The following is a 288358-nucleotide window of genomic DNA, read 5'->3' as shown; positions in this document are numbered from 1 at the left end:
GATTATGTAATTTATTCTCCAGCTCTTCAAAAGTCAGCAGCAACTTCAAGCTCCTATCCCTGCACAAGCACAATTCAACATCATCAGCAATCAGAGGCAAAAAGCTATTTGGAGAAGTCTCACTGGAGATCCCGAACACCTGTTTTGGAAATTGTCATAAATGAAATATCTTACAACAAGGAGTTGATTGGTCCATTTCTTCAGGCATTGACAGAACCCAAGTGGAAAATGGACATTATTTTGACCTATCTTTTGAAATATTTCTCACGGTATATCACTAAGAGTGTGGGAACTGATATTATAGCAACAAGCCTGTGAAAAATACCAGCGCAGGTTTTTAGCTGTAGTAGCTTCGATGAAATCAATGAGCATGCTAAAGCTTTGTATAATCAAGGAAAATTTAAGGAGTTTATCGATATTCTGTGTAATGGGAGGCAATTCTAGGACGGAGTAGAAACTCTGGTTATTCTCGAACAACGAGGTGTCTGCTTGGACTCTCACATATATGCGCATCTGTTATGGGATTGCATCCACGAAAGAGCATTGGCAGAGGATATATCAAGTTGGGGAATTTTGAAGAGGCAGAGACATCAAAGGGTAGCTATCAATTAGCCAAGAGGAACGGGACAAGAGTTGCTATAAAGATTCTTAACAAGGACTATTATTCTGACCCAGAAAGCATAAAACGTTTCAAGAATGAATTGACACTGCTACAAAAGGTTCGGCATCCTCATGTAGTTCAGTTTGTGGGCGCTGTCACACAAAATGTTCCTATGATGATCATTGCAGAGTATCTTCCAAACGGAGATTTGAGCAGTTACCTCCAAAAGAAAGGACGTTTACAACCTGCAAAGGCAGTGAGAATTGCTCTTGAGATTGCAAGAGGAATGAATTATCTTCACGAATCCAAACCGTAGGCAATCATCCATTGTAATTTGAAGCCAAGGTGCCAGAAATATTTTGCATGATAGTGGGGGGGCCTCCTGGATTCCCCGCTCAATCCCTGCAGCAGAAGATGAGGACTTCAATTACAGATTCAATTCCATAAGTTTTAAGGGAAAGGAGGGTTGGATAGTTGGAAAGCCGGCTATTTTACTGCGCATTTCTGATGCTGGAGAAAACTGGGAGCGTATACCTCTAAGTTCTCAACTTTCTGGGGATCTGGTTTATATCCAAGCAACTGGTGAAAAGAGTGTAGAGATGGTCATAGATGAAGGCGCTATTTATGTGACTTCAAATAAAGGATACAATTGGAAGGCTGCTGTGCAAGAAACTGTTTCTGCTACCTTAAACCGCACAGTTTCTAGTGGTATTAGCGGTGCAAGTTACTACACGGGGACTTTTAATACAATTAACCGTTCTTCCAGTGGTGATTATGTGGTTGTTTCAAGCCGTGGGAATTTCTATCTAACATGGGAGCCTGGCCAGCCATATTGGCAGCCTCACAACAGAACAAGTGCTCGCAGGATTCAGAACATGGGTTGGCGTGCAGATGGTGGACTGTGGTTTCTTGTACGTGGCGGTGGTCTCTACCTTAGCAGAGGCTCTGAGGAGTTTGATGAGGTACCAATTTCAAGTAGGGGTTTTGGGCATTCTTGATGTTGGGTATCGTTCGAAGGATGAAGCTTGGGCAGCTGGAGGCAGTGGCATTTTGCTGAGGACAGTAAATGGTGGAAAAACATGGATCCGTGGCAAGGCTGCAGATAATATTGCAGCTAATCTTTATGCTGTGAAGTTTATTGATAAAAAGAAGGGCTTCGTGTTGGGAAATGATGGCAAGCGCATAGATAAAGCCGATGGTTCCTACAGCATTTCTCTTCCCATTTATGTGCTTTGGCATTGGATTTGTACTGAACATCATTGCCATCTTCTATGGTTCTCTGGCTGCCATTCTTTTGATACTATGATGGTAGTCGCGCTCAATTTGTTTTAATTTACACAGGTTTGCAGGGTTCTCATTAGATGCATCGAGCTTCACTGTTAAAACTAGAATTATTCCTTTGTGGGTATTCTACAAATCAAATTTATTCATGTGTATTTCTGTCTCTATACTATTACTCTTCTGGATGGTAGTGCGAAGGTGTGTGCGTATGGTTCTGGACAGAGTGCGGCAAAATTGTCGCAAGTATTGCCAGATGAGTCCTATGCTTGGCCCGAAAATGGAGTAGCACCCCTCCTCTGCACAGCTCTATACCAAGAAAGTCGCTTTCAATGTAAACAGATGATGAGTTTCAGATCACGGGGAGCCTGAGACAGATGGGATTCCGTTCCATGATTTCCGCCAGCGATTGATCCTTTGGAGATTTTGTGGGCGATGTGGCTCTTAGAAGATGGACTTTGAGCTATTGCCAATGCTACCATATAGCCTGTGGTTGGATGTGTTGGAAATCGATGAGTGGCACAGTATAAATCTGAATTAAACGCTGAGTGCAACCACGCAAACCTCTTTCAGTACAGTTGTCATCATAAGGATAGAATGTTAGCTTAAAGGTTGTTTTATTAAAATGGCTAACGCATTTCCAGATTTGGGGCGCAGTTTGCAAAGTGGCATTCATAGGTTCGTTTGCGTGTCAACAACTTGAATTCGAATCAGGGTAACATGCTTATTCTCCAGGAGAGCTGCACTGATGTATGTGGCTCTTACGTTATTTACGCTCCCGTTGATATAGTGGCCATGAATGTCGTTCTCAACGGTAGTGATCCCAACTACGTGGCTCTTTTACCATCGGGTTTTGCTATTTTGCCTGATGGCAAACAGTCGAGTTTGGGTAGCAATGTCATTAATGACAAAATCTCCAGTGGCTCGTTGTGGACTGTGGCTTTCCAGATTTTAATCGACTCTGTGCCAACAGCAAAGCTATCTTTAGGGTCGGTTGCAACTGTCAATAGCCTCATAACCTGTACAGTTGACCAAATTAAGACGGCTCTGAACTGTGAAAACGCTTGATTGAACAAGGCGCCTCTTGTTTCTTGTTTCCATCTGCTCTATTTTTATGGCTTTAGTTGAAACAACGCCCCTGTTTTGGGGATCAATCTGTTGTTTTTTGTTTTAGCTGATTTAATGTATAAAAAAAATAATTTGTAAGGAGTTAGTAAGTAAGAGAGTTAGGGGGGAGAGTTTTGAGTGCTGAGAGTGCTGGAGAACAGAGCTTTCAATGTACAGTTTTTGGCAGAGAGTTTAATGAAATTACATAGCTCTGACTTCTGAGATTCCTGTGGTATGAAAGTTAGCATTAGTTTTCCTCTTGTTTCATATGTAATCTGTTATGTTTCATTTCACTACATGATCATTTCTAACTAAACAAATGAAGTGTTTAGGTAAGAATTCATGCCTGCCATGCTCTGCCTATAAGTTTGTTCATGTTTAAATGTTTTCTACTGTTTAAGGAGGATTCAAAGTTATTGTTTTCCCTCCTTAGCTCCACACCAGTCTTGCCATCCCGTTTAAATCTAGATTTGATGCTAAATTTCTTGCCTACCTTGCCTCAGTCGATAACCTGTGTTGTTCATTATATTTCTCTGTTCAAGCTGTGATTTTGCCCATGCAGCCCAGAAAAACCCCGTCATTTAATTAAAAACCCCAAATCAACCCTTTTCATCAGTTTACTAGCCTAATATCAGTGTTACCTTGTTGGTCATCTCATCCCATTGAAGATCTACCGAGATTGACCGGAGAGAGCCTTCTCCTGCCCCGTAGGGCTAGCTACGAGGCTGAATGGTTTGATGTGGCCTTGAGGTTTACCTTTCTCAGCCTGAGGTGAAATCTCAAGCGCTAACACGACCAAAAGAATGTCCATATATATGATGGCCTTCAGGTCATTGTTGAATTTTTGCATTGTTAGCTTGCTGGTTTGCAACTGTGAGTTTGAGTGGCTCGGGTGCATTGGAGGTTAGTTTGCAACTGTGAGTAGTTCCTTGGTTTGCAAGTGTGAGTTCAAGTGGCTCGAGTGCCATGGGGAGTGGTTTGCATTTGCGAGTAATTTGCTGGTTTGCAACTATGAGTTTGGGTGGCTCAGATGTGTTGGAGGTTGGTTTGAAGTTGTGAGTTAGGGTGGCCCGGGTGCGTAGGAGGAATTTTCTACACTTTGTTTACTAACTGTAACCATGCACATCCCTGTCTTATTCGTTGTTATTTTTTGCGAATTTATTTTTTGGTTTTTCGAAACATATTATAACTTTAGAAGAGTAGGAATGACCTGTTATAGACTTTTTTGTACCCAACGTTTCAGAATACCAAGTGAGTCCATCATCAGGCGATGTTCCAATAGATATTCTCCAAATCTTAATGATGTATCAAGAGCTATTCTAATTTTCTATTTTTTTTTGTAGGATTGGTTGGCGCTAGATGAGTTCCAACAGGGATTTTTCATGATTGGTTGCACCTAGTCAGTGTTGGAGGAATTATGTCAACCTTCTCTCCCGGACCACACAACAACTAAAAAATAGGTATGTTTGGGAAATATTTTAGTGTTGTACGATAAATATAGTTTCTAGTTTCCCTCGAGATTTAGTGTTTTCAATGCAGACTACAAATCTGCAAAGTAGTCCAAACAAATTCGAAAATATTTTAAATTATATAACTCACAATTTTTGCACTATAGTTAATAATCAAACTCTTCACTGTGATATACTATACGTCCATACTACTCATTATAAAAGTCGGAGTCACTTATTTCATCCTTTAAATTTGAAATTCCTTAATGCATGTGTGTTGTCTTTGTGTCGAAATCCCATAAATGAAAAGTGAGGGTTGAAGTAAAGGAATTTTGGCTATCTTTTTAGGTTGAAAATAAATCTTTGGTTGGTTTATGGATATTTAAGATAGAATCTAGTTCTTGTAATCAATATTTAAATTCTATGATGCAAACTTTTTTAGTTTGCTTTTACCTTTCATCAGTTAAATTAGCCACAAAACATGGAAAATTGATTGCATGGAGAAGTATGTAACAAATTGTTTAGCATCTAAGTTTCTAAAGAAGAAGAAACTTTAATTGTTATAGGATTTAACTATTTCCTTTTCATTATTTTTTTCTATGTGACAACTTATGTGTTGTTGTAATAGGGAGGTGAATAAAGAAAATGTTTACTAGAAAATGTACAAAATAAAGGGAAGCAATATTCACTGTAATCTCAAAAAATTGCTTATTATTTAAGTTTCCAAAGAAAAAAGACTTTAATTGTTGGATGCTTTGACTATTTACCCTTTAATAATTTTTTTGCTACGTGACAACTTATGTCTTGTTGCAATAGGGAGGTGAATAAAGCAGCTTGTTGTTCATTGTAACAAATAAGAAGGTCATAGCAACAAACCAATATCACAATATTCTTTAATTTTTAAAATAGTTATGATATTGAGTGCACAAATAGTTTAAACAAAAAAAGTTGATTTCAGTACAAATCAGTTTACACACCTTCTAAAAAATGCAGTAAAAGATGTGACACCTTTGGTTTGGAGGGTTAATTTGTGAAGGGTTAGTTTGTTATCAAAACCTCACTCTTGAAGGGAAAAATTTTAAACATAATGTTGCTTGACGGGAAGTGTAAGGACCCAAAACGTCCAAAAAAAAATTATGATGGATATAAAGAAATCCAAATTCCAACCTTGGTGTGAAGAATCACATTTCTGTACAAACAATAATTTTATGCAAGTTTCACATCATCATAGGTATAGTAATACATGAAAATATTTCATTGTTTATATACGTTTGTCTACACCATCTTAATACATCACCTATCCAATTCCCTTGATACTCATGATTCCTGGTTATTGTGAAAATATATGAAATGCTTTATGATATGTATTGATTATCCTTTAGGCTTTATCATATTTAAATCTATGATCATTCTAAGGATATGAAGTCGAAAAGTGAGCATATAAAGCTTTAAATATTCTAAATTCCATTCAAACTTTTAAAAAACGTGTTTAAAATGTCTATTGGTAGTAACTAGGTTTGTGAGGATCCCACTGTTATATATATCTATATCTATATCTATATCTATATCTATATATATATATATATTTCTTTCATTTTAGGTCATTGTTTCCGACCTATACTCTAACATCATGTCGAATTGTTGGTCCCATGACATCCCTGTCACATGTAAATCTCTATTACAATGATCAATGATCCCCACAATAGATGGTTTGAGACACACTATAATGGTTATGCCATCATCATAAGTAACACACCCAAAATCCTATCGAGGGGGAACAACCCTACTAGTTGAGGGATTCTAAGGGATTCTACATGTGTGGCCCTCAAACTAGTTGTGTCATTTGTAACGCCTCTCTAGTCTCTATGTTAATGTTGCATATTTATGTTGTTATACATACATTATATTTACATTTGACTGAATGGCTAGGGAAGCCATATAATATTTATGAATCATGTAATGAATGAAACTCTTGGTGATGTAATTAGTAGTTTTTTGTCAATAAATAAAATGTTCGAAATTAATTGGAATCAGAGCACCGAGGTTAGAAGATTATTCCCATGTTGGAAACTGGATTGGTCAAAATTCAAGACAAATCTTCCTTAAATATCTCCTAAAAATCCCTAGGAGAAAATAGATAAGATTTAATATTATGGGAAAGAAAGGCCATATTAAATTGCTTAGTTGGAGAAAGATACTAATATTCGGTTGAAATAAAGCATTGTGGGAAAAAAATGTAGGCTTTAAAGAAAAAGGAAAGTACTTTCTAGAAAAAAAAAGAAAAGGAAAAAGGCTTAGGTAGTTGGGTTGGTAGACCAAAAGGTAGGACATTGCCAAAAATATGTTGGGAAGGGAGCTTATAAAAGAAAACCACCAAAGAATTAAAGGGTATTTTTCGATTCAAGTGTCAAGTCATCTTAGCTCAGGGGGAACTAGAGGATTTAGTTCGTCGATGTGAGGAACAACCTCATTCCTTGAGTAATTGTTCCAAAAATAATTCTGGTTAGGATTTCAATACTTTGCTTAGATTTAACTTGTAATTTCTGGTTAAATTTTGGAATGATAAATGAAGTTAGGCTTCTTTGTATATGAATGAAACTAATGGGCTGAATAATTCTTTCATGTGAAATTTATTTAATGTTGCATGTGTCATATATTTCGATAATGGAACCTCAGTTGTGGAGGTATATAATTAGGCATTATTTTATGATTTGTGAGAAATTCCTTGATTAATAGTGTGCATGATATATGACACGATATAAATGTATCTACTGATATGTAGAAAAGGATTGGAGAAATGTTGTTTATTTTCCCACTTACCATTTTAGGTTGCAGTTCTTCCCTTATGCTCTGCTTATGATAACTGCATTTAGAGTTATTCTTTCTCTAAAAAAAAAAAAAAAATTAGTTATCCCTTTACGAGGAGGAGATGAATCAGAATATACATACTCGGAAATATGGAAGGTAGAAAAGTACCTTAGAGGAAGGAGGATCTAGGAAAGCAATTGCAATATGGGTAGAGGAGATATTTTCATAATATTTTAAGAGCCAATTTCCCATATATATATCCTTAGTCATAAAAAAATGGAGAAGAAATCTAGAGTTCAATAAATATATGAATCCATTAATATGTGTGTGTGTTAGAAGATGATACTACTGCATGCACAGAACTATGATCCCATGAGAAACATTTGATTGGTTATAATATAGACGAAACCTCTTTGAGAAGACTACATAAGTAATAAGTGTTCGATCTCCATTGAAACCCAAAATTTATAACTATCTCCAAGACAAATAAATATTCTATGTGTAATTGAGGTCCATTAACAAACATTAAGAAATTGGGTGTTTTAATAAATAGAGTTAGGCTCAAGAGGGTATTCTTGATGCCAAATCATGCTAGATTAGCGGTGTGAGGCTCCTTTATGCAGTATATAGAAGATAGGCCAATGAAATAACATGTCACATCAGAAAAAATTCCGGAAACTCATCTCACGACATTTCCTTGGATAAACGATGGGATAAATGTGCATCCTTGATGAGACCCTTTAGATATTGGGAATATTATTTCACTTCTGGGGGAATGGTACATAAAAAAGACCCAACTATATGGATATTGATACAGAAAGTGATAGGAAAGTTAAGAAAATGTACATAGAAACTATGAGGGTTAAGTAGGTGTGCACTATATAGAAGGATGTACAGACAGAATGTATAATACATCTAGATAGGGAATATACACTGATCAAAATGGCAACCAAATTAAAATGAAGAACCATAGAAAAACGTATGAAATTAAAGCCATTGTAATAAGCCAATATATTTTATAAATTATCACAATTCAAGAGTATAACTTTGGAAATATTTCAATCCTCTTATAGTGAAAATGAAACATTATTGTAAAATTATTTCTTGCACTATTTCACCAAAAATTATATATATAATAACAAATCTCGTCGAGAATACATACAACACAGGCTAGAGGCCATTACTAAAAATATCATGCTAGCTGAGTTGGGGTTTCTCCCCTAAATAAATTATGAAAGAGAAAATTAGTATTAACTATGCTATAACAAAATATGGAAATAAAACTCGAACCCAAACATAGTATGACACAAAACTTATGAGTAGTAAGAGGTCACTAGCAACATAATAGGGACCAACCTGTGAAATAGTGGGTGGGATTTAGTGGCACAAAGTATGCCCTTGGTCATGTAAAGCAAAATCTAGACACATATTCACCTGCCTGCATCCATGAATTTAAAGAAGGTAAGAGTGAAAGCAAGAGCTTCTTCTATTCCTAGGTAATTCGTTAGATCACAATTTAAATGTCACCACAAAATGGTGAAATCTTACCTGTAGCCATGAAATAATTTGATTCCTCTCTCCTCTCTATTAACCTATGGCTTCATAGAGCCGAGAGAATGGACACAAATTTATAAATACCCCAGAATAACCATGATGAACTATAGGAAGAAAAATGAAGCATGGTAAGAGAAATTACCAGTTGATCCTAATACAATGGGAAAAAGACTAAACCCTACAACACAGTTACCAGGGTGTCTACCAGAATAGAAGTCACTCCAAGATGAGATGACCCATTTATGCATAGCAAATTATGGATACCATGAGTCACGAAAGAGAGAAATAATTAAATGGGGAAGGGGTACCATAATAGCCAATTTAACACAAGAGATAAAATAAAATCCCTCGAAAAAAATATAATAATAAATACACAATAAAATTGAAAATTTCTTACCTGTGGAAATAAGACTATGTAGAATTTCCAAGAGGTGTTCATGACACCAAGGGGGCATTGAATTCATGCTGATACAATATGACTGAGTGAACGCTGGAATACCATAAGAAGGAGATCAATTAAATACATGGAAACAAAGGATTTTATACTATTACCAAGGGAAAAAACACAATAGGTAATTTAACCCTTACCAAATATTTTTCTTCGAATGGCACAGTATTTAAAAAGAAATATCTCTTCCATAGAACATTGTGGAAATCACAAATGCTTATATAATAAACACCCCTCATGGCGATGCTTGGTGGGCATGACACCACTCCAAAATCAGTGAAGAAGAAAATGAGAAAGGGGATAACATAGAGTTATAAGGTTAGGGTTGGGAGGATGTATTTCCCCCCTTGGATTGGAGAAATAAATATCCATTGTTCACATTAACCAAAAACTAATAATCATGTGAATAGCATATGAAATGTGAGGATGTGGTCTCCACTGTTCCGAAAATGAAAATTGATAATTACCTAGCCATGGATTTAGTGTATGCCACCATTAAAAATACCTTGTAATGAGAACACAAGCAACCTCTTCTACCATAGGTCGAGAAAGAAATATTTTATAACTTTCATTTCTCATCCTTTAAGGTATTGAACTTCGAAAATAAATATAAAAACCATCTAAATTATTTAGTTGTATTAGAGGTAAGGTTTACCCTTAGTAATTTTGAATCAAAATGCATAAGTAGTTTTATAGAGGTTTAAATCTAGGTGTCACTTCTAATGATAAGTGCACGAAAATTTTAGGTCAATGAATCACTAGTTTGTAAGGTAGAAGCATAATTACACAAATTAACTATAGCTTTAGTGCTATAGCTACGAATTAAAATATTGTGATACATTAAGGAATAAAGTAATTAAATTGGTTGAATGATAATTGCCACACCGGTCTCTAAGAGACAAATTGATCTATAAACAAGAACAAAGAGTCTTGTTTAATTGGAAAGGGCATAGACTGAGTTTTCTCTTACAGATTATATAGGAAAACTTATTGGCTTCAATAATAAATACACAACATCATGTCCTCGTAGAAAGAACCAAATTTAATATATATAGAGGCAATAAAGAAATCATAGAGATAGCAAAAATAGATCGAAGAGAACCTATGGAATCCTTGAGGTTATCAAAGGAAATACAGTGAAAGAAATGTGTTAAAGATTGCGGAAAATATAGGTTATGTCATTGAGATATGTTTATAATAAGAGAAAAAAATGGTATGTTAATTAGGTATGTTACATTGTCTCACATATGGGGGTACCACAGGTGCACCCAGGTCTGCAACTAGTGTGAGTATGTGTACCCCTACTGTGGTTATGTGTTATGCATGGTCTGGCCACATTACACTATTGTTACATAGATATATAGGGTCATATTCCTCACACACCAGTCTCTGATAAACAACTCTTGTGTTATAATTGCATCTATTTTGTCTTCTTATAAGCTACAAATAATATTGTTTAGTGTAGGCTTCTTAATGTCATGATTGGTTTTGGAGAGGGAATATTTCAAGCTAGGAAAAATAGATGAGTTCCTGCAAATTCGCGAGGAAGGATCTAATCAAGGTACCTTATTCTCCTTGAACTTCATGTTTACAAAGGTGCTTTGTATCAAAAGTAATATAGGATTACCTAAAAAGCATTGCTACATTGACATATGAAATAGGAAGCTAGTTGATATGCCTATTAAAGAACCTTTTGTGCTTTTGTTCAAAAGAGGATCTGAATTAAAGGAAATGCTCAATATTTGGTTTGCAAGGTGACAATTAAGTTTTGGGTGACTCGTTTTTTTAGGAAGTTGTCCATTTGTGAGAATTCTGTTATATTTGACACAAATTGATTACTGCTACAGATTGAAAATAATTCAAATTATTCATTTCAAAGTATTATGTTTCAATTTAAATAGAATTAATTTATGCGTTGTTTCATGTATTTTCTAGCAACCAAATTTGGAAACCCTCATTTTAGTTTAGGAAAATATCTGGTTTGTAGATAGTGTGCATTTTCATACTATTCTCCACTAAAATATGTATATAGGTGTTCCTTCCTAGTGGTTTCCATTAAAATTCCCTTGTATGCTATATAACCCGTAATATGTTTTCTTGTTGTTTTGGAACATCTTCCATCTTTGAAAGACCTTTGATTGTTAGATGTTTCTCCTAGGATAAACATGTGAAGGTGGGTTACACTTTTATGGGAAATGCCCCCGAAAAATTCATAATCCCATTTTTCGACCAAACAATTTTTTTAAGCCGAAATATTATACTAAAGTTCGTTCAACGAATTGGCTTCTCGTTTAACAGATTTTTTGACAGAGGTGAAAAAACCGACAATAAATTTTTTTGGCCAAAAAAATGATTTGTCGAAACCATTTCTTTCGCTGAAAAAATAATTTGTCTGAGTTAGTTTTTTAACCGAAAAAATGTCTATATATGTGATGGCCTTCAGGTCATCGCAGAATTTTTGCGTTGTTATTTTGTTGGTTTGCAAGTGTGAGTTTGAGTGGCTCGGGTGCATTGTAGGTTAGTTTTCAACTGTGAGTAGTTCGTTGGTTTGCAAGTGTAAGTTTGAGTGGCACGAGTGTGTTGGAGGTTGGTTTCCAACTATGAGTAATTTGTTGGTTTGCAACTATGAGTTTGGGTGGCTCGGATGTGTTGGAGGTTGGTTTGAAACTGTGAGTTAGGGTGGCCCAGGTGTGTAGGAGGAATTTTCTACACTTTTTTGACTAACTAATACCACACACGTCCCTGTCTTATTCGTTGTTATTTTTGCGAATTTATTTTTTGGGTTTTTCAAAACATATTCTAATTTTCTGTTTTTTTGTAGGATTGGTTGGCGCCAGAGGAGTTCCAGCAAGGATTTTTCATGATTGGTTGCACCTAGTTGGTGCTGGAGGAATTACGTCAGCCTGCTCTCCCGAACCACACAACAACTAAAAACTAGGTATGTTTGGGCAATATTTTAATGTTGTACGATTAATATAGTTTCTAGTTTCCATCGAGATTTAGTGATTTCAATGCAGACTACAAATCTCCAAAGTAGTCCAAGTAAATCTGAAAATATTTTAAATTATATAACTCACAATTTCCGCACTATAGCTAAATAAAAATCTTCGCCATGATATACTATACGTGCATAATGCTCGTTATAAAGGTTGGAGTCACTTATTTCAGCCTTTAAATTTGAAGTTCCTTAATGCATGCGTGTTGTCTTTGTGTCGAAATCCCATAAATGAAAAGTGAGGGTTCAAGTAAAGGAATATTGGCTATCTTTTTAGGTTGAAAATAAATCTTTGGATGGTTTTTCGATATTTAAGATAGAATCTAGTTCTTGTAATCAATATTTAAATTTTCAGATGCATACTTTTTTAGTTTTTTTTTTATCTTTCATCAGTTCATTTAGCCACACAACGTGGAAAATTGGCTGCATGGAGAAGTACGTAACAAATTGTTTAGCATCTAAGTTTCTAAAGAAAAAGAAAATCTTTAATTGTTACATGCTTTAACTATTTCCCTTTCATTATTTTTTTCTAAGTGACAACTTATGTGTTGTTGTAATAGGGAGGTGAATAAAGAAAATGTTTGCTATAATTTTTACAAAACAAAGGGAAGCAATATTCAATGTAATCTCAACAAATTGCTTAGCATCTAAGTTTCCAAAGAAAAAAAACTTTAATTGTTGGAGGCTTTAACTATTTACCCTTTCATTTTTTTTTGCTACGTGACAACTTATGTCTTGTTACAATTGGGAGGTGAATAAAGCATCTTGTTTTTCACTGTAACAAACAAGGTCACTATAACAAACCAATATCACAATATTCTTTAATTTTTAAAATAGTTATGATATTGATTGCACAAATTGTAAACAAAAAAAGTTGATTTCACTACGAATTAGTTTACACACGTTTTGAAAAATGCAGTAAAAGATGTGACACCTTTGGGTTGGAGGGTTAATTGGTGAAGGGTTAGTTTATTATCAAAACCTCACTCTTGAAGGCAAAAATTTTAAACATAATGTTCCTTAATGGGAAGTGTAAGGACCCAAAACGTCCAAAAAAAATTATGATGGATAAAAAGAAATCCAAATTCCAACCCTGGTGTTGAGAATCACATTTTCATACAAACAATAATTTTATGCAAGCTTCAAATCATCATAGGTATAGTAATACATGAAAATATTTCATTGTTTATATACCTTTGTATACACCATCTTAATTAATGACCTATCAAATTCCCTTGATATTCATGATTCCTGGTTATTGTGAAAATATATGAAATGCTTTATTATATGTATTGATTATCCTTTAGGCTTTATCATATTTAAATCTATGATCATTCTAAGGATATGAAGTCGAAGAGTGAGCGTATAAAGTTTTAAATATTTTAGATTCCATACAAACTTTTAAAAAACTTGTTTAAAAAGGTTATTGGTAGTAACTAGGTTTGTGAAGATCCCACTGTTATATATATATATATATATATATATATATATATATATATATATATATATATATATATCTTTTATTTCAGGTCATTGTTTCTGGCTTGTACACTCTTTCTTAAGCAACTATTTTTTATTCATATGAGCCCAAATCTACTTGCAAAAAACCCGTCCACTTTTGAAAACTGTGATTATTACAATTGGATATCTTCATAAGCTATCTATGAAGAATTATTTAATGTTGTATATTCTCATGATGACCCTCACGTATGGTCGCTATTGTAGTTCTTGCTCAGATATGTAAGAAGAAAAAGAAACAACGCTACCTCTCATTTAGAAGCGAAATATACAAATATCACTTTCATAAGCAACCCGAAATGAATAATATTACCATATTCATTGGGATGATACATGATGTCAAACAACTTCTCATATATGTCAATAAATCGATTATAAGACCATGAAGTTTGGAAATCATCCTTTATAATAAGAATTCAATGTTCTAATATAACATAATTATTAGAAGGATTTACACTATCAACATATTCCAAGGGATGCTTCAACATTGTAGGTTTTAACCCCGTACAAAATTACCTGCATACGAATTCTAAGAACAGAAAATAAACTATGTGAGAGCATAACACATAAAACACATATACATAGAGATTTTTCCCTGGATCCAAAAATCCAGACTACTAGCTTGATTTTCCATTATGTTCCTTTCAATGTTACAATACATGTATACGTGTCGAAGCATCCAATACCATGGACTGAAAACCATCACCCCCAAAACCATGTTTGAAAACCATGAACAAAACCATAGGTAGGTTCGCCCCACCTAATATATGGTCCAAAAAAAATTTCACTGGGGCGTTGCCCAGGACCCTGTAGAGGGGGGCTACCCACCCCCCTCAAACCCCCTAGATAGGGTGCCCTAACCCCCCCCCAACCCCCGGTTAACTAGGATGGCTAGTAATGGAAAGAATATAACACAACCTAACAAACATTGGTTTGTTAAATAATATATATTTATTATAAAATATATTGTCCTAGCATGAAGCTAAGGGTAAAACCGATATCCATTTTATATTTTGTACTAAGTATTAGATTTAAATTTTCACACATAAAATCTTCTAAAATAACATTATTATTATAAGGACTTATACTACCAACATATTCCAATGGATGTTTCAACATTGGTTTGTTAAATAACATATATATATTATAAAATCTATCGTCATAGGATGAAGCTAAGGGTTAAACCCATATCCCTTTTATATGTTGTACTAAGTATTAGATTTAAACATGTCACCCATATTTCTCTTAAATATCAGAGTTCTTTGCATAATTGACTTATGAATTCAGTTGGTTTATATGTTTTCAAATAGTTAATTCAAGCGAGAATGATTGACGAAAATACTTATGCTTTCCCATGGTATATAACTTATTAACTTACCTTTCATATAACTTTTGGTAGACTGTATTTTAAAATATTATGTTAATGTTTGTAATCTCATACGTACATAGCCTATCTTATGAATTTAGGGCAGAAATGTATGGCACTAATGGTGTTGTCCTCTCAGTATTCATGGCCCGAGTTAATTTTAAAGGATAAAAAGGCATCATTATATTTGTAATTGCAAGTATTTCCCATCAACTTATGTAGAGTAACCAAAGGGAGGAATTTCAATGATAACAAGTCTGCATACACCCTCGGTGTAAATGGTCTATCCCATATGCATTTAAATAGTGATTCTATATAGACCCAGTTCCTAAAATCAATAAATTGTTAACATGATAATTTATAATTTCTTTATGAAACTATCAATCACATGTATAAATTCCAAAGGAGAACATAGAAGACGATCTTGAAACTACGTTACAATGTATTTTTTACTTAGAACATGATCCATATAATAATAAAGAGTAAAGTCATTAGTTTCCATGCTAATCCCAAATAAACCGATATATATATATATATATATATATATATATATATATATGCAAGTTACAGTTTCCATCCTGTAGTCTCTTTCTTGAATTAATTCAGTTTGGATATAGAGTTTGCAAATGCATAGAAATCAATTTTCCAAGGAAATTGTTAATAACACTTGCTTATTTCTAAAAATCAATATGAAACAATTCCAATACCTCTCATTTGGAAGGGCATTCTACAAATATCTCTTTCTTTATTTACCTTCTTTTGAATATTTAATAAGTATCTATCAACTAGAAATAATGTTAATATTTCACATATATATCTAGAAATCATGTCTATATATATATATATAGGTCAACTAGAATCATAAATCTCTAGTTATATTGAGATTGTTAAGTCAAGGATAGTCTCAATAATTATTTATTGAACTATGAGATGAGTATGAATATCCTTGGGAAGTTTTTAGATATGCATTTTGTTTATATTTAAAGTTGAAGGAGATAATGAAGAAACTTTGCAAAATAAGTTTACAATTAAAATTACTGAAGAGAAAGGGAAAGGAATGCAAACTGAAATGAAAAATATTACCATATGCACTAGGATGCTATATGTTATCAAACAACTTCTTATATGTGTCAATAAATTCATTATAAGTCAAGGAAGTGTGGGGATCATCCTTTATAATAAGAATACAATCTTCTCATTGAAAGAGATAAAAACATCATTATATTTGTCAGTGCAAGTGTTCCTCATCAACTTACGTAGAGTAACCAAAGGGAGGAATGCCAATGATAACAAGTCTGCATGCACCCTCGATGTAAATAATTTGTCACATATGATTTAAAGAATGATTTTATATAGACCCAGTTCCTAGAATCAATAAATTGCTAACATCATAATCTATAATTGCTTGATGAAACTATCAGTTACATGTATAAACTATGAAGGAGAAAATAGAACATGATCCTCAAACTAGGCTAAATCCTTGTACAATATGTATTTATTTATTATCATTCTCCCATAAACAAAGGCATTTGCAATAAATAAATATATTATTCATTTTATTGAATTTGTTTTTCTACAGGGATCATAAAATGCATTAAGCATGGTTGAAAAATGGACATTATGCATATAAATGTCTTTTTATCTCAATCCAGGGAAAGTAGTGATTACTTATGTGTTATGCAATAATGTGACAAACAAAGTCCTCCAAAGGAAAATGAATGTACCTGCAAGAACGACAAACAATGAAGCATATTATATTGCATTGATAGAAGGCTCAGGAATAGCTAGGGAGTATGGATCCAACAGAATTATAGTCTTCACGAATTCTGAACTTGTGCGCAATTAGATGAAAGGCATGTACCAAGTTAAAAATGAGAGGTTAAAACAACTGCATGGAGAAGAAAAAGGGTTGTTAGTTAATTTCAATCATTTAAAATAAGACATTGTGCAAATGTTAATAGGAAGTCTAGTGATCTATTGTATGGAGCAATGCCAATTCAAGCTTTGATTGTGAAATATGAATTGGTGTTAAGAATCTCTTCCTCAAAATTTATTAATGGACATTCTAAGATATCTTTGATATGTTTGTGTTTTTTAGTTACAAATGTGTTGCTTTTAATAATCATGTGTTTTTTTCAATTCTATACCAAGTGTGACCCCACTATGTAAGCACAACATGGCGAAATTGACATGTTTTAGAAAATTTTGTATTTAATTTTCAAAATGTGAACTTCAACATTTGTGTTTTAAGTCTTAAGTATGTTTTAAATGAATAATTTACACCAAATAATTTTGAAGAAACCCTTGGATAGTTAGATCAAATTTTTGAATTCCTTATCTTTTTAAATAACAATTTTAAGATTTTTAAATCCATGGTGTAACTTGAAGTGTTACATCAACTAGGGGTTACGTCAATTTTATGAATTCTTGATCTTTTTAAATAGCAATGTTAAAGATTTATAAATGCATGATGTAACTTTATATATATATATATATATATATATATATATATATATATATATATATATATATATATATATATATATATATATATATATATATATCGTGGATGAGCATTACTTGATTCTTCTCAGAAAGCATCAATTGAGTCTCATGCATCTACTAGAGGGGGAGGTCATGGATTAAGGAGAGTATCAAATGAATCAGGGGAGGTCCATCATTCGTTACGTCATGATCGTGGTATATATCTTTATGTGCAAGCTTTTAAATTATATTTGAATATAAGCATATGTACATATGAAATTTATTTTTTTCAATTTAGCTTTATTAATTTATAAGAAATTTCATTTTTTAGGAGCATCTCTAGCTAGGTCGAAGATAATATCTACTCAATCAAAGGAGGGTCATCGTTCACATCATCATGGTATGGTATATATATGTTTATGTTCATTTACTTAAATGATAAATAGGTAGAATCATATGTACATACATATATATTGAATTGATTTTCTATTTTTTTAGAAGCTTCTCTCACTATGTCGTCACATGGGGGTGGTCAACAAGCTCAATCAAGTCACGTACCTGGGAGTGATGGTGCTAAACCATATTCGGGTGGTCATGATGATGCTCAACCATCTCTGGGTGGTCATCGATCTCAATCGAATCATCATGATCCTCATCATTTTGGTAAATTATATGAATTTTTTTTAAACAAATTTGTATATGTAAATGAATTTTACGTAGATATAAATGTACATGTCTCTCTTTCATGTGTATGAATACATTTGTTCAAATTTTATTATATTTATGTAATTATATTGATGCAAGGGGTGAAAATGTTGCTCAAAATAAATGTAAGTGAATCATGAAAATTCAGGATGAAGACCATACACCAACTACCACCTATCCATATTATATTCTTGATGAGCTTAGTTGGGAAACAAACCTCCAACAATGTATGTTATAGAGGTGCATATGTCGTTATTCAAAATTGAGGAAATATCTTGGGAGTTTGCAGCTCCCTCGAGAAAGTCAACAAAGCTTAGAAATAGGTGTGCACTCTCTGAGCTCATTTATTGATATTTACAAGAGGATTGGGCCAATCACTGATTTCTTTATAGATATGATGATCTGTAGAAAGGAAGCAATAATGGGTCTCGATAAATGGACCAAGGTAAGTAAAAGGGTTACAAAAGGACATGCCAAATCTATGTTTAATTTCAAAGAAGGGCTGAAAATAAAGATGATCAAGGTGAAATATTTCAAGTGCCTTGATATAGTGAGCCATTTCTATGATAGGTTCCATGCAGTGTATGGAAAGCTGCCATGGAATGATGAGGTTCCAATTTTTTTTTCAAAATTATTTTATCCAAAATTATTTTTAAGTATGTGACTTGATTAGAATGACCTTTAATCTGAATTTTATGGTACTGGGAGATGTCAACTATATGAACAGAATGGTGCATTACGGGATACTGAATTACCTTGCCCTTGGCCACCTTTGGTACATCAACCTCCTCGTCTTGTAACTTTGCAGTCATAGATGGATGCCACTTCTCAAATTGGTAGAAAAGGAAGGGATGCCATTATAGACAACATCCATACTACATTGATTGGAATTAATGTTGGTCTAATTCGACAAAGAGCATGAGTTGATGCATGTGCTAATTTTGTATATAAAATAGATGAGGAGATAGACAATATGAATATTAAGGAGCTTAAAGCATATGGGAATGGTTTTCATGATGGTTGGCAAGACCTAATTGGTCATGAGGAAGAGGGCATGGGATCGGTATGTGTTAATCATTATGGTGGATATTTTAATGTAACGTAATGTATGTGTTAATGTTGATTCACATAAATTTTGTTAATTTTTTTCTGACACAAATGTATCAGAAAAACACAAATGTATCATATGTTCACCATTTGCAGTTAACTCATTTGTTGAATGAAAATTTTGACAGTATCACAGTCTCGGGTTCAAGTTCCAACCAAGATATGCTGAGATATGTTAAGTTTTGTTTTAAGAGTTAATGTTGATATTATTATTCTACTTTTATTATATCAGTATCGTGAGGATGTATTTTTAAAAGAAATAATGACTTATATAATTAAATATTAACAAATTTTGATTCCGTTTGACATTTTTGACATAGCACCACCATCTTCCTCCCTATTAGGAGATGTGTCAAATATTCGCTTGTCACAAGTATTGAATATTTCACTTTTGTTTTGTTATAAATTGAAGCAAGTTTCATTAAAAAATGAGATATCTATCTTACAGTTTTAACATTTTTGAATTTTAGGTTTGTGGACACTGTTTCCATTCTCCAGGGACTTTAGTGATGGACTCAGCAATGGGGATAGGATAATCTAAACAATTTAAAAAATGTGTTTAACAATTTTTTTAATATTGCAAGTTTATGAATTTTCATGTGCACTTTTAAATTTTTAATATATACATGTATATATATTGTACAAGGCATCCATGAGGGAGAAATGCAGGGGGAACACCACGAGGTACTACATGGAATTTAAAACTTGAGTTAGTTATAGGGATTGAATTGTCTAACAATTTGAAGAAGTTGATACTTGATTTTTTTTATATTGCAAGTTTATCCACTTTCATGCGCAATTTTGAAATTTTAACATATATACATGTACATGTATTGTACAAGTTATCCATGAGGTTCAAATGCATGGAAAACACCCCGAGGGCACAATGGAGGGAGAATGCCATGAAGTATTTCATGGAATTGGAAACTTTTTATAATTTTGTTTTGATGATCTTACATTCTAATTTAATTTTAAAACATTAAAATTTAATTTTGAAGTACATAATTTTATGTATATATGAAATTACACATGTTGTGCAGGGCACCCATGATTATGATGAGAGCACGCAGATGTTGATAGATCGTATATTTCAATGAGATTCTCTTTGATGCAATTTTTCTTTGTTGCAAGCCTGGTAGGACTACATCTTCATCATGTCCAACTTCTCACCCTGATGAGGGGGGATAGCACAATATTTGAACCCAAGACTCCTTGTTTGGTGAGACTTCATTTCCATGACCACTGCCAATTGAGCTACCCCAACCGGACTTCTTTGATGCAACTTTTTATTTAACAATATTTTTATATTATATTTACTTTTATCATGGTATATATTTTGGGTATACATAAGGTAAAAATATTTATTATGAATTGATCTCTTTGACACATATTTTTATTTGAAAACTTTTTATTATATATATTTAATTTTATAATGATACAATTTTGGGGCATATTTTAAATAATACTCTTTATTATGATTTAATACATGCGAATTTTGGAGTTTATGTACATTTTTCATAATGATTCTTATAATTGTGCATTATAAAACATGGTACAATTTATGTGATGCATGGTTTGACGCTTAAAGGTTTTACAATTTAAGTCCATGAATATGTAATAATGAAATTAAATTTGAATTTAGTTGGTATAGTTTTGCATGATCATTCTTATAATGTTAGTAGATGATTCTTAGGTTTTGTTTAAATTTTTTTTGTCAAGTTATTTAAAATGAATCTAGAAAAAGTGCAAATTACAAAACATGGTACATTTTGCATTTAAATGAATCTTATATTTTGGCGTAGATGTCTAAAACAATCATAACTTAAAATTTCATTATTAAATATGATATAAATTTTTAATTCATGTGTATAAAGGCTACTATGTATTTTGGTTGATAGTTAACTTTTAATATAAAGTTGTTCATGCAAACATTTTATAAAACTGGTTTATAAAATATGGTACAATTTGCATGATGCCTAGTTTAATCCTTAAAGGTTTTACATATTTAAGTTCATGAATATGTAGCAATGAAAGTAAATTTTCATTGAGTTGGTACATTTTGTATGATTATTATTATTATAATGTTAGTATATTATGCTTAGGTTCATTTAATTTTTTTTTTTGTCGAATTATTTAAAAGGAATCTAGTAACATTGCAAATTACAAAACATGGTACATTTTGTATTTGCATGAATCTTATAATTTGGTGTAGATGTCTAAAACAATCATAACTTAAAATTGCAATATAAAATATGGTATACATTTTGCATTCATGTATAGAATGGCTACTATGGATGTCCGTTGATTGTTAACTTTTAATATAAAGTTGCTCATGAAAACATTTTTTGAAATTGCATTATAAAACATGGTACGATTTGCATGATGCATGGTTTGACGCTTAAAGGTTTTAAATATTTAATTTAATGAATATGTAGCAAAGAAAGTAAATTTTCATTTAGTAGGTCCATTTTGCATGGTCATTCTTATAATTATTCTTAGGTTTTTTTTAAGTTGCTTTGTCAAGTTATTTAAAATGAATAGTAAAATTGCAAATTACAAAACATGGTACATTTTTCATTTGAATGAGTATTATAATTTGGTGTAGATGTCTAAAAAAATCATAACCTAAAATTGAGTCATAGAATATGGTATAAATTTTGCATTCATGTATAGAAAGGCTACTATATATGTTAGCTAATAGTTAACTTTTAATATAAATTTGTTCATGCAAACATACTATAAAATTGCATTGTAGAACATGGTACAATTTTCATGATGCACGGTTTGAAGCTTAAAAAGGTTTTACATGTATTTAAGTTCATGAAGATGTAGCAATGAAAGTAACTTTGCATTTAGTAGGTACATTTTGCATGATCATTCTTATAATGTTAGTAGATGATTCTGAGGTTTTGTTTGAATATGTGTTGTCAAGTTATTTATTGAATTTAACAAAATTGAAAATTACAAAGCATGGTACATTTTTCATTTGAATGAATCTTAGAATTTGGTGTAGATGTCTAAAACAATCATAACTTAAAATTGCGTTATAAAATATGCTATAAATTTTGCATTCATGTATAGAAAGGCTACTATTGATGTCGGTTGATAGTTAACTTTTAAGATAAAGTTCTTCATGCAAACATAATATAAATTTGATTTATAAAACATGGTACTAAGATCACAATAAAAATATTTGAAAAGATAAAATTATGGTCCATAAAAAATAAAAATGCAATGCAAGCATGATAGTTGTACAATCAACAAAAAAGAAGAAGAAAATTATGATATGATACATCCTTACATTATAGTAGTATTTTGGAGATCTTTGATTTTTTTTTTTTAAATTAAGAACAAAGTCATGCCATATTAATTAAAACAATTTTGTAATACTTAGTACTAGCTAGAATGGACAACTCAAGAGTGCGCAAAAAGAAAGACTAACGATATACTTGAACTCTAAGTTCTTAAAGATGAATACAAAGAGAAGCAATTGTTGGGAAGTTCAATTAAAAAAAATCTAATTGAATTCCATCCTCAATAATCCATTCATGGTAAGCTTTTGATATTCTTCATTTTTTAACTTCCAATTTTTTTTATTGAACTTGTTATGAAACCAACTCAAGAAAAGATAGAAAAGATAGATCAACGCCTTAGAATTCAACCTCTTCGAGGGGGAAACCTCCTTTACATTGCATAAATGAACAATTCTTGGATGATTCAAATGACAAAACCTCCTTTCTATATATAGGAGTCTAAGGAGTCACAATATGACCCAGCCGACCTAACAATAATAATGTAAAGCCACAAAAATAACAATAGAGGGATTCTATGGGGCATAGTAATAACAATATGGGGATAATAGGGGCACAACAATATTAATAAGGGATGCAACTACAATAGTAATGGGGTAATCACTAGTATTATAGGGACCCAACATGCCCCTCTCCTTCAAAAAAGTGTTGTCCTCAACGCTTAAGTAGTTTTGGATGCTTCTATATAAAATTCTCATCCTCCCATGTGGAATCTTCAGTAGATAAGTTCTTCCGCTTGATAAGATACTCCGAAATTGATCGATTTTGAAGTTGTCGAGTTCTTGTTTCTGTGACTGCTTCCAGTTCCAATATAACTTTTCCTTCCTCGTCAAGTTCTGGCAATATTTTTTGAACTGGGAGCTTGTTTCCTATAACCTTATTTAAACATGAAACATGGAAAGCTTGGTGCAATCGAGAAGCTGCAGGAAGCTCCAATTTGTATGCCATAGTACCAATCTTTTGCAACACCTTGTATGGACCATAATACTTTGGTGATAATTTATTATCCTTCTTAGCTTGCATGAGGGACATTTGCTTACATGGTTGTAGCCATAGGAATACCCAATCACCTACATCAAAACTTCTTTCGCTGCGATGTTGATCTACATGTTGTTTCATTCTATTCTGTGCCAACACGAGGTTATCCCTTAAGAGTTGGAGTACTTGTTGTTGATGTTTGATGTGATGTTCCACTGCTTGAACCTTATAATTTTCTCTTAAATATGATGTGATGGATGGTGGCTGATATCCATAAAGTGCCATAAATGGGGTCATTTTTGTTGCTGTATGGAAGGAAGTGTTATACCACCATTCAGCCAGAGGAAACCATTTGACCCATTGTGTTTGCTTATCAGATACAAAGAAACGAAGATGTCCTTCCAAAAATTTGTTTACTATCTCAATTTTCCCATCAGATTGAGGATGATAAGATGAGCTATGAGCTAACTGAGTACCAAGACAAGAAAATAACTCTGTCCAAAAATTTCCAGTGAAAATGGGATCTCTGTCACTTACAATAATCTTTGCGTTTCCATGTAGCTTTTGAATTGTTTCCATAAATGGAGTAGAAACTGTAATGGATTTAAATGGATGTGATAATGCACAAAAGTGTGCATACTTGGTAATTATGTCAACTACCACCATGATGACACTCTTTCCCTCAGACTTGGGTAAACTTGTGATAAAATCCATTGAAACCTCCTCCCAACGTTGGCTTGGAATGGATAAAGGTTGTAATAGACCCGATGTCTTAATTGTTTCAACTTTATTTTTCAAGCAAACCAAACATTCCGCCACAAATTTTTGAATATTTGATTTAAGGCCATCCCAAAAAAATTCCTTCTTAACCCTGTGGTAAGTTTTTAAAATCCTGAGTGCCCTCCTAAGGGAAAAGTGTGCAATTCCATAAGAATCTTTTGTTTTAGTTGGGAATTCTTACAGAGGTATAAGCGATATTTGTACCATAAAGAATCATTTTTCCAGCTAAATGTATCAAACGTACTGGAATCTTGTTGTAACTTTCGAATAAGTTCCCACACTTCTTCGTCATTCTTCCATTCCTCCCTTGCTTCGTTTATCCAATCTGGTTGGATAATAGAAATGGTGCACAACAATGATTCCACATCCTCATCCTTTCTTGAGAGTGCATCTACTACCACATTTTTCTTCCCTTTTTTGTAGATGATTTCAATGTCATAACCCAACATCTTTGTGACCCAATTTTGTTGCTCTTCAGAGGATAATCTTTGTTCTAAAAAGTATTTAAGGCTATCATGATCCATTTTTACCTTGAAGTGTCTTCCCACTAGGTAGGGTCGCCATTTCTTAAGCGCATGGAGTATTGCCAACATTTCTTTCTCATAAATAGCTTTTTGTAAAAACTTTCCCTTGATTGGATGACTTTCAAAAGCAATGGGTCTTTCATCTTGCATTAAAACAGCACCAATTCCATTTCCTGAAGCATCACATTCGAAAATAAAGGTTTTTGTGAAGTCTGGTGTAGCTAAGACCGGTGCTTGGAACATTGCCTCTTTAAGATGTTTGAAGGCCTTTTTTGCTTCTTGAGCCCATGAAAATGAATCTTTCTTCAATAATGTTGTTAGAGGTGCTGCTATGCTCCCATAATTCTTAACAAACTTGTGATAATACCCTGTCAACCCGTGAAATCCTCACAGATGCTTTATGGGTGTGGGAATTTTTCATTCCTTAATGGCTTTAATTTTGCTAGGGTCTACCTTAACTCCTTCATAAGATACAATATGACCTAGATATTCCACCTGTTGTACTCCAAAGAAACATTTAGATCTTTTTGCATATAATTGTTTCTCCTCCAATAGTTGTAGCACCCATTCAACATGTTCAACATGATCCTTCCAAGACTTGCTGTAGATTAGTATATCATCAAAAAATACTAACACAAATTTTCTAAGGAATGGTTTGAAAATGGAATTCATCAAACCTTGAAATGTAGAAGGTGCATTGGTAAGGCCAAAAGGCATGACCAAAAATTCATAATGACCCTCATGAGTTCTAAATGTTGTTTTCATAATGTCTTCAGTCTTCATTCTAATTTGATGATATCCTGATTGAAAATCCAACTTGGTGAAATAAATTGATCCATGCAATTCATCCAATAATTCATCAATGACGAGAATGGGAAACTTATCTTTAATAGTGAGCTTGTTGAGCTCCCTATAATCCAGACACATGTACCATGATCCATCCTTCTTGTGCACTAATACTACTGGAGCAGAGAAAGAACTTTGACTCGGTTAAATGATACCAACCTCTAGCATTTCTACAACTATATGTTCAATTTCACTCTTTTGGGCATAGGGATATCTGTACAGCCTGATGTTTGGAGGAACACTTCCTGGAATCAGATGAATAGCATGATCATGATCACGAATAGGTTGGAGAGATTTGGGAGTCTCAAATACCTTGGAATGATTGTCCAAGACTTTTTGGAGATCTGGATAAATATATGATTGCAATGTGGAAACATCTAGCGAACATAATTGTGCAATTACACCCCTTTGTTCCTTTTTTAGAAGCTTTGTCATACCGTTAGAGCTGATTATATTTCTCGGTTTCCCCGCAATACCCCTTAATTCAACTTCCTTTCCTTCCACAGAAAATTTCATGAAAAGTTCTTGAAAATTGAAAGCTATTGTACCCAAGAATTGTAGCCATTGGACTCCTAGTACAACATCAGCACCTCCCATTGGAATGGAAAGCATTGGGCTAGTTAATACATATTTTCCCATCGATAGCTTGATATTATGGCACTTTACAGAGAATTTTATTGTTCCTCCATTTGTAACCATCACTTGACACTCTCGTGCTGGATATAAGAAGCAATTTAATTCTTTTGCTACCTTACAATGAATAAAATTGTGGGTACTTCTTGAATCAATCAACACTAATAACTTTTTCTTCTCGATTTGTCCTTCTATCTTGATGGTTTGAGGAGTGGTGATTCCCACCAATGCATTACAAGATATGGTCGGATTCATTTCTTCTTTATCTAGGCTTTGTTCCTCGAGTATATCCTCTTCTTTTGACCTTTCTTGCTCCTTTTCTTCTTCCTCTTCACAATCTATGTAGAATAATTTCTTCTCAGCACACTTATGACCTTTAGTTTATTTTCTATCACAACTGTAACAAAGCCCTTTTGCTCTTTTTTCTTCCAATTTTTGTGGTGTCAACCTTATAGGTTGTGGAAGATTAGGGGAAACAACACTTCCGTTTTTATAGTTGTGAGTGGTATGCTTCTTGGTTGCCATAATTTTGCTTTCCATTTTCCTTGCTAACTTGAATGCCTTCTCTAATGAATTAGGTTCCCAAAGGCGAACATCATGTTGGATATTATCCTTTAAATTCCATAGGATCACATCAATCCTATGCTCCTCTAGAATATTTTTTACCCTTATGTTCAAGTTTTGGAACTCCTCAATGTGCTCCATTATTGAACCCTTTTGTTTGAGACTTATCAATTGGCTAAAAAAAGTGATGCTTTTTGTATCCTCATAATGTGCTGTCAGTTCTTCCATAAAAATTTCCCAAGTGATAATTTGTTTACGAGAGCAAAGCCATTGATACCATACAAACTGATTTGGTTCCAAATATAAAGTTGCAATACGTACCTTTTATGTGTTTTACACATTATTGAGATTGGAAAATTTCTCCATCTGTAATATCCATGTTGTGGGATCCTTGCCATCAAACTTCCTCATATAGATTTTTGGAATATGGTGGGTCTTCGATCCCACATTAGAGTCTGAGAAATCATGATTAACATTTCTTTTGTTCACATCATGAATTTCCTTTACTACCTTTTCACCATTAGTAAGTACTTCTTGTCGAAAATTTGTCAAATCTGTCTTCAAATATGCCATGTCTCTCTTCAAATCTATCTTCAAAACTATATTCAAATTTTCCATCTTAGCTTCCATGCCCTTTATCTTAGATTCCACGCCATTTATCTTAGCTTCTGTTAGCTTTTGTGAGAGTGACATTTGTTTTGATATATCATGTAGCATTTCTTCCTCTTCTTCATGAGTCATGCTAGAGCTTTCAGGTTGCTTACTAGGTGTTTGAATTTTCTCTCCTCGGGGCATGAGTTACTGATAATAATGCTCTACTATGCCCTTTGAATTCCTTCAAAATAAATTTTGAAACCAAGCTTAAGCAAAAATTTAAAAAAATCTACACACCTTTTTTCACTTTGTAGGAGCTTGATATTGCCTCTGATGTATCTCTGTCCTTTTTGATCATCCAATTCTGAAATTGCGACCTACAGTAGCCCTTTGTGTCCTCTTTCCAATGCCACTAGTCTAACCCAAATTGGATTCTCCAAGGAAGAGTTATATGAAATCTCCCACACTGACTCGATTATAGACTGGTTCAGTAGAGAAAACTTGTACGACGTGCCACAAGTCACTGTTTCGACCTTTGGCACTGAAAATTATCTACAAGAAACTATAGTCCGTGCTATTTCTGGAAATTCTTGTGAAATTTCAATCCGATGCTCAGGGAGAAAGTTATGACGATTCTTCCCAAGTCACCTATTTGGAATGTAATTCAGGAGTCTGCAAAAAGACCAACTTCCTTAGATCATATCTCCACCAATATAGCACAAAAAGCTCTTAAATTTGGAACCGAGGTTTAGCGTGACATCTTCTCAAATGAGTTTTTTTTTTAGCTTCTGAAACATCGCAGAAAAAAAGTTATAGCGAAAATTCTACAGTGACCTATTTGGAGCAGCGAAACCCTAGAATCCAAAGCTCCAATACCAAATGTTATGAAACCAACTCAAGAAAAGATAGAAAAGATAGATCAATGCCTTAGAATTCAGCCTCTTCGAGGGGGAAACCTCCTTTACATTACATAAATGAACAATTCTTGGATGATTCAAATGACAAAACCTCTTTCTATATATAGGAGTCTAAGGAGTCACAATATAACCCAGCCGACCTAACAATAATAATATAAAGCCACAAAAATAAGAATAGAGGGATTCTATGGGGCACAATAATAACAATATGGGGATAATAGGGGCACAACAATATTAATAAGGGATGCAACTACAATAGTAATGGCGTAATCACTAGTATTATAGGGACCCAACAGAACTTCTATCAACTTTATGCATGCTGCACACACCAAGTGACAATATTGACAACTTATGGCATTGGGTTTATAGTATTGAAAATAAACATTACTCTTTGTTTGATGAGTTTCTTGAAAAAAAATAGCCTTTCAGTATAATAGACCTTCTTTCATATATAAAATCGTTATCATCATAGTCTTCCAATAATTTCACCATTGGTTCGGTGCACCGCATCAAATAATGATTGACATTTTATATGTTAGATCTAAGACTTTTGTGATCCATAATGTAGAAATCAATCTTTCGGATTAATCACATCATTAGGATTGGGTCAATGTTTTAAACGAACTAATGTGGTTGATCACTAGGACAAGGTGAGAAAGCAATCGATCTGAGAGAATAAATATAAGGGATGCATCATTGTTAAGGTTTAGCCCCTAAACAATGATGCATCCATGCTATTTATTCTCGTAGATCAATTGATTTCTGGCCTTGTCATGAGGATGGACCACATTAGTTGGTTTGAAACGTCGACCTAATCCTAACAATGTGATTAATCCGTGTGGTGCAGGTAAATTCTTAGTGCGGACACAAACAATTCCTCTAGCCCGAGAGAGTAGGTCTAGCCACAAACAAACAATCTATGGAAAATCTCCTTATTACAGAATCAATTAATAGGGCCTACCTCTTAGAATGTTATTCTGCTTGGTGATGATCCTGCTTCCTCACTCCAGCTATCTTTTGTTTCCTTCCTTCAAATACATGAAATAAGCAAACAACAACAACAACAACAACAACAAATGTGATATCATACAATATTGTATTAAGCCTACCTCATAAGTCAAGGAACATTAATCCATTAAGATGTAAAATGACACTTCATGTAGGAAATAAATCAATAGTTGCATTTCTATAAATCAGAAAGATATTACAACTAGTGCCTTCACATTGCTCATCTCCTTTGACGTATCCAGGTTCCCACACTTCTGCTAGCACTTCCTGGATAGCCTCAACAATGAAAATTTTAAGGCCTCTTTCCCTCTAGTCTCAAACAAAACCAAAAACACACTATTCTCCCTCAAACATACTCTAGAAAGCTACAAGCCATAGATGACTTGCTGATTATTCAAACTTACTCCAAAACTCCAACTAGATTTTGCTTGGGAAAAAGAGAGGTTTATATAGCTTTGATGGATGGGAGATGGTTCCTCTCATCATGAGAGAAGGTCTTGTCTCCTGAGTTTGTTCCATCTTAATAGGGGAAAAGAGCCCAAACTTACTTCCATAGCTCCATCCAGCCCAACCATCTACTAGAGTTCTGTAATGAAGCTTCTAGACATGGAAGCTTTGGCTCCTTATTTAAAAAACCTTCCAAAAGAGGATCGACACAACTAGAAAAGGGATCAATTGCTCCATACGTGTGAGGGCTAGTTTTAATCTTTGCAAATGGATGCAAGGAGGAAACTCGTCAGTACCTTTATATGAACAGTCATTACAAGTTCAACAATTTTCAATTTTTCCAACAGTCATCAAACAGCTCAACACCAAAATAGTGCCATATTGGCTAGCAGTTTATATTCCTAATTGTCTATTTTTGTAAAATAGTTTAAGACATTTTCTCAGTTTCAGATTGTATAAATAACTCTCTTTCATGAGTTATTAAGGGTTTCACCCTTGAAGAAGCATTTCTAAGCATTGAATGTACTTGACTTTTCTGAATCATTAATACAAAAGCAAATGGATTCTGAATTTTGATTCATACAGTTTCATTTTTTGGTAAGTTTTTCCAATTTTATTTCACAGTGTTTTCTTCATGTTCTTATGTTTTACAAAAGATAACTAGGTAGGAGTGATTGTGTTTCAATTATTCTTATAAGATCCTAAAGTGATCATTTATAAAGAGAATGAATTATATAAACTATTTGTTTTATTAATTCCCTCTAAATCATAATATCATCAGCATCTGTTGTAAGATTAAGCATATTCTGTTAAACCTTCTGAACATAGTTTAAAGGTTTTCTTACTTATGATTATCTAATCTTCAATTTTAAGACTATAATAGTTATACCACCTCTCTATTTCTACTCACCACCATGCAAGCTATATCACTGTGTGAATTTTAATAGTAGCCCTCTGTTTTAATATTAATACTATTCAAAAGATTAGGCATCACTGTTTTTAAATCTGGTTCATACATTGGTCCTCCAAAAACCCAAAACAATTATTTTAGATGCCCTGGCATGATAGTTGACCATTATCATCTAAGAGATACAATAGTTTATTTCAACTTCAACAAAGCAGCGTCAAGCAGAACCCAAAATTCCTTATGGGGGGATGGAATAGTATGGATGCCTTCCTTAGGGATGGCCTGTCTTCTGAATGAAACACTAAATTGGATCATTTCATTTTGATTTTTATGATATGGAAACTCATGTGGTTGCAGTTATGTATGGGTAAAAACCATTGTTGCCAAAAGGCATAATGAGTTTCTTTTTAGAATGGTTCTCTAGTAGTTTTTTGAAAATTGACACTATTTGAAGCTTAATTGTTCGCTCGGTTAATTATTCTAGAATACAAAATTTGTAAATTACTCTTTTATTGTTAAGTGATGTAGTTTGACTCATAATAGTATTTATGTAATACTTTCAGTCATATATTAACTTGATTTTCTCAATCTATATTGTTTATAGTATTAGTAGGTGCTTATTTATCACATGTTTTGGCATTTGTTTATTATTTGTCTTCTTGTGGACTACATAATATAATTTATCATCATGATTAAGCTCTCTCAACAATATTTTGCGAATAGATAATTATTCTTAACCTTGCTATTAAGAATAAATATTCTTAGCATACATAACTGCTTCCAGGGTGTCCCATTGGGACTGGTCGAGGAACAAATCTGGAATAGGGTAGTAATTCTTTTACTCAATCTCTTACAATATTAAACCCTTAGTCTAGTTCTATTGTAATTTCGGAACGAAATGGATTTCCCTTTTTCCCACTTGAAAAAGTCATTTTGACCATTTTAGCCTTTCATTTCTCTTTTCTTACTAGTCTTGGAATGCATTTATCACTCCTACCCGATTTTGGGTTGTATTTTAATTACAGAACTGGAAATGACTCCTATACCATAATCATGAGGAGACTAATGAGCTAGCAGTTTTAAAAATCCAGTCCTTTTTCTTACCCACATGTTCCTTCCTGTGGGACAATCTTGCTTACATTTCAAGAAATATTTATTTACACTAGATAATTTCTCTTGTAATGTAACTTTTTTATACAACCTTTTCTTGCTGCAATGCGCATTTTCCAAGTAATCTTTTATTTACACATAAATATTTTCTTTTACCAAGTAAAGATTGCATATTGTTCTTTTATTTTCATTATGCGATCATTCCCAACAAATCTACATTTATACAGTAGTAGTTTTTTTTAACATGCAACGAGTTTAACCATTATTTCACTTTCTGCGATATGAAAATCTCTCCACAAAGAATTTCTAGAATTTGTAGTTTCACATGCTCAATAAGGCCTTGTTTTCTTGTCAAAAAGTAGTTCCAATAACAACAGATTCTTTTTAAAATTTTCTGAGTATGGTTTTCAAGATAATCTTTCTTTCTGTCAAAAGAGAATTGAAATAGTACAACAGTTCTCTCTAATTTCATTTTCTCATTGAAAAATCACCTATTTCTACTGTTTTCCTTGACTACATTTACTTCATTGTCCCTAAAAGGTAATTATCTAATTTAAATGAAAACACTTAACAAGAATTTAATACTTAACAAGAATAACAATAGAAAGAATTTCTAATAACATATTCCATACCACAGTCACACAATTATAGACTATGCTTTTATTACTTATCTGTTGTTGAAAGATACATTCCTTACAGATGAAACCTCTCCACACTTCCAATGAGAAATTGGAAATTACGTCCACTATCCTCCCCACAGATCCTTAGTTCCTTCCGAAAAGTTTCTCAAGAAAGCATTGTAGTTGTTTCGGCCTCAAGAGCCCAAGTCCATCCTACAAACACTTCCTTCCACTAGGGAAGCTAATCTCAAGAGGTTTTCCCACTAAACTCCTGTTCAGCTCTAGGAATCCCTTCCTCTTTTTCCCAACCCCCTTCTCCTTTCCCTCTCCTCCCTTTTCTTGGAGGAAGAGGAGATGAGGGAATAACTGCCTTAACTGATAATTGTCTGGTGAAAATGAGAGTTACTAAGGTTCATCTGTAATTCCTCAAATCTTTCATAAAGATAGTGTAAATTTTCATAAACAACTTAATTACTAATTATCATCAACAAAACAATAACTAATTGTCACTAGTTTACTTATTCATAATAGTAAAAATGTCCAAAAAGTAAATCACAAGCCTGGGGATGTCACAACTTCCCCCCTTAGCGGAACACCATCCCGGGTGTTCATTCTTCCATCTGTTCCTGAAATAATATAGGATATGCCTCCTGCATAAAATCTTTATCTTCCCAAGTGGCTTCTTCCAGGCTAAAGTGCTTCTATTGCACTTTAACCTTGATGATAGCTCGCCTCTGTAATGTTATTTCTCTCTGATTAAGTATGCGCAGGGGATCGACCATAAATTATCCTTCTGACTTGACCTACCACAAGTACCATTGTCACATAACTGATACACTTATAAACAATTGTAACATGTACATATATGACAAGAGGCTTTTATTTATATATTTGTTATACCTGAAGCTCTTGCCAATTTATGATGTGCCTGGGATCATATACATACTTCTTTAAAAGAGAAATATGAAATACATTGTGAACCTAAATGTGACTGGGATGGGCGAGTTGATATGCAACTGGTCCTACTCTGTGTAGAATCTGGAAAGGGCCATAGAACTGTGGAGCCAACTTGGCACATTTTACCCATATGAGAGTACTTATCTTTAGTTTAATTTGCATGTACACATGATCCCCTACTTGAAATTCTGGTAGGTTCTTCTCCTATCGACATAAGCTTTTTGTATATCCTGTGCAACTTTCATATTTTTCCAAACCTTCTTCATTGTTCTCTCCATTTCCTCTAGCATGTTCGGTCCTAATATCATTTTATTTTTGGGATTGTTCGAGTTTGCAGGGATGGTACACTTTCTCCCATAAAGTACTTCAAAAGGACTCATTTTCAATGACTCGTGATAACCATTGTTGTAAGAAAACTCTACCAAGTGTAGGTACTCTTCCCATTTTTTGGGTTGTTGCATCACATACATACGCATCATGTCTTCTACCACTTGATTAACTCTTTCAGTTTGTCCATCAGTTTGAGGGTGATAGGTAGTGCTGAAATGAATTTGTGTGCCCAACCTCGTAAATAATGCTTTCCAAAAAGAAAAGGTAAATTTAACATCCTAATCAGAGATTATGACTCGAGGCATCTCATGTAGCCTAAAAATCTCTTTCATAAATATATCTGCTATTTGAGTTGTTTGGTATGTGGACTTAACTGATATGAAATGAGTGGTCATGCTTAGTTTATCTACCACAACCATAATTGAGTCATTTTGTCTTTCTAATCAAGGTAAAACTGTTATGAAATTTGGTTATGGTATACCATTTCCATTTGGGAATGGGTAAGGGATGCAGTGACCCAACAAGATGTTGATGCTCATCTTTAACTTGCTGGCATTCTATGCACCTACCCAAATATTCTGCAATACCTTTCCTCATACCAGGCCAATAATAGTTTTTCTTGATGGTAGAGAAAATTTTCTGATAGCCTCGGTGAGCAGCACAAGGACTTTTGTGAAACTCATCTAATATAATTTTCTTTATTGACAATTGATTAGGAACATATATACGATTTCTAAACATCACCAAATTCTCAGGGTTAATATTGTACCCTTTTTGCCCAGCAGAGCTCTGTGTATATTTAACTTGTTGCCAAAAATAATCATATTCTAGGTCTTGTTAAGTTGCTTCCTTTATTTTCTTAGTAAAATTCAATTCGGCTTGACTAAATGAAATTTCATAGAAATAATGCAATTTTCTACTTAACGCATCCACCACTTGATTCTCTTTTCCCTTTAAATGTTTGATTTCAAAATCAAATTCACTTAAGAATGTAGTCCATCAAGCTTGGTGTGCATTCAAGGTAGGTTGATTGAAGAAACTCATTAGGCTGTTGTGGTTTGTTCTGAGTAAAAATCTCTTTCCCAGCAGATAGTGCCACCACACTTTTAAGGCATGAACTACAACAGTCAACTCTAAATTGTAAGCATAATATTTCTTCTCATGCTCCTTTAACTTACGAGATTCATAAGAAATTACTTTATTGTTTTGCATTAAAACTCCGCCCACACCTTCTTTACATGCATCTGTACATACTACAAAATCTTCCTCATGGTCTGCAATCTTCAACACTGGCGCAGTGGTGAGAAAATGCTTCAATTTTTCAAAACTTTCTTGACAGTCCCTAGTCCACTTAAAACTTGTTCCCTTTTTCTGCAAGGAAGTAATTGGATAAGAAACCTTAGAAAACCCCCTTATAAATCGCCTATAGTAACCAGCAAGGCCCATAAAGGAGCGTATATCCACCACATTTGTTGGAACAGGCCAGTTCATGATGGTCTTGATTTTCTCTGTATCCACCGCTATGCCTCATAGGAAATAATATGTCCTAGATAATAGATTTCATCCTTAAATAAATCACATTTGCTAACTTTGGCATATAGCTTATTTTATCTTAAGTTGTAACACCACTTGAAGGTGTTCCTTATGCTCCTCCATACTCCTGGAATACACCAGAATGTCATCAATAAAAATAAGAACGGTTTTGTCAAGGAAGGGGTGGAATATTCCATTCATCATACTCATGAATGTTGCTGGAGCATTAGTGAGTCCGAATGGTAAAACTACGAACTCATAATGACCATAGCATGTTTTGAACACAGTTTTATATATGTCTTCATCTTTAATTTAGATTTGATGATATCCTGATCGTAAATCAATTTTTGAAAATACCACCGCACCCTTAACTTGATCAAAGAGGTCATCAATTTGGGGTAGAGGGTACTTATTCTTAATTCTCAACTTTTTTAATTGTATGAAATCTATGCATAACCACAAAGTACCATCCTTTTTTCTTACGAATAAAACCGGGGCTCCCCAAGGGGATACATTGGGTCGAATATAACCCTTATCCAACAGCTCTTGAAGCTGCATTTTTAATTTTGTTAACTCAAGGACACTCATTCTGTAAGGGGCTTGGAGAATGGGGTAGCTCCAGGGACCAATTCTATGGTAAAATCAAGTTTTCTCTTAGGTGGTAACCCAGGAATGTCTTCTGGGAAGACATATTTAAATTCTTGTACTACTGGTATTTTCTGCAAAACATGTAGTTTATCTTTAGACTTTGTGTACCCAACTTGAACCCCATAGATTTGACAACCCTTATTCGTGAATCATGCTAGCTAGTGCATTGTAATGGGTCGTAGCATAACTTCTCTTCTTACACCCTAAATTTCTATTATGGTGTCGTCAATGGACATGAATTAATTATTTTATCTTTACAATTTACTAAGATTCACTGCCGTTCCATCCGGTCCATGCCTATCAAAATGTCATAGGACCTGATTTTTCCTAATTTGTTGTCTTGCGAAATCAATTCCACAATCTTCTACTTTTGTACTAACTCTTCTTTTAGCTCCTGTGGCTAGTTGGACTAGCCACGTATTTTTAAACTTTATACTTTTTAAATGGCACAAATTAGCTATTGTTGGGCTGACAGTGCTCAAGCTTGCACTCAGATCTATTAAAATGGAAACAGGGTGATTGGATATTTTACCTTTGAGTTCCACCATCAAGGGTTGGTATTCTGCCTAGCGGTCTTCCAATGTTGCATTAATCCAGGGTATATTCCACACCATATCACCAACAGTAGAAGCTTCTTTAACATTTGCAACTGGTTCTTCTCTCTTTCTATGGGGGAAATTTTTGTAGTAATGGTGTTCCCCACAACCCCATCAATGCAAACAAGGTTTAGGAATCTAAACAGATTCCAACTTGCTTGATGCTTCACCTTTTTTCACTTCATTATGAGGCCTACACCTCTGTTGATTCCGGTTTGTAAATCCAATTCATCCCTTTCATCCTGGATACTTGGTACCAGCATCCTTCACATTTTTACTGGCTATAAAAAAATTGTCCCTTCTTACTTAGCCAATTTTATTACCTTCGCTCTTCTGCTTCATTTTTTGATAATAGATCTGAGCATTTCGAACTACTTCATCCATCATTTTAGGTTTATCAAACTCCAATTTCTCTTTAATATAGATGGGTAAGCTACTAATAAAGCATTGGACCTTGGCATTCCCTTCACGGATATAGGGAACATATCTCAATAGTGAAGTGAACTTGGCTATGAACTCATCCATACTTTGTTGTCCTAATTTTAAGTCATGAAATTCTTTGGCCTTATCTTCATATAACCCCTCAGTAAAATACCTATCCTCAAAATGATTCTTGAATTGCTCCCACATGATCTCCTGCTCACTAATTTCTTTGACTGTTTTGCTTTCCTCCCACCACAGGATGGCCTTGCCCTGCAACTGGTAACTTGCTAACCTTGATTTCAAATTGCCATCACATTCATATATCTAGAAGTATTTATTCATATTAATTATCGAGGCCTTTTTCACTTCTTCTGTGTCTCCATTATATACTGGAGGTTTGATCTTTTTGAACTCCCCTTGGAGCTCAGTTTTCTATCTTTTTGTACCCTTCTTACTGGAGACATTATCAGATTCTCCTTCGTTACTAGTCTATCCTCCATCAGACTCCATGCATTCCTCCTGTTGTTTATGCGACTCAGTTCTATTTTCTTCATCCTGGCTGGGATTTGGATTTCTTTGATTTTGCCTATCTGAAAGGCTTTTCATGATCTTTTCTTGCTCCAAACGTAATATTTCATTATCAGCTCGCAAACTCTGCATCACTGCTCGAATATGGACTATTTCTAATAACACAACATTTATATTTTGATTTGTTTCACTAAACTATACCCACACCTCTGGGTTTTAGCCGGCAATACCTCCAGAGAGGGTGGATCATACTCCTTGTCTCATATTATGCCCACTTCCTCTCTGTGTACCATAATTATTTTGTTATTCAATGCTTAACCACTTAGGCCTCAGTGTAGTAGCCTGAGGGCTCTGATACCAATTGCAACACATACAATAATTTACAAAAACAAATTAATCTACATGGATCATAGGTTAAAACTATATTACAATGTTTCATCTACGCGATATTCAGAGCATATTTCATAGCATGCTAGCATTAAAGTCTAAGCATTGTGGTGATTTATTTTAATGTCTTAAACCTCATATCCATAACAATTTATGTTAATTCATTGTACCAATTCATTAATAAACATCGACATTTACAATGCATTTCCATTTAATACTTATGTACAATTTAATGCGTTTTTTGAGGAGGTGACCTCCCTCCGCTTTAAGGACTATACAATCGTGCATTGAAATTCACATTTATGTTAAGCACTCAGTTGGACTGCAACCTAATGCTGCAAACTACCAATCCTTCCCTTTTCTAGATGCCAAGTGGTATTGCTCCATGTTGTTGAAGAAAGGATCAGGTTCTGACAGTCGTCTTTGTTCCGAGAGTGAAGGTTATCCACTAGGAAGGTTACTCCACATGCTTTGTTAGTTTTTTATAGACTGCTCTTGAAACTTCACTTTGCAAACCCTAACCTGCTGAGGGTGCGTTTTGGCGAATGGGTCTCATCCCTACAACTTTACTCCACTCTGAGTTCAATCAGAACTTCCAACCCAACCACTAGAGCAATCATACTCTACCAGTTAACAATCGAATCTCGTCCTCCTTCCGCAGGTATAGCTCGCTCTTTTGCACCATTTTGATTTATCTCTGCTGGGTTATAATTTCTTCTTTTAAATTTGTTCGCTTAACTATTATTTGTTTTCATGCTTCTATCTACAGGTAAATTCACTATTGCACCTTCATAATGCCTCTGGTTCCAACGGAAATGGAACTCAGCCCCTCGAGACAGGTGATGGATTTAGCCTTTTACATTTGTAATTACTTAGAGTTGCTTTAAGTCTAGGTTCCAGCACTGAGTTATCCCAACCTTTGCATGCATGTTGTCAGGATATAACGGGCTTGGGCAGTTTCTTTCAACATCAACAACTGAACTTCAAGCAGAACCCAAAATTCCTGATGGGTGGATGGAATGGTATGGACACCTTCCTCAGGGATGGCTTGTCTTCTAAATGAAACACTAAATTGGATAATTTCGTTTTGATCTTTGTTATATGGAAACCCATGCAGTTGCGGTTATGTATGCGTAAAAACCCTTGTTGTCAAAAGGCATAATGAGTTTATTTCTAGAATGGTTCTCTGGTAGTTTTTTGGAAATTGACACTATGTGAAGCTTAATTATTTTCTCAGTTGATTATTCTGAAATAAAAAATTTGTAAATTACTCTTTGGTTGTTAAGTGATGTAGTTTGATTCATAATAGTATTTATGTAGTACTTTCAGTCAAATAATAACTTGATTTGCTCTGCCTATATTGTTTATAGTATTAGCAAGTGCTTATTTATTACATGTTTTGGTATTTGTTTATTATTTGTCTTCTTGTGGAATACATAACATAATTTATCGTCATACTTAAGCTCTCTAGGCAGTATGGTGCAAATGTGTAAATGTTCTTATCCTTGCTATTAAGTATAAATATTCTTAGCATACAAAACTGCTTCCTAGGTTCCCGTTAGGACTGGCCGAGGAACAAATTTGAAATAGGGTAGTCATTCCTTTTCTCTATCTCTTACAATATTAAACCCTTAGTCTGGTTCTGTTGTAATTTCAGAACAGAATGGATTTCCCTTTTTCCCACTTGACAAAGTCATTTTTACCATTTCAGTCTTTCCTTTTTCTTTTCTTACTAGTCCTCAAATGTATTTATCACTCCTACCCAATTCTGGGTTGTATTTGAATTACAAATTTAACTTTTAATAGAAGTGGAAATGACTCCTCTACCATAATCATGAGGAGATTAATGAGCTAGCAGTTTTAAACATCTAGTCATTTTTGTTACCCACATGTTCCTTCCCGTGGTATAATCTTTCTTACATTTCAATAAATATTTATTTACAGGATAATTTCTCTTGTAATGTGATGTTTTTATACAACCTTTGCTTGGTGCAACGTGCATTTTCCCAGCAATATTTTATTTACAGAGAAATACGTTTCTGTTACCAGGTAATGACTGCATATTATTCTTTTATTTTCATTATGCGATCATTCCCAAGAAATTTATATTTATACATTAGTAATTTCTTTTACCATGTAATTAATTTATACATTATTTCACTTTCTGTGATATAAAATTCCAGAAAGAATTTGTAGAATTTGTAGTTTCACATGCTCAAGATGGCCTCATTTTCCTCTCAGAGAGTAGTTTCAATAACAACAGTTTCTTTTCAAAAGGTTTCGAGTATGGTTTTCAAGATAATCTTTCTTTCTGTCATAAGACAGTTGCAATAGTACAACAATTCTATATAATTTCATTTTCTCATAGAAAACTCACTTGTTTCTATTGTGTTCCTTAACTACATCTACTTCATTCTACCCCTAAAAGGTAATTATCTAATTTAAATGCCAACACTTAACAAGCATTTTATACTTAGCAAACATAACTATAGAAATAATTTCTAATAACACATTCCATACCATAGCCACATAATTATAGACTGTTCTTTTATTACTTATTTGTTGTTGGAAGATCGATTCCTTACATATGATACCTCTCCACCCTTCCAATGAGAAATTGGAAATTACATCCAATATTCTCCCCCCAATCTCCTTAGTTCCTTTCAAACAGTTTCTCAAGATAGCAGTGTAGTTTTGTCGGCCTCAAGACCCCAAGTCCATCCTGCAAAAATTTCCTTCCATTAGGGAAGGTAATCTCAAGAGGTTTTCCCACTAAAATCTTGTTCAGCTCCAGGAATCCCTTCCTTTTTTTCCCAACCCCCTTCTCCTTTCCCTCTCCTCCCTTTTCTTGGAGGGTTTATAAATTGAAATAGATAAACATTAAAATCCTACAAGATTGTTGTTCCCTTCGGTATTGTATATCTTGTGATCAAACTCGGCCATTTCATTCATAAATCCTTTGAGCCAATCGAAGGATCCTTGCTCTCGTGTAACCTAATAGAAGTATGTGTTAGTTGTGTGGAATCACTTGGAGTTGCAGGCTTCTATGAACAATCATGTGTGCTTGTACATGTCAGATCGTTATAGTCTCGATCAGTCGATCCACTAAAATCGGGGTTCGAATCTTGGCCAATAATGAGACAATGATATCATTCAAATATTGAAATTCACACATTTGAAACAAAATAATTATGATTTAATAAAGTTTGAAAATATGGTGAATTCTTACAGGCAATTTCTCTACTTGTTTGATGTTATTGATCATATCTTTCAATATGATGATGAATAAAGTTGCTCCAATACCCAACCCAACCAGAAGAAAAATGGCATATTTTCTATAAACCTTAAAAATAAAAACCATTTTTTTTGGGATGCAAATCATGTAACCATTTTTCAAAATCCAACAGCAAATCAAGAGATCGGTTGTGGCACATGCTTGGCTTTCTAGGAGCTCTACGACATTATTTGAATGATTCAACTTAAGTTTGACCATTTCAGTCATATGTGTCCCAAAGGTTATTGGAGGTTAGCACATGGATTTGGGTGTTTTGTTGTGCATCGTGACTCAACTTTTGATTTATTTGCTCTAGTTTGGTAACTTGTACCGACAATGGCAATGACAATGAAGGCCTCCACATTTGTAGTGGGAGTTGCATACACTGTGATGTTGATGTTTGCTCTCTTTGTCATCACAAACGTTGTTGAAGCACCAACTCTGGGGCATCTTTGGAACAGGGGATTCACTGGAGGAGAAATATCATATCACGTGGGTTCATATTGGGGGATATATATTAAGGAAAAATGACATAATATATTGCGGGATACATAGGTGGTAAAGGATTTTTATATTAACAGGTATAAAAGATGGAGCTCAAAGCTAATGAAAAAATGTAAAAGAGTATAAAAAATGTTAACGAAAAATGGATACCTACAATATCTAGTGAAAGTAGGGGATTTTTAAATTGGGAAGGTGTATTGGGTTCATATTGTTAGGGGGTTAATTAATTTGATTTTTAGAGGTATTTTACAATATGCAGTCAAATTAGGGGTATTGTTTAGCATGCCACGAATACAAGCGATATTTCATAGGTTCATTGGTATTGTTTAGCATGCCACGAATACAAGCGATAATTTCATAGGTTCATTGAGTGAAGCCCCTGTGATATCTAGTGGCCTTCGTATACCACAAAAGAAATAGGAAAGATACTAACCTGCCATCTAAAGCAGAATCTGCAGCTTGATCATTGAAAGATTGTGCAACAGGTGGGATAAAATCATATTCCCGAACTAGATTTCATTTCAAAATGTTGGCGCCCAAGTCCAGTTTGAATTTGAAACCCTAACGCATTCAATCGGGGTTTGTCTTGTTGGCTAGTTGGGTTCACATGGGGGAGTCAGAGCTGCGGAGCTACCGAGAAATAGGGGAGAGTCGTGAAGGTGTTCAAAGTTGAAAAATGTATGACCATCATATGATAAGGGTATGGGTGAAGATGTTATGGTGTGCATTAAATGCCCTATATCAGGGTGCGTATTTGTTGCTTTCAATTGGGGCTTGTCTTGTTCGCTAATTGGGTTCACATGCGGGAGTAGAGCTGTGGAGCTGTCGAGAAATAGTGGAGAGCAGTGAAGGTGTTGGAAGCCCGAAAATGTATGACCATCATATGATAAGGGTATAGGTGAAATTGTTATAGGGTGCATTAAATGCCCTATAGCAAGCTAGATATTTATTGCTTTGAAAATTTGTCTTGTAAGCATGTGTTGCCGCTGCAGGGTAGGAATTGGCGACCGGGAAGGTCGCCATCAAAAGCCAATGACAGAAAAACGTCGCCGGCAAAGGGCCAATTCGCCATTAACCCTGTGCCCTTGCCATTGTCATTTAACCCGCGCAGGTTCTACGTTAAAGACAGCCTAAAAAGGGACCAGCGCAGAGAACACGACAATTTGTTTCTGTAAACAATCGCAAGTTAATGACATTACAATTAAATTGGAATTCATAGCATGCTTGTTTCTGGTCCCGGTGAAAACAGCTAATATCTTCTCTGCAACGATAATCTATATATGTATACCGAATGCCATGACGCGGTCATATACTCTAAAACTTTGAAATAGAAAAGCAGGCTTGGAATTACAAATTTATTTTGAACTATTTCGGTCTTACGTGTCAAAATTTTTGTGTTTATATATCTAAGTTTTTTTAAATAATTGAAGCTTTGCTCATTAGCCTAACTCTATAAAGCCAACAAGTTGTTTATGAAATGCATGCTAAACTGTATAACCCCAACAAATTGTTTATGAAATGTATGCTAAAGTGTATAACGCCAACAAATTGTTTATAAAATGTTCGTTAAACTGTATCTAACCAGAAAATGTCATTATTCCAATTTTTCTCTATATAATTTTTTTAGTATTTGTAACAATTCCTAACCCATAGTTTAATGAAAGGTGACCAGAAATGATTACGGAAATTAAACAAATTGTCTAACATGATCTCTGTTTAAATCAAAGGTTAAAATTGATGACTAACATCTCAAATTTAAGATTTCAATTAATTTTTACGTGTAATTTCAAAATTCCCGGTAACTGTCAAATACATTTAAAAAAGGAAAAATGCTAGATTCAACAACAAATATTTAACCTGCCATAAACCCATTAATACTGTAAGGCTATATATAACCGCGGCTAAATTATATACTTGTTTAAATCTAACCGTAAACATATAAACGGGAAGATAAGTATCACCTTCAAATTCCAAACCGTCAAATTCCAGGCTCGTGCAGCACAGGGCTTCTCGTCCGACGTATTTATAACGGCTCTTTATTGAGGCAGTGAAGGGTTCCGCTAAGAGAGCAGGATGCTGCCAGCTGATTTGTCTGACAAAATGTATCGATGGAAATGAGAGTTACAGAAGCTCAGTGCTTCAAGTAATAATGACAAGTTGCAACAGAACTTAATCCTTCCAACGATCTACGCTTAAACGGTATTCATTAGATCCTCGTACACCTAGACTTCATACCCGCCACTGACCTAGGTTTAAAGGGTCATTAACCCCTTGTACGTGTATTAACTTTGAAACGCACAGCGGTTCTTATCAGGCGTATTTATAATGGAAACTCTTTATGGAGGGACTGAATAACTTGACTAAATGAAAAGGGCTCTGCCAACCTGCTACTAGGCAAGACAAAATTTAACCTCGCCAAGAAGCTAGGGTTAGAGGGTATTCATTAGACTCGGCGTACGCCTACATTGGCATAGATTATTTTTTAATGTTTTCCTTTTGTTAAATTCGTACTTCATACATAAGCTTCGCGTTGACAGATCGATTATTTTGAAAACAGGGTAGGATTGCGTTGTGTTGGCACCCAGGCTTAATCCCACAAAACTACGATTATGCATTGTTGGAAAGTTACAAAAATGCTTGTATATTTCATTTGGTTGGAGAGTTGCAAAATATTTGTTATTTTCATTTGCCTGCAGAGTTACAAATTGTTGTATATATTAAAACATGTGTAGTTTGGAATATGAAGTATTTTAAAACTTAATCTAGTCATAAACACGTCAACTGTATGCAACTTTTATTAATCTACTTCTGATACATATTTATCAAAGCTAAGTTATCAAGTTTGAATTTTAATTTAATAGGATGAGATAAAGATTTAGATGAGAAATATTCAATTCTAAAAAAATTAGAAAATATCCATCTTAAACATTGAAGTATATATAATTCTCTTCTTGTAACAACAATATTTTCTTCTTATTCATTTTGAAATTTAAATAATTTTTAATATCTTTAATAAATATAAAATTTCAAATTTACAATAATGTTGTCCATAATATTAAAGCTATATCAATTACATACAAAACTACATTATGATCAATATAAATCCATAAACTCATATCAACTTATATCAACTACATTATATTAATATTGATATTAATATTAATTAATATATAACTATAATAATATCAACTACATTATATTAATATTGATATTAATATTAATTAATATATAACTATATAATTAGATTTTAGTATTATTATATTGTACGAATAATAATTAGTACTATTATATTATATTATAATTATAATATATTAAAATTATAATACATTAATATATTATATTAATATTATAACATTTGTATTTGTATTTGTATTTAATATATTACTATAATATTATATTTGATAAAATATTAATATATAACTATAATAATTAGGTTTTAGTATTATTATATTGTACTAATAATTACTAGTATCATATTATAATTATACGATATTAATATTATTATATTGATATTATAACATTTATATTCAATAATATCTATTTATCTATATCTATATCTATATATATATATATATATATATATATATAGTTTTAGTATTCTTTATTACTATTGGTTTATTAATATTAATTTTTCTTTTATTGAATTTTAATATTAGAGTTTTTATATAAATATGAATAAATTGAGTATTAACTAATTGAGTAAGTTCAAATTAATATTATAAATGTTAATATTAAGCTTAACATTAAAATTAGTATTATAAACCAAATATTAAACTTAATATTATAAACTGGATATTAGAAACCATAATATCAAATCCAATATTAAAACCTAGTATTAAACCTATTATTATAAATCCAATATTATACACTTAATATTAAATCCTAATATTATAAATCTCAATTTTGTAATGTCGCATTGTGATGTTGAAACAATTGCAATATAATGTAACATTGTGACAATAATTATCAAATTGATTGTCGCATTGAGACAATGTTTTCCACAATGTGACATTGGATAGATATATCGACCATTCCAATGTCACAATATTAAACCCTAATATTAAACCAAATATTATGAACCCTAACATTATAAAACCAAATATTTTAAACCCTAAGATTAATAATATAAACCCTAAAACTAATATATTAATCGCTAAGTTTAAGATATAAAACTCAAGAATTATAAACCCTAAAATTAATATTATAACCTCTAGGATTAATATTATGATCTCTAAGATTAAAAACCATAATATTAAACCCAATATTATAAATATTAGTATTATCAACCCAATATTAAATCTTAATATTATAAACCAAATACCTAAATTGTAATATTATGATCCCCAATATTGAACCCCAAATTTGTAATGTCACAATGTGATGTTGAATAAATTGCAATGTAATGTAACATTATGACAATGATTTTCAGATTGGTTATCACATTAAGATGATGTTTTTCACAATGCAAAATTGAATATATTTCTATATCATCCCAATGTCACAATATTAAACCCTAATAAAAACCAAATATTGTATTTCCTAACATTTTAAAATGCAATATTATAAAGCTTAAGTCTAATATATTAAATCTTAGGATCATAAAAACTAAGATTAATATTATATGTATACCCTAAGTTTAATATATTAAACCTTAAATTTAATATATTAAACCCTATGTTACTCCAACGGGGGTGAGCAAACCAAGAAGTACGGGGGTAGTAGTTGAAAACACCCACCCATATGGACTTGTTGGAATTTAATCAGCTGGTGTTGTGGTCACATGCAGAAGTGTGTGAAGGCATATGTGTGGAGTGTGAACATGTCAGTCTATTTAATGGTCATTTTATTTTTTGATGGAGAGCTTAGTGTCATTGCACTATAGTGATTATGTTAGCCAGTGGAAGGTTTTGAAATCTGATATGGGATGGCTTAGAGAAAGAACTCATTTTATTGATGGAGTATTCATGGTGGCGAGTTTGGGAAGAAATAGTGTGTATGTGTGTGGGGGGGAAATTAGTGACGTGCTCTAGAATGGCAAATGGGGAGTGTTGCCAACCTAGACAATCCACATTTGGGATCCTAGGATAGCAACCCACTAGTGAGTTTCTTCAGCATGATTCACTGATCAATGATCATGTAACGAACTTCAAAGCTTGGTAGTGTGTGTACACTCTACGTGTTGGGACTCTCCCACTAGCATCGAGGTAACTCTACAGGAAGATTCCCTATTATTATTTTTCTTTAATTCGAGTATGGGTAGTTGTGGTGGTATTTTATTGGCAAGTTTGTCCTCGGTTGAGGTTTTGGGAGGTTGCATTTGGGTTGGTGGTCATGGTGTGAGGACTCCTGTATGGAGGTTAGAGGAGGTTGCAGGGGGTAATTCCAGCACATGAATCTCTTGGCCCACCCTCAATCACTCATCGATATAGTTGTCAAGCCCCTTTGGCATCTTGGGAGTGTTGGGTGTTGATTTGGTTAGTTTCATTTACCTATTGTGGTGTTTGGAGGTGTTGTGTGTTATGGTTCTATGGTATGGATCTTTGGCTGGGTGACTCTCTTGGGAAGCAAGTCGTGCTCCAATATAGGGGTCATGTTAGGAGAGGAGTAGGTTGATAGGGAATGACTACATTAGTGGGGATTATGGACTTTTGGAAGTCGTGGATCCTAACCATCAGGCATTTCAATTTTATGCTGGGTTGTCGCCTCCCCTAAACCATTTTCAAGGATAGTTAATGAAAGTAATTACCCCGCTAGAGAAACTCAATGATGATAGGCATAAGGATAGGAACATTATCATTGAATTCATGAATGTGTTGTAGAAACATCAGTGGAAGATGATGGATATTTTGGATACTCTTGTTTGAAGGAAAAAAGGGTTATTGAAAAATGGATCAAGTGGAAGCTCGTCTGACACATATGGAAACTCGTGTCCATTTCTCATTCAAATCATTCTCCTTTCCTGGTAATTTACCTAAAAATATTACTCCTATTCACTCCTCATATCCTGGACGATCATCATTTTTTTTCTTGGCGTTATCATTTAGTAGTCATACTCGCCTCTTTCTCTTTTCGTGTTTTAGTTGTATAGGGACTTTGACATATGCTTTGGTTTCTTTCTCATGTCCAACAAATTCGGTAGGAGTGAGGTAAGAATAATTTTGTGAAGATGTACCCAACGATGTGATCTTTTCATGAATAATTAGAAGCATTTATACTTAAAAAAATAAACCCTATGTTTAATACTAAACCCTAAGTTTAATATATTAAATCCTAAGTTTAATATATTAAACCCTAGGATTATAAACCCTAATATTAACATTATAAAGCCTAAGATTAATATATTAACTTTATAAAACCCAATATTATAAACTTTAAGATTAATATTATAAACCCTAGTAACCATATTATAAACTGCAAGGTTAATATTATCAACCTCAAGATTAAAAACCATAATATAAAACCAAATATTATAAACCCTAATATTATAAAACCTAATATTAAACCCTAATATTAAACCCTAATTTTGTAAACCCAATATTAAACCCTAATATTAAGCATCAATTTTTTAACGTCACAATGTGACGTTGAATAAAGAGCAATGTAATTTAAGATTATGACAATGATTGTCAGATTGATTATCACATTGAGACAATGTTTGTCACAATGCGACATTGGATCGATTTTCGTACCATTGCAACATCGGAATATTAATCCCTAATACTATAAACCCTAAAATATATATTATAAACCCTAATATTAATATTATAAAGCCTAACATTAATAGTAAACCCTATGATTAATATTATAAACCCTAGTATTTTTTATATTTATCTTAATTATGGACCACAATGGTCGAGTTCTAAATTTTTAGTTAAAAAATGGAGGCAACGATTCCAAAAGAACTTCCAAAAAATGTTTTTACTATTTCGTCATAAGTGTTTCTTTTTCCAAGTTAAGTTATTTGTTGTTATTTTCCATAAATTTCTTGCATAATGTGATGTTGTGTTCCATCAATTGGATGCAGGGATTTGATATGTATAGGGCTCTTGTGACACTTTCCATATTTTGGATCAATGAATGTCATATAAATGATTCATTTTCACTCTCTCATTGGATTGGATCAAATGATAACACATTTTGACATGACATACAAATAATTTGATTAAATTCTTCCTTTCATGTCAAAACTATTGAATAGCCAATTCTCTAACTATTATTAAATTTCTTTTCTTTCTCTCCACAATTAAAGAATCTCTCATTTTAGTTCATATCAATTTTGTTTCCTAACTAAAACATAGACATCTTCATTTATCTTATAAATTTTTGGGTCATACTCATAATTACATATTTAAAACGTGGATAGTAAAGAGATAGTATTTTGGATTTGAACACAAGATTCATGAATCAATGCCTTTATAACATACTCATTGTTGTATCTTTAAGATAAGAATAGTAAAGAGACAAATTCCTTTAAGTGAAAGACTATAATTTCAATTTTTATTCTTTGTAAATATGTAACAACGAATTTATTCTAAGAAATCTTATTTTTTGCATTGTTTGTGACTCTTTGGTCTATATACTTCAAATTTAAATGCAAAATTATGGATTTAGTTTTCAATTCATTATGTCAAATGTGCCTTTTAAGGGATTGTCGACCCTTTTTTTGTTACTCCACAAAAAATCAACATTTAACATAGGTGTTTGGAAATTCCTTACCCCTTTTACTTATTGACTTGTCTTCATATCTCCACCCATGAGTTACTCTTTGTGTGAAGACGAGTCTTTGTTCGCTAACTTATTGCAAGGCGGATGGAAATCCATTTACTCTCCATGTGAAGACTGGTCTTTGTCACCTATCTTATTGCAAGGTGGATGGAAATCTATACTTTAATTCTTGACCATTAATCAAATAACTCATACATGTATTTCCACCGACAATATTACCATTTAATATATATATATATATAAAATAAGATGATTAAGTGATATATATACATACAATTTTTCTATTCTTATAAAAAATATTTACATTCTAAATTAAATATAATATTCCACATTTTGTAATCTCTTCTTATTTGGGTTAGAGTTTTTATATTTACTTGTACGGAGCCAAACGTAAATTAAAGTTATTCTCCCCTTCTTATTATTATCTTTAAGCTGAAATTATATTTAAACAATAATTGTCATGAACTGTGTTTAATTATTAATATTAAACAACAATAATATTAAACAATTAACAATTATTAATATTATTAATAAAATTATTTAACTTTAATTTATAAAATATCAATATTAACCATAACATTAACATTGAAATTAAAATTATTAAATTTTAATATTAAATTACCATTACTAATTTTAATAATAATAATAATAACTTTATTATGAAACTTATTAAAAATAATCTTAACTTTAATATTAAAATTATTACTATTTATTAATAGTAACTTTGATCTTAATATTAAAATCATTAAAATTTAATATTAAAAAAAATGGTTATTAAATTTATTAATAAGTTTGATATATTATTATATAATATAAAAAATGTGGTGGTGCTTTGTTAGCAAGAGAGAAAATCAGAACAGCATAATATATTAATAATATATTGAGCGTTAATAATAACCTAACATTTTGGAATTTTTTTGGAATGGATTTAGTGTAAAAATTAAATAATTTAATTTTTTACTAATTTAAAAGAAAACAAAATCCACCGAATAATAATGCGTGACTACTGAAGGTTTCATTAACGAGAGTAAATGACTAGTTGAACTTAGATTTCGGGAAAAAAAAAAATTCAAACTTGTAATAACATTACCAACTAATATGTGTGGGTCTCTCGGCCAAGTGGAGGAGAGAAATAATTGGGTTGTATCCACTTCTATCGCCACAGTTATCAACGCATAACACTCATGGCCGATGTCTGCCTCCCATCCCATTTATCTTTTTGTTTTCCTTGAAATTCCCTTTTTCTTTGTTTGTGTTTTTTTTTAATCTTCCTAAAATCTCAAAATAATGTATTTTTTTAATAATTTTCAGTGCTCTTTGATGTTGTAGAAAACTACGTGCTTTGGATCGGTAGACATAAGTTTTAGTCTCAAGTGGCACCATAAACATGTTTTAATGTGTTTTTTGGGGTGTAAGTGCTATAAGCGTATTAACAAGCGAAAGGCTTACATATTACATGGGCAATTCTTAGAATTCAATGTTTTATAGAATTTTTTCTGTTTTAAATCCCTATTTGATGTGTCCGTACTAAATTTACAGATCAATGCGGATGCTGATGTTCATCAAAATTTGAACACTACTTTCAAGCTATCCATCATAATTTCAAGTATAAGTTGACAATATATTATTCAAAATCTAAATTTATCTCGATAGCATTTAGGTTATCATGCATTGTTGCGGTAGACTTTGCTTAGGGACTATATGAATATGAATTGGTAGATCTAATTAATTGTCGTTCCCGAGGCCCATGGGTTAGAGTTTATCATAAGTTTATCTTCGGTGACTTATTATGAAATTTATCTATCAATTATTATTAATGTCGTCAGAACAAATAAAAATAATGTGATGGTTTAGTATTAATATAATAACTTAGTTGTTAATAGTAACTTTGTTGTTACCTCAATGAAGGTGTTGTTTTTGGATATTAGGGCTTATTTGGAAGGGGTACTATCTTATTAAATGTCTCATTCTTGTAATGCCATCGCAGAGGTTAACTTTCGAGTGATTGAGGTTAACAGGTGGGCTTGTCCATTTAAATTGGAATTTATGATGATCATAAGGCCGTGGTATGAGGTATGTGTGTAGGAAGTGAGGAGAGTTCCTAGATCTCTTTTCCTTGTTTTAAGCTGGCGAAATTCTTTTTAAGTCTTGGCTTTCACGAGTGGCTCAGTGATTTGTTTTATCTCGTTGTGTGTGACTAGTTACGCTCTAGTAAGATTGTTAAAAATTTTCAAGGAATGCATTCCTCATTTGTTGGTTTGGTGTTTTTGTTTGGAAAGTTTGTTCTTTCATTTTACTTTCCTTGTTTCTCGGAGGTGAATTATCAATTACTCTATTTATTTGGATCCTAATCACTGCGGGAGTCTGTAGTTATTTGGGTTATTTTGAATTTCCCTCCTTCAACATTATTTCAAAAGGGTTTAGTGTTTGGGTCTTAGCTTTTGTGTTCTAGTTTTACTATTTCATTTCAATTGGATTGAATTATTCATAGTCTTGTGTCAATTTCTAGTGTTAAGGGTTTTGGAAATTGTCATAGTGCTTTTCATTTAAGTCTATGTATTAAAGATTTTCATTCTTTGTGGTTGGGCTTGTCATGTTCATGAGTTGCGGAGAGCTTGAAAATTTGTTCTATTTCGCTCTTGTGGAGTGGCATTTGGATGATGATTTAGTAGTTCTCAGGTCGGCTATTTAGGGTGTTCTATCTTGTCCCTTTTATGGCTTTATAGGTAGAGGTTCTTTTAGTCCTTGTTCTCAGTGTTCCTTGGTAGTTGCGCTTATGCCTCCTAGGCAGAGAATATGCAGTAGGACAGGTCACATAGGCAATGTAGGAAATAAAAGGAGTTGACCTTATGCCTATGAATATGTAACCGCGTTCTTTGATGATTTACCTCTTGAACTTCGAAAGGAAGTTTTATTGTTGAAAAGTGAACAGACGGGGGATTGGCCTTATCACTCAAATTCTAAGCTGGTGGGGGGAGTATATGAAATGGATTCTAGACCCTGGCAAATTTAGGAGAAGAAAGCTTCATTTTATGAATTAACTGGCCTTACATCAAAAAATGGCTACCCTAGTATGCTTGATTTTTAAGGATAAAAAAGTGGATACACAATATATTCTCGTCATTGGAGGATATCATAGGTATGCTTCGCAATCAAAGGTCTAATTTGGGTAATGTAGACTCCCGCTTCGCTCATGTAGAAGGCTTCTTGGTGAGTGATTTTGTCTCTTGTGACCTCACAGATCCTCCTATTGATAGTAGGCAAACTTCTACTATAATTTCTTCCGATCAAGATTAGTGATGGTGGGTTTCATGAAGTTTCTCTATGATTTTTTTGCATGCATCCTTCAATCCCATGCTACTCTTCTTATGGATATTTATATTGTGACATTGGAATTTTTTTATTTATGTGAACTCTGGAGGGGGCTTTTGTTATGGGAACTTTGTTTATGCTTAAGACTTCAGTGGTTATGGCTCTAATTGGTATGTTGGTGATACTGTTTCAGTGCTTCTCTGTGGAGTGTTATGCCTACTCATGTTTTTGTGGACAATCTATGTTTTGATGCATATGGTTCTTTTTTGGGTTGTTATGATCTCACATGCACTTTGAAAAGTGGTTCATCTTGGATCTTGTGCTATGAATTATGGATTAGTTTTACTTCATCTCGTGAGGGGCATATTAGTCATAAGGCATGCAGTTGGTCATTTTGTGTTGGAGGCTTTGTACAATGCTCAAGTGTTTGAAATGGTTTCTAATTATTGCCTCCTCTCGATATCACAAGTCTATTAATTTATAGTTCTGGGCAGCTTATGTACACACTTTGGTGCTTGTATGGAGATAAGGTTTTATTGGGTTTCTTATAAAGAGGTTGTTGTGAAAGGTTGAAGCTAGGCGTGGTGTGAGCAACATATCATTTATTGGTTGGTTCTCCCTTACTTTCATTCTTAAGATTTACTTATTCTGGCTTCTGTTTTTGGTCATCCTTGAACTATATTATTTATTGATGTTGAATATGTCATGCGTATAGCCTTCACAGGATCTGTAGTCTTGGAAAATGTTACAATGATGAGCATGTTCTACTCTAGATCTGTAATGTGGGTGATCAAGGTTTTTAGCTTCTTTTACATTGTCAAAAGAATTTGGATATGATGGCATTGTACTCTATGTAGACTCTATTTCGATTATAAACACTAACTGATGCAATTCGGAAAAAAAAGAAGAAGAATAATAACTTCATTATTAATAATCACTATTATTAATATAAAGAAAACATGATGTGTGTGATTTCCATATGAAATTGAGTAAATTTAAGTTGACAAATGCAAACCCTAGATAAAAAAAACCTAGCTAGAGCATGAACAAGCATGCTACAATTAATAATAAATGCAAACCCTAGATGGAAAAAACCTAGCTAGAGCATGAACAAACATGCTACATTTAATAATGTGAACATAAGAGTTACATAATCATTCATTCATGTCTTTCTTTAATCCTCGATAGAGACACCAACCTTGTATATTTTTCAATAATCAACCGAGGAATCATTTTTTCTTGAAAACGCCGCTCTCTATTACATAATGTGAACATAAGAGTTACATAATCATTCATTCATGCATTTCTTTGATCCTCAATAGAAACAGCAACCTTGTATATTTTTCAATAATCAACTAAGGAATCATTTTTTCTTGAAAGCGCTTAACCTAATTGGAGCAATAAACTCTATATTACATAATAACCTTGGATTGGAAGTGTTCTTCACAATTTCTTCCTAGACTTATGCCACTTGTAACCATCATCAAGAATATCAGTTTCCAATCTGCCGAGCACTATTACAAATGTTAACATACTTATATCAATAATAAATATTAATATTATTTTATATAAGCTTATGAAAAGGTTAATAAATTAGGAATTATAATAAATTCCTAAGTAACAAGAACATAACTTATAATAATTATTTATAACACTTTTTTATAACAATCCTCAAGCAGCTGAGAAAGCTAGACTATATGAGAAGTGATAAAAATGGTACGGCTAGAATCCACTTTGTCCCCTTCTTTCTTCTGGGTTAACCCTGAAAACAAAAACGTCGTTAACCCTAAAAACCTGTTAACCCTGAAAACAAAAACGTCGTTAACCCTAGAAACCTGTTAACCCTGAAAACAAATCCGTCGTTAACCCAAAAAACCCGTTACCCTGAAAACAAATATGCCTGTAAAAGATAATTATTTATATTTCCTCTTTTTCAACCCTGAAAACAAATATGTCTGTAAGAAAAAATGATTTATATTTCTTCTTGGTTAACCCTAAAAACAAATATACATGTTAAAATCGCTAAGAAATCGCTAAAATCACCTACACTATGGGGTCGCTTCTCGGTGCTCTGAACTGTGTGAGGTCAGGACGAGTCGTCGCTCACCATAGGTGAAATTGCACATATGAAGTTTGTTCTAATTGTCTAACTTGCTTACAATATCTTCATTAGTTTTACAAAACCAGAATAATATCTAATTCGTAATTTCCCACAGTAGCATTATTATCATTCGCAAGAACCAAATATTGAGACGGAGTCTGCGAAGTGTACCCTTACTGAGCCGAACAATAGAGACCGAGCCAAACAATTGCATACCACTTCCAGCAATTGCAACAAACCTGGAAATGCGAGCCGCTTCTAGCAATTCTAACCAACGCAACAATGCACACCATTTCCAACAATGCAAACCGCTTCAACAATTCTAACCAACCTAGCAATGTAGACCGCTTCTAGTGAGATAAAATGCAGATCGCTTCTAGTGAGATAAAATTCTTTGACAAATTATAACAAACCAAGCAGTGTGTTCATAAATGCCTTCATAAAACCATGATACCGAATGTGACAATTGATTTGTGCCAACGCTCAAGATGGCGTTTCTGATTCATTACTTTGGCCACGTTTGCGCCATCAACAGACTGGGAAATGTGTTTCATCAACCCAGTGGGGAAATGCTTTTCAATTTGCCATATTAAAAATATTTATTAAACATGGTAACATGCAAGAATACATTTCTGGGTTAAATCATAATGCTCGGGTTATACGACTAAAAATATTCCACTCAAATTTAATCATGTCCATTCACATTAAAAAAAAAAAATGGCAACCCCACATCTACAAGTTAAAATAGGTACACCTATTGATATAATTAATGTTTTCCTTTTGTTAAATGCATACTTCAGACACAGTCTTAGTCTTGGGAGATCTATTATTTAGAATACAGGGTAGGACTACGTTGTACTGGAACCGAGGCATAATCCCACAAAACTACTATCATACTTTTGGTTGTAGAATTACAAAAATGTTCGTGTATTTTCATTTGGTTGCAACGCTAGAAAATGCTGGTATATTTTCATTTGACAGCAAAGGTATAAAATATTGTATATATTAAAATATATGGATATTTTTTAATATCAAGTATTTTTAAATTTAATCTAATCATGTACATCAACTATGTACAACTTCTATTAATGTATTTCTGATACCTATTCGTCCTAAATCCATGTTGTGACTCCACAAAGCTAATTTGGATTGGATTCTGATACAATAAGGTAAAAAATTGGATGAGAATTTTTAAATTCTAAGAAAATTGCACGGTCTACATTTTAAATATTTAGATATATATACTTCTTTTCCTGTAACAACAATATTTTCTTGTGATTTCTTTTCTTTTCATTTTGAAATTTATTTATTTTTAAATAATTTTGATAAATATAAACAATTTTCCATTTACTATTTATCACGGAAAATCATATTTTTGTTTTCGTTCCAAAAACTCTCTTTTTTCAAAAATCAAAATTTCAATCTAAAATCTCTCCTTAATTTCACATTTTATCTAAAAAATTTTAGTAATTAATATATATATTTAAAAGTAAAAACTCAATTACAACTTATAAAATTTGTTCACGTTCACGGTCTGGTTTAAATTTTTTCATTTTCTTGATTTCTCATCTCTCAAAACCCTTCTGGGAGTCGATGAAATTGAAAAATAGAAATTTTACGCCAGTTACAATTGGTTTTCATTTCATACACGCGATCCAGCCACTATCTATTTTTGTATTTGTGGACACTACATTTAGCATTCCGTTCACAGAAATTAACAAATCCCTGTGGAAAGACTATGAACTGTGGTAAAGAATTTTACTTCAGAAAAATATGTATATTTATATGTTTTTTTTATTCCCTGTGAATAGAAAAAGAGAATATTTTTACTTAAAAAAACCTATGAACGGGATTTCCTGTCATCAATATGATTAGTTCCTTATCCTATGATCTGATTGAACTTTTGTCAAATTATTTGATATACCAATCAAATTGGCGACCTTTCATAAATTTTTCCTCCGATTCCGAAGAATTTGGTAACTATACCTTAGACAATCAGATTAATATCAAAATGTTGTATATATCAAAACATATAAATATTTTACCAAGATATTCTTTCATCATATTCATATTTTTATTAATATACTCTTTGATACTGATTCATACAAAATTCATGTCCTTCTTTCAATAGAATGTCAACCAAAAGTATGTATGCTCGACTTCAATGCTCAAATTCATTCAGTAAAAAGACTTAAACAAAAGTATACGAGAAAAACAATCTTTGCACTTCTAGGAAGTAATAAGTGCCTCTTACCCACAGAAATTCTGAGCATGGGGATGATAGCTCATATAATTTAAGAAGGGTGTTTCATGTCCTTTAGATAAAACGTTGTGTGTATTTGGTATGGGGATGAGAGCTCATATAATTTAAGAAGGGTGTTGCATGTCCTTTAGATAAAACGTTTTGTGTATTTGGTATCACATTTGGGTGGTGAAACGTAAGGTTTTGTCTTGGCAACCAAGTTTCATGCTGAATACAGGTGATTCTGTTTCCGTACACATACATTGGTAGGTGATTCTGTTGCTATGGAAGTAGGTATACATTGGGAACAACAACTTATATTTATTTCGGAAAAAATTTAAAAGGCTTGTGTTCAAATATAATTTAAGAAGGGTGTTGCATGTACTTTAGATAAAACGTTGTGTGTGTTTGGTATCACATTTGGGTGGTGAAACGTAAGGTTTAGTCTTGCCAACCAAGTTTCATGATGAATAGAGGTGATTCTGTTTCCGTACGCATACCTTGGGAGTTTTATTTTTTAATGTAGAGAATAATAATAATAATAATAAATGAAAGATTATGTTAAAATAATCAATTTTCTCATAGATATATTAGAAGTTAATATGAGAGATTAAATTTTAATGGTGAGGGAAAGCAATTGAACTAGATTAGGAAAAAAAAAATCTTCTTTTGTTTTGTTTTGTTTTGATTTTTTAAGAAAAAAAATGATTAAGGAGAGATTGCATACCACCTTGATAATTACAGGATTGGAGAGAAATACCATGTGGTGAAATTTAAATAATACACTATGGGAGATAAATACAGTATTTGGACAACCATTACAAGTGCGAGATAAAGACATTCTTTAGGTTGCATATGGTGTGGAGAAAAACAATTCCATGAATCTTCCTGGTTTTACTTCATAGTTAGAGGGAGAGCTCAAGAGGGAATTACCTATACATGTTAGTTCAAGGGTGGGAGGAAAGTATGGCATATTTTGAAAGGATTTTAAATAGGTATTTCTAGTTAGGTATTGGAGTACAAAGGATAAATGAATGTTTAATAAAGCACACTAGGAAATGCATTTGAAGGAAAGAAACATTTGTACATGGAATGAAACCTACTGGCTGAAATGAGTATTTCATTTCAATTGTTATTTTTACCATTTAAGATCACTTATAATTAGAACACAAAATGAACAATGATATGATAATAATTTTATTAATCAATGACGAGGACTCCAATTCTCTTTACAATAAATCGAGTACAATAATAATTAGGGCTCCAACCCTAGATGAAGACACCAATCTTCAATCCACCATGCTCCAACCTCCAACCTATATTTTTCCAAGCAATGGTTTGGACTTCACGAGGCTCCAACCTCTAGGGCTCCAACCCTATCTTCCCAAGGCTCCAACCTTCTCACTTTAAGGCACCAACCTCTAGGCCTCCAACCTTATCTCTAGTACAAAATCCAACCTGGTCTTCTTGGGTACTCCAATCCTCTAGGGCTCCAACCCACAACTTCAATTCGTCAAGATAAGTTTAATGATTATTCACGTTTCCCAATATCTTCTGCAATGAGCCTTGACAATCTTCACCTGTTTCACTACCCTCAACTGATCTCCAAGGAACTAGCTCATCAATGAAAACTTTGTCTTCACATGAAGGTGTCTCCACAACTTTTCATGTTACCCAAACAAAATTCTCTAAGGTGACCTCATGATGGCTTCAACGCATCATTGTCTTCAATAATGTCTCCAAGATCAACTAAAGCTTCTCCACAAGATGTCTTCAAATGGATGCACTAAGCCTCCTCCAAAGAGCTTCTTTAATAGATCCGAACACTAACATTCAAGGGGTTTTCAAATGGCTCCAAGACAAATCTACAAAGGCTTCTCCAATATGATTGCACGCCACTCTTAGAGTGTTCTTTAACAGGTTATCAAAACTTGAAGTGTCCTTCAATTATGCTTCAATATAGGATCAACCTTCAATCAAGCCTCAAGTTTATTTCACACAAGATCCAAGATCTGATCTAGAAAACCTTCAAAAAATTTTCAATCTATCATCAAAGTCTTCTTAAAAGATCCTTCAATAGTTGCTCCAAGGAGGTTTCTCTAGGTCTTCAAATGCTTCAATTAACTATCTAAACTAAGTCTTCAAGCCTGCTATAAATCCACCTTCATATGGTCTTCAATGTGCTACAAAAGGGTATCTTAGGGCTTTTTGAAAAGACTTTAAATTGTTGCTACATTGTTGTTTTTAAAGCTGGTCCAAAACTGGCTTATAACAGCCTTAAAATATGATGCACAAATACCTTCAATAAATTGCTATAAAGATCTGTCCCAAACTACCTTTCATGTTTGAGAAACACTACTTCAATATGGTGTTAAGGTATGCTCTTTAGTTATGCAAAAAATTGTTCCAAGGTGAGACTAATCACAGGTGCCTCCCATAGCTTTTTGTACTTGTAACACTCTTTTTCAATTGAAGGTTGAGCTCCTTTAAGATATTGTTCTCATAGTTTGAGAACTTCAATCAAACTTGCAGATCCTAATCTTCACAAAATGTTGTCTAACCACTTCTCCATAGTGTAATTGTTTTGAGATCTGCACTAGTCTATTGACCATAGGTCTGAAATATCATAGATAGGACTGTAATGCAAGTTTAGGTGAGGTTTATGTCTTGTCACAAGTGGTTGTCTACGAGTTTTTAATATGAATTCTCTTAAATGATTTCTCTCTTTCCCGAGCTCCTACAGGAGAATTTCCAAGCTTTTACTATCTAATAAAAACCCAATTTGAAATACCCTTAACACAAGAATTGTGCCCACATTTTATCTTCCTCGACCTTCCTTATATTATTATCCTCTTTTCTGAACTCTTGTATATTCTTCACTGAATTATAATGAGAAATGAAGTGTTAAGACTTGTATTTATAGTGATTTTCGACTAGAAATGAAGTGACACGTCTCATGGTGGTCAAGCTCACTTAGACATGTAGACTTAGTTCGGCTAGGGGAAATAATTTGATATATCATCTCAAAAGTTCAATTTCTCCCAATCTAGAAGGAGTTAGAAGATGAGTTAGGGCTCATTTGAAAGAAGAAGAAATCCTCTACACATCTATGCCATTTTATCTTTTAATGAAGTCATTTTTTATTCATAATTTTTTTTTTGTGAACTATCATAATTATTTTTTTCATGGCAGCCTTTAGGATTTTATCATTACGTTTTTGGCATTCAAATTAAAGGCTCCTTCAAGGCTTGACATCAATGGACCTCTTGTGATTATGGATTCTGTCATGATGAGTCAAGGTATAAAGGTTTAGGTTTTCTTCATTAAGAACATGGACATCACATTACTAGGGTTTGATTAGGGCAAGTGCTTCCTCATTAGGACTCCAAGTCTGACCTCCAACAATCATCCATGTCATCAATATCTAGATTTAAGGATTCATGATATACATGAGGCATCTAGGGTATGCACATAGGATTAGGATTTCTTTATGACAAGAGCATGTAGAATTTCATTGATGTAATCATGCACCTAGGGTCTAGTCAAGTAGATGGTGTTTAGATCTCCTAGGGTTTACAACATCTCAAACGTTAGAACATGTATCACAAGAATATTTGCGATCACAAATAATGCCATATTGACAAAAATGATAACTTTGACCAAGTGTCTCCCCCTTTGTCATTGTTAGCAATATTCTTTGCCTTTCAACAATTTCTCCCCATTTGACATCAATGGAAAAAGGTGTGTCCAAGTACTCCACCTATCAAGTTGCTTCTCGATATGTTGCTTCATTGTATTTTCTTCGTCAATGATAGTTCACTATGATAGATATGTTGCTCCCCCTGCCATGGTGCTTTTCTTTAATGTACTTGATCCCGTTAAGCCTCTGCACGCCTTGATGGAAATGGATGAGGTATATGATCAACCAACTCCCCCTGCCTACATACACTCCTTTAGCTCTTCGTTTTGCTCAAGATACAAAAAGTTGTTGCTTCTTGATCAAGTGGAAGATATCTACAATAATGGATGTGCAGTGAAGACACAATATCATGATTGTCCATGTGTGACTCATCAAGGGTTTCATAGGGTTTTTCACAGATAACTTCTGCAAGAATAGTCAAGAATCATGAGCTCCACCTAATACTATGCATGGTCTCACTTTTGGCATAATTTTATCATTAAAAACTTGGAATATCACATCTGCCATAGATGCACAGGTTAGATCAACAACATGAGTGGATGTCTTGAGTGTACAAGAGACTTTCAGATCTAATTTTATTTCTTCTCCAAACTTGAGTGACCTTCTTCTCTTGCTTGGTAGTCATGTTTTTAGCTTGGTTAGGGACCTAATTCAAGTTACAATTATGAGCCATATGACCAATATTATGACATTTGTGGCATTCAATTTTGTACATAAATGAGGAAGCATAATTTCCTTCTACAAAGTTACTTTTGGGAAACTACTGGGGACCATTATATTTTTCCTTGTGGTATGCCCTACAATCCTCTACCATGTGCCCAAAATTTGTACAAGAATAGAAATAACCAAAAAATATACTTTAGTACCTCAACAATGGAGATTTCGTTGATGTACTTCCAAATTCATTCTGACATGGAATCTTCTGATCAAATTTATTTCTTCTTGCATTATTGAAACCATATGCATATCTTCTTGAAGTAGGGTTTCTTCCAATGTCATCTTGACTCTTCTCCTACCTTTGCTAGAACTGAGGGCATATATATTTCTTCCAAGATTCTCCACATCCTTTGAAGCATTAGGGTTTGAATCATTTCTATTTGAGGTTTCACCTGCATAACCAAGACCTAATTTATCAAGAGGGGATCTTTGATGACTTAGGATGTCATCTAGGTTTTGAGATCTCCTAAGACTCTTGTTTAGATGATCAACTTCATTCTTTAGGAGATCAATTTACTCTTTCATTTTCTTGCCTTCTTAATCCTTCTTTGCTATATGGTTCTCCATTTCTTCCTTCATCCCTGTTGCTTCACATGATTGGGCCTTATGTGAGATGATATCTGATTTTAACTTGGAGATATCCTCATTCTTTTCTTCAAGTTGGCATATCATGGAATTTCTTTCTTTTTCTGCTTCATCGACTTGTCCTTCAAGGAATGCCAAAGCTTCCATCACCGTTTCAGCTCCTTGCACTTGTTTCTTTGCTTCTTATGGTTGAGATTTAAGGGAGGATGCTTCTTCGTTGTATTGGCCAATTTTCGCTTCAACTTTTTTCAAATCCTTGTGTCCTTTCTCAAGATGTCTTGAAAAAGTATCTTTCCCTTTCTTTTCTTTATCCAATTGATTTGTCATGGATATGGCTTCTTCATGATGTATTCTCTTATTTTGATTAAATTCCTCCTTTAGCTTTGTGAGATCCTCATGCTTTTCCTATACTTTAAGCTTGAAAAGATCAACACCCTTCCTAGTCTTGTCTAAGTCATAGTCACCATCTTGTGATTTCATCTTGAGATCCTCATTTTCGTTATTTAATATGATTATCTCTTCGAGGTAAGCTACAAGTTTCTCCTTGAGATCTTCTTTGGGATCATCTTAATTTTTTTTCATCTTCTAGGTCCTCCTTGATCTTGATGTCTTCATTCTTGTTTTCAGCTTCCTTTATGGGTTATAGTTTTCCTTCTTTCTTTCCATCATCTTCATGAATAGAATTCATGATCAATGCTCCTTTTGAGTGAAGGTCTTGAATTTTGTCCCACATATGTTTTGCCAATGAACATTTCTATACTTTCGCCTTTATAGGATCTAGTAGCCTACTTAATATTTCTTTTATTTTTCTTGCATTATACTCGTTGGATTCTCCTTGCAATGTGATTTCAATAATCACTAATTCCCAGACTTCAAAATATTGAGCCATAAGAAATTCTTCATTCTTTCCTTCCATATATCAAAGTTTGCATTGAAATGGAGCTTTCCCAATTTGATTATCTTCTACTTTCATGGTTGAAGAAGAGGCATCTTTAGAAGGATTGTAGGCTTTCTTACTTGGCTTTGCCATTTATGTTCTAAGGATCTACCTTCTAGTTGTTAGCCTTTGAGTGAAGTTACTAGCTCCGATACCAATTGTTGGAAATACTAAGAGGGGGGTGAACCAATATTTCTTTACAAATTTTTACTAGTTAAGATAACTTGTAATTAGAACACAAAATTAACAATGATAGAATAATAATTTTATTAATCAATGACGAGGACTCCAATCCTATTTACAATAAATCGAGTAAAATAATAATTAGGGCTCCAAGCGTAGATGAAGACAGCAATCTTCGATCCACCAGGCTCCAACCTATATTTTTCCAAGCACCGACTTGGAATTCACTAGGCTCTAGCCCTATCTTGCCAAGGCTCCAACCTTGTCACTTTGAGGCACCAACCTCTAGGGCTCCAACCATATCTCTAGTACAGGATCCAACCTAGTCTTCTTGAGGACTCCAATCTTCTAGGGCTCCAACCCACAACTTCAATTCATCAGTATAAGTTTAATGATTCTTCATGGACCCCAATATCTTATTCAATGAACCTTGACAGCCTTCACCTTCAACACTACCCTCAAATGATCTCCAAGGAACTATCTCATCAATGACAACTTTGTCTTCACATAAAGGTGTCTCCATAACTCTTCATGTTACCCAAACAAAATTATCCAAGGTCACCTCATGATGGCTTCAGCACATCATGCTCTCTAATAATGTCTCCAAGATCAACTAAGTCTCCTCAACAGGATGTCTTAAAATGGTTTCACTAAGCCTACTCCAAAAATCTTCTTTAATAGATCTGCACACCAACCCTCAAGGGGTATTCAAATGGGTCTAAGAAAAATCTACGAAGAGTTCTCCAATATGATTTCACACCATCTTAGAGTGTTCTTTAACAAGCTATCAAAACTTTAAGTGTCCTTCAATTATGATTCAATATCAAATCAAACTTCAATCAAGCCTCAAGTCTGTTTCACACAAGCTCCAATATATGATCTAGAAAACTTTCAAAATTTGTTCAGACATCAAAAAGTATTCTTCAAAGTTCCTTCATTAGTTTCTCTAAAAAGGTTTCTCTAGGTATTCAAATGCTTCAAATAACTCTCCAAAATAAGTCTTCAAAACTTCTATAAATACACCTTCAAAAGGTATTAAATGTGCTACAAAAGTGTATCTAAGGACTGTTTGAGGAAGCCTTTCAATTGTTGCTACAGGGCTATTTTTAAAGCTAGTCAAAAATTGGCTTCTAACAACCTTAAAATATGCTCCACAAATACCTTCAATAAAATACTATAAATAACTCTCTTGAAGTGGCTTTTAAGTTTGAGAAACATTGCTTCAATATCGTGTTAAGGTCTGCTCTTTAGTTATGCAAAAAATTTTCCAAGGTGAGACTAATCGCAGGTGGCTCCCACAACTTGCCACACTAACAATCTTCTCAATTGAAGACCGGTCTCCTTTGAGAGATTGTTCTCACAGTTCGAGCACTTAAAACAAACTTGCAGATCCTAGTCTTCACAAAATGTTATCCAACCACTTCCCCACAGGATAGTTGTTTTGAGATTTGCACTAGTCTATTGACCACACGTCTGAAATATCATAGACATGACTGTAATCTGAGTGTAGGTGAGGTTTGTGTCTTGTCATAGGTGTTTGTCTAAGAGTTTGTAATTTGACTTCTCTTAAATGATTTCCCTCTTTCCTGAGCTCCTACAAGAGAATTTCCAATCTTTTACTATCCAATAAACACCAAGTTTGAAAGACCCTTAACACAAGGATTGTGCCCACATTTTGTCTTCCTTGACATTCTTTCTATTATTATCCTCTTTTCTGAACTCCCATCTATATTGTTCACTAAATTATAATGAGAGATGAAGACTTAAGACTTGTATTTATAGTGATTTTTGACTAGAAATGAAGTGACATGTCTCATAGTGGTCAAGGTGACTTAGACATGTAGGCTTAGTTCAGCTAGGGGAAATAATATGATATATCATCTTAAAATTTTAATTTCTCCCAATATGGAAGGAGTTACAAGATGAGTGAGGGCTCATTTGAAAGAGGAATAAATCCTCTACATGCCTATGCCATTTTATCTTTAAATGAAGTCATTTTTTATTCATAACTTTTTTTTTGTGAACTCTCATAATTATTTTTTTTCATGGCAGCCTTTAGGATTTTATCATTACATTTTTGGCATTCAAGGTAAAAGCTCCTTCAAGGCTTGACATCAATTTACCTCTTAAGATTAGGGATTCCATCCTGATGAGTCAAGGTATAAAGGCTTGGGGTTTCTTCATTAATAACAAAGACATCATATGACTAGGGTTTGATTAGGGCAAGGGCTTCTTCATTAGTACTCCAAGTGTGAGCTCCAACAATCATCCATGTCATCATTATCTAGAGTTATGTATTCATGATATACATGAGACATCTAGGGTATCCACATAAGACTAGGGTTTTTTTATGATAAGAGCATCTAAAATTTCATTGATGTACTTATGCACCTAGGGACTAGTCAAGTAGATGGGGTTTAGATCTCCTATGGTTTGTAACCTCTCAAAGGTTAGGACATGTATGACAAGAATATTTTCGATCACAAATAATGACATATTGAGATAAATGATAACTTTGACCAAGTTTCTCCCCTTTGTCATTGATGGAAATATTCTTTCCCTTTCAATAATTTCCCCCCTTTTGACATCAATGGAAAAAGGTGTGTCCAAGTAATCCCCCTATCAAGTTGCTTCTTGATATTCTACTTCATTGTATTTTCTTCATCAATGATAGTTCACCATGATAGATATGTTGCTCCCCCTATCATGGTGCTTTTATTTAATGTACTTGCTCCCCCTAAGATGTTGTACATCTTCATGGAAATGGATGAGGTATATGATCAACCAACTCCCCTTGCCTACATAAACTCCTTTATCTCTTTGTTTTTCTCATGATACGAAAAGTTGTTGCTTCATGATCAAGTGGAAGATATCTTCAATAATGGATGTGTAGTGAAGACACAATATCATGATTGTCTTTGTGTGACTAATGAGGGGTTTCATAGGGCTTTTCACAGATAACCTTTGCAAGAATAGTCAAGAATCATGAGCTCCGCCTAATAGTATGCATGGTCTTACTTTTGACATAATTTTATCATTAAAAACTTGGAATATCACATCTGTCATAGATGCACTCATTAGATCAACAACATGAGTGGATGTCTTAAGTGTTCAAGAAACTTTTGGATCTAATTTTATTTCTTCTCCAAACTTGTGTGACCTTCTTCTCTTGCTTGGTAGTCATGTTTTTAGCTTGGTTAGGGACCCAATTCAAATTACAATTATGAGCCATATGACCAATATTATGACATATGTAGCATTCAGTTTTGTACATAAATGAGGAAGCATAAATTCCTTCTACAAAGTTACTTCAGGGAAAATACTGGGGACCATTATATTTGTCCTTGTGGTATTCCCTACAATCCTTTTTCATGTACCCAAAATTTGTACAAGAATATAAATAACCAAAAAATATAATTTGGTACCTCGAGGATGGAGATTTCCTTCATGTACTTCCAAATTCATTATGTCTTGGGATCCTCTGATCAAATTTAATGCTTCTTTCATTATTGACACCATTTTCATATATTCTTGAAGTAGGGTTTCTTCCAATGTCATCTTGACCCTTCTCCTTACCTTCGCTAGAACTGAGGGCATCAATATTTCTTCCAAGATTCTCCACATCCTTTGAAGCATTAGGCTTTGCATCATTTCTATTTGAGGGTTCACCTGCATAACCAAGACCTGGTTTATCAAGAGGGGGTCTGTGATGACTTAGGATGTCATGTAGGGTTTGAGAGCTCTTAAGACTCTTGTTTAGATGATCAATTTCATTCTTTAGGAGATCAATTTACTCTTTCATTTTCTTGCCTTCTTCATCCTTGTTTGCTATACGGTTCTCCATTTCTTCCTTCATCCTTGTTGCTTCACATGATTCGGCCTTAAGTGAGATGATATATGTTTTTAACTTGGAGATATCCTCATTATTTTCTTCAAGTTGGCATATCATGGCATTTCTTTATTTTTTTGCTTCATCAACTTGTCCTTCAAGGAATGCCAAAGTTTCCATCACCTTTTCAGCTCCTTGCGCTTGTTTCTTTGCTTCTTCTAGTTGAGATTTAAGGGAGGATACTTCTTCCTTGTATTGACCAATTTTTGCTTCAACTTTGTTCAAATCCTCATGTCTTTCTTCAAGATGGCTTAACAAAGTATATTTCCTTTTCTTTACTTTATCCAATTGATTTGTCATGGATATGAATTCTTCATGCTGCCTTCTCTTATTTTGATGAAATTCCTCCTTTAGCTTTGTGATATCCTCATCCTTTTCTTGTACTTGAATCTTGAAAATATCAACGTCCTTCCTAGTCTTGTCTAAGTCATACTCACCATGTTGTGCTTTCTTCTTGAGATCCTCATTTTCCCTATTCAATTTGATTATCTCTTCTAGGGAAGCTGCAAGTTTTTCCCTAAGATCTTCTTTTGGATCATCTTCAATTTTTTTCATCTTCTAGGTCTTCCTTGATCTTCATGTCTTCATTATTGTTTTCAACTTCCTTTATGGGTTCTAGTTTTCCTTCCTTCTTTCCATCATCTTCATGAATAGAATTCATGGTGAATGCTCCTTTTGAGTGAAGGTCTTGAAGTTTGTCCCACATATGTTTTTCCAATGAACATTTCTCTACATTGGCCTTTGCAGGATCTAGTAACCCACTTAATATTTCTTTTATTTCTCTTGCATTATACTCCTTGGATTCTCCTTCCATCGTGATTTCAGTAATCACTGATTCCCAGACTTCAAAATCTTGAGCCATTAAGAAATTCTTCATTCTTGCCTTCCATATATCAAAGTTTGCATTGAAATGGAGCTTTCCCAATTTGATTATCTTCTACTTTCATGGTTGAAGAAGAGACATCTTTAGAAGGATTAGAGGCTTTGTTACTTGGCTTTGTCATTTATGTTCTAAGGATCTACCTTCAAGTTGTTAGCCTTTGAGTGAAGCTACTAGCTCCGATACCAATTGTTGGAAATATTGAGAGGGGGGTGAAACAATATTTATTTTCAATTGTTATTTTTACTAGTTAAGATCACTTATAATTAGAACACAAAATGAACAATCATAGAATAATAATTTTATTAATCAATGACGTGAAATCCAATCCTCTTTACAATAATTTGAGTAAAATAATCATTATGGATCCAACCCTAGATGACACCAATCTTCAATCCACTAGGCTCCAACCTATATTTTTCCAAGCACTGACTTGGACTTCAGAAGGCTCCAACCCTATCTTCGCAAGGCTCCAACCTTGTCACTTTGAGGCACCAACCTCTAGGGTTCCAACCCTATCTCTAGTACAGGCTGTAACCTAGTCTTCTGAGAACTCCAATCTTCTAGGGCTCCAACCCCAACTTCAATTCATCAAGATAAGTTTAATGATTCTTCATGGATCCCAATATCTTATGCAATGAGCCTTGACAACCTTCACCTTCAACACTGCCCTCAAATCATCTCGAAGGCACTATCTCATCAATGACAACTTTGACTTCACGTGAAGGTGTCTCCACAACTCTTCATGTTACACAAAAAAATTTAGCCACTGTCACCTCATGATGGCTTCAATGCATTATGATCTCTAATAATTTCTCCAAGATTAGCTAAATCTCCTCAAAAAGATGTCTTCAAATGGCTACATTAAGCCTACTCCAAAAATATTCTTTAATAGATCTAGACACCAAACTTCAATGGGTATTCAAATGGCTCTAAGAAAATCTACAAAGACTTCTCTAATATGCTCGCACACCACTCTTACAGTGTTCTTTAACAGGCTATCAAAACTTTAAGTGTCCTTCAATTATGCTTCAATATCGAATCAACCTTCAATCAAGCCTCAAGTTTGTTTCACATAAGCTCCAATATCTTATCTGGAAAACTTTCAAAATTTGTTCAAACTATCATCAAAGTCTTCTTCAAAGATCCTTCAATAGTTTCTCCAAGGAGGTTTCTCTAGGTCTTCAAATGCTTCAAATAACTATCCAAAATAAGTCTTCAAAACTGCTATAAATACACCTTCAAAAGGTTTTAAATGTTCTACAAAAGGGTATCTGAGGACTATTTGAAGAAGCCTTTCAATTTCTGCTACAGAGCTATTTTTAAAGCTGGTGAAAATTTGTCTTCTAACAGCCTTAAAATATGCTCCACAAATACCTTCAATAAACTACTATAAAGATCTCTCCCAAGCTGGCTTTTAAGTTTCAGAAACATTGCTTCAATATTGTGTTAAGGTATGCTCTTTAGTCATGCAAAAAATTCTTCCAAGGTGAGACTAATCGCAGGTGGATCCCACAAATTGCCTCACTAGTAACAATCTTCTATAATTGAAGACTCGTCTCCTTTGAGAGATTTTTCTCACAGTTCGAGCACTTAAAACAAACTTGCAGATCCTAGTCTTCGCAAAATGTTGTCCAAACACATCTCCACGGTGTAATTCTTTTGAGATCTGAACTATTCTATTGACCAAAGGTCCGAAATATCATAGACGGGACTGTAATCCAAGTTTAGGTGAGGTCTGTGTCTTGTCACTGGTGGTTGTCTAAGAGTTTGTAATCTGACTTATCTTAAATTATTTCTCTCTTTCCCCAGCTCCTATAGGAGAATTTCCAAGCTTTTACTGTCCAATAAACATTGAGTTTGAAAGACCGTTAATAGAAGAATTGTGCCCACATTTTATCTTCCTCAACCTTCTTTCTATTATTATCTTTTTTTTGAACTCCTGTATATATTCTTCACTGAATTCTAATGAGAAATGAAGTATTAGAACTTGTATTCATAGTGATTTTCGACTAGAAACGAAGAGACTCGTGTCATGGTGGTCAAGCTGACTTAGACATGTAGGCTTAGTTCGGCTAGGGGAAATAATATGATATATCATCTTAAAAATTCAATTTCTCCCATTCTAGAAGGAGTTAGAACATGAGTGAGGGCTCATTTGAAAGAGGAAGAAATCCTCTAAACGCCTAAGCCATTTTATCTTTGAATGAAGTCATTTTTTATTCATAATTTTTTTTTTGTTAACTATCATAATTATTCTTTTCATGACAGCCTTTAGGATTTTAACATTATGTTTTTGGCATTCAAGGTAAAGGCTCCTTCAAGGCTCGACATCAATGGACCTCTTAGGATTAGGAATTTCGTCATGATGAGTCAAGGTATAAAGGTTTAGGGTTTCTTCATTAAGAACAAGGACATCACATGACTAGGGTTTGATTAGGGCAAGGGCTTCTTCATTAGGACTCCAAGTGTGACCTCCAACAATCATCTGTGTCTTCATTATCTAGAGTTAAGGATTCATGATATAAATGAGGCATCTAGGGTATGCACATAGGATTAGGGTTTTGTTATGATAAGAGCATCTAGAATTTCATTGATGTACTCATGCACCTAAGGTCTAGTCAAGTAGATGGTGTTTAGATCTCCTCAGGTTTGTAACATCTCAAAGGTTAGGACATGTATCACAAGAATATTTTCCATCACAAATAATACCATATTGACGTCAATGACTACTTTGACCAAAAAAAATAAAGAAAAATAGATCATAGGAGTTATACCCTTTATGAAAGATTATAGAATAATTATTTTTTCTTTCTATAAGAGAATAGGCCTTTTGTTGGTTCTTTGTCTAAAAGAATAAGCCTTCTATTGTTGTTAACATGAAAGAATTTAATTATATTTGCTACTATGGAAGGAACAAGTTTCGGGTTTCAACCTAGCTTAGGCACCTAGAATCCACAGAGTGTTGTGTCACCTTGTGGACTCCATAAGATTAGTCCTTAGTAAGAGAAGACTAGGACACAAAGGACTCGCAACGATTTCCCACTACAGATATTCATTGATCCTATGGATACTTGTTAGTATATGTGGATGATCCTATGGATACTTGTTAGTATATGTGGATTTGTGGATACATATATATATATTTTTATTATCATGCATCTTCGGTACAAAATAAGAAATATTGTAACGCATGTGATTATTTAAACAACCGAAACATATTGGTATAATTGGTATAATGAACCTATGTAGCATAATGAAAATATTACAAACTAGCGACAATAGAGAACTGAAGAGTATAATAATCCATAACCACAAGCACAAATATTACGCTATAAAGAGTACAAAACTATTAAAATATCTTAGTATTCAATCATGCACAAAGGGTTGCGTTATTCATTTTGTAGCTGAAAAAAAAGTATGTGCAGATGTAGGCCTAAGACGACTTTTTTCCATAACTGATGCATAACGAGCCAAACTCTCAATATAGCCAAGACTTAAACAGATATATTGTGTTGCAGAAAATTGGAAGAGTAATAATACACATTGAAAATGTTGAAGTTAAATAATCCCTAAGACAGATACGAACATTCGGGGCCTACATGCGCTTATATTAAATAATTTTTACAACAGTGTAGTCTTCAAGCCTACGGCTAGGAGGAATCATTCAGAACAAAAATAACCTGTATAAAGTAAGTAAACCATATATGAAAACCCTGACCCTTGTATTTCTTCAGGCTTGGACCTTTAAATAAACTACTGTAAACACTCTTGGCCAGACTAGGGTATCATCTAAGAGTCCTTAGTAACAAACTACTATATGCAAATTTAAGCATAGAAATATGTGATTCGTGACCTGGCAAGAGGATAAATTTGATAATATCAGAACTTGGAACCTCATGCACTGCATCCAATGAAAATGAACTTGGAGAGAAAGAAGTCGTTAATTGGGTCGTCGCTCTAGATATGTACCTACGAAAAGAGAGGTTGGATTTAGGCATTCTCGGAATCCATAGAAGGAATTCAAAAAATGAGAAGCCTATACGAAAGTTGCTATACCTAAGACGAGATAAGGGATATGCACTTTATCTCCAAGCGGCCCTGCAAGGAATATAGGAGGATTAAAACAAGCTGACCAAATAACCAGTAGAGAAGTAAGCAAGAGAGAATAAACAAAAAATGAGTGACCAAGTGCCCTAGCCAATGTGATAACCTGTAATGGGAGTCGAATCTCTCACTTGGCAGGTTGGAGTTGGGGTCATTTTGAAGCGGCCAAAACCTTAACCTGAGGGAAAGGCTACCTATCACAAGGAAAGAAAAATCTCATTACGACCATACAAAGTAACCCCGCCATGTTAAATATTAAAGCAAAATGGAGTGCATAGGAATCAAAGAATTTATATTCAAACCAACTAGTTGGATGTGAGTGTTTCCATTCGTACCCTAATTGTTTTACCTATAACACCATCCTAAAACATATATCTTCCACTTGGCTGACCGAAGACCTTTGCTACAGACTGAGGAGGAATTTACAGAACTAGCCTTCGAGTGGAAGGAAAGATAACATTGGGGTTTGGAACCAAGGAGCAGAGCTCCTCTCCTCGCATGAACAACTGACACAATGAAACTTTAGCATAGAGTATGGGTTTGGTAGTTAACCAATCCCAATTCAAATATTAGAGTACGACTGTCGATGACAACTAAATATCACTTTAAGCAAACAATTTAACAGGTACAGCATCCAAGTAGCAAGTATTCATTCTACATATTTTCTAGATCATGTTTGACCCTGAATGTTACATAAGGAAACATATCTTAGCTATAAAACATTGCCAAGAGTCACATCAATAAGATATACTTGTGTTAAACTGTGTAAAGCTTGCTATATGTCGGATTTACAAATGTTGTCTTAGTAACAAAGGCCAATAACTATATATATGGTTAATAAAGTGGAAGGTTGAATGTTAAATAAAGTGCATATATATATATATATAACCATAGGATTACCATCTTCAGTTACTAGGATGGAACGAAGTCCAACCTTCAGTTACTAGGATGGAACGAAGTCCAATTGTAGTATATAAAAGGTCTATTATAAGATAATGTTTTAAATACAAAGGATAATGTTTTAAGGGCACTGGGATTAAAACATATATCCTACAAAAAAGGCTACATGGATTGGTTAATAGTAAAAAAAAAAAAAAAAATACAATTACTCAATTCTTATGGATTTTAGCTTCAAGCTAACCAATATTTTTATCACAAAATATATTTCATAGAAGTTAAAAGTGATGACGCTCACCACTTGTGATATTTTATTAGAAGATAAATGAAAAAGATATATATATGTTTTCTTTTCTGAAGGTAACTTGATCAATTTTTTTTTTTTAAGTTGGATATGTTACATTCAATTCTGCTATAAGTATTATAGCACAATTGGAATCCACTAGAGAGTGGACAATTATATGGTAAGAGACACTAGAAAACACGGAGGAAGAGAGAATATAGTTTAAATCAGGCTCATGATTGGTGGAAACTATAAGACTAGAGGTTATGTGTCAACAATACAACTCATTGTGGCCTCCTTTTGTGTTCTCAATGCTTTTCATGGAACTATTTTTGGAGGCTATGAGATATGTGGTTTGGGTGGAAAGTGCTTTCTAGACAACTAGCCCAAAGATTTTATGCTAGCAATGATGTCCTTGGTAACAAGAGTATTTCGAGTATGTGGAATTTTAGCATTGTGATGTCATTTCAACACCATCGAGGCAAGGAATAGATAGGAAGAAATTCACAACTCTAGTCTCAAGGTAGCATTGATATCCGTGAATTTTTTATTTTCAATTGTAAATTCAAATTTTGTATCCTTGGAATCTAACTATTATTCTAGACCCTAAGTTTATCACCAATTTCAGGTTTTATTTCTTTCCTCTTTTACTTCCCCTACCCCACTTCTAGCTCTTTGTTGCACTCCCTATTTTTCTATCATCCCCCTTGGGGTCATCACTCTATGGCCCCATCTCCCATTTTTTCTTACCCCTTCCCTAACCACCCATTCTAGTACACCCTATCTCTATGGCACTCGATGGCCTCTCTTCTATCTTTTCACTTTATATTATCTTCGAAACTCTATCTTCCTAATTCTACCCCATTAACCCCTTCCTAGACTTTGATAGCTAGGTGAATATTGTCCTCGATTTGTAGAGGTGATAGAAGGGGCTAATCAAGGTCTATTTGGGCCCAAAGTGCTAAAAGACTAGCTATGGGTCACTATGGCGATGTCATGAACCATCAAAAAGTTGAAAGAAGAAGTTAAAAAAGAATGTAGGTTCATCTCTAATCAGCTCATTGTATGGAAGGCCATGCACTAGATTCCTAAAATATGTACCTCTCCCAAGTCTCTGTGAACATAATAAAGTAAAGTGGTTAATCTTTATTATTACATCAAATCATTCACTTGTAGACTCTTGATTGAACGATCTAGGAGATATTGGTTTGCATGGAAAAAATGTTGGAGTAAATTGAAATGCTACATAAGAAATATATTGTCTTCGCCAAAAGTTAGCAGACATCATCTTCTCCCCTTCTAATGATGAGATCAACCCTCTCGCACCAATCCAGGTGGACTCTCTCCTAGCATATCATGGTCTAGTGAGCAAGCTCTCCAAATTATATTTTGATTTATAATTTCAATACTTCATATAGTCTATGATACTTAATTACAGGTAATATAAAAGGTTGGATATTTCAATAATAAACTATATTAAAATTTTAAATCCTTACTTTTAATTACCTAAATAACAAACAAAATTGAAAAGACATATAAAAAAACTAATAGTTGTACTAAGCACCTCTTTAATCCCCTCTTCAATCTCTATGTTTTTTTAGTTTATAATTAATAAGCAGTAAGATCCTCCCTCATCTCCACATTTTCCGTATGTAATAATTGCCTCCCCAAGGAAGAAGAAAGGCAATCATATAGGTATTAAATTATATTTATTTTTCTACGTAAATTTATAAATCATATTATAATATAGAAAGATGAGCTGGAAAATGCAAGAAACTTGTGTTGTGAGAGTTTTGTTAATATATTTACCATAATTTATTTTTATTTTTTAATTAATGATATTATTTTTATGGTGAGTATTTTTTTACCGATAATTGCACATTAAAATATATTTTTTCTCACATAATTTCAATCATAAATATGATAGATATTTATAGCTAGAACTAGATCCAACTAATTCTAAACTGAGAGATTATTGTTGAGAAAATATCTCAAAAAAATCTAAAAATACCTCAAACCAATCTCTAAAACAAACATTATTCCTAACACCATCCCAGAATGTTTGTTTTATAAATAACAATACAAAAAAGTTTGGTATGACCTTCATTAACACTTATACCCACTCTAAAATCTCCCAAGCTACAATCTTTCTTCACCAAAACTTTGCACTTACCACTTGAACCATTTAATATACCACTTCCTCTAACCATTATAGATGTACTTGTAATGATTAACAATATTGACATGCTTCATTCTACCAAATTACTTAGCTCCCTATAGTTGTCAAAAAAAGTAATTAAGTAACTAAACCATACTATGGACATTGTCCAAAATGTCAGATGCCATAGCTCGTTGTATCCACTAGTTATTTAGGATAGCTATATGTGTATTGAATCTATTTAGAAGTCAATCACACAATTTGACCCTCTTTTACCCAAAAACTTAAGTATACACTAAAATAACCTACAAATAATCCCCTTGAAACACCAAAGAACAACAACTACCATAAACATGTAATAGAATAAACATAACCAAGTCAATGATATTTTCTTGACATTAAAAAATGTCAAAACCCATTAACTTGAATTAGAACTTGAACTATTCTAATTGATTGAATAATTGATTATCCATACCATACACTTTAACGCACAAAATAAATATTACATAACTACGAAAAATTCATACAAAATCATTTAACCACTTCACTATCCATTTGGCTTCCCTTTAACTAAATTTCCCTACCGAGCTTGTCATACGCCTTTGATGACTGACTCTACTCAAATAACCATGACCACCATGAGCTACCCCAATGAACTAACACAAAGACACTCCAATACGGTGAACAAATTTCTTGTCTGATTGGTTGTTGAAAGCAAACAATCGGGTCACTGAATTGGGACAACTGGCTAAATACTTTCATTGTGAGGGGAAAGACTATCCAAATGTTTACATGTTTCCCTTAACAATGTCTCAAAATTACTGTTAGAATCTATTATTGCAGATAAAAGAAAAAATATTGAGGTTATATATGAAAATTTTAATCCCGTGGAAGTGTATATAAATTCATCAAATTTACATGTTGTGATACCAATAAACATATCAAATGCCTCTGGGAGTTTCCATTCAAATTTATTGTGTACAAATTCTAAAATCCTAGTAGCAACAAGGACTGATCTCAACACTTATCTGAGACGGGGAATTTGACTCCATAGGGATCGAATTTGCATGAAGTCCTTTTGATATATTCCTCCAAAAATTCATACCATTTCCCTACGATATGGTGTCCATTATCGGCATAGCGGGACCAACACAACTAGAAGCCACACAACTCAGGTTGAAGTAGGCATGAAAGGATACCATGAACGCAACGGACGAGATATTAAAATTTTGTTTAAGAATGGCACATGTGGAGGTCTATCTCCATGCAATCTCCACAGCGGTATGTCACTGTGAGTCTCCACCCAAACTTCGCGCAGGTTTCCTCTCCACGCAAAGAAATTGAATTGCAATAAATACCTCGTCATCGGGAAAGGAAAACTTAGTTGGTTTGTCGTAATTACAATGGACACCACTACTCCTGTCTTCCCTCTGTGTCATAACAGTCCTGTGCATTTCCTCTATTGGATCTTACCCACATCCCACCAAAAGGCCAAACAACCAACTCGACTCGTATATGTGTTTGCAGGATAGACTGACAACGTACATGACATTCAAAAGAAAACATATGGTAATATATGTATCAATGGAGTGGGGTGGTGGTGATATTAGGATAGCCATTAGAAGAACACATAAAATCACAAAGAAATCTCACACATATGATTTCACTTGCTCTATGTTAATTTATGTGCGAAGGAAAAACACTCAAGGTTCTCTCATCTAGTTGGCCCTCCCATGAGGGAGTTAATCTAGAACTTACTCTAATACCATGTTAGAAATTTAATTGCATGACACAATATATTTTATCACTGGTTTTCAATTATAAATATGATACATATTTATAGTTGGAATTAGATCCAAATAATTCTAAACAAGGAAATTATTCTTTAGAGAATCTCTCAACAAACCCCAACAAAACCTCCAACCAATCTCTAAAATAAAAAGTATCTATAACATAATAAATTAAAAAAATTCAAAACGAATTATATTATAATAATAAAATTAAAATTACTTTTCTTAAATCTAAGAATTATTTATATTATAAATTCTTTATAATATTTTTATATATGATAATAATAAATATACAAATATTTTGATATTGATATCACAAAATAAATATAGCTAAAGAAAATATATAAATTAAATGGTTCGTAAATTTTGATAGACATCAATCCATAATAACCATCAAAATATTTAATTTATCATACATGACAAGTTGCTAAAAACAAAACATCACAATTAACTAAATTACAAATTTAATTAAAATTATTATTATTATTACTACTATTATTCATAATAATAATGATAAAATGAATTAATATATAAGCTAAATATATATGCATTAAAAAAAAAAAAAAACATGTAATAAGATCCTTAACCATGGAGATTCACCTTCACTTTATCATGGAGATCATTAATTTTTTAAAAGCTAGTGTTACAATACCATGGGCCAATACATAGCTTCTCAATACCACAAGCCCAAAAAACTGAACTCATTTCATGTGGTTTTTCTTTAATTAATGAATTTAATTAAAAGAGGAAAACTGACAAAACTACTATAGAAATAAATTGTAGTCTTTGGTTTGTGTTTACAACTAAGAATGTTCTAGAATATTTTATAGATCTTAAATCCCTACTGTTCAATTATTGATAACTAAATTAAAATTATGGAAGCCGTTTTCCAAAATAGACATGTCTAACAACATAATTATAATTTTGAGAAAGAATCTAAATGTAAATTAGAAAACTTATTATAGAAGTGAAAATTATTGCAAATCAATTGAAATTTGCTTAAGAGAAAACTCATGTTATATATTTTTATATTTAAACAATAAAATTTACCATACAATTTTTTGAATAACATTCCACAACATGATGAGTTACTATAAAAACCCACAAACTAAAATTTTACATTAGAAGATAAAAGAAAAGTATGGTTTATTATAATACCAACCTTCCTAAACCAAAATTTAACATGTCGCTAGTGGAGGTTAAACCTAGGTGGAGAAGGTCCTAATCATTCTTTTTAAACACCGAAGATAAACCTAATTAACATAAAATTATAAAATATATATTTTAAATGTTTTAATAATCTCTTATTTTTTACCCTTTTATTATACTATTTTTTATAATTTAAATGCGATGTTATTTTTAATGATATTAATATCATGTAAATTCATGTTTTTTATTTTATTTTATTTTGAATAATTTATTTTAAAATTAATGTTTCGATACATCTCCTTTTAATATATAAATGGTTTCTAATTGAGATTTAAAGCAATTTTACGTAGTATCTCATATTTAAGGGCCATTTTCTCAATGAGTGTAGTAGTAAGATGAAAGAGGTATTGGGAGAGACTATTTGTCTTTGATTTTAGAATTATAAATTACTTTTGGTTTTCTTTCAAAATTTTAAAGTTATTCTTTTAAATATTGAAATTATGAATTTTATATTTATTTAAAATAATAGAATTAATAAAAAATTATTTATTTTTATTAATATTTAAAATTAGTTGACATGTCACTTTTTTTTAAAAATTAAAATAGACTTTTGATGTTTCATTTTTTCACTTTAATTTTTTAAATTAAACTTGTGATCCAATTCAATTTAGATATAAATATTCTAAATTATTATTTTTATTGCACACAAATTTTTTTTTTAAATTATATTTTACATCCTAATTTAATATTTTATAGATATTTCAGGTGAGGAGTAACTCCAGTTTGACAAAAAAACTGATTCGATTTATTTTATTAGGTAGCTATTGTTATATACAAAGGATGTGACTGCTCAGTTCATCCTCTGATGACTGTTCACATTCCAAATTCACCCAATCGCAGAGGATTAGGTGTCAACATTCCCCCCCTTAATATGAAGGGATGTTGGTGAGTCCAAGCATCATTCTGAATCTTTCAAGCTTTTCTCTTCCAAGCGCTTAGGTGAAGATGTCTGCAATTTGCTCATTTGTGGAACAATGACGGAGATGGATTGTTTTGGCCTCAACATGATGTCGGATCAGATGATATTTAGTATTGATGTGCTTTGTACGATCATGGAACTTTGGGTTCTGGGCCAACTTTATTGCAGAGCTGTTGTCAATCACGAGTGAAGTTGATTGTACTTGTTTTACCTACAAATCTTCAAGAATTTTCTTGAGCCACACAATTTCTTTCGTTGCTTCAGCTGCTGCCACGTATTCTACTTCTGTTGTGGAATATGCTGGAACTGATTGTTTGCGTGATCTCCAAGAGACAGCTCCTGATCCAAGACTCATAGCATATCTTGAAGTAGATACTCTAGTTTCTTTGTCTCCATCGAAGTCTGAATCAGAGTATCCAATCAAGCTGAAGTCGTCCACCTGTGTATACTTGATTCCAAGGTCTTGAGTTCCCTTCAAGTACCTTAGAACTCTTTTTGCAGCAGACCAATGTCCCTCACAAGGCTTTTGCATAAACCTGGAGAGGATTCCAACAACAAATGAAATGTCAGGTCTGGTAGTAGTGAGGTAGATGAGACTTCCTACAAGCTGTCTATACTTTGTTGCATCCTCAAATTCCTTTCCTTCAATAGATGTGAGCTTTAATTTTTGTTCCATTGGAGTAGAAAGAGGATTGCACTCTGTCATGCCAAATCTGTTTAACAAATCTCCAATGTATTTCTTTTGAGAAAGAAATATGGATTTTGGATGTTGGGTTACTTCAATTCCAAGATAGTAATGAACATAGCCCAAATCAGTCATTTCAAAACTTTTCCCCAATTCCTTCTTTATGGATGCAATGTAGCTTTCATTGTTCCCTGTCATTAAAAGATCATCTACATATACCACAAGATATACAACTGTTTTGCCAACTTTCTTGACAAATAAAGTTGCATCATCAAGATCAAAATGATTGAAGTTGAGTTTCAGAAGATGCTCAGTTAGTTTTTCATACCAGGCTCGCAGTGCTTGTTTGAGGCCATACAAGGACTTCACAAGTTTGCATACTTTATGTTCATGTCCTTTCACAGCAAATCCTTCAGGCTGGGACATAAAAACATTCTCTTTTAGATCTCCATTCAAGAAGGCAGTTTTTACATCCATTTGCTAGACTTTCCAACCGTTCTGAGCTGCTAGTGCAAAGAGTGTCCGGATGGTGACCCATTTTGCTGTGGGGGCAAAAGTTTCCTCATAATCGACCCCTTCCTTCTGTGCAAAACCTTTTGCCACAAGCCTAGCTTGTGCTTGTCAAGTGAGCCATCAGCTTTGTACTTTTTCTTGTAGACCCACTTGCAGCCAATTGGTTTGGTTCCAAATGGAGGATCAACCAGCTTCCAAGTGTCGTTCTTTATGAGGGCATCATACTCCTTTTGCATAGCTTTTTTCCATTCATCATGAGAAGCAACTTCTTTGAAGGAAGTTGGTTCAAAATCTGTAGACAAGTTCAATTCACAATCATAAGTAACATCCATATCAACAGTGAATTAGAGTCATCTACATCACCTACATTTTGTTGGTTTGAGTTTCTGGTTCCTGTTTTTCCAATTTCATCAGGATGAACACTTTCAAGTGTCTTTGTCAGCCACTTCGGGGGACCTTTCTAAGATGGTCCAGGCTGCTCTGTTGATTGAGTTGGGACTGAATCAAGATTGAGTCTCCCAATTCTATCAATTACATCACTTAAAGCATCATCCGTTGTTGGAGTTTCATGCAGGGGAGATTGTTCTTCAGAAGAAGATTCCACATGTTGATCTAGTATAGGAATCCCCCCTTCAAGATGTGGAATCTGATTATCAAATTCTTGAAATGATTTCGTTTTTGCGAATCTATCCAAGCGATCAAGTTGCCGCTCAACAACATTGTCAAATTTGGATGATTCAAGAAAAATTACAACTCTAGATACAACAAACTTTTTATTTACTTCATCATAGAGGCGGTATGCTTTGGAGGTGTTTGAATACCCCAAGAAGATACACTTATGACTTCTAGCACCAAGTTTGTTTCTATGTACCTTTGGTATCAAAGCATAACAGGTGGAACCAAAGATCCTGAGATGTTTTACCGAAGGAACATGTCCATACCACAATTCATAAGGAGTCTTGTTTCTTATAGCATTAGATGGACATCTATTCTTTATATATGCAGCACATAGAATAGCATCAGCCCAAAACATTATCTTTACATTTTTGAAGAAAAGCATGGATTGTACCATATTCAAGATTGTTCTATTCATTCTTTCAGCTACACCATTCTATTCGGGATTATAAGGCACAGTTGTTTGATGTTTGATCCCATGTTGGCGAAGATAGTTTTCAAATTCATTTGATGTATATTCTTTTCCATTATCAGTGCGAATAGACCCAATATGAGATTGTGCATCATTTTCAATCCATTTATGAAAATTCTTGAATGTTTGAAAAGCATCAGATTTGTTCTTCAATAAATAAACCCAACACATTCTGGTGCAATCATCAATAAATGTCATGATATATTTATTTCCATTTGCAGAAGGAACAGGCATTGGACCACATAAATCTGAATGAATGAGTTCAAGCTTCCTATGTACTCTTGAATGTGAATCATGAAAAGACTGTTTGCTATGCTTTCCTAGAATGCAAGCATCACATTGCTTATGTTTCCTAGGAATTGTAGGCAAACCAGCAACACCATTTTTCTTCAATAAGCGGAGACTGTCATAGTTTAAATGTCCGAATCTAGCATGCCATAATAAACTTGATGGAAGTGTACCTTCTTCATGATGAGAAATATATGAGAAATGTTGTGCATGAGCAGAGGTTCCTTGCAGTTTGAGAAGCCTTTCTTCTTCTATTCCCGTCATGACAAGTGAGTGGTCAGAAGCTTTTCTTACCTCAAGTTTTCCATCAAACATATGAATGGAGTGACCTTGCTAGCGGATGTGGACCAAGGAAAATAAGTTTCTCTTGAGCTGTGGGAGATATAGAACATGATCCAGAAGAAAGTCTGGAAGACCAGGCAGTTTAAGCCTGATTGTGCCAAACCCTGATGGCTTGATTTTTGACTGATCTGCAAAGTATACTGCTCCATCAACATTATCAGTGAAATCTTCAAAAAAATCTTTTCTATGAGTCATATGACAGGTTGCTCCTGAATCAAGCAACCAATCATTTTTCGAAGAAGCAAGTGAAGCATTAAACAAATCTTCATTTACTCCAATGTTACTTTGTGCCTCAATATAGTGAGCAGATTCAGGTGCTTTACCTTTGTCTGTATCATCATTTTTACCTTTCTGTTGGTTTCTTTTCTGCTCAATTTTGTCCCATGGTAGCTTGCATGTAGAGGCATCATGTGATCCATTTCTTTGGCAGCGAATGCAATGTAAGTCTACCTTTTCTCCTTGAGAATGTCTGCCCCCCCTGCCTCTGAAGTATCTTCCTCTTCCTCTTCGTCCACCTCTTCCTCTTGTATAATCTTGAGCAGGATGCTTTTCTTTATGAGCAAGGCACACAGTCTCTTCAGAAGATTCAGGGGTTGTCTTCTTTCCAAAGGCTTTCTCTCTTTCAGCAAACTTTTTCATAAGAGAGTCAAAGGTTATATCTTTAAGATTTCCATTTGATTGTAAAGATTCAAGATAATTGGAGTAAGTAGGATAGAGTGCCTTGAGAAAAGCAATAAGAGGGATATCCAGCTCAACCTTAGTGGATTTGATATCATGCATTATAGATTTTACTTCAGATGCAAGAGCAAGAGGATCATTATTTTTCAGTTCAAGAGTGAAGAGTTTAATCATGAGCTGAACAACTTCAAGTGCAGAATGTGAGTCATAGAGTTCTTTCAGCTTTTGTAAAGCTTCAAAGGCAGTTGAATATGATGAAATATGGCGACTCACCTCTTCATTTACAGATGTTGCGATTAATGCATAGGCTTTGCTATTCTTGTTTTCCCAAATGACGAGCTCTTTGTCTGATGTAGGCTGCACTGGGTCATTGTCTCCTTCTCCGACACACACTCCTTTCCACAACTCATTGAAGATGAGGGTGTGTTTTATCATCCGGGACCATTCAGGATAGTTCTCCTTGCCAGTGAGAACTATTCCTACCATAGAGATGATTGAATGCATTCTGTAAAAAAATACTTCTGCTGATAAAAAAACTTCTGCTGATATACAGTGAAATTGTACTCAAAAAATTTCTGTGGGAAATAATTTTGGTTGTTTAAAAATAATCAATCATTCACCGCGAGCTCTACAAAGTTGGAGCAGCAACGGCATCAACCGCGAGCTCTACAAAGTTGGAGCAGCAACGGTATTACAATTTCAAAGTTCACTGAAAAGACTAAAAAAATCACCATAAATCCCTTTGATTCTCTAGACTTTGAAGCCAGTAATAAAAATATGGCAGCGTTAAAGTGCTGGACAGTTTTAAAATATGGGACAGCGTTAAAGTCGTTTTAAAGACATACTAAAAAAATGCGCTGGATCACCATTGCCAATCAATATATACCATTTAATATACAACATTCAACGCAAATGGGAATGCAAAAACCCTTCCGCACTCAACCATATACCATATACCAGGTTGTTACTGCTTCGTTGAACAGTCGATACCATATAACGCATACTATATACCGGAACAATGAGAGGCGTATTGAACAGTTGAGAATATCGGAACAATGAGAGGCTTTGATAACCCACTAACGCATACTATATACCCACAGCGCATAGCTCATATAAACCACAGCGTTAATACAACCCACAGCGCACAGCTCATATAAACCACAGCGTTAATACAACCCACAACGCACAACTCAATACCATATAAACAACGCACAGCTCAATACCATACAACATTTCAAATACCATATAAAAAACGTTAATATTCTAGATTAAAAGAGCCATGGAATAGTGAGTAAACCCACAGCGTTAATACACATTCAACGCAGTTCAATAGGAAAATTGGGCAGCGTTAAAACCACTGGATTATTAGACAGCGCATACCATGAGACCGCACATTCAAACGTCCCACTCGTATATCCATTCAACAACGCATACAGGAGATGGTGGCATATCTCTGCAGTGGCATCGTCAGGTATCAGTATGGACAGATGTGCAGTGCGGCAGAGGCAGATTATTTCAGAACAGAAGGGAATAAAGCAGAGGCAGAGGCAGAGGCCAGGATAGAGGAGTTACAAGGAGCATAATAGCTAAAACAAGGAGCTGGCTCTGATACCATGTAAGGCCAGGAGTAACTCCAGTTTGATAGAAAAACTGATTCGATTTATTTCATTAGGTAGCTATTGTTATATACAAATGATGTGACTGCTCAGTTCATCTTCTTATGACTGTTCACATTCCAAATTCACCCAATCGCAGAGGATTAGGTGTCAACAAAAATAATTTAAATTTTTTTAATACTTTTAAATATTTTTTATTAAAAAAATAATGTATTCAGTAAGATTGGATTTGATATATATATATGTATATATATGTATATATATGTATATATATATATATGTATATATATGTATATATATATATATATGTATATATATATATATATATATATATATATATATATATATATATATTTATATATATATGTATATATATGTATATATATATATATATATATATGTATATATATGTATATGTATATATATGTATATATATGTATATGTATATATATGTATATATATGTATATATATGTATATATATATATATATGTATATATATATATATATATGTATATATATATATATATATATATATATATAAGTTTTTAGTTTTTTGATAAATATATGTGATGGTCAAAAGGTTATGCATATATTGGGTCCATACTATTTAGTTTTTTAGTTGAGTTTCACAATTTTGCACTTGGTTGTGAATTTTGTATTGGTTAGGTTTTTACCAAAACACTTTCCTGTGAAAAAAATCTTGCTGTCAAAGAGGATGAGTTGAATTTGGTGAAGCAAAAATTTCCTAGGATTAGCTAAAGCACCACTTTGGAAAGATCATCTACAACCTAATTTAATTCTCTATAAACATGGCTTAAAACCACTCCATGGAAGCTCTCTAAACTTGCATGAACATCCTGGAGGAGAGGGCACAATTGTTCTTTTACGATCTATAAATTATTATTGGCTCAGTATATAGTGATATTAGAGTCACCCACTACCCTTTTTATGTTCAATTTTTTCAATTTTTCTAGGTGCAACAGAGACCACAATGTCAAAAATTTCGCCCTCGTGTTAGTTCCTCGCCCCTTGCAAACTTGATTTGGGAAACATTCTTTGAGGAGAGGTAGAAAACTGCTCCAATGCTTATGATGGGAGTGGAACCTTGACATTCCCCATTGAAAAGTCACCATGGAACACTGTTATATATGGGAGACATTATTTTGAGCCTCCAAATTTTGGTTAGTTTTGGTTTTGTCCAATATTCGTTCATCTACATCATAATCATATAGGTCGTCATCTCTGAAGGAACTTAATTGTCTTGTAAACTTGCTTGGTTGGGATCCTACCAGATGTATGAGATGAGAAGGAATGGGAAGGTTGAATGCCTTTTTGACTCTCTTGCTACCTCTTAACTTTTAAAAGGAACTTCCAATTCTAAAGAAACCCATACTGTTGAAATATTGAGTTATGTTATTATGTATCCCTAGACTTCACCTACATATAAACATGTAAGGTATCATTGAGAATATTAATTCCTTTATTTTTTCAACAAACAATAGTTAGGCCCAATCTATCTGCTCTTCAATCTGTTACTCCAGGTGATAATTTTATTATTGAGTTCTAACCACAGAAGCAATGTGCCTTTTAAAAGTCCTAGAAGTGTTAAGAGGGTTCCCCAACACAATTTCTTCTCTTGGGGGGGCTTGGGAGTCATAAAATCCTGGTGCCCTTGTTTGGCTATATATTCACCTGATTCCGAGTTTTTAGACCATGAGAGGGTATCATCATCTTCTTTACTAAGGAAAATATGATTCATACAAAGAAAGCTAACAAATTATTCCCATTCATAGACTAACTCTCTTACAATATCCAAATCCACAGCTTATTTCTAGCCTTCTCTACCCTAGGCTTAGGGTTCATGATGGTTATTTTTCAAAGGGTCTTCTATACTAATAATTCCTTCTAACCATTTAGTTATTTTCCACATTCTTATATATTATTACATCATACAATAATTACATAGAAGACATAAAAAATATAACATTCTGATTTAGGATCAGGAAGGGACAACTAAACAAAGAACACAAGAGTTTACCCTGTGAAAACCCAACAACCTTTTCCTTAGAGAAATTATTTAGTTCAACAAGAGACACGCCTAAATCATCTTAGTCATTTAGAAGGTAAAAATAACCAACAAAATAAGCATGGTCAAACCTGGCCCAATAGCCTCCTAGCTAATTCAAATGGCTTCCCAACAAAATTTATCTAATTTGCACTGATAGGGAGGAATTTTAGCCTCCCTTATCATCTGTAAATTTGGTCCTACAATTCTGCTTCATCACATAAATTCAGTCTTTCTTCTCACATGTACAAGGTTATGAAGGAGTTTTTTCACACATGCGAGGGCTAGAGAGAGCTAGTTCTTCATCCTTATCCTTCGATATCTTCTTTGCTTGATCAACAAAACAAAACAAAACAAAAACACTTGCTTGGATGAATGATCTGAATTTCTCTTTGGAGAGAAGGTCAAGTCCCATATAAATAGTTTTCATGAAGGTTGAAAGGGTTCCTTTCTTTGGATAATCCAACTTGATTAGAATGAGGCCAACTTAGCTTCTTTTGGAGCCAATAAATTCAAATTTGAAAATTAAATTTATCTTGTTTTGAAAAGGACATGAAGAACATGCCATATAATTTTTCTTGTAACAACCCTGGTTAAAAATCCATGTTAAAATATATAAGGGCACGGTTATGGGACATGTATTCCAAGTTCAATGGTGAGGAAAACTTCCTAGTGAGTGTTCATTCAGTTTATTATGGCTAAGGAAATTGGAAAAGGCTTTGGAAAGGCATGAGATATTTATTGGCATTTTATTTATGAAAATAATGGAAATTAGGAGAAAAGGAAGGTGAAAGGTTAGCGGTTGCATGTGAGGAGGGAGTTGAAGGAACATAATGGAAAATTAAGAAAATATAGGTCCCACTAATAAAAAGGCTTCTGAGGATCAGTGGGTAAGATTTTGATAGGTTTTGGTGGAGCTCTATTCTATTCTCTCTCTCTCTCATACTCTTGGACACTTAGAGTTTCTTGGATAACTCTTGGAGGAGTGTGGAATACTTGGAGTTTTGGAGCAAGAAGGCAAATGAATAGTAGGGAAGTGCAAGTGGACATCGGGATCAACAACTACACTAGTTTTTCTTGTTGGTATCGAGTTGCATGTATGTTTGCCTCACTATTTTTGGCATGCATGGAACATGGATGTGGTTGATTGGTCATGATCTGTCATCGGCATGGAGGATGGCTAGGATTGACAGTGGATTTCCTAGTTTTTCCATTTCCTAGATAACCATGGATATTGTAGGTTTATTTCCTTGTTTTTTTTTTGTTGGTTCTCATGTTTCCTTAGCTTGGGTTGAGTTAATTTTCCTCGATGCTCTGGTTGGACAAATGCTTTGGAAGCCATGTAATAGCTTGGGTTGAGTTACTAGTCCTGGAAGACTTGGTTGGACAAATGCTCTGGAATCCCTTGTTGGGTTGAGTTACTAGTCCTGGAAGCCCTAGCTGGAAAAACGCTCTGGAAGCCCAATAAAAGTTGTGGGTTGAGTTATTAGCCCTGAAAGCCCTGGTTGGAACAAACACTCTCAAATCCTGGAAGGCTTAGGTAGAGACCAATCTGATGATGGTTTTGTGATGTTCGACCGTGAGGTGCAATCATTATTTGATGGGTTGAGGTGGATGGCCTCTGTAAGCCTTTGATGGTTTTGGATTGATGTGTTCTATGAGATTCCATATTCATGCTTGGAATATGGCATGGGGGTGAATGACTGAAGAGAGATTTGGCTCATTTATTCTATGGTCGGGTGAAACGTGGTAGTCCCATACCGAGTTGGATTTTACATCATTAATATGAGGTTATTTCTTATTTTTATCTCATGATTATTATAATTGTTCATATGTGGATTCTATGGATATTGTAACCTTGGTATTTTTGTTGCAATTATGCTCATTATGAATATGTATTATGACAGTGGCTATGTATGACTCTCATCATTTTTCTACTTGTATATGAATGAACAATGTATCTATGGCTTAATGGATGAAACTGCAGCTAAAGTGATAAGGAAACAATGCCTCATAGAGAATCTTAGATAACTATGAGACTCCTATGCTTAGATCTATCATTTAACCTGTAGATTGCATTGATGACAAGTGTTTGACAGAATGTCAGTCCCAGTTGGGGATGGTCAGGCCTAGTCCTAGAGTTAGTTTTTGGTTTATTAGTCTTTTCGTCATGTGTTTAATGGATTCTAGAAGTTACAACAAGTTCTAGGCAGTGGCTGGAATTCCAGGCTTGAAAAGTGTATTAAATTCCCCAGACTATGGCATAGGTTTGCTGAAAACAGTCGATAGGCACAAGCATGCAGTCTTGTGGGAGTGTCCATAGCTCTCTAGACACTTGCATTCCCATAGCATGGGAGTGCTCATATATTTAATAGCTCAAAGACTCAGTGGGACCCAAGGGTTGATTATCAGGAAGGTTGGGATGGTTCCTAGGGATTCTATTACTTATGTTGAAGGTCTGTATGATGTGTTTCAGTCGGTTCCACTTCCTTAACATTACTTAGGAGGCTGAATCATATCATAGTAACTTCTTATCATATGTTTACCCCAGTTGGGCTGTTACTTGGGTAGATGTGAGAGGAGGGTGTTACAGAGATGTATCAGAGCATGGTTCACCCCTCGGATTGGATGGGTGGTGTGTGTTGGTCATGCATTCATGTCGGTTGCATGTCTGTTAATCATCTTTGTGGTCTATGTTCTTGTTTCATATGCATGGTGTCTATCATGGTTGTAGTAATTTCACCATGTGAAGGTTGATTCTATTGTTGTGGTATGTATCATCATGAGCCTATGGTGATATATGTATTTTTTTTGCATGTCGGTGTCTATATGTTATTATGCTGCATTGTCATGGTGAAGGTTGTTTTTCATGAGGTCATTGTATGCTATTAGGTCATGATGATGATATTGGTATGTTATGATTCTAATGTGTTGGTTGGGATAGAGCAATAGATGTAGGTCATCAAAGTGAAGTTGCAGCATTGGACCTCGGGGTAAGAGCATGTCATCATACAGGTTTTTATGTTGGGCATGCGGGTATGTAGGTTAAGGATTGTTATGTGCATTATGGTTATGTGTATGCCTCAATTCTATTGATGTTACAGTTACATACATGACAGATGCTAGTTGATTTGTGTAGTCATATTCACATGTGTCAAATAGTAATGAATGATAGTAACATGTGTTTGTATGCATTGCTATTTTTGTTTTATGTCAGATAACTTGATGATTATGTTATATGTTGTTGATGAGTATGTTATAGGTTAACTCCTTGTTGTTATATGGTAGTTAAGCTGATGATTAGGTTATATTTTGTTGATGAATATGATATATAACTTCCTGTTCTTATATGATAGTTAACTTGATGATTAGGTTATATGTTGTTGATGAGAATGATATATAACTTGTTGTTGCTATATACTAGTAACTTGATGATTAGGGTTATTACATTAACATATTGATGTTATATGTATCATAGTAAGTTGGATTGGTCTATGCAAATGGTTAGGGTTATGACATTCAGGTATGAGTTAATATGTTGTGATATTATGTCATACTAATCTAGACTGATTGTGCAGATGTGATTATTATGTATGAATGATAAATTTTTATGAGCTTATGATGTGAACATGTTAGCTAGTGAATATTATGGATATCATGACCTTATTTATGTTTGAGATGACATGTTGTGAAAGTTATATCGTACTAATCTAGCTTTATTGTGCAGACCAAATATCCTCCCCTAAGATACAATAAGGTATGAGTTTTTTTATGTCGTATATTTGGTACTTGACCGTTTGATTATGTCGTCTATTTGGTGTTTGAGTGTTTGGTGTCTATTATGTTGTCTAGTTTATTTATCTAACATGGTGCGTTTATAGTTTGCTTGAATGTTTAATTAATTGCATGATATGAGTATGTGTCTATAAGATTCCATGAAGAAACGATCTTGTTTTATGATGGTCATACTAACACATATGTGTTGAGACAACTGATATGTACTTGAGTGTAAGTAGGTGACAGTTGTAGCCTTATGTATTATGACTAATGAATGTGGGTTGATTGTTGAGTATGACATGATTCTTAGTCTTGGTACAAGCTGATTTCAAATTGACATATATGGTTGTATTGATATTTGGAACATGTGTTTGACATGTGTAAATAGTGCAGGAAAAATGCTTGGTATTACCATGATAAGGTAATAGTTGATTTGTCTATATAAATAATAGTTGGGTGATATGACAGTACATAGTAAGCCTCCATTGCAACACGATAAAAAAGTAAAAGAAAGGAGTTGGACAAGAATTCCTTTGGCTATGTTTGGAAACCCTAATTCCAAATGAATGAGTCCTTTGCACAATGGAAGTCTTCTTTACCCTAATTTGTCTGAAATTATGTGGATACTTGCTATATTCATGGACATGTATTTGACAGGTCTAACAATAGGTGTCTAGTTATAACAAGATTTGTCAAGGGAATTGGAGTCCCTTGAGACATGGCACAGATATGTTTAGCTACAATGCAGCGTGCTTGTCACAACAACATAAGGTAACTGGTGTATTGTTATGTTTATTTATACATTAACGATTATCTTTTTATGCTAGTGTGATGTAGGGAGTTTCATTGCAAGAGAGGTTGCCATGAAATCTTGAAGAAGGCTCGGGTTGAGATCTCCTTTAGAACCATGGGGATTGAGCCATGGTGTATGTTATGAGTCATGTTCTTTTGACATTTTTGTGATTTTTTGTGCTTGATTATGGTTTTGTTTGTGTATTTCCCATGGCCATGCCACCTTGGTTGCGGTGTTGAATTTTTATTGATTTTCATGGTTTTCTTCTTGTTTGTTTCTTGTCTTTCCTTTTATGTTTTGAGCCTTGCGAATTGTTTGGGAAAGAGGAAAGTTAATGTAGCTCGAGGAGAGTTATGTGGTACCTGACAGTTAATGTAAGACATGTATGAAGCTCAGTGCATGAGTAAGTGTAACGAAAGGTAAGACTATGATAGTCAGTTTGACTGGTTCGGTCCATTGGGGTAAATGAATGGTGTAACAACCCCAAAATAACAACACATAATTAATTAGATTAACCAAGCAATTTATAATCAACAAGAAATTTATCAACTAGTTAACATTAAATTACAAAAATATGAGTGAAGAGAGACAACTTACTTGTGGAATGCTATTTGAACGCTAGTTGAATTTTACTACCTGCAACAAAGTCTTGGGGATGGTTTTCCACCCAATCGTAGGCTTAGTTGCACAAAATCTTGCTACAACTAGCCACCCTCGAGCCCTCAATCAATGTACCACTGTGAGGGTATCCTTTGTCTCACAACACTATTCGCCCAAGAGAATGGATGGTGGAATCATGGAATTCCTCTCATCTTCCTCCCCATCTATTAAATATAGCAAAAATTAGAAGGGGAACCACATGCACACACTCCATGTGTCAACATGCAAATTTACTGCTTTCCTGTTTTATTATTTTGTTTTTACTTTTTGATAACTTTACTGATTTTTATTGCTTTCTTGCTTTATTCTTATTTATATTTATTTAGAACATGTAATTAATATATGATTTTATTATTATTTATTTACTATTACTATTTTTTTATTTATTGTTTATTATTTATTTAATATTATATTATCTATTATTTAGTATTTTTATTATTTATTAGTTATTATTAAGGGACATTACATTTATTTTGCTATTTATTACTTCATGTAATAGTCCTGGCACCCTTTGCTGAACTAGTATAACCAGTAGGCATCGAAAGTTTCACAACACCCAGGAAATCCCAAGGAATTTCTGTCCTTTTTTCCACTTTTGAAATCAAGCATAAGCCTCCTTGGTTTGTATCCTAGTCCAAGGCTGGCCCCAAGGTTCGTGCCTGACTCAGACCTCATCTGCCCCCAATTCCCCAAGGCAGGCATCTGGTACAGTGCTCAATGTCACCGGGCATCTCGCGAGGTTGGCCTATTCCCTTCACAACTCACTAAGGGGCACAACCCCAAGCATTGAAGTCCTTACACCCCTACCAGACTTTGACATCCCAATACAATACTAGGAACCTAGCCTAGAATATCAGGCACTTGGCCTCCTCAAGATGGTCCCATAGCCCTTCAAGAGCTATCCATCAAGAGCTACACAAGACAAAGGAGCCATTGGCATATGTAGTGTTGATTGAGTTTGTACCCAACCCATATGGTGTTACTTATTCTCCCTCGTGCGTATGGGGTCGCATGGGATCATCAAATAAACCGACCCTCTTGGCCCATTTGTGGAGTCCTATGAATCATCACACCTCAACATGCAACCAATGCATTAGCTATACCATCATAGTATCATAGAAAATAATCCACATGCCAATTCTTGCATGTCATCATGTAACATTCATCATTGTTAATCGCAACATTATGAATAATAACGAACTGCATGCTCATGCATGTCATAAATTTGTACACAACTATCACATGTTTCACCTCATGAAATACCATCATAATTTATAACATCAACATATTTTCATCAAAGACATATCATGACTTAACATAATAAATGAACCACATGTCAATAAACCTCATATTATAGCATCATAATTCCTATGCCATGTTATGCATATCATATCCATCATGAATATTCAACATTAAATACCTATCGTCACGTAGTAAATGAATATGTCAATATAACTTGACATAACATCATAATTCCTATGCATATCATCATCATCATAAGGATACATCATCACTATTGCAACAATTATCTAAATATGAACCACATGTGCATGATCACCCTCATACCATCATATTATGAAACATCATCAATATGAGAACATCTCAATACTTATCAAATATAGAATAATACTCTATAAGCATCCTTATCATGATTCATCAGAAAAATCAATTTCATTTACTTTACAAACATTCAACTATGAACTAATATTATTCCAGATCCATCTAGGATCTATGTTTTCTCATGAGTGTTATTACTGTTATGTTTTTATCAAGATACCAATTACTTTTTCAATAATCATTTCCACTTCTTTCAACTAGAAAGTTGACCATTTACACCATAGGTATAATCATCGTTAAATTTCACATGAGCCTTATCATCTTGAGTCTTAACCTCTCATCATATATTCTTCCTTCCCCAAGGAAGTTCTGGTGAAATTCATTGTTAAGATATTACTAGTTATACAATCATTTATTTTTTTAATTCATCTATCTCACAATTAAAATCCCTTGGTTTTACATCCATTTACCCTTTGGCTTACCGATTCTAATACCACTATAGGAAATTGCATATAAACACTAGGTCATCATGATTTAATTTTATATCATGCTTAATTTACTTGCATGAGGGTTTGTTGATCCATGTTGACTTATACATACATCGCTCAACAATTATCATTACATTAGAAATGGTGGCAGTACAAACATGAGAAAGGTAACATGAAAGGTGAAGTAAATGGATTTTAGGTGTCATATGCCCTGGCTATGTTGGGAACAGTTTTTCTCAATGTTTCGCATGTGTTGCGCATATAAAAGGAGTTCTGTTCACCCAAACCTTATGATATCTAGTGATCATAATTGTGCTTATGTCTATATATGTCTTTGTATGAAATAATCATAATTGTTTTATGCTAATGTTTATGTGTATGTATGTATCCATGTATCTATGTCACTTTCCGATAGGGTCATCAGGTATCATTCTTCTGGAAGAATGATTTCTTATGTAGGTGAATGGCATGAATATTTTCTTGGTTTACGAGGAATCAAGTGGTATGATTAGTCCTGAAAAATCTATGAGGTCAGTATCTTGTGGATATGAATTTATATTATGTTATTATAGTATGTTTATGTTATGGATAAGCTATACCAAGGGATACATCAATGAAACAAAAGCAGTGTGGTTTGCGGCATGCTAGGATAATCATGGATGGCGAAAGAGACACTAGAAGCAAGGTTGCTTGGCAGAGATAGTGTGGTTTGGGATGTGGGGTAACACTGTTGTGCGTATGTTGTATATGTTGTACATGTTACATATGTGTTGATATGCACATGTGGTGTTGTGTATATATAGTGTGTGTACATGTTTCTTATGCAATGATTATGTACAAGATAGTACAGATAGTGTTGTGTGAATGTTGCATATGCAGTGTTGCATATAGATGGCGGTATGTACATGTTGGATATGTGATGTTGTGTACATATTGTATTGTGCGCATGATGGATATGTGGTGTTGCGTGCATATGGTTTTATGTGCATGTTGGATATGTAGTGTTGTGTACATAGGGTGTTATGTACATGTTGTATATGTAGTGCTATGTACATATGGTGTTGTGTGCATGTTGTACATATGGTGTTATGTACATATGGCGTTGTGTGCAGGATTTTACAAGTGGTGTTGCGAGCATGTGGTGACATGTACATATTGTACAAATGACGTTGGTGTGCAGGTGGTGTTGTGTACATTTCATGCATATGGTGTTATGTACATGTGGTGTCGTGTACATGTCGTACATATGGTGTTGTGTATGTCTCACATTGTGTACATGTTGTACAAGGGGTATGATGTACATGTCATGTTGTGTACATGTTGTGAAGGTGGTGTTGTGTATGGATTGTAGTGTGTACATGTTATACATGTAGCACTAGTGTACATGTGGTATTATGTGCATGTTGTACATGTTGTGTTGTGTACATGTGATACTATGTATGTGCATTATGCAGTCATGTTATCATGACATGTGTACTCGTTGTGTTGTACTCTGTGTAGTACATGTATTGTGTTGTGTTGTATGTCAAGTGTAGGTACATGTATTGTGTGGTGTTGTACATCGAGTATAGATGTACTGTGTTTTGTTATAAACTGGGTGTAGATGTATGTGTGGTATGTCAAGTGTAGACACATGTATTGCATGGTGTTGTATGTCATGTGTGGTTGTATGTGTAAGATGCACACTATGTGTATGTGCACATGGTTGAGAAGAAGACACTAGGTGTTTTTCGTGTGTGGTAGCTGATTTAGAGTTCGTAAGGAATATAGACAAAGGTAGAATCTAAGGATTGATTAAAGGATAATCATTAGTATTTTATATTAATTTTATTATGCATATGATTTATGATTTGGTCTATCATGATTGCATGTGATCTGTGATTCTGGTTTATGATCGTTACATGTGATGTATGATTTTGATCTATGATGGTTGTGCTTTGAGCTTACCTGATGTGATATGTTTATATATTATGATTTGGTCAAAGATTCTAGTTTGACTTGTTGTGGCACGAAGTGAACAAAATTGCAAGTGTACCTTATTGACGGGCCACCAATGAGGTATGATGCGAATTTATTTCAATTTATTTTAAGTCTAATGGAATTTATGTGATTGGTACAGGAAAGTATGAAATGCTCGGTTGGGTGGTTGAAATTGACTGCAAGAAATTGCAATAGCAAAAGGAATTCGAAGATGCAGTTGTATGTTGCTAAAGCACTTCAAGAGCAGGGCCATTGTGGGACACGAGTACCCAATAGTGTCCATTGATTCCCATGAGCATGTTATGACCGGTATGATGGTTTTAAGGTAGGGACATGCCTTATTTTTTGTATCTTCCGATGCGAGGAAGCCTTGCCAAGGGATGGACTGCCTGAGATGGGGGTGCTAGCGAAACTTGGAAGGTGTGTGACTGCATGAAAGGAGGTGACCAGATTGCCTGAGGGACTATGTAGTAGAGAAGGCAAGGAAAGTGATCGATTTTTTTTTGTCATTATCATTTCTAGATGGAATCAAATGCACATTGGGAGTGTGCCCTAGAACAATGAGTCAGTAACAATTCATTGAGAGGACAACTGGTGCAGGATTATAGTGCTAGACATTGGATGCAGAATTGACTTTTGCAGTGGATTCTGGACTTCCTAGGGAGGAGGTGAATCCTAGTATTAATTTGAGGGTAGAGGTGTGAGCCTCTGGATTCCCTTGTTCCAGATGCAGGCATCGTATCCTTTTATTTGTTGGTTGAGAAAATGTGTATATGTGTATATTATTATAAATATTGTATTGATTTGGTTTATAAATCTCCATGGACAGTATGGTTATTTTTTGGTTGAAGAAAATTTGCTTAAGTATATGTGGTTGTTATTGTAAATACCATAATGAGTTGTGTTATAAATGTCCAGTAAATGGTATGATTGTCATGTTTTAGCGGATGGTCAATGTAAATACTGCAATAAGTTGTGTCATTAGTGGAATTTTGAGGTCTAAAATGGGCCTCCTAAGAAAAATGTACAACAAAAACAAACTTTAAAGAACCAATAACATTCTAGACTTTGATGTCAACCATGGGGGATGATTCACCATTTTTGGAGTAAAAATGTAAAAAGTTAAAAAAATAAAAAATTAAAAAATTAAAATACCTTTTCAACTCGTATTTTCAACTTATCTCCCTAAGGTTTTACTCAAATATCAAGTGGGAGTACTTGTTGGATGTACAATTTCATTCCTCATCCAAGGAGTATCCATGTTTTGCATAACATCAGGTATGCAATAAAGAGGAGGACATTTACAAGAGAGCTTTCCAGACTAGGTATGGGCATTATGAGTTTGTTGTAGTTCCATTTGGTTTGACTATTGTTCCAGCTACCTTTATGTGTTTGATGAATAGTGTGTTGCATCCTTATTTGGAGAAGTTTGTTATTGTGTTCATTGATGACATAATGGTATATTCTAAAAATGAGGAAGAGCATGTCGACCATTTGGCAGTAGTGTTCAGGTTTTTTTAGAGAGCATCATTTTTATGCTAAGCTCAGCAAGTGCAATTTCCTTTAGATTGAGGGACATTACTTGGGACAGTTTGTCTCTAAGGAGGGCATAACAGTGGATCTAGAAAAGGTAAGAGCTATCATGGAGTGGGAAACTCCTAGAAATGTAGATGAGCTAAGATCCTTCATGGGATTGGCAAGTTATTACAGGAGGTTCATAAGGAACTTTTCACAGATTGCTTATCCTATTACATCATTACAAAGGAAAGGTAAGAAGTTTGAATGGACAAAGGAGTGTGAGGCGAGTTTTGAGAAGCTTAAATAGTCCTTGACACTTGTTCCAATGTTAAAGATCACAAATGAAGACAAATAATTCGTAGTATGTACAGATTATTGCAAGAGAGGACTTAGTGGAGTACTTATGTAGGAAGGAGAGGTAGTGTTCTATGAGTCATGGAAAATAAATGAACATGAGCAGAACTACCCAACACATGATCTTGAGTTGGCGGCAATTATACATGCATTGAATATGTGGAGGCACTATCTTCTTGGCACTATTTTTGTATTGATTAGTGACCACAGTGATTTGCAATATCTATTTGACCAATCAAATTTGAATTCCAAGCAAGCTAGATGGTTGGAGATGATTAGTGAGTTTGACTTCGAGATCAAATACATGAAAGGAAAGGAGAACATGGTCGTTGATATTCTTAGTGGGAAGATACATGTAAATCATATAGCTACTATGATTTCCAATGGGATAGATCTATAGGATAGGATCTTGTAGGTAGGTCAATGAGATGTGAGGTATATGGAGATTGTGCAAAGGTTGCAGTAGAGTACAGGTATAGGTAATTTTACAGGTGTAGGTGCACAAGATGTGGACTATTGTCTTATAGCAGATGGATTGGGCAGGTTTAGAGACAGGATATATGTGCCAGACAACAGTGAGCTCAAGAAGGTCATCTTGAAGGAGTTTCATGTGAAACCATATTCAGGTCACCCAAGTTATCAGAAGAAGCTGGCAGCAGTGAAGAAATTCTATTATTGGCTAAATCTGAAGAAGGATGTAGAAACGTTTGTCGCTAGGTGTTTGGATTATTAGCAAGTGAAGGGAGAACATAAGAACCCAAGTGGACTGTAGCAATTGATTGCAATTCTAAAGTGGAAATAGGAGGTCATTTCCATGGACTTTATCATAGGTTTGTTGAGGACAGTGAGATAGCATGATTCCATCATGGTTGTTGTGGACAGGTTGACGAAGGTGGCGCACTTCATTCCTATGAATTCTACATTCTCAGCTAACGATGTACGACAGGTATTCATTAGATATGTAGTTAGATTGCATGGTGTTCCCAATAATATTGTCTCATACATGGATGAAAAGTTCACTTCCAATTTTTGGAAGGAGTTGTATGTAGGTTTGGGCATAGAGTTGGCCTTCAGTACAACTTATCATCCACAGAGAGATGGACCAGCTGAGAGGGTCAACATGATATTGTGGGACATGTTGAGGATGTACGTGATGCATCAACGGTGAATGTGGGAAGAATATCTTCCACTGGTAGAGTTCGCTTACAACACTGGGTATCAAAAATCTTTTAAGATGAGTTTATTTGAGGTATTGTATGGGCATATTTGTAATACTCCCATCAATTGGAGAGCTCTCGTTAATAGGGTGTTGATTGGACCAGACATGTTGGTGCAAATGGAATAGGAAATGCAAGTAATCAAGAATAAAGTGAACACAACATAGGATAGGCAGAAAATCTATGCAAATTGGAATAGGTTGTTCAAGGAGTTCTGCGTTGGGGAATAGGTGTACTTGTGCATCAAATCAAATAAGAGCTCCTTGCGGACTGGATCATGTGCCAAGTTGGAACCCTAATATTTTTCGACCTTTGAGGATTATTAAAAGAATTCGACCAGTAGCCTATCCACTTGCACTGCCTCCGATAGTGAAATTCCATGATGTTTTCCATGTGTCATTGATTAAAATGTATGTTAAAGATGTTAATCATGTGAATGTCTGGTCTGTATTGTAGGTGTTTCTAGATGGAGAATTCCAGTCGGAGCCTCAGTGTATATTGCAGAGAAAGGTGCCCATGCTCCAGAACCAAGCAATTGAGTAGTTTAAAGTGCAATGGAAGCAATCTGGGCCCGTTGAAGCTACATGGGAGATGGTAAATTAGATGTGGGATATGTGTCCTTCCTTATTCGTTGGTTTAGAATTTTTTTTTGTATATTTCTTTGGTATATGTTTTTGGTACATATTTTGGTGTTGTTTGGTATATGTACATATTTATGTGGATGTAAATACCACCATGAGCTATGTTACAAATCTCCAATAAATGGTATGGGTTTCATGTCATTATAGTTGTCATGTTGGTTTTCTTTTTAGCAGGGAGATAATTGTAAATACTTCACCGAGCTATGTTATAAAGCCCCATGGGCAATATGTTTTCTTTTCAATGGCTTTGCTAAGGTATAGGTGTGGTTGAATACTAAGGATGTTTTCCCCCAAGGGGTAGGGTTATGTAACAGCCCAGGTGAAAAATTACATGTAATAAAAGTTAATAAAGGAAAAATAATAACCACGGTTGATGGGAAACTTATTCCAAGATGAATGTTGGGCAAACATCCTAGTGGGTATTCATTGGTTTATTATGGCTAAGGAAATTGTCAAAGGAAATGGCTAAGGCTTTGTAAAGGAAAAATGGAATTTTTGGCACATTTGTTTATGAAAATAAAGGAGATTAAGAGAAAAGGAAGGTGAAAGGTCACAAGTTTCATATGAAGAGGAAATTGAAGGAAAATGATGGAAAATGAAGAAAATAGAAGTCTAATTGATAAAAAGGCTTATGAGGATCAATTGGTACATTTTGCCAGTTTAGTTTTAGATATATCTCATTATTCTCTATCTCTCTCTCTCTCTCATGCTTGGACACTTAGATTTTTCTTGGAGTATGTTGGCATGGATCAAGAAAGGTAAAGAAGGCAAGAGGAAGAAAGGAATAAGAAAGGAAGAGAAGGATCAAGCAGCTACAATAGGATTCTTCGCATGTATCAATTTTCATGTGTGTTTTCCTTGTTAGATTTGGCATGCATGGTATTGCATTCGGTTCTTTTTTGTTATGCCATGGGTTTTTGCTAGGTGTGATAGCGTTTGCAGCCTAGCCTTGCTATTTCCGGATAGCCATTATGTGATGGGGTTCTCATGTTTTGGTTGAGCTGGATTTCCAGATGGATTCAAAGTTGAGTGACGTGGATAACTAAATAATAGAACACATGGCCTAGTAAACCTAAACCAGACTATGGGTTGTGGTAAAGGTAGATGTTTTGTTGCATCAGTGGGCCTAGGAATCCTCAAACGGTGAATGGCAGGATATATGGCAAAGCCTAGAGGTGGTTTCCCTTGATTAGGCCTAGGAATCCTTGTTGGTGAATGGTGGGATACACAGTAAAGCCTAGATGGTGGAGTCTCATTTTAGGGCCTAGTGATCCTTCGATCAGACTATGGATTATGGTAAAGTATGAGAGACTAGGAGACAATATAATTCCTCATAGTGTAGGTGGAGAAATCCGGTGGCATCCATGTTTTTTTTTGCCTAGTGATCTGGTGGAGATCATGGTAAACCTTGTTATTACATGTATATTGTTTTGGCCTAGTGATCCAGTGTGGATTTTGATAAAGCCCGACTTCTATTCATGAGGATGAGGTGCTTTAACCTCAAGATTCCTTGGTTCGTTCTTTTGGTTTGAGTCCCACATTCATGCTTGGAATATGGAGTGGGGGTGAATGTCTAAAGTGAGAATCAACTCAGCCATTCTATGGTCAGGTGGAACGTGGTAGTCCCATCCTGGGTTGGTTTTCTCATTCATTAATAAGAGGTTCTTTCCATGGTATCTTATATGTAAATTTGTTGTTTTATATGTGGATTATATCACTAAGGTATCCTTGGTATTTCTATTTTTATTATGTTGGTTATGAAAATGTATTATGACAATGTTGATGTATGGCGCTCCTCATGTTTTGATTCGTAAATAAATGAACAATGTATCTATGACCTAATAGACGATAATGTAGCTAATGATATAAGGGAACAATGCTTCTTAGCGATTCTCAGATAAGTATGAGGCCCCTATGCTTAGGTCTGATGTTTACACCTATAGGTTACATATGTGTGACATGTTTGACGAATTTCCTGTCATGGCTAGTAGGGCTCTAGTTTAGACCTTGTCCTTTTCTTTTTCAAATGCATCATTTTTATTTTATGTAAATTAATTTCCGAAAGGGTTATTGATTTATGGGCATTGAGCTGAGCTCTAGGACTGAAAAAGTGGCTAAAATTTTGAAGATGCAGGCACAACACTAGGTAAAAAATTCCCTAGACGCATGCATACCCACATTGTGGGAACTTCTCAAGCCTCTTGGACACATGCATGTGCATATCAATGGAGCGTCTAGGGGTTTAGTGGTCTAAAAATTCAATTGGTCTTAGGTGCTAGGTACCTGAGTGGTTGGGTTGGCTCTTGGGAGTCTTGTTGCTGATGTGGAGGGTCTATGTGGTATGTTGACGTTGTTTCCACTTCCTTAAGGCCACCTAGAAGGTTGAATCTCATTATAGTGTCCTCTCGTCACTTATTTACACCAGTTGGCTGGTTACCTGGGTAGATGTGGGATGAGGGTGTTATAAACAATTTAGAATTTCTCCATGATTGGACATCTAATAACAACATTACCAAGAAAATGAAATAAATTCCAATGAACACTATAACATGTAGCTAGCATTGAGAAGTTAAAACACATGATCACACATGAACCAATATTAAGAATAACATACTTGCAAAAGTATGTTTTGGTGTGCATGGATCCATACAAAGAAGGGCTTGGTGGAGTCCTAATGCAAGAAGACAAGTGTTTTGTTATGAATCAAGGAAGACAATTGAGCATGAGAAAAATTATTTCACTCATGCCTTGGAGTTGGAATCCATAGTGCATGGATTAAAAATGTGGTGGCATTACCTCCTTGGAAGGAAATTTGTTTTGACGTTAGATCATGGAGGGGTGAAGTACTTATTTGGCCAACCCAAGATGAATGGAAAACAAGAAAGGTGGTTAGCCTTACTCGACGAATTTGATTTCGAAAGAATATATATCAAGGGAGAGAAAAAAAAATGTCAGATGCACTTCGTAGAAGACTACAACTCAGCTATTTGGAAGCCATTAGATCTTGCAAAATTGATATCAAAGAGAGGATAAAAGAGGTAATGCATTAGGATGAGAATTACCAACATATAAAAGAATGCTTACAGCAAGAGCCTCAACAAACAATGAGTAAGTAAGAATTTCTCTCTAACATAGGATGAACTATTGAATTTTAAAGGTAGGTTCTATATTCTATGAGTTGGAAGCTTGAAGATCATATTTGATGAGTTTCACAAAATATCTTATCTCATTCATCCATATTATCGGCAAATGATAACATCTATGAAAAATATGTACTACTAGTTGAGCATGAAAAAGGATGTTGTTGAGTACTTTGCTAATTTCTTGTATTTTCAGCAAGTAAAAATGAAATGTGGGCATCCAACAATATTGTTGCAACCAATCCCCATTCCTTAGTGGAAGTGGGAAATCATTTGGTCCAAGGGATCAGAATATGCTTAAAAATAAAAGAGCTTGGAATCTCCTGAAACCAACGCCAAATCATGGTGCTCATCATTTTGATTCCAAAGTCACTTGAATCGCATCAATCTGACACAATATGTGAAATTTATTACAATCTAAAATTTTTGACCAACGAAAAAAAAGTCAACTTACAAGCTTGACTAGGTTGTTGACTGAGTTGGTCGTACGCTGATGTCAACAGTTGATTTGGCAGGTACAATGTCCACTATGGTGCAATCACATGTTGCCACATGGCATGTCCTTACAAGGCAATGTGTCAAGTTTTGATTGCCAGGTTGGTTGTGTTTTGATGTGGGCCAAAGATGACACACCATGTGGCCCAATGGGAGGGCATGAAATGGCCCTCAATTTTGGCACCAAAACGTTTTTTGGTCAGCCAAACGACCCAGTGGGGTTTGACCCCATGACCTTTTGTTGACTAACCAAACACCCAAACATTGTACCACACTTGTTATTTGATATATGGAGTTGGCAATTTTTATTTAAACCATGTTGTTTATGGTGTTGGTGGGAGGGGCAAGGCTTGTGGCCCTAGCCCCTGATCATATGAAGGAGACATAACCAATGGAAAAGACGGAGTAGTGTGGGGTGGTTAAGCCCTGGCCTTGGGTTTCGTTATAGACCATGCAACCACAATGAAGGCTAAGATGGTGGGGGCGGATGGTTAGCCCAGTTCCCAGTTCCATGCATCCACATGACCACACTCAGAGCTAGTGAAGGAAGGGTCAACACGTGGTGCTAGGCCATGGCCACATGGCCATAATGTGACTGAGAGTGAGGCTAAAAATTTGGAGCTAAAGGGTTATTGGCACATTTAAATAGGCAAAAATTTACACATTTATCGACGAGATTTCCACCGTTCCTACACCAATTTATTGCTCGACGGTCTATCAAAAGAAGGGATTTTTTGTCTGGTTAGAATTTTTGGTCATTCTTCGAGACAAATAGTAGAGAAATGTTCCAGGAGAATTCACTTGGTTTTTCCAGTATTTTTAAGCCCAAGAAGAGCCTAGAAAAGGGTTTTTGGGTGTTCTGAATTCATTGGTAGTGTTATTTTTATGATTGGAGCACTGTATGTTAGACAATTTACAGAGTTAAGTACTGTTTGTGGTGTAGAGAAAGATTTTGTTTGGATTTTTAGAGGCCATATGGAGAGCTTTCTGAGCATGGAAAGAGCCTAGACAAGGGTTTTCAAGCCTTCTGACTTCTTTGTAGTAGTTGTTTCTTCATTAGAGAATCCATTTTTAGTCTATTCATAGTATGATTGTGGGAAAATACCATTTCAGCACTTCTTTATGAAGTAGTTGGTTTTGTGCTTTTCGATCTCAAAATGAGTACAAGGACCTATTTCCACATTCAGTGAGAGAGTCCTTTTATTGTGACACCATCAATTCTTTGATAAAGTGAGTCAACTTGTGAGTGAGAGTTCTCTAAAGGAGAACGTTTCTTTGAAGCAGAAACAATGTCACTCTAGAAGGAGGTTTACTCTATGAGTCAAATATTTGCAATGTACTATTTTTGTTGTTGATATCAATAAAGCAGCCTATACATTGGAGCAAGGTCCAGAGACATAGCCCAGAAGGGGTAAAATTCATTATCACGTGGTTATTCTCTTTTTCATTTTTACCATGTTGGATTGAATATGTTTTTATTTCATCTTTAAGTTTTCTTAAATTAACTATCCATGGTTGATCAAGTTATGAACTAAGTGGCCATTTAAATACCAAAATTTATCAATAGTTGCAGAATATCAAAGGATGACCAATTTTTAGATCACTAGTATGATAGTAGGTTTTGACCAGATTGTAAGCATGGGTGAAAGTTTTCAGCATGTAAGGCTCCTAGAACTAGAGGAGATGAATTATTTTCTTCAAGTGGAGAACATGGAATTAATAATATTGCTCAAAGCAACAGAGGATTAGAAGAACAAGTTACTCCTAATGTTGCAGAATGTCATTGAAGAGCATACTAGGGAATGTTCAGCGACCAAAGCTTCCCCCAAGACTCGATAAGTCTCTTGTCATGGGATGACTGATGATTGTACCCTTTTTTAATTGGCGCACACTTCTTATATGTTAAATCACAAAGTGATTTTTTTGAATCTTCATCTACAAAAGAGAAGAAGGAGGAGATGGTGAATCTTAAGGAAGAGCACCAAGAGTCGCAACAAGAAAATGAGGTGAAATATATTTCATGTTCAACTCATTCTCTTAACAATGATAATGCTTGTTTTGCATCATTTTAGAAACATAGCAAGGGTATTAGTATGAAATTGTTGACCGAAATGGGATACAATGGTAAGGGCCTTAGAGTTCACAGCCATGGAATAATTAATCCTATTGAGGTAAGAACACGACCTGGACATGAAGGATTGGGATATGTTGAAGAGGAAGTTGGAGAATGATAAAAAATTGCAAAGTCAAGGAATGCTTCAAGTGAGAAATTCTTGAAGAAAGAACTCCTACAAGTTAAAGGAGAATCACATTATGATGATGACGTTTATGGAAAAACATCCCAAAGAGGGATAAGTGCTTCAAAGGAATAACTAAGTCAAGTTCTCCTCGTCAATCAAATTATCCTCGCCATACCCATAATTTAAAGGACAATCATAAAAGGTATAAACATCTTCATTATTCAAAAGCTTCTTATGACTCTGAACAACATGACGATTTGAATAAAATGTTGTGGAATTTGTTTCTTTGCATTTTTTTTCATGCACCTAGCCATTGTGTAGCCAAGTGCCAAAAAATGAAAGAATTATTCAAGAAAATGAATATGTTGATTGGAAGTGAGACCAGGAAATAAAATCTTCTTCTAAGTTCAAAGACATTTTTGCCAAGAAAATGTCACAAAAACAATTTTTCTCATTCCAATATAAGTGGGAATTGGATTGAGAAATTATGGAAGTTGCATCCACATATTCATCCAAAGAAGGAAAAATAGGTCATGAAATCACGTAAGGAAGAAAAGATAGATGCAAGTGGTAGGCACGTTGTACCCATCTCTAAAGCAACACCAAAAGAAAGTGAAGTGCATAAAGATAACTCTTAGCCCACTTGGGTAAGAAATTGTTGGACTATTTGTCTCTTTAAATATTGCATTTATTTTATATTCCACATGTTGTATATCCACACAGTTGGGTATTTTTTTAAAGTGATGTTATGAATAAATAACTTATATGCAAAAAAAAAAAATGTTGCCCTTTGATGTTATTATGACTTGTTGATGAGTCAGTTTGTATCGTAATTTGAGCATAAAATTTATTAAATCTTATAAAAAGATGCATTTTGTTCATGGATTTTGTGGTAAGCATCTTAAAGTTTGTGACAAGCATTTGCATTACACCCAACAAGATGCAATCATGCCAAGCACCCATCCACACAATTATTTCCATTTGAAGCTTGTTTGGGTTATTTTCCAAAGTATTTTTTGTATTTTATATTTACTAAAAATATTGTCGTAGATGAACATAGTGATGGGGACAAAGCCAAGAATTTCATTGAACAAATGCAGCTAGTGCATTAAGAAGTACAAGAGCAACTTGAGAAAAGAAAATCCAATTAAAAAGGAAGGCATGAAAAGCATTGATTTGATCATGATTTCCATGTGGAAGATCAATTTTGGTTGTATATCAGCAAGGAAATACTTCAAGGAAGACTCAATTCTTGATAGGAGAATCAAAACTTCATGCAGAGGCAATGTGGAGTATCTACGAGTGGAGCTTAACAGTACCAATCCAAGTAAAGCAAGGTGGATTGAGATCAGGAAAGTGAGGGAGTTTTACTCTCACTTACTTGCTAAGTAAAAATAGGGTTTTGTTGGTCCAAAAGTTCCCAGTCGGGAGGAATGATCTAGGGGATAAAAATATGCTAAAAAAATAAAGTGCTTGAAATCTCCTGAAACCAGCAACAAGTTGTAGTGCTCGTCGTTCTTAATCCAATTCCGCTTGAATCACCTCAAATTGTCATCGTATGTGGACATTATTACGTTCAAAATATTTTACCCGAAAAAAAAAAAGTCAACTTGTAAGGTCAACTGGGCAGGTCGTATGCTAATGTCAGCAGCTGAGTTGGTAGGTACAGTGTACATTATGGACCAATCATGTGCTTCCATTTGGAATGGCTATACAGGGCGATGTGCCAAGTTTTGATTAGTTGGTTATGTTTTGATGTGGGCTAATGATGATATGCCACGTGGTCCAATGGGAGGGAACCACGTGGCCCTCAATTCTTACACCAAAAATTTGTTTGGTCAGACAACCAACCCAGCGGAGTTCAACCCCATGACCTCTTGTTAACAAACCAAATTCCCAACTGTTGCACCACTCTTGTTGCTTGATATATGGAGCTGACAGTTTTTACGTAAACCATATTTGTTATGGCATTGGTGGGGTGGGGTGTGAAAATTCGAGAATCCCACCCGAATCTACTACTGCAACAATTGATTAAACTTCTCCTATTTGTTAATTATTGAAACAAATTATCTACTTCTTCCTACAACAAATATAAAATATAATACAACTTCAGCCTTCTCTTAATTAATTTATTTACCCAAAACAAGAACAAAACAATAGAGAAAGATACACACAGGTGCTATAATATTTTTTGGAAAAATGTCCCCGGAAAAACCTAATGCGGGAAAACCAATGTAGTAGATCTTATGGTTTTATATTATTAAGTAGTAGTTTCTAAATACAACTCTGGATTCCCTTCCAACAATCTAGTAACAAAGAAATAATCTAGTAGGAAAACTTAGTGAGATTACCTAACTCTACCCGGCAAGTCTCGACTGATCTGGCAACTGAACCAACTATCCCCAACTATCTCTGTGGTGGCACTGTGTAGGCCCTACGTCAACCTCAAAAAGGCTCTGTGTTAGCTCAAAAGGGATAGGTTTGTGCTCTGGAGCAATTTCCATCCCTCCCAACTTAGAAATGTCAGCTCCCTCAGTAAACTCAGACTTATGCTTTGAAGATTACATAGCTTCTACGTGAGCCCTCCTCGCTCAACATCAATCTCTATGTGGGCCCTTCTACCCCATTTTCAACCCCTCCTTGGTCTGTGATGCCTCCTCCTAGTGTCTCTCTACCTCTTTGCTAAGTATCTTGGGTCCTAGAGAGGATACTCCAACCCAACTATCCTTGCCCCTTACTATAATATCCCACTATCGAAAATCTCCCGACAGTTGCTCTGCTTTAGAAAATCAATTATGTGAACTCTCTTAGTGTCCTTCAAGTGCCCATAAAACCTTCTCTTATAATCCTCTAGTTGATTAATCAATGGCCCATATTAGATTCGAATCAATGGCTAGGATCATATTGACTTGATCTGTTCCTTCTTCTAGAAGTTTCACCCACAGTTTATATTAATACCCTTTAGTTATTTTAATTTCTTAAGTTTAGACTTAGGGTCCCATTGAAAATAGTTAATTATTTTAATAAAATTGTCTCTGAGTGGAATTTCCCAAAAAGCTTTTTGGGTTCTTAGGAACACATGTGCCCAAGCCTCCTTGCAAAATTTTAGACTTAGAGAACATTCGATCCTACCAAAAATAAACACTGGGCATGTGGCCCCAACCCCTGATCATGTGGCGAATGTGTAGCCAATGGTGAAGATGGAGTAGTGCGGCTTGGTTAAGCCCTCACCTCGATTTTCATTATAGCCCACCCAACCATAATGGAGACTAAGCTGGTGAGGGTAGGTGGTTAGTCTGCCCCCAGCCCCATGTGGCCACATGACCACACTCGATGCCACTGAAGTAGCGACCGACATGTGGCACTAGGCCATAACCACATGGCCATAATGTGACAGAGAGTGGGGCTAAAAATCTGGTGCTAAGGGGTTATTGACATATTTAAATATGCGACAATATGCACCTTTCTTGGTAGTATTTTCTTCGTTATCGCGCCAATTTTTCACTTCATGGTTTGCCAAAAGAAGGTATTTGGTTATGGTTAGAATTTTTGGTCATTTTTCAGGATAGATAATAGAGAAATGTTCTGGGAGGCTTAAATTGGTTTTTTCAGCCTTTTTGAGCCCAATAAGAGCCTACACAAGGTTTTTTGGATGGCAGTATTATTTTTATGATTTCAACATTGTATGTTGAATAATTTACAGAGCCAAGTCCTTTCGAGTTGTAAAAAAAGTGCTCAGATTTTTTTAGGCCATATAGAGACCTTTTTTAGCATGGAAAGAACCTAGACAGGGGTTTTCAAGATTTTGGGACGTATCTGAAGCACCTGTTTCTTTATTAGAGAAACCATTTTTAGTATATTCTTAGTATTATTGTGGTAAAATGTCATTTCAATGTTTCTTTAGGAAGTAGCTGGTTTTGCACTTTTTGATCTCATAATGAGTACAAGGACCTATTGCCACATTTAGTGAGAGAGTCCTTTTCTTTTGACACCATCATTTCCTTGCTAAAGTGACTCAACTTGTGAGTCAAATTTATTTCAAGGAGAGCATTTGTTTGAAGGAGAACATTTCATTGAAGGAGAAATAGTGCCACTCCAGAAGGATGTTTAATCTATGAGTCAAATATTTTCAATGTACTCGTTTTGTTGTTGACATCAATAAAGTGACCTATCCATTAGAGAAAGGCCTAGAGACATAGCCATAGAGGGGTGAAATTCATTATCATGTGGTTGTTCCCTTATTCATTTTTACCATATTGGATTGCATATGTCTTTGTTTCATCTTTAAATTTGCTTAAAATTAACTATCCACAGTTGATGAAGTTACAAACTAGGTGACCGTTTAAAGACCCAAAATTATCAAGACTTGTAGAATGTCAGAGGAAGATCGATTTTCAGCTCATCATTTCTCTAGAATTCATCACAAGACTACCAAGGACATATAGACAATATCATGCCATAATGGTAGTGTTCTAAAAGTTGAGTAAGGAAGCTTATTTTATAGCTTTCAAATCCACCCACAAAGATAGTGAGATTGCTCATACTTTCATGAAGGATATTTTTAGAATTCATGGAGTACCTAAGAAGATTATTTAATATCGAGATGCCGAGTTCACCTAAATGTTTTGGAATGCATTGCTTTTTGGTATTGGAATAGATTTAGCATGTAGTATAATGTGTTGAAAAGTTTGCAACAAGAAATGCTAAATTTAGAATGTGCAAAAAATAGACCTGCTAAAAATAACATGTCTAAAAATAGCAGTTTGGCCAGTGAGGTCTTTGGCCACATCAGGTGACAGGTGAAACTGCTAAAAATAGAAAGTTATAAAAATAGAATTTCTGGGTCCCTTCCTATTTATAGCAGTCCCTAGTCTATCTGTAGGAAGTAAAATTAATTATAGTCTTAACAGCAGTTGGAAATATTAGTTAATTAATTCAGTTGAGTTAATTAGTTAAGGAAATTTGAATTTGAAGTCTTTGTGAGCATGCACATGAGTTGTCCCACTGATTGAGGAATCTATCCTTAATTTCCTGCACTGGTTAAGGGAATAAGTATGAGTTCTATAATGAGAGAATCAGTTGACTTAGTTCTAACTAGTCAAGTCCAGTTAGATTATTTTAACAAGTTGTTAAAATAATAAAATATAGTTTGTTAATGCTTGCATGCATGTGACAACTATTATTTTAGATAACTGAGGATTCACTCATGGATAACTGTTGCATGCCAGTTCTGTTAGAGACCCAGTTGAGATCAGATGTGGAACAATGTACTATCAGATGCTTGCTATTTCTAGTAAGTAGTTTTTGCATGGTTGAGGAACTAGGGTCCTCAAAGATTGCATAGTTGGACCATAGGTTTACTTGGAATGTTTGGAATTAATTGCATATGCTTTTGCTATTATTTCCTAAGCAAACTATGCAAGGAAATAGGGATTGGACCATAGGTAAAGCCTTTATATACAGGGCTTGGTTGGTTCATGAGACATATCTTCATATCTTCATAGTTCATTGAGAACTGAATAGCTTGAGAGCTAATTCTTTTTGTATTGTGAAGAGGATTTCCACTTGATTGATAATACATGGTTGGGGTTTTATGCTGGTGCTTTCCCCTAGATATATCTTGTGTAATGCGTGATTATTTCTCTTGATCAGTTATGCATGTTTATACTTGATGTTGCTCATGAACTCAATTATGCTTCTGCTTAATGTTTTGTAGAGGTAGAACAAGTATTATTCTTTAGGACGTTGCATATATCGGTTTGTTCTACAGGTAAAATTTCTACATGGTATCAGAGCACAAGTGATCAAGCATAGCAGGAGAAATTCGAAGTTTATTATTTGGGATATATATCTCAATTTTTTATCACATTTATTTCATCGATGGCATTCTATGGTTTGAGGCTTGAGTATGCCCTTGATGGCAGCTCAAACTATATAGCTTGGAAGGATAGCATGGAGGTATTTTTGGAAGATAATGGCCTTAAGGATTTCATTGATCAAGAATTTACTAAGCCTACTAACAAGACTGAGCAGGTAGAATGGAGGAAGTGTGTGGCTAGAGCTAGGAGAATTCTCTTGGAGAGAATGCGAGATCACATTGTCTCGAGCCTCCATGGGAAGGAGACTCTGGATGCAATATGGAAACCATTAAAAGATCTATATTAGAATAGCAGTGATCAGAGGAAGCTGGCACTGAAGGACAAACTTCAAAAGATCAAGTGTAAAAGGGATGAGACGATCTCTATGTATCTGAGCAAGCTCATCACATGCAAGGATGAGCTTGCAAGTGTAGGGGTCGTGACATCAAATGAGGATATGGTGAGTCTAGCACTCCTTGGCCTTCCTAAGAGCTAGCATAGATACCAGGACTCGGTGAATGGAAGGGAGAAACTACCAAATTGGGAACGACTATGGTCGGATTTGATGCAGGAAGAGATCAGACGAAGCACCAGAGACAGTTCTTCATCCATGCATGATGGGGAAAACTATGCCTTAGCGAGTAAGGCCAAGAAGGAGAAGGAAAAGGTTTCTCTTTCCAAATCCAGTTCTTCCAATGATGCGAAGAAGGTTGAAAAATTGAAAGTGCGATGCTTTCGTTGTCATGAGGTGGGCCATTATGCTGCAAATTGTCCACGGAGAAAATCTAAGAAGGGATCCGGGGAAGGACCTGAAGGTGAGGCACTTGCTTCATAGTTTGAGTTGGATTTCAAACTCTTCACATGCATGGTTTCATCCATGGTGGGAAGTGGTTGGTTTCTTGATAGTGGAGCTTCTTTCCACATGATCGGAAACAAGAGTTTTTTCAGTACTTTGGTGGAGAAAGATCTCCAGATACTCATAGTGATGGGTAATGATGAGAAGTATAGTGTCTCAGGTGTAGGCACGGTTATTTTTTAGAGGGAGCATGGAGCTTGCCTTACCTTGACCGATGTCATGTATGTACCAGGACTGAAGAGAAACTTGGTTTCGATCGCGATGCTGGAAGACAGAGGCTATAAAGTAGTCTTCAGTAAGGGAAAGGTTTTACTTAGACACATCATCACTAGACAGGTGAAGCAGATTGGTTCACTGGTCAAGAACCTGTATGCTCTTGAGGTTCAAGATCCATGCAAAGCCTTGAGCAGCAAGGCAACTGATGGGGACTTGGTGGTTGAGAGGGAGGGTATATTACCCTTCAACATGCAGAGCCAGAAGAAGTCTTAGATGATTATGGAGGAGCCACGATTGGTGCAGAAGCTTTAGGAGGTTGTGGAGCAGCCACAACAGGGGAAGCTAAGTGGAGATCGAGTAGAGATATCTACTCATGCAGAGACCTCCAGTAGGGGGAAACTTTGAGCTAGGTGGTCTGAGGGATCACATGCAGCCATACCTCTAGGTAGGAGGTGGGGTGATATAGAGTGATTGTCCCAAGGAGGAGGGGTAGGATCCTTGAGGTACCTAACCTCTTGGATGAGACCTTGCTACAGGAGCCTCGATGTGGAGTAGAAGGAACTGACTGATTGGGTAGAGATAGATGTGGATGGAGTGGCATAGAGAGCGACAGTGCAGGGAATCCCAGGACAGCGCATAGCTAGCAGGCTGTAGCAATGTGAGAAGAACAAGTGTTTTGCACAGTGCTAGGTGGCACAGAGAGGTGTACAATGGTGTGAGATGCATGGAGATGTTGCAGTAGCGCAATTATCAAAGAGGGAGCACTTGTCAGCAGCAGGTAGAGCTTCAGCATCAGAGTATGTTCCTAGCCCAACAGAGTGGTTAGTTGGGAGTGTTTTTGGTCCAAGTGTTGTTGGAGCAAGTGGACCGGGTATATGTGTTGTATGCAGAACATTCTAGAGTTACAAGATCGGGTTCAAGAGGAAGCCTTTCTTGTTGAGAGGGAGTGTTGAAAAGTGTGCAACAAGAAATGCTAAATTTAGAATGTGCTAAAAATAGACCTGCTAAAAATAGCATGTCTAAAAATAGCAGTTTGGCTAGTGAGGTCATTGGCCACATTGGGTGAGAGGTGAAACTGATAAAAATAGAAAGTTATAAAAATAGCATTTCTGGGTCCCTTCCTATTTATAGCAGTCCCTAGTCTATCTATAGGAAGTAAAATTAATTTTGTTCTTAACAACAGTTGGAAATATTAATTAATTCATTCATTTGAGTTAATTAGTTAAGGAAATTCGAATTTGAAGTCTTTGTGAGCATACACATGAGTTGTCCCACTGATTGAGGAATTTATCCTTGATTTCCTCCACTGATTGAGGGAATAAGTATGATTTCTATAACGAGAGAATCAGTTGAATTAGTTCTAACTAGTCAAGTCCAGTTAGATTATTTTAACAAGTTGTTAAAATAATAAAATATAGTTTGTTAATGCTTTCATGCATGTGACAACTATTATTTTAGATAACTGAGGATTCACTCATGGATAACTGTTGCATGTCAGTTCTGTTAGATACCTAGTTGAGATCAAATGTGGGACAGTGTACTATCAGATGCTTGACTATTTCTAGTAAGTAGTTTTTGCATGGTTGAGGAACTAGTGTCCTCAAAGATTGCATAGTTGGACCATAGGTTCACTTGGTATGTTTGGAATTAATTGCATATGATTTTGCTATTGTTTCCTAAGGAAACTGCCCAAGGAAATAGGGATTGGAACATAGGTAAATCGTTTATATACAGGGCTTGGTTGGTTCATGAGACATATCTTCATATCTTTATAGTTCATTGAGAACTAAATATCTTGAGAGCTAATTCTTTTTATTTTGTGAAGAGGATTTCCACTTGATTGATAATACATGGTTGGGGTTTTATGCTGATGCTTTCCCCTGGATATATCTTGTGTTATGTGTGATTATTTCTCTTGATCAGTTATGCATGTTTCTACTTGATGTTTCTCATGAATTCTATTATGCTTTCACTTAATGTTTTGTAGAAGTAGAACAAGTATTATGTTTTAGGACATTGCATATATCGGTTTGTTCTATAGGTGAAGTTTCTACACAATGTATAATCCTCAAATGGATGAGAAGGTTGAAATAGTAAATAGAGTGCTAGAAGACATGTTAAGAATGTATGTCATGCATCATCCCAAGAGGTGGGTTGATTATTCACCTTTGATAGAATTTTCCTAGACAATGGGTACTGAGAATCATTAAGGATGAGTCCTTTTGAGGCCCTATATGGTAAGAAATGTATTAAACCCATAAAATTGAATGATCCAATGAACAAAGTGCATATTATACTTGATATGTCGAAGGAAATGGAGCAAGAGATAATTACTATCGTGTAGAAACTAAAAGTTGATCAAGATAGGTAACAAAGTTATGCATATCAACATAAAATGCACAAGGAATTCCAAGTGGGGAAATATGTTTACTCTTGCCTTAGACCAAGGAATATTTCACTAAGAATTATATATTATGCTATGTTGGCACCAAGATTTTTTTTCAGCATTTCAAATTTTAGAAAGAGTGGGGCTAGTGGCTTATAGACTAGCCTTGCCAACCACAGTTAAAGCACATGATGTTTTCCATATTTCTTTGCTTAAAAAGTATGTGCATGAAGTTGATCAAGTTATTTATTGGTTTGAGATAAAAGTGGAATCCAAGGGAGAATACCAATAAGAACCACAATGCATTCTGGATCAGAGGCATATTACGCTCTGAAATTGAATAATCGAGTAGGTAAAGGTGAAGTGGAGTCACTTTGGAATAGTAGAGGCCACTTGGGAAATGGATGATTAGATGAGGGTATCATACCCATTTTTGTTTCTGGTGTAAGAAAATTTAAAGAGAGTTGTTTTATATAAATCTTGTTGTGAATTTTTTATTGAGGTGTAGAACGCTAAGGATGGTGTCCTCTAAGATGGTGAGGTTGATAATATCCATTTATGTCACCTCTCATGTAAATATCATTGAATGAATTGTTTATGTAAATTGATGTAAAATATAAATGATTATTTGATTAAGAAGAGGACACAGATTCAAATTTTGTGGATGAGAAGTTGCTTTGGAAATAAGTAAAACCCAAGCCATTGCATTAACTTATCATTTATGACCATTTCCAGTACAAGCATTGAAGGGAGTATGGGCTCGATATTTGTGGAGGTTGAGCTAATGGATTTCCTGTATGAGAGACATGTTGATAAGTCAACGTGTAAAAGGAGAGGAGATATACAAATAAAGCATTCAAACATTGGGGGAATTTGAGGAAAAAGGAGCATGCAATGTGGAGAGAAAAGTGCAAACAAGGAACAAGTGAAGGTAAGCATAGATAGTTAAGGAAAAAGGATTATGAAGGAGAAAGGAATAATAGGTGGATTTATTGAGAAGTGCTCTAATTCCCATGTCATTTATTGGGTGGAGTCACTAAAAAGGGCTCCAAATTCTGATGTCATTTATTAGGTGAAGACCCAAGCTCTCTGGAATCCTGTAAGCCCTATTAGGTGGAGGCATGGTGTGCTCTAGATTCTTGTAGATAAAGAGGTGGATGCATTGTGAGCTCTAGACTCCTAAAGTGTGGAATGGGTGAAGGATTCTTGTTGTGTTTGAGTAGGAGAGACATTGTGTACTCTAGACTCTCGACTACAGGTGGAGGCATTGTTTTCTTTGGATCCTAGTATGATATGATTGAATTGTATCAATGAAAATTCCCTCAAGCACTTAATGCCTTAGACTCTCAGTCTAGCTCGGGGGTGGACAAATACAAGAAATATTTAGAGTCTAGCTAACCTATGGTTATGTGGAGAGTTGAGGCCCCTCCATCATTTTCTAGTGATAAAGTTGATCAGATAAGTTTTTTTAACACGTTAATGTTTTTCACAACCATTTACATTAAATTTAAAAAAAAACTCCAATCATATATCGCTTTTTATTCAAGGAAATCATCATCAATTTCCTAATACAAATCCATGTGTAGAAGGCATATACCAAAATTTATAACATAGTATAACTCCCAGTCATCTATTATTATGAAATTGCTTACTAAAGCTACCTAATTAAGATCAGATTTTCCATTTTGGTCCATTTTCACTTAGCTCACTGAATATGATTGAGATCATAATCCTTAGACTCCCTCTTGTTTAGATGCAATAAAAAAGCAACTGGGTTTGAAGGTAATGTAGTTCATCATTAAGTTCACGTGGCTACTAATTATGCTAGGAAATAATGTTTGTCGAAGTGCTTATTTGCACACTCATCGATGGGGGCTTCATTGGGGGAGCAATACCATACCATGTGGCTTCATATTAGGGAATGTATATAGAGGAAAAAATAACATAATATATTGAGCATATGTTAGGGGGTAACGGATTTTTACATTGGCAGGTATAAAAAATGGAGCTCAAAGTTAATGAAAAAATATAAAGGGGTATCAAAAATGTTAATGAAAAAATGGATGCCTACAATATCTAGTGAAAGTAGGGGTTTTCTCAAATTGGGAATGTGTATTGGGTTCATATTGATAGGGGGTTAAATAATGTGAATTTTAGAGGTTTTTTTCCATATGTAGTCAAATTATGGGTATTGTTTAGTATTCCATGAACACACGTGATATGTCAGAGGTTCATTGATTGAATCCCCCGTGCAATCAACTTATCAACTTTTCTATGCGTTGAACCAATCTTCGTACATAGTTCCTTATATATGCTCATAGCTTCACAAGTTTCACCATGATTCCTCCCCTTGGCCTCCAATTCTTTACAATAATTTGTTCCCATATGTTGTCTAATGATACTGAAATACCCTTCACTACCCCAACAAAATAGGCCTTTAAATTCACCACTCTGGATCAAGATGAAAAACACAATTGTCATCCTTTATTTATTCACTACCCACACTATGTGTGCCTAATAGCTCAAATACATACGAAGGGAAATTACCACATATAAATTTCTCACTCATCTCAACATCCACACTACCTCCCTGCTCTAGGACATCAATATCCCACGTAGAGCTCACACGATGTGAATCCTTATCACTAACATAGTGTCCTTTAATTTTCATTGCATTTGAATGATGAAAACCATTATCCCTACCTAAAATTCCATGACTTTTGTGCCAAACGCACTTTGCATGTCCTAATGGTTACGACTTTCATCATCCAGTGACTCTTCAATATATGGTTGTGAGGCCTCCTACAAGCACCATGTTTGATTATTGCATCAAGTGTACACCACCATTTAATTTATCAGTATTCCATTATTATATATTATAAGATTGAGGCCTTCTTACATGTTCTATTGAAATTCATGGTTCCATGGGATAGAACCAATCCTTGGTTTTCTAAATAGTTTGTTTTGTAGTTGAGGTTCTAAAGAATATTTTTAACCTATACATTTAGAATTAGGGTTAGTAATTCTAGAATTTGTTTTGAATAGATTATATATTTTTTCATCACAGGGTTTGGTTCCTAAAGCTAGATTCCTTTTTATGTGTTTTGAGTCATATACAATAATGGAAGACCAAAAAATGTGTGTGACTAGAAGAAAGCATTGAAGTAGCACATACAAATCACATTGATTGTTTTAGGCTACTCCTTTGTTCCATTAAAATTCATATTCATTTTATCCCCCAGGTCCATAGAAAAGCACCCGCACCTACCACCTTTGGATTTTTATTTAATGCTCCATTAAAGCATAATATATGGGCTTCTTGATTGGTAATCCAGGATTGAAATTGTTCCCTTATGAACATTGTTTCTAGGATTGACGAGGGTAGAGAATGCACTTGGAAAAATATTGAGAGAAACAATAACCCTCATATATATCCTAGAATAGAGTCTCAAAGAGTTTTTAACTCTTTGGTTTTCTTATTTTCCACCAATAGAGGCACAAATTTTCAACTACAACTTTTGGCAATGGCATGGTCTCTTGGAAAATTGCTTTGTTCCTTGCTAGCCAAATTTTCCAATGGACAAATTTAGGGAGAGCCATCCATATTTTCCTTAGAAGTTGTTTCCCTTTGAATGAGGATTTATTCTTCTTATGTGATGATTTAAACAAATAGAAGATTGATTATGTCCATTTTAAATGATGAAAAATTCCCTTCATGACATGTTTCCGAACATATTTAGAGAGAGCACATTTAGGAAAACTATGATTGATCCTCTCATTGTTTAATCTACAATAGGACACTAGTATGGACCTTAGATTACTATTACAAAGGTTTTAAGCTATTAATATTATGTTTTTCTATGTTAGATTCCAACAAAAAATATTTATCTTAGGAACACCATCAAGATTTCAAATGTTCACCCATAAATGGGTATTTGATAGGGAGGCTAGAATTTGGGATTCATATCCCAATTTATAGTGTGTGAGGTATTCCCCTAACCCCTTCCATATTTACTAAGAATTGATAGAGGTACACACCCAATGAGAGCTTTCTTAAATTCAGATGATAATTGTGACAAATGAGGAGGAATTCAAAATAAATTCCACCTGCACCAATTACCTTCTTGGTTGCAATGTGAAAATCATAAATATTATGCCACCATGCATGAAGAAACCATGGTTTCAACTATAGAAAGGATGGGAGGTATACCAATGTGGGGGTTCCCATAATACTTTCTATTCAAACTTGAGTTTTTTCACATTTCCTTGAATCTAGATGAGATTCTCCTATAATATAGGTATGTTAACCATAATTAGCTTCAATATTTGAGAACTACCTTTGTGGTGAATATTCTCATATAGGCACCTTGTTTTATGCCTTGTTAAATATTTTTGATGAATTATTTGTTTCCACTAGCTATAATTTTCAGAAATCAATATCCATAGTAGTTTTCCACCTATTGCTAGATTCATGAGGGATGATCCTTCACACTTATGCCAAATTGTTTTAGGGAAGATATGATTGTTTCCTAATTAATTAAAGGAATACTTTTTGAGTTTGTTTTAAGTCTTTGCCATAAAAAATTACTTAGTTCTCGGGGTAATGCATTGCTTACCCCTATTGGTGCAAGAAAGGTATAGAATTGGAAAATGGATAGGGAAGATAATTTTTTTAAGCAGAACCAATCTACCTATAGGATTGAGCCATTGTGCCCCAAGTTGGAGAACTTTTGTTTGATTTTATCTAAAACATGTTGTCATTTTTTAGGAAGAGTCTTTTGATCGAGATTCCTAGGTATTTAAATGACATCGAATTCTCCTTTATAGGAATTTGAAGTTTTCTTTTTATTACTAATTTCCTAGATGGGATAACATTCCAAAAGAGGGGAAATCATTTTTTCTTATGACTGAGTCCCTTCAATTCCTGAAAAAACTAATATATGGCTACTATTATTACTATTTCTCCCCCCTACTAAGAGAATGTCATCTATAAGCTAAGATTTGTCTACCTCCTTAATGCCTCTAACTATTTGAATCCCTAAAAGACAACATGTTCTTCTTTCATGCTCAAGTTTTCTAGTTAAGAAATATTCCAACAAGATATATAGGAGTGGAGACAAGGGGTAACCTTCGCTAAGGCCCTAAGAATATTTGAAGAACCTTGCCAATTGACCATTTACCAAGGGTGAAATCCATGGCAAATTGACACATGTTGATATCTGAGCTATAAATTGTTGAACCCATATTTTTATGAACATTATGAAGAAATCTATTCTAACACCATCAAATCTATTTGTCATATCTTGTTTGATGAACACTCCATTCTCTTCTATTTGTTTTCTGTAATGAATCACCTATTGAACCAAGATAAGGTTATCTATAATTTATATTTTTTGGATGAATCCCTCTTGATTTTCAAATACCATCTTTGGAAGAAGTGGTTTTAATTTGTTATTATCTTATAAGATCCATTCCATAATGAAATGGGCTGGAACTTATCAAAGGTGGGTGGTTTAACCTCTTTTGGTATCAAAGCAAGAAATGTCAAATTAACTCATCCAAATTTTGAGTACGTATGGCATACGATATCATTCTAATCAACTCATTTTTTATTATAAACTAAAAATGCTTATAAAAATAAGCTAAAAGTCCATCAGTTCTGGGGATTCATCTAAATCCAATTAGTTCAATGATTCTCATACTTCATTTGCTGAGATTGGTTGGGTAAGTGATAATTTATTCTTAGGATATTAGGTTGGCTGTATTTTCCAACATACAAGTTCTTGGCTCTACTTCCTAGGGTGACTACTTGCTACATAGATTTTCATAATGCTTTATTGCTACTTCTTTCATTTGATTGTAAGAAGTCAATGTTTTCCATTCATATGTAGTTATTTTTTTGACATTGTTCCTCTTTACCCACTGCTTAATTAGCTTATTGAAAATATTTGTATTTCTATCTCCTGCTTTAGCCATATATACTACTGGAATTGAGCCTTCAAATTTCCTCTTCATTTCTCAATTCTTATTCCAAGTTTTAAAAGGTGAACTTTTCATCCAATAACAAACCTTAAGAATCTACTTTCAATTCCATCATTTCCTGAATTTCCTTTAGTTGAAGTTTAAGAGTGAATATAGATTCCTTATCCTTTGCCTAATTCTCTTTAACCCATTCCTTGAATTGAGATGAACCTTCCTTATCTTTTCCTCTAATATAAGAATAAGTGAGTCTATCATATATGTCTATATATTATAATAAGATGAATTAACTTGAATAGTTAAGTTGTTAGGTCTACTTTGCATTAAAGTTTGTGTTTCCTTATATTTTACAAACTTATTAATTTAGTTTTTATAAAATAGTGAAGTCATATAAATTAAATGTTTGGTTAGTGTTGATAGGAATCAATCCATAATAAGCAACAAAATAGTTGCTACATAATACATCTCATGTTGCTAAAATTAAAAAAATCATAAAAACTATTAAATTATAACTTTATTTTAAATTATTATTACTAATAATCAATAATATATATATATATATATATATATATATATATATGCTCACATTATCATGGAGATTTTTTTATCTATAAATAGGTTTTAATACAATACCATATGTCTAAAAAATCAAACTCACTTAGTATGACACTTGGTAGCATAACCAATTTTTTATTAATCAATTTAAATAAAATGACAAAATATCATAATTACTTTTGAGATAAATATTAACCTTTGATTTGTGTATACTATGAATATTTTAAAATATTATATAAATGCCAAATCTATACCATTCACTTAATAATTATCAATAACTAAATTAAAATTTTGAAATTAGATTCTAAATACAAAATGCTTATAAACTTAATTAATTTGATACTTTAAACTTTTTTAATTTTTTCATACCTATATATTATAAAAATCTTAAAATAATAACAATCATAAAAACAATTAACAAAAATAATATAATTTTAACACTTTAAACAAGTTCCACAGTTCACTTGGCAAGCTTATAAAAATATAAAGTAAATGCCAATGAAATACTACAAGGCTTTATATTCAAATCTTCGATAATGTTTAGTCTGTGGCCACGTGATGGAGGCGAAATGGATTCACCTAAAACATGGTCAGAATCCATCCCTATCAAAAAAGCACAGCACCTGCAAAGTTGTCAATTCCTCTAACATAGAAAACAAAACCAATAACATGTCATTGAAAGCACATACCCAAAGGAGTTGTCTTTATTGCGACTTTTTGGAGATTCTGATGACGGAATCTGGCGGAAAAAATTGAGGTTAAATCTTGATTTGTATTATTTAAAATGGTTTTTTAACTGCATATTTGGATTTAGCACCCTGAAAAGCCCCTGGGACGCTTTGATTGTGCAGAAATTAGCTATCAAACTTGCAATTTCAATAAATTGCTGCCGGATTTTGACCAGAAAAACCCACCGGAAAAGCTTCCAAAAAGTCTCTTTAAAGACAACTCCCATACCCAAATAAAATTCATTTTTTTATTGAAAAATAAAGAGGGAGTATTTCAAGTCATAGATTTTGAAAATTGAATCTATGCCGCTGCATTGTTATTAATGTGGTTTCAATTTTTTTTTAGCCGTGAGAGTAATTGTTGTTGGACATTGAAGGTAAGCTATATTTTTATATGAAATGGTTTCAATTTTTAAAGTAGCGACAATAATTATTATTGTAATATTATTATTAAAAAGATATCACAGGTACAAAGATAGAATAGGCACATCCCCAACTTGAGTGACTTTATTAGGAACACCAAATTTGTTAATCAGATTGATGAGGAAAAAAAAGGCATGTCATATCGACATAGACAGGACTTAAAAAGACCTTTCGGGAAGAGAACACTAGACGCACCTACATACAACACCGAAGGCTTACCAACTAAGGGAGGGGAGGAGAGTGGGATGGAAAATCCAACAAACAACCTAGGAATGACAGATGGGATGTACAATCCAGATGCGTGGGTGAGGGGAGGAGAGTGGGATGGAAAATCCAACAAACAACCTAGGAATGACAGATGGGATGTACAATCCAGATGGGTGGGTTAGGAAAACAAAAAATAGAAGAAAATAGTAGGTTAACAGATGAAAGACATTTGCCTTTTCCTGTTTTTCCTTGCCTTGCTGGACAGGACTTCCAGACCTTTATTTACTGGGAACTCATTTTTATTTTTGCATCGTTTTGTACTTATGTATGTTGGTGTAATTTTTAAATACTATCATGTTTAAACATAAATATACTAACATATGTATCAAAAAGTGCAAAGTCAAGTTAATAGTTATTTGTGTTTGTTTGACACTTGGAATATATATCCAATAACATTTGAAATAAGAATAAGATATATATGAAATCTCGATGTTATTTGAGATGAAGAATTAAAATAATTTTGGAAATTGCATACTGATCTATAATTTATTGTATTTATCCTATAAATATCTACTCTTGCAATATTTGTTCCTCCACAACTATGAGCCATTATGAACCATTAGCAAAGAAAAAGAATTGATAAGCAGGAAGTGCTACAGTTACTATTTATAGACTTTACTCCCATAAAACCACCCCACTTGTTCAACAAATTAAAACATTCCTCATCAATAATATGCCCATAATAAATGTTATTTATAAACTTTACTCCCATAAAACCACCCCACTTGTTCAGCAAATTAAAACATTCCTTACCAATAATGTGCTCATAATAAAACATTTAGATACTATATAAATAAAAAAGGAATGTGAGAAAAAGGGAATAAAAACTATAAATAAGAAAAGAATGTGAGAAAAAGGGAAGAAAAACTATTTCACTAGGATTATTTATGTGATTCCACTTTTAGATTCTATACTAAACTGATATATATATGTTGAGATATAACTTAAACTTAGATTTTCCTGTGATGTTATTATTTTAATCCATTTGAGATATAAGTTAAACTTAGATTTTCGCTGTGATGTTATTATTTTAATCAATTCTTTAAGTGACACATGGATGGATTGTAATTTCATCCAATATCACTATGAAGTAGTTGAAGTAGTTTCAATGTAATAAAGCAAAATAAATCTTATTTTCTTCATCAATGTGAACCCTTTTCATGACGTAGATCTAGAAGTTTATCATTTAAATGAATGAAAGAACCTTCCTCATTGCAAATTGCTCTTGAAATTTGGACCGAACTACGCGTCTTGCGTTCCTGTCATCCTCAGAATCAGCTTGCATTGCATTAATTTATTTAACAACAATGTATGAAAATTTACGAACGTTGATCAACCCCTTTATTATCGTCAACGCATAGGAAAGTCCATGATGGTAAAAAGATTTTATTATTTGATTTGGATATGCTAATAAATTAAATGTTCGTATGATAAATTGATGGTCAGAATGGTTGCGGTGGACTTCATGCATGGTTGGGCTTTGCAGGAGGCCCACGTGCCTATGTCTCCCTTAACCAACCCTAAACAATGAACACTTCAACACCATTTCGCTCCTTTGCAGACCTGTATTTCTCGTTAAGTACACTTGAGAATTTTGGTTAACACTATGGTGTTACTCCGTAGTTCTTCTCATGGCTGAATTCCTCCAAAATTAATATTTGTTGGACCACCAGTATTGCTTTCTGTTCATAAATACTCCTCCGATATTGCTATAAGAGAAACTCATATAAATTCGTCTGGAGATGTTGCATATCCGAGAAGACGATGGTGAGATTTAGTTTCTATTTTACTAATACCAGCTATCGATACCAAAAATATTATATTAAAAATGCCATCATTAGTCCAATTAAAATCCTGTGTGAAATGTATTACATGTTTCTAATCTCTGCATTGTTACAAAAGAAGATGATGAAGAATTACAGGGCTTTACACACCCTTACACTAAGGTGTATTTTTTTTATTTGTTTCTGTGGTGATTATCTCTACTAGCGGATATGATATCGATATAGACGATCAGCCAACGCTTGTGGATGGGCTCTCACAGACATTTTACGAGAAGACTTGCCCTGACTTGGAGTCCATAGTTAACGCGACACCTCAATAGGCACTAGAGGTCGATATCTCTCAAGTTGCAAGCTGGTTGAGACTCCATTTTCACCATTATTTTCATGATTATTTTGTGTAAGTATGCAGATATTTAGCTTGGCCAAGGTTGGGTATTTGTATATGTGAACTTTTAGTCGGGAGATTTTGGTTTATGCTTTATATTATAAGTTTCGTTTCTAACTCAATTTTGAAAATAATATATATACAATTTAAAAAGAGATTAATTAGTTTATTCATATAATAACAAAGAAAATTAGGCGAAAGAAGTGGAGGATTCAATCGGGCATGTCCTATAATAATAACAACGAGGTAAATTTCAGGATTCAATCGGGCATGTCCTATAATAATAACAACGAGGTAAATTTCAGGTTGCATTCATAAGCTCAATATCATGGAAGGTGCTCAAAAAAATTAGGAGTGAGGGGAAATATTGAGTAGAATGTGATATTTAGGGTGAGGTGTGACCTGGAATATTAGGTAAAATTTAATAATATTACATTTTAATTAGTATTTATCCCCATCCCTGGCCACTATTTATTAGGTGGGGGTGGTTATAAATATTGGATAACATATAATATTGCAATATTATATTATGTAATCAATATATTTGTAACAATGAATATAGATGTGTTCCATCTATAAATTTAATTAATAAGCGCATAAAAACTTAATATTTAGAATATGACAAGATTTTTAATCATGAATATTTATCATGGATATTATTAACTTCTAAGTAGGTTTCTTTACAATACCATGAGCCAATACCCACAAGATAGAGAAGGACAGGAGGGAAGAAAATTATAATAGCATGGGCTATTACCATGCTTTATCAATAGCATGGGCCATTTAGACTTTGGATTATTATGTTATGGATCTAGGCTTTTAATTGCTACAATAGCGTGAGCCAATACCATGGCCTATCAATACCACATGCCCAAAGACAATATTTTATTTTAATTTAATTTTATAATATTTTTTAATTAAATCTAAGAGAAAAAATGTTATAATTACTTTCGAGGTATATCTAAACCCTCCATCCTCATGACTACTAACAATATTTTCATAGAGATTAAATTGAGGTTTTAATAAATTAAAAAATGAGAATACTTTTATATATACATATGTGAAATTTATATAATATAAACAGTATTATAAAGAACTAGGATAGATGCATTTTAACCAAGGATCTAAGTAATGAGAAAGAAAAGTGCATGATTCTTTTACTTTTTTTATTATTGTATTTTCTTTAACACGATTGATCCAAAATATAGGTTTAATATTTTACAACTGATTATGATTTTTATTAATTTAGATACTTCCTTACATACAATACAATGGGATCATCTTTAAGAAAGAGAGTGAGATGGAAGGGGGAATAGAGTGTGGGAGAGGGAGGTGAGGCACAGTGGGAGAGAGAAAGGAAGAGAGAGAGGAGGGGCAGAGAGGGAGGAAGAGAGCTGGATTTGGAGGGGGGAAGAGAGGGAGTGACAAGGGAGAGATGAAGAGGGAATGCGGGAGAGAGGAGATGAGGGAAGAGAGAAAAAAGGAGATGATAAAAATAGCGAAAGAAGTTTAAGAGAGAGACAGGGAGACATAGATATGGAGGGGGGGAGAGGAGGTGAGAGAGAAGGAGAGAGGGAGGGAGATAGTGATAGAGTTGGAGGGTGGAGAGAGTGTGTGTATGATGGGGGAAGAGACAAAGGGATGTGGGAGAAAAGGGGTGAGAGAGAAAGGAAAAAGAGAGAGGAATTGAGAGAGAGGATAGAGAGAGATGGAGCTAAAAGGGGAAGAAATACATAGAGAGAGAAAGGTGGAGAGGGAGTGACAAGAGAGAGAGAGAGAGAGAGAGAGAGAGAGAGAGAGAGAATATGTTTTGGGGGTGAGAAGGAGAGAGAAGGGGAGACAGAGATATAGATGGGATGGGAGAGGGGGTAGAAGAGAGAGGCAAAGAGAGGGAGGGAGGAAGAGGGATAGATGGGAGATAGAAATATAAATGGAGGGGAGAGAGAGAGAGAGAGAGAGAGAGAGAGAGAGAGAGAGAGAGGGAAAGGAAGATGGAGAGATAGATATATCCATAGATAGATATGGGGGGAGAGAGAGAGAGCATGACATATGTCTACGGGGTTGAGATAGAGATACAAATAAGGAGATATGGAGGGAGGTATAAATATAGATAGCAGGGGGGCAGAGGAAAGAAGAGAAATATAGAGAAAGTTAGGGAGAGGCAGATAGAGTGAGATGGGGGAGAGAGGAAGGGGAAGAGAGAGAAGGAGGGGGGGAGGGAGATAGACATAGAATGGAAGGTGGAGAGAGAGGGGAGAAGAAAGAGTCTCACAAAGACAAATATAGACATAGAAGTTAGATCTAGAAAGTCATGAATATTTTTTATTTTCAATGTGGTTGTTGGTTTCTAATCCTATTTGATGACTTGCACTATATGCATTGATTTCAATGTAGATGTCGATTTATAATTCTATTTAATACCTTACACTAGACGCATTGATTTCAGTGTCGATGTTGATTTCTACTCCTCTTTGATTGCTTGCACAAGATGCATTGGTTTTAGTGTAGATACTGATTTCTAATCCTATTTGATCTCTTGCACTAGATGCATTGATTTCAGTTTAGATGTTGACTTCTAATCATAATTAATACCTTACGCTAGATGCATTGATTTTAGCGTAGATGTTGATTTCTACTCATATTTGATTGCTTGCATTAGATGCATTGGTTTCATTGTAGATATTCATTCCTAATCCTATTTGATTGCTTGCACTAGATGCATTGATTTCAGTACAGATGTTAATTTCTAATCCAATTTGATTGTTTGCACTAGATGCACTGATTTTAGTGTAGATGTTGATTTCTGATTTGATGCAACAAGATATACAATGTACATTAATTTCAAAGTAATTAGATTAATAGTGTGCATTGATTTTAGTGTAAACACATCTCTACCTCCTCCATCTATATCTCTATCTCCCATTGTCTCTCCTTCTTTATCTCTCTATCTCAGCCCCTAAACATACACACACTCTCTCCATATCTATCTATCTCTCTCCTTACCTCCCTTTCCCCTCAGTCTCTCTCTCTTCCTATTCTTTCTCTCTCTAACATTTATCTTTCCATATCGATATCTCTTCCTCCCTCCCTGTCTTTTCCTCTCCTCCCATCTATATCTCTATCTCCCCTTGTCTATCGTTCTCACCCCCAAAACACACACACACTCTCAATGTAATCACATAAAAATTAATCAACCATAAATACAGTACTTGAATTTTCATCCAAAATAAAATGTTTGCTATGTTTTCTTCTTGAAACTATAAACTATTTATAATTGGGTACCTTCTTATTATTCCCATTTTCCATCATTCAACATTGTTAATTACTTTGCATTCAAAGGAAAATAACTACCATTGAAAATTATTTGGGGTTTAACACTCCATAAGTAATAATGATTGACTTTGGAGAAACCTCTTATTAATATTGGAGAGCAACAGAGACAAGGTATGTTGTTTACTACAGTAGCTCGAGTTAAATATTTGAATGGTCTATGATTTCATATCATCGATATGAGAAAATGGAAAAACTAATATGTGTGACAATAGGAACTGTAGAAGAAAATAGTTTCATATTGCTTACAATAAAGATTGTTTGTAATTGACTATATTCTTAGTACTCGCATTTTCTATCTATCAAAATTGTTACATTGACACTTTGCACTCAAAATTTGTATTTCATTATTTTTCATCATTCAATTTACTAAGAGTCTCTCTCATCTCAACAAACTGAGGTAACTAAGAAAATTTTAAAATAAATTGACAAAATTAATCTTATACATATTTAACATATTTAAAATGATCAAAATAATTAGATGTTCAGAAAATTTTGTTCGACTGCACACTACTGAAACCAACCTAGATCCATCTTAACACCAAATCTATCAAGCCACGAGAGGGATCAAATCTCTCGAGGTGCAAACCTTTCCTCAAGTTTTTCACTCAAAAAATAGGTTTGCACCTGGAGAGATTTGATCCCTCTCAGCGCTTGATACATCCAACGTTAAGATGGATCTAGGTTGGTTTCCTCAATTTTTGCACTCAAAAAAATAGGTTTGCACCTCGAGAGATTTGATCCCTCTTGGCATAGATCCTGTCACGCCACTACACCTGTAGTAGTCTTTCAACCGCTTATAGCGAGGTGTGGCACTACCAACCATTTTCTTTTCACCAATACTTACGATTGTAGACTATGCCTAACATTCCATACTTAGTTTATTTTTCGTTACCAAGTATTATTATGTTTCCTTTATATAAGTGAAGCACATAACATTCACATAAACAACATTATACAAGAGAAATGCACAACAGTATAAAGGGAGGGGCAACTCCCTGCAATATGAGTCTGCCCGAATCAATATATATCATCTTATTTTACAAGTACAAGTTAAATCTTGGGAAACCCCAAATTTACACTTAGCCAATTTTCAAACTTCGGCAAACTTGGTTGCCCAGCTCGTTGGCGCCTCCGTATGGTCGTCGTACGACTCACCAACCCTTCATTCACCTCGTCGCACGATCGTGTTGAGCCCAAGTTGGGCGCATCTCGTCGTAACCAAGTCACCACGCACAGGCGCCTCCGCACGAGTCACACCTTCGTTCACAATCTCAACACTTCATTGTTTCCTATGTTTCGTCATGCACGGTGCGCCCTACCCGAGTCACCCGTCCGCACGATTCTTCGTTCTGGCGTGCACGACGCGCCCTCGCTCGTCCGCACGTCTACCCATTCACCCAACTTCGTTCACCTGAGTCGCCAAACACCATCACCCGAGTCGCCACACGACTTCACCCGGTTCGCCCGAACGACCTCACCCGGGTCACCACACAACTTCGCTCAAGTCGCCCGAACGACCTCACCCAAGTCGCCACACGACCTTGTCTGGGTCACCCGAACGACCTCACCCGAGTTCTGCCTGAACGACCTTCCTGGATTACTTTTCTGAACGAACTCTCCAATGACTGTCCGTACGACTGCCTGAATGATTTTCCCGAACGACTGTCCGAACGACTGTCCCGAACGATTTTCTCGAACGATTGTTTGAACAATTTTCCCGAACGACTGTCCGAACGACTTTTTTGAATGAGTTTACACACGAGTTCCGCCTGTCGTGCAGGCTCATCCACGCACTGCAGAACTCCTTATTCAAACTCGTGTTTATCGAATGATGGTCGTTTTCCTCCAAACGAACTCCAATATATACGTGCGGGTGGCGGGTTGTGTCACCCGACCGACCCACATGAAACGCCTAAGCCAACTCGTTCAACATGTGTTGTTTCGCCCAAGAGGATGGTCGGCCCGCCCAACTCATGGGACCGCCCCGTCAACTCGCCCAACACCTTATAAACTCGTTTCTTGGCTTGTTTCATTTCATATTTTGAACGCACTTCGCACGGTGGAGTTTCCCTGCCCGTCACACAAACCGCAGGTCCTAACATCCTCCCCCACTAGAAGTCATTATCGTCCTCAACAATATCTCATCCCGGTAACCATCTGTCACCAAGATCACCATACCAAGGTATACACCCCATCAATATGTCATACATCGGAAATCATCTCAATCCATGATCATCAACCACCCTGTCACAATCTCCACATGCTGCTCCCCATCGTGGAAGGCTAGTCCCCCATCTCAAGCTACATGCTTCCTGCAACATATCGTGTCGACGTCATCATGTATCATCCTCATGCGAACTGCTGCCATGAAAATCCAACACAATGCTAACACATCTCTGTACATTGGATCCCCTCATGACTCGAACTAGTTGGGTAGCTAATCCAACTTTCACGCTCAAACCATGAGAATGCACATCGTCATGCCATCATCAGTCGTTTCTCAGAACATCTCGTCACATCCTCAACTCGATCAAGAATCCATCTCCATACAAGTGTAAGGCATGCTCAGGTCCATGAAGTAGTCCTCATCTCATCTGCAACATGTTGTCCATGATGTCTGGTACTAATGTGCCACATGAAATCAGCCACATCTACCCCAACATCATCATCCATCTGCAAAACATCCATCTCCTCAAAGTGAAGAGATCATCTCTCGACTCTCGATGTGCCACATCCAGGTCCATGAAGCAACCTCCATCATATCTGCAATGTGCCATCCCTCAAGTCTGCCATAGAAACAAGTATACACCTGTCTCATCTATCCATGTGCTACCCATGATCATAGATCAATCAGCTCCCATGTGCCAAAAGTGGTTAAGCCTCGGCTCAACCCATGCCCAAGTGTTGCCACCAAGGCATCATCGTGGTTGTAACTCCATCATTCCAAAGTGTCTCATATTGATCCTCCACATCGAGTCACTCTTCCAAGCCACACCCATACATGTACTCGGAAGTATGCATCCCATTCTGCATCAAAGTCTCTGACCTCATCTCCTCAATGCATTAGCCTCCAATTCCACCATATATGAAGTCCCTAAAAGTCATAACCTCATGTCATCATGAGCTCCATGAGTCATCTCCAACCAACATCTCAGCAAGCATACAAGTCTCGGCCCAAAGGTCTCTACAAGATGCCTCAGCTCTCCATGTAGTACGAATGCTCCATAGTCTGCTCACAACTCCATCCAAGTCCATGGCCTTATTGTACAAGAGTGCCCAACCTCTCCATTGGCTCATAAATAAAATATCTCCATGTCACACTAGCAAATCCACCTGCACAACATCCCTACCTTGGCACTCCTCATTGGATTTCCATAAGTGACACCTCTACAAGTGCTCTTGCACAATGTCCTTGCATAAGGCTGCCCTGCTCCATGTTTCCAACCTGATGTCCATGACTAAGTTGCCCATGTAGTCCAACAAAGTAGACTCATCACAAAAATCGGTCATCCTCATCCAAGTCTGCAATCTCCGGTCTAGTGAACTCGGTCACCCAACCATATCATCATCATATCATGAGTCTCTTCCATCATAGCTCCCCCACTAAAGGTTCCACCAAGACTATCTCTCTTGGTCTCGGCCATGAGAAGTCCACCCAAGTATCATCATACCTCAAGTGTGTGCCCTTCAATCTGCTCATGATTCATGCCAGACACTTAGCCAATCTTCCATATGGCTAAAGCACGACCCATTCCTCCGCAATGATCATCATGTTCCTCCCTTGTCACGAGCCTTTGTAGCTTCTACCATAAGGTAATAAACAACCCCAACAAGTCCTACAACAATCAACAATCCTTGCTTCTCCATACAAGGTCTCATCATAGACATCCATGGTAAGATCCTCCCTAGCATCGACAAACTGATTTTGCCCTTCCCTGCATACGGTTCATCTACCAAATGCTCAACTGAAACACAAGTATCAATACTTACTTCATCATCGTGAGGCTCCTCCATATGAGTATCCTCATCCATCCATGTCTGCAAACTGCACGATCCTGGTCCAACTTGATCGATCTCAAGTTCATCCTCCATCGTTGTCACATCTGCAACATCCTCAAACATCACGGCTTCCTCTTCTTTGTCAGCACAATCAGCAACTTCATCTTGCTCCATTGTCCAACCAAGTTGAAGAAGTTCGTCTTCAATATTCTTTTCCAAGACTTCAAGTTCCTTTCGAATCCGAGGGTTCTCTTCTTTCATCCGCTTTAACCTGTATAAGGTAAGCAAGAGCTTCCCTTTGCATTCTTCCAAACCTGCCATGTCTTGTCGTTCAGCTTGGTCCAAGCACGAAGCTTCTCCTCTGTTAAACCTATTTCACCATTCACCTGAATCACCCTGATATTCCACCTATCACCTGCAAAACTTGAACTCCCTGCTAAGTCTTCAGTCTTTGTAGAATCAGCTCCTTGATTCAGTTCACCAGCTCTGATACCACCTGCCACACCCCTACACCTACGGTAGTCTTTCAACCACTTATAGCGAGGTGTGGCACTACCAACCATTTTCCTTTCACCAATACTTACGATTGTAGACTACACCTAACATTCCATACTTAGTTTATTTTTTGTTACCAAGTATTATTATGTTTCCTTTATACAAGTGAAACCCATAACATTCACATAAACAACATTATACAAGAGAAATGCACAACAGTATAAAGGGAGGGGCAACTCCCTGCAATATGAGTCTTCCCGAATCAATATATATAATCTTCTTTTACAAGTACAAGTTAAATCTTGGGAAACCCCAAATTTACACTTATCCAATTTTCAAACTTCAGCAAGCTCAGTTGCCCAGATCGTCGGCGCCTCCGTACAGACACCACACAACTCACCAACCCTTCGTTCACCTCGTCGCACGATCGTGTTGTTTGCCCAAGTTGGGCGCGTCTCATCGTAACCAAGTCGCCACACACGGGCGCCTCTGCACGAGTCACACCTTCATTCACAATCTCGACACTTCGTTGCTTCCTCTGTTTCGTCATGCACGACGCGCCCTACCCGGGTCACCCATCTGCACGATTCTTCGTTCCTCCATGCACGGCGCGCCCTCGCCCGGCTGCCCGTCCGCACGTCTATCCATTCACCCAACTTCATTCACCCGAGTCACCACACGCCTTCACTCGAGTCACCACACGACTTTACCCGGTTCGCTCGAACGACCTCACCCGGGTTGCCACGCGACTTCGCCCGAGTCACCCGAACGACTTCACCTGGGTTGCCACACGACCTCGCCCGGGTCGCCCGAACGACCTTGCCCAAGTTCTGCCTGAACGACCTTTCTGAACGACTTTTCTGAATGACCTCTCGAACGACTGTCCGAACGACTGTCTCGAACGACTGCCCGAACGATTTTCCTGAACGACTGTCCGAACGACTTTCTCGAATGACTGTCCGAACGATTTTCCCGAACGATTGTCCAAATGATTTTCCCGAACGACTATTCGACCAAATTTTCTGAACGAGTTTACACCCGAGTTCCGCCCGTCACACGGAACTCGACACACTGCAGAACTCCTTATTCGAATTCAACACACTGCAGAACTCCTTATTCGAATTTGTGTTGATCGAATGATGGTCGTTTGCCTCCAAATGACCTCCAATATATACATGTAGGTGGCGGGTTGTGTCACCCGGTCGACCCACACCAAACGCCCAAGCCGGCTCGCTCAACATGTGTTGTTTCGCCCAAGAGGATGGTCGGCCCGCCCAACTCATGGGACCGCCCCTTCAACTCGCCCAACACCTTATAAACTTGTGTCTTGGCTCATTTCGTTTCATATTTTGCATGCACTTCACACGGTGGAGTTGTCCTGCCCATCGCACGGACCACAGGTCCTAACAGATTCGGTGTTAAGATGGATCTAGGTTGATTTGTTAAATGAATTTATCTCATAATATAACATAATTAAGTTGTTATTTAATTTATTAAATGAATTTGTTTTTAAAATTATTGTTTATAATTTATTTCAAATATATAATATTATTTATTAATTTATTAAATTTCTACTACTATTTAATGAAATATCTTTATATCATAAGACAAATTATTATCATTCTTAGATATGTAAGTTGTAAATTTTATATAATGAAATTGTTGTGCCGATAAACACATTCTACAATCTATTATGAGGAGATGTATGATTCAATCATTTTTCAATGTATAGTTATAAAACCTAATTTAAACAGTTAAAAATTATATATATATATATATTACAAATTTCTCTACATTTATTCATTGGAAAGTGGATAATAAAAATGCAACTTTCTTTTTTTTAATTTTGTATTCTAAATGGAATTTGTATTTAAATAAATTTGATCCCTTGCCACACATGCTAAATTTGTAGTTAAGATCACTCCATGCACTTGTAACTACTAACTATTTAACTAAAATTCTTATCATGTCACATGTTTAGGCTACTCCAAACAAATAAGACTTACAAATTTGAAAAATGGAAAATTTTATTTAGTTTTGAATGTGAATTTGTACTTCCAAAATAAATTAAATTGTGTATTACATTTTTAGAAAAGAAAAAAAAAAAAAAATATAATGGGTCTTGTTTACGGAAGTATAATAAATATTTAAAACGTGTTTTTCCGATGCTTGAGTTACACCTAAAATCTTGAAACTTAACAAGATTTTACTAACTTTTATCAAAATCTTCTGGATTTTCTATGATTTCAAGGAAATTAAAACCTGGTTAGCCATCGCTGTGGGACACATGAAAAGAATATGCGCCGCACACACTTCATGGACTAGCGACTACTAATTATCTAACCAAAAGTCTTATCATGTCACATGTTTAGGCTACTCCAAACAAATAAGACTTACAGATTTGAAAAATGGAAAATTTTATTTAGCTTTGAATGTGAATTTGTACTTCCAAAATAAATTAAATTGTGTATTACATTTTTAGAAAAGAAAAAAAGAAATAGATTCAATGAGTGTTGTTTATGGAAGTATAGTAAAAGATTTGAAACGTGCTTTTTTCGATGGTAGAAATAAATTCAATATCATTAAAAATTCAAGTGACACCTAAAACTAAATTTTACTAAATTTTATCAAAATCTTGCTAAAAACCAGATTTTACTAAATTTTATCACAATCTTACTAGATTTTCTATGATTTCAAGGATTTTGAAACTTGGTTAGCCATAGCTGTGGGACATGAAAAGAATATGCGCCGCACACACTTTGTCTGGCCCAATTTCCGATGTTATTAACACATGGCAGCAAATGGGTGGAAACCATCTGTACTGCATCGTAATTCCCATCCAAAATTAAAAGCATGACACGATACAGAGGGCTGTCGTTAATGGTTTTTAAAACCCTCTACGTACGTGGTAGTGGCATGGCGGTTGATACAGTCGACAGTCGTTAATGGTTCTTAAGACCCTTTACGTACGTGGGAATGGACATTAAATTCTGCTGGCCCTTGTGCAGCTCCTGGGCCTAAAAGTTTTCAAATTTTTGTACTCTTTAACCAACTCCACGTTTGGTGAACAGTCACTATGCCATTTTCTATCGCAGTAAATAGAGTAGCATAAATCGCTAATGATTTGGATTTTTCGGATGGACCATTTTGGAAATCTCTTGACTCTGCAAAATTTGGTTTGTTATTTTTTCTTAATTCAATTCATATTATTTTCTCGCGTTGCGTAGCACTGTAGCCTAAACGGTTTACAATGTTACAGTCTAATTTTGTTGCGTTAAGACGTCGTTTTTTTTCCTCATAAAAGAGTTTTATTAGAATTATAAATTTGAAAATTAAAAAAAAAAAAAAAAAAAAAAAACATTTTAATCTTATTTAAATTTGTATCACCAAAGCATAAAAAAACTAAACTATAAAAATGTTAAACAAGACGACTAAATAATTTGGCCAAGTGTTAAGCCACTATAAAATTCTTTTTACCCACTGCAATAGTTAAGCAAACTTTTTTTTAATCAAGAACATGAATTTAAAAAATCAAAATTACTAAATATATTAAATTTAAAAATTAAAAATGATTATTTCCTAGTATTTTATTAAAATAAAATTGTTATTTAAAATAAACTTGTTAGTTTTTATTATTTAAAACAATTTTTTAAAAAATATTCTGAATTTTGAATTTAAATATATTACCATTACGAAAATGAAAAATAAATCAAAATAAATTATTTTATAGATTTTAATTGTGATTCCATAACTTAAATTAATAGAAATAATTTCATTGTTAAAATAAAAAGTGAAAGAACAAAACCTTAGTATGCATTAACATTAAATTAAGGTGGAGCTTTAATTATAACTCGACTTTTGACAAATTGGATTCGTTTGTTAAATTGGATTATAAATTAGGTTTAAAATAGGAATAATTTACTTCGAGCAAACAATTTAATATTAAAAAAATAAAAATAAAAAATTGTAACATATTTAGAAGTCAAAATATATCTATTTTAAAAGAAGCAAATTTTAAATACATTCAATTATTTAGTAATTTAATATATGTTAAAACAATAGAAATAACAAATTAAATATTTTGCTAATTTTATTTGTGATTAAAGTCTCGATGAAATTAATATAAATTATCAAGTTTAATATATAACTTGAGTAGGTCTAATGGTTAAGAGTATGTGTTTCTTCCTAAAAGGTATTACAAGTTCAAAACCACAGAGGTAGAATATGGGTAGATTAATGTATGTTGGAAGGTGAGTCCTTTGTTCCACAAACAACGGAGTTTCATACACCAATTTGGTCAGTAGCTTTAAAATTAAATAATAATAATAATAATAATAATTTAACATTTATAAACAAAATTAAATAACAAATAAGCAAATAATTATTATTTGTTTATTTATTATTTAATTTTGTATTATAAATGTTAAATTATTATTATTATTATTATCTCATTTTAAGATTATAGACTAAATTGGTGTATAAGACTCGGTTGTTTTTCAAATATTTAATTTATTTATTAAAATTCACAAATTAATAAATTATCTGAATTCCAAGATGAGCGACTTCACCAAATAATATAAACCACCATAGTGAGTTTTTGTTTTGTTGCGTTTTCTTTTTTAATTTGCATTTTATTATTTATTGCTAGTTTAAAATGTTTATTTATTGCTAATTTAAAATGTTAAATATACATATTTTATTGTGTTAAATAAAATTGGTTGGAATTTGCCAAAGAATTTTTTTTTTAATCTATTTGCTTGAGCATTTGAATGCTTTTTTTAATGCTAGAAATGGATTCAGCGTCATTAAGAACCATATGGCACCCAAAATATTGAAACTTGATAGCTGTAACATGGATTTCCAAATTTTTTTATCAAATCTTCCTAAAATTTCTATTATTTTCCAAGAAAAATTGTGCCCTGATTATATTACTCTGTTGTATGATAAATTTAAAACATGTTATAATTTTTTTAATCTTCTATGATAAATTAAAAACATGTTATATTTTTTTAGTGTTCTATGATAAATTTAAAAAATGTTATTAGTACTTATGCTACAAATTCACTTGGACCCGTAATTTTTTTTTTCAAAAAATCAGAATGCGGAGTGTTTGAATTGTTTTTCTGATAGTAGAAATAGATTCAGCACCATCAAAAACTTCTGCACCCAAAATCCTAAAATTTAATTACTGTAATACAGATTTTTTTGATTTATTAAAACCTTACTGAAATTCCATTATTTTCGAGGCTGATTTATAGATTTTTAGACTAATTTTTGTAAGAAGGGCTGGTTTCTACCCTATTTTTATTATTAGACTGAGTCACATGATTGAGAAGTTCCATTTATGAAATCCGCATTGGTAGCTAGCAATTACACGAAACTAATTAAATCTCCAACTACATTACTCCTTTCAGATAGTATTTGTATAGATACTGTATTTTTATTATTAGACTGAGTCACATGATTGAGAAGTTCCTTTTATGAAATCCGCATTGGTAGCTAGCAATTACACGAAACTAATTAAATCTCCAACTATATTACTCCTTTTGGATAGGAGTAAATATGAATCTTTCGAAATTTTAGCATTCACGTGATGATGCAGGGTGACGTCAGATGAAAAGCTGGGAGATGCTTCATAGAGAACGTCCGAGATAAAATTGAAGTTAATGATGAAGGTGAGGGGCCGAGGTAAGAATTCGAGCCACGACCAATGGGAAATGATAAATCCCAACTGCACCAATCCAGTGTTTTTCCTCTCCCCATCCCACCGAACCCTCTCTCCCGGCCGCTTCAGCACGGCCTCCCCTAACGCTTACCCTCTGTCTCCCTGGACGCTTCTGCCCACACTGCCCTTCAATTGCCCTGAAGCCCCTCATTCTCTGAGATGCGTTGCTTCGCTGGTCAAGCCGGGCGGGCAAATCTATTCCATAGTGGCTGCAGAAGATGGCCTTCTGTACACGGGTTCCGACAGCAAAAACATAAGGGTATGGAGACACCTGGATTTCCCACGCCATAGTTATCTCACTTCCGGGTCAGATAACGTCAAGGCTCTGCTCATTGCGGGCGATCAAATTTTGAGCGCTCATGGGGACAACAAGATACGCCTCTGGCACCGCTCGCGCTCAAATCCCGACGTGCACACACGTGTCTCCACGCTCCCCAAATTGAATATATTTCAGAATTTTATGAAGCCCTTGGTAACCGACCAGGGCACCGGCAGGGCGAAACACTCGGGTACCGTGACCTGCCTTGCCTACAACAATGATTTGCTGTACTCGGCATCGTCGGATAATACTGTGAAGGTGTGGAAAGTGTCGGAGTCCAGGTGCATGGAGACTATCGAAGCCCACGTCGAGGCCGTCAATGCCGTCGTCGTGCGGCACGACGGGGTTCTCTTCACCGGATCCGATGACAACATGGTGAAGGTTTGGAGGCGGCAGGGCCGTGGCCGACCTAAGCACGAGCAAGTGATGACTCTTAACATGCAACGATCTCCCGTAAAAGCCCTCGCCCTCGGCCCGGATGGCTCGCCCGTTCTGTACGCGGGATGCTACGATGGATATATTCATCACTGGGAGGAAGACCACCTCTCCGACCGAATATTGCATTACTCCGGTTTCCTTCGAGGCCACCTTCACTCCGTTCTCTGTCTCCAGACCGTTCGCAATCTTCTGTTGAGTGGCTCGGCTGATACAACGATTCGCGTTTGGAAAAGGGAAGCGGGCGGCACCGGAATATGTTGCATTGCAGTGATGGAGGGGCACAGCGGTCCCGTAAAATGCATAGCTGTCACTATCATGGATTTCCACGTCAATTCGTTTATCGTTTACAGTGGAAGCCTCGACGGAATGGTGAAGGTGTGGATGGGTCGCTTGAAAACCACCATGGATTCTCGTCCTACCTCACCACTACGAATACGTTAGTGGCTCCGCAACAGCGCCGTTTAGATTATACGACTTAACATTCTGATTATATTAGATACGGTGTTTTGCATGAATCTAATCTAATTTACTTTTCAATATGTTTTGTATGAATCTTGATATTACCAATTAAAATCTTTTTACCACTACAAATATCTCTAGTGCAGCATATCAGCGGACAACTTACAATGATCCTTATACTTTTGTAGTAATTGTGTAGCGCAAGTCATTCAGACGTTCTTCTTTTCAATTCTGTTCATCACCATCCCAATTTCCTTCATAATTAAACACTTCCAACTGTACTCTATTGGGAAACTCTTTCTGAGATTTGTCTGTTGCAATGGATGTGATTTCCCTGATAGGGCAACTATTTCCACTGTATTCCATCAGATTTTGTCTGGTTTAATGGATCCAAAGTCATAGTAACCCGGTTTTGTCTGTGTCAGCATTTGCTCAACGAAAGTTTAGTAGTAGTATTATTGAATGCAGCTTTTAGAATATATCTGACCTACGAATGCCTTTCATAATATACCTCGTATTTTTATTTAAGATGTAAACTCCTGGGCTAAAAAAAATAATAGATCTCAAAAACCACAAAATTATTGTTTTAAAACTTGCAAACTTATAATAAATTACATTGTCAAATCTGGGAAATAGATTACATTACCAAAGTTTTACTGAATGATTGTTATCTTTATTGGTCATTAATTAAGATTTCTAAATTTTTAAACAATGTAGATATTTTCTAAAATAAATATAATTTTTAATTAGTTAATTATAAAATGAAATAATATTTATAATTTACTAAAATAGAATAAAAAGTAATATAAATGCCTAATCTATTTAAAAAAAATAAAATATTTCCCTTATCCAAATTAACCAATTATAAATTAGAAGATAGGAGATTTGAATTTATAGATAAAACTTATTTTTATTTTGGAAAAATCAGAGGTGTTAATTTCGTATAGTTTTTATGTGATGGGGAAAAATCATAGTTATTGATTTCACATAGTTTTTATGTGATTGGAAAGGATTATAAATTAGAAGATAGGAGATTTGAATTTATAGATAAAACTTATTTTTATTTTGGAAAAATCAGAGGTCTTAATTTCGTATAGTTTTTATGTGATGGGGAAAAATCATAGTTATTGATTTCACATAGTTTTTATGTGATTGGAAAGGAACGGGTTTCTTAATTGGCACTTACTATTGCTGGTACTTTTTATTATTATCATTATTAATATCTAATACTAACAATTATTACTTCATTTTATTATTGTCATTTTTATGTGAAAAAATTACATTTTAAACTTTGATGGTGTTGTTTTAATTTTAACAACTTTATTTTATTTCATTGTGGTCATTATTGATCTCTAAAAGATTTAGTTTTTAATTTTTGAGGATAAGAAGTTCATAGATGTCCAAAAAAATCCACATACCCATGTTTAAAATATTTTTTTTTTTCATAATTTGTTTCAAAAAATCTTCTAACATATTTCTCTTCACATATACAATAATGTGTACATTAATCTTTTTATAAATTTTTTAATATATATAATATTATAGTTTTGCAAAGAGTTCTCAATATCCTCAAAAATGGATAAATAGAAAATTGTAATAGCAAATTGTGAAGTGAATCCAAACCAACATTCTAGTAATCGACAAACTAAATTTAGAAGCTAAAGGATTTTAAAAAGTGTCACAATTAATAAAAAATTAAGGATTTTCATCAAACATTTAATGATAATTGGTATGACTATGAAACTAAATAATAAACATTGGTATGACTATCAAACTAAATAATAAAAAAATTGAAGCATGAAGAGAAATGTAATATTTTAAGGGTAAAAAATCATATATTTACAGAATGAAAATATTACTAATTCATAATTTTTTTATGTTTAACCATTTTTGTTAGGGTTCCTAATGGTTACAACTATTGTATGGGTAAGAAAGGTCATGGCTTCCTCAGAAGTGGTATCAATAGTGTGCATTTATTCCATTTCTGGTTGGAATAACCTTTTTCTTATTACCTTTCTTCTTAAGTATCTGTGGATGTTATTGGCTCTCCATGGAGAGCTGGAAAAGCTAGGATTCAAAGGCCTTCCCCACAACATATGCTCAACAATATATCATATATTGTGAGATATTGTGAGCACAATGCAAAAGAGTTGTGCGTAAACATGGCCCCTAATTGAACAGAGAGGTTCTCTCTTCTTAGCATGTGAATGATTGTGGAAGTTCCCCTCTAGTTTAGGGGATTTTCAAATATAGTCTTTGTAGGATTTCATCACAAAATCTCTTATCTTAACAATGATTGACCTATTCTTTGACCATAATCTTGGAGCTTGTTGAATAGTTATAGATGTGGTTAGATAAAATCACATGACTTTGATACCAATATTAGAAAAAATCATATGCTAGATTCTATCCTAGAGTGGAGCAACTAAACCATCTATGGAAGTGTTATCAAAATTATAGCTGCTACAAGAATTATGGTAATAAGCTACTTAAAGTCTTCCATACACACAAATGTTGCATAAGGAAAATTCTAAGCTAAAAACTCATTAAAAATGTAGGGAAACTATCAAAGAGTGTACAGTAGGTTACCTAATGACAATTGCAAAGATTTTCTTCAAAAAATGGTAGATAAAATACTAGAACGGTTGAGAGTAGGGAAGTTAACAAGGTAAAGAGAGACAACTGGTAATGAAAAGTCATGAAAGAAGTTGAGCTCATTAGTATAATTATGACTTCAAATTGGAGAGCACCCCTGTTAGTTACAGAGAGCTCAATCCCTATCAATAGGTTTCCAATTGAGTTATTCTTCATATGCCTATTATTATGTTTTCGATGAGTAATAGAAACATAAGCTAGAAATTCATAATTTTCATAGGAACAAGAATAATTCAAATGATGACAATATTGCATATACATATTTAGAAGGAAAAATTCATTATGGGGAAAATTAATACCCTAAAAAGGAAATAAATCTTGTTGAAATATTTTTCATGATGATTTAGATAACAATTACAAAGGTTGATCTTAGCTTACTTAATCATTTTTTTGGACTTCTTCATATTCCAACTTCAAGCCAACTAATTTTCCTCTAAAATGGATACCTAATCCGTAAGGGGATACTATTAAAATATATGGATGATGATGTATAATGTTTACAGGAGATTTTTTACAAAGGTTCCGATTCAATTTTCCTTAGAAAGTTTTCTATACTTCGAACATGATTGATTAAATCCTTCCAAATCCTAACTACATAGAAAAATGTGCTTTTATTCGAGAACATATCATCCTAATTTCTTTCATATACAAGGGTTTTTTATGGTATTATCCTTATCTCTTTTATATATGTCCCATACAAAGGTATCACTATGCTAAGAATTTATTCATTAGAGTTGGGAATTCTAAGGGATCACCTTTTAACCTTTTGGGGGAAGACTCACAGAGGGTATGACAAGACTACATTAACATGAAATTATGGTGAAGGGGGTTTCAAGGAGGTTTCCACACTCTAGGTTTAGAATACTCCTTGGAAGACCCCAATGACATTCTTTCCATGAATTTCATTTCCAAGGAATCTCTAGGATCATCTTAGGGTTACTCCAAGTAAGTACTTGAATAGGTAGATTAACATGATTAAAGGATGGTGTGGAACTAAGCCACATGGAGGGTTAGGGGAGACTTAGGATTGAGGAAAATTTCAGGAGCTAATATTTGCAAGTAGGCTAATTTTCCATGCTTTTTCAAGGAGAAAAGATTAAAAAATTTCTAATTTTTTTAAAATTATTTTCTCAAATTTTAAACTATAAATTTATTTTACCTTAAAAATCACCAATATTTTATAGATACAATACAAAATAATTATATACTTTCTAGGTGGTACGTCAATCAAATGACACAAATTCAATGGATAGTACATGTTAGTGAGAAGGCATCCTGTGATGAGGAGTGGTTATGACAAAAATAACCAAATTTTATACTTCACGAGTGAGTGACAATGTTGGCATGCCCTATTTGTATTATTCAACTACAAATGGACATATCATTCAATATAAACTTTATAGTATCAATTTTTACCAACAATGTGGTATAAATTACTAAGAGGTAAAACCTAATCATATTCAACATTTCAATATGACACAAACTATACATTAGTATGTAGCCAAATTTTACTTTAATGTGCACAAAAAAATGTTAAATCTCTTACATATCCATTAACCCACATGCATATACACAATTCTTTTAACACTAAACAAATCTTTACTATATTTTCATGTGAACTACACTGAATAAGAAATCTATTTCTATTATTGCATTAGTGTTGGAAACAAAATTGTTGTATCTATATGTGTTGATGGATTTCTATTTAAATTTCGCAAGTTCACACATGCTAAAATTAGATATATAAAAGGAACCACACATTAAGAACATAGATATGATTAATATATTAACCTCCTTCATGAAATAATCATATTGAACAACCTTCATTAGCCCATAACATGTATGCTTTCAACCTCAACAATTATGAGGGTCACAAGAACTAGGATGAAAATGCCTAATGTGTCCATGAGGCCTCTCCTCTCCAAACTCTATTGTAGGGCTTGAAGACCCAAAATCTCCCCCAACAAAACTTGAACCTCACTCCTAGTAGGATAATGCTATCAATAAGCCATGTTGCACTAGGATATGAGGCAAGTTAGATTTGGATGACTAGGTTTAGTTAATACTTTATGGCATGGAAGAATTTTAGGTACGATTGTTAGGCATATTCTTGGGAATATGAGGATCTATAAATGGCTCATGCTTGGTACTTTGTTGATATTATGTATACTGATAACCCTCCACTAGAACTCACTAATGTCAAAGTAGTTCACATGGTAACCTAATATAAACCTAACTCATATTTTCTCAAGGAAATGTAAAGAGAATTGCCTATAATAATGGAGAGGTTTGTCAAAAGCCATGAACCACATATCCATCCAGTTGTATGCGCAAGTTTGATAGGTGCACTAGTCCATGCAAATGTATTTTGTTGTGACTAGAAGCTAAGTTCTAGTTTTGTGGTCAACAAATAATGTCATCAAATATTGTTTGATAGGGTGAGGTATTTGACATGGTTTATATGTAGATATATCCTATAATAGTTAGACATTTTTTTCCCATAATGACAAATATATAATAATTATCCTTCGACATTCACAATCAAATACAAATTGTATCTAGTGATATGGCTAGTGAAAACTCTTAAGGATCTATGGTATTTATAAATTTTGTATAACGGTTCTTATGGACCTCAACCCTACATCAATTTTAAAGTTTACATTTTTTGGTTGTAAGTCTCGGTTTAATTTGTCATCATGTCATGACCATGGATGTGTTATTTAAAGTTACATTTCTTGGTTTTTGGTTGGGGTTTTGTCTATCTTCATGTGGTGATGGTGGATGTGGGTTTTCTGGAGGTGCAAGATCCATGTTATTTAAATACACTTTATTAAAATAGGGAAAATCAAACTTTTTATTTAGTTTTAATAACTTTAAAAAATTATGGTCAATTGGGTTGGGTTTATCTCAGGTGGTTGGGAGGAATGATTGGTATCCTCCCACAAGGTTCAATTCCCCCAAATGACATGATGGTATTTGATGTAGGATATTTGTATTTCAGCCTTGTTGTTGAGAACAAATGATCCCTTAAGGAGTGGAACATGTATATTACTCAAATGGAATACCACATGAAAGAAAATAGAAAATTAAAATTATTAAATACAAAAACAATAAGTTTGGATATACACATGAAAAGAGAAGGAAAAAAATTAAAAATATGAAATACAAAAAAATAAGATTTAGAAACTTTTTTGTTTACGGCTTGAATTTATATTACTACTTTGAATTTTACATTGGATATGGATCTACGTGAATGATCACCCTAAAACCACAGATTGAGTTTCTTCAAATTGCAAATATTTTTTTTCTTCTGATAAGATCTTCAAACAAAATAAAAGAGAAACTAAGATTCCTAATGTTGTGCCAAGAGATACAAAAAAAGTTGTCTCTATTCCACAAATTCACTTATAGAAAGCAAAAAAAACTAGTCATTATTCATTGCCAACTAAAACAGAAAAATGTGCCATAATATAACATGATTCCTCATGGAGGTTGCCATGTTGATGTGTCGTTGGGAGTTATGAGTGAGGAACAATAAACATCCATCATCCATAGAGCCCAAGCCTTTGTCTCTCAGATGCTTGCCCGCTATCCATGAACCATAACATTCAACACCACCTCAATCTGAGGTCAAAGTCATTCAGACTCTAGGGGTAGATACACAAGGTCATACGTATACCCATCCACTTTAGAGTCACTAATTATAAGCCTTAAATTCCAATTGAGGCCAGACAAGATATACCGATCCACCCCTGCCACAGTGTACCATGATTCCCTTCAATATTCACCATGGACAGGTGGATGATTTTGTCACGGAAATACCAATGTTGAACCTTATGTCAGAGTGGGACAAGGACATGAATTTACATACACCAAGAGGTGGAGTGTTGAGCCCACCAGTCCGATTTGGCACTTGTAAGTTGCTTTGTGAACAAAATTGAGCTCCACTAGAAGAAGCGATTGCCCAACCACAAATAGAGAGTTCTGAAATTACCTTTTCTTTGGGTTACCGAAGTTCGCAAAAGGTGATGAAGAAAATTGTTTTCTAAGAAGGCCTCACCATGATGGTGAAACTAAGTGTCCAATTGGATGTCCCTATCCGTTCTACAAATAGAGGAGTACAAGGGTGGCCAAAGGTAAAACCAGAGGTAAGACATATTGTCCAATGCCTAGCTAGTCAGATAATGCTTAGGAGTAGACAATTTAAAGAGTGTGATGAGAGAATAAGTGTAATGGGTATGGTGATTCTTGGATGACAAAGCCAATACCACCGCTCTTGGAAATGAACAATGAATATGCCTGGCGTATAAAATGGTACCACAGAGAGGACATATTCACATAGTGATGCTGACCTCATCTGTATCAAGAAGGAACCATGATACTTCATCATCCCTCGTGATGATTTTCTCACAAGCCAAGCAAAATTTGTAGTACAATACTCAATGATTGAATGGTGTAAGTATCATATCACAACTAAAACAGGCGTTTCAAGGATTAAATGAGTTGGGTGTGCTAGCCAAGTGGATTGTCCTTTCACTCAAGTGTGGTTGCCTTCCGATAGACATTGGGTCTAGACACCTGTCATTGGGAAATAAGATTTAGAAACTTACAAAGAACTACTCAAGCCCCTTTTTTTAATAATGAGTAGTCCTTAGAGGACAAGAACATTATATTCCTCATATATAATTCCATGTGAAAATATGAAAAAGAAAATTATGAAGTGCAAAAATAATATGGTTTAGAAACTTACATGCAACCAATCAAAAACGCATTAGTAATGTCCTATAATACCTCCTCAAGTTCATTTTATAGAAGTGCATGAATTCTTCCAAAATACATACTCATTCTTAAGAATGTATACATTTTTTAAAATATCTCTCAATGGGCACCCATTACAATTCTTTTGTTGAGAAATGGAAATAAGAAATTCAAGTTTAATTTGTCGTTGAATTAAACTGTGAAATAAATTCGAATTCTATTCTCATAAAAACTTAAAATAGTGAAATTAAGTTTATTAAACTTACTTAACTTAGGAAATTCAAGTTGGAAGTATTTTGGAAGTCATGTATATGTTATCCCTACTTTGTGGGAGTCCAGTGTGAGTTAATTGTGAGTTGTAAAATAGAAGACTTAGTTTCATGAGTCAGTTCAGTTAAATTAGTTCTCAAACTGACTAAGAGAACTAATAGTGAGTTAACAGTTAGTGGTGTCACTAATGAACTCCACCAGTGCTACTCTAGTTAATTGAATATTTACTTATCAGAAAATCATGCATGTCGATTCTGAGAAAAACCCAATTGAGACTAGAGTGTAGGTACAATGTACTATTTGTTTTAGATTTTTCTGAGCTGCACTGATAGTACATGCATTCATGAATTGATCCTTAAGGGATTGCGCTATTTTTAGAGGCTTTATTTTCGATTTATGTACAAGCTATCCTTCAAACGAATTACACATTGGAATAGAGACTTGGAGAGCTTGTGAAGAGGCTAAGCTTTGGCCTTGAGCTCTCATATGAGTTGGAGATTGAATTTGTTGATTGATGGGATTGTTCTAGAGAGAACAAGCCTTGTAATTTCATCTTGATTATCCAGATTAATACAAAGCAGATAGTGGGGTTTTGAGTTGTCGCTGTCCTCGAATATTTTTTATGTTATATGCCTTTGATTTGCTTCCTCTATTGATTATTGTTTTCTCGATGTTTATGGGCTTTCGTTGTAAAGAGTAGAAGAATATAATTGTCTCTTTCTTTAGCAAATTACATTAGCTTGTGAATCTATAGGATTTTCTACATGGTATCAGAGCAAGATTGTTTTTTCGACCGAGAGTTTGAAGAGAAAATATGAGAATGTTTGTGCAAAAATTTCAAAAATAAATTGCATATCTGGATTCCTTGGGAATGATACCCAAATTAAAAAAAATTTGGCTGAATCAAAGTTTGGATGGGGGAGATATCGCTAATTTAAAATCAACTCTCTAGAGGAGATTTTGAAGTTTTGAGTTTCTGTGTTACAAGTGAAAGTCAAATTTTCATACATACTTCAGGATCAGTAGATGATGTTCTATGGGTTAAGGCTTGAGTATGCCTTGGAAGGCAGCTCGAATTTTATAGCCTAGAGGGATAGGACGGTGGTTGTGCTAGAAGATACTGTCTTGAAGGAATTCATTGATCAAGAAGTCCCCAAGCCAGTAGCTATAGATGCAGAGAATTTTGCCAAATGGAAGAACTGTGTGGAAAAGGCAAGGTGGATAATCCTTGAGGGAGTTCAAGACTACATTGTATCAAGTCTACATGGAAAGGAAACTTCACATGCTCTGTGGAAAACATTGACAAACTTGTAACAAAATAGTAGTGATCAAAGGAAGTTGGCACTCAAGAATAAACTTTGTAAAATCAATATGGAGAAAGGTGAGACAATTCCAAAGTACTTGACCAAGTTCACTCAATGTCGAGATGAACTTGGAAGTGTTGAAATCATAGTTTCAAGGTAGGATATGGTGAGCCTTGCTCTTCTTAGACTCCCAAAGAGTTGGCATAGTTATCAAGAATCTATCAATGGTCAGGAGAACCTACCAGATTGGGAATGACTATGGTCGGATTTGATGCAGGATGAGATCAAGAGGAACACCAGGGATGCTCTTCATCAAAGACTAATGATGAAGAGAACTGTACCTTAGCGATTAAGGCGTGAAAGGGGAAGGTAAAATTTCTTGTTCCAAATTAGATTCCTATCATGGAGATAAGAGGAAGGACATGACAAAAGTTAAATGCTTTCACTGTCACAAGATGTCACTTTGCTACAAATTGTCCATTGAAGAAGTCCATGGAGAAGTCCTTAAGAGGAGGGGTGGGTGAGGATTTTGCCTCCCAATTTGAATTGGAATTTTCCCTCATTGCATGCATGGTGTCTTCAATGGTGGGAAGTGTCTGGTATTTAGACAGTGGAGTTTCTTTCCACATGACTGGCGACAAAGAGTTTTTTAGTGAACTGGAGGAGAAAGATCTCAAGATTCATATGAAGATGGGTGATGACGGTAAGTATAGTGTTACTACTGTGGGTACTATTACTTTTCAAAGGGAGCATTCAGATCCACTCACGTTGAAGAATATTATGCATGTATCTGGACTGATGAAGAACTTGGTATTTGTTGCCATGCCCGAGGATAGAGGCTATGATGTGATATTTTCGAAAGGAAAGGCGTTCCTTCGACACATAGCCACAGGTAAAGTAAATAAGATAGGGATTCGAGTTCAGAATCTCTATAAGATAGAGATAGAGGAATGTGTTGCTTTGAGCTCAAAAGCAGAAATTATGTTGAGTCGAGACATCGGCAAGTTGTGGCATAGGAGATTGGGCCACTTGCATCATGGGGATTTAAAGATATTGCAACAAATCTCTACCAATCTTCCCAAAGGTACGCTTGAGCAAGTTGATACATGCAAGGGTTGTACTTTGTGAAAATACACCAAGCCTTCCTTTGGATAGAGAGAAAGTCGAGCGTAGTCTATTCTGGAGAGAGTCCATTGAGATGTGTGTGAAGCATTCTCAACAAAATACATTGCCAAACACATGTATTATGCTATATTTGTTAATGACTATTCTTATAAATGTTGGGTATTTTTTATGCAGAAAAAGAATCGAAATTTCACAAAGTTTTATGAGTTCAAAGCATTGGTAGAGAAAGAGCCTGGAAAGAAGGTTAAATTTATATGGAGTGATAATGGTGGTGAGTATGTCTCCAATGAGTTTAAGAAATTTTGTGTAGTGGAAGGGATTAAACGAGAGTTGACGGCACCCCATAATTATCAACATAATGGGTTTGTCGAGAGGAAGAACATGAGCATAGTAGGGGCATCAAGGGTGATGTTGCATGATCAGGACCTACCACTACACTTGTGGGTTGAGGCATGCAACATAGTAGTTTATGTTCAGAACCATGGGAGCACCTTCTTCTCAGCATGGATAGAGGAGGTCACAAGAGAGGTACACTAGATACATGGCACTTGTGGGTGCATGTGTTGTGAGAGAGCCACATTCCTTTTAATAAGCAGTGCAACAATCGGTTTGGGTTTATGCGATAGTGGAGGAGTATGACTCCATAGTTAGAAACAGTGTTTGGGACATCATCCTAACACCGAAGGACAAGTCAGTTGTGAGCTCCCGTTGGCTTTACAAGGTAAAGCAAGCTACAGATGGTAGTGTGGAGAAGCATAAGGCGGTATTTGTGGTCCGTTCCTTTTCATAGGTAGAGGGGATTGACTATGATGACACCTTTTCCCCTGTTGCAAGGCACTTGTCAATCAGATCTATTTTGGCACTATTAGCACAAATGGGTTGGAAGATCCATCAAATGGATGTCAAGACTACCTTCCTCAATGGCATGATTGAGGAAGAGGTGTACATAGAGCAGCCCGAAGGATTTGAAACCTTGGACTCTGAGTCACATGTGTGTCGACTCAAGAGAGTGTTGTATGAGCTGAAGAAAGCACTTTGTGCTCGGTACACCAGGATTGATAGTTACTTCATTGGGTTGGGCTTCATGAAGAGTGAAGCGGTTGCAAACCTGTATCACATAGTGGTGGAAGGTAAGATGTTGATCATTGTACTTGAGGTAGACGATCTCATAATGACAGGTGATGAGAAGCTTAGCAAATCTTGCAAGGATGACCTTGCAAGAGAGTTTGAGATGAATGACATGGGGCTCATGCATTACTTTCTTGGCATGGAGGTGTGGCAGGGAGATGGGGAGTTGTTTGTATCTGAGGGAAAGTATTCCAATGAGATACTTAGGATATTCTGCATGCTGAGCAGTAAACCAATGGAGACTCCTCTAACTGATAACTAGAGGAAGGAGGATTCTACTTCAGGGGAAGTAGTGGAAGCTATTGTTTAGAGGAAGCTTGTGTGTTCACTCATGTACTTGGTAAATACACGACCGGATATGTGCTATAAAATTAACCAGCTTAGTCAAGTGATGGTTAGGCCTACCAAGCTGTATTGGAAGGTGACAAAGAATGTATTGAGATACCTCATAGGCACTACTCAGTTTGTTTATGGTACAGACGGACAGAAGGAGTGAAGCTTCAAGGCTTCACCGATGAAGATTGGGAAGGGAGACCATCCAATAGGAAGAGAACATCAGGAGGGATCTTTAGTATTGGGTCAGTGACAGTTTCTTGGTACAACATGAAATAGATATCAGTTGCGCTAAGTTCAATAGAGGTAAAGTAGATGGTTGCAAGTGAGGTAACATGTGAGGTTATCTGGATGAGGAAGATCCTGGTTGGTTTGTTTGGTTAGTAGATGGATTAGACGGTGATTTATTGTGATAATCAGAGTTGTATCAAACTCTCTGAAAATCCATTCTTTCATGATCGGTCCAAGCATATTGATATACGATATCATCATCTCAGAGATTGTGTATTGAGGCGAATCATGTTGTTAGATTACATTCCCGCAGAGGAGAAAGATGCTGACATCTTAACAAATGCATTTTCAATATGTAAATTTGAGTTACACAGAGATAGGATTGGGGTAGCTGATAATCCCTTTCTTGTTGGGAGGGAGTGTTGAGAAATGGCAACAAGAAATTCGAGTATAATTTTTCCTTTAATTAAACTATGAATTAAATTCAAATTCTATTCTCATAGAAACTTAAAATAGTTAAATTATGTTTATTAAACTTACTTAACTAACAATGTAAACCTTGAAACGAGAATTGATACTATTACCCGTTTCATAGAGATAGCAAAAAAGTGACCCAATTTTGAAAATGGGTGATGCAAAACACACATGTTTTTTTTAGAGAATAGTTTTCGGCACTATAAATTTTTTTATGTACATTCCGTTTTAGAATGGTAGTGATTTTCATGCTGATTTAAAAAAGTGGTAATTATACACCCAACCCTTTTTAAAAAGGCTTTTTTTTTTTTACTTTTAATTTTCTAATGTATAAAATGTAAATAATTATTTTCTAAATTTAATAATTTTTGAAGTGGTCTTCTTCTTCATATTTTCTTGTTTTTATTTTAATTTTTTCTTTGTAGTGAGGTTTTTATTGTTTTGCATATTTAAAGAAGAAGGTCGATATCTTGAATTTTCAATATTCTACATATTTATAAATCGTTAATTAATTTTTCAATCCACATGAAATAATTGTCTCTAAAAAACAACAATTTTTAACAATTGACATAAAAATAATCTTTTTTAACATAAATGTAACTAAAAAACTACAAGTTTTGATAATTTTTTGCTAGAAATGACATCTCAAAATCACAATTTTTATAGGAAATTTTTAATTAAAAATGGTTAAATAATAATTTTTTTTAGGAATTTCATGTCAAAAAAATAATAATAATTATTTTTTTTTCAAAATATAATGATTAACATAAAAATTAATGTGAAAATCACATAATACAAATATTGAACGCATAACAACCTTAATTGAGTGTATATTCTTCTCTTAAAATGTCAAAGTCAAAACATTACTAGTATAACTAATTTATAGTTACAAAAATTGAGCTTGATTTCCAAGCATAACTTAAATTTATTCAACAATGTCACGTAATCCAAACTCTTCGTCCTCTAGATTTTCATCATTGTCTTCTTCCACAATATTTTCTGCTTCTTTTTGCTCATTTTCCTCTTCTAATGGATCTTTGATGTCTGCAAATATCCCAATGTATGCCTTTCCAATCATTCCATGTAATGGTGGTTGGGGTTCTTTTTCCTTTTTTGCCACACGTGATTCACTAAAGTCCCCTTTCTTCAACCCAATTTCTTGCATTGCATGTGGAAGAAATTGAAGAGCATTAATTCTTTGTTGAATGAAATTGCACTGTATTGGATCTTTTTCAATTGCAATGCAATTTCTTCCTTTTTGAAGGCAACATGCTAGTGTTGTACCTAATTATCAAGCACAAAAAAAATAATGAAGTAAATTAGTACAATGACATATTAATTAAGAAATAACATATTGAAATTCAATTCCATATAATAAAACTTACCTCAACCAGAAAATAAATCCAAAACCCAATCTCCTTCATTTGAAAATATGTCTATAAGATAGTTAAGCAATAATTGTGGTTTTTGATAACTGTTAACTATCTCTCCTTTTTCTTCTTTGTCTTCATATGTTAGTTTTCTCACAATAGCATCATAATTCAGTATTTAGCTATGACTCTTTCCATTAAGTGATTAAAAATCATAGACATATAGCTATCATCTTTTTTCCAACTATCAATATGGATGAACTCACAATCATTTGTAAATTGTTGATCTTCATAGTTAAGAAGATTCGACTTTTGCTTGTAACAAGAAATAGTAAAAGTTCAATTAACTTGTACATAAATGAATTTTTCAACATTAATCAAATATACATTTTAAACACCTTAGCGTGTAAGCTGCATCCTTGAATTTGTTTTCCCCTTGAAGCTTGACAATAACGTTGCCAATTGTGTGTCTGAATGAAATGTCACAAATATCCATAATGGTGATGACATGACTTCTAGAAATTCCGCAACCACTTTACTAATATCTTGATAAGTATAAGGGTCACTATCATAGTCAATGTTTGGAATATTGAAACCATGGGGAATATCTGCAATAACTAGGGAATAATCCATTTTAGGTATGAGTTTAGAAATGTCTTCACAGTCGCCTTGTATTACTTGATATTGAATAGTGTCTAGCCCATTCCAAATGAAATGAGTAAGAGTTGGATCAAGTTCAACATTCTTAATACGTTGCTTCTTCAATCTTTCGATATTTATTTTTTCAATAAAGGTTCTGAAACTATTTGGTGCTCCATTATCATCCTTCTTCATCTTTTATAAAATAAACAAATATATGTGTAAGTTATAAACTAAAAATAGTACACAAATAAATAAAAATGAATGTATAAATCAACATACTTTTTTAAATGCAAGATAAAAAGTTTTTAATGTTGACGTAGAACTTGAATCTGGATAGTTGCATACAGCATCATCCCAACTATCTTCATTCAAAAATTTAACCATTTGTTCTTGAATTTTCATGTAAACTTTGTGACTACATAGATAAAGTAAAAAAAGATAATATAATGATATGTATAACAAATACTACCAAGAACAATATGTTATATTTAAAAGAAAATTATAATCTAGAAATAAATAAAAATAATTCAACAAACTTACTTTTGAAATTCCTCAGACATTTCCTCCAATGATAATTCCCATTACCTCACACGAGATAATATTTCTTTGACAATTTTTTCATCCTTCACTCCTTGCAATGCTCTCCAAGGTGTGATAGTCATATCTTCTGGAAGCTGCTTCATTTTAGAACCTAATTTACTGTTGCCACATATCAATGGCTTAGACTTTTTGACATTATAGTTTTTAATGCCAATGTTCTCACACATGCTAAAAATCTCATTAATAAACTCCCATATCTCTCCAGTTCTAAATGCCAACTGGAAAATGTTATCAACACCTTTGAATAAATCACTAAATTTTCTGCCTTTGCCACCTTTTGAATTGATTTTCTCTTCAATTGGATATCCTATTTCCATACAAAATTCCTTTTTGAAATCTACAGTAACATTTATCCTATCCCCACCACATTTTTCTTCAAATTCACTATGAATAAATCTAACCCTTTGGATAAAAGTCATAGACATTCTATATTCATTATCTGAATTATGATCCCATGCCACTAACTTTGCTTCTGTATCTAATAAACCAGCATAAATGATACATTTCATTGTTTCAAAATGTGGGTTATTGGGATATTCCTCCATCAATTGTCTTTGAGCTTCTACAAAATGGTTCCCCCCAAGCACATAATAATTGTATTCAAAACATTTTGACTTATCAATTGCTTCTTTTTTGGTAGCTTGAACTGGATCAACAAGAAGCACATAATTAACCACATGAGCATATGGATTGTACCTAATCAATGTATTCAAGTTGTGAACACGCAGTTGATGTGAATTTCTGATTTGATATTGACATTGTCTTTCACTTGCCTTATAGATTTGTCTGACATTAAGCTGAAATGTACGACAACCCTCAATTAATTTTCTCTTTCTCAAATTCTGTCAAATGGCATTTTGTTTTGTTTTGATAATGCCATCCTCTAAATCAGCTCCTGGTGTAATGATTTCTCTACTTTCTTTTGAATTTTCACTAGGTTCTTGGCTGTTGGTAATAACTACTTCAAAATGTTCAACTTTACTTTCCTTCTTCATAACATTCTCATCATTAACTGTAATAGATTTATTCTTGGGCATTGTTAATTTTGGTCTTTTACAAATCTTTTCAGTTGCAATGCCATATTCAGTAACGACAACATATTCTTCACTGCTAGTTTCAACTTCCTTGTCTTCAAAAGTAACTTGTCTACCCTTGCTAGATTTATCCACTAGAGGCCCTTTTTCTGATCCCTTGGATGTAGTTTTGTAGCATCATCAATTACTATATTTTTTTTGTTTTCCATATCTTCTTCTGACACTGAGTAGAAACTGTTGACAAATTTCATAATATCATACTCTATGAAATGAATGCCTCCCAACCTAATTAAACAACTTTCAATAAAATTCTACCAAACAAAATATCATATGTCAATAAAAACAAAGTTAAAAGAATATAGTGAGACAGTTACAAGAATGCAGAACAAAAATATAAATAACAATACTTACAATATTTTATTTCATCTCATTTATGATTTGTTTACACAACTTTGTAGATACTTCTCTCGTGTCATACAATGAATATGATAACTGGTATTTAATCCTTTCATATGACTTGGGCGTTTTTTTAGGTATGTAAACAACTTCATTGTCTGGTACCAAACACATGTCTATGACTCTTCCCATCACGTTATAAATTCCATTATCATTAGGTATATCAATATATAGATATATCTGCACATTTTGGCTTTCTCTTTCTTTCACATACCAGATTTTTTATGGAAGTTTCACTTCTTTTGATTTCTTCTAGTATGAAATCATCTTCTTAGCATTTGAGGCACTTGAAAGATTTGTAGCCATCAGCTCAGGTGAAGTTCATTCACCAAAGTTTTTTGAAGATCCACTTTTAAGAGTCTTGGTCCAGAAAGATTCACATAAATCTTCTTTGATGCCATTTCCCTCAAAAAATAAACACATAAATCAGTAAATGATGAAAACATATTAACTTAAATTAACAATGAAAATGATAAATGATAATTAATTTTATAAATTATAACAATTTCAAAAAAAATGTTAAAAAATACATTGCCTTGCCACCGCCCCGTGAAAATCGGCCGGCCAGCCGAGCCAGCCATTTGGTCCAGCCGCCTATCCCACCATAGTGACCCAACCACTACCCTCCACCCATCCTCAGCACGCACCAGCCAGGTGGCCTGCAGTGTGGCGAGGCTACCTGCGCCACCCAATTTCGAGAATCACCCATCACCCCGTGGGCAGGTGAGCCGTTGGGGTGGCATGGGGGGCACTAAGGCAACCCCCCCCACCCCATGCCACCCTGGTGGCCTACCCACCTGCGGGGTGGCGGGCGATTGCCAAAATCATCGCCACCCCGTGGGCGGTCGGGCCACTGGGGTGGTGTAGGGGAGGCTACCGTAGCCCCCCCGCCCGCCACCCTGGCGGCCTGCCACCGCGCAAGCAGGCGGGCCACCAGGGTGGCACGGGGGGAGGCTACTGCAGCCACCCCCGTGCCACCCCAGCAACCCTCCCCCCCGCCGAGTGGTGAGGCAAATTTGAGAATCGCCCTACCACCTTGTGGGTGGGCGGGCCAACCATCCCCATCGCCCCTAACCTATGGGACCGTTTGGCCACCGTGAGCATTACGGGGCCCGTTTGGCCATCGTGAGATTTACCGGGCCCACCATTCCCATAGCAGACGTTGTGGGTAAATTTGGCCCAAAAAAAGTTTTAATTTAAAAAAAAAAAAAAAATTTCTTTAAACTTATTTAATATTATAATTTGCAAGGAAAAAAATTAACTAACCTTTCAATTGCGAGAATTCTCTGTTGAATATGTTGTTGATAGCAATGTAGGTGCTCCACAAATTCGCTTAAAGTCTTTCAATGAACCTCAGAAAACCTTAATGTGATGTGAGGAATAGTGATAATGGAATTTATTATATAGGTGAAATTACGAAGATGTTTTACTATATGGTTAATGTGGAATTAATTTGTTTTAAAAAAAATTAACATGTTAATTTTTTGATGGCGATATAGGAAACTATGATAAATCAAATATTATGGAATCATTTTACAGCTTGGTGAATGTGGGATTAATTTGTTTTAGAATGTATTATAAAAAAAAAAAAAAAACATTCAATTGTTTAGTAAATATTATATACTTTAACTATTAAAAGAATTTAGGTAAAAGTTTTAGTTTACGATTTTAACTTTAAAGATTTAGTTCATAAAAAAATTTATTTAACCTTTTTCAATAAATTGTAGAATAAAATAATGAATGGAAATAAATCTAACAAAATTTTTGGAGGAAAAATTTAATTCTCTAAGCTATATAATATCCTTAGGAGACTCTGCATTTGTATCATTCAACCTCTTCTATTTGAAAGGGATGGATTCTCCTGATAGTGAAGTTTCGCTTTGTATAACATCAACATCTTCAACGCGTAACAACTCTATTCATATTGATGAATATAATGGAAATTCTTCCACTATGAATAGAAAGTCAATTCTTCCACTTAGTCCTAATCCTAAGGACTATGAGAGTAGCACTGATGAAAGAGGGGATGGAGAATTTCAAATAAATAAAGAGTCATGGATTCTACTTAGTCCTAATTCTAAGGACTATGAGAGCAGCAGTGATGAAGAGCATGATGACGAATTTCAAAAGAATGGAGTGTCATGGTGTCCACTTAGTCCTAATCCTATGGACTATGAGAGTAGGAGTGATGAAGATCATGATGATGAAGTTCAAAAGAATGGAGTGTCACGGTGTCCACTTAGTCCTAATTCTAAGTACTATGAGAGCAACAGTGATGAAGAGCAAGATGATGAAGTTCAAAGGAATGGAGTGTCACGGTGTTCACTTAGTCCTAATTCTAAGGATATGAGAGTAGAAGTGATGAAGAGCATGATGACGAATTTCAAAGGAATGGAGTGTCATGGTGTCCACTTAGTCCTAATTCTAAGGACTATGAAAGTAATAGTTATGAAGAGCCTCATGATGAATTTCAAAAGAATGGAGTGTCATGGTGTCCTCTTATTCTTAATTCTAAGGACTATGAGAGCAACAGTGATGAAGAGCGTGATGAAAAATTTCAAAGAATGGAGTGTCATGGTGTCCTCTTAGTCCTAATCCATTGGACTATGAGACCAGTAGTGACGAAGAGCATTATGACAAATTTCAAAAGAATGGAGTTTCACGGTGTCCACCTAGTCCTAATTCTAAGGACTATGAGAGCAGCAGTGATGAAGAGCATGATGATGAATTTCAAAAGAATGAAGTGTCATAGTGTCCACTTATTCCTAATTCTAAGGACTATGAGAGCAACAGTGATGAAGAGTGTGATGACGAATTTCAAAAGAATGGAGTGTCACAGTGTCCACTTAGTCCTAATTCTAAGGACTATGAGAGTAGCAGTGATGAAGAGCATGATGATGAATTTCAAAAGAATGGAGTGTCATGGTGTCCTCTTAGTCCCAATTCTAAGGACTATGAGAGCAGCAGTGATGAAGAGCGTGATGAAAAATTTCAAAAGAATGGAGTGTAACGGTGTCCTCTTAGTCCTAATCCAATGGAATATGAGACCAACAGTGTTGAAGAGTGTGATGATAAATTTCAAAAGAATGGAGTGTCACGATGTCCACTTAGTCCTAATCTTATGGACTATGAGAGCAGTAGTGATGAAGAGCATGATGAAAAATTTCAAAAGAATGGAGTGTCACCATGTCCTCTTATTCCCAATCTTATGGGCTATGAGAGCAGTAGTGATGAAGGACAGGACGAAGCACTTAGTCCTAATCCTAATGACTATAAAGGTAGCAGTGACAAAGTATAGGATGTAGCATTTTCAGTAAGTAAACAGTCACATTTTCAACGCAGTCCTAATTCTATGGACTATGAGAGCAACACTAACAATAAACATGAGGAAGAATATCCAGTAAACATCGAGTCAAATTTTCCATTCAATCTGAATTCTAAGGACTATGACAATAGCACTAAAGAAGGGGAAGATGGAGAATATCTCCAAGTCAGTATTTGAAAAGCACAGTTGATCATAGTGTGGATAACAGTCCTCTTAATGATGTTGAAAATCCTTATACAAGTGATAATCTAATGATGGAGATGTTGCCAAGAAATATTGTATCAAGGAGTAGGAGCAGACATTTTTGTATCAATGCAAGATGTTCTAGTTATACAAGGGGTAGAGCAGAATATCTGACAAGAAGAAGTTCTATCAACGCTCTCATTTGAAGTGATTGTTGTTAAACAGATTTCTTGAAACATATGGATTTCAAATTTGCATTAGAGAGAAGGAAGAGATATTTGTTAATGAATAAAAGCATGCAAAATTCATATTTAGTTGGGTGCATGCAATCTACATTGTCAAGTAATGATTATCATATTGGGTCTTTATTCATCTGTAGAAAGGCAATCAAAATGTTTCACTCAATTGGGAATTTTCATCTCTCAAGAATTCAAGAAAATTTGGAAAAGGATCCCACATTTTATTCAGAAGTACATCATAAAAGACAGTTTGGGCCATTATCAAATATTGTAATGTCATGGATGAAAGATTTATTCTCAAAGCATGGAGAGTGTATGCCAAATAGAGAGACAATACATATTCTAGATAATTTTTCAGGATGAGAAATCTAAAACTTGTACAAAGAATATGTAGAAGGTGCTGAGGGACATGGCCGGTTTATTACATATCAACATTTTGTGAAGGTGTGGAAGAAAGAATTCAACAATTTCCGTATTCCTAAGAAGACAAGGATGGGGATTTTTAGTACATGTGCTTACATTAAATAAAAGAGGGACAAATGTGAAGGGTCAAAAAGAGGTAAGTATTCATAACTTTAACTTTTAAAATTGTATAGTCATCAACTATGAAAACATATTTCTTAATGGCTTTCTTTTATGGTGTGTAGATTCAATTGTCAAAGAATTTCAGGAGCATCGCAAAAAAAAAACAAGTGAAAGGAAAAAGTTGTACAAACATCGAAAGAAGTGTTACGATAATCTGAATAAATATTTGGGTTTGATAATTGATGGTATGCACCAAAAGAAATCACTTTTACCACATTTTTTTAGCACACCCAAAAAGTTATAGGAGGAAAATTTTATTCAGTGTCACTTGGTCGGTTGTATGGTCTTCAATGGGAAAATGTTGCTAAGGGTGTACTTCACAGCTCCAAATATTCATAATGATTCAAATATGAAAATAACCATAATTCATGATGTGCTTTCTCATTGTTCTGGTAATCTTCCTGAAGTTTTGTATCTACAATTGGACAACACTTGCCGTGAAAACAAAAATCATGTTGTTTTTGGATATCTAAGCATGCTTGTTAAATTGAGAATTTTTCAGAAGGTAAAGGTTGGTTTCCTTCTTGTTGAGAACACTCATGACCATATTGATCAGATGTTCAATCGTTTTCATTCACATTGAGGAGGAAGGAAGTTGGGAGTTTTCCATCATTAATTGAATGCATTAAGAAATGATACATGCCAGAGCCTACTTTTTATGTGTTGGAAGAAACTGTTGGCATGTGAAGGTTTATTCTGGAATCACATGGTGAGGAGAAATGCATTGAACAAATTAATGACATTAGCTTCTAACATCAATTTCGTATCAAAAAAATTGATGTGAAAACAGTAATATGGGGCAAGAAGTATTCAACTACTACAGAATGGGCACCGTCATTAGGTTTTGAATTTTTGAAGTTCATTTCAGATCATCCAATATTTGCATCAAAAATATGTTTATTACAATCAGTTGGTGAAGTTCATAATGCACGCAGAAAGAATAGAGATATAAATTATTCTAATTGCCTAGAAGAAATTAAAAAATGTATTAGATATACATATGAGTACTTTAACGTAGCTGATTTAGTTTGGTGGGAGTCATTTTTCAATAATCAAAGTGATATCATTTCAACAACAACAAATGAAGATATACCTTTGAAAAATCCATTTATTTGGCCATAAAATGTGTCAAATGAACATGAGGAAATAAACGTTTTTGAACAGCAACAATCTCAAGGCATTATTAATTCTTCATAGGTAGAGGAAAGAGAGATGTATATTGGTTCCAGAAGATCTCGTGCACAACGTGAAGCCATCAAAGACCTTTACAGGGGTTCAGTACAGGATATTAAGGAGGGTTGCATGATCGCAGTGCTAGCAGATGGTGATCCCAATGACTATCCATTCTAGGTTGCTAAAGTTATAAAGGTATTTATAGAAAATGAGGATGTTACAGGTGTTGAAGTACATTGTTATGACAAAAATACACACCCATTCAATGGTGTGTATAAGCCAGAGATGGTAGTTGACAAAAAAAATGGCAGAAAGAGAAAAATAAAGGGTACAAATATAAATCACCGCCGCATAAACATATTAAAATTGGAGGATGTTGACATACTTGTTTATGACTTCAATTTAACAAAGAGAGGAACTCTTCACTTCAAGATGAAAGAGATTCTGAAAAGGTTGTTACCAGAAGGAACAATGTTGAGATGGGAGTCTGCTGAAACCAATCATAGATCTAGAAGAATTTTGAAACCTGAAATGGTGGGCATGCATGTGGACTCAGATGGGGCACTAGTTGATGAAAGAGAAGAATATGGAACATCTTCGTCAGCATCCTGTCACTCATCTGAAGATGTCAATTCTGATGGTGTGCAAGAAAATATGAGTGATTTTGAATAATTGTCTAAGACAGTTTATATAACTGATGTTTGCATCGTATTTTGAAATAATTTTTTTTATTTAAATATGGTGTTAAATCATGAGTTATGAGTCATTTTTATATTGTTGGATTATATGTCTTAATTATGATAAATTATATTGTTTAGAATATCTACAATGAAACACTAAATTAGATATATAATGTATATTTCATTCAATATACAAATAATGAAATTTGAATTCATTTAGTCATGTAATTTGTTCATAATGTTATGGTTTTTTAATTTTATGGTTGAAAAAATTCCATTTCTTTTGTATCTACCATGTTATAGTTGAAAACATGTTGAATTTATCCTTAGGAAAGAAAAATGTTATTCTACCCAAAACAATAGTGTGCTTTTTTTCCTCATAAACAATTTTTTTTGGCACATAAAAATTCGGTTTTACTAGCATTTTTTAAAAATGTTGAGAATTGACCCTAAAAAGAAAATCATTGTTCTTGTATCACCACTTTTTTGTTTTCAAGGTGTTTTTTGCACAAAAAATTCATTTTCATTGCCATTTTAGAACATCTTCAAAATTGACCCTAAAAAAAAATCGTTGTTCAAATATACACATTTTTCGTTTTTAGCACTATTTTTTTATTTTTTTGGGTTTTTTTTGCCAGAGTTCCTATTTTGAGTTTATAGTTCATGTTTCAAAGTTTACATTGTTAACTTAGGAAATTCGATTTGGAAGTCTTTTGGAAGTCATGTATATGTTCTTCCTACTTTGTAGAAGTCTAGTGTGAGTTAATTGTGAGTTGTAAAATAGAAAACTTAGTTTCATGAGTCAGTTCAGTTAAATTAGTTCTCAAACTGATTGAGATAACTAATAGTGAGTTAACCTTCAGTGGTGTCACTAATGAACTCCACCAGTGTTACTCTAGTTAAATGAATATTTACTCGTAAAAAAATCATGAATGTTGATTATGAGAAAGACCCAATTGAGACTAGTGTGCAGGGACAATGTACTATTTGTTTTAGATTTTTCTGAGTTGCACTGATAGTGCATGCATTCAAGAAATGATCTTGAAGGGATTGCGCTATTTTTAGAGGCTTTATTTTCCCTTTAAATACAAGCTATGCTTCCTAGGAATTATTCATTTGAATGGAGACTTGGAGAGTTTTGAATAGGCTAATATTTGGAATTGAGCTTGCTTATGAGTTGGGGATTGAATTTGCTAAGTGCTAGGATTATTCTAGAGAGAAAAAGCATTGTAATTTCATCTTGACTTTTCATATTAATACAAAACAGATAGTGGGGATTTAAGTTGTGTCTTTCCCCAGATATTTATTGTGTTACGTGCCTTTGATTGCTTCCTCTATTGATTATTGTTTGCTCAATTGTTATGGGCTTACATTGTAAAGAGTAGAAGTAGATTCTTGTCTCTCGATTTAGAAAATTGCATTAGTTTGTGAATCTACAGGATTTTCTACATTTTTCACCAATCATCTTCATCCCAACTCACACTTAATATAAAGAGTGTTATATAAAGAAAAATAAAAGGAAAGATTTAAATTTAAATGTAAAAATAAATGAAATATAATATTTACATAGAAATATTGTTACTCATTTTTTTATGCTCACATTAGTTTTAATCAATAACTTAATAAATAAATGAAAAAAATATATTACATTATGTTTTATTTTATTTTTTTCATTTATTTTAAAATTCAAAAAAAGATAATTCCAAAATAATTTTATTATTTTAGATGTTGTTTTGATAATGTTGACACCTAATATGAAAGGGTTGGGATTATTGTAAATATTGTAAATGGTTTCAGCTACACATTAGATAAAACCAAGATACTTTGGAATTGGAATCCCAAGGGTCTCTCCACTCATGTAATTATTCATGATCTAACTAATGCAATAAACAATTTATTCATGGAGTTACCCTCCTGTCCTGAAATAGTATAAGAGCCAACTCCCAAATTAGTTTTTTTGTTGTAACTTCTACCATTGTCATATTTTTCCCTGTCATTATTCTCTGTCCCTCTGTCAAATTTGAAGTGTCAACTTGTGTATCCATTTTTCTTGGCCTGTGTTAATGGTTGTTGTTTGGTCAATTTAGTGTGTCCCAAAATTGCTATTTAAAATGTCAATCCGGGAGTTGTAAACTGCTGAAGTGAAGTGCATTGTATATGCAAGATAACCGATTTCTTAGTTCTTTGTCGTTTTTGAATTTTTGGTTTGTTTTTGGGTTTATCTTCTGTGGATTCCCTAGTGTGAGATGGCAAAATTGAAGGTCATGTATGGATGGTAATGGTGATTTCTACAATGATTTTCCAAACTTTAAAGTTCTCAAAAAGAAGGTTTCAAACTGGCTGTGATGAAATCAATTCTCAAAGGAAAATAAAAATGTACCAAAATAGTGAACTAGTGACAATGAAGCCTAGTATCCTTACTGCTGTATAAAAAAAAAAAAAAACTGAACTCAAAGCAATTCAAAGACTGCAAGTAAATCAGACTAAATCACACTACTTCAACCCATATTCTAACCCTTCACCTTTCGACTCTCTCTGGATATAGGAAGTAATCATAAACAAGTTGAGTAATATGATATCTAAATTGCAGGAAATGAAATTGCATAAAATGAAACTAAGATTTAACTACTCATTCATATTTCAATTCCTGAAAATGACATAAGTAATTTAATCACTAACTTGTAGGAAAGTAAACTAAATCATACTACTTTTAAATAATATTCTGATTCCTCACTATTTGAGTCGCTTGGCTATAGGAAGGAAATCATAAACAGATGAGTAATATGATATCTAAGTTGCAGAAAAGTAAATAAGCAAAGCAAAACTGAAAGAAATGACAATGTTGGAATTAAAACTTAGTAAATGAATCAGTAGAAAGGACAAGATGATCTCATGTCATTAGTCATTAAAACTATGTAATTTGCCCGAGCTGCCTACAAGAACCTGAAAGAAAAATATTGATCAGCTAGCAATCATGAGAAAGCATAAAAGAAAAGATGAACAACAGTTAGTGTAAATATCAGGACAACGTAATACATACACGCAAATGATTATAAAAGTAGTAACATAATGAAAGCAAGTAAGAAACTATACAGTAAATATGGAGCCTTGGTGTACAGGGGCCCTCTGCAACCTCGGCCAATCAATACTCAGTCACAAATTGAACTTAAGAATGCTGTCTTCTCATATATTAAAGTGGAGTCAAAACATAGAAATAGAGCACGGCACAGTGGGCTCGTAAACACAGTCAAGATTACATGTAAAAGCTAGCTATCAAGCGTATGATAAAGCATTATTTATAAGTGAAAACGCTATAACTAATTCCTAAATTCTACATTGTTAAACAAACATGTAAATCTCCACGTCCTGAGATCTAGCAGTGTGGTAGTCATGACAAATAAATTTATGGAGTGGTGGCTGCTCGATTTGGTTCACGGATTGATCCACAGGTGTTAGCACATCTCTGGAGATTGAGGATCTTTCCACGCAAAACTTCAGGTGGGCAAAACAGAGCCGTGCCACCACAAAACTCTTAGTTTGACCACTCCTTTGACCGTCTTTGACCATGGCTATTTGTGAGTGATTCGGTTGAACCAAGGGGACACGCTCCATGTACATTTCATTTGCAGCTTGCCCATGTGGCTGGATTCTCCATTGGACACCTGTAACATAGTCTTTAACAAAATGGCTGCGGAAACTTGAGCTGGCTGCAGAAAGTGACAAGTTTCCACAGCTGATTGAACAAAAATCTAAATCAAACAGTAGTCAGAAAAATAGTTAGGAAACCATTTTATAAGCTCTTTTTAAACTAATATGCAATGATTTGACAGCTTGGTGGGTCAAGTAAATGGAAAAGAAGGCTGAAAAGGTATATAGGGAAGATGCAAGTTTGGGACTCAACATACCCCCACTGTGAAGGTGTTACATGTTCTCATGCAACCAAAAATTTTAGTCATTCCCCTATAATCCATATGTTCTGAAGCCTCTGCTAGGACATCTAGTCCTCTTTTCTTCTTCCTTAGTGCTACCACCTGTTACCGGGAAAAGTGTCTATTTAGAACTGCTCTATCCCACTAAGGTGTGACAGCTTCCTTAGAAACAAACAGAGAAAAACTACTTTTGTATTTCCTTTATGAATTAAAGATAGAGGGGGATAGAAAGAACCGACCTGTGTCTTGCGCTAGTCCTTTGATCCAATCCCTCTCTTCTTTGACAGCTTCCAGCTACTTGCTCCCTTACTTGCCCAGCTTCACCAAGTACCTGTAAGATCACAAAAGAATAAAACTATACAAAGACATGGATCTATATTCATAAACAGCTTAGGATCAGATTTAAGCTAACCATACAAATGTAACAAGCATCAATGATACAAAAGCATGGAGGAGAAACTCAAATAGTTTTTATTGATATACAAGAAGATCCAAGAGGAGTTACAACCGATGATTCCTGACCCAGCATCAACCTCCTAGCAAAGAAGCCCCTCTTCACCTCCAACAAAGCATAAATCACCCAATACTTTGATATCTATCTCAAAACCAACAGTAATTCCTTACAATGTGCAAAATTCCAGCCCCCTGGATCTCTGGGATGAGGGATCCATATATAGATGTATGCAAGGAGGATGAGTCAGCCTGTGATTTGATTAGTGTCTTCTCTCTGTCAGTTCTCGCTTCCACTTGGAGACTGAAAGCTTCTTACTCATCCTTGGTCGAATTCAGTGAGGCAAGTGTCATAGGAGAAGATTCTGGAAGCTTCCATTGTCTTTCCACCTCGCGGAATGGCACTGCCATTTGTCATTTCCCGCTCAACACACCCTCATAGTGCATTTAGGTGCGTTGCAACGCACCTAGCTAGTGTGTTTATGTGCTATGCAACGCAGCTAGCCAGTGGAGTAGCTGAAATGATCCTGTTTTGACTTATTCTGAGCAGTTTCTGGTGGAGAACTTCTGGGAGAAGCTGTAATTTGTTGACCTTGTTCCTTTAGGGGTTGGAACAACACTTTTAGGGACTTAGGAGCCCTTGGTTTATGGACATTTCATGCTTGGAGCTGCAAGGCACAAAAATTTCTATAACAGTTGCCCCCTAAAGTATGAGGCCGTTAATCGGGTGAAATGCTTTATTATGAGGATTCGAAGTTCTTTCAATGCTGGGAGGAGACCTGTAATAAGATACTATACAATACATTATCTTCATACTATTTTTCATGATCTAGCTGAGGCGAGCATTCCCATGCTCACCTTTATAAATTCATTTTCATGTACATAGGACATACAATCGTCTGAGTGTAGACTAATGATTCTGATAGAGCCATCATCCTTTTGGTAGGATGATTGTCTGTGATGCAATGCTGTACATTTAATGTCTTTATTTCCCTGAATATATATCGCAGCCCGGATGGATGAAACTAGATCCGGGGTCTTCAATCTCGTCCGATCTTCACTCGAAGCACAAGTCCATCCATGTGAGAAATGTTCTGAAGTCGAACATGGACATACATTGCTTGATTACCAGTCAATGCTGTAAACTGTTAACAAGCATGAGAGGAATCACCGATAATGATAATGACCCTCAAGGTACTACAGTACAATTCACGTGGTGTGAATAAAGGACTTGGCGTCGAACACCACGCAAAATCTTTCGGTCGAAGGCCATTGATGTAAACCTGTCGCCAGAAGCGAGAAACTTGCCATTAAGGCATGCAAGCTTCAAAGTACTGAATGGGGTGTTCCTAGATCAACTTCTTGGATAATGAGCTGATGTCGACAAGAAGTGATCCTTCAAAGGAGGGCCCTAATGAATCCCACATCAATGACACGGAACAGAGCAAATGATTTTGATGGAGGTGAAAACAATCTGATGATATATGGTTCGGGGTGGCGGTCATGAAAGAATGGAGTATAATGTATGGTAGTGGATGGGACACAGGTGACTTCTCTGGATGACTTCTCTTGAACATGTCGGCGACACTTATGTGATGGATTGGTAGCATTAACCCCAAATGTCGATGGTATGGTGTGACCATGGCAATGTGACCGGTGAATGAAACAACCCAACCCGACTCGGACATGGAGTGGAAGTGTCATGTTCAAGAGCGACTTGCTACCAATAAAGATTCTTTGAGTTTTCTTCCCAATTTTTCCCCAGTCATTGCTGACCAGTACCTCTTTATTTTTGTCAAGCTTGAGGAGGATAACATATGCTTGTTCTATAATTTTCCCTTCGGGCAAACCCATCGCTATGTTTTAACGAGCCTAGTGATAGTGAAACTCGTTCTCGTCTAAAGACAAGTTTATCGCTATTAATATTTTTAACGAGTTTAACGACAAAGATAACTCGGTCCTTTTCATTTTTAGAGAGTCTGAAAAGGTACGTAAAGGTAACTCCAAAATTCCTTTTTCGTCATCTAATCCCTTAAGTCCGAAAAAGTATAAAACAATACAGAAGGGATGAATTTTCGATAGTTTTAACGAGCCGAACAAAACAAGCGCTCGATCTTTTTGTGCAATAATCCCTCAGGTCCAAAAAGATTAAAATCTAGAGGAGGGATAGCACTTCCTGTCCCTTTAACGAGCTGGAAGGCCAAGGACTCGGCAATCTTTTCATTTTTTACGAGTCAGTTGAAAAGAGCTTAAAGAAGACTCGTCTTTTGAGGAACGAGTGATAAAACGGGTAGCAGCTGATTCCAGGTAAGGTTTGGAATTTTCCAATCACGGCAGTGTCACAAGGATGGCTAGTGAAATCACTCTTCGCAGCTGTTCCTCAAAATGGGTAAACAATCAAATGGAGGTGAATGATCGGCCAATGTAAAAGTGGAGGTGACGGTGCAAACACAACCAAGGCTTTAATGGCTGAAGTACTACATTCACGGTGGTTATTTACCGGGGAATAGTTCATTTTTTAATGAGCTTAAACGCGGGTGGAAACATTTGCTCATGTCTTATGTTTATTTTTTTACGAGCTTGAACTATGTGCTAAAACTGCTCGATTAATCTAGTCGTATGATAAGAATGTCTCATATAAAAATGGCAACTTTTAGAGTTTTGCCCCACATCCTTTCTTTATGCAAGTTAGGAAATGACCAATCCTATGGGTTTAAAGGGTTAGAGGTCCTAAAAATTTAAAAAAATAAATAGTCGCTCTTCGCTTGCATTCCAAAAGGTTTGCATGCCCCAGGTATAAAACAGAGTTTCAAGGTTACCCCTTCTTTAGTCCGTTAAAACATTTGTTTTACCGAGAGAGGCCTACCTCTTACAGGTTACCCAAAGATTGCTCTATTCGCGACGCAAACAAAACACCTTATTCGGCGATGTCTACCGAGATAAACAAAGGTGAGTGGCGGCGCTCGCCAACTCACATAACTTTGACAAGAGAATCCTGTACTAGAATAACCCTCTTTTCCACTCACGGACGGGGTACAGACTAGTCATATTCTCCCGCGGAAACCTACCCTATACCTGAAGTTTTCCTGCCGAAGCAGACCAGGGTGCATGCCCCCTGGGTTTCAGTCATATCCCTCCGAATTACTCGCGCTCATCGGGAGGACGGACTGGAAATTGAGACATTTCTTGCGTGAAAAGACTATTTAGGGATGGTATATGACTATTTGCTATGCGTGATCCAGGAAATGAAAGCTGTTCCATGAGCTTGACCACTCTTCCTTCGTGCGGAAAACACATTACTCTAAAGAGTGAGGAGACAATTGCTCCCATGCAATAAATATAGTCTCGTCCAAGGAGTAGATTGTAATCTAGGGGTCCTTGAACTACCATTACGTTCATGCGAACTGTTTTCCCTCTCAATGTTATGGGCACATCGGGAAGGATCCCTAAAGGTCGACTGGTTCCTTTATCAAAGCCTGTCATATTTCTCATCTCTGGCAAAAGCGATGGTGAACCAAGCGCTTTCCAAGCAGTTGAGGAAAGGATACTCACAGAAGCCCCCTCATCTATGATGGTACTAACCATAACCATTCTATATATTTGAACGATAATTCGGAATGGTATGCTTGCTGGTGAACGGGGTCTGCCTAGTTGATTCCAGTCGAAGGAGACAACCAGGTTGCTTGGAGGTGGGACCGAATAGACGGCCGGGTATGACTCTGACGAACTTCCTTCCTGCGGTAAAGGAACGGGTGAATTGCCCCCATGTTCGTTGGAGTCTGTGCTTATGAAGAGAATTTGGACGGTGTCATCCTTGTTCTCCTCAGTGACTGTATCATCTGAAGATGAAACCTCTAGAGGCAAGACCGGGTCAACTGCCACCTCGACCTTTTGACTTTCGTCTGGTATGGATCCAGATGGTTTATCTTCAATGATAGGTGCTTCAGCCGACCACCTGAGCGGGCTAGCCGGATTTTCAACTAGTGATGGACTCGGCAAGAGTTTTTTATATCCAGGAGGAAGTCGTAACGGTGAAACCGGACGATCATCCAAAACTCTTTTAGCTTCGTCTAAGAAGGGACAACGGTGGACGGCATGATCGCCTTCACACAGTTTACAAGGAAATCTATATTTTCCTTTTTGTCCTGGGGCTTCACTTTCACTAGTTGACGGTGTGCTTTCAACATGATCATCAGAGGTTGACGACACCAGGTTGTGCAATCTAGGAGACCAGTCCCTTAATATCCGAGGGATGCAAGGACAATCTCTGTGAAAGTGGTCTCCTTTGCAAATGACACATGGTGATTTAGGCCTGGTCGGTGTAGTGTGTGGATTTTCGTTAGACGACACTCGTTTTCCCCCATTTGCCTTTGGCTCCTTCTTCTTCTTCTCTTTCTTATTCTTTTCCTTCTTCTCCTCAGGAACTTGAATTTTGGCTTTACCAGCCCCATCAAGCGAAGAGGAAGGAGGAGAGGAAGAATTAGAGGAAGTAGAAGGCTGGTGGGCAACTTTGGACTCGTCTAATTGCTGATTCGATTGTTCAGGAATAGTGGTGTTCTGAACGGTAGAGGTTGAGAAGAGCCATACAGGCAAACCAATTGTCAGTCCTAGAAGTGACAATGTGGCCATATGGGGCGCACCAACATCTCCCCAAGAGGAGAAGGGACTAGGATTTCCTCCAAGGGGAATTCCTTGGTTGGTGGATTCCATTTTCTCAACCCAAGATCAACGTAGGAAAGGGGTAATGAATATTCCATTTAAAATAAATTTTAGACGCTTTAACACAACTTGTTTTTTCAGTTTTTAAGAGTCGATAAAAAACAAAAGATGACTCTAGTCTCCTTTGATTTTTAATGAGCCTAAAGTGACAAGTGCTCAGATAGACCTTTTCCGTTAAGGAGTCTGAAAAGGAACGAAAGGGACTGCAATGGAGATCTAGGTAGAGGGAGTACCAAACCAATCGAAAAAATAAAGAATACTTTTTACGGTACGGTAGTCAATCTTCCCGAATGCTGTGTTCAGTGCATTACGATCGATAGGGCAGCAGACACGGCTTCCTATGGATAAAGGATTTAAGCCTATACGGGTCTCCCAAAATATACTCGACGGTACGTGGAAGCACAAGTCCGTACTGGGACTTATCGTCTCAAAGTGGAGGAATCACCCAACCATCAATGAGGACAACAGTTACCAGGCTTTACGACGCCGGAATACGTCTCTAGCCTAGACCTCTAAATGTTGTGCGTTAAGTTCCAAAGCGTTGTTAGATTCATTGAATTTATTTTAAGTTGATCTTTCTTATGAAGTTTGCCTTTTGGGTTCACCATGAGATGTAGATGTAATTCCTAAAATGCAATCTAAAGATGATAAGCAAACTTTTAACTCTTTTGTGCAATGAAAATCCTAGCTATTAGAGGAAAAGAATCTTGACACAATCTTTTCACAAAGAGCAAAGAGCACACTGTAAATGCACTTTCCTAAATCAAGCGAAACAGACTGTCAATATGCAAATGCACATGCATGTATTTGTTTTCGACTTTCTTAGTATTGATGCTAAAAAGAAAGTTGATGTACAAATCTGAATTTGCTTTCAAGTGACAAACACAAACAAGCTTCTTTTCGAAATCAAAAGATAAAGACGATTACGACACTTTACGATTTTGAAATGAACACTCGTTTTTGACACTAGAAACTCACAAATTCAGACCAAAGGCAATAGTAAAAGTATAATCGACCATCAACAGTAATCAAACTTTCTCCTATGATCGAAATCGACACTTGCGACAGATTTAAATCAAAGTACGACAGTACGACTATTCTACTTTTGCAATGGAAAACTGTAAACGACGCAACAAACACACAAAAACATCTACAGTTCTTTCATACAAAGGAGGCAGAATAACTGTAAGGAAAAGGGGTTTTTAAACAGACATATACTGATCACAGGCTGCAAAATTCAGAGACAAAACTGGAAAGAATGAAGCACAAGAACCTCAACTGCACAGGGCTAGTCTGATCAGCGCACCTGTAACACAGAGAAATTGGATTGCAGTGCAGGTTGCCCTTTCGGGAAGTGTGCTGAAATGCAAGAACTCTTAACAGTGCCTGCGCTGGGCTAGAAACAAGAATCTATCCGGGTTCTGGGTCACGGTTTGCAGTTCAATCTTTGGTTTTTGGCCGAGTAAAAGCAATCAGTAATGCACAATCAGGGGTAGATCTATGGAGGGTCTAAGAGCTATCACAAGGGCAATCAGATCATTTGTGAATCAGCTGTTCAAATCATAAACAGATCCAGTGAATGGATTGAAGCAGCAGATGTCTACTTTGCATTTGTTGTGGCAAATGCAGTTCGAATGCTACTTATAAGTTTATGAAACAAACAACAACAAGATACACAAACAAACTAATTAGACATTCTCCCCAGCGGAGTCGCCATTTTGTTACCGGGAAAAGTGTCTATTTAGAACTGCTCTATCCCACTAAGGTGTGACAGCTGCCTTAGAAACAAACAGAGAAAAACTACTTTTGTATTTCCTTTATGAATTAAAGATAGAGGGGGATAGAAAGAACCGACCTGTGTCTTGCGCTAGTCCTTTGATCCAATCCCTCTCTTCTTTGACAGCTTCCAGCTACTTGCTCCCTTACTTTCCCAGCTTCACCAAGTACCTGTAAGATCACAGAAGAAGAAAACTATACAAAGACATGGATCTATATTCATAAACAGCTTAGGATCAGATTTAAGCTAACCATACAAATGTAACAAGCATCAATGATACAAAAGCATGGAGGAGAAACTCAAATAGTTTTTATTGATATACAAGAAGATCCAGGAGGAGTTACAACCGATGATTCCTGACCCAGCATCAACCTCCCAGCAAAGAAGCCCCTCTTCACCTCCAACAAAGCATAAATCACCCAATACTCTGATATCTATCTCAAAACCAACAGCAATTCCTTACAATGTGCAAAATTCCAGCCCCCTGGATCTCTAGGATGAGGGATCCATATATAGATGTATGCAAGGAGAATGAGTCAGCCTGTGATTTGATTAGTGTCTTCTCTCTGTCAGTTCTTGCTTCCACTCGGAGACTGAAAGCCTCTTACTCATCCTTGGTCGAATTCAGTGAGGCAAGTGTCATAGGAGAAGATTCTGGAAGCTTCCATTGTCTTTCAACCTCGCGGAATGGCACTGCCATTTGTCATTTCGTGCTCAACGCACCCTCATAGTGCATTTAGGTGCGTTGCAATGCACCTAGCTAGTGTGTTTAGGTGCTATGCAACGCAACTAGCCAGTGGAGCAGCTGAAATGATCCTGTTTTTACTTATTCTGAGCAGTTTCTGGTGGAGAACTTCTGGGAGAAGCTGTAATTTGTTGACCTTGTTCCTTTAGGGGTTGGAACAACACTTTTAGGGACTTAGGAGCCCTTGGTTTATGGACATTTCATTCTTGGAGCTGCAAGGCACAAAAATGTTTATAACACCACCATCCTTGGTTTCCTTATCAGACATCTGAATTTGAGATTGATCAATTCTCTGGTCAACTTTCTGCACTTTTTCTTTAGTTTCTTGTTTTTCTTTTGCCATAGTCCCAAATGAAGCATAGTATTATCATTAATAATTTTATCTACTTTGCTCTGCTCCTTAAGTGCTTCATTTTCTTGCTTGATATGCCTGTTTAGAACCTCTAATTCAAACACCTCTTGCTTTAAAGATTGAACTTGAGCATCTAGTGTCATGTGGGGTAGAGTGGTACTCGGGCCTGTAGATGTTTTTTCTAAAGATTCAAGGTAGTCGTACACCTCCTGTTGACTGAGATCTATTTCGGGTTTTTTTCTTGGACTGACTTCAAAGTCTTGTGGAGGAGGAGGATTGCTTTCTATCTCTGGTCGAGAAGGGCTTTCATCAACATGTGGAGGACTAGTTTCAATACTTGGCTGACGACGAGGTGGACTACGGCCAGCTGGAGGTTTCTCGGGTGTTTTCCCACCCAAGTCAATGAAGTGGGGTCGTTTTACTTGTGTTTTACTCCCCTTTCCTCTAAGTCTGGTGCTTCTTCTTAAATATGGTGGACTAGTACTCCCTTCTTCTATGCTCTGTTTCCCTTTTTCCTTTTTCTTTGCTGTAGCAGCCTGTTCTTGAAGATGCACTAATCTCTCAGACAATGTTTGATAATCTTGCTTTATAGATGGCTCAGGTGTTTGGTAGACTTCCTCTATGTTTCTTTTTCCTTTCACTTTTCTCTGTTTCTTGTCCTTAGTTATTTTCTCCTTTTCTTTTTGACCAACTTCTTGAGTTTCGGTAGTAGGAGAGTCTTAGACTATGGCACTCTTTTCTTTTCTCCTACTCCTTCTTGGTGTCTTTGGGGTACTACTTTCAGATGCCTCAGATGGCTCTTGAAAGTAATTTCTTATTAAGAATTGTTCCCAGGTATCTTTGTTTTTCTTCAGTTGGTCTTCAATGAGAATCTTTACAAGTCCATGATGATATAGATGAGGTTCTATATTTCCTATGTGCTTTTGGACTGTGATACTCATCTTTTTCAAACTCAGCAGTAAGAAATAAGGCAAATTAAGAGTTTGACTCTCTAAGAAGTTCATCAACAATCTAGCATGGTACATGTACATTGAACCAAAGCGTCCTTCGCAAGTGATAAATTTTTGGATAACTAACAGCAGGCTGGCCCATTCTTCTTTCAATGCATGAACAAGAATTCCTTTTGTAAACACAGTGATGTCCATACCTGGGTTTCGTAGCATAATTCTCCATGCCTGTTCGTCCACGCTTTTGTTTTTAAACCATCGCTCACCTTCCTGGGGTATGCCTGTGGCAACTGCTACTGTTGTTTCAGTCACCGTGAGCTTTAAGTCTTCAATTTCCACCATCTGGCCATCGAAAGACTGTGCAAAGGCTTTGGTTACCTCTTTATTATGGCCCTTAAATTTTTTGATGAAGCGCAACCATTTGGCTTTCTTCAACAAATCTTTTGCTTGAGGGTAACCTTCTAAATATTTAGGTCCTTCTGGTTATGCCCTTAGTAATCGTCCCATTCCTTCCTCTGTTTTGAATTTCAACTGAAAATTCAATTGCATGTGAGGGTTTAGCAGAGGGAAGGTGGCTCGGTTGTAGGGTTTATGGCAAAATACAGTGGCTGCAATCGGTAGATGGATAGCAGGTAACGGGAGTGCTTCAGAATTACAGGCTTAACAGAGGATGAGCAGCCGTAGTGAGTTCACAAGATGAAGTGCAGACGTATGTGAAGAAGATGGTCTTAATAGAATGGTAAGGGAATGGAGTAAAGTCAAGATTTTGAATTAAATGGTTGCGTACGAAATGTTACACGTTTTGATGAATGGCTGCGGAGAATGCGGTGGAGAGGAGTCGTAATGGGATAGGTCACATCTCATGATTACAGGTGGTGAGTGAAAGTGCAGTCGACTATGAGTTTAAACCCGAAAATCAATCATGAGATCGTTAAGAAATGAATGCATGGTGTGTGGAATAATATCGTGGGATGGTAGTGGGTAATGGAGCTATCATGACGATCATTGCACATAGTAGAGCTTTTATGGTTTGATAACTATGCATAATCGTGACTTTAATTACTATTTGAAAAAAAAAATTGCTCATACCTTTGGAAACCTTATCATTTGTTGCTTATTAGCTTTTAACCAACTATTCTTCATTGATGTCTGGAGATGCTCCACGTCTTCATAGCATATGCTCAATCACACCTACATTTTCATGATTATTGCACTAATATTTTGACTGTGGATTTGAAAAACAGAGTGGTGGCTGTGGAAACTGCTTCTGGCTGCGGAAACTGCTACCAGCTGCGGAAACTGACACAACACCCACTTAGCTGAACAAAGATAGTTAGATAATAACTAATTGAGTGAAAATGGTCCTGAAAGGGACTTTTATTGATGAAATGAAATGAAATGAATGAAATGGAGTGAAATGAAGTGGAGTGAGGTGAAATGAAAATGAGATGGAGATGCAGTGGAATGGCAAATGAGGTGGAGTGAAGTTGGAAAAGGAAGGAGAGAAGATTTTTTTTTTGGAAAATATAGTGTCAGGTGTCCCTGATTTTCACTCTACATTTTCTGTATAAAACTGCCAATCTGTGATTGGTTTTCAGTCTTATACAATTTTTTTATTTTATTTTATTTTTTTAACTGAAAGAAACAAAGGCTAGGCTGGTGGGGAAGAAGGATTCTTCTTCACCAACCTTATTGCAGAATTTTCTTGAAACATTTTGACAAATTCCTCTTTTGAGAGTGGCTTATGATAAATTTTCAATCGGTGGGCATTCACAATGAGAGGTATTTGAAATTCATCAATGGTCTTGATTCTTACCACTCCATTGCTAAAGACTTTGTCAATCTCATATGGCCCAAGCCAATGGGTCTGAAATTTACCTTTAATGTCTTTAAACTTGGAATCAAACAGTAGTGCCCAATCTCCCTCTTGAAACTTTTTCTCTTTGATGTATTTGTCATGCCACTTAGCTCTTTGATGTTGAACTAGATCAGTTCTTAAAATTTCTTCTTGTCTGATATCATCTAGCTCATTCAGCTGCTCCATTCTGTGCTTTTGGGCTTCTAATAGATTCATCCCCAACTGAACTACCATATTGAAAGTCTTGACTTGAAATTCAATGGGGAGCAAGACTTCTTTCCCATAAACAAGTTCATAGGGAGAATGTCCTGTTGTATTCCTCCATGTAGTTCTGTAGGCCCACAAGGCTTCAGGAAGCCTCTCTGCCCAATCTCTTCTGTGTAGATGGACATTTTTGGTGATGATGCTCTCAAGAACTTTGGTTGTGTCCACTTGGCCATTTGCTTGCGGATGGTAAGGAGTAGATTTTCTGTGCTTGATTTTGTATTCTTCCATCAACTTCTCCATCAAGTTAGATGTAAATTGACTTCCCTAATCTGTCACAATTTCTCTTGGGACACCAAAACGAGTAAAAATATCCTTGTAAAGAAAATTGACAACTGAATTTTCAGTGGTAGAAGGCAATTCTTTGGCTTCTACCCATTTAGTGACATAATCAGTGCATACCAATATATTTGTTTTGTTTAGATGGTGGATTAATGGGTCCAATAAAATTTAAAGCCCATTTTTCAAAGGGTTCAATGAGTACCTGTGGTTGTAATGGCATTTCATTTGAAAGAGTCGGCCTCCCAACTCTTTGGCAGATGTCACACCTTTTGACATATTGTTTCGTATCTTTGAAGAGGGAAGGCCAATAATATCCTAAAGAAAGGATTTTATAGGCTGTCCTTTTGTCAGCAAAGTGTCCACCGCATGGTTCAACATGACATGCCTTGAGGATGTCAGGCATTTCATCTTTCCGAACACATCTTCTGATCACACAATCTAGCCCTGTTCTAAACAATTCTTTAGAAATCCATGAATAATTCGAACTCTCCTGAATAATTCTTCTTTTTTCACTAGGAAATAAATGTGGAGGTAGCTTCCCTGTAACCAAATAGTTAGCAATATATGCATACCAAGGAGTCTTAGTAGTTACTGCAAATAAATATTCATATAGAAACTTATCCTCTACAGGAGAATCTTCATTAGTATTTTGGATCCTAGACAAGAAATCAACTACTGTATTTTGTTTCCCTGGTCTATCCAACACAGTAATATTGAATTCTTGTAAAAGTAAGAGCCACCTTGTAACTCTGCCATTAGTAACGTTTTGTTCATTAGATATATAATTGTAGAGTGATTAGTATGGACAAAAGTTTCATAACCTGTTATATAATGTCTAAACTTATTGATTGCATGAAAAACAGCTAAGAACTCTTTTTCAGTCACAGTATAGTTCAACTCAGTGGGAGTCAAATTTTTACTGGTGTAGTAAATGGCATAAGGAACTAAATCCTTTTGACCCAACACAGCTCCTAGAGCTGTATCTGAAGCATCTGTAGAAATATGGAAAGGAAGTTTCCAATTTGGCCCTCTCAAAATGGGTGCTTCAGATATTTTTGTTTTCAAAGTTTCAAATGCAGATTGACAATCAGGATCCCATTTGAATTCACAGTCTTTTGTAAGTAATTTGAAAAGTGGAGATGCTATTTTGGTGAAGTTTTCAATAAATCTTCTATAGTATCCAATAAATCCAAGAAAACTTCTAACATCTTTCTGACAATTTGGAATAGGCAACTTGGAGATGACTTCAACTTTTGATCTATCAACTTTAATCCCATCCCCCGAAATATGATGTCCCAAAACAATACCTTCAGTAAACATCATAAAGCATTTTTCACGACTCAATGAAAGGTTTGTTTCTTTACACCTTATAAGGACTTTTCCAAATTCTCTAATGCCTCTTCAAATGAATTACCATAAACTGTAAAATCATCCATATAAACCCCTACACAATCATGGATTAGATCAGAAAAGATTCCTAGTACCGCCCTTTGAAATGTTGCGGGTGTATTACATAATCCAAAAGGAAGTACTCAGTAAGCAAAAGTTCCCCATGGACAGGTAAATGTGGTCTTATCTTGATCTTCAGGTGCTACCTGAAACTGATTATAGCCACTAAAACCATCCAAAAATGAAAAATAGTTTTTGCCTGCTAAAGTATCTAATACCTGATCGATAAAGGGTAAAGGAAAGTAATCCTTCAAAGTTTCTTTGTTCAATTCCCTATAATCAATGCATACCCTCCATTTACCATTCTTTTTAGGTACTATAACCAAAGAAGAAACCCATCGACTATCTGAAATTGGATAAATGAAGTTTACATTGAGTAGTTTTTGGAGCTCTTCTTTCACTATCTCCCTAAGGTTTGGATTCATCCTTCTCTGAGGTTGTCTGATTGGTCTATTGTTTTCTTCGATATAGATGTGATGAATGAAAGTCTTAGCGTCAATACCTTTCATATCGGTACACTCCCATGCAAATGAAGTAAAATGTTTTTGCAAGATTTTGGTTAGCTCTCCCTGTTGTGATTTTTCCAAGTTTTTGTTGATATTCAATGTTTTACCTGGAAAGATCTCAATGGCGGAACTACCAAACTCTTCCATAGAGAAAAGAGACATTTGTCTAGATGATAGATACTCAATGTCAGAATCTAACTGAAATTGTGTGGTCATATTCTGAAAATGTTTCAAAGTTTTCTAATGTGTTCAGAATTTGACTATCTTCACTGATTTCAGAAATGGTAAAGACAGGTTGTATAGTATCCTCATAATCAACCCACTCATTATCTCCTATCTGTAATTGCTTTTGCTGGAGGATACAGATTAAATTTATTTGTCGAATTACCATCAGAAATATACATATCCCCAGATATACAACTGATAAAAGCATCAACTATGGCTAGCCAAGGTCTTCCTAAGATAAGAGGGTGTCCTCCTAAATTACTCTTGGGAGTTAAAATCATGAAATCTACTGGATATTCCAAAGATTCTAAGGAGGCCGAAATGTCTTCTAATACACCATCTGGTTTGATGATTGATCGATCTGCAAGTTGCAGTAAAGTAGGTCTAAAAATAAGATTAGGAAGTTTTATCTGTTCCATAGTCTGTCTACTCATAATGTTGATAGCAGCCCCTAAATCAATCAAAGTATTTGGAATTTCTACCCCATTTATATGTGTTTTGACAATTGGACTACCGGGATCTACATACTTCTGCATAGTAATTTTTCCCATCATGATATCTGCAATTTTTCCTACTAGGTGGATTCTTCTTGTATCTCTCAATTTCCTTCCTGGTCTTTTAAGATTCAACTCCTTTATTGTTTTTTCTAGAATAGGAATCTATTTAATGGATTGTAACAAGGGAATCTTGATACAGACATTCTTTAATTCATCTAGAAAATCATAGTCAAGCAACAAGGTTTGTTTTTCCACCCCTTTGTCAATTTGTAATCTTTCAGGAAAAGGAGGTGTGGATGAAGATGCAGGTTGCTCAACTATAGGAGTTGTGGGGGTTGACTCTTTTCCTTTTTCTTTTTGAGCGCTTGGGTTTTGAAGAGATGCTTTAGAACCTTTATTGGCTTCAAGAGAATCTTCCTCAGAAATGCTTTGCTTTTGAGCATCTATAGAAGGCTTATCTAAAACTCTACCAGATCTGAGTTGTACATCATTGAGAGGAACAATCATATAGGTAGTAAATTGTTGTCCTTCTACCATGTAAGCATTTTGAGGGTTTTTATTGTTGGGGTTCGGAAATTTCTGGGAAGGTAGTTGATTTGTCTTCTGTTGGAATGGAAGCAAGAGTTGAGAATTCGGATTCTGTTGAGAAGGTTGTTGTTGTTGTGGAAATGGCAATGATAGTTGTAGATTTTGATTTGGAAGTTGTGGAGCTTGTTGATTTTGAAAAGATGGAGGATATTGATAAAATTGAGCAAATCTTCCATAAGGATTTTGCATACCTTGTACCCATGATTGAAAAGGATTTTGAGGTTGGGACCAAGGTTGTTGCCAAGGATTCCAATTTGGTGGGGGTTGAAAGTTCATAGAGTTGTTAAACCCTTGATTTTGTTGCCCCTGCCAAGGTCTCCTTGCAACAAAACAGAGAGACTCAATTGAATTTGGATCTTCTTGAAAGACAACTTTGAGCCCAGAAATTGAAGGACAATCCTTGGTCTCATGGTTTTCTGAACAAATCACACATGTTTCTACAACTTTTGCATCCAAGGGACATTCCATTAGAGCATGTTTCTTTCTACATTTTGGTTAAAAGATGGCCAAAGCTTCAACTTCTGCTTTCTGCTTGTTTTGTATTTTAAGGGTGTCTAGTTGCTCACTAAGACTCCCTAAGATATCAATTTTGAATTCATCAAGCATGTTGCGAATCTCAACCCTACTTACTGATCTAGTTGCAGATTTGTTTGCTCTAATGAGAGAAGGATCTCTAGGCCCTTTTCCAGTTTTAGATTTTCCCCTTGAGAGATGGACACATAGCTCTGCTATATCATGAAGTGGAAGTTGAGATATATCTCCTTTTCCCATCATGTTCAAAATATCTATCCATTCATCTCTAATGGCTTTTAATAGAAGGGCTTTCAAGGTTTCCTCATCTAAGTTATTAATTTTTGCTCTTTCCAGGTTGTATTGAAATCTTTCAAGTAAATCCTCCAAGTTTTCATCTTCTCTTCGCACCATTTTGAATACCTCATCCTTGTGATTGGTGGGCATACAATAGTCCGGGTATCTATCCAAAAATGTTTGTTTCATATCATTCCAAGTCCTAATGGATTGAGTGAATAATCCCATGAACCATTTCAAAGCAGCTCCTTTCAATGTTAAAGGAAACAATTTGAGTTTTTGAGAGTCTTCCAGATAATCATAAGTTCGACACACGACTTCAAACTCAAATAGAAATGTTTCAGGATCCTCTTTTCTTATGAAAGTTTGGGAGGACACATGGTGAGATTTTTTTCATTGTTGCTCGAGAATCCTCATCAACTATAGGAAATCCGAATGAGTTGTCTCCATCCCTATTTCCCCCATTGTTACCTCTACCTCCTCCATTGTTTCCTCCTCCTCTACCTCTACCTATACCAAATCCGTTTACTACTTCCTTTGTCATGATAGTTTCCTCAGAGACTTCAGAGTCCTCTAGTTCCTATACTAATGGCGAACGAGAAGGAATTTCACCCTCTTCTTCTTCAGGTGATTATACTTCTTCAATTACAATTTTTTTTCCTGTAGAAGTAAAGAAAGGGTATTTTCCTAATTCAGATTCGATGGATGGTGTGGGAGAGTCTCCTAATTCAACTACTACCTCTTGAATTCCAGGAATCCTAAGGCTAGGAGTGTGAGTTGGAGATGATGGAGGTGTCTCTTGTCTATTCCTTGAAGTAGTTGGAGTTGTAAAAATCGAACTCTTGGCCCTAGCTAAAAACCTTCCCCTAGAATCTCTTGCTCTATGCATGTCATTTTTTTTATTTTTCTTCAAGTCGGCCTAATAATTCTCTTTATGATCTTCCAGGTCACTCTAGGTGTAAGAAGAGAGCATACTCAAGAAAGTATTAAACCAATAACTCTCTCTTTTCTGATCCTCCAGATCACACTAGGTGCAAGAGGAGAGCATCCTTTGAGAAGTTATCAATTTTGCCTTCCTTGAAATTTTCTTGTTTTGTTTTTTTTTTAAGAAATTGGCTACCTAGTTTCACTTCCTCGGCAATGGCGCCAAAATGTTTGGTCAATTTAGTGTGTCCTAAATTGCTATCTAAAATGTCAACCCGGGAGTCATAAACTGCTGAAGTGAGGTGCACTGTATATGCAAGATAACCGATTTCTTAGTTCTTTGTCGTTTTTGAGTTTTTGGTTTGTTTTTGGGTTTATCTTCTGTGGATTCCCTAGTGTGAGATGGAAAAATTGAAGGTCAAGTATGGATGGTAATGGTTGATTTCTACAATGATTTTCCAAACTTTAAAGTTCTCAAAAAGAAGGTTTCAAACTGGCTGTGATGAAATCAATTCTCAAAGGAAAATAAAAATGTACCAAAATAGTGAACTAGTGACAATGAAGCCCAGTATCCTTACTTCTGTATAAAAAGAAAATAAAAATTGAACTCAAAGCAATTCAAAGAATGAAAGAAAATCAAACTAAATCACACTACTTCAACCCATATTCTGACCCTTCACCTTTCGACTCGCTCTGGCTATAGGAAGTAATCATAAACAAGTTGAGTATTATGATATCTAAATTGTAGGAAATGAAATTGCATAAAATGAAACTAAGGTTTAACTACTCATTCATATTTCAATTCCTGAAAATGACATAAGTAATTTAATCACTAACTTGCAGGAAAGTAAACTAAATCATACTACTTTTAAGTAATATTCTGATTCCTCACTATTTGAGTCGCTTGGCTATAGGAAGGAAATCATAAACAAATGGGTAATATGATATCTAAGTTGTAGAAAAGTAAATAAGCAAAGCAAAACTGAAAGAAATGACAATGCTGGAATTAAAACTCAGTAAATGAATCAGCATAAAGGACAAGATGATCTCATGTCATTAGTCATTAAAACTATGTAATTTGCCCGGGCTACCTATAAGAACCTGAAAGAAAAATACTGATCAGCTAGCAATCATGAGAAAGCATAAAAGAAAAGATGAACAACAGTTAGTGTAAATATCAGGACAACGTAATATATACAAGCAAATGATTATAAAAGCAGTAACATAATGAAATCAAGTAAGAAACTATACAGTAAATACGGAGCCTTGGTGTACATGGGCCCTCTGCAACCTCGGCCAATCAATACTGAGAACAAATTGAACTTAATAATGTTGTCTTCTCATATATTAAAGTGCAGTCAAAACATAGAAATAGAGCATGGCACAGTGGGCTCATAAACACAGTCAAGATTACATGTAAAAGCTAGCTATCAAGCGTATGATAACGCGTTATTTATAAGTGAAAATGCTATAACTAATTCCTAAATTCTACGTTGTCAAACAGACACGTAAATCTCGATGTCTTGAGATCTAACAGTATGGTAGTCATGACAAATAAATTTATGGAGTGGTGGCTGCTCGATTTGGTTCACGGATTGATCCACAGGTGTTAGCACACCTCCGGAGATTGAGAATCTTGCCACGTAAAACTTCACATGGGAAAAACAGAGGCGTGTCACTGCAAAGCTCTTGGTTTGACCACTCCTTTGACCATCTTTGACCATGGCTGTTTGTGAGTGATTCGGCTAAACCAAGGGGACACGCTCCAAGTACATGTCATTTGTAGCTTGCCCATGTGGCCAGATTCTCCATTGGACACCTGTAACATAGTATTTAACAAAATGGTTGTGGAAACTTGAGCTGGCTGCAGAAAGTGACAAGTTTCCGCAACTGATTGAATAAAAATCTAAATCAAACAGCAGTCAGAAACATAGTTAGGAAACCATTTTATAAGCTCTTTTTAAACTAATATGCAATGATTTGATAGCTTGGTGGGTCAAGTAAATGGAAAAGAAGGCTGAAAAGGTATATAGGGAAGATGCAAGTTTGGGACTCAATAGTTGTGTTGAATTTTTTATTGCTCCTATGCATTGAGCTCATGGAAAAAAAATCTATTCATATTTTAATGGCCATATCAAAGCAAAGGAATTAAGTTGAGGTATTGGCTGATGGTGCATAGTTGTGAAGAATTGTATTGGAAAAACAAGTTTGTGATTCACTTTGGAGAAGAAACATTTGTCATCCATTTCTTTCTCAAATTACTTTTCATAAGAGAATTGGTTACTCCACGTGGTGTGGCCACTTAGCATGGTGTTGCTGCATATGCATGTGACCTACCAAATACAAACCAGTGATGTGATGTGCGTTGTTTGGACGAGGTATCGATGACGGAAATGAGTGTTGATATAGTGGTGATGTGAATTGTGGTGTGTTTCTTTTCATATACCTACAAATGGTTCATTGAAGACCATGTTAAAATTCCACTAGTGTTTTCTAAGACCTAGTTTTTAATAGCCGATACATTAATAACACAGTACATTGAAGTTTAATGATCAATGACATGAATGGTGAATTCATACGGTTTGAGCCAATAAAAAATCGTTGGTTAAAGATTTGTATTCCAAATCTTGCATTCAAAACGTTTTTTGGAATATGATATATATTAAAGAGGAATATAATATATGATGGAATATATATCATATATATTAAACTGCATTGAATGGGATGGAATATATATATATACATATATATATATATATATATATATATATTTGGTGTGATTGATTTTATATGAGATCTGGTTGTGTTGGAGTGTTTTTTGAACTTCGTATGTGATGGTATTGATAGGGTACATCCTTAGTTGAAGTTTGTTTTTGAATACATAGTTGTATGTTATTCAATTAATTGCAGAAACAAATTAGTTCTTTGTTGCAATTAATTTCTTCCAAACATTCTTCTACATGATGTTCTATACCTCCCGGAGTTAAGGAGAAACTTGTTGTCTTTGGTCCATATCCACCAGCAAGGACACTCCATTCATATATATGATGACAAGGTTGAGGTCATAAAAGCATCAACTCACTCACTTGTCATGACTGGGATAGAAGAAGAAATACTTCTGAAGCTGCAAGGAACCTCTACTCATGCACATAATTTTTCATACATTTCTCACTATGATGAAGGTACACTTCCATCAAGTATTTTATGGCATGCTAGATTTGGACACTTGGTCTATGGAAACCTTCTTTTATCGAAGAAAAATGGTGTTCCAGTTTGCCTATTATTCTTAATAAACTTAAGCAATGTGATGTTTGTATCTTAGGTAAGCACAACAAACAGTCTTTTCATGATTCTCATTGTAGAACACATATAAAACTTGAAATCATTCATTCTGATTTATGTGGCCCAATGCTTGTTCCCTTTGCAAATGGTAATAAATATATGATGACATTTATTGATGACTACACCAGAATGATTTGGGTTTATTTATTGAAGAACAAATCTAAAGCCTTTGAAACATTAAAAAAATTTCATGCATGGATTGAAAATGATGCACACTCTCATATTGGATCTATTCATACTGATAATGGAAAATAACATACATCAAATGAATTTGAAAACTATCTTCACCAACATGGGATCAGACAAACAAACAATTGTGCCTTATAATCCCCAACAAAACAGGGTTGCTGAAAGATGAACAAGACAATCTTAAATATGGTATGTTTGATGATGTTTTTCAAGAATGTTAAGTTGGTGTTTTGGGTTGATGTAGTTCTATGTGCTATGTATATAAAGAATAGGTTTACATCTCATGCTATATAAAGAAATACTCCCTATGAAATTTGGTATGGACACATTCCTCCGATGAGGCATCTTAGGGTTTTTGTTTCCACCTTTATGCCTTGATACCTAAGGAACAAAGAAACAAACTTGGTCCAAGGAGGCGCAAATGTATCTTCTTAGGGTACTCAAATACCTCCAAAGCATACCGTCTCTACGATGAAGTTAATAAGAAGTTTATAATATCTAAATATGTGATCTTTCTTTAATCTTCCAAGACTCATAATGTTGTGGGCGACAACTTGATCGCTTGGATAGATTCAGACATGCAAAGTATTTTCGATATTTTGATAATGAGATTCCACATATTGAAGGGTGGATCCCTATATTGGATTAATCTATGGAATATTCTTTTGAAGCTCTCTCTCCCCTGCATGAAGCTCTAGCCACTGATGACACTTTGAGAGATACGATTGAAAAAATTGGGAGAATAAATCTTCATTCAACCTCATCTCAGTTAACTGGGTAGCCTGGGCCATCTCAGAAAGGTCCTTCAAAATGGATGACAAAGGCACTTGAAAGTGTTCATCGTCAGGAGGTTGGGAAGACAAGATCAAGAAGCTCAATGAGACAAAATGGAGGAAATGTAGGTGATCTTGATTCACTTGTTGATATGGGTGTTTCTTATGACTACGAATTTAATTTGTATATATATTTCGAGCAAATTTCCTTCAAAGAAGTTGCTTCTCATGATGAATGGAAAGAAGAGATGGAGAAAGAATATGATGCTTTGATAAACAATGGAACCCAGAAGCTAGTTGATCCTCCAATGGGAACCAAACCAATTGGCTTCAAGTTGGTCTTCAAGAACAAGTATAAAGTAGATGCCTCACTTGACAAGCATAAAGATATACTTGTGGAAAAAGGTTTTGCAAAAAGGGAAGGGGTCGATTATGATGAGAATGTTTCTCCCAAAACAAAATCAGCTATCATCTAGACACTCTTTTCCTTGACAACTTCGAAAGATTGGAAATTCCATAAAATGGATGTGAAAATTTCTTTCTTGAATGGAGATCTAAAAGAGAATGCTTTTATCTCCCTACCAGAAGGATTTGTTGCGAAGGGTTAGGAACACAAAGTATGCAAGCTTGTAAAATCCTTGTATGGTCTTAAGCAAGCACTACGAGCCTGGTACAAGAATTTAATTGAGCATCTTATGATACTCAATTTCAAACATTATGATCTTAAGGATGCAACTTCTTTTGTCAAGAAAGTTGGAAAAACAATTGTATATCATTTGGTGTATGTAGATGATATTTTTGTGACATGGAACAATGAGACTTACATTGCATCCATAAATAAAGGACTTAGGAAAGGTTTTGAAATGACATATGTGGGCTATGTTCAATACTATCTGGGTATTGAAATAACTAAACATTCGAAGTTTATATTCCTCTCTCAGAAGAAGTACATTAGAGATATGTTGAACAGGTTTGACATGGTTGAGTGAAATCCTTTGAACAGAACTTGAAACTTACATCCACTGAAGGAAAATAATTTGAAGATGCAACAAAGTATAGATATCTCATAGGAAACCTCAACTACCTCACTACTACCAAACTAGACATTTGATTTGTTGTTGGAATCCTCTCGAGGTTTAAGCAAAAGCCTTGTGAGGATCAATAGTCTGCTACAAAAAGAGTTCTAAAGTACTTGAAGGGAACTCAAGACTTTGGACTAAAGTATACACAGGTGGGTGACTTTAGCTTGATTGGATACTCTAATTCAAATTTTGACGGAGATAAAGAAACTAGGGCATACACTTTAGCTTATGTTATGAGCCTTGGATCATTTGATATCTTCTGGAGGTCACACAAACAGTCAGTTCTAACGGGTTCGACAATCGAGGCAAAATATACGGCAACAATTGAAGCAATGAAGGAAATTGTGTGGTTTAGGAAAATTCTAGAATATTTACGGGAGAAACAAGTGCATTCAACTCCTCTTTTGATTGACAATACTTCTACAACAAATTTAGCCAAGAACATAAAGTTCCATGATCGAACCAATCACATTAATACAAAATATTATTTGATTTGACATCATGTTGAGGCCAAGACAATCCACCTATCACATTGTTCCACAAATGAGCAGATTGTAGACATCTTCACCAAAACGCTTGGAAGGGAAAATTCTGAAAGATTCATAATGGTGCTTGGACTCACCAACATCTCTTCAAATTAAGGGGGAAAGGCTGACATGTAATCTTAAAAGATTGAGATTATTATAAATATTGTAAATAGTTTCAGCTATGCATTAGAGAAAATCAAGAGACCTTGGAAGAATTGGAACCCTAAGAGTTTCTCCACTCATGTATATATATTCATGATCTGACTAATAATAATATCCATGGAGTTACCCTCCTAGCCTTACTAATAATAATATTGAATTACTATTAAAAATAAATATATTATTAATACTACACCAATATATATATATATATATATATATAATAATATAATTTTAGGAAAAAAATATTTTTGAAAAGTAGGGAATATTATTTATATTTATAATTATTTAAAAATTTAATAAATATATTATGTTTTATATTTCATAAATAAAAAATGATAATCTATCTTAGCCTCTTTCGCTAGTTCATTTTTCTCTTCAATTTTTTTATTTCTTCATTCCTATTTCTTCTTTTTCCTCATTCAAATCCATCATCCACAACATTTTAATATTAATTTTTTAATTAATCTCATCTCATTCATTCAAATCCATCATCCATACCATTTTAATCTTAATTGTTTAATTAATCTCATCTCATTTTGACCATGTAGTTAATCTCATCCTTCTCAACCCCTTCTTTTTATTTTACCCTTAAATCCCTTAACCTCTTTTATCCAAACCCTTATCACTTTATATTAATCCCAATCTCCCTTTTATTTCCCATTTCTTTCCTTCTTTCTCTCAACCATTTTTTTCACTTATTCTATGCTTCTTACCTATTAAATCTAGCATCTTCATATTAATTGATAATTGATTTTTAATATATTTTACACATGATATAACATATGCCCAGAGGCGCAGACTCCCACAAAGGGAGAGTGAAACTGCCCTAAGTACCCAAAAAACCCTCCAAAAAACAAACAGAGACAAGGCCTAGACTGCCCTAGAACCAAGAGCGGGCAAGTGGATCCGAAGTCCGCTCCCCAAAATTGACAAAAGATCTATCTTCTAACAATTTGGCAGTTAAGATTCAACCCGCGCAGGGGCGAAGCCCCAAAAAACCCTAAAGTTGCACAATCAACGCTGAGCGTTGATCTTTTCCTTTTGATCCAACGGCTAGATTCCATATCATGCGGCTTAAAAAGCCCACTGAATGCTGCGCGATGAAGGCAGTTTGCTTTTTCGGTCCTCTGCCACGTGTTGCTTCCTAAGTGGAATCGCTGGCTTTTCATTAAAATTGTATTTGGTTTAGAAGGCAGCCAGTGAAGGTGGTAAACCATTAGTGGTTTTATCCTTTTGGCCCCACCAAATTGCACACCAAAAGGTGGTCATTGATCTTCCCTCTCCAGATCTAACGGCCGCAGACCAAATCGGACCACACAACTGCTCACGAAATACCCTAAAGTTGCACGATCAACGCTGACCATTGATATTTTCCTTCTGATCCAATGGCTAGAGTCCATATCGCGTGGCTTAAAAAGCCCGTTGAATACTGCGCGATGAAGGTGGTTTGCTTTTTTGGTCTTTCACCACGTGTTTCTTCTTGAGCAGAATTGCTGGCTTTTCATTAAAACCGTCTTTGGTTTGGAAGGTGCCCGATAAATATGGTAAACCATTACTAGTTTTATCCTTTCAGCCCCACCAACATGCACACCAAATGGTGGTCATTGATCTTCCCTCTCCAGATCTGACGGCCACAGACCAAATCGAACCACACAATTGCTCACAAAATACTCACCGATGAAGGCGATAATCACTGTCCATCCATCTCCATGCATCGCTAGTCTTCCGGGAAAACTTCTCCCGAGTCAAAGGTCGCTCGAAGTAAGTGGTATGTCTCGGGCAGTTTTGGACCCCAGTATTCTCTTCCTTTGACGCATTGCCCGAGGAAGACACAGCCGAAAGGGAGGCCTCTTTGGCGTTCGTCTCCCATGGAATCACTCCTCCTGTGGATAGATATCTTCTATCTTGATTACTACGTCTATTTCTAGAAGCTCCCTTATAAAACTGATAGTGCATCTCCGTTGATAGGTCGTCTAAAGTGAACTTATCCATTGTTTTCATGAAGTAAAATTCTTTCTTTTGATTTTTCCTGATACTTTTGTCTGTCACTGAGGGCTCGGGATGAGCATTCCTCGTTCAACCTGTCGTCTATTACCTCCTCCCACTAGTGGCACAAATCGATATGCTTGTTTCATACCCCCTCATTGGCAAGCCAGTCCGCAACTTTGTTGGCTTCCCTGCGGACATGCACCAACCTAAGAGTTCTCAACATTCTTAGGTGTGCTTGGATTCTTTGGTAGACTTGCAGAGGCTAGCAGTGTCCTAAGATTTTCTCTGGCGCAGTGCCAGCATTTATTCTCTTCACTGAGTTAATGACTAATTATGAGTCAGCCTCAATGATGACATTGTGAATGTTATACTTGAGTGGTATTTCCAGGCATAATTCCATCGCCATGAGCTTAGCCATATTGTTGGTTTCTTTACCTAGATAATTGTGGAAGATGACTTGAATGTTTGCTTCCTCATCTCTCATGACCCCTTCATAACCTGCTTCTCCCGGATTCCCTTTTGAGGCCCCATCTATGTTAAATTTTAAAAAGCCATGTGAAGGGGGTTGCCATGAAGCCTTTTCTGCTGAGGTATTCTTGTTGATCTGCATATAACACTAAGGGGGATGAACCTTGAGCTCTAACTTCTCCAGTATTCTAGCCTCTCTTTGTCCGATGGGTTTGCCAGTAGCTACACCTCCCAGGATATGAACAATCTCTTTGAGTTGTTTAAGGATTAGCTTAAGGATGTTACTCACCAGACTCACTTTATCCTTGAAAATCCTGTTGTTACGCTTCTTCCAAACATTCCAGATTATGAATCTTGGGGTCAGCATCTAGGCAGATTTAATGATCTCATTATCCAAAAAAAACTTCCGCCATTTTTTCAGAGTAGTAATGATGTCATTTAAATTTCTGTCTGCCAGCTTGAAGACTTCTCCAACCCAATTCCAAAGTATTTTGGTGAAAGTGCATCTATTCAGGAGATTATTTGCAGTTTCTGCCTGTTGTCTACATAAGTGACATCTTAAGGGGCCAAATAAGCCTCTTTTTCTTAGGTTATCCCATGTCACAATCTTGCCCTGTTGAACCAACCACTTGAACAGTTTGACTTTCATCCAATGAGGATTATCCTAGAGCTCTTTCCATGTCTTATTAGAGTTTGGAAGGTTAAGCCCTGAATCTATCCTTTTGGATTCCTTGAGGTTGAAGAGACCCGCGTTGCTCTTTCCCCATCTTAGTTGATCATCCAAGGTTGAGTTTAAGATTTGCCTCTTGTCTAAAAGACCTTTAAGGGCCATAGCTTGAGTATGCAACATGCCCATTCCAATGTAATCTGGAAGTTTCCATGTTCTCCATTTCTAATTGTTCCTTGATTGGTCCCAATATCCACTTACCCTCCTTAATCCTTTGTTGATGGTATCAGTGTGAATGTCTGCTAATTCTTCACTTCAGAGATTGTCCTCCTGCTGCCAATTATCCTCCTAGAACTAGGCTAGATTTCCATTTTTGATCTCCCAGAAACTGTGACTTTGGACTAGGGCCCTATTCTCCCATGCCCTATTCCAAATTACAGAACCTTTTACTTGTCCTTTCATTATGATGAGGTTCTTCTCCTACCAATCTCTTGCATACTTTTGCTTCCATATTTTTGCCTAGGGGGCTTGTATTTCCTTTAGCCATCTCCACCAAATTTTGGCACCAAGAACTCTGTTAAGAATTCCTGGGTCATGAAGACCCAAGCCACCATGGGACTTTGGTTTTCATACCTTGTCCCATGCCACAAGGGTCCATTTCTTCTTTTCTTCACCTTCCCCCAGAGAAAGTCTCTCTGAATGTTTCTTATATTGGTAATTACACTAGTTGGTGCCGGAATGGCTAATAGCATATAGATAGGGATACTTTGGAGGATAGCCTTAGTTAGAATCAGTCTCACTGCAAGATTTAGTGCTCTATTTGTCCATTTTCTAATCTTAACTTTTAGCTTATTTAGAATAGGCTCCCAGATATCCTTGTGTAATGGTTTGTCGGCGAGGGGAACTCCCAGGTACTTTGCAGGCAGTGACTCCCTTTGAAAGCCCAAAACTTTGGAAAGATTTCTTTTTATTGAAATATCAGTATTGAAAAGGAAAATCTTTGATTTAGTAAGACTTACCTCTGTGCCTGCTGCCCTAGAAAATTCACTCAAAATCTGCTTAAATGCTTTGGCTTCCTTGACAGTGGGTGTGCCTTGAAGCATAGTATCATCCACAAATTGCTGATGTGTCACTGTGTCCCCACCTTGAGTGAGTCTTAGACCTTGAATTCCCCCTTCCTCCTTAGTAGGTCTGATTGCTCTCCCTAACCCATCCATCATTAGAATGAAAAGGAAAGGAGAAAGAGGGTCGCCTTGCCTGAGACCTCTAGAAGGCTTGAAGGTTTTGGAGGGAGAGCCATTGAGAAGAATTGAATAGCTGGCAGTAGTAACTAGCGCCATAACCCATTTAATCCAATTGTAATCAAATCCATAGGCTTTTAGTATTGCTCTTATGTACAACCATATAAGTTTGTCATAGGCCTTTGTTATGTCCAGCTGAATTATCATCCCTGCTTGTTTATTGGTAATGAGTGAACGAACCACTTCATGTGCTTGAATTATGTTATTAAGAATTTGTCTTCCTTACACATAGCTTGTTTGCTCCTCTGACACTAGGGTTGGGAGTTGTGGTTTGAGACGGTTGGCAATCACTTTGGATACTATTTTGTATACCACATTGCATAATGCTATAGGTCTAAATCTGTCTCGAGTGGTGGCCTTTTCCTGTTTGGGGATTAAGGCTTTGAAAGATTCATTGAGCGCCTTCAACACTGTCTTAAATCGTTGAGAGTCTCCCACTACCTCCAGGATGTCTTGTTTTACTATCCTCCAACAAGCTTTGAAAAAGTCCACATTGAAGCCATCCGGGCCTAGTGCTTTCCCATTGTGCATCTCCTTAACGACTTCCTCAATTTCTTCCTCTCTTACTAGTTTGTTGAGATTGTAATTATCTTCTCTAGTAACCAATTTAGGAATGTACTGAGTACCTCTTTTCGTAAACTAGTATCTGTCTTCTGAGGTTTCCTCAGTAATTTTCTGAAAGTGCTGGACTAGAACCTTTTCCATCTCTTCATGAGTGTTTCTTTCTATTCCATGCTGATCAGTAAGTTTCACAATTATATTGTTGTTTCTATGAGCTATGGTGGATCTGTGAAAGAATTTGGTGTTTGTCTCCCCTTCCTTAATCCATTGTACTTTGGATTTTTGTCTCTAGAATATTTCCTCTTGAAGACATCTGTTTTCCCATTCATGATGGAGTGACTCTGCCATCTCTTTCCTTTCATCTGTATAGCCTTTTGTGATAAGAATATGGTTTATTTCCTTTAGTTTCTTTTGCACATCTCCTTTAGCTTTGAAGATATTACCAAATTCCTTTTTGTTCCACTCTTTGATTCCACCTTTGATGTGTTTGAGCCTACAGTGTAGAAGGGACATCTTTGTACCTTGAAGGTGTAGCTCTTCCTTCCACCATTTTTCAATGTTTGTGAGGAAATCTGAATGTGTGAGCCAAGTGTTCTCAAACCTGAAGGGGGAGTTCCTTGGTTTATCGAAAAGAGAAGCTTCCACTTGGATAGGCCAGTGATCTGAGCCTCCAAAAGGTAGTATGAGTGTAATCATGCTGCTTCCCATGAGAAGAAATTCCTTTGAAATAATAAATCTGTCCAATTGTGAGGCTACTTGGGTAGGGCCCCCTCTTTTGTTATTCCAAGTGAAGATTCCATTGCTTGTTTCTATATCTACTAATTTCATATTGGTGATGAAGTTCTAGAAGCCAACTGAATCTCTACCAAGTGTTCTAGTTCCTCCTTTTTTCTCCATGAGTGATTTTGTCATGTTAAAATCACCTCCAAGAATCCAGGGTAGAGCTGGGTATCTCTTCTTCATATCCTCCAGTGTTGTGAGGAGTCAAAGTTTTTCCTCCATTGGCTACGGACCATAGACATTGGTGATCATGTAACATTGTTTGTCACCCACCGGTTGGAAAATTAGAGAAATGTGATGTCTGGATGCCTCCGCATCAATCACACCAAATTTTTGTGGATCCCATAGAGTGAGAATGCCACCAACAAATTTATTTGCCTTAACTTCAAGGTATTCATATCTATTTAACCATTTGCTATGTTTTTCGCAGATCTTCTCCACTGGGAATTTTGTCTCCTGTATGAATACTATGTCAAGTTTTTCCTCTCTGATCCTGTTACCTAGATTCCTCTGTTTTCTCCTGCTCCCTAGTCCTCTAATGTTCCATGTTGTGATTTTCAATAAGGTGGGGTTTTAAAGGAGTAACTGGAAATGTCTTTCATCGTTCCTGAGTCAACCATGAGTTTGCCACACTCTAGTAGTAGTTCTTTTTGTCTTTTTCTTCCCCTTCTCTTGCCTAGATTTTTTGTTAGTTTTCCTGTTATTAATCCTATTGAGGAAGTCCCTTTATTTTCCTGGTTATCATGTCCTCTTTTGACTCCTGTAGCTGTCTTATGTGACTTGTTAAGGAATATCTGTTGTACCTTATCCACATCCTCCTGAGGGATGGAGTTTATTCCCAGGTTTCCTCCTTATTCTAGAAACTTTTCCAGCTCTAGGTTCTCCCTTTCCAAGATCTCCTGTAAGTCTTGGTCCTCTCTACCACTTTCACTTTGAGTCATTTCCTAGTCTTTTTCTATTTCCATGGTGCTCAAAGGGTCTATCGTGTGTTCATTCTGTTCCTGAGTGAACTCCATGCTGGTCCCTTTTTTGTTCCCCCTTGCTGACTAATTCTCTGTGCTCTCTTGATCACCTCCATCTACTTCTTTTTCTCCTAAGATCTTAAAACTGTTGTAACTTCTTGTTTTGTTATCATTCACAATAGGGTTCTTTTGTGTCTTCCTTCCCCCTCCCTTCCCTTTTCCTCCTACTTTGGCGAAACTTGTTTGATCTTTCCCTATGCTGGTGTTTAGGTATTCCTCCCTTCTATTAACAGGACAATATCTAGATAGGTGCCCATGCTCATGACATTTGTGACATCTGAACGGGATATGTTCATAGTCAACTGTTTCAACCCATTCCTCGTCATAGACTTCTAGAATGACCTCATCTGGAAGGGCTCCTGATAGGTCCATATCCACACATATACGGGCATAGGAGGTATATTTTCCCTATAGAGTTGTCTCTGAAATTTTTAAGAAATGACCTAATTTATTACCTATAGCTTTTAAAGACTCTGGCATCCAGTAATCTAAAGGTAAGGAGTAGAGTCCAATCCATATCGGTACCGATGTGAAGGTTTCTCGTTCTGTCACAAAGTTCATCATCCATGGCCGCATATAGAGACCAGCAGCTGCAAAGAAGTATGGTCGTCCTTCAAAAATCCTATCTCTATCTTCCATGTTTATGAACACCACTGTAAAAAAAACTTTGGATCCAAGATGTATATTTAACTCCCCCTTTGGTTTCTAGTTGTATTTTATCCAGGTGTACAACGCTTTCTCTGACAGCCAGATTCCCACAAATTTTCATATGATGGCATAGTTTGCCATGTGATCCCTGTGTGTTTACAGAGCTGGATCATTCAGAATAACCCGAGGTTTAGTTATGGTCTTGGATTTACAGGGCCCCATCTTGGCTCTATTCTCTGTTCCTTGACCTCTGTCTTCCGCTTTCTCCTCCTGTCGGTCTTCTTCGTGGATCCCTTGATCTGCATGGGTTTTGCTGCCTTCCGCCTTCTGAGTTTCAGTGTTTTTTGTCTTGACCTCCAAGGGTTGTGGAGGCTTGTTCTTATTCCCTCCTCTTCCTCTATTTGAAACCACATTACTGTAGGAGGGAGTGGAGCTCCCTCCTCCCTGTGCCTCCATGGGTACCTGTTGCCCTCTGTCACTCTCTTAGTTAAACCCTAGAACCCTCTGTGGAACCACATGCTCTTTTAATATATTAATTAATATAGAAATAAATTCATTTTATTAATAATTAATATTAATATAAATAATTGATTTTTAATATATTAATATAGAAATCAATTCATTTTCTTAATTATTAATATTATATTAATATAAATGTAATTGTCAAACTTTTCAAATAATTATTCCTAATTTAAATAGTTTTTATTACAAATCCAATTATCTAATTTAAATCATTTATAATAGTATAGTATTCGAGTATTATATCTTCATCATATTAATTATTTCTACTCTTTAACTATTTATTTCTTTTTTTATTATTAATATTTTATTTATTTTATTATTTAGTATAAATGGAATGGTAAAGTATTTTTTATGGGTTGGAGTATTAATTCTTTTTACTCTTTAATTATTTATTTCTCTTTTTTATTATTAATATTTTATTTATTTTATTATTTAGGATAAATGGAATGGTAAAGTATTTTTTATGAGTTAGAAGTATTAATTCTTTTTACTCTTTAATTATTTGTTTCTCTTTTTTATGATTAATAATTTATTATTTTATTATTTAGTATAAATGAAATGGTAAAGTATTTTTTATGGGTTGGAATATGTCTTAAAACTTATTTAATTGGCTAAGAGCTAAATGGTTTTCCTTGGACGTGAAGAAAAGTTAGGTGAATTTCCCAAGACCCATAGGCATCTAGCAAGATTGAAAGACTGCCCTTTTATGGACCACTAACTAACTAATTCCAAGTGACTTAATTTTTCTTAAATAATAGCAATGAAATAACCTACATTCATTCATAACATCTAATAATAATTATCTTTAATATTACTTTCACAACTCAATTTCCTACTATATAAATATCTATTCTTATTTTTATTTTTATCTTATTATTTGCAATCTAGAAATATTTTATATAATTTTCCTTATTATGTTTACCTATTACTCCACTTGAATAATTTTGATAATCTCTCCTCTTAAATTTATTTATTTAATAATTTTCTTTACTACAATTAAATCAATCTCTTTATTATATCGAAAAAAAATAGCATCCATCTTAACTTTCATTAAAACCTTTTGTTCACTCTCTTTATTATATCGAAAAAAATAGCATCAATCTTAACTTTCATTAAAACCTTTTGTGCAGGATATTTATCTAGTACGGACGAAATTTTTGACAATATAACATAAAGCTGTTCAAAATGTTTAAAAATTTGTTTTAAATAAATATATTATCCATATTGTTATCTTATGGAGTGTAGATTAATTAATTTTTGTAGGATTTAAATTTATTATTATTTAAATTTATATTTTAAATTAAAATTAAAAATAACATTATGTGATGACTCCGTAAAAACATGTAATTATGAAGTTACTATGGTAAGAAACTTTTGTGAATTATTAATTACTGGGTTAAATGATATTATTTTTATTTATGAAATGGAAGATATTTGGAAAATGCTGGCAGCCTCCTAAGGGAGGATTTCTAAAGAAAGGAAACAGTTATAAAACTGAAAAAAAAACTAACCCTTTAGCCAGGAAAAGTCCTAGGGGGGAAAACCCCTGGTCTGTTGTGACAGAGAGGGGGAGAAATTTGAAGAAAAGGAAAGAAAAAGAAAAAGGGGGTTAAGTCTGGTGAGGACCAGATAACCCTGGCACAACTGTGCATGAGTCTTGTTGAGGGCTATAGGCCTGCAAGACAGCTCGGGGGGAGAATCCAACGTATCATTGGATCTCATGGTTGGGTGGATAAGAGCAAGCTTGTAGATTGCAGGTGAACTTCTGGAGCTATAACACTGGTGCCTAATAAACCAGGTATGTGTTATTCACCTGAACTAGACTGTTGTATTAGTATGCTGGATGCTTGGAATGAAGGTATGGCTGCACCTGAGTTCTGTTGTTAACTAGATGACACAGCTTATTTATAATATCTTAAACAGTGTCTAAGTGTGCTTAGGACTGACTATTCAACCCAACAGGGATTATCTGGTACATTCTATGTATGGAAAACTGTGTAGAGCACAATGCATGATATCTGTAAGAAAATGATGCATGATAACTGCAAGAGAACAATGCAAGATAACTGTGAAAAGAACATTGCATGATAACTGTATATTAGCGATGCATATAGTTATATAGAAAACTAGTGCTCATTCTGCATGGAAAGTCAAAGCATAGAAACGATACAATGACTCTGAAAGATTTAATCATATATCGAGAGCACGTGAGTGTGTAGTGGAAATGCAGGACACTATTAAACCATGAGAGGGTTTCTGTGCAAAATAACCATATAATGACATATAAACCGTGAGAGGGTTTTCATACAATTTAACCATTCAATGACACAGAAACCGCGAGAGGGTTTCTGTACCCATTAACAATATAATGACTATATGAAACACCAGAATGACGCATAAATCAATCGTATCTCTTGAACAGCTGAAGAAGTATATCGAAACATGCAATACAAGTCACAGAATAAGTGAGGCTGGTTCAGGTGGAACCGGCGGGCCTGTACCTAGGTTGGCCTCGATATTCATATGTATAAACGCGAATAAGTAAAAACTACCGGTATCATCACAGAATATAACAAATAATATCAGATATGATGTTATAGAACTGTCATGGAAACGGCCGTTGAACCGCCACATACAGTCACACCCTTACAAGTTAGCAAAGGGATGTTGGGGACGAAACCCTCGGAAGGGGTATGTCTCGGCCCTGTTAAAAAGAGGAAATGTATATAACCGTAAACAAGACGAGCATGTATCAATTGAAATCAAATACATATGTATGGCGGAAACAAGCCGTAGATATAACTAACCAAATAATGAGAACCTGTATATTGTATTCCACAGGAGAACAAGGTATTCATACAATAACATCGAAATTAATAGACCCTTATGGGTATTATGACAGTCTAATTGTCAAAGATCAGAGAGCTGGAAAAATAGACTCACGGTCTCGCATAAACATAAAACTAATCACAGTAAACATTCTGGAAATAAGAGGACTCGGAAGAGGTAAACATTCCGTCCTGAGTCGAACTGTTCCGGTTCCGGCAAGGAGACCGTGAAACCCTTGATTTAAACATAAAAATGTGCCAAATAATTACAATACTAAACTGTAACCAGAGAAGGACGCAGGTACCGGCATGGGGAAGCCGACCTCGTACCCTAGCCAGGGTTTAGCAGCAGAGGGGAACCCTGAATCAACACATAAGGAATGCCATGAGGAACCCCTCAGGCTGACAGGAAAAACATGAAAGCTTCCAGATACATTCCGCCTAACGTATTAATCTATGCACTGAACCATTCATGAGTAGATAAATACCTAGACAAAGCCTCGACTGTAACAATCTTCTCTGTTGTGGTAGGAGGGACGAGAACCATTGACCTGCACACGAGAAACACATAGAGAGTAACCATGAACGCAATAAAACATAGGCAGGATATCCTGATAAGTAATGCACTGTGTTTATACTCAACAAATGACAGCTGACAGAGTTCGATGAAACGACGGTTTATAGTTTGTGGTTACCTGAGATAGCTTGCCGAGACTTGGCATGTGTTGCAGGGTGGAGCGGCGGGATGGAGCAAGGGTTCGGCCCTTCTCCCAAATGCAAATAAACCCGTATCAAGCGACTCGGCGGTATAAATGGAACCGATAAACCCTAGGGCAATATCAACCCTTGGATCCCTGCAACAGATCCTCACCGTTCCTTCGTTCAGCGATTTGGCGCGCAAGTCCGGCGACCTCCCCAAGGCTTCACATGGCCTCTGCACGGCGGTGGCCACTTGGCCAGGGTAGGTGGAAAACATTTAGTACTCCGACCACACTTGGCACTGGAAACAAATCGGAAAGGTAGAATTGATCGCCATGATTCCGTTGACCTCAGACCATATTAAAAGTCACCAATGAACCCTCAACCGTAAGTTAGGTGTTGGTCATAATATATGTGAATCATTGCAACACGGTTAGTGCTTTAATCAAATGCATTACGTATATATATATGTTTATATAACCAATGTATTGCATATGTATATGTTTATATTTAGAATATGGTCGTTGTGTGGTGGGGTTTGAGTAAGGTTTTTGGTAGTAAAGGTTATCATAATTTTTTTTTTTATGGTGTATTACCGTGGAGTGTGACAATATGGTATCAGAGCAGAGGTTTCAAAACTGTGACCTCTGGAGCAGTAAGATTCAGCTATACGGAAAATTATCATGTAATACATGTATGAAGAAGAATTAAATTCCGCTAACTGTTCTCTGTTTATTACTTAGGGAACACTTACGGAAACAGTAATCCGTTAACAGTCAATAATAAAGATGGAGGACATGCAGGGAGCTGGCAGCGTTCCGCTGGAAAATCCAGAGTTGTGGGTACAGCTTGGTGCGGAGACACGCAGTACCAATCTGGCGATACTGCAAACAGTTCAAGAACTGAAAAGTGAAATGGCGCGTCTGCGAGAAGACAACGCGCGATTAACAGTGGAGCAGGAAAGAATTTTGAAGAGCCTGTCGGATAGACAAAATCCACCATTAGCCAATCCTAGTGCAGAGCAGCAAAGGGCAACCGAAGAACGGAATTATGCACCTGAAATCTCAGAAGAAAAGGAGGACCATTCTGACAATGTGTTAGAACAGCAGACTTCAAAGAGACAGAAAATGGAATTACAGGGTGAATTCCGGAAAATTAAACCTCCACATTTTGATGGAGAGCAGGAAGAAGCGGCAGAGGCTTGGTTAATTAACATTAACAAGTACTTCCAGCTGTATGAATATGATCAGAACTTGAAGGCGCGGCTGGCCATCTTCCAGCTACAGGGCAAAGCAACCCTGTGGTGGGAGGAAATTAAAATTGTAAAAGGGGTAAGCGAGCAGAACATAACCTGGGAAAAGTTTCAGAAATACTTCAAGGAGAGATATTTAACCGAGCGTTTCTATGATGAGAAGGCACGGGAATTCCACGATTTACTTCTGGGACAACAGTCCATGGACGAGTTCATTAACCGCTTCACCTCCCTGCTTCGCTATGTGCCATATATCAAGGAGGAGAAGGCCAAAGTGCAGAGATTTGTGAGCAGCTTACCAGCCTATATAAGAGAACGCATTGAGGCTGATAACCCCAGGACAATGGACGAAGCGATTCGTAAGGCAAGAATCTGTTATCAGCAAAACAAACAGAAAGGAGACATCTCAAATAAAAGGTGGAATGACAGAAAAAGCAACAGAAATGCTGGTAACAACAAAGGAAGTCGTGGTAATAGCAGCAAGGGTGCTGGTAAGGGACAGGTTGGCAGAAATGTGGCAAAAAGCACCTTTCGGACTAAACCAAGTGAGAGCAGAATTAATGAACCACCTGCCAGGTCCGACCTTGAAGGAATAACCCGACCCCCAGTTCAATGTTGGGGTTGTGGAGGACCACATTATGTTAAGAACTGTCCGCAGCGTAAAGGAGTGGACCAAATATCTCAGATCCAAGAAGCATCGACTGTTGGAGAAGTGGCGCGCAGCGTACCAAGAATTAACGCAGCCTTGGATGACCGTCAAGCGGAATACCAACCGACCATGGTGGAGTTTGAAGGTAAAATTGCAAACCTTTCTATAGCTGTTCTTATTGACCCTGGAGCTACTTTGAGTTATGTTAGTCCAAAATTAGTAGAACAGTGCAAGTTACCTTCTGAAAAGTTCAGGAGCCCATGGCTAGTACAACTAGCCACAGGAGCTAAGAGACGAGTCTTAGCCAAAATTAATAACTGTTCTTTCAGCATAGCTGGACAGCCAATTACAGCAGACCTGAATGTGCTCCCATTGGGGTCCTATGACATCCTGATTGGTATGGACTGGCTGGAAAAGCATTGGTCGTTGGTAAACTGCAAGACCAAAACCATTTACTACAAGGATGACTTGGGACAACAGCAGGAATTGCAGGGAATTAAACATCCTGTACAGATTCGGCCTATCACTGCTTCCCAACTAGCTAAATGTCTCAGGAAGAAGTGTCAGATTTATGCTATTCAAGTGGGTTATGCAAACCAGAAAGACAAAATATCTGCACTAGACAGCATTCCGATAGTGCAGGAGTTTGTAGATGTCTTTCCTGAAGAGGTACCAGGACTGCCTCCAAAAAGAGATATAGATTTTACTATAGAATTAACACCAGGGGCAGCCCCGGTGTCACGGGCACCGTACCGGATGAGCGTACCCGAATTGACGGAATTAAAAATGCAACTACAAGAGTTGCTGGATAAGAATTATATCCGCCCCAGCGTGTCACCGTGGGGAGCTCCAGTACTATTTGTCAAAAAGAAAGACGGGACCCTCCGTATGTGTATAGACTATCGTCAGCTGAATAAGTTCACGATCAAGAACAAATACCCCTTGCCTCGGATTGACGAACTCTTTGATCAAGTGAAAGGCGCAAAGGTATTCTCCAAGATTGATCTGCGATCTGGTTATCATCAGATCAGAATTAAAGAAGAGGACATTGCCAAAACCGCTTTCAAAACACGTTACGGGCATTATGAATTTGTGGTGCTGCCCTTTGGCTTGACCAATGCACCCGCCACCTTTATGTGTTTGATGAACAGCGTGTTTCACCGGTTTTTGGACAAATTCGTGCTGATATTCATTGACGATATTCTGATATATTCTCGTTCCCATGAGGAACACCAAGAGCACCTGAGGATGGTGTTGCAAACTCTTCGGGAACATCAGCTATATGCTAAGTTCAGTAAGTGTGACTTTTTCAAGGAGGAAATTCAATACTTGGGCCATGTGATTACTAAAGAAGGAATTGCAGTAGATCCGGAGAAAATAAAGACTATTATGGAATGGCCCATACCCAAGGATGTAGCGGATATCAGATCCTTTATGGGACTAGCTGGCTATTACCGAAGATTTGTGGAAGGTTTCTCAAGGATAGCCTACCCTATCACTTCCTTGCAGAAAAAGGGGAAGGTGTTTAAGTGGACAGCGGAATGTCAACAGAGTTTTGATCGGTTGAAGCATTTACTCACCACTGCACCCATCTTGAGTATAGCTGATCCTAATAAGGATTATGTGGTGTGTACCGATGCAAGCAAAGAGGGTGTGGGAGGAGTATTAATGCAAGAAGGGAAAGTAATTGCGTATGAATCAAGAAAATTAAAAGATCATGAGCAGAAGTACTCTGCTTACGATCTAGAGTTAACAGCTGTTATTCATGCGCTGAAAATGTGGCGGCATTACCTCTTGGGGAGGAAATTCCTGCTGTTAACAGACCATCACAGCCTGACCAATTATTTCAGTCAACCTACTTTGAATGCAAGACAAGGTCGTTGGGCAGACTTCCTAAGCGGATTCGATTTCGAGATTAAGCATTTAAAAGGCAAAGAAAACCGGGTGGCTGATGCACTGAGTCGAAAGGTGCAGTGTTTGTGTGAACTTTCGGTCAGCAAGTGGCGGAACTCTCTGATTGAGCAGATTAAATCAGCAGCAAATCAGGATGCTGAATACCAACAGTTAAGACAGCAGGTACAACAATCAGTTAATGAAAAATTACAGCAAGGGTACACACTGGACAGTGCTGGCATGCTGTATTTTAATAGAAGATTATATGTACCTGATTCAAATGACCTTAAGAACCTGATTTTGGACGAGTTTCATACCAGCCACTACACTGGCCATCCAGGATACCAGAAAATGGTCACTGCACTTAGGAAGGAATATTTCTGGCCCAGAATGAAGAATCAAGTGGTTGAGTATTTGGCAAAGTGTTTAGAGTGCCAGCAGATTAAGGCAGAACATCAACATCCAGCTGGGCTACTGCAACCTTTGCCTATTCCGGAATGGAAATGGGAAACCATTTCCATGGATTTTATAACCGGTCTGCCACGAACAAAGAAAAACCATGATTCCATCATGGTGGTGGTTGACAAGTTAAGTAAAGCGACACACTTCATACCCGTGCAATCCACTTATAAGGCGGTGCAAATTGCTCACCTTTTTATGCAGAATGTATTCAGACTGCATGGCCTACCGAAAGTAATCATTTCAGACCGGGATGTAAAGTTCACATCCACCTTTTGGAGGACGTTGTTCGCTGAGTTGGGAACCCAGCTGAACTTTAGCACAGCTTACCACCCACAGACCGATGGTCAAACCGAGCGGGTAAATCAAGTGTTGGAGGATATGTTGAGAGCGTATGTGATGATGAAACCAAACCAATGGGAAGATTATTTACATCTGGTTGAATTCGCATATAACAATGGGTATCATACCTCGACACAGTTAAGCCCCTCTGAGGTGCTGTATGGGCGAAAATGCCGCACACCCTCAAGTTGGGGTGGACCCGAGGATAAGCTGAGTTTGGGCCCGGAAATGCTTAAAGAAATGGAAGATATGGTGAAAAGGGTGCGTGTCAATTTGAAAGCTGCACAGGACATGCAGAAAAGTTTTGCAGATAAGAAAAGAAGGTTTAAAGAGTATCAGGTTGGTGACCATGTATTTGTGAGGATCCAAACCAGGAAAAGCACACTGCAATGGAGCGGATGTGCCAAGCTGGCTCCTCGGTACTTTGGACCTTTTCAGATATTGGCTAGAGTGGGGCCGGTGGCTTACCAACTTGCCTTGCCAAGCCATATTAGAATACACAACGTGTTCCACGTTTCTGTTCTAAAGAAATACGTATATGATCCTAAACATGTGATTAAATGGCAGGATGTTCGGGTAAGAGTTAATCCCGTTGTTTGAACATGTGGATATATTTGATGTAAAACTAATTAGAGATATTGATTGTCTGCAGGTCGAACCGGAAGGCGAGGTTCTGGTCGAGCCACAGAGCATTCTCGACCAGAGAGAAGTGCGGCTGCGGAAACGGGTTATTACCCAAATTAAAGTGTTGTGGCAGCACTATGGGCCTGAGGAGGCTACATGGGAAGACGAAGAACTTATGAGGAAAGTTTATCCGGACTTATTTAAAGGGAATAGACATCGGGACGATGTCCAATCCCAGGGGGGGAAGATGTGATGACCCCGTAAAAACATGTAATTATGAAGTTACTATGGTAAGAAACTTTTGTGAATTATTAATTACTGGGTTAAATGATATTATTTTTATTTATGAAATGGAAGATATTTGGAAAATGCTGGCAGCCTCCTAAGGGAGGATTTCTAAAGAAAGGAAACAGTTATAAAACTGAAAAAAAAACTAACCCTTCAGCCAGGAAAAGTCCTGGGGGGGAAAACCCCTGGTCTGTTGTGACAGAGAGGGGGAGAAATTTGAAGAAAAGGAAAGAAAAAGAAAAAGGGGGTTAAGTCTGGTGAGGACCAGATAACCCTGGCACAACTGTGCATGAGTCTTGTTGAGGGCTACAGGCCTGCAAGACAGCTCGGGGGGAGAATCCAACGCATCATTGGATCTCATGGTTGGGTGGATAAGAGCAAGCTTGTAGATTGCAGGTGAACTTCTGGAGCTATAACACTGGTGCCTAATAAACCAGGTATGTGTTATTCACCTGAACTAGACTGCTGTATTAGTATGCTGGATGCTTGGAATGAAGGTATGGCTGCACCTGAGTTCTGTTGTTAACTAGATGACACAACTTATTTATAATATCTTAAACAGTGTCTAAGTGTGCTTAGGACTGACTATTCAACCCAATAGGGATTATCTGGTACATTCTATGTATGGAAAACTGTGTAGAGCACAATGCATGATATCTGTAAGAAAATGATGCATGATAACTGCAAGAGAACAATGCAAGATAACTGTGAAAAGAACATTGCATGATAACTGTATATTAGCGATGCATATAGTTATATAGAAAACTAGTGCTCATTCTGCATGGAAAGTCAAAGCATAGAAACGATACAATGACTCTGAAAGATTATAATCATATACCGAGAGCACGTGAGTGTGTAGTGGAAATGCAGGACACTGTTAAACCGTGAGAGGGTTTCTGTGCAAAATAACCATATAATGACATATAAACCGTGAGAGGGTTTTCATACAATTTAACCATTCAATGACACAGAAACCGCGAGAGGGTTTCTGTACCCATTAACAATATAATGACTATATGAAACACCAGAACGACGCATAAATCAATCGTATCTCTTGAACAGCCGAAGAAGTATATCGAAACATGCAATACAAGTCACAGAATAAGTGAGGCCGGTTCAGGTGAAACCGGCGGGCCTGTACCTAGGTTGGCCTCGATATTCATATGTATAAACGCGAATAAGTAAAAACTACCGGTATCATCACAGAATATAACAAATAATATCAAATATGATGTTATAGAACTGTCATGGAAACGGCCGCTGAACCGCCACATACAGTCACACCCTTACAAGTTAGCAAAGGGATGTTGGGGACGAAACCCTCGAAAGGGGTATGTCTCGGCCCTGTTAAACAGAGGAAATGTATATAACCGTAAACAAGACGAGCATGTATCAATTGAAATCAAATACATATGTATGGCGGAAACAAGCCGTAGATATAACTAACCAAATAATGAGAACCTGTATATTGTATTCCACAGGAGAACAAGGTATTCATACAATAACATCGAAATTAATAGACCCTTACGGGTATTATGACAGTCTAATTGTCAAAGATCAGAGAGCTGGAAAAATAGACTCACGGTCTCGCATAAACACAAAACTAATCACAGTAAACATTCTGGAAATAAGAGGACTCGGAAGAGGTAAACATTCCGTCCTGAGTCGAACTGTTCCGGTTCCGGCAAGGAGACCGTGAAACCCTTGATTTAAACATACAAATGTGCCAAATAATTACAATACTAAACTGTAACCAGAGAAGGACGCAGGTACCGGCATGGGGAAGCCGACCTCGTACCCTAGCCAGGGTTTAGCAGCAGAGGGGAACCCTGAATCAACACATAAGGAATGCCATGAGGAACCCCTCAGGCCGAAAGGAAAAACATGAAAGCTTCCAGATACATTCCGCCTAACGTATTAATCTATGCACTGAACCATTCATGAGTAGATAAATACCTGGACAAAGCCTCGGCTGTAACATTCTTCTCTGTTGTGGTAGGAGGGACGAGAACCATTGACCTGCACACGAGAAACACATAGAGAGTAACCATGAACGCAATAAAACATAGGCAGGATATCCTGATAAGTAATGCACTGTGTTTATACTCAACAAATGACAGCTGACAGAGTTCGATGAAACGGCGGTTTATAGTTTGTGGTTACCTGAGATAGCTTGCCGAGACTTGGCATGTGTTGCAGGGTGGAGCGGCGGGATGGAGCAAGGGTTCGACCCTTCTCCCAAATGCAAATAAACCCGTATCAAGCGACTCGGCGGTATAAATGGAACCGATAAACCCTAGGGCAATATCAACCCTTGGATCCCTGCAACAGATCCTCACCGTTCCTTTGTTCAGCGATTTGGCGCGCAAGTCCGGCGACCTCCCCAAGGCTTCACATGGCCTCTGCACGGCGGTGGCCACCTGGCCAGGGTAGGTGGAAAACATTTAGTACTCCGACCACACCTGGCACCGGAAACAAATCGGAAAGGTAGAATTGATCGCCATGATTCCGTTGACCTCAGACCATATTAAAAGTCACCAATGAACCCTGAACCGTAAGTTAGGTGTTGGTCATAATATATGTGAATCATTGCAACACGGTTAGTGCTTTAATCAAATGCATTACGTATATATATATGTTTATATAACCAATGTATTGCATATGTATATGTTTATATTTAGAATATGGTCGTTGTGTGGTGGGGTTTGAGTAAGGTTTTTGGTAGTAAAGGTTATCATAATTTTTTTTTATGGTGTATTACCGTGGAGTGTGACACATTAATTATAAAAATATATTTTTGTTGTTAATTAAATTATTTTTCATTTCATATTAGAATTTTTGTTAAAGAAATTATTTTTCCATATAACCTGAAGTCAAATTGTGAACTATCTATTCACTTAAAAGAATATCCAAATCGGGTACCCCTTCATAGTTAACACCACTTTCCAGTTAAAACTGTTACACAATGTTAACAGACATTTTATTGCAGACATAAAAGTTCTATTCACTTAAAAGAATATCCAACTTAGATACCCCTTTATAGTTAACACCACTTTCCAGTTAAAAGTGTTACACAATGTTAACAGACATTTTATTGCAGACATAAAAGTTCAAAATTTTCTGCTATTCAATTAGGGAGTCTTCTAAATATGCATTTGGCTTAAAAATATTTAAACTTATGTACATTGCAAATTTTAAAAATATCATGTTTGTTGCAGATTCTAAAAATATTTAGAAATTTGAGTATAAATCTTTCTCGTTCAGGAGTATTCCCAAAATCTGCTGATTTTCCAGAAATAACTATGTTCGATTTGTACCTCCTATTTACCGAATCTTATTTCTATGATGGTTGAGGTAATTGAAAGAAACAAATCTCATCGATTACAATTCCAACAAGAAGTAAATTGTATGAACACGATACCATAGGTGCATTTACGGCATATACCAAATTTTCGGTAGAGAGTCGAATCACAAGTGCAGTTCTTTACCATGAAGGAATTTGTGAGTCTCATGGAGTACAGCTCCACGTTGAAGAAAATTGCGATTGTGATGAACGGCGTTAGAAACAGAAATTGTGTCAAATTAACCAGATTTTTTGCAGAAAAGAAGAGCGTTTGAAGCTTCGCATTACATTGTTTTTTTCAGAAGAAAAAGCAATATATTATATTGGGGCAATATATACAGCATGACCTGTAGATTACAGAGAAGCGATTTGGTTCCCGTATCAATGGTGACCAGACTCATAAGACAGCTTTGAACAGATTTTACATAAAGTTGAAAGACATATTAAAAAAAACCAGACACCATATAAAATCATATGATATAAAACAAGACACATAAAAACATATATCACAAAATATTGACATATGATCTAATTGACAAAACATAACAAAAAAAACTACAAGAGAGAAGAACCCAAGATATCACTCGGAAGATGACTGCCGAAACGGACATTCGTCGAAAGAAGCTCTACAATGTAGAAGATCAAGCAAACTGATACACGACTGCCGAAACGGGCATTCGCGGGCAGAAGCTCTACAATGTAGAAGATCAACCCAACTGATACTCCAGGTGTATGATCCTTATGCCTTTGTTATCACAAAGGCCTAAGGATCATAGTACCAATACTTACCAATATGCTGCACTGCGACAGTCGTCACCAAGAAGGATATATTTTTAGTCACAAGAAGAATTTTATTTGCTAATGTCAAGATTTATACAAAACATTTGAAAATTAAATAGATGTAGTTTCAAATAAAAATAAAGAAAATGTGTAGTCGCGATTCCATTGGTAGTTGCCATGTGATCTGAACATCGAAGCCACTAACGTATTCGTACTGGTGAGGTAGGCCGAGAATCCGTTGTGGTTTTCAAACGACCCATCCACACCTTCACCATTCCGTCAAGGCTTCCACTGTAAGCAATAAACGAATTATCGTGGAGATCCAAGGTAGTAGCAACTATGCATTTCACGGGACCGCTGTGCCCCTCCATCACTGCAACGCAACATATTCCGGTGCCGTCCCCATCCCATTTCCAAACGCGAATCGTTGTATCGGCCGAGCCACTCAACAGCAGATCACGAACGGTTACCAGACACAGAACGGAGTGAAGATGGCCTCGTAGAAAGCCGGAGTAATGCAATATTCGGTCGGAGAATTGGTCTTCCTCCCAGTAATGAATATATCCATCGTAGCATCCCGCGTACAGAGCGATGGAGCAATCCGGGCCGAGGGTCCCGAGCGCGAGCGCTTTTACCGGAGATCGCTGCATGTTAAGAGTCATGATTAGTTCGTGGTTACGTCGGCCGCGACGCGGCCTCCTCCATACCTTCACCGTGCCGTCATCGGATCCGGTGAAGAGAAGCCCGTCGTGCCGCACGACGACGGCATTGACGGAATCGGTGTGGGCTTCGATAGTCTCGATACACTTGGACTCCGACACATTCCACACCTTCACGCTCTTATCCGACGACCCCGAGTACAGCAAATCGTCGTTTGGATCACACGCAAGGCAGGTCACGGGACCCGAGTGTTTTCCCCTGCCGGTGCCGCTGTTGGTTACCAAGGGCCTGATAAAATTCTGAACTATGCTGAACTTGGGGAGCGAGGCCACGCGCGTGTGGACGTTGGGATTGGAGCGCGAGCGGCGCCAGAGGCGTATTTTGTTGTCCCCGTGAGCGCTCAAAACTTGCTCCCCGACAACGAGCAGAGCCTTGACGTTGCCTGACCCGGACTTGAGACAACTATGTTGTGGGAAATCCGTGTGTCTCCATACTCTTATGTTTTGGCTGTCGGAGCCCGTGTACAGAAGTCCGTCTGGTGCAACCGCTATTGAATATATGTGCCCACCTGGCTTGATCATCGAAGCAACGCATCTGAAAGGACGGGTATCCGGGGAATTGAGAGGCAGCAGCCTCCAGGGAGACATAGAGTGAGCATTAGGAGAGCTCGTGCTGAAGCGTCCCGGAGAGACGCTGCGTTGATCGGATGGAGAGGGGGGAAACATTGGATTGATGTATTCGGGATTTATCATTTCCCAATCTTCGCGTCTCATTTTGTTGCTCGCTCTCTCACCCTCATCATCATCAACTTCAATTTGCTTTATTACCACGTTCTCTGCTTTCTATTTTGCTTAAAGACGTTATTGTAATTGGTGAGTATTGATTTAATTTATATTGTCTTTATAATACACAGCTCATTTCTGAACTGTCAAATCGTAAAAAATTTAAGAATAAAATCATGAGCCTTCCTATTACTTGACCTGACGCAGTACACCATGATTCTCACCTTGCGAAATTCTCCATAACGGACATTTACGCAAAAGCCTGCCAGACTGCAATATTTCGTCGCCGAAAATTAAATTGAATTGAAAACTTTTACAGTCTGGAAAACGATTTCAAAAATGGCCCAACAAAGAGAGGTGCCAAAGCATCAGAGGTCGATCCATTCATCGCCATGGAAAATAAAAACAAAATTGAATTAAGAAGTACAGAATTTTAAAGCTATTAGATGATGACTTGCTGCGTAGGGGCAGGCAGAATTTAAGTTGTCCCACCAAGTTAAAGGGTCTTAAAGTTCATTAACGAGACTTGTACACTCGATCCTTCCCATTTGCTGCTGCCGTTAATAACATGACTTTGGATGCCTATGACAATATAAGTGGCCAGAGAAAGCCTGCCTGGCGCTCAACAGCACTCTCTCCAGCTTCCACTTGAATCAAATGAATTGGGCACAGGTCTGTAATTTGACGCCCCACGGGGCGTTGCTTTACTCCCGGCCGTATTTGGCAGGTACATTCAAATTTGAAGAGTAGAACAATGCGTTTCATTCAAATCGAAAAACTTAAGTCTTAAGGGAGTAAACATATATATGTAAGTCCAATTTCATTTTATTCACAAATAATTAAATTGGGGCATAGTCAAATTAATAGTGTAAGTAATTTGTTTTTTTTCGGCACGATCCTTTAAATAGATTTTTCCACTTGACATATAAGAGATTGTGATTTTTGTTATTTAAAATATATTTTTAAATGTATAAATTGATTAAAGCTTTGAAAAACTAAGGCATCACAATTCTATAAATTAAATAACTTAAATTTACTTTTTAAAAATCGTTAATGATTTTAGTTAAAATTAATCCAAAAATGTCCAAAAAAAATCATTTAGTTTATTAGTTAGACTACGGTATTAAATATATATTAGTTAGACTCTTTACCATATTTATTGATACGGGTGTAGTAGTTGATTGATGGACTCTGTGAAGATGATTAGTAAATCATGGTTGATTATGGTTGGCTATGACTAAATATGTTCAAGTTATAGTTGATGAGGGCTTATTATAATTGGCATATAGTCAATCGTGATGAACATGGTTGTCCACATCTAATTATAGTTGGCTATGACATATTATGAGTGCCTATGTTTCACCATGGTTGTCCATGTTTGATTATAGTTGACCATGGTTGCCCATGGTTCAGTATGGGCAACCATGGTGACCATAGATGACTAGGGTTGACCATGGTTGATTTTCATAAACGTAGTGATGCAGTCCAACATAGTAAACCTAGCACAACCACATTAATCAATGTGGAACTCGTGCTAATGGAGAGGAATAATAAACCATGGTTGATATGGTTGACTATGGCTAAATACATTAAAATTACAATTGAGGAGGATTAACTATGGTTGACTATGGCAAAATGTGTTGACTATGACTAAATATGTTCAATTATGGTTGATTATGACTAAATATGTTCTAGTTATGGTTGACTATGGCTAAACATAGTAAACCTAGATCATGATTAGCTATGATTGAACATGGTTGTTCATGTTTGATCATGGTTGACAATGGTTGCACATGATTGACTATGGTCAACCATGGTTAACCATAGTCAACCATGGTGACCATCGTTAACCATGGTTAACCTATTAAACCTAGGTTAACCTAATAAACCTAGTTCAACCTAGGAAAACGTAGTAAACCTGGGGAGCTTATGCCAAAGTAGTAAACCTACATCAACGTAGTAAACAATGTTTGACCATGGTTGTTCATGCTTGATCATGGTTGACCATGGTTGAACATGGTTACCCATGGTCATCTGTGATCAATAATAGTTAAATATATCAACGATGGCGACCATAATTGACTATAATTGTGCATCATTGACTTGGTAAACCTATTAAACCTAGGTTAACCTAGTAAGCCTAGTGAACCTAGGTCAACCTAATAAACCTATGTTAACTTAGTAAACGTTTTAAAACCATGTAAAACTAGAAAACCTAGTAAGCCATGATCAACCTAGGAAGCTTAGGTCATCCTAGTGAACCTAGTAAATATTGCATATTCAACAACCTCATATATAAACCTTAGTAAACTTAGTGAACCTAATAAGCCCGATATGTCAACTTAGTAGACTTAATATATCAACCTTAGTAGACCTAGTAAACCATGGTCAACCTAGTAAATGTTACATGCTCATCCCCTCATATATCAACCTTAGTCACTTGTAAGCATCATGGTCAACCATGGTCAAACTCAGTAAACCATATTCACTATTGGCAAACCATACTCAACCACAGTTAGTCATGTTAAACTTAGTCAACCATAGTTAACCATGGGTGAACATGGCTTGACCAATTTGATAATGATGACCATGGTTGGCCATCTTGAACATGTTGACCATGGTTTACCGTAGTCAACAATGTCGATCATGTAAGGCATTACTAAACATGATTTGACAATGTTTGACCTTGGCTAAACATAAATACTTATCTTGAGCATGTTGACCATTGTTGACCTTATTGTCTATAATTGACTATGCTTGACCACATACGACAGTCAACCAAGGGACAATCATGGTTGAGCATGGTTAAGAATGGTTTTCTTTGTTTGATTGCACATTTTTTTATTGAGTTGTGAGGATGTTTAATATTCATCACATTTTGATTTCTTTTTTTTTAATCATATTGCAACATCATTTATTGTTTGTCAAATTGTGACATCATTTGTTATTCATCACATTGTGATGTTATCTATTGTTTATCACATTCAAAACAATATTAAAGTTATATTTTGAGAAATATAGTGTTAAACTAATATTAAAGTTATATTTCCAAGTTATAATATAATGATTAATGTTATAATAAAAAATAAATATTGAAAAAACAAATATCAAATAGTATTGAAATTATATTGAGTATTTAATTTATTATATAAATTCACTAAACTTTAATGAATATAGTGATGTATATGCCTATGTTGACCATAGGCATGATCTTATGGTTGACTATGGACATGATGTCTATGATTGATTATGAATGAACATGATTCCCATGTTGACTATGGTTGGCCATGCCAACCACAATGAAGTAGAGCCAACCAAAACTAATGAAGTTGACTATGGTTTACAATGGTTAAATTTTGTTTGTGAGTGTTTACCTATAGATAAACCATGATGCCAATGGTGACTAGGATGCTATGGATTACCATGTCAACGATAGCCAACCATAATCAACCATAGTTGACATGTGTTAATATACACATTGATTTATAGTTAATATGTTATCAATGTGTTAATGATAGGAGAATGTGTATTATTAATATGTTATTAATGTTTAAATGAATGCGTTAATGTATAAATTTGTAGATGAATGTGCTATCTTGGTGCTTGCACGAAGATGCTACCCAATTTTTCTACAATAGGAGTGTGCAAAATATTGTTTTAGGAATGAGGAGCCCTTGTTAACATTGCAAGCATGTTATTATTTTTAGGTTCGACGCTTGCCAAAAATTTGCATTAGAATATGACATGGAAAAAGAACATGTATGCACTATTTTTATAAACACGTGCATGCATTTTTTAACATGCATGTGCTTTAAAAAATAATGTGTGTGTGTTTGTCTATAAATTAAAAAAAACAAGCTCGTGGGCCCTCATTGTCCCCCTTGGACTGTAATTTACCATCCAAGTGAAGAATACCAACTCATAGTGAACACATGCATGCTCGTGGTAGAGATTCATTTAAAGGTTCACTGGGTAGAGGTAAGTCTCATGGTTTTTTGGATTGAAATTAAAATGCAAAATTTTAAGGAATATTATTTTTAATCGCATATTTATTAAACAAAATTGCCATGACTAATAACCTCAAACCAAATCAATAATCCAACCTCACAATATGACCATAATAAAAAAATTAACCTAGAGGTAAATCACAACCCATGAACATAGATTACAGATGATTTAAATGAATTAAAAAAATTGATTGAAGAGCTTGGGAAAAAAATGAAACCATCACATGACGCTCATTAGCGACATCCCTTGGGAACATTATTTCCTCCATTAATCAAGCCCACGGTTAATTAGAAAATATCAATGAATATAGGACGAGGATGAGAGAATTCTATGTTATTGTTATTAGTAAAGACCAAGTTAAAAAGTTGAATATCACTAAATAGATTATTGTGAGCTTATTTATTGATTGAAGAACCTACCAAACCTCTAATCCATGGAAGAGACTACTTTCCATGGATTGATGCACATTTTATCCATGGAAAGAGCGTTAGTTCAGTCATTGGTTTATGGTTTTTAATAAACCTCCTTTTAAGAATAGGGAGGTGTCATTATATTTTCTTTGGAAATTATGGTCCATGTTCATAATTGGCCTCCACAATAACTATTTTGACATTAGCAAATACTATGAGGTTGGTGTTGGATCTAGGCTAGGATCGGCCAAATGCTAGGTGAAATCCATTGAGAGGGCCACCTATTCCTAGGAATATGCCCAACACCTCCACAAGAACCTTAGGTTTTAGATTTACTTACTGACACTAGAAATGTCGTAACGCATATGGCACATAATATAGTGTAACATAGTTCATTTGTGGTAGTCTTTTTGGGTGTAAAAATTACAGTTAAGCAAGCTTCTTTCAACACTTAATTTGTCAACCCAGGGTTTCATACACTTTGAGGCATAACACAGGAAATGCCAAGAAATGATATGAACCTTCTCTAATTGTATTCCTACTTCCTAAATCTTGAAAGGAAAATGTTGATCAAGCGAAAATTGGTACTCAAAGAAAGTCTGATGCTAGAATAAATGAAAAGTACCTTTGCGGAACTAAAATGGATTCTTAATTCATTATGAACAATCTTAACTAATGAAATGACGCTTTATATTTACCTTCAATGAGACAGTGGGATAAATATGTTATTCAGTGTACCTGTCTTCTTTAAAGATATTATTTCCTGCACTAAATTGTTATTCCTGTACTACAACAACGTTCTTGTACCAGAACATTGTGCCTGCACTAGAATGAGGTTTAGATACCAAAAGGATGTTCTATACTTGTACTGAATTTCTGACCTTTGTGCAGGCATTCTAAGTCTCCAGGCTAGAACACTCCGATCCCATAACGATTTGAGGTTCCTACAACAGATAATCAATATTTATGCACTTGGTTTCTAGGTTACTTTCAAAAAATAAAAAGCCTGTTAAGTGAAATAGAGTGCAAAGCAAACATAGTTTTGAAAGTAAATCCTCACAAGCAGAAAGAAAGTTAAAGTAAATCTTTCTTTAAAACAAATAACTCTTCTATATAATTATGGATATCATCTAGTTGTGTGAATTAGGATTTTCCTCAGATAGCTATGCATGTAACTTACATTTGCCTTTTACTTTTTTAACTGAGAAGGTTCATTCAATAATTAATCATGAAATTCAATCCTTTTTTCGAAAGTGTTCAGTGCAAGCATAGACCTGTAATTTACTATATCATTTATTCCATATTCATCACAACACAATTAAATCTTAAGTGAAACCTCAGATTTTAATAATGCCCTTAGTTTAGAAACAGACATCAATTTTGAAGGAAGGAATGAAGAACTCTTGTGAAAATAAAGGAATAAGAGAATTGTGAAACTGAACTAATGAAATCAACTTGCAGAATCAGAAATGCACTAGTAAATGTAGTGTGCTTGTACAAGTAGCATGCTTGTATTGATCTTGCAGAAATGAAATAAAAAATTAAAATGGAAGCTTATGTAAATTGAAATCAAATACTTCTAATCGTGCACACCACGGATCCACAACACAATAATTGTAAATGAAATCAAACCTGTAACTTGTGAGAAAAATCAAGGTAAATAACAAATTCATTCCTGCACTCTAAAATAAATTAACACACCTTTAAAGAAAGGGAGAATGAGTTGGGTTGGCTGGCCCCTGGCCAACCATCTTGTTTCCCTGTTAAGAAATCGAGAAATGCAGTTGGTCAAAGATTCGTCACAACGCGAATAGAGAATGAAACTGCATACTAGTGCATTCCTTTATATTAGTTTCAAAAGAAAAAATACATCTTGGATCTGCAATCCAGCCTAGAGAGGCGATACTCCAAAATAACTACAGTCTCTTAACAAAATTTTACCATGGCATCACTCCTTAATTCCTATCAGAATTTTACATTATATACAAGTCTTCAGGCCTACGGTCATAACTTAGGAACAACAGTAGCTTAACTAAGACTTTATGATGTCTACAAAATGCTAATCTAAGATATTTAGCTGAGGTCGTGATCTTCATCCACTGATTTCTCTCCCGCTGCGAGCCCAACTCGACGTCAACGGATCCTTTACCAAAGATACACATCGGTTGGTGAGTTGTCACGGGAGTGCAAGAATCCACTAGTTAGTGCAAGAATCCTACTTGCACTCGACCATACTATCACATTGATTAATACATTTGTTTATTGAATACTTTAGGAAAGACAAATATTAGTTACAAGGATAATAATAGGTATAAAATCCATAAATAAGTAATTAAGTTCATGATAAACATTTAAATATGAAAATACGAAGAGGGTGTAGGATTGTGCATGATTTTAGAGAAAAGTACATGAATGAATAGGTTCTTAGGTTAAAATAGAGGTTTAGGTCATGTGTCTAGAGTAGGATATAGGTTAAAAAATAGGAAAATTTAGCCTACCAACAAGTCTCTAGACAACATCAATCAAAGTAGCATCATAGACCTCCAAGTGTAGCCCTTTGGGCCACAATCATTATAGATCATGAATCTATGTAGGAAGGGCATTATTTCTAGTTTGAGTTGAGTAGCACCACATATATTCTCTCATTGTGGGCATACTTTCCATGACCTAATGGAGGATCCTATCCACAAGATATTTACGGATCAAGTTAATATTGTTTTAATTGATGCTAAATCATTAGTTATAAATTTGATAGTTTAGTTGAAAAAAATTCATGGAAATGTGGCTATTACAAAGTATTTATAAAGACAATGATGCCAAAATCAATCAGTGGTTATATAATAACCTTGGAGCATTAGGGTTTCAACCTAAAAATCCCAAGTTCGATGAAAATCAACCAAACTATATGAAATGACTTTTTGACGTTGTTGGACCTGCCAACATGTCAGGGGATCTCCCCAGTAAGAAGTCCCAACTAGACCTCAGACCATTTCAAGTAGGAGTCCCAGCAGTGGGTAGTACGACATCGCTTTGACTGTGGTTACACGCAGAGGTAAGTAAGATGTCCTTGTTCGTAGCAATTGTGTGACCTTGCAGCAAGTGAAGGAAGGTGCATGGAAGGCTCTAACACACGAAAGGGGGAGTGAGTGCGCCCCTTAGAAACTTGTGATAGCATGTAGCTTGAAAGGGAAAAAACGAGAAGAAAGACATCACGAGATGGAAAGAAGCATAGCCGACGATCCAAAGTGATGGATTATATTAACAACATGCTTCGATAAGATTCATACAAACACATACGAAATAGTCCATACATACATCCGTAAATAACAATTACATACATCATTAGAGTAACCAGGATAACTGGACTACAATAACAACATATGCATGAAACGTGCTAACTTTGTTATATTAAAAGAGTGAAATATCCAATCATACATACAGCCATGACTTCCACTAGCCCCGATAGGGGAACACTACAGTCATTGTTGCCAAGTCCTCCAAAGAGATTTACTAGCTCTACACTGTGGAAAACCCAAGGCTCATTACCACACACTCCAATCTTTCTCTAAGTTATCCCTAGAGGAAGATTGGCTCCCAAAATCCCTTACAATGAGTTATGAGGTTCTACAGATAGCAAAGGGTGCGGTGACCCTTGACATTCCCCTTTGTGACACTTCCTACCCTCATAAATCTTCAACTACTACATGATTGTTACATTCTATTATCGACACTTGGTATTTCACTTTTACAACAAGTTTACATTATAATCTGCACATCTACCCACGTGAGAGAAAAATAATCTTGAGTAACCCATGCAAGACATCACTAAGACACATACAACTGTGGGAAGACTAACTCTTTGACATCCTCACAATGATCGATGGTGGCAAACTAATGCCAAGCTTGGTAATCTGTTATGGTGTCCACATACTCTAGTGACATCGTTATGAAAGAGAACTCTTACCTCCATTTCATCTGTGTACACTGATTTGGCACCTTTGTCCAACTCATCGAATAACATGCACAACATAGCCTTGAGTGCATCTAGACCAACAAAATACTGTTGCATGGTTTCTGTGCTCATCTATAAGTCTACGTTGGTGGCTACATGCATTAAACGATCAAAATACATGTCGAGTTCTAGTCGGAATTGGTTCTTTGAATTCGCCTCGGCGAGTGTGCCAATGGATGGGATTCACATGCATGTGCACAATGACATCTATTCTCCTAAACACCTGTGCATGTGAAACCTGCAAACTAGTTGATGCAGGAGAATACAGCTCAGCAATTTCATTATGTTCTAGTTAACTTAGGGGGTCTTGTGTTTTCAAGGAAGTTGGATTCCTATGTATGTAATTATTAATTTTTTGAGTGATTATAATAGGAATGAATTAGATATTGTGAGGAAATTTGTAAATTCTCTCGAATGTAGGAGAACATGAGTGATGATGAGTGATGACGAGAGAGTTGGAAATCAATTATAAGTCTTAGGCTAGAAAGAGGTGTGATGATTCGTGGAACTAGAGAGGATTCATAGGGATTACTGGAGTTAAAAGTGGACTTAGAGGATATTTAGGATTTAGCTTAGTAGATTAAGGATCTGAACCATAATTGGTTAAATAGAACGTTTTGTATAAATGTAAGCCTAAAAGGCATAGTAGAAAGGTAGAGAGTCAGCAGTCAGTCAGTCAGTCAGTTAAGCCTATGGGCAGGAAAAGAAAGGCCACTGATATAGAAGATCAGCCCAAGGAAGAAATTCCTATGTAAATGTTTGTTATTTAATACAGATAACTCGATTCTCAGTTCGTGTGATGTGTTGAGTAATTGAATTATAAGTTATGTGTGATCTAGAGTAATTCTGTGTGACATAGGTTGCAGGTATGCAGAACCAGAGAAGAGGTGCAAAGAGGATTGTGTTACGTGGTTGCACACACATAGTATTGGAGAGAATCTTCACAATGAAGGTATAACTGTAAGGATTCTTAAGACTTAAAGGTTTACGAAGGAAGCGTAAATCCACGAGAAGAGATCGAGATCAGAACAAGTGAAAACTGTAAGACGGGAGCAAATACACAGGCAGAAATAGAATGAGCTATTTCACAGTAGAAGCCAAAAGAACATAAGAGTGCACAGGAACCATTGGATCGGTCAGATCAACAAATGAGAGTGAAGGAGATAGATGACTAAGATTAAGTTGTGCAAAATGAAGTCAAGAAGATGAATGGAAGAGATTAAGCGATAACCCTTTATTAAGACGAAGTTCTTTAAAGTTTCGTATTGAGTACATGGGTGGTATTCACAAGGGGTAAGTAGTTTCTCGTGTGCCCTAAAGGTGGTAAGCAGTCTTTCAAAATTCCACGTGATTACGTTTAGCAGCTAACAAGTAGCAAACGATGGAGAGATAAACCCACTTTTCTCACGTGCTCTTGATTTGATATCACTTGTGCAAGTATCTACGTGAGATTACACAATAATCGTTGGATCAAGCGAGATTGATCAACGGTGGATATCATCCAAGCTTGTTGGTGATTGGGTGACGTGACAGCCACTGGATCAGGTGGAGCATATCAATGGTAGAGATTTTCCGGGTTAGTTAATGATCGGGTGATGCAATAACCTTCGGATTGAGGAATGAGATCGATGACGGAGATTTAACAGGCTAAGGAGAGCATTGAAATATGTGAAAAAGGTTGAAGAATGCTAGAAAGGTAAGGTTTAAGTGTGTTGATGAGATATTTCTATTATATGGGAATTATAACAGAAATAAGCGGGATTAGTGTATTTCGGGTTAAGTTAAGAATTAACCAAAGATTATGAAGGGTTGTGTAAAGTTCTGCTTAAATGTTTATCAAAGGTTTAGAATTTGGATAGTTAAGTCAAATGTTCCCGCATAGAGTTTATTAAAGGAGCATTAAACCTTAATTAAAGAGAATTTTCTCTAAGTATGGGATATTTGGAATTCCTGGGACACACATAGTGTGACATGCAATCTTAATTGCATACTGTGGCTTTATGCAGCTTAGGCTGCATCATTAGGGTATATGCAGCTTGGGCTGGCATCATTTGGTATCAGAGCAGAACAAGGAAATTATATGTGTAAGAATTCTTTGAGAAAACTTAGAATAGAGTTATGTTTTGAAGGTATGTATGCAGGAAAGAGGAGATCAGATTTTAAATCTGACAAACAGTAGGCACACAAAGATAAAGTATAGCAAAAGTTGCAGATGAAAAGGAAGCAGAGAACAATCCATTCAAAGTGCAGGTGAATGGTAAAACAAGATCATGCAGAGGTCTCGAAGGTGATAAGATTGTAACAACCTAGAGTAAGGAGTGCTCAATTGGTTCTAGGGGAGAGAACCAGAGAGATGTTGAAAGACTGAGCTAAGAGGACAAAAGCTTAGTGAGGCATGTGTAGCAAGAAAGAGACTTGTTACTGCAGAGGTATTGTTGTAGTTTACAGAAAGATCATAAAGAAAATTCCACAGAGGATGTGGGTAGAATTGCTAAGGCATTAAGGAAGCTGGTAAGAGTTTCTGAATGAAAACAGAATGTGAAAGAACCTTGAATAATTCTAACAGAGGTTGGATAAAGAGGACAGTTGTGTTCTTAAAAGGTGTAGATGAGTTGAAGCCTAGAAGGAGTAGAGAGAAGTGCTCAGAGAGGTTCTAGCGCTAGAGAACCAAGTGCTTGCCAAAAGACCAAGTACTCATATTCTGAAGAGTTGATATGTGAAGCAACAATTGAGACTGTTGAACCTTGTAATTTTCAAATTGATAAATTGTGTATACATGCAGGAATTATAATTGACGATGAATTACTTATGATGTGTCAAAGAGAAGTTGAATTAGTCGAATATTTGCTAGAAAACTTAGAGTATGACAGTGTGATTGCAGAGGAAGGAGTTCAAGTGGGCAAGAGAAGAAATACTTCATTGAAGAAGATGGTGTGGAAGAGAGATTTGCTAACAGTTTCAAGATTCCTTTGGAGGATTCTTTAGAGAGATTGTAAAACATACCGATGTGCTGATAGAAGAGGAAAAACTAGAGCATGATACTGAAATGTTTCCAAAGGAATAAGAGGCATTGAGGCCTTATGTTTTTCATTTTAATAATTGTTTTGTGAGTGCAGGTTTTGTTGCAGATGCTAGAGAAAATTTGGCACATATGAGTAGCCAAGTAAAGAAAGAAGAGGAAGGAAAATACGCTGGAATTGATGAACATCATAGTAATGTATTTGAGAGGAATCAAGTACAAAGGAAATTGGAAGACAATTTACCTTTTGAAAGTAAATTTACAAATATTGAAGAGAGGTTGTTTAGAAAGCAACGAGAGGGTAAGGATTAAAGGGCGGTAGTAAGGATCCAACAACTTCAAAGAGAAGATAGTAAGCAATAGTTTGAAGATGAGTGGGCAAAGTAGAACAACAAATGGCAAAGTAATTATGAGTCAAAAGATAAATTGGACATAGGAATTGAAAGAATAATAAGATTGATGATGAAGGTGCCTCAAAAGAAAACAACAATAAGAAGGCCAAGGAGCAATAGAAAGAGAAAGACATCAATAGACTGTGAAAGTATAGTTAGTGAGGAAAAACAACATAAATTGTGGAAACCTGGAGAATAGCAAAAAACAAGAGGAGCGACCAAAGACAAATTGCAGAACAAAGTATGTGATCCAGGAAGACAAAGGTCAGAACCACATGATCAGGAGATCATGATTATTTTAACCTTGGGAGTCTGATGCAGGAGCATACAACTCAACAATTTCATTATGTTCTATTTAACTTAGGGGGTATTGTGTTTTCAAGGAAGTTGGATTCCTATGTATGTAATTATTAATGTTTTGATTGCTTAGAATAGGAATTAATTAGATATTGTGAGGATATTTGCAAATTCTCTCGAATGTAGGAGAACATGAGTGATGTTGAGTGATGACGAGAGAGTTGGAAATCAATTATAAGCCTTAGGCTAGAAAGTGGTGTCATGATTCGTGGAACTAGAGAGGATTCTTAGGGATTACTAGAGTTAAAAGTGGACTTAGAGGATATTTAGGATTTAGTTCAGTATATTAAGGATCTAAACCAAAATTGGTTAAATAGAACCTTTTGTATAAATTTAAGCCTAAAAGGCATAGTAGAAAGGTAGAGAGTCAGTAGTCAATTAGTCAGAGTCAATCAGTTAGTTAAGCCTACGGGCAGGAAAAGAAAGGCCACTGATATAGAAGATCAGGTTGAGGAAGAAATTCCTGTGTAAATGATTGCTATTTAATACAAATAACTCGATTCTGAGTTCATGTGATGTGTTGAGTAATTGAATTATAAGTTGTGTGTGATCTAGAGTAATTCTGCGTAACATAGGTTGCAGGTGTGTAGAACCAGAGAAGAGGTGCAGAGATGAGTGCGTTACGTGGTTGTGCACACATAGTATTGTACAGAATCTTCACAGTGAAGGTATAACTGCAATGATTCTTAATACTTAAAGGTTTACAAAGGAAGCGTAAAGGCGTGAGCAGAGATTGAGATTAGAACAAGTGAAAACCGTAAGGCAGGAGCAAATACACAGGCAGAAAGCGAATGAGCTATTTCATAGTAGAAGCCAAAAGGACGTAACGGTGCATAGCAATCATAGGATAAGTTAGATCAATGAATGAGAGCAAGGGAGATAGACGACTAAGATTAAGTCATGCAAAATGAAGTCAAGAAGATGAATGGTGGAGATTAAGCGATAACCCTTTATTAAGCCAAAGTTCTTTAAAGTTTCGTATTGAGCATGTGGGTGGTATTCGCAAGGGGTAAGTAGTTTCTCATGTGCATTAAAGGTGGTAAGCAGTCTTTCAAAATTTCACGCGATTACCTTTAGCGGCTGACACGTAGCAAACGATGGAGAGATAAACGCACTTTTCTCACGTGCTCTCGATTTGACATCGCTCGTGCAAGTATCTGCGCAAGATTATGCAATAACAGTTGAATTAACTGGGATTGATCAACAATGGAGATCAACCAAGCTTGTTGGTGATTGGGTGATGTAATAGCCATTGGATCAGGCGGATCAGATTAATGGTAGAGATTGTCCAGGTTAGTTGATGATCTGGTGACATGATAACCGTCGAATCGAGGAACGAGATCGATGTTGGAGATTTAACGTGCTAAGGAGAGCATCAAAATATTTTAAAAAGGTTGAGGAATGGCAAAAAGGTAAGATTTAAGTGTGTTGTTGAGATATTTCTATTATATGGGAATTATAATAGAAATAAGCAATATTAGTGTATTTCGAGTTAAGTTAAGAATTAACCAAAGATTATGAAGGGTTGTGTAAAGTTCTGCTTAAAGGTTTATCAAAGGTTTAGACTTTGGATAGTTAAGTCAAACATTTATACATAGAGTTTATTAAAGGAGCATTAAACCTTAATTAAAGAGAATTTTCCCTAAGTATGGGATATATGGAATTCCTGGGACATACATAGTGTGACATGCAATCTTAATTGCATATTGTGGATATATGCGGCTTAGACTGGATCATTGGGGTATATGCAGCTTAGGCTGGCATCACTAGTGATGAACTACGGGAGTTCCTCATAGTTCTAGATTTGACTCCAGATGCATGCCTTCAAGTCTACTCCCTTTGGCTTCACTATATTTGGCAAGTTAAAAATGGAGCTCCTTTGTACCTCATTGTCCATATTTGCATATGGTCAACAACAATGTGTAAGTATGACAAGATGTGTGATCTCTTAGCACAATGTTGCTACCAACCATTTAGATGGACAACTAACGTACACACAGTGATGAATATGAAGTACGAATTTTGTGTGACTGTCTTGAGAGATGATACTTCATCTAGTGTGGCTCTCCTCAACTCTTCTTTGGCAAATGCTGTAACTTTCTCTCCTCCCTGCTTGGTCTCTTGTAACTCCTTAGCCATGCACTCATTCTCAGCTATCAAGAATATAACACTCGAGTTGGTGGCTTCGGCATATGATTTGGTAGCATCAACCAATGTAGTTGGATGTCTGCATACATTGGATACGTTCACTCATTCTTCAAACCGTGTAGGAGATCCATGGACATTCAGAGTAAGCACACTACATGACTGCACTACTCTGTGTTGTGACTTGTCGAAAGATATGTTGTGCATCTCTGCCTTTGCATTGTCTTTAAGGATTTCGGTGTCTCCTTGATTGATTGGGACTTTCTCTACTTCTAGATCTGGTGTAGCTGGTGGGGTGACCTCTTGGTACTAAGGCATCAGGTCCATATCCTAATCTAACTCTGGCCGAAGCATATACGTGTTCATATGCTCTAGCATCTATTCAATCTCTTGAGCAAAGTCCTGATCCTACAAATGCTCAACGTGCCTACTCTGTGCTAGCTACTTAGATGAGTCAATAACTTGTATGGAAATAGTTTCATCAATATGTGCATGTTTCACTTCCTGTTTTTCCTGTTCCTGCTCCACTCCCTTCTCTCTTATGTGCAACTCCTTTTCTTCCCTGAGTTGTTTCTTCAACTCCTACAACTCCTTATCTGCTTCCTCCAACTTTTGCTTCTCCCTTTACCTTTGTGTGATCCTCTTGTTGTGATGTCACATCTTAGCCTCAATCTCCAAAGCTGCTCTCTACACAAGTGTGTCTTCTTCGAACTTGTAGCTTTGCTTTGCCTTTGCATTGTCAACAACCTTCATCTTGCCTTTGTCAAGTACAGGCTTGCTGCCCATCTGCTGCTGCTGATGATGCTACTCTCTGAGATGTTGCTGCCTTCTTCTTTGATAACCACTCTATAGATATAATGACAGGTTCATTGAGCCTTAAGAAGTGATAGCAGTATCTCCATAGGTCTTCCTTAGGCTAATGATACGCCTCGTGGATCCAAGGATGATGCACTCTTACACAGTGGTCCTTCACTAAGCAATGTAGGTCATACAGATTGAAACTTATGGTTTCGAAGGTGAATATCTTGAATTTCCCCATCTCGGCCTCAACATGCTTGAGATTCTGGATCTCATATAACTCGATATGGAAAGGAAGAATGAGCCAAGGTGCCTTCTTCTTCCTGTGCAGTCTCGCTGATGACCCTCTAGAGATGTGATATCACACTTCTTGCATGATGAGCTTATCCATGGAAAACTTCGGTACAACATGTGAATCCTTCTCCATGTTGTACATCCATATGAAGTTGCGAAGGGGTGGGGCATACCAATCTTCTATGTTGATTAATGCCTCCATCACTACCTGCTACAAGCAGGTAGATCTTGCTCAAAGATCACGCTATACACTTGGGTGACAAAGTGGTATGATAGCTATATGATAACTCCACAGAAGATCCATCTAGAGAACAACTTACAATAAGTGTGCACAAATATTTTCGAAGGTGTCCATGCCAAACCCAAGCATGGGAATTGTTGACGGGCATAGACTGCATCATGGATGTAAGCAGACATGAATAGCTTCACTTGCTGACCCTTGGGTAGATGTCGAGATTTTGTTACTTGTTCCTTCAACCTGAGAGCAAACATGTTGGACCAATTGAGAGGTCTTCCTTCGTTCACCAGTTGATCCTACACAATCACCAACTTTGCAGGATGGTTTTCGTGCTCTCTTGGCCATATAGGCGACATGAAAAGATGACCAAGAGATGATACACCTTCTGTAGTATCCTTGTCTTATACACTTTGTTGGGTGCCATCCTGAACATAGATGACTCTTTCACCAAACTATTCGATATGTCTCTTGAGTTTGCGCTACTACTGGGTCTGGTGAAGGGTGTATCCTTGGTGATCACCGACTCTGGCAAGTGATACATCTCTTGAAAGTCCTTTTCCCTGAAGGTAGAAAGTTTTGTTCCATTGATACTGCTCAACACCATTGTCTCTAGATCAGTATGTGAGACAATCCATTGGATCATGTCTACACATGGAAACGTAGGATACCTACATGCAATATGGTACAATCTATACTTTTGAATGTTGACCTGCTGAGCACTAAAACTACACAATGTGTAGTTTTAGTCAATAATGACTCCAACCCAAGAAATAGTATCTATGCAATTCTAGGGACCATCAATGCACTTCCTCTCAGAATTATGCAGAGAAATCCTAAAGGCTAGTCTTTAGAAATCTCTGTACAATTTCTTAGAGGAAGGAAGAGCCTTCACTCTCATAAATGCACAATGCAAGCTAGGAAAGGCATGGTTCGGGACAAGGTAGCCCAGGGCCGCTAACAGGCGACTAAAAACATAAAAAGGATAAATGCATCATGAAGCTGAGTGTAGAAAATAGTGAATGATCATGCATGCAAAGAGTGAGTGAAGGATTTAGAAAATGGGAAAACAAACAAGTGTGTGAAGCAAGTCATTGTATCGATGATTGTTAGTGTAGGAATAGTGTAATGCATGTGACAATGGTGAGATGCAATGAAAAACTTGGAACGATACTTCTATAAGCTAACATGCATTAAGAAAACAACAAGTGTTCAATGAAACCAAGCAAACGACACTCTCACAAAAATAAATACAAAAAGCGATAGAAAAGTAGAAAAAGGCATGAAAAGCAGGCTTACCCTTAAAAAGTTGAGATCAGTGTGCCGAATGCTCCTAGATGCGATGTGGGATGCCAAAGCTCCAAGATTGATGTGAATAATGAGTTTGAAGCACCAAATAAATATTTTTGATAAGATCGAGGCTTATGATATGCATGCCACAAATCTAAGAAAAGAGTGACACTTGGTGGGAGGCTTCTAAAGCGACTTTTGCATGTAATCTCGAGCTGCTAAAAATGGATCCCTAAAATCCAGGGATGTTTTCTTCTTTTTTTCTTTTTTGAGAAAAGAAACCCATGCATGCAAATCAATATTAGTTAGTTATGGAGGGAACTGGTCAACTTGGGAGCACCTGCAATGGACAGCAAGCCTTGGAGTGACTTTTGCGTAGTTTCTGGGCTTATCTAGTTTGGCTGTCCCTCAGGCTTTGCGCAATTTTTGGACTGAAGCCCCGACTGTCAGTGAGATCTGCACAATTTTTTAGAGCAAGCCTAGTGATGGGCTACTCTACATAATTTCCAGAGGGAAGGTTGCTTGGCTATTTTATGCATTTCTGGAGAGTAGCAGGCTTCCTAGATGGTTTGTGCAATTTTGGAGAGGAAGGTTTGCTCCCCTACAGATTTGCGTAATTTTCCAAGTGAGCATAACAACTAGAAAATGACCAAGTTCTGGAATGTCAGCTTTCAGGTGGAAGGAAAATAGGCTAGCAAACACAAGCTGATAAGCCGTTGAAACTCAACTGCAGAATAAGTACTTGTCAGTGCAAGACATGCTACTAAGGATGGTTGGGAGAGAGGCTCCAAAACGAAGCTAAGGAAAAATTTTAGAGGGTGGTTGTACCCGCTACAATACTTGGCAATAGACTGGTACAAATATAGCTCACTGAATGGACCTTGTTTCATGAAAGGCAATTCTAACTCCTCTGGAAGTATTCTTTGATTCTTTAATCATCCTGGTTTCCACACTAGCTTGATTGAAAGATGTAGCACCTACCATGCTCTTGATCGGTGAGAACACATTCCAACCCAAGTCAACATAGTTATTTCGATTGTGGATGAGGGGTATATTAGTGCACAAGTAATATGACTGTCAGAATTTAAGTTTCGTCTCTGGTGTTGCTCTGCTGCTAGCAGGCCTAGATAGTACCCCGGTGGAGTCACACAGGAACACAAGTATCACTCCACTACCAGCGAGCCTGGTTAGTACCCTAGTGGAGTTACTTTCATCACCTCTCTGCACAGGAAGCCTTTATCTTCTTTCACGTTCTTCTTTTTTTTATTCAAAAATTGTCACATTTTCATTTTTCATTTTTTCAAGAACTATGCATAGCTCTTATTTATTTTAGAGGCAGAATAGGGATCCCAATATATTGAGAGAAAAAGTGGTTGTTCCTTCAGAGAAGTATGTTATATATACCTCTTACGTAGTTGCTAAGGTTTTCCCCATCACCTTACTCTACTTTATTTAGCTGACAAGGGTTAACCCAAAACAACCGACTAGAGTAGGTGGTACTAGTTAGGGCGCGAGCGTTGTGTTTTCACCAATGTTCACATAAAACATAACGTGTTTTCCATTGGTGTGTCATTGAATGAAGACAACAAGTTCTACATACAAAGATAGGACAACATAAAACCAAGTATTGATAACTGCACAAGTCCTTTTGTACTTTACCTTGCTTGTTTCAAGAGTCCTGCACAGTTTCATGCGAAACTAACCTATGAAGATAAACAAGAAAAACAAACAAAAAAAAGAAAACAACAAAAGCAAATGCGAAATAAAATAAATTAAGCAAAGTAAGAAAGAAAGAAAACAAACCAACAAAGAAAAAAAGCAAACATGCATGCAAGTAGATAAGAGAAAAGCAACCACTACTCCTACTCTTGAGCTAATGGTGCATGGTCTGCTCACGTAAAGTGATACTTCCAATGTAGCCATCGACACATTGGTTGACCCATGTTGGTGAAGACATGGTTCGAAAATAACATAGTCGAGTGAACCAACAAATATGAAAGATATAACAATGAAGACAAACACACTTTGAGTTTAAATGCATCCACAGAAAAGAAAAGATGAAAGTGCATGAAATGCACTATGTGGACTTACCATGGTGCTGTGATACATTGCATGCATATGTTACTCACGTGCACTCTCTTAATTGTGACATGCAAAAAAACATGAGAAATATAGACAACTTACGTCTTGGGAATGTGCTCACTGTGTAAGATTCCTTCAAGGAAAGAGTGGTAGGATCATGTGATTCGGGTGGAGGAAGTGAAATATTTGTGTTGGATTAATCTTCAGTGCATACAGATGAGTGATGAGGAGCCTTGAGTATTTCAACGATTTCCTAGTCAAGAGTGAAACCAACCTTGGGACATCGACTTCATCGACATATTGATCATCATAAATAGGTGGCTTTAAAATATCGACATTGATAGAATCAACATCATGATCGAATACAAGAGTAAATAGAACACGACTACCATCAGAAAAACCAATGAGTTCATCGACATCCTCATGATCTGATGAATTAAATAGAGGGGTAGATGAGAAGCAAGAATGTTCACCCTCTGCTTTTCCATAAAATATAGATGAAAAATCAAGTGGATTCTCAATGAAGAATTTGTCCTCTCTATTGTCAAATGATGTAATGACATTGGGCATGTTCTGTGAATGATTGGAAGTAGATGCATATGTGGATGGATTTATACAAGGAAAATCAGAGATAACAGACTCACCAAAGATGTCAGGAAAAAACAGAGGAGGCATAGACAAAAGGAAGTCATCGTTCACCACAGGTTGATGTTAAGATCCCCAGTCATACTCATCGTAAATGACAGCACAGGTTGGATGTGTAACATCAACTCCGTTGATGGCTTGATCCTCATTCACAACAGGTGTAGAATCCAGAACGAAATAACACAAGACAATGTAATCTAGAGGACCAGCAAAACACGAAGACGAAGGTTGAGGTAACAAGTGTTTATGGAAACCCATGGGCTTCCCCACCCAATCTGCATAGAAATTAAGAGTGGTGATGGTGGGAGGATCTGACAGTTGAACAAAAGTGTATGCATGTTCTCCCACATCACTTTGTGGGGGTGGAGCTATTTGATGAGGGGAAAGCAGACAATCACTTGTGACAACAAATGTGTCCACTTGCGATTGTGTAGCTCCACCACCAAAGTATGCTGAGTGAGGTTTGAATTTTAACTTCATTTTGGGACAAAGTGATTTGGTAAGGCAATATTCAAATTTTTCCATGAGATTGGAATTTCATCTAGCTTTTTGGAGCTTCAAACTAGAGTAAACGGAAGTGCTGCAAAATATCCATAGGCTTTTCATGCGGGGCCTTCAGTTGTTTTAATATTTTTTTGTGAAGAGGTTTAGGATAAAAAAGATGGAAAATAGATTCGATTAGATCACATAAGTTCTTAAATGAGTGCACACAATTGGGAGGTAGGTTGCGGCACCATCGTTGTGGGGATTCGCAAAGTGTGGTTGCAAGAAGCATGCTAGCCTCTACTTCATCAAAATTTTCTGTATCCTCCAAGAATGCAATGAAGTCATGTAAGTTCTCAGGCCAGACCACTTCACCTTCACCATCATACGTGATTTAAAAAAGGTGATCATAAAACTCCTTTGTGATTTCAAAGGAATGTGCATTGGAGAGACATCGTGAAGGGTGAACTACAATGATATCCATGATGGATGTGAAAAGATTCAAAACATGATGTGGGGACTCAGCTTGTCATCTGGCCCTCCTTCTAGCACCAAAAATATTGATGGTGCTGGACCCACCAACATGTCAAGGGATCTCCCTGGTAAGAAGTCCCAACTAGACCTCCGACCATTTGGAGTAGGAGTCCTAGCAGTGGGTAGTACGACATCGCCTTGACTACGGTTGCGCGTAGAGGTAAGTAAGATGTCCTTGTTGGTAGAAAGGGTGTGACCTTGCAACAAGTCAAGGAAGGTGCATCGAAGGCTCTAACACATGGAAGGGGGAGTGAGTCCACCCCTTAGAAACCAATGATAGCACACAACTTGAAAGGCAACATGCAAGAAGAAAGACATCATGAGATGGAAAGTAGGATAGTCAACGATCCAAAGTGATGGATTATATTAACAAGACGTTTCGATAAGATGCATACAAACACATACATAATAGTCCATACATACATGTGTAAATAACAACTACATACATCATTAGAGTAACCAAGATAGCCGAACTACAATAACAACATATGCATGAAATGTGTTGGATCTGTTATATTAAAAGAGTGAAAGATCCAATAATACATACAACCATGACTTCCACTAGCTCGATAACAGAACATTATAGTCATTTCCGCCTGCTCCTTCAAAGAGATGTACTAGCTCTGCACTATGGAGAAGCCAAGGCTCGTTTCAATACACTCCAAGATTTCTCTAAGTCATGAGGTTCTATAAATAGCAAATGGTGGGTGACCTTTGACATTCCACTTTGTGACTCTTCACCTATCCTCACGACTCTTCAACTACTACATGACTGTTACATTCTACTATGACACTTGATCTTTCACTTTTACAACATGTTTACATTACAATTTTCAGATGTACCCATGTGATAAAAAAATAGGCTTGAGTAAGCCATGTAAGGCATCACTAAGACTCAGACAGCTATGGGAAGACTAAATCTTCGACATCCTAGCGATGATCGAAGGTGGCAAACCGATGCCAAGCTTGGTAGTCTTTTATGGTGTTTGTGTACTTTGTGGTGACATCATTCTGAAAGTGAACTCTTGCCTCCGTTGCATCTGGGTATATTGATTTGGAACCTTTATCCAACTTGTCAGATAACATGTGCATCATAGTCTTGGGTGCAACTGGACCAACAACATATTGATTCATGGTGTCTGCGCTCATCTACAAGTTTGCCCTGGTGGTTACGCGCATCAACTGATAAAAGTACAAGTCCAACTCCAGTCAGATTTGGTTCTTTGAATTCACCTTGGCGAGCATGCCAATGGATGGGATTGCATGTGTACACACAATGACATCCATGCTCCCGAACATTGTGCATTTGAAGCCTTCAAATTGGCGATGAACTACGGGAGTTCCTAATAGTTCTAGATTTGATTCCATATGTGTGACTTCAACTCTACCAACTTTGGCTTCATCACCTTTGGTAAGTGCAATGGGGCTCCTTTGTACCTCATTTTCCATATTTTCATGTGATCGACAACAATGTGTAAGTCTAACAATATGTGTTCTCTCCTAGTATAGCACTGCTACCAACTATTGAGATGGACAACTAAATTACGCACGGTGACGAATCTGAAGTACAAATTTCACATGACTATCTCGAGAGATGATACTTCATCCAATATCGCTCTCCTCAACTCTTCTCTAGTGGATGTTGTAACTTGCTCTCCTCCTTGCTTAGCCGCTTGTAACTCCTTATCCATGTGATTGTTCTTAGCTATCAAGAATCTAACACTCGATCTAGTGGATTCAACATATGCTTTGGTAGCATTAGCCAATGCATCTGAATGACTATGTACATCATATACGATCACTCATTCTTCAAAATGCATAGCGAATCCATTGAAATCCGAAGTAGGCACTCTACATTACTGCACAATTATATGTTGTGACTCGTTGAAAGATATGTTGTGCATCTCTGCCTCCGAATTGTATTAAAGGATTTTAGTGTCTCCTTGATCACTTGGGACTTGCTCTGCTTCCAGATCTGGTGAATCCGATGGCGTGACCTCTTTCTTCTAAGGCATGAGATCCATATCTTGATCTAACTATGGCTGAACCATATCTATGTCCATCTGCTCTAGCATTTGTTCAAGCCCTTGAAAAAAGTACCGCTCTTGTAACTTCTTATTCTGTCTGCTCTGTGCCAGCTGCTCGAATGTGTCAATAACCTGTATGGATGCAGTTTCATAAATATGTGCATGCTATGCCTCCTGCTATTCCTATCCGTACTACGCTTCATTCTCTTTTTTGCGCAACTCTTGTTCTTCCCTGAGTTTCTCCTTCAACTCCTGCAACTCCTTTTATGCTTCCTCCAACTTTTGCTTCTCCCTTTGCCTTTGCACGATCCTCTTGTCGCGTTGTCGAATCTTAGGCTCAATCTCTAAAGATGCTCTAAACACAAGTGGGTCTTCTTTGAACTTGCAACTTTTCTCTACCTCTGTGCTATCAACAACCTTCATCTTGCCTTTGTCAAGCGTAGGTCTGCTACCCTTTACTACTTCTGATGGCACTGCTCTTTGAGATACCGGTGCCTTATGCTTTGATAATGAATTTACAACTATGCTGGCAAGTTCATTGAGCCTTGATAAGTGATAATAGTATCTCCATGGGTCTTCCTCAAGCTAATGACACGCCCCATGGATCCAAGGATGATTCACTCTCGCAAAGTGGTCTTTCATTAAGAAATGTGGGTCATATGGATTGAAAGTTCGATGTCGACGAGAATCTCTTCAATTCCTCCATGTCGGCCTCAACATGCCTAAGATTCTAGATCTCATACACCCTGATCTATAAAGGAAGACCGGGCCAAGGTGCCTTCTTCTTCCTGTGTAATCTCGCTGACAACGTTGTCAAGATGTGATATGACACTTCCTGCATGATGAGCTTATCCATGGAAAAATTCGGCAAAATATGAAAATCCTTCTCTGTGTTGTACATCCATATGAAGATGCCAAGGGGTGAGACATACCATTATGCTATGTGGATCAATGCCTCCATCGCTGACTACAACATGCAAGGTGGATCCTGCTCAAAGATCATCCTATACAATGGGGTGATGAAGTGGTCAGATAGGTGTATGATAGCTCCACGGAAGTTGCATTCGGAGGACAACTTACAACAAGTGTGCACATATATTTCCAAAAGTTTCCATGCCCAACCCAAGCTTGGGAATTGCTAACGGACACAAACTGCATCCAGTATGTAAGCAGACATGAATAGATTAGCTTGTTGACCCTTGAGCGGATGTCGAGAACTAGTTACTTATTCCTTCAACTAGAGAGCCGACATGTTGGACCAGTTGACATGTTTTCTTTCATTCGCCAGTTGATCCAACACAATCACCCAACTCTGTGGGAAGGTTTTTGTGCTCTCTTGGCCGTATAGGCGACATGCGAAGATGACCAAGAGTTGATCCACCTTCTGCATTATCATTGTCTTATACACTTGGTTGGGTGTCATCCCGAAATTAGACTGCTCTTTCACCTATCTTTGTGAGATGTCTCTTGAGTTTTCACTGCTGTTGGGTCTGGTGAAGGATGTACCAATGGTGATCACTCGATGCGGCAAGTGATACATGTCCTGAAAGTACTTTTCCTTGAAGGTATGAAGTTATATTACACTGATACTACTCAACACCATTGTCTCTATATTAGTATGCGAGACAATCCATTGGATCATGTCTGCACATGGAAACGTGGGATGCCTGCATGCAATCTGGTACAAGCGAGACTTGTGAATGTTTACATAGACCTTGTTGTATTCCAAATTCTCCTCAAATGTGCCTGAAAAGGTGTCATTTATGTCCTTCCATCTCATCTTGATCTCCTTGTCTATGAACAACTTAGTGTCTTCATAGATGGGCAAGCTCATAAACAATTTCTCAACTACATCTCCAGTTGCACTCTCGACGGTTTCCTTTGACCCATCTCTCTTGGAGGCCTTTGTATCTGTACTGCTGAGAGACAAATGAATACTTGTAAAACTTTGATATAGAGAAACACTCAAGGAAGGGAATCTCTCAATTGAAAACCAAAAGAAACTTGAGCATTAACATGCAACACACCTGGGTGACTGATTGGAAATATTGCACAATTTTCACCAGGAGGCTCGGAGACTAACTAGAAAGATTGCGTAATTTTCACTCGGAGGCTGGGAGACTGACTAGAAAAACTGCATAGAACATAGTCTGCACTTTCAGTGGGCTAATTCACTACTAAAACTGTGCAAAGCACAGTCCGGCTTGGCTTGTTGAGGACTGAAAACTGCGTAATGTGCAGTTTCAATAAGCAATTACTAAAACCAAAAAAAATGTATCTACTTAATTTCAAGGGCCAGCAGGGCAGTTCCTCTCAGAATTTCACAGAACAAGCTTGAAGGCAAGTGTTGGTCCAACTCTGTGCAATTTCTTGATGGAGGGGAGAGCCTTCACTCTCAGAAATTCGCAGTGCAAGCCGGAAAAGGCAAGGTCTGGGCCAAAAGCAGCCCAGACCCGCCAACAGGTGACTGAAAACATAAAAATGCTGAATGCATGGTGAAGTTGAGTGTAGACAAGAGTGAATGATAATGCATGCAAATAGTGAGTGCAGGATTCAGAAAATGGGAAAAAAAGCATGTGTGTGAAGCGAGTTGCCGCAACGACGACCGTAAGTGCAGAAACAGTGTCATGCATGTGATAGCAGTGAGATGCAACAAAAAACTTGAAACAATGCTTCAAAAAGATAACATGCATTAAACAAAAAAAATCATTCAATGAAACAAAAAAAAACAACTCTCACACAAACTGAAATACAAAAAGCAACAGAAAAGTATCAAAAGATGTGAAAAGCAGACTTACCTGGAAAACGCTGAGCTGAGTGTGCCAAATGCTCCTAGATGCGATGTGGGATGCCAGAGCTCCAAGATCAATTTGAAGAATGAGCTCTAAAGCATTGAATAAATAATTTTGATAAGATAGAGGATTATGATGTGCATGTCACAAATCTAAGAAAAAAGCGACACTTAGCGGGAGGCTTCTAAAATGACTTTTGCATGTAACCTTTCGCTCCTAAAAATTGATCCCCAAAATCTATGGATTATTTTTACTTTTTTCCTTTTTGAGAGAAGTAGCCCATGCATGCAAATCAACATTGGAGAGTCATGGAGGGAACCGGTCAATTTGGGAGCACACGAAATGGACTGCAAGCCTTGGAGTGACTTTTACATAGTCTTTGGGCTAAGATGGTCTGGCTATTCCTCAGGCTCTGCACAATTTCTAGAGTGAAGCCTTGGTTGTTAGCTAGATCTGCGCAATTTTTCAGAGCAAACCCAGCGATGGGCTGCTTTGCACAATTTCCAGAGGGAAGGTTGCCTCGCTGTTCTACCCATTTCTAGAGAGAAGCAGGCTGCCTAGATGGTTTTCACAATTATGGAGAGGAAGGTTGGTTCCCATCCAGATTAGCTCAATTTTGCAAGTGAGAATAACAACTAGAAAATGACCAAGTTCCAGAATGTGAGTTGTGGGTGGAAGGAAAACAAGCTAGCAAACACAAGTTGATAAGTTGCTAAAAATCAACTAAAGCATAAGTACTTGTCAATGCAAGACATGCTGCTAAGAATGGTTGGTAGGGAGGCTCCAAAATGAAGCTAAGACAAAATTTTGGAGGGTGCTTATAACCGCTACAACATGAATACAAAAAAAGTATGAAGAGTTTTTCCCTAAAATTAACATTTTATTTTATTTTACCTTCCGAAAAAACACCCTTATGAGAAATGGCATCCTATCCTATTGAGAGTAAAAACCCTCGTATCCTATTGAGAGTAAAAACCCTTCTAAGGAATGAAACATTGTGAAGAAAAAGCCAGGAGATTTTTTATACCTCTATGTCAAAAATGCGTAGAAAGGAAAAAAGGGTTAAACCGTTGAATGTTAACGAATTAAAAGCGATCATAATTAAGAAATGTGAAGCATAAGATTAAATTAATAATGCGACAGAGTTGAAGAAAGATATAAAAGTAAACCCTAAATGCCTCATAAGGTTGTGCCACTAACCAATTCGAATACACTAAGCCACACAGAGTTTTCATTAGGGAAAAATGAATGGAAACCTCTAAAAGCAATGAGTTTCAACTAACTGTAAACAATAATGGTGGAAACAAAATAAGGATTAGTCTCAACGCAGAGTGGGCTCTGTCTGAAAACTCAAACGAAACAATCACCAAGTGAACATGCGAAGAATAAGGTCATTACGAGTAAAACCAAACCCTGGAAATGTACATTGTCTATAAAACCAAGGTTGATCTTGGCCGTTCATTAAGTTTCACATCTTTCCAAATTGGGCTACGTGAAGGTAGGTGGAACTTTCCTTGTGGCCTAACAAAATTGATCCACATGAACGAGAGAGTCCACGTTATAAGTTCCAATATGCCACCTCGAGTAAGGCCAGTTGTATATGTAACATTAATTCATAAACTAGCGTCACAACATATAATATTTAAAGAGTTAAATGTGGCGTTTAATATGTCGTGTGTGTAGATATCAATAAGACGTTAACAAGGTTTTTTGGTAGCCATCGAGGCTTGGCTTCAATATTTGATAATGTATAAGCTCGTGGTTGTGGATATATTAGACATGCAAAAATCGGGATGCCCAGAGAGATATAAGCAATGTCTTTTAATTGAATCCATGTTATAAAGTTAAATGGAGAAGGGGGGTAAAAACAATGTTTTAGTATAACCACAATTGTCTTGTTATACAGGTTGTTTGACTTATTAATGTGGCAACTACCTTTATTATATATATATATTTTTATATATTGGTATAGTTGTCGTATTAATTTTAAAAAGGAATTTAAGAATGATCTAAGCTTAATTAGATATACTTACAACTAGAGGAAGATATGGAAAATGGTGGATTAGGAGACTCTATAGTCATTTCTGACCATGATAGTGTTATTGCACGTTATTAATCCAACCATTGATGTAAGAATGTAATAGGAATATTTATTAGAAAATTTAAAGGTGAGTAGGAAATTGCCACTCAATCTTATGTGGAAACTTAAAGTTTAACTCGTGTCTCGGTATTGTAAATGGAATATTCATGATTCCCGGTATCGTAAATGGAATATTTATGAGTGATTATATATATATAGATATATATATATATATATATATATATATATATATATATATATATATATATATATATATATATATATATATATATATATATATATAGATATATAATAGGGTGTATTCAAAGATTTTGTTTTTCATGGAAAAAATATAAAATTAGTTTATGATTATTTTTAAGGGTAAAAAAAGAATAAAGTTGGTTTAATAATAAATACAATTTTAAGTTTGCTTGGGGTAGTTTAATTGGTAATGGCTTTGGAAATGAAGTCTTTGGTTCAAATCTTGTGTTATTCTCGATGAAAGTAAGAAGTTAGACATAATAAATATATAGTCCTACCAAGCATAAAAAATACAATCTTAAAATATATGTTATTTCATTTAAATTTCTTATAATATATTTTTCTTTGAGCATATTATTTTATTAAAAAGTATAAAAACATTTAAAAATAAATATAAATTTTCAAATTCAACATTGTCACTATACAACATATTCAAAATTTATAAATATATTAAAATAACTAATTATATATTATGGTTGGTTCGATTATATAGGGTGTTTGTGACTCTTATCTTTCCCAACCTAATTCAAATCCCCACTAATAATATGATTAATGATAAATATGTTGATAAATATTGTTGTATTAGCTTCAAATGAGTATGTGAGTGAGTTAACCTCTTACCAACCACTTCACATGTTTCTCAATAATATTATTATTTAAAATATTTTCATAATAATAAATATTTTTTAATATTAAAAATATATTTTATTTAAAATTATATTATTATTTTATTTATTTTAAATAAAAAACTTATAATAATAAATTATTAATATAATTACAATAAATCTAAATTCTTATATTTATATTTATTCATCTTGTTTCCAATTCTTCTCGAGCTTTCCCTTGACTGCAATCTTGGCCCCATCCCTTTTCGGTTCAGCCCTTTGTGGATCCAGCAAGAAGGCTTTCAAGATGTGGTCTCCGACTCTTGGAACAAGCCCGTCCAAGGTTCTCCTTTCTTTGTGTGGGAAGAGAAAATCAGGATTCTAAAAAGAAATCTAAAAGACTGGGCTAAAAGACTGCAATCCCCCACATCCAAAAGAAAAGAAAATACAAATAGGCTTGCTGCCCATCAACTAGAAATGGAGCAAAATCCTGTTTCTCAAAGTATGCTACTAAAAGAAGTCGAGCTCCAAAAAGAGGTTCATAGATCAAGCAGGGAGGAGGAAGAGTTTTGGCGGCAGAAGTCTAGGATGCTCTGGCTGAAATCCGGCGATAAGAACACCAGCTTTTTTCATAAGCAAGCGGAAGCCCGAAAGAACTTCAAATCAGTCTCAGAGATTCAGCACCAAAATACTGTGATCAAGGATTTCGAAGGCATCAAGAGAGCTGCATACTCCTTCTTCCAAGACCTGTATTCGGCTCCTGAAGAACCAGATATTGATCCCCACTCTTATCCGATCAATTTAATTCCCAATTGTGTCAAGGAATCGGATAACGATATGCTGACAGCTCCGATTAGTATGGAAGAGCTTGAGGAGGCACTGAACAACATGGAGCCTGATAAAGCCCCAGGGCCAGATGGGTTCTCTGTCAGGTTCTTTTTGACTTGCTGGTCAATAATAAAAAAAGATCTACTGAGGATGGTCAGAAAATCCCAGAATTGTGTAAAGATAGGTGGTGGCATCAACTCAGCCTTCCTAGCTCTGATCCCAAAAGAGAAAGGCGCATCTGACTTTAGTAGATTTAGGCCAATATCATTGTGCAATTCCAGCCATAAGTTGGTCTCCAAAATAATAGCCAACAGGCTGAAAAACATCTTGCCAGACATCATCCCTGAAAATCAAGGCGGTTTCATAAAAGGCAGAAAGATTTTGGATAATATTGTGCTGGTCCAAGAAGCAGTCCACTCTAGTTGCCAAAGAAAGGAGAAAGGCATGGTGATTAAGCTCGACTTGGCTAACGCATTTCACAGGGTGAGACGTGAATTTCTGTTTGCTGTGATGAAGAAGCTAGGCTTTTCAACAAAATTCATCAACTGGGTGAAAGCCTGTATTGCCTCGCCTTGGATTGTGCCCTTGGTTAATGGCCGTTCTACTGATTTCTTCCAAGCTTCTAGGGGCCTGAGACAGGGATGCCCATTGTCTCCGCTCCTATATGCTATCCAAGCCTCGATGTTAAGTTTCCAACTAGATCATAATCAACAAATTCAAACACTGCCTGGCCTCAGAACTACTCACAAGGTGAAAGACATTAATCATGCCCAATTTGCTGACGACACTCTGCTGCTTGGAGGAGCCAGCTTGATTTCTGCCAGACATTTCAAGAGGGAACTGGACATTTACAGGCTGATCTCGGGCAGCAAAATCAATTATAGAAAATGCTCTATCTATGGCTGGAATTGCTCGACTAAAGAACTGTCTGACATAGCAAGACTTTTAGAAATGGAAGGAATCCGAAATTGGGAGTCATTTAAATATCTCGGGATACCAATCTTCAAAACTAAGCCTAAAGTTGCTCACTGGCTGCCGCTGCTTGACAAAATAAAGAATAGAATCCAAGCCTGGGGTGCCTCATGGTTGAACAATGCAGGGAAAGTCATCCTCATGAAATCGGTCCTAATAAGCATGCCTCTTTTCCAAAACTCAATCCTCCTTGCCCCAAAAACCTTTCTTAGTAAGTTAGATAGCCTGTTGAGAAGATTTCTGTGGGAAGGTGGGAATAACAATGATAGAAGAATCCATTTAGTGAGCTGGGAAATCCTCAAGAGTCCATTTCAGGAAGGAGGCCTCCAGATGCGCAATTTGGCTGCTCAAAATCTTGCTTTGGGATCCAAGATCCTATGGAATTTAGTCTCTGGAAATACTAGCTGGAGTAAAAGAGTCATTTGGAAGAAATACTTCCATGGGCAGCGATTGAGATGCCTGGATAAGCCCCCAAGAACTCTAAAAGGTTCACCAATATTCAATCTTTGCAATGCTGCAAGGGAGCAATTCAACCAATACCTATATTGGATCCTTGGCAATGGAAGGAAAATCAATATCTGGGATGATTCGATCTTGGGAGACCAACCAATGAAGCATGTGAATGGTCTTGCAAACATCAAAGATTGGCTTCAGTCTCGTAATCTGCACACATTGTGGGACATTTCGAACTGGAAAGAAGCTCCTGACAGAACCTGGGATGGGTGGAATTTGGGGGAGGTCCCCATAATGCTGGAAGGGGAAGCCTCTTTACTTCTAGATATGCTCTAAGGAAAATCTCCTTCAAAAGCGACTGCTAAAGACAAAAGAGGTTGGGGGTCCATATCTGGCCAATATACTGTTGCTGAAGGTTATAAAAGAATTATGGCTGCTCCTCATGTTCCTCCAAATCCAGCCCAATGGAAATTTATATGGGACTTTCCAGCTCTTCCAAAAATAGACTTGTTCTGTTGGACTGTGGCACATCAAAGCATCCTCAGCAGAGATAATTTGAGAAGAAGAGGGATGGAAGGACCTTCCAGATGTCCCCTCTGTAGGTCTGATGAAGAAACTACCAATCACCTGTTGCTGCTATGCCCCTTTGCTCAAGAAGTCTGGAGGGGGGTGCTTCTGTTAGAGCCCACTATCCTTGCTCTCCCAGACAACATTCCTGCCTTGTTCAGAACTTGGGCAAACTTATCTCCCTTCTGTCTTAAAAATAAAAGTCTTCTCAAAACCAGCTGGATGTGGATCCCCAAGTTTGTTTGCTGGAAATTATGGTTGGAAAGAAACAACAGAATTTTCCGAGAAGAAAGTTGCACTACAATAAGAGTTATCTCTAAAATAAAAGCTTTGTTGGGAGAGGCTCTGGAAGCCAACACTTCATCAAGGAACGAAACAAGACTGCTCATAGAAGAAGAGAATTGGTTCAAAGAATTAGTTCCAAAGCTGAAGGAAAGGCCCCCTCATTCTATCCCCGCTCATTCCACTTGGGAGATTAGGCTGGAAGAACAAGAGTTTATCAAGTGGAGATCGGCCTTGGAAGATCACTCTTTATTCTTCGATGGGGCTTCTAAAGGAAACCCTGGGGTTGCTGGCAGTGGGGGAGTTCTATTGAGCCCTGGAGGCTTCCCGAAACTGAGATTCCATTGGGGTCTAGGAATTGAAACTAACAACAGAGCGGAGGCTCTGGCATTGTGGCAAGGGCTAACACAGGCGATCAAAAGAAATATCCTTTCTCTCTCAGTCTTCGGAGACTCAAGACTCATCATCCAGGCCATGCTTTGTCCTAAGAACTCTCACCAGGTTCAGCTAGCTCCCATCATTAGGAAAATCAGACTTCTGCTCCCCAAATTTAACAAAATTTCCTTCTATCATATCTTAAGGAACCTCAACTCCCTAGCCGATAATGAGGCCAACCTTGGTGTCCTCTGCTCTCAAAGATCCCTGGTAATAAACTCATCTGAATCATCTTGCTCAATCCCTTAAATTTCCAGCTCGATCCTCCCTTCCTATTTGAAATAGGGGCTCTCCGTTCAATCAATTTTGTAATCCGACAATCCAAAACTGAATCCAGATCCCGAGCTTGTTTTCTGTTAACTGATTTGTCTCTGTTTCCCTAGCGAATTTAACGATTCCTAAAGGGCGTATCCAAGCTCAGTCTCGCTTTACCTATGTCTCTCTCTTCTGACGGTTTGGAACAGAAATCTCAGAGTCGGTCTTCCCTGGGAAACAGCATTGGTGACTTCTCCCAAACTCTGCGTTGGCAATTCCAGTTGTTGAAGCCTTCCCTTCATTCTGCGGTCATTCAGTTCTGTGCCAAGGATGTCTGCTGGAATGGCACTTCACAGATTCGCAGGCAGCCCATCTGAAGCGAAGTTTGATTTATAGTTAGCTCATGATCCGCTTGAGGACTTTGCATGAGGCGCCGTCTCATCTACAACCATCAATATGCCGAAGTAGCTTATTTCTTCAGTTCAGAATCTCGATTTGACCAGCATCTCTATCGGATTCGATCTGCAATTTCTTATATTCCCCTGTTCTCTGTAATGGACTCTTCAGAATTGTAAAGCACGCGGTAGCTGGTTTACCGCCCATTTCAATATAACCGTTATTGTCCCAAAAAAACAATAAAGAATGTCATATTATGTAGTAATAATTTTAATTTATTCCTTTCCTTTCATAATTATTTACTTTTATATATTATTATAATTAAGTTATCTTGATTTTCATTTTTATTTTGTTTTTCTTTTAATTTCTTTCTATTTATAATTACATTTTTTAGTTTGTAAATTTGTTTTTATATGTACTATTGTCCATATATTTTATATTTTTTTAATTGTTATTAGATATTTTATTTTCTTTTATGTTTTGTTAACATTTTGTTCAGTAAAATTTTTAGTGTTTTTCTTAATTTTTCTATATTTATAATTTTATATTTTTAATGTATCATTCAAATATATTAATATTATTATTAGTTCGGTCTTAAGATATTGGTAATTGAACTTTCTATTTTCTTTGAATTCTTATTTTTATAATTTTATATTTTTAATGTATCATTCAAATATATTAATATTATTATTAGTTAGGTATTAAGATATTGGTAGTTAAACTTTTATTTCCTTTGAATTCTTATTTATTTCTTTTCATCTTTCTCTTTTTTCTTATTTTCAATTTTTATATAACTTTTCATTTTTAATACTTTTCTTTTTGGATATTTATTATATTTTTTTGTGTTTTTTTCAAGTTTCAATTAGTAAATATTATCTCTTTTTTTCCTTAAGATTTTTATCTTTGATTTTATATTTTTAACTTATTATTGGAATATACTATTTTTTTGTTAAGCTTTAACTATTGCATCTTTATTGTATTTGTTTGTTCACTTGGATAAGACAATCCATTCTTGTTTTGATGATGAACCACATAAAGTGGTTTGAAATGTGTGGACATAAAAATCCTTATGAGATTTATCTGGAAGATTTTTTGTATAAATCATGAGTAATAGAAGCTTGCATTCACATATTTTATGCCTACATGAAAGGGAAGTTGATGAAAAGGTTCATATGTTTGAACGAACGTGGTTAAAAGTTTCAAAGAAGATACTTGATATGAAAATTTTAAAGTGCTGTAGGGATACATTGGTGGTACTTGTTTTTTCTCATATTATTCATAGGCTTAATAATTTTTGTAATAGGTATATATTTTTAAAACCTAGTTTCTCTTTGTTATGTTATGAGATTGGAAAGATAAGAAAGGAATTAGATTGATTATCAAGTGAGTTATTCACTCTTCATTTGGATATCTCCATCACTGTATCCCTTTCTCTATGGGTTAAAGTAGATGCTTGCTCTGCATTAAAATCCCTACCATTGGAGGAGTCAACTAAGCTTAGGCAATTTGAGAAATTTAGAAATAATTTCTATTGGCATTCTTTTTTCATCCAACAGGTCAGCTCCTTCTCGAGATATTTCTAGAATCCAAATTAGTAGAGAACAAATATCGACTCTCAGTTCATGGATTAGTGCCCAAGAAATATCTTGGCAGAGAACATTATTTTCAGCATTGGATTTGGTATTAAGGGCTTATTGAATCATATTATAAATTTCATTAGGACATATTGTGTAGTTGCTCTTAAAAAGGCTAAACCCCCTAGGAGTAATACAAGCAAATCAGGATTTGAAGCCCTTAAGACTTTGAACAGTAACCATGATACTTTTATTCTCTAGGCCGACAAGGGTGGGGAGGTTGTTATCTTATATAGAGATGACTACCGAAGAAAAATGACAGATTTCCTATGTAACAACAATAACCAAAGAAAGCTTTGTAACAACCCACAATTATAATATACAACAAACTATATCAATTATATTCTTAATAATAAACATACAAACTATTCAACTAATTATCATGAATTTTTTAAAAACACAAGCAAAGATGACTTACATTAATCGATGATATTCCTTGTGATTTCGAAGTTGAATGTTATTTGAATCCAGCTAAAAACCACAAACATTTTTTGGACAACTCTCCACCCAACCGTATGCTCAGCTACACATAATATTTCTACAATTGGCCACCCCCAAGCCCTCAATCAACATAGTACTACGAAGGAATCCTTTGTCTCACAACACTTTTCCCTCAAAGAATGAATGAATAATCTCATCCTCCTCATCGTCCATTAAATAGACCAAACAATTCCAAAAACGGAAAGGGATCCGCATGCATACATTCCATGCGTCAAAATAGCAACTTTTATTTCTTATTTTAAGTTTTACTTAATTTAGTGTCTCTTAATTTAAGTCTTTCTTATTTTATTCATTTTTTAAACTCTACTTTATTTATATATATATATATATATATATATATATATAGAACTCTAGTTTATTATTTACTATTATTATATTCTCTTCATTATTTATTTTTTATTTACTATTATTATATTTCCTTTATTATTATTTATTATTATTATTATTGTTATTATTATTTATTCACTTGTATATTATTATTATTATTACGGGGCATTACCTACTCCCCCTCTTTAAGGAACTTTGTCCCAAAGTTATGTTGAAGCATTTAACTCTTTAAATTGTTTTATTTAGTTATTTATTGCTTCATATTTTCCCTACACCTTTTTTTTGACCTAGTATAACTAGCAGGCATCGAAAGTTTACACATCACCTAGGAAATCCCAAAGAATCTCTATCATTTTTCCCAACTTTCGGAACCAGGAATAAAGTCTCAGCAATATATACCATACCCCAAGTCTAGCTCCAAGGATCATGCCAAGGCTTAGACATCATATGCCCCAATGCAGACAACCAAGGCCAATACTCAATGACTCTGAGAATCTTGCAAGGCTAGCCCACTCCCTCCACACTCACTAAGGTGCACAACCCCAGATATCAAATTCCTTACAAACCCACTAGAATTCGACATACCAATCTAATATCAAGCACTTGGCCTCCTCAAGATGGTCCCATGGCACTTCAAGAGCTATCCATCAAGCGCTATACAAGAAAAATGAACCACTAGCATATGTAATGTTGATTGACTCTTTCCTCAACCCATATGGTGTTACATATTCTTTCTCACAAATATGGGATCCTGCAAGATCATCAAATATGCCGACCCTCTAATCTCATTTATGGTTATCTCAACATGCATCCAATGCATTAAATATAATTATAAAATAATAGAAAATAATCCACATGCCAACTCTTGCATGTAATCATGATAACATAACATCATTTTTAATCACAACATTCTAAATAGAAAATGATTGCATACTCTTGCATGTCATAAAATTTGCATGTCATTACTACATGCTTCACATTATAGAATACCCTCATAAGTTATAACATCAACATATCAACATCAAATACATATCATGGCATCACATAATAAAATAACCAAATGTTAATATATCCTCATATCATAACATAATAATACCTCTGCATATCATATCTATCATGAGCATATAAAATAATTATCATAACGACTAAATAAATAAGAACCACATGTGCATCATTATCGTCATGTCATCATATCATGAAACCTCATCCCACCATTATACTCAACGGTCCTATGTTGACATAAAAACCATAACTGAAATCATGGTGTATGATTTAGAAGTAATAGTAAAATCACTAAAACAAAAAGGGTGATTGTTGAGGTTCGAAAATTGTTAGCATAAGCTCATTGGTGACAGTCAAAATTGCTTATGTCACCAAAAGTGGCGTCACCAAAAATACAGGTGATGTGATGACATTCAAGGTCTGTCATGAATAATGATTATAATGACGGATAGTGACGGACACAATTTCATATGAACAACAATGATTTATGGTGACAAACCTTTTAAGACCCTCATTATATATATATATATATATATATATATATATATATATATATATATATATATATATATATATATATGGTGACATTTGTTAACCACCACCTTTTCATATTTTGGTGAGGGTTGAAAAATGTCACCATAATCTCATTGGTGATGGTCAAAATAACTTCCATCACTAAAAAATGAACGTCACCAAAGGCCACGTCACCAAAAGTATAGGTGTTGTGGTGACATTTAAGGTCCATCACAAATAATGATTATAATGATGGATAGTGACCGTCACCATTTCATATGAACAATAATGATTTATGGTGATGGACCTTTCATGACCCTCACTATTGATGCATATATATGGTGACATTCATTAACTGTCACCATTTCATATATAAAAAATGACTTTTGATGATGGCCCTTTAAAAACCATCAGTATTGACACATATAGGGACTAATCTGAATTTGAAACTACTTGAAATTTGTTTGCAAGGTATTCAATTCAAAATTAAACATGTTCAAAAGATTTCCATGTCTTGCAAAAAGAAAACACATGAAATTTTCAGTTGTTTATGACCCATTTAAGCATAGCAGAGTTATTTCCTTTTACTGTTTAACACATTAAAACGAATTTGTTCTGCAAAATAAATCAACTAGAAATGCAAAATAAGTTGATAAAGTAGTTCACCCCCTCCAGGGCTATGTCTGCTGGGTTCAAAGCTCCCAACCGGGCTTGTCCTTGTTTTTATTAAATGCTCAAATTGAAAATACAGCTGAATAGAAGCATCTACAGGAGAAATAGATGGAAAAAATGGATTCAGAACACTTGAATCCTTCAGGATTGACTATTGGATCACCTCCAATGGATACCTGCAACCCTATACATTCTTCACAAAACTGGGCCCTAATGGCTCCTAGAACTTTCACGGCTCCAAAACCCCTGCAAAATGACCTCAGATGGCTGTAAGACCTGCACCAATGGCTTTAGAAGGTCGAAAAAACCCAAAATCAAAAAAAAAAATCGTCCAAAACCGACTTTCCTAGCCAAAGTTATGGCCATTTAAAGTTCTCCAGTTTGCCCCTAGAAAAACTCCAGCTAACTTTAGTTAACTCCAGTTAGCTCCGCCAATTATGGCGGGTCCGCCAAATTTGGCACTCCTGCCAAAATTCCGCCAACTTAACTGCAGTTACATTTAATGTTTGGTGGTTTCCTTGGATTTCGTGCCCGGTGGAATATTCATTTTTTAATGTTTTTTTGAAAAATTAAAATTTCTATTGTTATGGACAAATTCTTCTTTTTGCCATAACTTCCTCATACGGCGACCGTTTTTCAAACCGTTTGCGGCACCGGAATTGGGAAGACGAGCACTTTCTAATAATTCAACATTGAACCAGTTATAAGCACTTTAAATTTTCAGCATTTTACGACACTTAGGACATGAACACCTGATCACGCCTCCCCATTGGGAAGCTTTTGGACCCCAAAGCCTTCAACTACCTGTTAAAGAGGTGAGAGTATAGCTCCCTCACTCTGTCCACCTCCATCCACTTTGCTTTGTTCGGTTTGCTACCTTTGAAACCAACCCGAACATAATCTACACTGCCTCTCCTTGAAGTGTGTGTCCTTCTATCCAGGATTGTATCTTCTTTCAGCTCATCTAAGAATTCTGGCGAGAAATCTTCTATAGATGGCAGCTGAACAACATTTTCATGATCAGCAATCAAAGGAGGTTCATACAAACGTAAGTTCTCCACATTGACAACATAATACATTTGCATGTAGGAAGGCAAATCTAAATGAAAAGAATTATTTCCAACCTTCTTGAGGATTTTGAATAGACCATAACGAATAGACTTCAACTTTTTACCTTCTCCTTGCATCCTTTCCTTATTAATGTACATCCATACCTCATCTCCTTCTTGAAACTTGTGATCGACTCTATGCTTGTCGTGTCTTTCCTTGTACTTGCCTTGACTCTTCTCAAGTTGTTCTTGAATTTGCTGATGTATTTGCTGAATTCTTTCAATGAATGAACGAGCTTTGTTAATGTCACTATGTCCCTCAATGGCAACATCATTCTCATGAATGAAATCAAGAGGTGATTCTGGCAAGTAACCAAAACAAGCTTCAAACGGTGAGGTGTTTGTGGAAGAGTGCTTGGCACGATTGTAAGCATGCTGTATGTAGTGCAAATGTTCATCCCAAAGCTTGGGATGCTTGCTGCAATAACCTCTCAAGAGCTGCACAATGGTTCTGTTCACAACTTCGGTTTGTCCATCTATTTGCGGATGGAAAGCAGTACTTTTCTTCAACTTTGTGTCCATCATCTCCCATAGGTTGGACCAAAAATTCCCCACAAATCTGGAATCCCTGTCACTAATAATGGAAGTAGGCAAACCAAAGTGAATCCATACATGATGAAAAAATAATTCAACAGTTTGTTCAGCAGTTATAGTTTTCTTACAAGGCATAAGTATACACATTTTGCTGAAATGATCAACTACTACATATAAATAATCATGCTGCTTTCAAAATTTTGGCAAACCTCCTACAAAATCCATAGAGATGCTCTCCCATAGTCTAGAAGGTACCAGCAAAGGAGTATACAAACCAAGCTTCCTGTTGCTAGGCTTGCTTGTAGCACATAATGAACAACTTCTTATGAGCCTTGAAACAGAATCTACCATGTGAGGCCAATAGCAATACCTCTGTAGATGTGCAACTATTTTGCTCACACCAAAATGGCCAGCAATAAGAGAAGAGTGAGCTTCTCTTATGACATTTATCCTCTCCCCCTGTGGTATACACAACTTTCCCAAATGAAACAGCAAATTGTTATGCATGTGATAGTCATTTTCCTCTACATGATTTCCTTTACTCAAGTTAGCATACACATCTTTAAAGTCATCATCAGATGCATATTGTTCTATGTAACTATCATGTACAATGGAATCATTCTCAAGTAAAGTAACAACACCAATAATAGGCCTTGAAAGCATATCAACAACCTTATTCAATGTACCTTTCTTATGCCTTATTACCAAATGGAACTGTTGCAAGAAGCCCATCCATCTGAAGTGTCGTGATTGTTGTAACTTGCTTTGTGATTGCAAGTACTGTAAGGGCTGATGGTCGGTATGTATAACAGTTTCTTTGCCCATCAAGTAGTGTTTCCACTTTTTGACGCTTTGTACCAACGCATACAACTCCTTATCATATGTAGGATAATTTACAACAACACCATTAAAAGTTTCAGAATGAAAAGCAAATGGCTGTCTCAAATCCGGAAATGCAAGGACTGGAGCTGAACTAATCTTCTCTTTCAAAGATTCGAAAGATTTTTGCTGCTTGCCTCCCCATTGGAAAGCATGCTTCACACTTTTCACTGCATGCATAGGAGCTACTATAGAAGAGAAGTTAGAGATAAACTTCCTCCAATATTGAGCTGCACCCAAAAAAATTCTTACCTCTGTTATGGATTTGGGAGTAGGCCACTTCACAATAGCCTCAATCTTAGCAGGATCAATTCTCAAAGCACCTCCTCCTACTATGTGTCCCAAATAAACCAAAGAAGTCTTTCCAAATTCACACTTTGACATTTTAAGAAATAACTGATTCTTCTTCAAAACATCAAGTACTTTTCTAACATGCATGACATGATCTTCTCTAGACTTGCTGAAAATTAAGATGTCATCTAAGTAGACAATAACGAAATAATCAAGAAAAGGATGCAAGACATCATCCATTACCCGCATGAAAGTTGCAGGTGCATTGCACAAACCAAATGGCATCACAAGCCACTCAAAGAGTCCTTGTTTGGTTTTAAAGGCTGTCTTCCAAATGTCACTTTCTTCAATTCTTACTTGATGATATCCACTGTGCAAGTTTAGCTTAGTGAAATATTGAGAATCTTTCAGCTGGTCTAGCAAATCATCTATCCTTGGGAGTGGGTAACGATTCTTTACCGTTATCTTGTTCAAGGCCCTGAAATCAACACACATACGCCAAGTGCCATCTTTCTTTGGAATCAATACAATCAATGACCCACATGGCGAAGTACTTGGCCTTATGAAACCCTTGTCCAACAAGTCCTTGATTTGCTTCTTTATTTTAGCATTCTCCATAATAGACATGCGGTACATGCCTATGTTTGGAAGAGGACAATCTGGATGCAAATGGATTTCATGTTGAATCTCCCTCTTAGGAGGCAAACCTGTTGGCTCCTGAAACATCTCATGATATGCATCAACTACATCATACAGATCTGATTTAAGTTTTGGATCACAATTGTCAAATGACTCATGATTCACATCAACCTTGGGCTTAATCATAAGAAGAAAAAAATTCTTACTTGAATTGACCAGCCTTTTTACCTGTCCTGCATTCACCATCGCTATATTTGTCTTCTTGCGATGAGCTCTAACAATGAACTCCTTGCCATCTTTGAACAAATGATATTTGTTTTCATGGCGATGAAAGATAGCTTTCCTCTCAAACAAGTAAGGACTTCCCAAAACAATTCCTGCTATATCAAAAGGTACCACATCAAGTTCAATTGTGTCAATAAAATGTGCAGTAATTGCAAAGCGCAATGTGCACTTTCTTGAAACTTGTAAATTTGCATCCTTGCAAATCCATCCAAGTGGATATGGTTTCGGATGTGGAACGGTCTCAAGTTTAAGCTGCTTGACCAATTTCTCTGATATAAGGTTTGCTTGTGACCCACTATCAAAAAGTGTGTCAATTTTAGTATGTTTTGAAATCACCCTCACATGAAACAGTTCAATTCTTTCTTCCTCATTAGGAGCTTGTACATGGCAGTTTGAGGTACTAGTGCTGGCTTGAGTTTCAATTTCTTTTTCCTTCAAGTTTTTCAAACCCATGGTTGTAATTTTGGTTTCATCACCTGAATCTTCCCCTAAATCTTGTGGTGTAGATGTAGTAGCAACAGTTTTCTGTTTCCCTTTGGATTTGTTAAATTGAGGTCTTTTTTCAGGATATAATTTCCAATAGTTTTTCTCCTCATGGCCTGGTTTAGAACAGTGTTTACAGATCACTTTCTCACTCTCCTGTTTGACAGATGCATTCTTTTTGCCCTTTCCCTTGGAGGTTTTCTCTTTGCTTTTCCCCTTGGGGGGCTTGTTTCTACCCTCTTCAAATGTGTTTTTTCCCCTTGCCTCTAAATGGGTAGCTTGGACACAAACCTCGTCCAGGCTAGTAGGGTTAAACATCAAGATGGTTTGTCTAAGGTAGCTATGTAAGCCACCGATTTATTTCAGCAAGGTTTCTTGGGTCTGTAAATCTACCCCTAACAAGAGAGCTCTTCTCCTGAATTCTTGGGTGTAGTCTTGGACACTCTGACCCTTAAGTTGTCTGAAATTTTTCCAATTCATAATGGCCTTCTGCATGTGAGCAAGAGGATAAAACTGTTTTTTAATGGCTAACAAAAATTCAGGCCATGTTAAGATAACCTTACCAAATTTCTTGATCTCCTCTTTAGTCTTGGCCTCCCACCAGACCAATGTTGCTCCATCCATTCTCAAAGAAGCCAACTGAATCTTTGTGGCATCGTCATGCATATTCTGGATCCTCAAGTAAACTTCCAACTCCATAATCCAGTTGTCAAGATTTTCTGCATTCACTTCACCATTAAACATAGGTAATTCGAATTTTACATCAAGCTTCAAAAAGGGACTTTTTCCAGAGGATCTATGCTTATGAACAGAAGAAGACGAAGATGAAGAGGAAGAAGGTGAAGATGGGGGTGGTGGATCACCATTTCCTCCATGTCCTTTCTTGGAATGATCATCATCCTTCTTACCTCCGGAAGAGCCCTCTCCTTCATGTGGATGTTTGGACCCTTCTCCAGCCAAATTTTCATTTCTTTCTTGGTACAATATCCTCACCATTTTAGTGAGGTCCAAGAAAGCCTTTCTGAAGAATCTTTCTTCTTCTCTTGGATCTGTCTCTATAGGAATTTCTCCTTCATGTTCAGACATCCTTGAAGCTTCTGCTGAGACTCTTGAGGTGAAATTGAAGGTGGAGGTGATGGCTCTCTGGCCTTCCTTGACTGAGGATTCTCTCATTCTCTAGTCAACTGTCCTTCCCCTCTTTTAAGTTTCAACCTGGTAAGCATCAATACTTTGCAAGACAGTTAGAAGATGTTTGCACAAAACCCTGAGCTCTGATACCAACTTGATCTGAATTTGAAACTACTTGAAATTTGTTTGCAAGGTATTCAATTCAGAATTAAACATGTTTAAAAGATTTCCATGTCTTGCAGAAAGAAAACACATCAAATTTTCAGCTATTTATGACCCATTTAAGCATAGCATAGTTATTTCCTTTTACTGTTTAACACATTAAAACGAATTTGTTCTGCAAAATAAATCAACCACAAATGCAAAAGAAGTTGATAAAGCAGTTCACCCCCTACAGGGATACGTTTGCTGGGTCCAAGGCTCCCAACCGGGCTTGTCCTTGTTTTTATTAAATGCTCAAATTGAAAATACAGCTGAATAGAAGCATCTACAGGAGAAATAGATGGTAAAAATGGATTCAAAAAACTTGAATCTTTCAGGATTGACTATTGGATCACCTCCAATGGATACCTCCAACCCTATACAGTCTTCACAAAACTGGGCCCTAGTGGCTCCTAGAACTTTCACGGCTCCAAAGCCCCTGCAAAATGACCTCAAATGGCTGTAATACTTGCACTAATAGCTTCAGAAGGTCGAAAATACCCAAAATCAAAAAACAAAATCGTCCAAAACTGACTTTCCTAGCCAAAGTTATGGCCATTTAAAGTTTCTCCAGTTTGCCCCTAGAAAAACTCCAGCTAACTTTAGTTAACTCCAGTTAGCTCTGCCAATTATGGCGGGTCCGCCAAATTTGGCGCTCCTGCCAAAAGTCTGCCAACTTAACTGCAGTTACATTTAATGTTTGGTGGTTGCCTCGAATTTCGTGCCCTGCGGAATATTCCTTTTTAATTTTTTTTTGAAAAATTAAAATTTCTAATGTTATGGACAAATTCTTTTTTTTGCCATAACTTCCTCATATGGCGACCGTTTTTCGAACCGTTTGCGGCGCCGGAATCGGGAAGACGAGAACTTTTCAGTCATTCAACTTTCAACCAGTTCTAAGCACCTTAAATTTTGAGAATTTTACGACACTTAGGACATGAGCACCTGATCATGGACATATAGTGATTGTCACCATTTCCTATGAATATTAGGGCATGATGGAATTGAACCACCAACCACCTACTTGTAAAGTATGTGCTCTTACATTGAGCTAACACCCTTGAAAGAATTAGACCTAAAAACTTTATAAATTCTAAATTCTAAAATTTTAAATAAATTATAAAACTTTGTAAAGCCTCGTGGGTTTCATTGGCTTAGGTAGCACCAGCAACCTTGCAATAGATGAAAAACATAACTATTCTAGAACAAGGAAGCAACTTTCACATGGTTAATATGCTCAACAACCTAATTAATACCATCAAAGTTGATTGTTTAAACTTGAGATTAAACGAAGTAAAAAATGGAGTCCCCATGTTTTGTGGCTCTTCTAATACAAGTTTGTATATGAAAGAAATCACTTAAGAAATTGAAAATTGTTTACAACTATAGAAAAATGATGAAAATAGGCAATATAACTACTATGATGATAAAAGATCAAAATCATGTAGAGTAGGAACTTCAACAAAGAGACTGATCATGCTAGAGCCAACACAAAATCCAGTCCATAGTTCTCACATGGGCTCCATAAATATACATACCTTTGGAATGTGCCTTTTCTGAATCCCCCAAAAATTGGTATAGACCTCCAATGATATATAAAGGGAGAAACTGTGCATTTTAAATTAACTATAAAGATTCAAAATCTTGCATGACAGGTAAATTTAGTATAAAAATTGAACATATGGAGTTGACATGAGATCTTGTACATGGCACTAGCATGGGCCTTTTCAATATACATACATCCAAAAGTGACTCTTCTTAAGCACCAAAAATTAAAATATCGCTGCAATAATTTCTTTGGTAAAATGGGAGCTTCAAGTACTGAGACAACTTTTCTCTGTATATGTTGTATAGCTCCATTGAAAAGTTTGAAAGTATCCATTATATCCCATAGGAAACATGAAGAAAATCAATTATAAATGCTAGAAAAATGCCTAAACACAAAATTGTCAAGAAAAAAAGCAACTTATTTTTCTTTTTCAAAAATGATATGATAAAACAATAAGAAATTAAAAAAATTAACCACCATATTTCAATTTACAGTAAATTAACATATGAGTCAACCTTTTTATTGAAACAACATACCACAAAAATGTGAAAAGCAAAATTCAATAGTTAATCATCCCTGAACAAAATATATTTACTTATGAAAGGTAGATAATAGAATGCCCACAAATTACCTCGAAAAGGAGAATCAAACCTTAATTTTATTTTCTAAAGAGAATACAAATACTGATGAAAATTCCCCCTTCCACAACCCCCCCTCCCCCCCCCCCCCCCCCAAAAAAAAAATGCTCATGTGTGCCCTTTGAATATATAAATATTTCAATGAAATAATCACTCTGTCCAGTGAAACTTTTTCCACATAAAAGAATAGTAATTTTTGGAAAGCTAATACTTCCAGACACCACAACTTTCTAGACAATATTGGACATTATAACTTCTTTAAAAGGGTTCATGACAACTAATCCCTACATCATTAATTCCTTGACTAGTTTCTCTTCTACTTTATCAGCCTCTAAGTGGGAACACTTTAACCTTAAGGCTTAAACTAATTTCCAGAGAATTAGGGCTAGGCTATTTTATTCTAGAAACATATTAGTAATGAGTTCCAACATAGACAAGCAACAACCTAATTCAGATTGATAGAATTGCAAATGAGAGGTTAGAATCTTTGTTATAACATAAATATTTGTTAGTAAAATAAACATATAATAAGAAGACACTTAAGCAACAATGGTGAAGCTTAGTCAATGAGATCCAATTTGAGGGCTACAGTACAATACACTTAAAGTTGAGGTGTACATACACCACTTCTTTCTATCTTTCAAAAGTTTCAGAGACAACTATAATTTTTAAATTAAACAAACATATCATTACACAATTAAGGCTCCACATGAAATGTTCTTGTCAATAATGTAGTTTAACAAAAGGAAAGATGTAAAAACAATTTCATTACCATCATTCAATCAAAATATATAACTATGAAACATACCCTCCTCTTTTAAAAGTAATTTTGACCAATGAATATAGTTTAGCTAACATTTTATAGATGATTGTTGAAATGAAGAAGACAATTTTAGCTAAAAACATTGGAAATCATGCTCAACAAAGGCATAATTTAGTTATCAATTGTGTTAAAAAAAAGGTATATATAGTTCAAAGAACAAAACTTATAGAAGCACATTTAACATAAAATATATTTAATGGTTTGGCCTAGCGAAAAAACATAAGTTACCAAAACATGTAAAAGATACAACCCAACATTTATTTAGATGCTTTTCCTTTTACAACTATAATGAAACATTTATTTTGATGGTTTTCCATATACGCCTATACTGAAGCATTTATTTAGATGAATATTTATGTTTAATGTAGGCCTAATGGTACAAACCGAAACCATAAGCAGTTGACGATAATAGGATAATGATAATAGTAGAAAATAATATTAAAATAAAGATGGAATATAGAGCTCTAAGCCATGGCTAAATGTTGAATCCGTGTTTATGATTGTAAGAATATTCAACACATTGATCAAAGAGTACCATATTCAATATCTTGCTTTGTGGAGGTGACAAAATTTTAAACACTGGTCTATGTCAGCTTCCAAATATATGTGGGGATTATGATTTTAGTAGGGAACACTTAAGAACCAGAAATTTGTGAAGTGTAAAAATATTTACAATTTTTTATAAACTTAAAATTGCTAAGTAGATATTTTCTAAATATTATGGATTTTTCCACATAAAATACTTTCATACAACGAGATATTTGCAAATTATGTTCAGAAAAAAATAAATAAAACAAATCTCTAATGTCTAGTAATGTCCATGAATGTTTGTAAAATATTATTTGGCCAAATGTGGAAAAATGAGATCTTAGGGTGAATGTCAAAATTAAATCAAATTTACAAGTGCCAAAAGCTTATGCTTCAACATATGTTTTGAAAAAATAGGCATCTTTCTTAGTGAAATTCAGAAAATGCTCTGTTAAGTATTATTGCCACCATAGCTACCACAAAGGGATTATATTGTGAAAAGACAACATGTTTCATGAAATATTCTCATAACCTTCTAGCCACTCCTACTTGATTATTGACCCCTGTCTAAAAAAAAAATGCAGATCCATGAAATTTTCATATAGACAGCTACCTGGAACTGCATTCTAGGTACTTAAGATTGCAAAACTAAAAATAATTGAAATAACTGGGGTTGCGTACATTAAGTTGAAATTGTTTAGGAAGGTCACAACTTATCATGATTCAATAGGTAATATGCGGTGAGTAAGTCATACATCATCATTGCTAGGAAGTTAAGCATAAATTTGAATCAACTTACTCATCATTACCATGACTCATTATCATGGAAATGGAGATAACCCTCAGGGGTGAATATATATGTCTATTTTTGTATGTAAAAATCTATGCCTATTTTTATTTACTTCTTTTTCCTTTGGGTGACCAACTTCCTTTCCTTGATCCATGAATTTTGATCATGTGGATGCAAGTTTAACCAAATGCTTCAGCATACCAAGTGGAAGTAACAAATCCAATGGCTAAGAACCTGAAGCATAGGAAAAAATACCCTTCCCACCACCATTTCACTGAAAATTTCCCAGAAAAATATTTCATTGAATTATGTATGTAAAGAGGCTTTCTAATCTAATGAGACTTCATTGACCGAATGATACAATAAATTAAATTAAGGATGGATATTACCTATGACTCAGGTCGACTCGAGGACAAGAAGGCCTTGGAGTATCTCTAGAAGGAAACCCATGTAAAAAAAAAGGAATACCAATACTTTAGTGTTTTTATAAAAAAAATATATTAAGATATAAAACCCTAACGGTGACATGTTACCTATGAACTTTTTCCATTGAAAACTATATCTTTAGTTATGGATAGGTTTTTCATCAAATCCCTAAAATGTCACACAAGGGGCATGCAAGATATCATAAAACGTAGATTTAATTTAAATAAGTTACCAAAGAAGGTATCATTTTTATAATGTATAACACTAAATATTATCATGGAAAAAAAACCTGTATAGACATGATATTCTTATTTTAGTCAAACGCCACGAAAAACAAGGATTGAAAATTTCTTGTATCAGGAATAAACATTCCTCCAAAATCAACACCTATCTTGCTAACCACAAACCCACTTAAAGGATTGGTTTCTTTGATACCCCAGATTCGATTCCCCACTACTGCAAATTGCAACGTTATTCTCTTGCCAAATATCACAACTATTATCTTCTCCCAAAGCCAACCTCATGAATTCGAAGGTGAATTTACTTTCCCAACATCGAGTCTCAAACTTCATTGGAGAATTAATCGTGTTGCCCCTTTAGCGATAACACCATGAGTTCCATTCTATTTCTGATAAATCTCCCTATCAAACCAGTGGCTCTCACAAAATGCAATTAAATTCAGTGAACCACATAACTTAACTACTTTTAACAGCAAACATATGCCACATCCACAAAAAAGGGTAGACGAAAGTGTGAGGGGAATTGATCCAAAAGGAATGCCTATCCACATAAATATGAAAATCTTATGGTTTTAGTATGTGTTATGTGCATCCATTCTCTTGATGTCCTATGGTGGGCATTAAGAATCCATTAGGGTTTTAAATGGCTTACAACTACCATGAAAATTACATTTCACTTAAATAAAATTTCTTGAAATTAGAGTTGAGTTGGGATGGGTTCCTAAGATATAATTGATGCATAGTAACATTGTGCAAGGGAGAAAACAAAGGAGGTGGATAATTAGGCTTATCATTGCCTTTGTGGAAGAACCCATGGATCCAAGACCTCAAGTTAGTGAAATCGTGAGAAATAGACTAAAAATAAATTTTCTTGAAGAGTTGATATTGTATTTTATAAGATTTCTTATTCTCCTATGAAATCTAATAAGATTTCTTATTTTAGTAAAGGGTATAAAGTAATTTATTTTCCCATATATTGCACTCATCACATGTATTTCACTTGATAGTTACATTCATGTTTAAAATAGTCCATCAACTACGTTTGATCCAAAGCTCAGTTTCTCCATAGAATTATTAGCTTAAAATGTATTTATTGTGATATCATGAAAATGCTTTAGGGATTTCTAATGAATTAACATACCTAAAGTGATTTTCTGATTTTTTCAATTTTGCAGTTACATTTCTAACTCTGCTTTCCCTTACAATATCGTTATGTTGTAGTACGTTATTAGTCCCTGCCCTCCAGGCATGGACTATAGTAATCGTTCCCGACGGATATAGCATTAGTTGACCTGCTCTTAGTCCCCGGTCATCAGCAATTAACCAAAGTTTTATTCCCAATCCTGATTTTACATCTTATTTGGCCTCTTTCCAAAAAACCGAAGCTAGACGTCAAAAACCAAAGCTAATAACTATATATTATCTTGCATTTTCACCGGTCTTTCTCATTCATCCTTCACAGCTGCATGAAGTAATGCTATCTTTGCGTTAGCATTAATTTGCAACATTTAATGTTAAGAAAACTTATGATGCGGATTACACTAATTTATAAGTAGCTGAAGTTGCCACTTGTTGCGATCGGTTACTGCATGTTGCATGCTTCGGTGTCTGCATGTTGATTCGGTGTCTGCATGTTCTGTTCATGTGTTGCTCGTAGTATTTACGCTAGCTTCTCTGGCTTCTTTATGCAAGTAGGTCTGGATTCTTTCTGCAACTCGCATCATCAATGAGTGAGGAACTAAGAGCAATGAATGAGTGAGGAACTAAGAGTAGCGTGCAATGAAGCGCTGCAAATTCTCAATACTATTGACCAGTGTGACTCCTCTGTTTATACTTCTTTGTTGTACGGATGTGTCAAGGAGAAAGCCCTTGCAGATGGTAAACGCGTCCATGCCCACATGGCTCAGACGGGATTTCAGGCAGACTTCTTTATAGAAAACACGCTGCTCAATTACAAACACAGAACAGTGGTCAGAGAAACCAACAAATATCAGTCAGGTGAATTTTTTTGTTCATCTCCCTGTTCTTCTGATTTTGTTAAATTTTTGATATAAGATGAATTCCATAGTGGTAACGAAATATAACTCACCTCGGCGAGTGTTAGCTGCTTGCTTTCCACCTTCTTGCTGTGCAAACAGCTGCTCAGCAGCTCCCCGAGCCTTATCTTGAGCTTCTAATTGCTTCGCTGGGCTACAAATGCCTCTTTTGTTGCCTCTTTTGCCTACAAGTGTCTCAAAAGAGAGAATGGTACCTATAAGGGACTAGAAAATCTGTTAATTTCCAGCTTTATAATCTTGCAAATACCTGAGACAGCATAAACAGGAACGAAATTTCAATGTATGAATGGGATATGTAAGTCTGTTTTCATTGCATTAACAGAATTTTGGACAGATCATTAATCTTATTTAGGAGCAGATTTAATGTTCTGCAATAGGAACTTCATATTAGTGGAAAGACTGCAATTATGTATTTTAGCTTGAAATTAAATCTCTACTTGTTTTATGCATTGCATGTTTATAAGTAGAGCACCTAATAAGGGACTAGAAAATCTGTTAATTTCCAGCTTTATAATCTTGCAAATACCTGAGACAGCAAACAAAAAATTACAAACCAATTTTCCTATTTGTTTGCTCTCGCCGTATGTACAGCGTAGTATATTTATCCCTGCAATTTGTTTACAGTGATTGGAGAACATATATTTTTCTCGTCTTGCTCCTCATGCCCTCTGTATTTTATATCTATCTTTATTCGATAAACAAGTATAAAATTCGATAGGGAAGCATTAAACAATTTCTTCCGAAACACTGCACTGCTCAACTCTTAATTAGAATTTAAAATATCAAATCCATACAGTTCTCTCAGACCTGAAGAATTCAAAGATATGAAATAACAGTAAAATCATGATAACCTAGGGGTGATTTAACAGAGAAAAATAAAGAAAGGAGAACTTTTAACGAATCAAGCCAGGAATAATTGCTTACAGAGCGCCGGAAAACAGAAAATTATGCAAGCCGAGGTTATTTGGTGTTTTCTGTTTTTCGGACAGTGAATCTTATAAATAAGGAAATATAATCTTTATCTTATCCGCTGAGAAAAAATAAAAAATAGAAAACTAGGAAAGAAACCTACATGCAGTTGGGTTTCTTGATCTCTACCTGCAGTTGGGCTGAACCAGGTTTCCTGGGCCGTCGTGGTATAGCTATAATCACTGATGTCAAGGGAGCAGCAGCAGAAATCCAGAATAGCTTGGGATTCCTCTTGCTCTGCCATACAACAAAAAATAATGAGAAACTGGATCATTTCAGCACTTGCATGTTGCCTGATTCAAATTCAAAGTTTAACAATGTTATTAACAAACGTTAGAAGACAACGGCATTCTTGATTTGCTTAGGGGAATGAGAAGACACAGGCAGAATAAGGGGCACAAAATCTGGGAAATTGAAATGGGCGACAGGACCTTTCAGGTAATACACTGCGGCGTCATAAGCACGGGTTGCCTGTTCAGCGGTTTTGTATGATCCCAACCATAACTTCGCTCAACATTTGCGCATCCAAATTTCAAAGAAAGTTGCAGTGATCTGAGCATGGTTCCGAGAAGCAGAGAGCTTCTAAGTTTTTTCGCTCAGCTATCCAACATGCACTTGTCACGGTTGTCCTGCGGTTCAGCCACGTTTCTATCATGCATTATGCGTTATGTTCAAACAGGGGATGACATGTTTATGCCACATAGCTTTCTCATGTCATCCAGGTCAGGTAGCTTTCTCCGCGTGTCGGCCTATGCATCATAGATAAGCGTCCACGTCATCCTGTTAGAACAAGGTCCACTAAGCACGATCTTGCATGCGCCCAGACTTCTGACAAAGGCGATCCCGATCAAACAATTCTTTAGAACGATTGACGTTTCCTCCGGCACCGTCAAAACATTGCAGAGGTTGGGTCGTGGGATTGTAAACAATTATTGTGCGGCCCGGGGGGGTGCGGGGGCGGAACGGTTTTCGGTTCCCTGTGATCCTCGAAGCACAAAGATCCATCACTGGAAGCCAGGTACAACAGCGCTGGGCTGTGGAAAGGAGGTATCCACCAGGACGTGCCACGTGTGTCATCGTGTAAGAAGAAAATGGAATTGCCGAGTGATCTGGCAGATGATTGACATGAGTCGCCAATCAGATGGGAATGAAGGAAGAACTTGGTTGCAAGGGGCTCATAAATTTTAAACAGGTTTCCGTGGCCGTAGGTTTGTCTCTGGTGGTGGGGCCGCCTTCTCTTAATAAAAAAATTATTATGAAACATGAATATTTAAACTATATCCCTGCTGGCGAGATATTGGTTATAGCGTATAAAATTGGAATATAATTTGTTGGTTATGGAGAAATTATTTAATATTCTGTTCATGCATCACATTCTCTTTCTCAGTGCACTCTTCCTTTACTATTTCGATTTAACTGAGATTTTGAGGCATATTAATACAACGTTATTCCAGTCAAAGCAGCGCATATGGTATGGTATGCACCATTGCCAAAGTTTTGATAGACCCTGCCTCTTTTATATACTGTGCACGTTATACACCCAGGTCACTCGAATGCCAAGGTATTTTCGATGCTTCGTTGACTTCGTTTCGATCCCTACGTGGATTCTCATTGACTTACACGACCTAGTAGCAATCCTCCATGTCATACCTCTCAATTTAACATGTTCTAATTTTTATCAACATAAAGTTGTGTGTTAGGATTTCGTTCATAAATTACTATAATTAACCCCAACTTTATATTTTGTCTTTTTTACAGATAACATTGCTCCAACCATTGGAAGATATCATGATCACTCAGGCTCGGTGCTTCCATATTCGAATTGGTTGTTGGAGCCTGCCCTTAAAAAAGGACCCTGTTTCACTAGCAAATCTAGTTGGAGCCTGGATCCCATTGAGGAACCGCCTTATCACCGAGGAGACACGTATTAAGATCAACTGCTGCTCGTTCTAGCTACCTTTGCATCTACTGCATGTGATTCTGCCTAAGCTGCTTTCTCTGCTGCCTATGCTTGTTATGAAGACACAATCTAAACCGACTGCTGTAACCGGGTAAACCGCCTTTTTTTCCTATGTCCTAGTGGGCTGTAGTTCCAATAGTAATTGTCCGAGCATCCAATGTGTTTCCCTTTGCTTAAGAGCTATATATTATGGCCTTTCGTTCTCCTTTAACTAAGTAGGGTATCTATAAGCTTGTGTCAGGAGATAGTTTGGAATAAGCGGAACGGAACCAAGAGCGAATGATCCAGCAGTGAGATGAGCCGAAAGTAATCAGAGACAGCGACATTTATGCATGCAGGCCAATCAATTTCCACCAATAATTATGAATGTACTCGGGCGATAAGTCATTAGCTTACGAATCAAACGTAACCGGATCTGCCGTTGGGTCTCAATGTTGATATCAAAATGGATCTTAAATGGGCTATGGATATAAAGCTAAATCTATCACTGGTTTTGGAATGGATCTAACCCTTGCCTTGCTTCTGCTAGCTCTTGAACGGGCTATGCTTTGCCCTTAAATTAATTGCCCAAACTGGTGCTTTTGCTTGCGCAACCACATATGCATCTGGGACAGAAAGAACTGTAGATGGTACCGGATAAAGATCAACTGAGTCAGTCCACAGGGTCTAAAACTAGGGACTGCTTTACTACTTAATTTGGAACGAAGGCATTTTGCTCTGCCCCTAATACAATTCTCTTTACCTTGTGAGATCTGGGATCTTGCGCTGCGCCAAACGAACGGCCCGAAGCAAAGAATATTCAAGGGTATCTTGAACTACCTTGCTCAGGTTTATGCTAAATCAACAAAGGATGGTCGTTCATGGCTATGGCAGGGACTAGCTGCCTCGCAGCCATTCTTGTTTATTTATGTAGTTTTTTACATATAGAAATGGATTAGAAAAGATTTCATGATATTTGGGAAAGAAAGATTAGTTAATAGGAAGGAAGACGTAGTTTTAATGTGTAGAAATAATATAAATATTTCCATTTAAAAAAATAATAATGTGTAGTATTTATGGAGAGAAACATAAGCGATGGGGTTTCACTCGAAAATAATAGGTAGTTCTTGTTGGGTTATTTGAAAAATAACATGTTGTTTTGTGTTTAATTATGGTGAAAATAAAATATATGTTATTCTTGCTCCGAAGTATGGTAAAAAGTAAAATTAACTATACTAATCTTTGGGAAAAGGAATGCATATAAATATCATTTGCATAAGAATATTAGCCATGTTATTTTCTTGGAATATTTTGCATAAAATTATAATTAACCATGTTATTTCTTGAAAAATTACATAAGAGTTTGTATGAATGAAACAAAGAGTCAAGGTTATTTTCTTCAAAACTTGCATACGAATTATGTGCATGAAGTGGTAAGAATGAAGGTTATTCTCTTGAAAGGTTGCATATGAATCTTGTGCATACAAAGATAAGCATCCATGCTAGTTTTCTTGGAGAAGATTATGTGTTTCTATACACAAAAGTAATGACTATCATGCTACCTTTCTCGGGAAAGAAACATGTATTTACATGCACAAAATTATAGCTATTTTATTAGAGAAATATGAATTTATATGCACTAAGATAATGGTTTTTGGGTTAGTTTCTTTTGGATAAACATTATAAATTTGCATGCACAAGATAATAGCTAATATGCTACTATTGTTTAAAGATATATAAGGGTAGTTTCATTGGTTTATTCTTTTGGAAATAAGGTGTTCATATGCAAAGAATATAATAGAAGTTGTGGTGTTCATCTCATGGAATTAATTCTCTCTTTTTGTGCAAAGTTATATTCATAACCATGGTGATTATTTTAAATATTACTTTGATAACCATGGGGATTCAGAAAGAAGGTTTTCTTATGCAAAGAACATAATATAAGTTGTGTTTTTTATCTCACGCAAAAACTTCCATCTTCTTGTGCGAAGAGATAATGATAACCATGGCGATTATTTTAAATATTACTATGATAACTATGGTGATTTTTTTAATATTACCATTTTCTTGTGAGAATAGGTATATAGGCATGCCTTCGTAATTTTATGTATTTTACTTTATACATGTGACATATGGAAGGATATATCTGTGTCATAGTCATACACATTTAAATATAAATCAACATGTTTTGGTAGCTATGTGATTTGATTAATGCATGTGCAATGCGAATAAAAAGAGATGTCTCGATATAGTTTTGTACACATTTTATTTATGCACATAAAAATATGTTTGAAGAATAACTAGTAAAGATTTGGTATAGTCATGGTCATAGTTTGTTGATCATCATAGTTGCACGAAAGGATTCTGACTTATGTGGAGGATGGATTATATTTATCATTATGATAGGAAATGAAATAATGGTCCATGCAAGTTGAGGGATCATCACATGTAGGATAATCCACTACAGGGAAAAATCAGGAAACAGAGACACAAGTACTCAAGGAATTGTAGGGTAAATGCTATCATGACTAATGTAATGACTTCTAGCTAGTTATGTTGAATTTAGTATGATATTTCTTTGTAATATTTTTAACAATGGTCAAGAGATGAACTCCCTTACAGCTATTGAATGAGGAACATGTAATAAAAATAAATGTTTGTTGGTTTTCCACTTCAGGGTTTCCAGGGTATATCAGTCTCTATTTTTGCGTTTTCCTATTGTGAAATTATAATGATGTTGCTTCCTTACATGAAATTGATACTTACATCATCAAATATGTGATTAACTAGCAGAATTAAATAAACTATGATAATGATATAAGGTTGCATCATGGAGATTTATGTTAATATGATGCATCAATAGTTATTACATTATGTGACTTTCTATTCCATTTCTAAAGTTACTTTATGTAATGATGATGATTTTAACTAATGGTTAGTTAAGGAATATGGAATAAGTGATTAATAATATTACATGCTAGTAAATTCCGTAAAAAAATTATAATCTTATGTATTTTTACACAAGGTTTAATGGGGATGTTTCAATAATGTAAATACGTAAATTTAAAGAAAAATAACGCCAATAAACATATCTCAACCATATTTATTAATATAGTTGTACGAATTATATAAAATGTTATTTTTCTTTATTTAATATATTTTTATTCAAATTTAAAATCCATAACCCATTTATGCATTAATGGGAGTAACTTAAAATACATATTCTATAGATGATACATGTGATACTTTTATTATATAATAGATCACTATGACATTTATAGAAATCAAATTCCCATGAGTTAAGCTAATTAAAACAACTTTTTACTAAATGTTGGTAGGTTAATATTTAATCCAAATTTTAACCATCTAATTATGATTAAAATGTATTGGCATATGTTTATCTTAGCCTATCGATGCATGGAATACATTTTTTTACATTTACGTAATAAGATTATAAAATTACTATATAAATTATCAAATAATAATTACATCATGTAAAAACATAAATTTAAAGAAGAATAATGTCAATCAACATATCTCAATCATATTTGTTAATATAGTTTTATTGATATATATAAAATGTCATTTGTCTTTTTCCAAATGAGGATGCATATTAACAATGAAAAAGTTATGGAGGGGGCCCCACATCAAGCTCCCACTCAAAATTTAGCATAGGAAATGTTTAGCAGACATGCAATGTATGTCCTGCACACAAACAACTTTCTAGAACAAGGGAAATATTTATATGATTTTGTCTAGAGTTTCATGCAACATCTGGTTAGTTTGGGTATGGGAGTGTGGGGAATGAGATTTTGTGTCCTCATTGTTGAGAAAGGTGGATTTGTGTCTAAGCCAACCCCTTTTATGTTGTTTGGCAAGACGCGAGTGTGTTTCTGACTAGACCCTGGTGGTGCTTTTTACCTGTCATTATGATTGTTGATTGTGCGTGTTTCAGACCTGGGAAGAAGGCTTCTCCTCCAAGACCTCCTACGATTATGCTCGCGAGGGCTAAGTCAACATAAGTGGGGATTTACATTGTAAGGGAACTATTAGTAGGGCACTTATGGTTTGAATAGTTAGGTACACCTATTTGACTTAGTCTCTTGGGCTCTCTATGTCTTTCCTAATCACGCGGTGTTTTGTCTCTTCACTAGTTACATGTATTTGTATTTTTTGTCATTAATTATAGGTCGTGCTAGTACTTGGGGGTTTTGGAGGAGTAGGGAAGAAATTTTATTCTTTCCTTTCACATTTGGGCTTGCAGGCTTTGGTTGGGGGTCAATCAGTTGGGTCCATATGCACTTTATAGAGTCTGGGTGGTGAAGGGGGTTCATTACCCTACTCATTGGGTCTAATTTATCAAAACGTTGTACTGGATGGGTGGCGGTCAACTTGCAAGAGGTAAAATATGGGGAGGGAGTAGTCTAGTGGAGATTTTAGAGTGATAATCCATGTCTTCATTGACCTGGTTTGAGCAACTTCAATGTTGTTGGAAGGTCTCGTATGTTCATGGGCTCTATAAGGTGGAGGGGTGGAATGTGTTTGTGGTTGGGAGAGTGCGAACTTACTTTTTTGGATGAGATCGGTTCATGGTTTATTTCAAACCAACCTACCAACCCCTAAGTCATTCTAATGCATTGAAAACAACGTAGGGTTCACCAAGGTGTTGGGCCACGGGGCTGGTATGTCGAACATAGGCCACAAAAATATCATTTAGGGGATGGGTTGGACCTTGAACCAACTCATTCCCTTGGAATAATCAAATTACCTCCTCCCTTTGACATTCTCTAAAACTATCTTGAACATGTAACCTTGTGGAATAGCTGGGGCATGACCGACACGATGACTATAGAGTACGAGAAGTTGGATCGAGTGGAAGGATTGCTAGAGCACATGGAGAGGCATGTATATTGTGACTACAATCCTCCTCTTTCAGCAATATCTTTGGGTGCATTAAAATCCTTATGATATTTAGGTTATGTTGGGCTATGAGTGATCCGAATCAGATCCATAGAAGACTGTTAAAGAACCTTGACTGTATCAAGTCGAACAAATCTCTAAAGAAATCCAAAATAGCAATCAAGGACACCTTGAACCAGTGGCAATGGCAGTCAACGTGGAACGACGAGGACCTCAGTCAAAGTGCGCTGACCGAGGCCCATGGAGACCGTGCAGGAGGCCAAAGTATCTCCTGGGAGACCCAGATCTGGAAAAGGAGGTGGATTTTGATGCGTGATTAGCACCTAGTGCCTAGCACTAATCATGTATCACTGGGAAAACAGGGCCGAAATGGAGGAATCTCGAGCACTCGGTCGCGTTGGGAACCGGAGGACCGTGGGCAGAAAAGGAAAAAGTGCTAAATGTACAAGGCGGGACCTGCGCTTTAGAAACTGGTGGTTTTGATTGGGGCACCCTTAAACAATAAGAGGTTTTGGATGACAGCAGAGCGATTCCATACACTAATCGACGCGTGGCAGGCGGAGGTGATAGAAAACCATCATTGATCGCACACTATCGGTCGAGCAAGTCAACGGCACGAAACATGCGTATGGCGTCGGATTTGGAGGGCCCAGATTAGATGACTGGGATCACAATTGATGGGAAGAAGCAGAATTGACAGGGAATTAAGCTACATTTTAAAGGGATTTGAAATTTGTTTGGCCACCATGGTGGAGGAAGAATGCATCCACGACATAACTGAAGAAATGAACTAATGAAGCATTACTGGCACCGTTTAGAGGAGGACAAGTGGCCACTCCTTGAGCGTTCATGATGACACCAAACCAAGAACTCCAAGCACAACTATAAAAGGTGAAGAGACAAAGGCAAAATAGGAACTGAACATGCATAGGGATTGAATGGCTAAAGCTATGAAGAGATACAGTCGAATCAGGGAAGAGAAAGATAGAAGTCGAGAGACAAAGAAGTGGAATAGTGAACCCAGAGAGGAGGATTGAACACAAAGAACAATAAAGAAAAGCAGAAGAGACATAGGATTGAGCTGACCAGAGGTAGCATTGAGCACTAGATAGCTTGAAGACTCAAGCCATCCCATAGGGGAATCTGTCTAAGACTGAGCATCACATTTGGCTCTTTCCACTGTAGACCAGAAGGTCACAGAGCTGGTAGGAAGAAGAAGTCTGTGTACTCAAGAGGCTTGAGGAATCCAAGAACCACCCTGCCAAGCGAAACCTGCTTTAGGAGAACTCACATTGAGTCCCTGTATTGTAATTTCTTTGCTTAAAGGCACAATAAAATAAGGCCACCACTGAAAGCTGGACCAGAGACGTAGCCCTGGAGAATATAGTGAACTCGTTATTAAAATTTCTTGTGTCTTTATGTTTGCTTACTATATTTCTCTGTTGTCTTTCCATGTAAGTGTCTGTGTACTCGCAACCTGATTGATCCATTGCTTAAATAACATAGAACAAACACCAGCACATGAGTTTGTAATACCTTTATTTAACAAATCTTTAACTGATGTCACTCATAGGTTGAATATCAGATCAAGTGGTATCAGAGATTTAGGATGTAAGGTTAGCCAAGCTTCTACTGGTTTAAGCTGTGAATGCTCATAAGATCAAAGCTCAAATTAGGAGAAGGAGAGTTGGTGGAAACAAATCCTGATATTGGGAGAGTCTACTCTCGAAAGACAATGTCAGAAGAAGGTTTTGTAGGGCTAGACCCTCAATTCATAGAGAGTTTCCTAGCTATAAATTCTATGGTTGAAGAAATGTATAGAGACTTTAGAAAGCAAAAGGTGGAAGATGCATCAGGCTCTAAGCAAGAGAAAGAAGAAGATGAGTCTCACTTCCATGACAACTCCAAAGGAAAGGGGAAAGAGGAAAGCTTTCTCACACCTCCTAATAGCCCGGTGCATAATATGAAAGCATCTTTGATTAAGCTAGATGTTAAATTTGATTTGCATATATATGATGGAGAGCTAAATGCTGAAAATTTGGACAACTGGATTAGACAAATTGATGTGTATTGCAGGGTACAGAACATAAACTCAGACAAGAGTAAGATTCAGCTGGCAAGCCTACACCTAGGAGGCATTGCCTTAGTTTGGTGGGAAGGCAGAACCCAAGAATGTATGAAAAGACATGGTAAGACCATCTTTGTCTTGAGTGACTTTGTTTCTGCAATCAAAAAGTAGTTCTATCCACTGGCCTACATGCAACAAGCCATGATTAATTTGCAAACTCTTTGACAATTGAAGGGGAAAAATGTGCAAGGGTATACTCAAGAATTTAGAAAGAGAGCATTGATATTGGGTATCTCATTAGACTCACCAGAGACTCTTTTGAAGTACGTTGGTGGTCTACACAGCTACATGAGGCATACCATCATCATGTTTAATCCCACTAGTATAGATGAGGTATCTGTACAAGCTACTCATCTAGAAGCTAGAAGCTAGAGGAAAGAATGGAAATCCAGAAGTTGGGGGACCATCCCAACCCATTGTAAGAAAGAGTCGGGAGAAAAGAAAGCATAAGTGGAAAGCAAGGAAGGCTAACACTACACAGAAAGCCAAAGCTTCATGCACTCACTGTGAAAAGGAGGGGCATGATGATGAGCATTGCTGGATTTTGCATCCAGAGATGAGACCTAAGAAATCTAAGGCCAAGAAGAAGACAACAACTGTAGCTATTCAGAAAGATTTTCGGTCAGACTTGGGAGATGAAACAACTATAGCAGCCACAGGTATAAAAGGTTATTTGCTTTAGAGAATGCTAAAATCAAGAAGTAGGTGCAGGAGTTTCTTGAGAAAGGCTTCATGAGGCCTAGCACATCACCATGTGGGTCACCAATCATTTTTTTGAGAAATAAAGATGGCTCGTGGATAATGTGCATTGATTATCGAGCACTTAATAAGATAACAATCAAAAATCGTTACCCCCTTCCTCGCATAGATGATATTCTAGATCAACTAAAGGAAGCTATTTATTTCACCAAGCTGGATTTTCACAGTGGATACCATCAGGTCAGAGTTGCAGAGCAAGATGCATCGAAGACTATTTTCAAAACAAAGTAGGGATTGTATGAATGGTTGGTTATGCCTTTTGGCTTAACTAATGCTCTTGCTACTTTCATGAGATTAATGAATGATGTACTAAGACCTTTTCTTGATGATTTTGTTATTGTGTATCTGGATGACATTCTGATTTTAGTAAAACATGGGAAGAACATTTAAAGCATGTTAAGCAGACATTAGATGTTTTGAAAAGAGAAAAAATTTATGTTAAACTCTCAAAATGTGAATTTGGCAAAACATCTCTAAACTACTTGGGTCATATAGTAGGGGGAGGTGAATTGAAAATAGATCCCTCTAAAGTGGCAGTCATTGTGAACTGGCCTAAACCCAGGTCTACTACAAAAGTGAGAAGCTTCTTAGGAGCAGCACAATATTGGAGGAAGTTCATCTCTAACTTCTCCTTGATTGCATCTCCCTTACATGCTTTAACAGGATTGAATAAGGTGTTTCAGTGGGCAGGCAAACATCAGAAAGCCTTCGACACCTTGAAAGAGAGAATTAGTACAACACCTGTACTAGCACTGCCAGATTTACAAAGACCATTTCAGATCCAAACTGATGCCAGTGACTATGCCATGGGAGCAGTGTTGACACAACACAGTAAACTAATATGTTATCATTTTGAGACTTTTAATCCTGCAGTAGTTAACTATCCTACATATGATAAAGAAATGTATGCATCAGTTTAGAGTGTGAAAAAGTGGAAACACTATTTAATGGGTAAAGAGATAGTAATACATACTGATCATCAACCACTTCAATATCTACAATACCAAACTAAGTTGCAGCAATCAAGACATTACAGATGGATGGGGTTTCTACAATAGTTTCATTTGGTCATCAGATATAAAAAGGGCATACATCACAAGGTTGCAGACATGTTATCTAGACCCATTATAAATGCATCCACCATACTTAAGCATAATTCTGTGCTACATGAAAGATACATAGAACAATCTGCTTAGGATATGGACTTTAAAGATGTACATGCAACTTTGAGTCAAGGAAAAAGAGTAGAAGAATTGGACTATCATATGAAGGACCGACTCTTATACCATTGTGGGAAACTCTGCATTCCACAAATTGAGAGAGTAAAGATAATTAGGGAAGCACACACTTCTCTGATATCAGGTCACTTTGGGGTAAGTAAAACAGTTGCACAGTTTCAAATGTTCCGCTACTGGCTAAAAATGAATGAGACTATTTCTAGATATGTAAGAGGGTATGCCATGTGTGTTAAAAGCAAGCCCAACAATAGAAAATTATGCTTGTACACTCCATTTCTAGTTCTTTCTCACCCTTGGGAAAGTGTTTCCATGGATTTTGTTGGAGGACGACCTAAATCTAGGAAAGGTCATGATTATCTATATGTTGTTTGGATAGGTTCAGCGAAATGTGCATTTTGATACCTTGTAATAAACAGATTACTACTGAAAAAATAGCGAAATTGTTCTTTGAACATGTATGTGTTCATTTTGGACTACCCACTTCCATTGTATCTGATAAAGACACTTGATTTGTGGGGAAGTTTTGGTCGAGTCTTTGGGAACTAATGGACACCAAGTTGAAGTAAAGCATAGCTTTGTATCCACAAACAGATGGCTAGACAGAAGTAGTTAACTGGAAGTGATCTAGTTACTGAGAGGTTATTGCAGCAAACATCCTAAGCTTTGGGATGAACACTTGTGTTATGTGCAGCATGCTTGCAATAGAGACAAACACTCTTCTACATAGAGATCTCTTTTTGAGACCTGTTTTGGTTTCACACCAAGGTCTCTTTTGGATTTTGTCTTTCGTAAAGATACCATGGTTGATGGACACAATGATGTGGACAAGGCAACTAGTTTCATTGAACAGATCCAGGAGATCCACCAGGAAGTACAAGAATAGTTGGAAAAGAGCCAAGCCAAGTACAAGGCTAGGCATGATAAGCATCGGATGGAGCATAGTTTTCAAGTTGGAGACCAAGTTTCGCTATATATCAGCAAGGACAGGATACAAGGTGAAGGTAAAAAGCTAAATCCTATCAGGTATGGACCCTTTAGGATACTTGAGAAGATTGGTGAAAATGCTTTTCGCCTTGATTTACTAGCTTACATGCATATCTAGTTAGTCGTAAATGCAGATCGCTTGAGATTTTTTGAACCTTCAATGATTGAGGACCCTGAAGAGTAGAGTCAATTGCCTTCTATCGATGACCTGATACCTGAATATCTCAATGAGTTGTAGGAAGAAACAGTACTGGACAAGAAGGTGAGGACACAGTGGAAATGTCAAGTACCTCAAGATTGGGCTCAAAGGTTCAAAGTCGAGCAGTGCAAAGTGGATTGAGATTGGACAAGTGAAGAAATAGTATCCTCATTTAGTCGATGCTTGGAAACCAACTTTTGGTGGTCCAAAATCTTTTTCAGTGGGAAGGCCATGATCTGAATCGGATCCATAGAAGACTATCAAAGAACCATGACTGTATCAGGTCGAACAAATCTCTAAAGAAATCCAAAACAATGATCAAAGACACCCTGAACTAGTGGCAATGGCAGCCGACATGGAATGATGAGGACCTCGGTCAAAGCGCGTTGACTGAGGCCCATGGAGACTGAGCAGGAGGCCAAAGTAGCCCCTGGGAGCCCCGGATCGGGAAACAAAGGTGGATTTTGATTGCTGGGCAAATACAGATGAAATGGAGGAAGCCCGAGCACTCGGTCGCATTGGGAACCAGAGGACCACGGGCGGAAAAGCAAAAAGCGCTAAACATATAAGGTGAGACCGACTCTCTGGAAACCAGTGGTTTTGATCGGGGCGCCCTTAAATGGTAAGAGGTTTTGGATGAGAGCAGAGCGATTCCGTACACTTATCAGCGCGTGGCATGCGGAGGTGAGAGAAAACCACCGTTGATCCCACGTTATCGATCAAGCAAGTCAATCACGTCAAACGTGCACATGGCGTCAGATTTGGAAGGCCCAGATTAGATGGCTGAGATCGCGCCTAATGGGAAGAAGTGGAATCGACAGGGAATTAAGTCGTGTTTTAAAGGGATTTGAAATCCTTTTGACCGCCATGGTGGAGGAAGAATGCAACAAAACATAATTGAAGAAACAAATTGATGAAACATTGCTAGCGTCGTTTAGAGGAGGACAAGTGGCCACTCCCAGAGCATTCATGATGACGCCGAACTACGAACTCCAAGCGCAACTGCAGAAGGTGAAGAGACAAAGGCAGAAGAGGAACTAAACAGGCATAGGTGCGAATGGCTAAAGCCATGAACAGAGACAGCCGGATCAGGGAAGAGAAAGACAGAAGTCGAGAGACAAAGAAGTGGAACAGTGAACCCAGAGAGGAGGATTGAACACAAAGAACAATAAAGAAAATCATAAGAGACAGAGGACCAAGTTGACTAGATGTAGCATCAAACACCATAGAGCTTGAAGGCGCAAGCCATGCCATAGGGGAATCTGTCCGAGACTGAGCATCACATTTGGCTCTTTCCACTGTAGACCAGAAGGTCGCAGAGATGGTAGGAAGAAGAAGTCTGTGTACTCAAGTGGCTTGGGGAATCCAAGAACCACCCTGCGAAGTGAAACCTGCTTCAGGAGAACTCACATTGAGTCCCTGTATTGTAATTTCTTTGCTTAAAGGCACAATAAAATAAGGCCACCACTGAAAGCTAGACCGGAGACGTAGCCCTAGAGAATACGGTGAACTCCTTATTAAAATTGCTTGTGTCTTTGTGTTTTCTTATTGTATTTCTCTGCGGTCTTTCCATTTAATTGTCTGTGTATTGGGAATCTGATCGATTCGTTGCTTAAATAACATAGAAAACACACCAGCACATGAGTCTCTAATACATTTATTTGACAAATCTTTAACTGGTGTCACTCATAGGGTGAATATCATATCAATGAGTAAGCGCTTTTCTAGCTTTTATGACCATCTAATTTTTTGGTTATGCTTTTATCTTCTTAACAACAAGTCTGGTCGTAGTGAGGGTAGAATATTTTTTCCTATCTTCTAATAAGAGAAACTTTTGATTTACAAAATCTAAAAAGAATGTAATTTATCTTTATTTACTATATATGTATTCAAATGTAAAATGCATAATCCATTTATGCATTACTGGGAGGAACTTAAAATTGATATTCTATGGATGATACATATGATAATTTTATTATATAATAGACTACTACAACATTTATAAAAAATATTTCTTAAATTTGTGATGATCATGATATAAAGTATTATGTAAATAATGAGATTCAAAGTTCAAATTGGGGTGGGTTAAGCTAATTAGAAAAAAGAATCTTTAGTAAATGTAGGTAGGTGAATATTTAATCCAAAATTTAATCACATGATTATAAATAAACGTTATTAACACATGTTTATATTCTCCTCTTATGTCATTGCATGAAATATTTATTTATTTACATTTACCTAGTACAATTATAAAATTACTATATAAATTATCAAATTATAACATCTTATCAATGAAAAGTATCTTGCAATTTATATATCTCAACCACATTTGTTAATATAATTGTAATGATATAGATCAAATGTCATTTATCTTTATTTACTATAACTTTATTAAAATTTAAACTCCAGAACCCATTTATGCATTAATGAGAAGAACTTGAAATCCATATTTTATGGATGATACATATGATAATTTTATTATATAATGGATCATTACAACATATATAAAAAATATTTTCTAAATTTAAATAAATTGTATATATAATATTTATGTTTATAATTTTATTTAAAATTTAATGTAACATTTTATCATAGTTAAACACATAAATATATGTTGTTAAAGCATTTTCGCTACTAAGAGGTTATGGGTTCAATTCTTTTGATGCTCTTGGGGTTAGGCTTTGTGGTTGAGCCACTTATAATTATTGCTTACAATAATATTTTGGCATATTTGGTTTGTTAGTGGTTGGAGTCCGTTTAGACATATTCTCATCAATATTTTCCTATCTTAGAATCTATTGGATCTAATATGCAATATATATTTGTGATGTATTTTGGTTTCAAAGGGAATATATGAATATTGTTTTGTGTGTATTTTTAGTACTATGTCCCTAAATTCAATTTGTTTTTTGGTATCAGAAAAAGTTCTAACTTAACTCCCTCATGGGAGGGCTAAGATGATGTGAAAATGGTGATAGCTGAGCTTTTGTAAATAATTATCTATTGTAAAGCATAGGTCAACATGTGAGAATAGATAGTCTCGTGCATGAAAGATAGTTGTGCATTGTCGTTGTTAATGTTGCCGGATGTTGCTTTATTATCAGGCTCGTGTAGAACATCTATCAAATTTGGAATCTACATAAGACGTCACTCAGTGGTCCACAATGTCAACTATGATAAGTTATTTGCTACTATATGTCAAAGCCATCGATATGCCATTATTGCAGTATGATTTTTGGCAACATAATATCAGTTTTTACTATCATGCGTAGAACATTAGTTTGTTGTCATCATGAGTTTGTTGGGTTATTTGTTTCTTTTCTATTGGTTAGTTATATTGGTTGATTTTCCACTTAGTGGCGTGTAAAGTTAGTATGAAGAAAAATTTATGGAAAAAAGTAATATAATTAAATTAGTGGTTCTCTATGTTCTTCGGTGGCAAGCAAACATATCACTAATTTGATTATGTGAAATTTTTATATGATGATGGGTCTTATTGTGCTTCGAGCTTAAACAACGTCAATTACATGTTATTTTTATGAGATCCATGTGTTTTACAAAGATCAACTATATGATTAACTGTTGGATACAGTCAATACCCACACAATGTACTTGTATAACTGTCAAAATTGTAGTTCGATGTGTTTTTATAGATGGAAGTTAGTCCATAGAGTAGTTTAGTATCCAAATTTTCCTTCTAGAGGTCAAAGCGTCAATTCTGTGAGTTTGTCAATGATGGTTGGAAATAGTTGTACCTTAAATGAGTCAAGTGGGAAGCTCAAAGATTTTGTTGGAGAAAGCGGATGGTATGTTAGATTTCGAAGTGGGTAGAAGTGCCAGTGAAGACCATATCAAACATATGTGACTTATATGTGAACTATAGTTTGTGATTCTTGTATAAATCTTTGTAATATTAATGATGTAATGTAAAAATTAATGGAGAGACTTATAATTAACACTTACAATAATATATTGGTAGATTTGGTTTGTTGGAGTATGTTGAGAGATTTTTTCAACAATATTCACCTATTTTACAATCTGTTGGATCTCATATGTACTATATATCTCTGATGCATTTTGGTTTCAAAGGGAATATATGAATATTGTTGTTCTTTTATTTCTAGTACTATGTCTCCAAATTCAATTTCTTTGTAACCTGAAGTGATCCTTTGGAGTGCATTTGACTCGTACAAATATTCCATGAACGTAGTTGTCACCAGTTTCCCGGTCTATGAACCACATAGGAAACAAAAACATTGTACAAAAGATTCACTCACAAAGAAATATGAAAGCAAGTCCCATCAGAAACTCCGACCTCTGGAGTTTTAGTGTTTGGAATCGATTTGTAGTAGTCTCACCTGTGTTCAAATATCTGGAGGCGTCACCCATACGCCCGTACTGAAGGAGGAAACAAGCCATATGAAAGCAGGTCCCTTCAGCAACTCCAACCTTTGGACTTTTGGTGTTTGGAATCGATTTTCAGTAGTCCCACCTGTGTTCAAATCTCTGGAGGCACCACCCATACACCCATAGTGTAGAAGGAAACAAGAAATACGAAAGTAAGTCCCATCACCAGCTCCGACCTGTGTAGTTTTGGTGTTTGGAATCAATTTGTAGTAGTCCCACCCGTGTTCAAATCTTTGGAGGTGTCACCCATACACCCGTATTGAAGAAGGAAACAAGCAATATGAAAACAAGTCTCATCACCAACTTCGACCTTTGATGTTTTGGTGTTTGAAATCGATTTAAAATAGTCCACTCATATTCTATTCCCGCTCTTGTTCTTATATTTTTAATTTCTCAGTAATATTTTTTTAAATATAATAATATGTATCAAAATTGTTATTTAAAATAAATATAATTATTTACATTATTTTTATATAATTCTATCTATTTTTAATTTTTTAATTTTCGCTATATATTTTCCCAAACCTATAAAATATATAATAATAAACACCTGTATTTCTATTTTGATTTACTAGCAACTTAATTAAATTACCTCCATATTAATTTCAGAGATTGATCTACACATTATCCATATATCATCAATGTAATTCAGTTAGTCATTTACATATCATCAATGCAAACTAATACGGAAGAGGTTGATCATTTTGAAAATTCCAAAACTCTTAATTTCCGATCTCGAAAGTTTTTCAATTCAATTTCCAACTCACAAATAAATAATTATAATAGACAGTCAGATAAAACAATAATGTAAGTGGAAATATATGGGACCATTATAGATATTATAAAGTAGTTTTAATTCTATTTTAAAAATAGTTAATTATAAATTTAAAAAATTATTAAATAATATCACTTGTTATTTTATTTTTAAATATTTTTATAATTTATTAAAAATATAAATATTTCAAATTTTATGGAGATTCTTTGATGATAATTGTTAAAAGCAATTACAAAAATATACTAACCTAACCGCATCCCATTGAAAATGTACAAGTGCTTGGAATTAAAGTAAAAGTGTCACAGTAACAACACTCTAAGACTTGCAATTACAATTTTCCTCAAATTTTTACGAGACCTCGCTCATGTTAGGTATTTGATATTTAGATATACCTGTATTTTCCTCAAATTTTTACGAGACCTCGCTCATGTTAGGGATTTGATATTTAGATATACCTGTAACATACCGTTTCGAATGGAACATACGTCGTCTAGGCTCTGGCACGTTAAACAGGAGGCCTATAGGAATATAATCACTCTAGTACAGGCAGGTAAGACTATAATCATTCTTACGAGATCTCAGTACGATTACGTAATGCCATCCTGTGACTAGGCAATAAGAATTTAACCTCGCCAACAACCTATTATTGAAGGGTATTCATTAGACTCTGGCACGCCTACGCCTGCATCTATTATGAATTGACATTTTCCATTTTATCACTAAAGTCTTACCTTATATACAGCCTTGTGTGGATGCCTATCAAGGTTGGAATTTCAGTCTTAAATCCATTTTTAAATTTGATTTTTATTACACTTCTTTTATCTATTTTCATAATTTCAACCAACAGTTTTCAACAGTTTTACAATTTTTTAACCATAATTAACGAGCAGATCACTCTATGACGTGCATCACATTCCATCCATCGCTGATACCTACCATCCATTGGTGGACGACAAATCCCTCGGTATCCATGTGCATTGACATGTCGATTTAGAGGTGTAAACTCTCAGTACAATAACTTAATGCCAGCATTGACGTGTCGATTCTTCCTATTAGAGGTGTAAACTCTCAGTACAATTACATAATGCCAGCCTGTGTCCACGCAACCAGATATAACCTCACCAACTATCGCCAACCATATGGACTTGAAGGGTATTCAATTCTCTCCTGTCTTTCAAGACTCGGTATCATTGTTAGAAAAACCCCAGTATCCATGTGCTTTTAAGTGTTTGAAAAAATCTGGAAACACACAGGTCTTTATCACTCGTTATTGCAGGGCTCCATGACTGAGCAGGTGGAAATGAATAGAATCACAGGTGTAATCTCTGAGTACGATTAGTAATGCCAGACTCTGTATAGGCAAACAGAATTTAACGCTGCCAACTTTCTGAACTTAAATGGTATTCATTTGATTCCTGTACGCTTACTGTTGCATCTATTACGTGTTGAAGTTTTCACTTTACTGTTGCATCTATTACGCGTTGAAGTTTTCACTTTTAAAGTGAAGTTTTACAAGATACACGACTTTTACAGATCGACTCTTCCAAATGCAGTATCGAAGGGTGAGCACTCGAATTGTTTGGAATTCTTAAATACGGAAGTGTGCTTTATTTTTCAATCTATCAGGAGATTTAAAAATCCCCTTTCAATAGAAAGTGTTATTTATTTTTCAATCTATCATATATGGAGATTTTAAAATCCCCTTTCAAGTTATTAACAAAAAAAAGAAGAGAGAATTGATCTTTTTGATTCCTGTGTCTGGTATATAGACCGAAAATGAATTTTTATATAATTTATAAATATTCATTACTTTTAAATTGAATATTTTTGTGTGAATCAACTTTTTCTATTAATTGAAAATATAAGTGCATCTAGTTACACCAATTTAAAATATGTAAGGTTTTATTCTTATTAAATTTATTGGGCTTTAAGTACAAACAAAATAACTATACACACGTGAGATTAATGACCAAGAATGCCCAAAACTATCTTAAAAAACACAAGGTGTCCCAAAATAATAATTAACTAGCCATATTATTTAGATATGGGTTGTCAAGTATGCCACTTTTAGAATGTCGAAAAACTTCAGGTACATGTGATTCCATATAAGCCATCCTCCCTTCAAAGTCATCCATCAGTTGTTGAAGTCGCTTTTGGCCTCTATGAAGGGAGATTTGCATGTTTAGGATTTGCCATTGATTGTGTTGTATGTATTGCAAAAAAACTCATTACCTCATTATGGCTATGTTGCCCTCCCTTGCAATTTGCTCCACCGCCACTATCATTACTTAGATTTGGGCTTCCAAAGAGTCAAAGGCTGGTGGAAGGTCCACATGCCCGAGGGACACCTCATGCCACTGAACCAAACCTTCCTCCTCAACAAGCTGAGTAGTCATGCAGACAACACCCTACCCACGATGGCCCGCTCCCCTTTTGGGCCTCCCTCCTTGTCGTGACATCACAAAATCCCAAGGAGCTATTCGTGAACCCCACAACAAATGTTCAACGCCAACTACGCATAATACGTTGCACACCCACCCACAATAGCTATAGAGAACACTTTTCTTCTTGCTCCCCACCACAGTGTAAAATAACCAATTACACAATTCTCTCGAACAGGCCACCCATAACCTCTCTCACAACTGATCTTACGAAGTGAACTAGTGATGACACTATCATGCACTTGCAACAAACTTTCCCAACACAAAACTCCTTGGTTGTGAGGAATAAACTTCCAAACTTGTCCACTTCCTCCAACGGAAAGCACATTACGCTCTCAAACTCCTAAAAGGAAGTAGAAAAAACCCCACCTAAAAAAACACATAAAGCATGAAAACAACATCCAACTCTCCCACGAATAAAAATGGTCACAGAAAGAAGACCCCCTTAGCCTTTGACAAGGCGCACAAATCCCTTTAACTTCCACCAAACTTTGCTCAAGCCCCTACCAAAATAGAGATCATTGCAAGTGAAAGGCAACATGGGATAGAAAATGCAAATATACAAAATAGAGGGGGTGGCTTACTTCCAAGAAACACTGACTAAACAAAGACGTAAATATGCAAACCTTCCTCCTTCAGACCTAAAACTTTGCTCAAGCCCCTACCAAAATAGAGATCATTGCAAGTGAAAGGCAACATGGGATAGAAAATGCAAATATACAAAATAGAGGGGGTGGCTTACTTCCGAGAAACACTGACTAAACGAAAACGTAAATATGCAAACCTTCCTCCTTCAGACCTTCCATGCAAATGTTGCCTTCATCGAAGGAGGATGTGGGCCATGATCCCACGTCACATTCTAATCAATCTTGGCGCTTTGCACAACACCATTCTTCTTGCCAATGAAATTGTTCACAAGCACCTGTCTACTAGAGAATGGGTAAAGCGAGACAACATTGCCTTCCCACTCCTCTAAAATTGTGGTTCCACGAACTCTCTACTCCATCTCCCGCTCGAAACAAATAACTTGTAATTATCAACCCAACTCACATATGAACAAAAAACTATCCACAACGTTTGTTTACCGAATGCAGTGTTAGGTTTTCATTACCCACTACCCATTTATTAATGACATTAAAAGCACATTAAGACCTTGAATGATCGTGAATTGGGGCCTCCCATTATCCATTTACGACCACATCCCGAAATTTTTAAATTGAATATTAAAAGCAAATACACATTTTTTACATTAAAGAAAATATTTTTAAATTAATTTAAATTTATTTTTTAATTAATATATAAATAGTTTTAATTAATTTTTTTTATGTAAACAATATTTTATTTTAATTAACATTAAAACATTTTAAAAATATTAAAAATTAATTTAACATTAACAATTAAAAAGAACTATACATCTTAAATATAAAACTTTACATTTTTATAATTTTGAACATCTTTATAAGCCTGAAATAACGAATTTATATAAGAAACTTTACTTATTTTTGAGGCTTTGGTTAAAAACATATCACTTATACCTCAAAGCATGTGAAGTATACGATTATACAGTGAAAAAAGCAATATTAATCACCATATACATGGGATATATGGATTAAATAATAATATCTATTTTTTAAATTTAATATTAAGAATAACATAATTAAAACTTAAAATTTAAGTTACTATTATCTTTAAAATTATCTTTGTTTTTTAAGTTCAATTTTTATTATTTCATTTTTTAAAACAAATCAAAATTTCAAGAATTATTAATTAAAAATAATAATAATTAAATTGCTAAAAAAAAATTAAATTTATTCATTATTAATATATTTATATAGAATTTTATATCAATTATTTTCCTTTTATAATGTTAATTTACAAAACATATTCGTTTAAATGTAAATTATGCAAACTTATTTTAATTTCATCATATGGTGAAAGGAATTTATCAAAGGTTTTTAACATTAAAATTATATATATATATATATATATATATATATATATATATATATATATATATTACTTTTGAGAATGTAATATAGAAAATATATATATCAAATAATTGATTTATTATTAATATATTTTTTAATTTATTTATAAAAAATATTTTACTTATTATTAATATATATTTTTAAATATTGTGTGAACTTCAAATTAATTTTAAATATGAAAAGAGTTATACATCTTAGTCATATTGGTTATAATATTTTTAGAGGTAATGATTAAAAAAATTACATTTTGATCTTACTTTTGATTACTTTATGGATATATATACAAAGTTGATATTAAATTTTTGTTTTCTTGGAAGTTCCACATTAGTGAGGCTACATCATGGTCATGTCCAAGAATAAAAACCTAATAGTCTATCCAAGCTCTTGTCGACAAGTTGATATTAAAATATTTATTAAAGTGAACATTCAAATAATTTATTTATGGGTGATATTGAGATATATGCCAATGCCATGTGCAAAATTCACGTTCAACATAAAGGAATTACACATCTCTCTATTATTAATATATTGTAAATAATCATTAACACTTAATACTATGCCATCATGTTATTCAAATTTGTAACAATTTATAATAAATTGAATTTGATAGAGTGGTTGTTTATATTACATCTTTCACTTAATATCCTCCTAGGTGTGCACTAAGTGTCCTTTTGAGGGCATGCCTCACGCAATGTTATTTTAGCATTAGGGAACTTAATGTTCACTCAAGGATCTCACGAGTAGGGATAGAACTTGACAGATGAATTTCCCATCACAAAGTGACTTTCCAATCAAATACAACCAAAATTTTTCCTTCCCCATCAACATATTGTGTTAAAACGATCAAAACAGATATTATAATTGCATACACATTGAAATTTCATAGGTATTTCAAATTTGAAATTCGTATCCTGCTCCTGAGGGCATGTCTCACTCAAATTTTCTTTTAAAATTAGGGAACTTAATGTTAACCGTATTTCCTCACTCAATGTCCTCATATGGTATCCATTCAATTCTGTTAGGAGGGCATGTTTCACTCAAAGTCCTTTTAGGGTTAGGGAATTTAATGTCCACTCTATGTTCTTGTGAAGTTAGGATCATATTACTATGATTAATTAAATACATAACAACACCCAAACTCTTTTATGAAGTATTTATGAAAAATATAAATTCCTATAAATCGGTTTTAAAATAATATACACTTAAAAAAAAGAGTAAAAACCCTAATTTGAAATATTTAGATATAATTCCTTTTTTTAAATCAATTTGTATTACCTCTAAAAAACTAGATTACATCCTTCATTCCTTAAACACAAGACATAGTGATACATTTACAACCTTCCTAGGCTTAGATCCCAGTATTGAGCACGAGTTTATCCTTCTTTCCTTTTCTCTTACGTACATCTATCTAATGAGAGGGGTTGTCAAGAGTAGGTGAGACAATCATATCCTTCGCTTGAGATGCTTCCATTACCAAAGGTCCTGGTTCATTTGCAATTTCCCAATTACTATGCGAGTGGTTTGACTCGTGTGTACATTTGTGCGCACTTATTGGCTGATCTAGAATTATGGCAGAGCCTTTTATGGGTTTGGTTGTAGAGTGAAATTCCTCTATAGAGGGATGTGATAGCTCTACATGATGTTTAATTGAATCCAAAGGAGTTTCTTTTCCCATAGATGTCTTCTATTGTTGTGTTGTATCCTTCTTGTGATTTGTAGTAGTTTGGGCCCTTTTGATCCCTTCAAATCTTGCCATCCATGATTCATTTTCTTAGGATGTTTTTGGGTATTTGACCCGTGAAAAAAGGGTAAGTCACTCCAAAGATGACTAGGTTGTTGACAATTCCTGCAGTGAAAATTAATCTTTTCATAATAAATGTTGTGAATAAACCCTACCCTTCTGTTTGAGGAGGATTTTATCCAACAATCCTCTAGGCATATCCACCTCCACACATATACGAATATATGTGAGAATCCCTTTAGCCACCCTAACATTGTTAGTTTTGATGAAGCGATCTATTAAGTTCCCCACCTTTTCCAAAACATTAGGATGGGACAACATGTAATATCCCTACACCAACATATTCACATTAGCATTTATAATTTTATTAACATGGAAAATGTAAATTTTGTGTTAGTACATTGATGTGGTCAAAGTAGTTCATATCAAGAAAAAATTTCCTCAAGAATTAATTACAAACAAATTTTACATTCACGAAACATAAATGTCAATGAAAATAAGATGGTGATTTCAATATCTCTTTGATGTTCATGGATATTATTAAGTTATTACATAGCATCAAGAAGTAGTTAGGAAAATGTCCTGTAAATCGTAAATGGAAGAGAACTATGAGATTTGTAGGAAGGAGTTTTTTCCTTGTTGTCTTTTACCTTTCTCTCTTTTGTGTGCTTGTCATTTATTCTTACCTTGTAAATGATACTATCATTTAGTTTATAATTACGGTCAATGTATTAATTCCGATGGAATTACATCCATAGCATTAATTTTGATGGCGTCGAGTTGGAAGGGATGTGGATTCATTAATAAAGCACCATGCTTCTAGAATATTAGAGCTTTATTAAGTAAGGCTACAATTGAGCGAGAAGCTTAGATTGGAGTGGAGTCCGGAGATGAATAATATGGGAATCTGAGTTTGTGGACCATAGTTAGGTTCCCATAACTAGATCAAATTTTATCCACTCAGAGGGGCATTGTATCTCGTAATCAGAGGCCCTAGGAGTTGAAACCATACACCATTCAAAGATTAAAATGGGAAACTATATGGCATTGAAATCTAGATTGGTTTCACTGAAACTAGTGGGGAGTTCATGAGGACCATGAAGGTTAATGGGAAGTTTTACAACACAAAGCTCTGGTACCCATCGAGGAGGGGAAACACACAGTTCCTCAATAGATTGAGCCATTTGTTTGTCACCATACACCAGCGAGGAAAAATTCCATCGAGAAACTGTGTCTTTTGGTTAAAAAGAATGGATAATTCTTGTGGTAATATTTGAAAAATAAAACGTTGTTTGGTGCTAAATTACTTGAAGAGGAATATGTGTCTATTTTTGATAAATTTCTTAAAATATTACATATTGTGATTGTTTCATTTTAGAACAAGTATATGCATTTTCATGCATTAAGATAATTGCTATTAATTTAGGTTTTATTTTGGAAAAAGAAATATGTATTTATATGTATGAAAGTAATAGTTGATCATGATAGTTTATGAAAATGTAAGATGTTTATGCACCCATGGAATGAATAGCCATTAGGGTAGGTTTTGTTTGGAAAGAAAATGTGACTATTTTAATAGTTTAATGAAGAATATGTGCTTATACACACAAAGATATTAGTTATTTGGTTGAGTTTCATGGGAAAAAATAATTAATGTGCTAGTTTTCTTAGAAAAGAAGCTATGTTTTTGAATGCAGAAAAATAATAGTTATTGTGTTAGTTTAATTGGAAAATAAATATTTGTTGCATGTAGGAAAATAACCGTTATTGCGTCAAATTTCTTGGAAAAGAACATGCATTTGCATGCACATGAATAGTATCTATTATGTAACTATCTTTTTTGGGAAAAAATATGCATTTTCATGAATCAGAATAATATCTACTGTGTTAGTTCTTTTGGAAAGAATATATAATTGCATGCACAAAGAAAATAACTGAGGGGCTACTTTTTTTTAATAAATTTTATATAATGACATACAGAAATATCATAGCTAATCTGTTAGTATCCTTTCAAAGAATATGGAGAGTTGTAGTGGCTTTCTTCTGGAAAATAATGTGCTTATGGAAGGGGAATAATAATATTTTTTTATTTGTTTGTGATCCTCCAGGATTGATCTATGGCTTGAGGAGCCATGACCCAAGGGCATCTAAGTTGTCAAATTCTCATGGGGATCATAACCATTGTGGGCCACACCAGCCCTTACCTGACTACATTTTCTTAGCATGTGGGCACAACCACCCCTTGTAAGGTTTGATCCTCGTTTGCCTTGTTGACAAGCCCATCCTCAACCAGTTATGTTGGCGGGAATTGATGAGGGGATTAATAGTAATTAATGTGGTATTTATCTTGGAAATATTTTCCCTCTTCTTATCCGAAGAGAGGATAATAACCATGGAGGTTCTTTCATATTACCGTGTTGTTTGTGGATATAAGTTATGCATGTGCAGTGTTGTTAAAAGAGCCATGTCTTAATATTTTGTTTACATCTTATGTATGCACATGAATACATGTTTAAAGCATCATTAATAAATATTTATTATTGGTTTGATTAATATTTTATCCAATAATGATATCAA

General features: G+C 35.7%; 2 protein-coding genes across 2 annotated transcripts; both read left to right on the top strand.

Moving 5' to 3' along the window:
- The first annotated feature begins 138600 nt into the window (after positions 1-138600).
- Positions 138601-139854, top strand: LOC149261484 (protein JINGUBANG-like). The gene has a single exon (XM_089369402.1). The coding sequence runs from the start codon at positions 138601-138603 to the stop codon at positions 139852-139854; it is 1254 nt and encodes a 417-aa protein (XP_089225528.1).
- A 121133-nt stretch (positions 139855-260987) lies between these two features.
- Positions 260988-265120, top strand: LOC149261483 (uncharacterized). The gene is made up of 2 exons (XM_089369386.1): positions 260988-261234; positions 264021-265120. Exons 1-2 carry the CDS (start codon positions 260988-260990, stop codon positions 264191-264193), a joined length of 420 nt encoding a protein of 139 aa, XP_089225512.1. The 3' UTR covers positions 264194-265120.
- The last annotated feature ends 23238 nt before the right edge of the window (positions 265121-288358 follow it).

Source organism: Pinus tabuliformis, chromosome 6 (genome assembly GCF_031772625.1).
Source record: "Pinus tabuliformis cultivar Carrire ecotype Pingquan chromosome 6, CPIR1, whole genome shotgun sequence".
NCBI classification, from domain to species: domain Eukaryota; kingdom Viridiplantae; phylum Streptophyta; class Pinopsida; order Pinales; family Pinaceae; genus Pinus; species Pinus tabuliformis.
This window is presented reverse-complemented; position numbering and strand designations above follow the sequence as displayed.

Excerpts from the sequence above, each read along its gene's own strand:
- LOC149261484 (XM_089369402.1), top strand. The coding sequence starts at position 138,601 with ATGAAGGTGAGGGGCCGAGGTAAGAATTCGAGCCACGACCAATGGGAA.
- LOC149261483 (XM_089369386.1), top strand. The coding sequence starts at position 260,988 with ATGAGTGAGGAACTAAGAGTAGCGTGCAATGAAGCGCTGCAAATTCTC. Across the intron at positions 261,235-264,020 it reads AACCAACAAATATCAGTCAG|ATAACATTGCTCCAACCATT; the intron begins GTGAATTTTTTT and ends TCTTTTTTACAG.